General features: G+C 35.1%; 1 protein-coding gene across 2 annotated transcripts; it reads right to left on the minus strand.

Moving 5' to 3' along the window:
* Positions 1-2,653: 2,653 nt before the first annotated feature.
* Positions 2,654-225,482, minus strand: SGCZ (sarcoglycan zeta). 2 transcript variants are annotated; one of them, XM_055796833.1, is made up of 7 exons: positions 225,288-225,482; positions 127,790-127,891; positions 80,210-80,297; positions 56,586-56,708; positions 29,134-29,206; positions 15,883-16,006; positions 2,654-3,095 (listed from the first exon to the last, which is right to left on the minus strand). In XM_055796833.1, exons 1-7 carry the CDS (start codon positions 225,480-225,482, stop codon positions 2,868-2,870), a joined length of 933 nt encoding a protein of 310 aa, XP_055652808.1. In that variant the 3' UTR covers positions 2,654-2,867. The 2 variants fall into 2 exon arrangements, with proteins under 2 accessions (XP_055652808.1, XP_055652809.1); XM_055796834.1 differs by lacking the exon at positions 56,586-56,708.
* Between the last annotated feature and the right edge of the window lie 62,876 nt (positions 225,483-288,358).

Genomic DNA, 288,358 nt, shown 5'->3' on the forward strand with positions numbered 1-288,358 from the left:
ATACTTTCTGAAATCATGTGGGCTAGAAGCATTCTTTAAAATAAAAACTGAGATTTCCCCCTTACAGTTTTCAATGGATTTAAAAAAACACATCAAAATTATGAAACTCACCACAATATTAAGACATTATGAGAACTCATTATGCTATGTCATAGGTTGCTTAAGCTCTCAAAAATTGTCTACTTCATTCTGAAGGGACTCCAAGCAAGAAAATCCTGACAGTGCAGAGCTATGTGGACTTAGTGGCTTGGGTTTTTTGAGTCCAGTGTGCCATCTGCACCTCTGCACTGAGTTTTCTTCATATAAAGTGGTAGATTATTCCAGCCTTGCTGTTACAATGAATCTAGTAACAAAAGATTTTTTTTTTTTTTACCTGCCAATTCCCTTCCAAATTTGTTTACAATTTATAAAGGCTGGGTCTTTCCCTCTGGTGGGCAGAAGCCTCTTCCATATATATTACAGGTAAGTAATCACATAAGGTGAAGAGCAAACAAAGAAGAAATTTTGAATGGAAAATTCATGGCAAAGTATCTGCAAGCTATCCTGTGGGTTTGAGGAGGAAAAAAAATCTTAGTCTACTTGTGTGGCAATTTGTAAGAAGCCACAATTAAATTGGTCACTGTAATCTGTTCATCTTTTATAGCCACCAGTGTATGTAGCTGTACACAGATAATGAATACATACAGATGTGTCCTCATACAGATCTATATATTTTCCTTCTGAAATTCTATTCATCTGCATGTCTTTCAAACTACCTTTCTATTACTTGTGTGCATAAGAAAAAACCATCTGTTTCCCTACAGTTTTAAAGGTATATTGTATGGCTACACTTTCTAATGGTTTATTATCACCTTCTTTGTCATCTCTTTCTGTCCCTTTTACTAAAAATCCTCAGGCTTCTAGTCTATTTTCTTGCAATATTTTCTAATATATTTTCTTTCCTACTGAAAGAATAAAATGTTCAAAGAAATAACAAATCAGCTGTTAAAAACCTCTTGAAGAGATAAAATAATCAATTTTAAATCTTCATTTAACTGGTAGAAACAGAAAATACAGAATTCTTGCTGTTGGGTGAAATTCACTCCTCTGAAGAGGGCCGATGGAAAGGCAAGCACCAGTCAAGCCATGTCTTGTGCGGGTCATCTGCAGAGGAGTGAATTTCACCTGTGAAAACAAAATCAACCATTTTAGGTGGTAATAAAATAGAAAGTCAACGATAGTATTAGTTTGCCCATTTTCATTTATTTTTTTTTTCTGTAAGAAGAAAGAAATATTGCGTAGAAATACCCACCTTGCACTGTCTGCCCTGACTTTAGCTACTTGGCAAAAGCTGCCATTGCATTGGTGATCTTACATTCAGACACCTCTAAAGCTAACGTGCTAGGTGATGTAATTTAAAGAATAGAATTAAAAAGCACACTTACCTCATGTAATTAAGCCATCTTCCACAATAGGAAACATTTTTATACTGTTTTACATTCCTGGGTTCTGCAAGTTTCAAGATACTCTTGTTAATCAATGTTGTGTTAAATTTACTAGCAGTATACCAAAGCATTTTTTATAAGATTTCAATTACCGAACAAACCAAACAAGTATGAACATTTATACAAGAGCAAAATTCCACATCAAACTTGTCAAAAAAGGAAGTCAACAGTGAGATCTGAGTGCAAATGGGGCTGCATAATTTAAACACAGACCTGACAGTCAATGTAATATCAATGTACTTTTTAATATTGAATGTCATTTAATATGTGTTTATATATATTACTATTACTTTGAAAACCTTAGCGGCAGATGTAAACAAAAGAGAATAATAAATGTGAACGTCATACCAGTTGTTAGTGCATTGCTTCTCAGCATTACACATTACATTAGTACTAATGTTTGTACTATGTTCAAATGGCAGCAGTTAGACATAGCTAGAAAATGGACGAGATGTATCTTTGAAGATTTTATCTTGATTTTGCATTTGCCAATTATAAATACCTTGTGAAGAGCAATACACTGATCAACAAACATATTGTCTGTATTTCCCTCTTTACCCTGTTCTACTTTTCCAGAAAGTGTATGTTCTGCTTAAAGCAATTGCTTCACATGCAGTAGCCACAAAAATACTACATAAGGCCATTCCGATCTGACAAACAAGAGCAGATGTCTTTTTAACTTTGAAAGGTAATATTGCTGAGCAATTCCAAAATTTACCTAGTGTACAAAACCCTAGACTTAGTAGACAAAGAGTAACAACACACTTTAAAGAAACCAAACTCAGGGAGGGATTCTGTCTCTTTTTGTGTTAAAAACCATTTACTGAATTTAATTGTTTAGTAAAGCAAGCATCACACAATGCTTCAAAATTTTAAAATTCAGGGATAAAAGTTTACATCCAAAAAGATGAATGGAAAATTGTGCTTTCAGACAGTACAGTTGTTTATCATACAGGGGGAACCAATTCATCTCACCATCAGACTCTGGGCAATTTTTTTTTTTTTTTTTTAATGTACTGTGTGTATATATATATGTATATGTGCAGTTCATATCCAGGTCCTGCAAAAATCTAAAACTATGTGCTTCACTTCATGTAGCAAAGGCACCTGTGTTATTCTCCCTTTTGGACAAAAGGTGATATTATGTTCCAGGTTTCCTGATGAAGAATACATTGATTTCTGAATATATCACTTCCATCTCTACATTGAGTGGCAACACAAACCACAAGAGAAGGCAGCGCTGTATTCCTGCTTACACTGGAAGAAGTTGCTCTGCAGGCCGTTTGAAGCATCAAACTTGTCACAAGGGAAACCGAGCAGAACTGTGAAGCAGAGGGATAGTAACAAAAGGCTATTCTGGTGTGAGGATAAATTGGAGTCATTCTAGCTCCACAAGCAGATGTTGCTACTGGATTGACATGTGGAGCCTGCTCCTGCTGGGGACAGGTAAAGTTTACCATTGGGACAGACGCAGAGCTCATAGATAGTCTGGCGAGGAGCTGAAGAGCTGGGTGAGGAGGAAGAGGAGGAGGAGGAGAAGGAGGAGGAGGAGGAGGAAAAGGAACCCACTGGTAGATTTCCCAGGCGAATTGTATCTGCGTTTAAAAATATCTACAAAAGGGGGAAAAAAAAAAGGAGTAAGTAAGTTTCTTTCAGCATTGTGACATATTTTAAAGAAGTGTTTTGAGGCAGTCATGAGCTTTTTAGAAATAGCTTAAAAAATTAGAAATATTTTCTTAGAATTATTAAAAATATTATTAGAAACATTAGAAATATGTATTAGAAATAATTTTTTTAGAAATAAAGCCCTGACATTTCCTGTTTTTCAACTCAGCGTAGTTCTATATCCATTGATACTCAGTACTACAGTATATGCAAATACTTCAACCAACATGTTGATTCAGATACAAGCACTGTCATACAAAAACATTTTGACAATATTTTTGAACAGGTTGAATTTTCACTTGTACATTTTATGATTAAAAATTATTCATTCATGGCAGTATTATATCCTTGCTCCAGAATAACTTGTATTTTAATAAGTGTGAAGTGACATTAAAGCACATTCCCCAGTGTGTTCCTGTAAGCAGCTGGAAATACATGCTGAACTGTTCTAAATTGTTGGGTCTTAACAACAGCTCCATCCAGAGAAAACTGAATAAGGGTAGAGTCATATGCACAAAATAAAGAGCTTATTTGATGTAAATTAAGAGAAGAAAAGATTTTAGGTTAAAGTCTTATTAAGAAGCCCATCAAGCTATTCCCATTTGTTTCTGAACAATGAGTATGATTTTTAAAAATGTTTCTTTTTTTTAATGTGCTTCCACTGAAAATAACACGATTCATCATGAAACTGCAGATACAGGTAATGTTTATGAATCTGTATCTAGCTCTGCAATATTTACACTTATGTTACATTTTCAGGGTGTTGAATAAACAATTTCATGAAATTAGTTAACTAAAGGAAAAAAAAACATGTCTTCCACTGACCCAAACAAACAAGTTTCCAGCTGTTTAGAATTTATTTTTATTTTTGAAAGAAGTAAATGAGAGCTGAAGTAAGATCAGTTATTACCTCGGGTGCAGACTAAGAACTAGAAGACGGGTAACAAATCAAAATGGCATTAAGCCATGCAGATAACAGTATGAAGGTTAGGAAAAGAAAGTTCCTTAAATACTTGCTATTGTTTTGAATAAGATACTGAAAATCAACAAAGCCAACTTGACACCATTGTATCACAATTTTGGCAGTATATGTAAAGAACCTGGGAAGTTACGGTATATATTGCTTTTTCCTACAGGAAGCAAGTATTACTTTATGATAAATTCAGTGCTACGTGGCAGAAAAGCAATGCAAAAGCACTACTAAGCCCTTACTTAGAGAATGGTGAAGAAAAACAGGCTGGGAAAAAAATCAGGAAGGCCTGAAAAATCCCATACAAGGGCTGATGCACAGTCGTAGAATCATAGAATCACAAAATCATGTAGATTGGAAAAGACCTTTGAGATCATCAAGTCCAGCTGTTAACCCAGGACTGCCAAGTCCATCACTAAAACATGTCGCTAAGCACCACATCTACACATTTTGAAATACCTTCAGGGATGGTGATTCCACCACCTCCCTGGGAAGCCTGTTCCAATACTTGACCACTCTTTCAATGAAGACATTTTTCCTAATATCCAACCTAAACCTCCCCTGATGCAACTTGAAGCCATGTCCTCTCGTCCTGTTACTTATCTGGGAAAAGAGACCGACACCCACCTGCCTCCTTTCAGGGAGCTGAGGAGACCAATAAGTTCTCCCTTGAGTCTCCTCTTCTCCAGGCTAAACACCCCCAGTTCCCTCAGCTGCTTGTCATAAGACCCTTCACTAGCTTTGTTGCTCTTCTCTGGAAATGTTCCAGCACCTCAACATCCCTTTTGAAGGGAGTGACCCAAAACTGAACATAGTACTGGAGGTGCAGCCTCACCAGTGTCAAGTACAGGGGGATGATCACTGCCTTTGTCCTGCTGGCCACAAAGTTTCTGACACAAACCAGGATGTTATTGGTCTTCTTGGCCAGCTGGGCACACTGCTGGCTCATGTTCAGCTGGTTGTCAACTAGCACCCCTAGGTCATTTTCCTCGAGGCCACTCTTCCCCAAGCCTGTAGTGTTGCATGGGGCAGTTGTGACCAAGTGCAGGACCCAGCACTTCTCCTGGTTGAACATCATACACTGGCCTTGGCCCATCGGTCCAGCCTGTCCAGATCCCCCTACAGAGCCTTCCTGCCCTCCAGCAGATCAGCACTCCCCCTCCCCTCCTCCCCCCCACCCCTACCAAATTGGTTTGTCTGCAAACTCACTGAAGGTGCACTCAATGTCCTTGTCCACATCATCAATATAAATACTAAACAGAACTGGCCCTAACACTGAGCCCTGGGGAACACCACTTGTGACTCCATTTACTACCACTCTTTGGGTTTAGACATCCAGCCAGTACCCTACACTTTTTATCCAGTGAAGGGTACACTCATCCAAGCCACAAGCAGCCAGTTTCTTGAGGAGAAAGCTGTGGGAGGTGGTGTCAAAGGCTTTACTAAGTCCAGGTAGACAACATCCATAGCTTTTCCCTCATCCACTAGGTCGGTCATCTTGTTGTAGAAGGAGATCACGTTAGTCAAGCAGGACCTGCCTTGCTAAAGCCATGCTGGCTGGGCCTGATCCCCTGGCTGTTCTGCACATGCCACGTGATGGCATTCAGAATGTTTTCTGCTCTTCTTGTAGATGGGCATCACATTTGCTAACCTCCAGTCTTCTGGGATCTCTTCAGTTTGCCAGGACTTTTGATTGATGATGGAGAGTTGCTTGGTGAGCTGTTCCACAAGCTCCCTCAGTACCCTTGGGTGGATCCCATCTGGCCCCATAGACCTGTGCACGTCCAAGTGGAGCAGCAGGTCACTGACTATTTCCTCCTGGACTCTGGGGACTTCATGCTGCTTCTTGTCCCTGTTTTCCAACTCAGTGGGCTGAGTAGCCAGAGAGAAGCTGGTCTTACTATTAAAGATGGAGGTAAAGAAAGCATTAAGTACCTCAGCCTTTTCCTTATCCTTTGTGGTAATGTTTGCCTCTCTGATCTTCACCCTGCATAACCTCACAACTTATAGTCCTCTGGAGTTGCCTTCCCCTTCTTCCAAAGGTGATAAACTCTCCTTTTTTCCCCTGAGTTCCAGCCAAATCTCTCTGTTCAGCCAGGCTGGTGCTCTCCTCCACTGGCTTGTCTTTCAACACATGGGGCTGGACTGCTTCTGCACCTTTAAGACTACCTTCTTGAAGAACGTTCATCCTTCCTGGAATGCTTGGTCCTTCAGGACTGCCTCCCAAGGGACTCTGTCAACTAGAATTTGAAACAGGCCAAAGTCTGCCCTCTGGAAGTCCAAGGTAGTGGTTCTGCTGACCCCCTAACTTAATTCTCTGAGAATCAAAAACTCCATCATGTCATGATTCCTATGCCCAAGATGTCTTCTGACACCCTGTCACTCAACAGTCCTTCCCTGTTTGTAAACAATAGTCATTTTACCATTCATAACAGAAGCATTGTAAATGACTGGGATTATCAAAGGAAATACAGCCTGAAAGTAGTCCCAAACAATATAACCCCCCTATCATGTGAATTATCCAGTTCCTAGAGTGAAATACTGTCATTGATGCAAATTTACACCAAAAGGAACAGAAAGGGAGAATTTCAGAGGCACAGGTGACAATTGCATAGCATGATGTTTGTTTTAATTCACATTCTGACTGATAGAGGAATTAATTACAAAAACAGAATACAGCAAATGATCATCTTTCTTTTCTAATTTATATGACAAAGGAATTATGTATTTACACACACATACACCCATTGCTGCTTTAAAAGTCCAGTATCATAGACCTGAGATAATTAGGAGTCAAAAACCCCTGCAGAAAAAAATTAGAAGGAAGAAATACGGATGGTGATGAGAACAACTTAATAATGTTCACCTAGAATTACAACCAAAAAAAACCACCAACAACAAAAAAAGATTACACATGCAGAAACATTCAGCTCAGCTAGTAGTAAATGCGAAAGTAACTATAGTGAGCATAAGAAAAAAAAAGTAACAGATGAGGGAAAAAAGAATTTGGTAGCAAACTAGAAGCTAGGAACTGGTAGAATGAACGAAGGAAACAAAAGACAATCATCAATGGAATACTGAGTAACAAAAAGTACTCTTTCACTTCTCCTATCAATAATAAAAGAAATGATAACAAGTCCAACTTTGATGTAGGAAATATTAAGGTAGCAATGATGGAGTTATCAATAGTATTGCATAAAAACCCAGTAGCCTTCAACAGTGTAAGCTCTATGTAAGTATATGTATCTTTTATACTGAATAGTGCTCAGCATAGTTCTGCACTTGGAGAAAAATCAGGTACTGATGTCAGAACATGACTGTGATAAAATACTTTCAATTTCAACAGTAACTCTACCGGATATTAAACAGGAGACAGTAATGTCAGATACTTTTAATCAGCAGCTCTTGACAACTTTTAACAAATAGTTCCCCCAATAAATCTGACTAGTCTCTTGGACTTTTAATACTGATTTCCAGTAAGCCATGATATAATTGGAATATCAAAGTTGAGGAAAAGACTCTTTCTATGCTTTTGTTTTAAAAAATGGAAGCAGGAGGTATCAGAATATTATATATGTGATAATAAAAGACACTTCAGTGTAGAAGACATACATGTAAGAAAATCAAACAACAAGATTAGCTATCTGCACTTTTGTCAGAATGCGTGATTGGCCATTTTAACACTTTAGGTGCAGTGGTGATGGGGAAGGATCATGAGAAATCTGTAAACCAAAATCAAATGGGTTCTAAAAGATGTGTCTCAATTCAAACAAGAATTAACTCAGAAAAAAATAGAGGGCATGTGTGTCTGAGATCAGGCTAGATTTAAATCTTTTGAACTTTATTATAATTTTCTAGGAGCTCAATATTTTTATGTGTTTACATCAGGATAGCTATGCTTCTGCAACTCCTCATTGCAGATGTTCTATAGGGTAATGCTCTAAGCCTTGCATCCAGTGGACGTTACTCCAGCATGCATTACAATACAATGTAATTCAGTTATTTTGCTCATTAAATTAAATGATCTTTTTAATCATAGCTGGGCATGCCTTTCCACTGGTGTTTACAAATTTCACAGTGTGATGTAGATCAATCCAGGTTTTCCTGGTATCATAATCTTGAGTGGTAGGTATCAGGTCCTGTCCCAGCACACATCCCAGAACATCTGGTGAGCAATGTGGATACCAGGGTACAGTGTCTGAGAAAAACTGAAGCAGCTTCTTGAGAGGGTGTATCTGCTGTGGTGAGCCTAAGAAGCTCTACGTCTTTGCAGAAAGCTGGGAAGGCTGTGCAATTTAAACAGACTCCCATAGCTAATTGCTAGGGAACCCCGAGATGAAGAAAATTAATAAAGACGGCTTAAAGCCAGCATTGAAAGCTACTATGTATATATGCTGTTGCAGTTATAAACAAAGGCTAAATTTACAGATGCAACATTCTTTCTATAGTTAAGCAGGGGTCCAAATCTGCCGTCCCAGTGGCCCAATACATAAGGAATCTCAGGGGAAGAGTTTCATGATATAGCCCCTCCCTTCCTATCATCTGCTAAAAACTGAAATTCACGTCCAAAAAGTCCTCCAACATCAGTAAAACTTAAACTACTTATTGCCTGATGTTATGAGGTGTTTAAAGAGAAGGGAAGAAGTAGCAAGACAAAAAATGGAACAGTATTATGTTCCCAGGGAACACTGTTGCTAGATGACAGTAGTTAATGGAAGCACCTATATAGTGGTCTTTCTCTAATCTTTTGTGCTGTGAAAGGTACGAGATAAGCCATTCAATACTTCATATACATCAAGGCCATGCAAGACAGTCATGCTCCGAGTCTCACACCTCAGCAGATAAATAGGCAAGAATAAAAACAATTCTTTCATCCATTCTTGGAAAGATTACAAAATGGAAAAGCCAGCAGCTACTCACAGACATGCTGTTTCACGGAGAGCAGAGCACTAAGCAGCATAATTTTGTCTAAATGTTTAAGGTTTAGAAATCCTAGAACATTGCTTTGTCTTGCACATCTTAGAGCCAAGAAAAATATATTAGCCCTATAATATTTAAAAGTAGACCCGCTGACTAATTAAAATCAGAAGGAGACAACTTTCAGTGGGCAAAGTATAGGCATGAGGTAACAAAATCAAATATTCCTACAAGCCATTTCATACAGAGACATGAAACTGCCATGTATAGACTTTCTCCACTGGGTCCTTGACTAAGCTTTCTCAGGACAGGAGATGGTAAGCTAAGTTGATAAAGCCAAATGAAAGATTTCAGACTTATATTTTTTAAGAGTTTTCTGTATCCATGTACAGTTTGATTGGACAGGTAATTCTACAGAACTGCAAAGGCGTATTCCAGGGCTAATGTAGATAAGAAATGGCAGGAAACTGGAGGAAGTGTGGACAAAAAGGAAAGCTGAAAGGCTGGTGTTCATCAACCAGTATGAGGAGACATGGTAGTGACATCTCCCTATATAAAGCTTTCTGATTCCCTTAAGCTCTTCAGAATTAATCTAAATTATAACAATGCAAGATTCTGTCTCTACTTTTTGCTCTTCTGCATATGCTATCAGAAGCATACATAAAAAGAGGATTATATAGATTGGGTCACTAAACTCAACTATGTAATTTTCATGTGCCAGTATGTTTTAACATTCTAGATGAAGATGAACTGTAGGATAAATTGAAGTACTTTAGTTCACATGTGCTATTTGTTCTTACTGTGTTCTAATCTGTGATTCTGACATTAATTTTAAAACCATTCACCTAAACTAGCTTTCATTAAATCTGAAAGATAGTTCAAAGAAAAAAATATTCATAAATATTAACTTGATAGCATATATCTTGTAAAATCTAAACATATGCTGGCACGGTATCTGGAACCATATCTGTCATAATGATTAATAGTATCGAGGAACTGTTAAACAGTGAAATGAATGGGATGACTGGGATGAAACTGAATATACTAAATTTTCAGAGAAGACCAAAAGATCTAGTACAATTTGTGTACTGAAAATAAGAGTAGGATCAATTGACCACAAGATAAATGAGACCTTTGGACCAAAGTATGGTCTGATGTGGTGCATTTTCTCATTCTGAAGATTATACCTGATACACCTCGACAGAGGCACCCTGGCAAATTTCTTCTTTTGTTAACATGGCTCTCATTCCCACCTCCATGTTATGCCTGGAACTACTGACAACTGAAAGCGATACGAAAACTAACACACACACACACATGTTCAATATAACATTGATATATATATATGTTAAATATAACATTGTACCTTAGTGAAGTGTTCTATACCTGTTTGATAGGAAGAATGTGTTTTGACTTTTGACTACTGAAGTAGTGTTTATGAGAGTAATGTTTTGCTTAAAGTCCAGATTTTTGTAAAATAATATTAAACAAACACAAGCACACATTGTAATTTCTGAGTTATAACCACAGTGCAAATTAGATGGCTGGCAACTGAAGCAAAAATTTTCTGATATATTTATTCTTTCTATTAAGGAAATAATTTTTAGGGATGATCAAATGGGGTTGTTGTGAACACTGACCAGTAGAAGTTTACAAGCTCCAGTGCTTATGGAATGCCCTTGCACATAACGATTAGCAGAATAAAAGTCTACATGATATCAGAAGTCTTTGAAAATTCATTCAGTTGGGGGACAGATGTGACAACTTTGTGATTTATGTACCCAACCCAGAAAGATAAATCTATTTGGAATATTTGTGCTTAGTCTACCAAGTACAAAAACTTATTAATTAATTATCATTTAAATCAGAACTAGATTAAAATGTAATATTAATGGAGAAATAATTTACTTCTATAATAAATTATTCATTGTCACTTCTTTTTATTTTTCTGATAAAATGGTCAATGACATTTGCCTTCCAAATTTGCCCGTGAACAAAATGTTCACTTTGCTTTTGTAGTTTGGGAATACTGCATTTTGGTTGTAGACTTCCACATAGAAATTATTTTTTACTATAAATTAACTTACACATTAATAATTGTTTTAAATTGAAAATGAAAGTTTTTGTTTAACAAGAGAATGGCATTTTAATAGTTTTATTATATGTCAAAAGATCTTAATAGAATTCTTGAAATCAAAAATTTAAAAAAAAAAACAACAGAGAAAATTTCCCTTTATTTTAAATAGTCTCTTTCCTCCCAGACAACAGTGACAAGTCAGCTGGTTAATACCATGCAAAAAGGCTGTGATAACAAAATGCAGCACATAATTTTTAGACAGTTTTTGGTGAATAAACAGTTGATCTTTGAGCTTTAGAGCCTGCCATTGCTTATTTTTTATTGAGCTCACTTCATCCATATCAAACGTTTAATTTTGTTTTTTCTTTGCAAACATTTAATCTCAGACAAACAACTCAGCTGAATTGAACTAATCTATGAAATGTTGCTGCCTTTGATCAGCTATTTCTCTGTAGTCATGGCAAGCACCTTGCAGAACAAGAACAAGGTAATTCTGGTTCAATGTATTTAGATAATTTTAAAAAATTCCATATTTTTTTCCTGTTTCAGAACATAAAAATAATCCACAAAAATCCCACCAAACCCAAAGCCTTAAAATTGTACTGTTGGTTGGGTTTACAAGTGAAGATTAGTCAAGTTTTATTAAGTATTAATCTCTGTGTTAAATACATCTCCTGGACTTACAAAGAGAACTGGATACGAATATAGATCAAATATTAGTAAATTATGCATTTGTTAGTCTCTTCAAAATAAACTTGGGAGTATGCTTTGTAAACTGTGTTGTTCTAAAACGGTAACTATAAACTTGGTGTCTTGTCTGCTACACTGATTTTGAGTAAACTTTGTTAAAGTATTGCTCATTTTTAATATGACAGCTATAAGCCTCACCAAGGATCAGCCTCATTATGCCAGAAACAGCCAAATATAGCCTACAAACGATACTATGAAGGAGTTTAATTTGACAAGGAAATACAAGGGCATAAAGTAAACGGGAAAAAGGTCACAGACAGATTGACTAGTATGAACATGTTTGTAAAAATCAGAAGCCTCTGTGAGTTGCTTTGCCTTCATTTACTTGGTCATTGACAGTCAATCAGATGCAATGATCGTGCAGAGCCCAGCTTACATAGAAGCTGCTTGCAAAAATACATAGAAGCTGCATAAGACTCAGAAGAGCTGAGGTGAGTTAGCAGCCTTCTCCTTCAAAGGGTGGCATATTGTCAAAACCATTAAAATTAGTTGTTAGACCAATGAGTGGACAATATCAAATGATCCTTTAAGCTTGTTATCATTATATGATCATGTGTTTCAGGCTCAATTCTAACATATTGTCATGCCTAGCAAAATCTAGTATCTACAGAATTCAAAACTGATCTGTACTTTTGTATTGTGTTTATATGTGAAAGAAGTAGTAGTAATCAACTAGCAGTCATCGTGCTGAATTTCCAGGCAAGAAATGTTCTTTTTCTTCTTATATGAACCAATAGATTCAGCTAGAGCCTGGGGCTTCACATTTCATTTTTCTTGTAAATGATTGCTGCTTTAAACCATTGGTTATAGTTTATTTATAGAGTAATACATAGTTCGCAATTAAATGCCAAGCTATAATTAAATCAAAGGATTCTGCTGATGCCTCAACTCACAAGGGTGCAAGCTCAAGAGCTTTATAAAGGGCAGTGGAATCTGAGTCTAAATTACAGCCCCCAGTATTCAGTCTGGGATCACACATTATAATGCGTAATAGGGCTAAAAGGATTATTATAAGACTGCAGTAAATAAAAAGAAAACGTATCAAACAGCAGAATTCAGAATACTTGCAGAGGCATTCAGTTTATGATGTGGGAGGCTGAAGATTATACTGCATGAGAAATAAGGCTAGAAGAAAAGTATTCATAAACACATTTATGTTCTTAAAATATTCTTAACTTATTCATAAATAAAAATAAAATATATGTTTCATATATTAATACACAGTAATATCATAATGTTCTGCTACATGGCTGTAAGTGGTTGATTCCAGTTTCCACATAACTATTTTCTGGCATAACAGGGCAATAATTATGCTATAGAAGGAAAATATTAATTCACATATCTTTGATGACTTTACAAATAAGCTTACAAAAATTAATAAGTTAAATTTAGTTAACTAGTCTGAGAATAATACAAATAACTTGTCTTTTTCTAGTACAAGAAATGTCTTATCATAAAAATGGCTCACAGATCCAATTTACAAAGACAATATTCTTTTATTCATGAAAGAAACCTGACTGATAAAGCATACATTTTGAGGCTAAATGAAAATTATTTTTGACATGGATACTTTGTTTAGTTTTAAAATGTATTTTATTTAAAATGAGTAATGATAAACCCTTTACACTTTTTTCCATACTGTCTGGTAATGTGTGGTATATCTGTTGGGCTGTAAGCAAAGATACCAATCGATATTCTGTTATGTAGACATTTTATCCATCAGATCTTTGCCCTAGCTCCTCACACCAGGCTGTAATTAGTCCAGCAATTCCCTAATGTGGTCACAGTAACTTTGCACAATCAGTGATGCTGTGGAAACTCGTCGTAAGCCTTCCAAAGGGATTTTGCATTTTGCTCTGACCCTCTCTAGTAGTAAGAGATAAAATAGCAGAATATAAAGGCATTGGTCAGACCTCAGGATGGAATTTCTCTTGAGATTTCAGGAACAGTTCTTTACAGATCTTACTGGAATTGCAAGTATTGAAGAGATAATTAGACCCTGAACTTTGTCAGAAGAGAACAGCTCCTCAGCAAAGAGTGGGGAAAGGTAGGTAACTTGCTCTCTGATAACTATCAATCTAACATCTACGTGGGAAATCACAGGAAGGCAAAATATTTATCATGTAGAGGAATATAATGATCTTTAATATGAAGTTCAGCAAAGTCTGCTTTACAATGGCACTTTTTCTCCTACAAAACATTTAATGCTGAATTGAATTCCAGTTATGAATAATACATAATACAGTCATTATACCCTTTCTTGAGTTCCCATTCTTACAGTCCAACTGATGTCACAGGACTATTATTTCCCAAACTACCTTTTCAGTAAGTCATAGTAAATACTTTAAAAAAATTAGAAGTCATGCGATAAACTCACAGCGTTGATACAGAAAAAAAATATGACTGATGAATTCACAGATTAAATATTTGTACAAAGCACCACACAGATGCATGGTACCAAAGCAAGACATACAACCGTTGCCTCAGGGATCATGCAGGACTGAGGAACGGTAACAGTCTGGTTTTATTTTTTGCTTTTTCATTTCCATTTGAATATTATGTTTTAGTGAAAGAAAAAAAATACATTGCAGGTGAAAAAACTATGTTAATAAATTAGGAAACATACTAGACTGGGTAAGGTTTGGATTTATGGAGGAGAAGCAAAAAAGGTTACAGGAAGCTGTAACTCCTGTAATAAAAATACCAATAGAAAGGACAAGGGGGATGGAGGACAGTATTTGCTGTTAAAAGAGGATTAGATTGTCCTTACTGCTACCTCAGCAACTTTAGGAAACAGTAACAAAGACTTGATATTTGAAGAGGTGGTAAGTAAAGATGAGAGACCGGGAAGAGCTGGCTTTTGGAGAAACTCAGAAATAAGATGGAGCATTTGGCATATAAATATTTGAGGCTCTGAATTATGAAATTGTTGTGTTTTAATTATGCAGGACAGACACTTGCATCAATAGAAAAATGTTATCAAAACAGACTTTTGATGCAGCATATTGACCAAAATTGTTCCTGACTACATTGTAATACAAAGAGTGCATTGCAGGGGATTATCTGTCACAGATGTGAATGGTGGTTTTGTTTGTTGTTTATTTGGATAGTTCATAAAGTATTGGGGAACATTTGGTAGAAAATACATAATAAAGCACAAAAGGCAAAAAAATTCTAAAAAGCTCCATTCCCAATAAGATAGCTACATTAAACAACCAGTTGGTCTTCATAATCATAAAGACAAAATGCTGTAACCTGGCAAGTCCCATGGAGAACAATTTGAAAACCTATCCATTTCTCCAAAGTGCCTAATAGCAATCTGAGTGCCTTTGATACCCTTGCTCAAGTCTTTTTAATGTTATATCATTTTAAGGATTGAAGATGAAAGTGCTTTCATACCAGTAATCTTTCATGCGTTTCTGCAGTACAAGGATTGCCAGTGAAACCAGTGACCCAATTTAAAATAATTTTCGTGAGTTTGCACAGGTTTACACATGAAGAATCTATACCAAAATGTTTTTATGTTGGGCTGATCACTGAAACAAGACACTGATGAAACCGTGAACATACCACTGAAGTACTCTGTCTCTGTTACAGAGATAGTAATAGTTCAAGGAAAAAAAATCACATGTAGAACGAATTTGTTTAATGAAATTTAAATCCAAATTAATCCAAACTTCTCTTCTTAGTTTGTCAGATTCAACCAGAGTAATTTTTTACTACTATTGCTTGGCTGTCTCTATCCCACGGATGCGCTGAAGGACTGGTTAGCTTTTTCCTTGACTATTAGTTAAATGAATATAGATAAGAATTATTTTTAATATAACAAGATTTCACTGTGAATAAAACTTAGTGATTCAAATATTTGAAAAAAGCAGATAAGTATTAATAACTGAGCAAGCGAAACCAAAATTACTTTAAGACAGGCAAACGCAGAACACTTCCTGTGATGTTTACCTTGCTGCAGAATAAACTGTCCTCACACTGTTTGCATTACAATGGGCAGAGCTGTAACTTACCTCCCCTTCTGTGGACTGTAAGTGCAGTTCTTTCCTACAGGTAGCCTTTAAGTCTCCTGCAGCTGCATTGACTTGCACTCCTCTGGGTGCTTCCATCACCAAAGATCTCGTAGGAGATTCAAGTCTGAAAGACAAAAAGAATCACTGAATCCAACCATCAAAACCCACTCAGTCTCAAAACCTACAATGCATGTAGATATAAAGGTTTTGAATGGTAAAGCAGTAGAAACTAGTTATACATGTGGTTCTCTCACTACACTTTATGAACTGGACAAAGAAAAAAAAAAGTATGTTTAAATCTATTCCTGTTTGAGACAGTTCAGCATATACTGATATAAGCTTCTCTGCTTAGTGATGCTTTCTGGCATTATTACCCAATTTACTTGACTATACTAATACTGAAATATAGGTACTTAAAAATCCACACATCTGTGAGTGCTTCTGTAATGCCAGGTTAATAACTACAGTCTGCTTAGTGACCAATGACAAAAGTTCAACTAGATAAAAAGAAAATAAAAAGTTTTAAATAATGATGTAAAACTGATTAGAATGAGTGTATTCACAGGTTCATTCATATTTCTTGTAGGTCTAGCAGCACTATATATGAAGAAGAGAAAAAAAATCTGTTATGTCTCTATCATTGTGCAGTTTTTGTACATTTTTTTTCTTTTCTTCAGAATAGTCATTATGCTCTTTAACCCTGTTATAATAGGGTTAAGAGAAATATCACTGGCTTCTGGTATCTTTCCTCAAAGCAGCTACTGTCCTACTGTCAGTTTTTCAATTTCTTTCTGTCCTATACTCACGATCCTCCACGACCTTAATGCAGAACTATGACACTTTCTTAGCTGTGTTATCTCACAGTATTGTACAGGTTTTTCTTGAAAGGGAAGTACTAATGCAAGGATTTCATAGAAGTTGTGTTCACACACTGACTAGGAAAGATGATTGGATGAAAACTATTGAACTAGGGAAAAAAAAAAAGGATTCTAATTGTATTCAGCTCTAGACTTATCGCATAGCCCCGTTAAGAGGGAGATAAATCTTTTAATCTCTTTATGACACAATAATATTATGGCAGAACACAGTTCCACTTTACATGAACAAAGGTTTTTTGTAAGATGAAAGATATTAATGGTAGAAATGTCTAGAATGAGTAGCTTGAAGAAAACAGTGTATTTCTTTCTTCAACAAATTGTATTTTGAGTGTTAGGTCACATCCATCCAAAAATATAATGAGGTACTAAAGGTATAAAGGAAAAAATATTTTATCAAGAAATTTGCTACAGAAAAGCCAAATGAAAAAGCTGTCAAGCAATGGAACAAGAGAATTTCAGTGTATTTGAACTATTGATTTTTTTAAGTGTTCAGAATACTTATGAATTATCATTTTGAAACCAAAATGCCACATTTGCATGCAAAGTTATTGAGATGGTGTCTGTGAAATATTTGTTTGTTACATGTCGCTGACATTTAATAGAGAACAGGGAGTGGCGGAAGGAAAGCAATTATTTGGCAACACAAAATGAAACTATTAAAAGCATGTGTCCAGATAGAGAAAAACACTATTTGTAGCTACCTGTATAAAAAAAGCATACATGGGATACTTATAGATAAAAGCAGCAGAAAAGTCTATATTTCTGTTACTATTCTGTTCTGCCATTTTCTTTTTTCTTTCTTTTTTTTTTTTTTTGACACCCTGTAGGGAGAAGTTAATAGAAGGTTCTGCAGCTCTTTGTACACGGGAAGAATCCAAATATCATTAATTATTTAATCATGTACATGTGTTTTTCAAGCGATTATTTGTGAACTTCTGATGGGTATAAGACAGCAGAAAAAGAGCTTCCAAAACCTTTTAGAAACCATGTAAAAGGTAAAGCTTAGAAATTAGACTTTTGAAAATACTCTGTCACCTTAATGAGTTTTTACCCTGAATTTAAAAGGAAACGGAATTGTATAAATGCTAAACAACTGGATACATCCATCAGCAGCATATTTTTTTTTCAGCAGCAGATTTTTGTGATTTATATCTTACTTTCTAGGAAAATGAACACAGTGTTTTCAGCTGTCATTTCATAATAATGAAGATTAAATTTCTCTTAACTACATTTATTACATTGAATTGATGGGTATTAGCAGTGTCACAGATATTTCTGGTTTCATAACATCAAACCCACCCCCAGACTTGATTGAAATTTTTCAAGAAATTGACAATAAAAATGGATTTAGATGTATCTTTCAAGAAACTATGATTTTGTTTGAAGAATAAACTTTATTTTTCCAAAACACATGACAGAGTAGTTTTGCCTGGTTTCATCATGGTTTCTTATGAACTATATTAACATAAATGACTTCCAGTTTGGGTGGAATGAAGATATTTTGGGCAATTAAATTCTGAACTTGAGAAGAAGTTAGTATCAGCCTTCTACACACTGTGGAGAACAAATTTCCTTTTCAGACAATAGATTTTTTTTGAGCAGCTTTCCGAAATCAAATAATGTGGTAGAAATGTCAGTGAATGGTTGAAGACAGCGGCGTAGTTTTTAAAACACCACCCATCTATTAGGAAAATGTAATGCCTAAATCTGTTTTACAGTTACAAACTTACTTTTCTTATTATTCTTTGGATGATCTACATCTGAAAAGTGACTTAACTGTACAATCTGCGGCATGCTACTGGAAATGCAAGAGTCTACACACATAGAGAGATTATTTCCTGAACGCTTGGTGATAAATGAGGTTTGATATGCAGCTGTTTATAATATTTTTCTTTCTGTCACATTTCTGAAAGCTTTAATCTTTACTATAAAGTTATTGTAACCCTCCTCATTGTAATACCCATCCCTCCAAGGAAAACTGCATTATTACAATAGCATATCAAGAATTTGCTTTCCTTTCAGATTTACTGATGGTCTGTCACAGTGGCATTTACATCTATGACGGAACCCTATTCATAGAATTTCTTTTTTCTTTTTTTTTTTTTCCATACAACAAACAGCTATGATGGAGAAGGTACCTACTGCTGTTATTTGGCAGAAAATACAACACTGCAGGGAAGAGGCTTTCAAAAAGGGGTTTTTAAATAATACAATCTGTCAATACACTATATGTGATACAGACAGATGAGCTATCCAGAGCAGAGAAGGGCTTTTTTCTTTTTTTTTTAATCAATGCTTAATTTGTGAAAAAAAAACCAAACAAATTTCAGAGGATCAAAGCTATATGAATTTGAGTTGAATTTATTAAAGAATTATTGCTAAAAAAAGGAATCTTCAAATATCTTGAATATGTTCCTTTGAAGGTATTAAAATATTTCTCATCAGAAATGCAAAAACATTTATTTTTCATTTCGTATTTTCTGTTTACAAGCTGACCTAGATTGTATTTAAGGTAAATAATTTAATAAATGAACCAAAAGGTTTCATTTTGGGTTTTAAGAAATTTCATGTACCTTTTGCACATCCCTTGTATTCACATGGGATATAATTTATCTATGTTAATTTTGCTCTGCTGGTTAGCAGAAGGTATTTCTTATAATAGAAGGAAATAGAAGATTCCCCTGTGCAGATGTGAATAACATATTTGCTTCATGTGTATTTAAGAAGTGGTTCCAACCCATGCTACTTCGTAAAACTATTGATATGAACCTCTACCAATTTGGAATTTGTATCCAAAACAGGGGATTGAAAAATATGCTCTCAACTAGAGGTTGCACATCTAAAGCAGGTACTCATTTACCCTTTACTGGCATCTTTACACCTGGGGGTCAAGAAATCATTCAATACTCCCCAGTATTTAACTTTTATATATGATGGTTTTGCCAACATCAGCTGTGGCTTCTTTCAGTTAGCATAGGAATACAGTTACTTAAAAAAAACCAAAAAATACATTTTGCAAATATAAAACCAATGAAACATTGCCTTGGTAAGCTCTTTCTAGATTTCTATAGATTAAAATAATGGTGTAATTGATCTTGCTGCCTATGGGTAAAGAGTTGTGTCAGACTGGGTCTGCCGAGAGGTAAGATACACAAAGAGGAGAAGGGAAGGCAAAAGGATGTGCCAAGCTTCTCTCTATCCCTCTTCCTACTTCTTCCTTGTAAACAAGCACTTCCAACACTGAAACCCCACAGAACACAGGGCCGTCCTCCATTTTGTTCCAAATTAGAATGAAGGATATTTAAGAAAAAAAAAAATATTGAAAATGTCTTTTTCCAGAAACCTCAAACGATTTTAAATATATTTTTTTTTCATTTCTGTTATTATGAAAAGAGGAGCTGGCTGCCCTGATACTCAAGGAAACTGGTTTCAAGAGTCCTCCAGTGAGACCAAGAGTCCTTAAAAGAGGCCACTGAACACGGATGTTGCTAGAAAAACTTAGGGTTTCCATTCAGTCCCTTTCCTGGAAGTCAGGCTGCAAACTCCAGTATTATCCACAAAGAATAGCCAGGGACTTTGATGATCATGGTGACAAAAAAACTGGAAGCCATTTTTAAGATATTGTAACTATTCAAAGGATTCTTGATTAACTGCATTTGACATCACAGTGGGAATGCTATGAAAAGAAAATTACTATTCACTCATTTCATTCTCATTACTTATACTATTTACAAGATTATAAATGCACCTTTTAACATATATGTGACTAAAAAACTCTTTTTGATACACCTCCACATATTTGCAAGACACATACAAATCGTTGTCAGAATAGTTATTTTACCTGAAGCTTGTTGCATTCTGATGTTTTTAACTAAATGCTTATACTTTCAGGGTGATTTTTTTTTTTTAATTGAATTACAACAGTCAGTGTGCAGGCCTCATGAATCCTTAGTATGGTTCACTAATCATCAGCTATCCTTTACAAGGAAGCAAAATTCTCAGATGCTCATATGAAGCTTTCTTTGATTCATGTGGGAACCTAACCTTCAAGGGCACAATATTTTGTGACTACACAGCACGAGTCTTAAATAGGACAAAGTTAACTAAATGTTTTATGGAATAGGTAATGGCCTAAACCACTAAATATTAACATGGCTTTTTTTTTCCCCCCAATATCCAAATTTTTAACTCATGGACAATAAACTTAAATAAAGAGGAAGCTTTCTTGACTGAAAGCAGAACAGTAGAATGGCATTCAGCATAACATTTCACGTTATGTCCATGCTCTGCATGTCACTGACTTTGGCATGTGTCAGCATGCCCTTATTATAATTCCTGAAATTCTCATTAACCCAGAAATCACCTCACTGGGCTCAGATCTGAGTTCTAATTGCCCTGTTCATGTCACTGGTTTCAGTTCAGTGGGTCTGCATTGTCATAGCAACACTTGAAACAACTGAATATTTTAATATTATTTGACATAGATGATAAATCAGAAAAACAATTTCCCCACATAAGGGAAATAAAGGATCTCTTCTGAGAATGTAAAAGACACAAGTTACTGAGTAGGAAAAGTAAGGAATAAAATGTCATTGAAGAGTTTTCAGCAATGTTATTAAAGGACTAGAAAAAGTGAAGGAACATCAAGGAATGATAAGGAGTGCTGGACAGAGCAAATGTTTAAAGCAAGAGCTTGACAAAATGAGCAGGTGATGTGAGGAAGGTTAAAGAGAACTTAATGCATGGTTGTTTCTTAGAGTGGGTGGGGACATAGCCAGAATAGCTAAAGACAAGAAAATTATCAAAATCCAAAATAATATTAAGAACATAATAAACCAAAAACCTAACTGGAATCTCAGGCAGTAATAAATCATGCCTTCTAGAATGAAAAGTCCACTAAAACTGATATCTTCGAAAACCAACAAAATCAGTAGAACTGTAGAGTATAGAATCTGAGTTTTCATGTCTTAAAGAAATACCAGAACATGCTTGGGAGTTCATACTGTTAGACAAAGATCTGGATATGGCACAATCCAAAGTAGTCCCTTAAGAAAAGGTATGGAAAAAAAAAAAAATCTTCATAGCCCTGAAATCTTAGAGCTACCCCTATTCCACTCAAAACATTCACCTTCCTATAATCTTCCTTACTTTTGTTCTGATCTGAAACCCCTTCTACACATGCCCTGCTACTCCGCTGAACTCCTTACATGAAGTTCATTTTATTTCCAGAAATAGCTCCCTTACCTCAGTTGTCTTTCAGAATATATTTTCTTGAAATAGAAATCTATCTTGGCAGAAAAGGATTGAAGCAACATGCCCACAGAGAACACTCAAGTGGCTGTCGAGTAAGATCTGAACATAAAGTGCCTGGGGGAGACTGAAGAGCAAAACTGGGCTCTTTGAACAACTGGAAACACATGAGAACTGGTTGACATAAAATCTTCTTACTTTAGAAAACCATTAGCTTCCTGATTGGGAAGTGACAGTCTGGAACACCTGTAATCTTCTAATGATATTTTCAATACTGTTTTCTTAAAGGGCCTTTAGATAATATAAACAGATACATTTTAGCTGAGAAAAACTGTGACATAATTTTGATCCACATCTAGAGAAAACTGCATCTCACTGAAAATTATTCTGCTGAAATCCTTTTAACAGCTCTTCTTCAACCTCTACAGAATAAGCATAGCACAAAGATTAGAATAGACTCTCCTGTGGCTCATACTTGGACTGTATTTAAACAGCCCAAGAAGAAAACAGCCCGTTTAAAAGAAAAAAAAATTTCAGAAAAGGTTTGGTCAGTTCCCTTTGAGTCACTTTTTATGAAGAAGCCAAATAGCTTTTTTCTCTCGTCTCAGCTGTGAATTCTATCTTGAAATACAACTGAGAATAGGATGAAAATTGCAGGATAAGACATGCAAAATCATTCATTCTTCTCTATTGCTTAGGTTACATCTGCAGTTCTCTGTATAATTACAGATATAAGCAATAGGAGCTGTTTGGAAAACTGTGGAACTAATAGTTTTACAAACTCATGTACTCTCTGTAACTATTCACCACACAACCTCCCATCCTCTGAACCTTCTTTTTCTTATAGCCATCCTGCATGAGCTTCAGATCCTTTGCTTGGCTCAACATGGTTCTAGGGCAAGAACCCAAACCATAACCTCTGCACCCACAACCACAATACTGCTAGAAACTCCAGTGATCTGCCCGTGAAGCAAGATATGTCAAAGTTGAGGGTAGTCTGAAATCGTGTGTATACAAATGAGTAAACTGATATCAGTAAGGACTAATAATACTGGCTGATTTTCTGTTAGCATCTCCAGTTGGGCACTAGTTAGCAGAAAACATAGAAAATTAAGGATCTTTTGCCTTCTACTGAACATGGATGAAACTGCCTAGCTGCATAACAAATTATCAGGGATAATAAGGGAGAGAACAGATAGACAAACAGGAAAATTAGAAGCCTTGTTTTCTCAGGAAAGTGGCTGAAAGGTGGCATAGAAAATGGAGATACTCCTAGGAAGGGGAAAAAAAACAACTAGAGTGAAAACATCTCTGGGGAGACATGTAGCATAAGGAAATTAAATGTTGCTCAAATGAAAATAACACAAAACTTTTTAGTAGTAGTTTGCTACTTATGCAGTAGTAAGGCTATTCACTTAAAATCATAAGAAAGACAGGAAGTGAAAATATTATGGATGCTACAGGAGGATAACTTGGCCTTAATGGTGTATAGTACAAGGTTTATAGGCTATAGGTAGTATATCAAATTACATTTAATTAGAAAAACTACAGCAAAAAGGAGCATGCAAGTGTGGTGCAACAAGACTTTATTTGGTTTAGAGTCCAAAGCACTTCAGAAATGAGTTCTGGTGTCACGAACATCAGCCCCCAGGCACTGAGGACTGTTGTTCAATTTCCATTTAGAAAAACAGTCAAGCGCTACTACCTGGAATATCTATGAAAATGAAATACTTGAACAAAGCATGTGCTTTCATATCTACTCCTAGGCTGGACCTACCTGGAACTAGAACTTCTTGAATAAGCAGCAGCAGCTTGGGTCTAGAAGTAGCTTAGTAGCCCTGAGGCAACCTCAGATGCAACAAGCCTTGCTGGAGCTGAAAGCAGGCAGCAGGGTGCTGCTGAAACCCCGAGGGTCTCCACCTGGGACCCTTGAGCACCTCAGCTGGTCACAGCTGCTATTAGACCTGAGCGGGCTTTATGTAAAGAATGATCCTCAGCTGCCTTTACACTAATCTGCAAAGTTGCCTGATCTTTCATTAACTCAGCTCTATGCAAATGCTTGCTATTGCTCCAAGCTTTATACAGGCTTTGAGATAGGATTCATAGAGTATTATATTTACACTTATAACCCTGTTAGCCTGAGACAGCTATGCTTGGAGCCCAGCTGTGTGTTCCTGAAACCATGGCACAGCATAATTATAAAGCAAATATAATCCAGTCACTGATAATAAAGAATTTTAGTTGTCACTGTTCTTCCTTTGGAAAGGCTATGCCAGAACCTCTTGCACCTGAGAGGCAGAATGCTAATTTATATTTAATATGTCATCCAATATTCACCATCATACTGTTGAGGTTCATAATATTCTAATTTCAGTGCTCAAAATCTTCTGATTGCCAGTGCTTCCAAACCTTCCAAACCTGTGTACTTCCTTCTAGCACAGAGCTATTAAAACTGTAAATAAGATCAGTCCTGAAGAAACTCTCCTTTCAATCTCCCTCCAGGCTAAAGGAGGGATTTAAACAATATATGTTTATTATATACCACTTCATAATTCTTTAAATACAATCTTCTCTGTCTTGCCTTTTTTATTTCTCGTTAGATATAGCACTATATTAAATACTTAAACTCCAACGGGAGATCTATCTATTTACTCTTTTCCAGCATATCTGGTATCTTATCAAGGGAAAAAATATTTCTTTGAATTGTCATAATCTACCCACTTTCTATTTCATCCTCATTTTTACCTGTCTTCAAGCCATTAATAATTATATTTTTTAATGAAAATTTAAAAATAATATTATAAAGAATTGTGTATTGCTGAGTTCAGACTAAAGGGACTAACAGACTAGATGAAATGGATGGAAAAAATGGGTTAAAAGAGTCACTAGAAGCGGTGCCTTTACCAAACCATCAGTCCCACAGAGTCTGTCTTCCAGTTTGAAAGCTTTATTATAAATTTTGGTTATTTTACCTTATTTTCACATGCAATTCAGTCACAGATCAGGGATAGAGATTATCCAGTACCCTAAATTAACCACAAGAAACCCAAGCAATTTTGCTATCTATTTTGATAGCAACACTTTCTTCCTTCATATCTGTTTGTACTAGAGCCTTTTCCCTTCTCCGAAGTCAAACACAATCATTGTCACTGAACCTTAAAGCAAATTATTCTTTCAGTTTAAGAGCCATACCTAGTTACCTTTTGTTCCTGCTGTGTCCTATCTGCATAGTAATTTGATCTTGCAGTTATCCCCAGAGAACAACAACAAATTAATTTACCTCCTTATTAAAGAGGTTATTGAGGGCAAAGCTATCTGCATTTAACTACTGTCTGCCTCTTTTGTGCATGGATGTTACTTATTAGTGCACCATGTTTTAATGCACTATTAGCCTAAAAACAATATTTGGGGACCTATTATATTGCCAGTTTAGTTTTCCTAACTGTATTCCTGTGAGAAAAAGTAGCAAGAGAAATATGAAGATTAAATTATTAAGATATAATTCATTTCCCTGATTCTCAGGCATGATTCTTTTATGCTACTTATCCCAGCTAATGAAAGTCAGATTTAATTAGGTTTTGGGATTTGACACAAAAGGGCTTACCAGCTTTCACAAAGGATCATAGAAAAACATCTTCTGAAAGCAAAACCTCCCTAGCTATTATTTGAAAATGTAAGACAGGAGAAAGATGTGACTGAAGTGGCTGGGCACATAGGAATGAATTATTTTAAATCTCAACTGATTTTTATTTTTACACAGCACATTTTTAATAGCAAATATTACAGATATTTCTCTGTCTGAAGACCTCAAAATCTGGCTATAGAACAAAGTGGCTGAGGCAAAGTTTAGATATGTGAAATTAATATGAATCTGACTTTTTCTTTTTGGCTCCCTGTCCAAAGTAGATTGAGCTAAAATCCCAGGATTTTTGTGGCAAACACTATGAGCCTTGTGGGTATTAAAATCTTTATCCAAATTTTATAGTTCAGTTACATTCCCAGTAATCAAGGTGGTCAGAATTTAATTTTTAAAATTAAGTAGTGAATTGTTTTATATATCCAAGGTTATGAATAGTTTTCCAGCATCTATCTTTTTTGTTTTGTTTTGTTTTTTTGTTGGTTTTTTTTTTTGGGGGGGGAAACCACCACAAACAAACAAACCAAAAAAACAAAGGTATTATTTAAATACACTCATAGCTTGATGCCTGAGCTTTACTACCTCACCAAAAAAATATATTCCTACATGAAAAATATGGGATCATTTATATTTTAATTAACAATCTAATAAAAAATCTTTTGTCTTTCAGCCCTGTATACAAGTATTGTCATTGTCTAATGTATTTACATTTATGCACTGCAACTTGCTGTCAAACTGCAATCACCTGTGTCCACTGAAAAATAATGAATTTTGATGTCAACTCAGCAAACTCTTTAGTGTTATGGTTAATTTCAAAAGTCCCAAGCATAAGGATACAATATTTGGAAAAATACATTGGTTTAGGATTGCCTAGATTAGTATGGTCTACTGGACACTTTGGCTAAGTTTCTACCGAAACATTAAAAAGTGCTAGGACCCAGGCCAGACCACTGGAACTTAATCATCTAAGCAGCTAAACAGTTGCAGACATATTTAACAGTCAATTGAGAATCAGTTATTACTCTCCCAAACAATTTGCAGGCAATATTTGGAGGGTAGCATATACTAAAGACCATTCCTACTTGGGATTTAGGATGCAACTATTCTGTTTTAGGGGATAAAATAATTTTACAATATCAGTGTAGTTGTATCAGTTGGACCTGAGGCCAGAAAATGTGTTCTAGTATTGTTTTGTTTCTGTGACAGGCGTAGCTTCTGAGGCCACAGGGAAATATTATGTTAGGGTTGGTGACCATTCTGTTTAGGCATATTTGGCAAACATTTATATAAATGCTATATCACTCCTTTATGACAACATTCTTCAAATTAGAAAAAAAATATTAAAAAATAGCAGATAATTCAATTTCTCTTTCCGGAAAATTAATGCAGGGCTTAAACTTTTTTTAAAAAAAACAACTGTTCTGTTTTGGTTTTTTTTTTAATCATTTGAAATAAGATTGAAAAGCATATGGTAACTGGAATTTTCAAAGGATATACATGATCTAAGGTTCTAACTGTATTTTGCTGTCAGAAAGTATCACACAAACCCATAATTATTTATGGTTCTTTCAAGCTACAAGATTAAAAGGGCCTGCAGGTTCTCTTCTAGAAACATTCATGCCAAAAGCCAAGAAATCTCTGTCCTAATAGTAATTGTCACTATTTTAGGAAGACTAAAATGACCTGAGAATTTGAAAAAAAGGAATATCACTGAATCCCAACTAATATATAGTAGCACATGTGTACAAAAACTTTCAGAACACAATACAGACTGAATATATTAAGAATAAAATCACTTACACATAAGATAATGTTGCTTGACCAAACAGTAAGGGTTTCCATTTCATAATTTCTTTTTAATAAGAAGTTTGGATTAAGTTCATTGTTAATGAGTAGGCAGAAAGTTGAATGGAAAATTCTCACTAATTTAAGTTCATCTTGGAAAAATGAGCTGAAGGAATGGTAGAGTTGGAAAACATTAAACAACAACGGGCATCATGGCAATGAATAAAGCCAAAAGACAGATGTGGTGAATGCTCAATATGTAAATTTCGCAAGCAACATGAGGTGTTTTTAACCTTGGTGAAATTAATCCTGAAGATACAGGGTTATCGAGTTTACCATATATTTGCACTCTGTTATTATTATTTAATTATTAGAAAGAAGTTGACAAAACAGCATCTCCACAGTCTTTGAGTGAGACAAGTTCCACCATCTTACTCAAATTTTTGGGTCCCTGAAAAAAGAAAAGCTTGTTATGTCTCAGCTTTGATTTCTGCTGAACTCCCTTTGATTAGAGACCATCATGCCTTGGTGGTCACCATTAATAAACACTTTTACAACAACTCTCAACAAGGGACTGACAGGAGTCTTGGCAGGTGATAGGGATTTTTAAGATAAAAATTTACTTAAAAGAATCCTCTGGAGGGCTCCAAGCCATTACATTGCCTTAAAATGTTTAGTATAAATAATCAGATACAATCATTTACTTCTTACACTCCACATATAATGGTCAAACATGTCCACATTGGCAGCTTCCTGCTCATGATTTCTGCAGCATCATTAGTGATTAATGACCCTAAATGCCTTTAAAAATATAGGGAAGGACATTTAACAATGCTTTTCTGTAGCAATTAATTGCAAACACTGCTGGGCAGGTAAAGAGAGAGAGAGATATAATGTTCAGGAATCATAGCAGAATCAGGTCAAAGTCTATACTGTTTCTCACCAGTTCTGTTGAGAGAAACACAAGGAGGGACCTTTGATTTTCTGGAAGTGTCATGTATTCTCATTAGTCATCCATAAAAATTACGAATTAGTATTTAGTGCTGCACATATATGTACTTCAAGAAAAAGCTTTCCCTATAAATCTTTCTAATTGTTTTCTTTCTCAGTCTATAGATGCTCTAGTAAGTTTTAGACTTGATCGTTTACTCTTTACTTATTTCTCAACTTTTGTGACTATGTATAGAAAACATCGAGTTTTCAGATTTTTTTACATTTACAAATCTAGCCTCACTTGGTAATGAATTTTTGAAGTGTGTGTGTGCAATATTCAAAAGACTCAACAACCCAGAAACATAAGTAAAAGAAAAAAATCTGGGACTCTTTACATTAACTTGATTTATATATTCTGTAACAGCTCATAAAAAATCTAAACCTGGGTCTGATGCTATTGAACAGTACTGCACTCATTTGACCTTAAACGTGCCTCATTATTTCAATCTCAGAAGCATATAAGTCTCAAGAATTCTGCTACAGGAGACAAGTAATATATAAAAAGTAATGTATTTTACATTTTGTGTGATATAAGTTTGTGGGGGTTTTTTTGACTACTTAGAACACACTGGAGTCTACCAGTGTTTTGGATATGTATGAGTCATTAAATAGGCAGTATATATTACTATGCAGTTATTTTCTTTGAATCAAGACTTAATTATTCTTTAGAATACTTGATTTTAAAACAACTTTTTGAACAACACCTACTTGAGGTCTTGGGAAGGTTCTGCTCTGATATGGGGTGTCTCCACAGAGTGCCCAAACACTGCCCCTTCCGTGCCTAAAATACATAAATAAAATACAGTACAATTACTTTGGAAAATAAAAACACATTAAAATGTATGACCACAAATTGACATTTTGAGGAAAAATATCTGATTTAATCCTGTATTAACTATTATCAGTATTGCTTCATTTTTAGGTTTGCATTTCTATATCAAAATCTGGACCAACATCATGTGAAATTTTAGACTTCTGTTTATCAGTAGGTGAATTTCTTAAACAAATCTGAAAACATTTATAGATCTAAACTTTTCAGGACTGACGTGCCTGAATGGTCATCTAAGCACTTTGGAGATGGATTATTTCACAGATCAGGAAAACAATATCATAGGTAGGTAGGTTTGACAAAACCAGATTGTAGAAGTGTCTAATATTTTTTGCATAATATTCATTTTAATTACTTAAATTGAGAAGCCAAGCTTTCAAAAGTTTTAAATAACAGCCTACCACCAGAAGTTCCTATTCTGAATCTTAATATCTGGCAGTTTCAGAATTTCCCTCCATCAGACCTTACTCATTTAAAACTTCTGTTCTCAAAAAATTAAAAAGACTTATCTGGAATGACCTTTGGTTTTAGTGTTGGTAGTAGATGCTCGTGTATCTCCTACAGGGCACTCAAAATCAAAGCAAAGCAAACGGGCAACTATTCCCTAAAATGGAACTGATTCTCTATTGAATTTTAGTTTTTATAACTAAGTCCAAGTTGTATATGATAATTCCATATGTTGAATTACATGACCAAGATTTTTCATTTAAAAACTCCTTTTCAATGAAAAAATGAGGGTTCTGATAAATGTTCATGAATGTGTTGGAAAAAAAGACAAATATTTAGACAATACATTTTAAAAACGCAATTATTTTTTAAAGGGAATGAAAAATGAAAAATTAAAAGATTTGATCACAGCAAACTCAAGAAACTGACAGGCAGGGAACAGCATTATAAAATCAGTATTTCTCTTAACTCTCAGATAGAAGGACTGAATGCATAACAGTCATTTATACCATTCAGTTTACATTCAATAGATAACAATAGACTGCCTATGTTCAAAAGTTTGTCTTTTTTTTTTTTTTTTTACCCTGAATCCTATCATCATGTCTATAGCTGTTTACTGATTTGTTCAATGCCTTTATTTTTGTATTCCACTCATATAAACTTCAGGGTTTCATTTGTTTGTTTGATTGTTTAACAATATCCATGTGCCTGTAAGTTTTTAATTTCCTTCTCTGAAGGTGGTGTACTGGGCACTGTGTAATGAAAATAGCCTAGAGGTGTGTGAAAGTCTTTCCAGCAGAGAACCATTAGTAAAGGTGAAAGAACTAAACAAAAACATGTGTAAAACAGGTAATGCATTTACCTTCTATCACTGGCAAAAAAGCTGTTTTATTTTATTTTATTATAATAAACTACATATTACTGTACTTATATATGTAATTTCAATACTTACATTTGATTACTAAATATTCTGGGATTAATTGTCATATTTCAACAACAGAAGTTTTCTTGTGTTCTGAGCCTTGACTTCTGAGTAAAACTAAAAATATGCCAACAATACCTCACAGTAGCTGTGTAAAGAAGTGCTCAGTAGAATAGAGGCACTACTCTAATTGTTACATTTTAAATACAGTGAAGTATTTTCAATTATATTTTATGTAAATATTCAACAAATATTTTCAGAAAATTTGGCTGTTAATGGAGAAACATATTTAGACATTTTTGCGGTTAACCAGTAATATTTATCAAACTGATCTTACCAGGATTTTAAAGCAGAATTAAGTTATTCGATGCTTAATTGATAGTAACATTTTACATTTTTAAAGAGAAAATGTCCTGAGCAAGAAGCCAAAAAAAATATCTACATAAGTGTTAAACTAAATTACTGTCAGAAAATTGTCATTGTTAGTAATTTTCTTAACTCTATTTTCATTAAAAAAAATCCAAAGAGCTATGCACCAGGAAAAATAAAAAAATCTTAATTGTAAAATACTGTACAGGTATGGAGTATCTAAAGAGGGACTTTCTCAGAGTAATGAAATGAAGTCAGTTTTTTATCTCTAGAGATTTATAAGCTTTACAAATATCTTGGCAAAACATACTGAAAAGAATTTCATTACAACTGCTATGTTTAAGATCTCACAAGAAAACAACGAAATCCACTTTCTATAACAAAACTTCTTTAAGTGTTATGGAGAACCACAGGAGGGAAAAAACCAGTATATCATTTTACCTAAAAGTATTCACAGAGGTGCTATGCAGGAGCTGCTTTTTAAACCTGACATTGCCTTGCAATTCTGCTACCTTTAAGAGACAGGAAGAACATGTCTGTATAGCCAGGCTTATTGTCATCTATGGGAACTGAATATCAGAACTCAAAGTGTGTCCTTCAAGATCCCATTTATCTTTTTCATCAGTGAAATTAAATACTTTCAAGGCCAAGGGCTTTTTTTTTTATTTTTGAAGGTGGCAATGCACTACAAAGGTGTAAATAACAGCAGGATCCAGTATTGCCAGTCTTTACTTATGAGAAGATCACAGCTGTAATGTTTGAAAAAGCAGAATTAATGCAATAGGTATAAAACAACACGATAGTATGGGTCAGACACTAAATCAATCAGAAGTGTGAAAGATAATATTAGGCAAAGACTGATGTCAAAACATAAATGGCAGCTGGTTCTAAACCAAAATTAGGATTTCTTCCCTTTCAGCAGCATTTATTTAAAAGACAAGAAGGCATTGCTTCCATGGCAAAATAGAAATTTGGAAACAAAGACCAAGTTTGTCCAAACAGACTTAAAATCCAGACAGGTAGAACTAAGGATAAACTGATATAACTAAATAAAATACAATTAAAACTCAAAACAAACCAAACATGATCCTTTTGCTATTTGAAGATATAATTTCACATGTTTTTTTCTTCTCATGTGGCCTCAAAAGTAGAAGTATAACAGTTCTTGTGGTAAATGTTTTATCCTCAAAAAGTATGCTATCAGCAAATTCAAGAATATTTCTAATTCCTTGTATTTTATACTGGAAGAAAAGCAAGTACTTACAATTACCTTTTTTTTTAGTAAGAAAGGAGAAAAAGATCAGCCATACAGAATTTACTGATGTGTTTCCATGAGTTAAACTGCAGGATCAAGAAAAATGGAAAGGAATTGTACAGCAAATAAAAGACATAGATCAGCAGTACTTAAAAATGCAGAACAGAAAAAAAAATGTAGGAAGGTATTTTTTATCTTTTAATTTACTATATGTAAATCTGTAGTGCTTTGCTGGGAAGTTAGCGCATGTAGTTCAGTATTGCTTAGGAAATGGTGCTACAAACATACCTTTCTATGAATAATAAATGTATCAATATAAATCAGGATTCAAAGTGAATACCATGATTTGTTTTAATGAAAGAAATATACTTTAGGTATTTAATAATTTACAATATTAAAACACTTCTATTTTTTTAGCAGAAATAAGACAAGGACCTATTAATTGTATTCCCTGACTTACAGAATCATAACCAAAGCCTACCTTGAGATATGTGAAATTCTAGAGAGAGATGAATGAATACAAAAAAAGAATAAAAAGAAAAGACTTGAACCTTCAAGTCCTTTCAAGTTCAGCTCAAAAGTAAGTAGTTGGGGAACTGAATTCAGAGGAATATGAGTTAGAATGGATAACTGTGAAAAGAGAACCTTTCACAGGAAATAAAATAGCAAGGGCACAGAGTACGTACAAAGGATGTAAAATCAAAACTGTAAGTGTAACTGAATAAAATTACTCCCACCTCCAGCTTCCAGTAGAAGAGAATGAGTTAAGACTTCACTAAGAAAGCAGCATCTGCGGAGGCAAACTACTGGTCAAAGAATGCCAGTTCCTACAGAGGCTGATGGAGAAAACTCACTAAATTGCACAAGTCTGGCAAAAAGGCCAAAAATCCAATTCTGTATTTACAGAGAAACCTCCTCATGCATAGCAGATTAACAAAACATATTTTTTTGACACAGAGCAAATAAAAGTGAGCCTCTCACTACAAGAAGAACTAGTCACATGTTCCTGCTGTAAGAGAATATTTAGAATTCAGAGAAACCAGTGTAAACTACTAATTTTTGCTCAATTCGCATGTTCCTTAAATTCAACCTTTGGGAAGTGACAAGTTTCATAAATACAATGGAAGTACAATGCTGGTATTTTGTGCCATATTTGCTTATGTATGTGTATGCTGAGGAAATCTTGTCATTTATTTAACCAGGAAATAATCCTTTCATGATTTATAAGTTAGCCCACACAACACCCCTGGTACCTTTCAGTGACTTAATAACTGACTAGCATGAACAGACCAGCACCTGATCATATTGACTAGTGGAGCTATTTTATTTTTTTTTATTATTATTATTATTTTTTGTGAAAAGAATGCCAGCTGAAGGGGTTGATAATTTAAGATTCAAAAGCTAATAAATTATTTTGCTGTGAATAATAAGCCATATATTAGCATTATCCCACTCCTTCACATCATTCTTGTAAGCAAATCACCTCAAATGTACTGCCAGTGGAGTTGTGTAGTATTTTGATGTGCACATACTATATGGCATTGCAATATCCCAGACAAGCTGAATCTTACTGCCTTGATCTTTGTCTAGGTTTTTCAGAAACGTCAAGTAGCAATATGATGAATTACTGATATTATGCATGTATTAGAATGTAACGCTGGTTTCTCCTCTGAGTTTGAGTTTAAAGAAGTTTGTAACATGCTCATAATTTTTGAAGCTTGCAATTTTACTTGTTGCAAACTCATTATTTAAGTTAAAGCATCCACAGGTTTCACAGGGAAATATTTAATCACGATTCCTTTACCATTGAAGAGACCTTCAAAACACAGACTTTATGTTCAAAAAGTTTAATTGCAATAAAATAACTAAATTCTTAATTCCTTTACCATGTGTACATAGCTAAAATTTAAAAATTTTGTGAGATTAGATAGCTGTTGTTCAACACTAGGACCTTTGAAGAGCTGATCACTGCCAGACTGAAAAAAACAGAAATACTCAACTAGGCAGATCTATGATCATGAAAAAATCGTGGAAAATTCTTGTTTTTTTTTTTTTTTTTTTTTAAAGTCCAGTTATTATGATTTATCTTGGGCTGATTAGAAACCTAAAGGAGTCAGATTAGAAACCTAAAGGAGTCAGAATGAAGCTTCTGGACAACATATTGATTGTGCAGCTCTTCAAGACTTGCAATTTTAATAAATGTCTTGAAATGTAATTTAGCTGGGTACTTCTATTAAAAAAGCATGGTGCAACCTGATTTTTGCTATGGAGGTGTACTTAACTAAAGTAAAAGTAAGTATGTTATTCTATGAAGATGTGATTGGCATGATTTCTAGGTTTTCAGTCTTGTGGAATCCCTCAACAGCAGAACTGATGAATATTAAATAGTGAAAGTTTCAGGTATGATGCTGATGTGGCCATGTTGGAGGTATATTATAGGTAGGAAGCTGTTGTATGGCCTGACTAGATGCAGCTGTTCACTTGTAAACTTAAGCATGAGCATCAAAGTCTTCAGACGTAAGCTGTTATTAAAATGTAAATTCTAAAATGAATGATTTAGATTCATTACTCAAGGCACTTGAACATGACTAATGTTTGATGCATATTTTCTGTATGGCAACCTTACTAAAGCAAGAACCCTACTGAGCCCTTCATTTAGATGAGAAGAATGAGTTCCCCAATAGATTAAAATTCAGCATCTTCAATGTGATAAATTTTGATCAAAGCAAATCACAACTCAAGGAAATACTTGCAAAATTGCTAGAGTCAGTATTTATCTTCTTAAATGTAATCTTAAAATCTATTGAGTACAAACATTTGAAACATTGCTTCCTAATGGTGAGCAGTTAAGACACCTCTTGTCTTGCAATGCAAATGAAGCTGGATTACACCTATTCAGTTGCTCACCCACATACTTGTTTGAAGGTTCACATCCAAAATCTATGTTTGGCCACCACTTGGTTTCCTCTGCTGCAAAATGGAATCTATTTGCATAAAGCTTGGATTGCACACAGTAGTAACATAATTCAATTAGTAATTGGAAATGGCTATTCTAAATGCTACTTTTAGGATGAAAAAAGTCCATCTATTTAAATGAAACTGCTGAGAATTGACATTAAAATCGAATATTTCTTCAAAACATAATTGAAATTAGAAAATATATAAGGGGTTTACAAAGAACAAGTTTTTAAAAATAATAATTTTCATGATATATTTTACTTCTTTCCACTATGATATATGACAGATGGAGATACACGTAATAATAAAAATGATTAACTAGAACTATTTTCTGCTTGAATTGATACAGTCTCCTTGAAAAGTTATAAAAGGTAGATATATGAATAGATTTAAAACTTACATTTAAATTTCACAGTAAATTACTAAAAACTAAAAACTGATTTATTTTTTTCCCCTATACATACATATTTATCTATATCTGATGGCCAGGTTTACATTTTTCTTAAAATCATAGAATCATAGAATGTTTTTTTGGATTGGAAGGGATCTTAAAGATCATCTAGTTCCAACCCCCCTGCCATGGGCAGGGACACCTTCCACTCGATCAGGCTGCTCAAAGCCCCATCCAGCCTGGCCTTGGGCACTGCCAGGGATGGGGCACCCACAGCTGCTCTGGGCAACATGTTCCAGTGCTTCACCACCCGCACAGTAAAGAATTTCTTCCTAATATCTAATCTAAATCTAGACCAGGATACAGTTGGCTTTCTGGGCTACAAGCACACCTTGTTGGGCCATGTTGAGCTTTTCATCCACCAGCACCTCCAAGTCTTCCTCAGGGCTGCTCCCATTCCATTCTCCACCCAGCCTGTGTTGATACTGTGGTCTGCCCCAGGCCAGGTGGAGGACCTTGCACTTGGCCTTTTTCAGCTTCATGAGGTTCACTGGGGCTCACCTCTCAAGCTTGTGAAGGTCCCTCTGGATGGCATCACTTCCCTCCAGCATGCTGAGCACGCTACACAGCTTGGTGTCATCAGGAAACTTACTGAGGGTGCGCTTGATCCTACTGTCCATGGTGCTGACAAAGATGTTAACCAGCACTGGTTCCAGTATGGACCCCTGTGGAATGGCATTCATCACCAGTCTCCGTTTGGACATTGAGCTGTTGACCACAACTCTTTGAGTGTGACCATCCAGCCAATTCCTCATCCACCAGGTGGTCTACCTGTCAAATCCATCTCTCCAGTTTAGAGATAAGGATGTTATGCAGGACAGTGTCAAATACTTTGCGCAAGTCCAGGTAGATGATGTCACTCACTCTTCACTGATCTGTGAACGCCATAACCCCATCGTAGAAGGCCACTAAATTTTTCAGGAACAACTTACCCTCAGTGAAGCCATGTTGAATGTCACCAATCACCTCCTTATTTTCCATGTGCCTTAACACAGTTTCCAGGAGGATCTGCTTCATGATCCTGCTGGGTACCAAGGCAAGACTGACAGGCCTGTAGCACCCCAGTATTCCTTTATTTTCTTGTTTTTAAAAATGGGGGTCATGTTTCCCCTTTTCTGGTTGGTAGGAACTTCACTGAATTGCCACTAATTCTCAAATATGGTGGATAGTGGCTTAGCCACTTCATCCGCCAGTTCCCTCAGGTCCTGTGGAAGCATTTTATCAGGTCCCATGGACTTGTGCACCTTCAGGTTCCTTAGATGGTGTTCAACCTGATCTCCTACAGTGGGCAGTTCTTCATCCCCCCAGTCACTGCCTTTGTCTTCTGCAACTTGTGCAGTGCAGCTGAAGCAGTTGCTGGTGAAGACCGAGGCAAAATAGTCAGGTACTACCTCAGCCTCTTCCATGGCCTGGGTAACCAGGTCTCCCATTTCCTTCCAGAGAGGGCCCATGTTTTTCTTAGTCTTCCTTTTATCACTGATGTACCTATAGAAGCTTTTCTTGTTGCCCTTGATGTCCCTGGACAGATTTAATTCTATCAGGGCTTTAACTTTCCTAATTTGGTCCCTGGCTGCTTGGACAGTTTCTCTGTATTCCTCCCAGGCTATCTGTCTTTGCTTCTACCGTCTGCAGGCTTCCTCTTTGCGTTTCAGTTTGTCTAAGTGTTCCTTGCTCATCCATGCAGGATTCCTGCATTTTTGCCCAACTTCATCTCTGTTGGGAAGCATTGCTGCTGAGCTTGGAGGTGATCCTTGAATATTAACCAGCTTTATTGGGCCACTCTTCCCTCCAGGGCTTTATCCCATGGTACTCTGACAAGCAGATCCCTGCAGAGGACAAGTCTGCTCTCTTGAAGTCCAGGCTAGTGAGCTTGCTGTGTGCCCTCATTGCCTTAAGAATCTTGGACTTCACTATTTTGTGGTCACAGCAGCCAAGGCTGCCCTTAGGCTTCACATTCCCCACCAGCCCCTCCTTGGTGGTTAGAACAAAGTCCAGCATGGCACCTCTCCTTTTTGGAGAGGGAAGTTATGAACAATGCATTCCAAGAACCTTCTGGATTGCCTATGCCCTACTGTGTTGTGCCTTCAGCAGACTCCAGGGTGGTTGAAGTCCCCCATGAGGACCAGGGCTTGTGAATGTGAAGCAGCTCATATCTGTCTATAGAGGGCTTCATCCACGTGGCCTTCCTGGTTGGGTGGCCTTTAGCAGACCCCTGCTATATTATTACCCATTCCTGCTCTCCCTGGTGGAATGGTATAAATGATTCAGGGTTCCCAAGAGTGGAACACAGAGCAAAAGTTGTCCTTGTATACATTAAAAAAAAAAAAAAAAAAAAAAAAAAAGGAATATTTTTGTATTCAATAGATAAAAAATACTGTATTTTCACTTTGTTGTAGAAGATAACCCTAGGATTTGGAACACCCAGGCTTATGCTCTAATGAATAGTTTATCAGTTACAAAGCAGAATTGCTGTTTCCTTGATGAAAATTGAATGATTCAATGAATAAGAGGACTATCAAACAACAGTCAATAGCTTTATGGCCAGGGGACTCACCTGGGGTGTAAAAGAATGGGACATTAACTCGGACAGCCTGACTACAAAATGAAGGGTTTAACTTCAAGGCTAATTAAATTATCTTATTATTTTATCTTGATTTTTACTAAAAGCACTAGAAACTAGGTGAGAAACAATTTTCTCATTCTCACATTACCTCCCCTCCCCCAGATTATAATTTTTTTCTGTAGTATTCAGTACAAAAAGTGAGAATAAGAAAATTATTTCTCACCTAGTTTCAAGAACAACCAGTAATAATTTTCTATTTTGAGGTTTTCTAAAAAAATTATAATGTACTGCTGCCTACCTACAAAATGCCAGGAATGTCTGTCTAATTTGCTTCAAAAAGCTCTAAAACAAAAGAATTAATGATTAGCTTTTGATAAAAGCAAAGCACATATGCCCTTTGCTTAAAATATTCCATAAACAAATGGTTTGATTTTGAAAAGTCAAAATCTCAGAGGAACTTAACAAAAGTTTCTCCATTAAGTCTAGACATCTCATTAGTTGCCTAAATTAGAGGTACAGATTATTTATATTTAATTTACATGCAAAAAAGAGAAGATGGCATCTCTGGAGGTTAGTTAACTACTGTTACATGACTGAGACTAGAGCAACAATGCACACAACCTAAGCACCTTGAAGTTTTTCCCTTCAACATCTGGTCAGCAGTTGACACATCTGAATTTTATCTAAACTGGGAAAGGTTGTTAGGAAATCTCACTTTAATTATACCAGCAGTCCTCTAAGTTACCCTGAGCATTAAAACCAATACATAGGGTGCTTTATATGGATTTCAGTGGCCAGTTCTTTATGCCATATATAAATGTGCATTTATTTTTGTTCTCTACTTTGCCATTACCGCAACATACTGATTTTTTTTTTTATGATTATGTGGCAATTACTACTGCATTCTTACAATTTAGTGAATTGTTTTATTTACGCAAAAGGAAGCCACAAAACAGCAGGACTATAACCCAGATTTTTGAAATAGCATTTTTACTACATAGGAATTACCATGCCATTGATAAATTATAAACAAATATTTAGATAAGTGCATTCGTGCACCCTGCAGAGGGCACTAATACACATATAAAAAGTCCATCATATGCAAGTATATAGTATGTATTTAAAAAGCCACTGTAAAAATGCCTTCAAATACTTTTGAATTCATAAAAAAGTGAAAATGTGAGAATAAACCTGACATGCATTTTTACAGTCCTGAAATGGAGATAAGTTTATACAATGCATTTTGGTGCCTATTAGACCAAAATGAAACAAAAATGTTAGTATCTCCAATTATTGAAATTCATAATTCTTTTTTCCAGATTTGAGAAATAAAATGAAGCTATAATATCAGTTCCTTACAAGATTGTTAAAAAGTTTCTGTTTGATATTACCACTAGTTATCTTGATTATCGCCTATTATGACTGCCTTTTTATTCCTGCTCTTTATTAACATTCTGGTTTTCTCTCTAGAAGTAAATTACACAGATGAGTACAACACATTCAAACCTGGCATTACTGCAATGCAAAAGGGCAAATGACTTAACTTAGATAAGTCTTTACTGCAGTTTTAAATGGAAATTCTGCAGCTGTGAGAGGGAATGTGCAACAGTAATTTTGTCACTTAATATTCTCATCTTCAAGTCAGCACAGCAGTGAAGCAAGCCTTTTAATTTAGCAGCAAAATAGAAGCAGGTGTATTTCAAATCACTTAACTGCAATGACCGTAAACCACCAATGGTCATATTAGCAAATGTGTGCCTATGTGTTACCTGTATTAATCACAGGAAAGACAGCAGATCTGCAGGAAAGGACAAGATATTAAAGCAGACTGAAATATGCTAAAGTTGGCTGAAATATGCATCTTTTGCCAAAGACTCAGATGCTTTTGCAGGCAAGAACCACAAGAGAGTTTCCACATGCCTTGCAGAGGCTGTGGAAAGAGGGTTTATGATAGTAATTTACTGCTGGATCTACCACTCCATTTTTAAGGCAGGAGTGAGCTGGTCACAAAGTAATTTATTAGTGCTGGTTTCAGCACTCCCTTCTGTGTCACCAAGGAGCAGTATCAGGGCGCATGTTACAACCACAATTCAGATTACCTGGCAAACCTTGTTAACAGCCCAGCTCTGCTGTGAGTCTTGTGGCATAACCCTAGTCTAGTCTTTGCTCTTTTACTGTTTGTGAGTCAGGAGAGGCTCAAAAATCACACTCTTGTCACTGTTGCAATACACCTATCATAAATTCACCGTAACACTTTTAAGGTTTAAGCAATTTTCATTGCCTTGCTACACACCAAGGCATGTCTGGTTAAAATTATCAAAGCAGGCTTTACTACCCCCGTGAAAATTTGGTGTGGTCAGATGCCAGAGAAACCTGTTGTTCATGTCCTCTTAAACTACACTATGTTTGGCACTTTCAGAACAGAATAGTGAACACTGGGCACCAGGATTGTCATGTCTATGGAGCAGAACATCATACAATTTGATAGTCGTGAAATCAATTCTTTTGCTTTACCATTTTTAAGTTAAAATTACAGGAAGACTATATTTCCTATGTCCAGCTATCAACAAAAGACCTCACTAGGTTCAGAGGTAAGTTGAGACAAAAAAAAAGCCCTTCTTAATTTGCATTTTCTTCAGCCCATATCTAAGTGGTATTTCTTTATATTATCCAGTTAACAAACTGTCATGATGCTTACCAGTCCAGCATTTCATCTTTCACTGAAGAGAACCCGACTTGGAAAGACCTCTATTCTTACATTCTTAAACCTTCCAAAGGAATTAATTTCTTTTAGAATCAATCTTCCATGTCCTTCAGTCTCCCTCTGGCCTCCAGACATCTTACTACTGCAAGTAATACATTCTGGTTTCTTTCAGCAGGATATTCCCTCTGCTCCTTTCCTTGTTTTGTATTAAAAGTTCCTTTTAGTAGCTATACTAATTTTTCAAATAATGTTTTGCCAAAATGAAATTGTATTGAGTTACTATTAGTTTTGCTGTCAAGAAGATAAAAAAAAAAAAAAAAAAAGTAATTTCATTAAAATTTCAAATTCAGAAACTCTGCTTGGTCTTTCGCTTTTATCCTAAATCTAAAAATAAAACAGGCAGGCAAGGCCTAGAATGACAGTGAAAAGAAAAAATCCTACAACTATAAAAAAGCCTGAAAATATTCCTGACAGCTAAAACATGAAATAACTTGTTGATAAATACTCTTGCTGCACAATATGCTTTATCTATGCATTTTCTCTGCTCCACGCTGAGAGTGTAAAAACAGATTAAACAACTAGTCCATCATTTGGTAATGCTGTTAGGATAAAAATAGTAAAAATCATACAACTAATTTGCCTGATATGAAAAGAAATATTTTGAAAAAAGATATTTCCCTTTGATGTTTCATGAGAAAAGACGTTCAGATGTAACTACCAATCCCACCTCATTCTTTCAACCGTAAATTGGGAAAGGAATTTTTCAAGTTAATCTGGCATTCAGCCACTGCCAGTATTTTGCTCTGTTGATCTTGGATACCTCTTGTGTCTTAGTGTGATATCCAAGTACTTTGAAAGCTTTATGTGCTGATGTACCTAGACCTTTGACCACCATAACATACTTGCTTTGCAGAAAGCGATTCAGAAAAAGGACATGAAAAAGAACGATACCTAGTTACACTGCAAGTGGTGTAACCTGCAGTACTTGCTGTCACGTCTATCACACTTTATGTATCAGACTGGTTTAGAATGATGGTGACGGTGACTTAAGGGCAAAGTCTCCATTTGAGACAAAAAATATACATTTCAAATACATTTCAGCATTTGTAAAGGACTAAGGCTGACTGAAAGAACTGAAAGGCATTTGTATGTGGATTATTTCTGTATATGTCTGCTTACATCTATGCACTAACAGTCTTTTTCTAGCATGTTCACAAAGTACATTTCAAATGTTTTACAAACCTACTATCTAATAGATTCAATGAAAACCAAGATATTTGGTAAAGAACAGTTACCATAAAACTGAATTCTAATACTTTCTAAGTCAGAACAGCTAGATGAACATAACTCAAGGTACCCATTACTGACATTAGTGTTGACAGGATCAATAAAAGTGTTCTTAATATATCAAACCATTAAAATTCATGGTATGCATATTCAATTCAGTTTATCTATGAATGGAACACATACCATAAGGAAACACTGACACGCAGGTTTTAGTTTGGGCTAACAACTACAGCATGATGATTAATGAAAGGAGAGGTCTCTGGTTGCTTTACCTTTCTGAGCTCATTCGTCCTATCCTTTCTTGCAGTGGTGTGTGCTTATTCATGCAGCTTTCTCATCTTTCCCTAATTTTACAGAATCTTACTTAAAAGCGAAGTTGAAAATACATATCAAAAGAAACTAACTTCTAAAACAGAAGTATAGGAAATACACTATACAAAGAAGAACTGTACACAGAAGGATATAAAGGACAAGAGAATGGTCCCTTTTCATGGCCAAAACCAAATTATTTTCATTTTCTTTCCAGTAAGAGGAAAGGGTAGCTGTAGAGTGTTATTTTATAATGTCAGCATAATTAACCATGGATGCTTTAATTTGCCAAGCAATGTCCAAACCAGCCACTCTTCCATTCATACAGTCCTAATGTCATTTTGTGAATTAATCCTGTGGAACGACAATGTTTTGTAGCATTGCTCTTTGTTTCAAAACACTGCAGTTTGGCATTAACTGTGCTCAGTATCATACCTAGGAGTGCCCACCTCATCAAAGCATATAGTTTGGACCAATGTACTTGATTGTGACAGTATTTATTCAAACAGGAACCAAAAAGCCAGCATTCCTGGAGTAGTACTGAACTCCTAAGTTTGGAATGAAATATCCCAAAATTATGTACCTCAGTTCAAGTACAACAAAACTAGTTAATAAGACCTGACAGGAGATGACTCAAAGAAAAAATATATATTAATTGCACACTGTGTTATGCACAATTGTACAGTACAAAATAATAATTATGTAAAAAAAAGAATAAATATTTAATACTTTTTGAAAAAAAAATTAGAAAATACGGTCAATGAAACTAATGAGAATGACTTTTAGAAATGTATCAAGCTGTCATGGTTTAACTCCGATAGTCTACTGTTAGTCTCCACCCTCTATTAGACTTTTGCACTGGCCATATGGAGCTATTAAAGGGTAGGGGGTCCTGCTGATTGCTCCTTGGCTTTACAGTTGGTGAAGCAGCTTATGGATGGGCATTGGGGAGTCTCGACTGGTGCGATATTGCTGCCCGTGCACCATTGTCATAGCAATCAGCACCTGCTGCTCTTCAGCCTTCAGCAGCCCCACAACAGAAAGGTCCTCTGAGAGATGGGGCAGGATAGACAGGCAGCTGTCTCCAAGGCAGCTATACCAAAAGCCCACCAGTACCCTTTCTGGGTCCCTGAAGTACCCTTTCCTAAGCTAGTCTATACCAAGGGCGCATGGAGCCTCTGGGCCGGTCACTTCCCCTTCAGGCTTATTTCAGCCTGTTGGGATCTGTCTGCTGCTCCCGATATACGGATGGGTTCTGCCCCGTATAGCTTGATGGCATTAGGTGACACTGTGCACCGGTGTCTACCAGAGCCTTATACTCCTGTGGGTCTGGCGTGCCCGGCCATCTGATCCACACAGTCCAGTAAACATGCTTGTTCCTTTCCTACACCAGGCTGGAGGCAGGACCCCTCTAGTCCTGGTCATAGGATTTGCCACTTACTACTTGTAATAATCATGATCAAATCACCATCACAAATTATTTACTGAAATTCAAACAATTAAATAGAAGAGAAAAGCAGCTTGTTCACAGGTGGTTCAAAACTGGGAAGTCATTTCTGCAGCGGAACTGTTCTGAGTTCTGCTCTTAGGTTCTTGTCTGAGCCTGGTAATATTCATACATTTAGAGAGGCTAGGCTGTATGGGCCATTAGATCAGCCCTATAACTATAAAATTACTGTCCCTGTTGTGTTCAATTTATCTGAGCCTAAATAACCAGGTGACACCCAAATTTAGAAATTAAAGTTTAAGAAAGAGTTAAAAGGAAGAAATAAATTAATTCCTTAAAGAAAAAGACTAGCTGAGGTCTGAAGAAATTGAGAGGGATTCTCCAAGAAGGATGCTCTCTCTGATCTGGGAAACCCATTTGAAAAGCTTCAGCGACTGTTTGCAACAGAGGACGAAGAAGGAGAAAGGTCTGTGGAGAATATGTTTCTGAGCCAGGAACATATGACCAGGCATAAACACAGTATCACATAGCTGCTGAGAGTCAAAGCAAATCAATCAGGCTAGGGTCTACACCAATGAGTTAGCAGTTTCAAGACTATTGATGTTAGATTGTGTCTAGTTGGATTTCAAGTAAGGGGAAAACTTGTTTGGATCCACATACAATATACCATTTAGGCTTACCTTGAGATTCTTGACTGATGATCAGACCTCAGAAAAAGGAGGCTGCCCCCTGGAGACGTCCCTGCTGGGGAAAACTGGTTTGGCTGGTAGATGGAAGAATTTTGGATAGGAGTTGTAGGTAGTACATAATGTAGTTCTACTCTATCTGAAACACTTCTGTCCATCTTAATGACAGGTCTCCCAAGAACCAAATATTCATGAGGTAAAGAAATAAAGCTGTTGACCAGTCACTGGGTGACAGAAATGGTCAACATGTGACTGGTCAGCAGCCATGTGGAAGAGATGAGAATTTTGAAGAACTTCAGTGGAACAAGCCAGAACAAAGATGTTAAGCATATGTGAAGGGCAAACTAGAGCTGACAAATTACTTGCCTGTCTGTGAAAGCACATGCTAAAAGGCAGCAGAGAAAGCCAAGAAAGTAGGTGATGGTTCTATGGCTGTACAAACACTACTTGCTGGACCTTGGTTGGGAACGCATGCCCTTCCCTCTACAGCACAGGTAGACTCCACCTGTCATAATGTCCCATTGTACTAAGACTTGCTCAGGATTTATGGAGAGACTTCAGTGTTCCTCTGTTTAATGAAAAGGAAAATCTTAAGACGGGAATAAAATTATTTGCTATTGCTTTCTCTCACTTTGTAAAAGAGAAAAAAATAAGTTTACCCTTAGCTTGAACAAAAATACTTTTATGTAAAAGTCAAAATGAGGGTTTTGTAATCAATAGGTTTTATGAGTGGTTACTTAGAGATACAAATGGAGGAGAGCTAGATGCAAACACATATACTGAGCTCTTTTTTTTCTTTTTCTTCATGCTACCTACCTGTTTTTTCATACTAAACACTGTATTATAGCTAAGAATCCCTTAAGGAATATAAAAAAAACTACAATGAAAAGGGCTGTATCTACCATGTTAGTAAGAATTATTCTAGTGTAAAATTCTGCCAGAATTCTGACTCTTCTATCGGTGTTGCACCTAGAACAACAACAGTATATTGCTATACTGGCACCTTCTAGACATTCCTAAAATCTGATTGACTTTGTTAAATTGTCTGAAATCTCTATCTAGTCTTGCTAAGTGTTTTAACGTAAAGCCTCATATATTCTACTAATTTCACATTTTCCATAAATTCTTAGTAAATAATATGCACATTACATTTATCAACTTTAAAGATTCTCCCACAAAAATATGCTTTTTTTTTAATGGAAAGAAATTTTTTATAATTTTTTCTATAAATTCAAGTGTGAGGTAGGGTTCCTTCAGTGACTGATTGTTCTGATAAATAGAAGTTTAAGAGCCCAAAATGTTAGCTACCCATAAAGTATTAAAATGCAATAATAAATACTACAAAACATTTAGAAATATTTAAAATAATAAACAATTATATGTGAATAAAACAGCTATATGTGACATTTACGATAAAACTAATACAGAGAAGACTTATTTTGAAGAAGAAGAAACTTAGGAGAAGTGTGCCTGTCTATCACAGTGGCAGCTGCAAAGAGTAGGACATTACTCTTAAGGTTAGAAAGAGCAAATCTTACTGTGTTTACATTAGTTAGCTTGTGACTAGAGATAAAAAGAAAATATCTGATCCCCTCTAAGGCTTATTCTTTGCTGTGATCGTTAAGTTCAAAACCAAATCAGGATCAACCTGTGATCTTCAAAAGATGTTGATATAATTTATTCTGTAGATGAAAATGAAGGAAATTCTACATTCTCTACAGCCAAATTATTTCAGTCTTTCATTATTTTCCCAGAAAAAAGTATTGGTTTTTTATTTGTCTTTTTTCTATTATTTTTTTTAAAACTGATAGAAAGCATCCCTTGTTTTCCAAGAGGCTATTTTTCAAGGCCTCAAGACGGATACCATAGTCCTTTTGATATTTTTTTTCTTCAAGCACCATCTTTTTCTCTCTTCTCTCAGAGATCATGCTCCTGGACAGCTAATCAATCTCATGGCTCTGGATCCTATTCAGTCATTTACTGAGCAACGGTACACCAAACTGGATTAAGCACTTCGGAGATGCCCTTGCCAGTGTTGAATAGATCCAGAGATCTGCAGGCTCTACTCCTGTTTACACATTCTAGCTTCATATTTGACTTTCTTGCATCACATGATGCTCTTCAGCTTGTGATACAAAATCTGTCCCAACTCTTTTTCTGAGGATCTTTTTCTGTGGATCTTACTTATGAATTCTCTGAAGTTTTTAAATTGACCTCTGGAAGTCAATTTTATTTTGTTTTGCCGTTGTGTTTCCCTGGAACTTTCAAACAGGAGGTATTCTCATTACATGGTGGTTACCCGTTCAGATTTCCTTCCACCTTCATGTTCTCAGTTCCTTCCCACTGATCAACAACACTCCTTGTGTTAGTTTTTCAACACTGTGTCATGCTTATAATCTATAAATCTTGTATAGACTGTGTCTTGATCTTTTTTTTCCTAACAGATATCTGTCTCTATAGTTATAAGAAACAAGAGGTGCCCAAACATTCCAAAATTCTGTCACTAGGACCTGTGCATTAGATGATTCTTTTTGTTTATAAAAAGCTTCATCTGTATGATAATTTTATTTGGTAGTCAACATTACCACATAGGTTCTTTGCCCTTTCATCAGTGCTCATGAAGTATAAATCAATTTGCATTTTGAATCTTAGAGCAGTTATACATTCTTCAGATGAATCAATTTCTGCATGGATACTGACCGTTCTTTGCTTCATTCTCTCTTCATGAGATGATGCGTACCCCATATAATTTCATTTCTTTATAGAATATATGTTGATTTTTGCCACCCTTCCTTCTGGAATTTACATTACCCCATCTGAATTCTTATACTGTTCTATCTATACTTTTCAATCTGCATACACACATACACACTCCTTTACCTTCTGAACCTTGAGCAAAGCCACACTGTTATATACTTTTAATTCAAATACAAAAGCTTATATACATTGATGATATATTTCTAGTGCAAAAATGATGACTTATTATGTTTGTGTCTCGGTGTGCTGAATTTAATGCTGTCAGACACTGTGAAATGTAAACTCATCATTAGCCACAATAAGGGTAGGAGTTTAAATTCACAACGTAGGCTGAAGGCTGTAGGCCATATTTTTGTGGGTGATATAATTTTTTTTCTGGAGTTGTTTCCTGTGGGTGAAATTATTCCTAGCTTATAGGAGTCTGCTGTGAATAAGCTTTGAAATGTAATGGAGACTGAAAATGATTTGAATCTATGTTTTTCACAGCTTTGACTACATACCTACTTTAAAAATAGATTTACAGATAACAGTGAAGTCCAAGATGTTACTGGTGGAAATCTGCCAGCTTTCCTTCTGAGTAGAGTTTTGTTTCAAACTGTGACTGCCACAGACTGAAAGAGTACCTCCTTGTGAGCATTTTTATATTTATTCTTTCTGTTACTTTCTACCTAAATTTAGAGTCAAGATCTTGTTCAGTCACATAAATTTTGAAAGTATGATGCATGTCATGACATATTCTTGTATATTCTCACTGTGCAAATCGCAGCTAAATATATTAGCTTGTATTGAAAGCTGGGTAAAAAAAAAATGGCTTATGATTAGATAAAAATTTAAAAAGCCACTTTGCAGTGGTTTCAGATAGGATTCAGAGAAAACAAAGTATAGGTCTGACATGTATTACAGGGCTCACAGTAAGAGGTACATCTGTACATTATTTGGGAAGAGTCAGATGCCTGCAATATTTCCTAAAAATGTAATAGTATTCCTCCTATCCTGAAGGCTTTACAAATGGAAATCTGAATGATCTCATCTTCTAGCATCTAATGAGAATACTGTTCCAGGATGAAGCAAGATATTTTTGGCCTGTAGTATCATCATTATAGATGAGTATTTGGAGCCAAATACTCTTTTCATTGAACTGAAATCCTATAGAGCAGCCTGACCCTTACCTCCAACAATAGAATTTTGTTTCCAGGCAGAAATAAATCATAAGAAAGTACTCCAAGGCAAAAAAAGAAAATGGGAATGATGGAGCTGCTTTATGATTCACCTTTCCCTCCTGTGAGTAGCTATACCTTAAAAATAGAGATGAGTCTGACAGCTGTAATTTAAATGTGCATTTTCAAAACTATCAAAGCCCGAGGGCATGTGAGTGTCAGGCTTAGCTCAGGTTTTAAGAGTTAGAATTTTACTACAAAATCTGAACGCAGTTTATATCCAGTTCCTGCATCAAAACCTTCTGAAAGTTTAGGGTGTGTTTTCCAAACAAGCTTGTTTGGTTCGATTTAAGACTTACCTCAGCTTACTAATAATAGGCCAGTTTTCCACTAGGCTTTGACTATTACACAGGCCATGTGGATTTGCCAGGTATCACACAATTCAGAGCCTTCAAAACTAGGTCTACTTTAAATTGCAGCTGTGGACTCTGCACAGCCCTTCAACAGGGAATGTGCAATATGATTGGGAATATGATGCAGATATTGGCAGTTTTTCCCCAAAATACTAATTCTTACAGTCACCAATATCCAATAACTTAACCTTGGTGTCAAAGCTTGAACCTGAAAACCAGATTCAATATGGAAGTTGGGATCAGTCTCTGGATCACTACTTCCTTCTATCAGAACAAAGCAAATAGTCTCCTCACTAACTTTGGGAGGCTGCTGGCTGTGTTCTGCAAAGGAACAGACCAGAAAAGTATAAAATCAGCTCAAAAACATACACTTTATTTAAAAGAATTAAATACATTACAGCCCAGAAGGAGAGGGAAGGATTAAAATCTGTCATCTCTTACAAATGATGTTATCATGAAAAAATGGGAAAAAAAAGTTGAATATGGAAAGAGAGGCATTCAGAAAGCACAGGTTATGGAAAGGTTGACTCTCTAGGTAGGGGATGATTTTCCCCTCCCTAAAAATCAAGAGTGTCTCATTTTGCAAGGTTTTTTGCTTTCTTCTCCTTTCTCCTGCCTGACTATATGTTGGCTCCTTCTATGTCTCTCTCTACAGAACAGCCTTGTAGAGGATTTGTCAGTAGAATGGCTGTAAGAAATTGAACACGTTTCCCTGTGCTGGCAAAACTGCTTGCATGTTTGTCTCACTTATCTGCTTTTGGGTCTATTCCCTTTTCAGAAAAAAACTTCTTTTATCAAGGCTTCTTTCTCTTTACATGCATTCCTGAGACCAATCATTCTGCTCCTTGGCATGTTTTTGTTCAAGTGCCAAAACTCAAAATCTTTCTTTTGCATATAAACTGTTATGCTTAGGTCAATGTAGTCCTCCAACAATCTACATAGTCACCTGCAGGCCGATGTAAGTACATGCTGTGTGTAATCTGAACTGGCTGGATGCATTCTATCCTTAACTGGAAGATATCAATCTATCTGTACAATGTCCTGGACAAGAGATTTATTTATTTAGTCTCACCACTTTTAGCCTACCTATAAAACTTCCAGTTCAGAGGCAGCTTGGAGCTCCACATGTATGCTTGTAATCAGCTCTATAGTTGTACCTCCAGAGTAATGCTCTGACAGGTTGCTCTGTTGCCAAGGTTAGACTCCTGCAACAATATTATCTTTCAATCAGAGCTCTCATACAGACATGTCTGGATCTTAAGTGCTTCCCTGAGATCTAAATAAGCTTATCAGAAACCTTTTTCATTCAGCATATTTTGAGGTACATATTAATGCAGTCATTACCGAGGAAACACAGAAATTCTATATGTGTAATGCATTTTTGTTACTGACAGATGATGATAAAAAAAAAAATGGTTCATTCAGTGTTCAGGGTACTGAGATTCTGGCATATCTACTTAAAGGTTTAACATTTTACTACAATATCAAATACAGGTTTACTGTGGTCACTTAACTTGGTTGTGTAAGCCACTTTAAATTGATTAAGAGCTTCCCTTCATCTTGTGTCACTTCAGTTTCCAAACTCCACCTGTCCTGAATGGCAATCCGCCAACTAAACATGGCAAATCCCAGATCTTTCCCAGTCTTACTGAAATTCCTGTTCAGTCTCTGAAGGCACTAGGTATACACCCACCATAATAACAACATACATCGAACAATCATTTATATTTCTACATTTCAGTACTTGTTATAAATATTTTATGTCTACTTATCTAACCTAATTTGCAATTCATATATATTTCCTCATATATCTGTCATATTTCCTTTTTATAGCCATAAGCCATATATCTACTTTATAATTTCCTTTTAATTATTCTGGAAGACCTTTCTATATTTCAATTATCTGCAGACTCACAGTCCTACAGCAAATTCCTAAAATCAAAACCTACTTACTGATGCACTCCTTTTTGTTTCTCACCACGTGCAAGCCTTATTACAACTACAATTCCCACTATGAGATCTATTATTATGTTTGAAATACAGAAACAAAGTAATGTTCAGCTAATTACATCAACTCACACAATACAAACATGGAGCTCCATATATCTGAAAAGCTTTGTGGTTCAATAAAGTATGCAAGCAGTTGAACTCTATAGAACGATTACTAAAATCTTGGTAAAACATTAACTGACAAGTTTTTAACTAGCTTCTTATTTATTTACTCTTAACATATTAATTATCATTATTTAAAAAATCAGTTTTATTTGGAAAGGACTTCAGGTCCTGTGCTAAAACAGATTATACCACTCAGACATACAGCAATAAGGGATGACAGAAAATAAACCAGCAGCTAAGTAATAGGGAAACAAAATAAATTAGTTCCTCAGAAAGCTTATCTAGTCTAGATTATTTAGAAGTTACACAGCTTATTTGCTGCATCAAGAAAACACAACTGGATTTGACTGCAGAACAGTAATGGTTTCTGATGTAAATCCTATGCAGTTTAATTTGCAAACTCGTTTTTGCCTTGCCTTTTTTTAAACATGATTAATAAAGAGGTACATCTACAAGTACAACTGATTTAGAAGAAAGTACCTTGTAACAAATTAAGTTACACTACTGTTTTTATGGGCTTTGTAAGAAAGGTCAGAGATAAAATCATGGTTAAATAAAGAACACTATAACCAAGTCTGAATGAAGTATATGGATCAGAAGAACGTGTAGGAGACAATTAAAAAATAAATTGCAGTCTTTTCTTCAAAAAAATATAAAGAGATATTCTTTTCAAAAAAAGAAAAATGTATAATTTGGATAAGACATTGTAAGTTTAATGGACAAAAAAGTCTCTGATAACATGCTTTTAGCCTTAACTGAGCAAACACCCTCAAAAGTCAGAGGGAAAAAAACCTCAGTTACATTGTCAAAAAAAGTAGGTGTTTTGCTTAGGGTACCACTAGGTGACCTCTGCTTTGCTTAGTACTTCTTATACAGTTGCTACACTACAAGTTTGGTTTAAGAAAAAAAAAAAAAAAAAAGGAAGACAAACTATACTAACGGAAATGTATAGTGGAAGTTTTTTATAGAAAGAATGACAACCTTCTTTCGTAGCAGTGTTTCAGAAAAGCGTACGTTGAGCTAGGCCGCCTTTATCCGTTTTCTCAAAAGTACTGCAGCAGGATAAAGCTGAGCTGTGATATACGCCTGTACTCGCACCAATCAGTGTGACCAATACAGTGTTTTCAAGTTCTGCTACAAGCTCATTTTAGAGAGATCATATTGCAATTAAAAGAAATATAGAATAAAAGCATAGGCCAGAAAACCTGTACTAAGATTTAAAGAGCAGAAGTAAAAGACAAACAGATACTCTTGCTCTGTAACTGCAGAGGGAGTAGAGAAGACTCCATGATGCTATAGGTGCTGTTCATTCGTTGGGACAAGGTGAATACAAGGGATGGACAGAGGTTTAACCATGTGCAAAAAGGAGACTGTGAGCCCGCTAGAAACTGAGCTCCTTATTCCTGCTTGTTTCCCAGGTCTTTGGCAATGTGTTTACTTTATTGTGACTTTCTCTTCCCTCCGTACAAAGCTCTACGATACACCCTGAACTTTGTTGGTAGGAGGCATCCCTGGGCAAAGGGGCAACACTATGCTGCAATTCTACTGGCTTTGCCTAACAAAGCAGAGGTTGAATCTTTTTTCTTCTTTCCTTGAATGATAAATTAGAAAGCTAACACAGTTAAAAGAAAAAGCAAAAGTAAAAACGGAAGGAAAAATAAGGAGCCTGAATTAAATCAGCCAGCTGCCTGATTTTAAATTGAGAGACTCTTAACAGGGAAATATGTATCTGTGATGTCTCTAAAACAAAAAGTGCTACTTCTGACTCCATATTTTTCTTATCTGGGAATTATATTAATATCTAGATTACTAGTCTGTTTCTACTATACCTTTCTTCCTGGAATAGACTGCCTATATAAAAATTCACAAATAAAAAATGTTACAAAAATAATCAATGAGAAGCTGTAAACTTAATCTTTCAAGTTTAAATTATTCAAGAATTTCTTATACTGCCTTATGATAGATTGCTTTTTAAAGCTCTGCATTACAAAAGCATTCTTCTGAATTGAGAAAAAGTCATATAAAGTAAATCTCACATTGCCACAGTAGTTTATAAATGCCCATGAAATGGGTACGCTTTAGAAAATTAATTACCAAAATGCATCATTTATTGGACCCACTTGCAGTGAAGTGTTTCCAAGAGACACTCTTCACAGCTAAGCAATAAAATAAGGTCAGGCTTTCATTGTAGTACCTCACATAACTACTTGTGAGAGTTTTGTCTCCAAATAAGCACAGCTTATTTTTGGTTTTTTGATACTAATTTTTCTTTTCTTTGTTCTTCCATTGCTCCTTTCCTATATTTACCCCAAGGCAACATGACTATCAAAATGCAGGCTTTAAAAAAACACACTAAAAAAAAATTCTGGTTGACATTTGACATTATGATGTCTTGCCAGGTTTCATCAGTCATTTCATATAGGGTAATGCAGTCTGATTGATGTAACTTACAGAGACTCATCACCTTTCATGAGTCTGCTAAAGAATTTAAAGGTATCGTACAATCTTGGATAGAATTCAAAGAGCTACTTATTACATGCAAGAAAGATGTTGTTATTTTATTTTTCCATGAAGACAGAAAATTTTTTTTCACCCTTTGGGAGATTTCTCTTCTTTAATTATTTCTCTGGAGATTGTATGGGCATACAACTTTTGGTCTCCATTGGGAAATCTGTGTTAAATAATTTGAGCTTTAGACTGGAGTCAACAGTAAAGCATAGATGTCTCATTATAGATTTATTATTTGGCTGAAGATTAGTACTTATGCTGCAGAAATCCTTTCAGGGTTACAGAAATTGGGATATGAGGTTATTTGGCCTAAGCCTTTCAGAAATGCTCATTGATTTAGAAATCTAATACCGTTCCCTTCATTTTTTTCCTCTAAGAAAATGATGGAAGAGTTAACTTAAAGTGGGCCCTAGGGATTTAAAGCATAAAATTTTGAAACTAGCCTTTTACAGCCTCATTATAAGACAGTTTACTAATGAAATCTGATTTCAAGATGATTATCCAGAAATTGGAGAAAATGATCTCAGCTTCATTAAATTACTTCTGAATAAAAACAAAAAAAGACAATTTTCAAGTTATTTTTAAAAGTTACTCTTTCAAATTAAAATTACAAAAATCCTGAACAGTTTTTTCTAAACAAACTACCCAAAATGTTGGATGTTAGGCTTTTTAATGGAACATAATTTTTATTTGACTTCATGACCTAAATGACAGCACTCGGAACCTGATAAACCCTCCTATATGCATATTTTCTTTGTGATATTTAAATGCTGTCTAAATCTTTCTTTTTATGTGTGTGTGTGCACCAGTAATTCAAGTCAATGTTTTAATTGGTTTAACCCTCAAATAGTTTTTCTAGTCCAATGAAACGTTCTCCTGAAAATTCAATCCTAACTCTCATTTAGTTCTCATTTTAGCCACAGAAGGAAAATCAGTTACTTGTACAAACAACTCAAGTGGTGAGATTCTCTGGTAGGATTCAACAGGTATACAGTAATCCCTGAAACTCAGATGAATATATTAAAGCAGCATTAACTATAGGTTTTCCCTAGCCTTTTCTTTTCTGTTGTGGTTTGGGTTTTTTTGGGTTTGGTTTATTTTTTTTTTTAATATAAATATACATACAGTCAAGTGTATGTCTAGAATTAAGGAGAAAATTCTGTTTAATTCACAGGAACAAACTTATATCCCATGCTAAGCATCACTGAATAAATTTTCATTAGTTATTCTGTGTTCTATGCGACTGATGTCAACAGGTGCTGTGGAACTCAAGCCCCTTTGAAGTTAACGACAGTTGAGCAGTGCTTTGCTTTTGAAGTCCAATAAAAAAAAATAAATTATCTTGACATCTACAACTCATGATTGCATTTCATAATGACAGGAAATCTAATCCTCTGTGTCATTAGTAAGATGTTTTATTTTTTAGCTTATGATAGATGCCTTGAAATCTCCCGTGTTTAATATTTACTTTCTCAGTATAATATTCTGATAAAGTTTGAAATTAAGAGGGATTCAGTATGATTCTCTTTTTTCTTCTTGTGTTAATCCAGTTATTATCTTAGGTTTTACTGTGGCAAAATTTTTTTACAACAGCTATCAATGAAGAATTGCTCCTGACTCAAAAAAACACCAATGTCTCCTCCCAACCTCAAATTTGGTAAACCAATACAATTTAATGTACCATATTGAATACTGCAACATCGCTAAACTAGCTGCTTGTAAAAGCTTTTTCTTTTGGTTTAACAGTATTAAAACAACTTGCTTGCTGAGAGAAGATAGACAGAGGTCAGACAGGAAGGAATGGGGAAGAAAAGTTATCCCACATACTGGCAAGCAACGATCTTGAAGGCTTATGAGGAAAGTCCAGTTTGACTCTACTTCCTGGATCTATTCTAATGTTGTATGTAGCATTATACAGAAGCAGAACTACCTAATACTTATTTTTAAAAAGAAGCTTGAAGTTGCTAATAATGCATTACTTAGTTTTACAGACAAGAAAGAGATATCTTATAATCATCATAAACCAGAACCATCTTACACTTTCTACAGAACTGAACTTTCAATCTAGTAGGTTGATTTTGAACTCTGTAAAGCAGGCATCCCCAGATACAGACTGACCTAAAGCTAAACATCCCTGACTGGTGAAGCAATTCAAGTTCTGTATCTTATTTGAGATTATGAATATATTAGACTAGCTCAAGTCCAGCCTAAATTCAGATAAGATTTTATCAAGCAGTCAAAGTTAAAGCATTTATCTAAAACACACTTAGGTAAATGATTTATTTTTTTTTTATAAGCTAACACATTTCTAATATCAAATGAGTTATTGATACATATAGATATATATGTAGTGATGATCGTAAAATGCCAAGGAGAACTTTTTTCAACTTATTGAACAAACTATTGAACAAATGTTCAAGTCCAGCCAAGGTTCCTACTACCTACACTTCAGCTGAGCCTCCTAAAGCAGAGTACATACCCTTAATTCACATGGAAGTTAGACTTGACACTTTGTGTACAGAAAAAAACAAAGGTCATATTATATAACAATAGTTTTTATCATTGTGAAGGGGCATTACCTAAACAAATGGCCTAGGTACTGCAAAACTATGCTCAATGGTATCATATAAAAGCCAGATCACTGTGATTTGTACCATAGTTTTTCCTGCAGAGTTTAAGTTCAAATCTGCCTGTACAGGAATTGATTTTTAGACTGTGCCGTATCTTTTGGTTGGTCAAGCAATCACTGATGATAAGACTTTTTCCTCACCAATGGTTGAAAATTTTGTTGAAGACTGATAGATTAATTATTACTAATTATAAAATTATTATATTTTTATATATTTTAAAATAAAATATTGTTATATTTTATATATATTAAAAACACACACACAAAAAATAAAACAAACCTAAAAAAAATCCCAAACAACAAACAGAAAGAAACAGAGTTTACTTCCATTTAGAAACCTTATTATTACCATACCTGTTACTTTCAGTCTGTCAGCTCCAATGACAATCTCATCTTCATCTGCAGAAAACAATACTTTTCCACCTTCACTTGCTCTCACTTCAAATCTTTTACACTGGGCCTCCACAGCATCAGCTCCTGAAATCAAGGAAGTGAATGTTTCATCTGTGATATTTTGTAAGAATAAAAGTAATCATTAGCATATATGGAATATCCAGAACATAGGAAATACATGATACAGGCTTGCTTTAAGCCTGGCACATAATTGGTATTACAAAATATTGTTAAATTAATTTACAGAGTAACTATTTCGCTATTGCATATTGGGATAGAATTTAAAGTAACTATAGAAAACATCTATTTCAATGTTCTGTGGAAGTCAACACAGAAATTTAGAATGTGCTTGAACTCTGAGATCTTGAAATGCCAATTCAGGCACAGCTTTCAGGGGTTTGCTCAGCTTAAATTACAGTTTCTTTCCAATTGAAAAAACAAACAAACAAACAAAAACAACAACGTATGAGCCTATTCCATAAAGACCAACAAATCAACACAGTAGAAAAGTATTTTTCATTCAGTTTTACCGCAAACTTGAACAATGGAATAACAAAACAAAAAAACTCAACAAAGCAAAGAAAAAAGATGAAGGAAGATATAGCAATTTATTTCATAGTCTATGAAACAAGATTCCCAAATGTCTCAAAGCTCCAAAACCCTAAAAATTTTCTGAAATGGAGCCGACTTATGGAATTGCATCTAACGGTAAAATAAAAAAAAGGCTGCAGATACAAAACTCTGTTAAATTTATTGGTTTTCAATTTACAAGTCTTATCCTACTCTTCAGTGTTTTGTCTGCTAAGTTCTGAAAAGTTTTATTTTATTTTATTTTTTTAATAAGTGAAAGCAAAACTTCAGTTCTGAAAATGGTTCTGAAAAACAATGAAGCGCATATAGCACAACCAGATGTAAGGCAAATTACAACATTTCAGGAAATAATTGCCTGATAATTTTCTCATTGATCCCTGATTAGATTTCTAATGTACATCCGAATGACCCATCAATATTATGGTTAAAAATCATGGGGAAGGCATTATGGCAAAGAAATCCATGTATGTCATTTCAGTTTATCAGTCTGGTTACAGGTTTGTAAAAAAAATCTGCTTCCATAATGTGGAAGTTTTCTGTTTAATATGCAAATGTACATTACCAAAATATATAATAAGAAATATAAAACCTGTAATAACTAACTTTGGATGAGGAATTGCCATAGCAGCCCTTAACTTGCAGAATCAGCTATAAAATTAAAACAACAATTCCTCTTTCAGATGAACTTACATTTGTACTGTGAAAAATTTCTGGCTATTTTTAATTCAACGACTGTAAAAAGAAAATGAAAATTAATTATAATAATACTTATGATGTCTTGTTTTCTTCAAAATAGACATGTTTATTCTGATGTAAAATTGTAAAATGGTATTTTCTACCTCTCTCTACAATGTTTAAAAATATTATTTAAAATGCAATAACCAGGTTGTTGGATTTGTTTTGAAAAAAATCTACATTTTCATAAAGACAGACCAGGACATATTTCAGACAACCTATTGTTAGCCAGGTGATAAATGTTACATCTCACAAACATCCTAGGATGCTCACTAATAAAAGATGTAACAAAGTCTAATTGTCCATCAGGATAAATGTAATTACAATATATATTCACACATAGCTGTCTTACTGAACTCATCCATTACTAAAAATACTTTCGAAAGATCATTTCTGTTTCCCTGATAGTGTTGTCCCCAGGTATATCTGAATTATTTATTTAAAATACTAGCACGTAGCTAATGATGCATGCTAGCAGTACGGTTGGGAAGGATACTCCATTCTTTTGCATCGCCACAGGTGAAGATATCTTCTTAAAAAGCTGTTAAAAATGTATTTGTATTTGTTATATGAATGCTTATTCTATGAAACCCAATGAGATCTAGACATTAGCAGGCCTCTAGTGAGTTCAACAGACTGTTGTGAGTCTGTCCAGTGGCAGAAACACAAGTGAAAGTTAGAAGGTCAATTCATATTTTTTTTCAATTTTACTTCTTAGTTTACAGATATGTTAGGCGTATATGTTGTTTCGCAAAATATATCATAATTTTGTTGGCTATATCCAGTTACTCTATGAAATTGGGACAAACACATAACTCAGATTATTGTAAGAACTGTAATAAAACGTATGATATTACTATTTAATTCATTTGGAAGAAGGAGAAAACGTAAAAAAAAATAGGCTTTTAAAATACTTGCAGAAAATATAGATAATCTTTTATGGATGACTTCTGAAGTTTATATAATCCACAGATAATTTACAATCAATTGATAATTTACACACAGCTACGATTCAGTGATCAAAAAGATATATGACAGTCATGAACAAACACTGTTCACAACAGTAAAGCCAAGGTGTAACTGTCTTTACATAGCACAGCACAAAAAATTTTATTCTAGAATGCTTCTCATGGTTAAGAATAGGAAGACCTGTAGAGGCTAAAGATCAATGATTTCTTGTTGGACATAAAAGTTCCAGAAACCTTGTGGTTTGAAGAAAGATATTCAAGATAACATCAAAGTAATTGCTAAAACTATTGATAACAAAATAAGTGGTAGCTTCATACTTTCAATAAGAATGCATGCGGCTACTTCACCATTTCATTGCAGTTAGAAGAACAATTGTTCCCTCCCCATGTACCATCAATATTTTGCCCCTGTGTCCTCTGGAGGGTGAAAAAACAGGCCTATTGCTAAATTGTTTAGGCTGCCCTAATAAAATTGTACACTGAAAGATTCAAAATCCAATAGCATTACTATGGTAAGCAAAGAAACCATTTACATTTTACATAAGCCTTTTACAATGTCTAGCTTTTATTCATTGGAATATATTTTCTTACTACTACTTCTGTTATTTTTTTTCATAATTGAAAAAAAATCTGATGCTATCAAAACATTCCATATTGAGACAGTTTTGAAATAGTATTTACTTTTGGTTTGAGAAAGTTTGTTCTTCATTTTGAAATATTTAAAAAGCATACAATAAAAATGCATTAATTTAATGCATAATTTATAAAAGCCATTTTTAAATTGACTTAAAATATATTCCTTTGAGGAAAAATTGGAAGCAATCATTTTTCCTGGTTTAGTCACAGGTTTGACTTCCAGATCTTAAAGACCTTCTAGAATTGTGCATTTATTTTTCTGCACAAGTCTAGTTTTCAATAATGTTCTAATTTACATTTATAAGAATGTAAATTTTGTAAATTTCCAAGACTTGCCTTAGAATAGAATGTATTACACTTCATAAGGGCTACATTTTGAATCATTATTGGAAAGCGTAGGTAAGAATTCTGTTGAAGTAGATTTCAGTTAATGAAAGACATGAATTTTATATTACACAATAAGTTCATGACTCCAGGTTGGTTAACAACTACCATAATGTTCTATGTGAAACTCTTGCATTCCAGAACATATTATAAATATAGCACTTGATAGATTAACACAATAATCAAGAAGATCACAGACTTTAATATCTTTAAACACCACTGTATACAAAACACTGTATTATTTCCCCCGTTTTGCAGAAGGAAAAGACATTGCACAAGACATAAAGGTAACACCAGTCCCTAAAATGTAGGCATATCCTACTGGTAAGTGCATTCACAGAGCTCAGTATCTGGTTTGCCTGCACATGCTGGACTGGTGTGGCACCCCTGGACTGGTGTGCCTGCTGGGTGCCCTGCCTGAGTGCTTGCATTTCCTTTGGAGGGAAACTGCAAGGAGGATGGAGAGCCTTTGAGTCTCACTTCAACAGTCAGAGAGCATACTTCAGTCAGATTTTGGAGAAACAATCTGAGGACAAAAAGCTTAAATTCCTTCCTACATCTTCTGGATAAAAGTCAGTCAGGATATTTGTGCTATGACATGTAATAAACCCAGGTACACCGAGTGCCTTTTGCTTCAAGTGAAGCATTGTCTGAAGAACGGTTTGTAATAATACTTTGCTCATTTATGCATACAGGTAACGAGAACACAACAAAGGGGACAAAGTTTTTATTATGGCCTGTTTCGATAGAAGAAGGGGTAATGGTTTCAAAGTAAAAGGGTAGATTTTTAGAGTAGATGTAAGGAAGAGTGATGAAACACTGGAACATGTTGCCTGGTGTTGGTAGATGCTCCATCCCTGGAAACATTCAAGGTCAGGTTGGATGGGGCTCTGAGCAACATTATCTAGTTTAAGATGTCCCTGCTCATGGCAGCGAGGGGTTGGAGTAGGTGACCTTTAAAGGTCCCTTCCAACCCAAGCAATTCCATGAAAAGCAAAACACTTCACTCAACTGATTAGAAAAAAAAAAACAAATCCCAATACAACCAGTGTTTATTGTCACAGTCTGGGAGATTTGGTTTTTAACAGTGACGGGCTGAAAAGCGAGGAGTCCAGGCTGGTGCTCTGCCTGCCTGAAAACAGCAGCAGCATCCTGCAGTGACAGGAAAGCAAAGCTGAAAAGGCATGGAACATTGAAGCTGTCCTCGTCCTGCAACCAAAGTTATGCATCAGGAAACCAAAGGATAATCACAAATAACTGAATACTAACTAGTTTAATCTTTGTTTAAGAGCCGATGATTGCTTAGCTACCTAAAAGTAAGTGGCATTATAAATACTGTGATGCTGTTAATTTACAAACATGAAAGTTTTTAGCTCTGTAAAGAAAAGGGACTAACAGAAAACATGAGAGAAATCAAAGAGAAAAAAGATCTGCCACATTCTTACTCATTATATATCACTGCAAGTTACAGCCCATGTTTCAACAGCTGTCTTTTAAAACTTGTGATGTATTTAGGTTAATATAGCTTTTCATGAAGATTGACTTACAGAACAATGATCTAGACCTTCTACAAAGAAATGCATATATTTTATTTAGATGCTTAGCATGTGTGCTTCTTCAGCATCACAGTGTATGAAAGTACACCTAGCATTCAGTTAGTCCAAAATATCATTACAGGATATAACTACAATTTTATGATAAAATAAATGGGCTTTTTAATTATGTTGCACTCAGGACTTAACAGTGCATCACTTAGTATTACTCACTTATCACTGAAAGAGTGGTTAGTGCATTCAAGCCACTTGAGAGATTACTAACAAAACATAATACACGTTATGTTTGTCTCTTTGACGTAGAACCAGATGTGAAAGTCATGAAAATGGCATTGAGTAGTTAAACCGCCTACTGAGTAATCAATGCTATCAAAATGGAATTCTGTTTCATTACGTTTTGATTTCCCAGTTGAAATAAGTGTAAGCAGTTGCATGTGCAATGCATTAGTGTGTTATCTTTTTAGCTGTAATGGAAATTGCTGTGTTCCAGAAACATTCTACAAACATATATGTCTCATAAAATGTCTGAATCTTTATTATACTAACAAAAATGATGCATCACCTCTTAGAATACTTTGTATGAACAAAGAAAATACTTTGAATTTTTTATCTCAAACTCGTAGAGCAATCACACTATCCACTATGTTTATTTTCAGCAAAACTTATCTGCTTGAATAATGCATATTTCAGTCCAGAGAAATAAGCATGAAAAATCTATCTTTCAAATTCTGTTTGAAAAATTAATTTCTACCAAACACATGCTCTGAAGTGCTTTCTAGCTGTGCTACCTACTGTACTACTAACCTTCTTCATACTAGAGATTCAGTCAGCTTAATAGCTTTAACCACCAGGATCAAGGTATGTCCATGTCAATCTCACTTGTAATCTTGTGTATAGGAAAATTGTTTACTTGTAAATTCAGTTGTATAATCGTGAATTAAGTTACTAAATGTCTGTGAAATTCCATTAATCTAAAGCATATACATGAAAAATGTACATTTCATATTCATCCATACAGCATATATAATGATGGTTTATTACACATGCTTGCTGAACAGTAGTTGTATAATCAAATCTATCATTAAGCCAGCTACATTAAAAATGGTACAAAGCATAAAATTATTCACTTTAGCTATAGTTAAGCTGTCTTAAATGAGAATGTTGACCGATGCATACAACAGGGGTACAGAAGATTATAGTGCTGTAATCCAGATTAACACTAATAGAGAATAAATTTCAAGACAAGAACAGTATCTATGTTGAATATGTACAGTGTCTAGCTTGACTTACTTGTTAAATAATACCATAATAACAACTATGTAGAAGGCAAGCATTTAACATTTTGCTTTTTAAAGTCAATGATGCCCTGTTCTACTTTATTATTATTTAGGAAAAAAAAAATTATAACCACTGCTTGGAATTATAATAAATGCTACCAAGAACTCACCAGTCTTCCAAGGCTCAGATACGACCATGAAGATACAATTTTAAAGATGGAAGGGTAAACACTCCCTTTACCAAATACGATTTAAATGTTGTCAGGTAAAAATCTTGATTTGTATAATACTGTAATTACATGACAAATGTAAACCATTGGTAAGGTTTTGGGTTTTTTTTAAGCAAGGAGATCAAATTTTCGGTATGTGATAAGCATGCATAAGTAGTTTGGGGTGGGTGGTTTTTTTTTTTTTTTTGGCAGAACTATGAAGTTTATTACGGTGGTAACTGCTGCTCATCCTGGACAGCATATAGTGGGTTTTTTTCCACTCTTTGGAGAACATTTACAGTCATTACAGCTTGCTGGTCAGTTCAGATTTCCCTTACCAACAGACTGAACTTCACCTCAACTAATTCTGTGGTTATGCATATTTTGCTTTATAATGCACAGTATTATGTTTTTGCTGTAGGAAAAGATATTCAGGTTTTAACTCTTTTTTTTTTTCCTAAGTATTTTCCACAAAGTTAATCTCTCTTCCAATTTTCCATAAAATGATATAATAGAGGTAATAATGCTTGTATGAAACTTGTGAAAATAAGAAACAATATAGAAAGTCATTACTGTGGAGACAAGACAGACAAACTAAAAGTTGTAATTTCCGCAATTGCACCAGTTTCCACCCAAACATAATTTAGTCTTAGTTTTTACTTTTTTAAGAATACCAAATACTGCTCATTATTCATTTAGCACACAAAAAAAAGAATGTTTGGGACTTTAACCTTATATATAAGATGATGATATGTTCTTTCTCAGCAGTAAAGTGCTCTGTTCACACTCCCATCAACAACCGTGAAAGTAGCACAAACATTAAAAACAGGCTGAAGCTAATGTTTGCTTTGCTTTGTCTTCTGGTCTGTTTCCAGCCATCTACAATGTATTTCCATTGATTTTCAACTTACCGAAACATAAGTTGAAACTGAGATGCACGGGGAATAGTAACTATCAAGAATACTAAATACACAAGCTACACTTTTTCTCTTTTCTGTTGATAAAGATATTTTATGAGCTTATGTCAATGTAGATGAACACAACAGTTGTGCCTGATTTCTAAATCACCTTCTGTGTCCATCTGGCAGACAACAAATTCAGACATAGAAATAGATAGGAAATAAATCACAAAATAAAGGAATTACCATAAATTTATGATCTTTGTACATGAAGAACATAATGAAATTCAATATATTGTGTTCTAATTCCTCAATGAAAGATGGGTTATTTAAACATTTATTAAATGCAGGGTATTTTTGGATGGCAAAGTAACTTTTATGAGAATGTGTTGAAGCTTCTGAAATTGGAGGTAAAAGAGATAAAGCATTTTTAATAAAGAATCAAGCCTGATCTGGTTCTAAAATAAATATTTGTGAAATATACACCTAGAAAAAAATTGTGTTAATAATCACAGGAAAGTTAGACATTAAATTATTTTGGCCAACAGAGGTCTCAGAAAATTTTCAGTGAATGCAAATGCAATAATGCAAATGAAGGACTCATACCAGCTGAATAGAAGCATTGAGGAATTTGAATAAAAAGAGCTTTCAGCTGGGAGCAAGACATCTACACAAGCAAACATTCATGGCAATCAGAACATATTCTGTATTCTGTTTGCTGACGAAGGGAAGGGACCATCTTCATTATATGAAAAAAACTGTGAAAGTGGCAGTTAAAAAATAACCTAGCTGGGTCTGTTAATAGTTCATGGCCATGCTATGGAGGTGTCAGAGACCTACTGCTTTTAGGAGAGGTTGACCTTTGAGGTTTCCTAGTCTGAATGATGACCTATTCAGACAAGGGAAACTGGAGCAAGTGCTAGACCAGAAGCAGCAGTGCATGTATTCATTATCTTTTTTAGCATCAGACTATAGTGAATAAGACAGGCTGTTGACATAAATTAGCACAGGGATAAGCTACACATTTATGTAGGAGAAAAATACATGAACAAAGAATGTTAAGTAGAATGATCTGAATCAGACTACAGGTATGGTGGTAGCATATTTCTGCCTTCTTCATGATCTACAGACCCATGGGTAGCCATAGATAGTGATATTACCGGTTTAAGACTTGGTCAAATGGAAGCTCACAGGAAAATTCTACCCTCCTGGGCAGCTTTTGCTTCTAGGAACTTCATTAAAAGATACACCTAAAATATTGCCTATCACCTTGGCAATGGATGGAATATATCCTTCCCTCTGCCTTCCTGGTGCTTCCTGATGGTGGAAACCCAGGTATGAAAATATAGGTGAAAATTGTGTTAAATTTGCAGCAGACCGCACTCTCCACGCTAATTCTATACGATGTCACGATTCCACAAGAGCCAATCTGTGCTTTTTGCTCCTGCTATCCCTATCACATGCATTTTCTATTGGAGACTTTCAGAAATTACATGGCTAATAATATACCTTTGGTCTGATCTGATACAGCTATTCATAGGTTTCATCAGCTATGAGCAATACACATGGATGAATAAAAGTGAAATGTGCTTGTAGTTTGCTTGAGCTTTAAGTTAATGCATTTATTTTGCTTCTGTAATGGCTAAAAACATATGCATTGTCTGCTCCTGTGGCTTGGCTGAGAGGTTGTAACTTTAGCTGTAATATATTAATCACTTACATGGGTCCTTAGGTAAGAAAGCTAAGCAAGTCAAAGGAAGATATGCCAGGCTCGTTGTATGTGTAAAACTTAAGACTGTATGTTTTGCTCTATTTATAATCTCATTAAGTTTTATTTATTCATAACATGAGCTAGATGAATTGAGGCTTGTGGTGAGTATAATGAGTTTCCTATCTGACTAATTTTTCTCATAATACTATAAATATATTATAAACATATATAAATAATATATAAGAGCTATATTTAAAATAAGTAGCAATACATAAAAATTACTAAATAAAATAAATTAAATGAAATATATTTAAATATAAAATAAATACTAAATAAATTAAATTATAAATAAATACATATTATTTTGTATTACAAGCCTTATTGCATTATCTTTCCTATGGATGTTTTCTCTGCTGTCCAGGAATCTTTCTTTGTGATACCAGTAAATAGCCACACTATGTTAAAGTTCTCTTACAGCTGCTTTTATCAACTTAGCTTTCACTGACAAGCTCAAATGTCCATCTGGTGCAAATGAATGAATTATAACTTTAATGTATTTTGGAGTAATCCAAAACATGAATGGGAATAACAAATTTATCAATTTTTCTCCCTCATGATGAATGCAATCTGAACAGCACTAAATCCTAAGAGAATTTTCCAAGTTTTCATCATTCTCAAACTTAGCATTCTTACCTTTATGTGACACAGTTGGTTTTTACAACTGAAATAATTTACAAAGCTGATCATATACCTTTTGGAAGCTGAGGTTTACTGAAGCAGTCTATGGGCTACATTTCCATGCAACATCAGTGGAAAAGTGTCCATTGCCTTGGTTAGCTGAATTAGGCAATAAGTTTATTTTTATGTTGTTTGGCCACTACACGTCTTACGAAAACCCAGTTGCCAACTAAGTAACTGAAGTATATTATTTACCGTGTATTTCACTGAAAAGAAATCAGAGTTAAACCCAGACAGAACAATACATAATATAAGGTACATGACTACAGGCTGTGCTTATCAGCACATTCAAATCAAATAGCAAGAGCAGGAACAAGACATTAAGGAGAGTGTGAAATTTCTTCATTACATAGATGAATCTCAAAGATAAAATAGGAATGTTGCATTTCTCTCTGGGAAATATAACATCTTAGAGATTATAAGCTCATTCATTCCTCTCTCAAACTGTTTCTATTTACCATTATTTATTTCCTTTAGGTCAGATTCAGCCTGACTTTTCTATTGAACGTTGTGAAAATTTCCCAGAAATTCTACTGGAAATCACTTGTCTGTAAATCTCTACAACCTTTCTTTTTTCCTTATACAGATCTGTTATTTGACCTTTTTGCACCCATTGAGACCTTATCTCTTATCAACATACTTTCTGAAATAATTGCTAATAGCACAAGTACCTTTCTGCTGCCTGCTTTATCATTCTGAGGTGAACTGGACTTGAACTGAAATTCAATGAAGTCAAATACATTCATGTAACCTAATGGTTCCTTACCTTTTCTCATCCTGATTTTACCCTGTGACCTTTTATACTAACTGTTATGTATCTTGCTTTGTGAAATTTAAAAGGAAAAGCATTTCAGTTTTGTCTTTCTTATTTCTTACTGGTAATATTCTCTGTAGGTTTTAGACAAATTCTGAAATTTATTTCTACTCTGTGTTTTGAACATTTTGGGGGATTTATTAATATAAATCAAAGGCTAATGTAAATATTTGTATTTATATTCTCTCTATACGCTTATTATTCAGAAGTTAGTTTTCAATCTTCCTCCCCCCTCCCAATTTCATCAAAAAGATAAAAGTTGTTTTTCCAGATGCTTTTGGCAGCTGTCCATGGACTTCTAATACAACCTGCTGTGACTAGAAAATATTGTATAATTATATTCACAATGTACTGAATTAGACCATTAAAAGGTTTCTGAATGCAGATTAAACTTTTTTAAATCAATAATTGTATTCATCACATTTTCAGATAAGACAACTGAAACAAAGGTTAAAAGCTGCCAGAGTACTTAGGAGTTCTTGGAAAAGGAATGTTAAAAAACCCCACAATTTTACATTTCTGTAAAATGAACTCAACACTGACACCTGTAACATAGGGAAAACTAGAAAAAATGTTTTTTCAAAGTGACTGTTTCTCAGATTATCTGCTTTAGCTAAAGGGTACAAAGTTATCTGTGTTATCTAAAGTTATCTATGCAAAAGGTGTTAGCATTTCATATAAAATTGCTTTATCTGTGCAATATGCGTTATCATTTCAGATAATCAGGCTTTATCTGAGAAAGTTTTAATGATAAAATGTACAAAATATTAAAAGACACACAGGATTAATCTATAAAAAGGCTAACACTGGGTACTACTGAGTAGTAAAATAGGAGTAAAAAACTATAGCCTGATGACCAGAAAATGATAATTTTAAACTCTTCTGGTACTTCGCAGATCAGTGAACTGCATTTGCAGATTTCCAAACAACTGTCATTGAATATTATGATAGCATAAGATGATGATGGCTCAGCCCAGCTCGGAGGATTTTTATATTATCCATTTAGGAAATTACTTGCCTCCTTGCCCTTGACAGTAGAACAAGGGCCAGGAAAACTGCAGAAGCAGTATAAAAGCAGATTTGGGCTCTAGCTTCTGGAAGTGTCTCTTCTGATTAAGGTTCTCAATGAAATTCATCATTGACTTGTAACACAGAAGGTGCAATTCAATTCACAGATGAAGACATCTACCTGAAATTCCTGCCCTGCTGACACTTAAATTCTGTGTGTCCTTTTCTGTGATTTGAATCACTCCCAGATTGCCTGCCTTCCAAACACACCACTTACAAAGGTTATATTGGTAACCTTGGGAGTAAGGTTTTACGGTAACTGAACAAGTTTAGTATCATGGGGAAATCTGAAGTGTCCTCAGAGGTTCGTATGATTTTGTACCTGGAAAGGAATCTAACCTAGATGCAGATGAATGTATAAATTCAGAGGCAAGACTTGCAGCATGGGTGGAATTTTTGTCTGGGCTTGAAAGCTTTTCCTTTGGCAGCATGGCAAGCCAACTAGAATCACTCTACCACAGAGAAAATAGATGTGCTAAATTAGCATCTGGCTTCATATACAAGTTCCACAGAGAAAAGAAATCAAACCCAACCAATCAACCAACCAACCAAGCAAAGACCCAGAAAAGACCAACTAGAGACAGAATATCAGCAAATTTCCCTTTCTTTCTTACAAACCAGGTGAGTGTCAGAACCATCCCATCATCCCTTTCCATAACAGAAAACTACTTTCTCCATTCCAGAAGGAAAATGGTTAGGAACTTTTCACTAAAACCTGTCAGCTTTAAGGTGGTAGGTAGTCCAGGTGCTTTCATAATACACATGAGAGAAGAGCAACAAAACAGCTTCTCCAAACAAAACATCTGTCCAGAACATCACAAAGGGAAACTCATGTTTGGGACTCTAATGTTGGACTAACTTATTTTAAAGGCAATGAAGTCTTTAATTTTTATTTGGAAAAAATGCTCACTCTGTATTACTTTGATCTATAACTGATGATAGTGATTCAGTGAGTGATAACTATTCCCAGTGACTAATTAATTTCAGATTTATGGAATGCTTTTCTTCACAGGAAGAAGCCTAGCTCAAATTTTAAAATATTCAGCTAATCATTAATTCAGTGCCATCTGTTCATAATTCAGCTGCAACTGCAATATTTATCACCCTAGGAATAACCTAAGGAAGAAGAAGGTATTTTCAAAGATATATTTATGTCTTATAGAAATTATAAAAATCCATATTAATTTAAATGTCTTGTACATGCCTGAGACATTATTTCAAGACAGCTCTGCCCATCTACAAATAGCACAATTAAAAATCTCTAGTATTGGCATAAAGTGGAATTTGAAACTCCATACTCTTCTGAATGAAGGCAAAATAATTAAAAGGCAAATAAACATAATTATCTTGATAAATAACCACAACAAACCAGCTATGTTCCAGTTATGGATATTAACTGGTATTTTCCAATATGTTATTTGAGTTTCAGTGTTATACATTGAAGCTGGTTTTGGAACTGCATATTTTTATAGGACTCAGGCAAATCAGTGCAATAAATAGAAAGTAAACTTCAACATTAGTGCTTTTAAAACCACACAGTAATTCTAACATAACAGTGAGATGCAATTTCTCATAATCTAAAGACATGTGAGAGGAAATTCTAGAAAATACTGCATTCATCTCTGGAGCCCCCAATATAAGAAGGGCATGGACCTGTTGGAATGAGTCCAGAGGAGGGTCATAGGCACGATCAGAGGGCTGGAGCCGCTCTCCTGTGAAGACAGGCTGAGAACTGGGGTTTTTCAGCCTGGAGAAGAGAAGGCTCCAGGGAGACCTTCTAGTGGCCTTCCAGTACCTCAAGTTGGTCTACAGAAAAGCTGGAAAGCAACTTTTTTTACAAGGGCATGTAGTGATATGACAAGGGGTAATGGTTTTAAACTAAAAGAGGGTAGATTTAGATTAGATATTAGGAATAAATTCTTTACTGCGAGGCTGGTGAGGCACTGGAACAGGTTGCCCAGAGAAGCTGTGGATGCCCCATCCCTGGCAGTGTTCAAGGCCAGGCTGGATGGGGCTTTGTGCAGCCTGGTCAAGTGGAAGGTGACCCTGCCCAAGGCAGGGGGGTTGGAACTAGATGATCCTTGAGGTCCCTTCCAATCCAAACCATTCTATGATTCTATGAAAACAGAAGAGGTTTTATTTCTTTTTTGATACTAATCTAATAGATACTACCTAGTAGATAGAACTAGTGATCCAGGAAGTTCATTACCTTGTGTAGGGAAATAATTTTTATGGACAAACAGATAAATGTTTCCAAGCTTGACTATCCACTTGCAAAAATCTTTCACATATAGAAACAGACTAATTTCCCATAGCTGGCTTAGTAAGATAACAGAAAGAACTCAGACTTGTTAAAGTTAACTTAGCTGAATAAATAATCTAAGTCTACAATCAAATTACTTCTCACTGATAATTTTGATAGATCTCTTTGCTGTCGCTTTAATATCTTCAGCAGCAGCATGCTGTTGAGTTTCTTCTTCCAAGTGTTCTCTATAGCTCTGAAGGAAAACATCAGAAAGACCTCACTGCTCTTCTCGGTCTCTCTTCCCCTTGCCCCACACCCTCACCCCCATGTTTTGTATTTAATTAAGTTTAAAAATGGGTTCTTACTTATTTGTCCTTATTTTGTCTTTCACCTAAGCCACACCTAAGCTTAATATTAATGAGCTGTCTGAACATTAGGGAAAAAAAAGGGGGTAAAAATAAAATCTTAATGTCCTGTCAGGGACTTGCTAAAGGTCCAGATGCTGTAGGTAATTTAATAATGCTTAGCACCCAGCAGCAGCCTTGTGAATGTCACAATGCACCTGTTTTTGCAGTTAAATGAAGTACTAGCCGTTGATAAAGCTATAGACAAAGAATTAGAAGCATCTTTTAAAGATACACTCTATCCCCCAAAACCTGCTTAAATACCTCCAAAAAATATCCATTTCTTTGACTTTTGGGATCTCTCTCCTACAAAAGGGAATAGCTTCCCTGCTCTGAACATTTGGGTAACAGTAATGCTGTCTGTATTGGCCGACAACATGTGAGTAACAACACCAGGACAGATGGCAAGGGATTAACGTTTAAACACTAAGACTTCTGTACCACCATGCACACCACTAATGACCTCTTCCCACTCAGACCCTACTTATAGAATGAAATCCAACCACTGCTTGTAGTTGCATGTCCTCTGGTATGGTACGGGGAAGAAAAAAAAAATTAATATTGAGGATAAAATATTTGAGAATTGAAACAGAATATCCTTTTCCCTAGTTTTCAGTGCCAGTTTTCTAGAAACAGTTAAAGTAAAATGAGGTAATAAAAAGCTTGTAAAGCAGAAAAGTAAGTGGAGAACTGCCGTGTCACTGGCAGAATAGCCATTGATAATTGAAATTTACTTCAGTGTATGTCCAGTCCTACTACAGATGCTCTAGAGTCAGAGTTGGCATTGAGATGAAACACCCAGGCACCGAGCTGAGGCTCATACCTAGCGTATTAGACACCTGTCTGCACAGGGTCACTGATGCACTTTTGCTTCCCCTCCGTAATCACAGCCTGGAAAACACTGATTTAGTGTTCCCTTTCATCCTTTTCCCATCATCTCTAAAGTGGCAGTGGGTACAGAACATTAATTATTGCCCTCTTAAGAAGCCTGTGACTGCTGTTTTCCTGAAGGTTATCCTGTGGGAAGCCAGAATGTGGCCAGTCCTCTGTGTGCCCGCCATTCCTGCCAGCACCAGCTGTCAGCAGAAGTGAAGCCTTGAAGCCTGGCTTCCATCAGGCTGCCTGAGCAAGACCTGCTACTTGTCTCTCTTCCTCCCCTCCATGGATTTAATCTGTACCCCTTCAAAAGAATCGTGGAATATCTCAAGTTGGAAGGGACCCATAAGGATCATCAAGTCTGACTCCCTGCTCCTTGCAGGACTACCTAAAACTGAACCATGTGTGTGAGAGCATCATCCAAATGCTCCTTGAAGGCTTACAGGCTTGGTGCTGTGACCACTTCCATGCGGAACCATGTTCCAGTGACTGACCACTCTCTCGGTGAAGAACCTTTTCCTAAAGTCCAGTTTGAACTTCCTCTGACACAGCTTGATACCTTTTCCACATGGAAAAGAAAAAATATCTAATTTCATAACAGCAGCTCAACAAAAAATATTTAGAGTGAATAAATTGAGCAGTTGTAGAAGGAAAAAGAAAGCACACTGCCCAGTAGCTGCATATGCCTTAAAGAATTCTAAAGTCCAAAGTTAAGAATGCATATTGTGACTTTGAAAAGCCATCTTTTCCTCCGTGTGCTTGTCCTTTCGAAACCAGCTCTTGATTATGGAAAGAAAAACACATTGAAAACCAGGTACTGGACCTCAGAATTCCTTCCAAACCTAGATGACGAGTAAACTTAGAGAGAAAATAACCTGCATGTATTTTGTTCATGCTACAAATGTTATAGAGAGAAGTATCAGGCTAGTTATAAAAGTACAAAATATCTTTTTTTTTTGTCCATCAACTGCAAACAGCAGAGGGTGCTCTCCACATTAGATCAATACAACTTCAGACCAATTTCAGGTATTAACTGTTAAGGGCTGTACTTTGTATCCAAGGTAGAAATAGTCCTCCTGAGCTCAGACCCAGGGAAAGAAAAAGAAAAGAAGAAAAGATGGATCAAGACTCAAATGATGAAAACTTTCAGAGTCTGAAGAAGGCAAAAGGAAGAAAAAAAATATACTGGATGCAGAAATAAGAGGAAGAAGTTTGAAAACCCTGGCTCTGAAAGTACTGATGTAGTGTTTAGTAATTCAACAAAAGAATCAAAGAAGATTATGTATAACGATTTAGTGAGGAGGATAACACTTAAAGCAAGAAATCTTATACCCACATCATGGATTCTCTTTGCTATGCACAATGAATCAAAATGCACAAGTACTCTCACTCCTGAAATAACCATGCAGAAATTGCAAAGAATTGCACAGAAACTGTACAGTCCTACTACTGCTTGTGTTTATTCATGGGGGAAATTTTACTTCTTGACATTTCAACTGACACGATACACTCTTGTATTTCAGGAAAGAGGTTTCAGGTTAAATAATTGCCATACCTACCAGAAAGAAATACTACTTGGTCCTAAAGAAATGACAAAGAAATAGCCTACTACTCGTTATTTTTATAGTATGGTGTTCATATGGCAATTCATAAGGGAGATGTAAGATATATTTTATACCATAGGGTATTTCAAATATTAAACAGCACAGTAGTGTTATGTCTGCATATAACATATAATAAAAGTATCATAAAGATATGAAAGGTATTGTTTAAAAATTGAAAATTTACCTAAATGATTAAAACCAATCTGAAGTACTTGATAAAGTCTCTCTCTCTTATATACCCCAAGCACAAAGTGGATTGCAAACGGTTAATGATACCAAGTATATTTAATAGTTTTATGAGTTGATTATGTAATGGATATATGAAGAAGTATTATTTTTCAATCCAGTTAATACAAAGGTTAGTCACAAGAGCCTGAATGTCAAATGTACCTATGCAGATTAACACAGAGAATGATGCAATTAATTTACAAATGAAGGAAAAGTAAAAACTGGAAAAGTTATTTGCAACTGTTTTTTTACTAGTCCCTTAACTGTTACTGCCTCTTGATGCTGAATCAAAACAAACAAGTCAAGAAGCTTTCTATTATTGGAAGATGATTTAAACAGAGAATTGCAGGAGAAATATGGATGAATTCCAAATAAATTAACATGTTAATTTTTAAAAGGTTACTTTGGCAGACCTATCAAAGTGCTGGCAAAGAGGCTGAAGTTTTGACCACTTTTCAGAGCCTCATATTTTCTCAATATCACACTTATAGACAATTAACTAATGGGAGAAGATTCTCATGGTAGTCTAGCCAAAGTCATTATGAGGATATCGGAATATATTTTATGTGAGCTTCTATTCTAAAACCTGTTATAGCACAGATGGTTTGTAAAAAGACTTTTCCAGGGACTAGACAGACAGAAAGAGACGCAACATCACATTGCACTGTAAATTATGAGAAGGGATGAGACTCTGATTCCAGCTGGACATTTCAACTGTTATGATCAACATGGCTTGCTTTCTGACTGCCTGTTGGCTCGTCTCACGCACTTTGCCAGGAGGAGATGTAAAGCCATATGGCCTCTCAGGCACTTGTCTGTGGTACCTTCTGCAGTGATTCCTGAAGTTGAAAGAGATCTTTTAACTCTGCAGTTAAGTACAAGGTAGCTAACCTGTACTAAAAAAAGGGCAAGTTTTCTCACATTTACTTCTGCTCAAAAGATCTGATACTGGATTTGTACCTCAGACTAGTAAATGAGCTGTATTTTCATCCTCTGATAAATTGTTTATATTCCTATGATACTTAGAGTGTTTAGTTAGCTATAAAACTTTGTTTAGAAACATTATACTGCAAAAATTGTATACTCACAATGTATAATATTTTGCTGTGTAAGTTACCTAAATATTCTCTGAATCAACAAGTAACTGACTTAAAACAAGGAAAAACTTTGGAAACAGTAATTTTCAACAGAAAGTTACATTTAAGGTGCAAAAACATCCGAAAAAAAAGGAAGTGATGCAAATAATTTAGCACAGAAATTACAGATTCTGTGTTCATATTTCTAATTAGAAAAAGAAGAGGAATCCAATTAAGTTAAATAAGTTAAAAATCTTTGGTACAATGAGAAAAGACTGACCAATAACAAAATGCTAGGAAATCAGATTTTAAGCTATTCCATATTCAGTCTGAAGTTCTATATGAAAAATTCCTGTTTGTACATCACCACAAAAGCTGGACTACTAATTCATCTATGTATAGTAGGAGTGAATTGCTTGCATTTCTGATTTCCACACATTAAAGTGGTTTTAAGGACCCCAAAAAATTTCTTCAGTCTGTATTTTGGTTAAGGAATACAAATTCAGGGAATACTGAGAAATGGATAACTCATTCATCTGACTTTGGTTTTGCAACATGGCTTCCTAACAATGTTCATAATCCTACCACGCCACAGTGGTTACAAGAGCAATTGCTTTAGTATGAAAATAAAGTTTAGCAGAACATTTAATATTTTTTAGATTTTTGAAATTTCACTGTAGTTTGGGACTACAGGGAGGCAAACCTCCCTGTAAGGGAAAGGAGAAAGGCTTTATTTTACATGTTGCTGGCAAGTAAATTCTGATCCATAGTTGCCCGGTTGAATGCTAGAATCAGCTAATGAGGGACTATAAGACAACACCATCCCTTCTCTCCCTAGTACCCTGCTATCAACAATACAAGAACAACCATACAGATACGAGAGGAGTTGAGCCCTTTTATTCCCTTTCCCTATGGTGAGGAAAGGGTATATGTGTACAACTGCTCTGAAACTACCCTCTTCCTGCAACACCCAGGAGAAAAGACCTTAGATTTGAGGCTACTATATATGTAAACAAGATTAAAAAATATGGAACCACTTCTCATGCATTGTTACTTAAGCATGTTATTACTTCCATTGCCTTAATGGATACTTAGTTCAAGTTCATAATAATCTTGAATAAGTAAATATCTGCCAATAGAGATCAAAGATTTAGAATAACATTTGCATACATTATTACAAGTACTACCACATGTAATTCTAAAAGCAAGAATGCTTCCAATGTTATCTCTTGCTTCAGATCTCCTTTGATGTCTAGATGTTGCAAAGTGAACATCACAGGCAACATTTAGGTAACTAATCACTTTGATCACCTCTGAAGTGGAAGGGTAACAGGATTATTACCTGGTAAGGTATTGGTAGATATAGCACAGACAATGGGCATATGTGGTATAGGAATAACGAAAGGCAATATTTCCACTCCCACAAGGTTACATACCCATAGTATCTATATGTCCAATAGTTTCTGCACAGTATCTCATGTACTTTTGTGGAACATACCAAGCAAGCAAACACATTTTAAAGAAAAATAATCTCAAACACATAACACATGTGGTAAATGGACGGAAAGTGTCAAGTTTGACAAGTTATTTGAATAGCTACATCTTTTAGTACTGATATCAGTCTCTACCAGAGCTGTAATTGAAAATTATATATCTGCCTGATATTTTCAAAAAGTAATTGCAGAAATATAACTTTCAATGGTATTCACTTAATTGTCTTTAATTTGCATGGGTCTGGAGATCTCTGAAGCTGTGACTTGTACAGCTCTGGACCTCTATGAAAGATGATTCTGTCTTAAAGGGCCCAAAGCTTAGCAAAAATCAAGTGCACATTTTTACACATTTTATACATCTCCAGGGATCTTTATGAATGGAAAAGGGTGAAGCAATAGCAGAAATACCTGTTAGAAACAATTATTTCAGCAAGAGGGGAAAAATCACTACCAAACAACAACAACAAAACCCCACACAACCCACACGAAAAAATGAGAAAGTTGCTAATAATCTAATCTGAAGATGAAATTAGGGTAAGTAGACATGTGGGCTTCAGATGTCTCTTTTCAGCCATATTTAATTTTGATCCCTTTAGCACTTGTTAGCCTAATGTCCTCCACTCAAAACCAGAGAGAGGTATATATGATCTGTGCAGACAGCAAGAAGACAACAGACTTCTGGCTTGAGGTGATCAGCTATTGTGCATTTCTAAGACTGGCACAAAAAACTGTAGATTTTTTTCTATACAGCTTTAAGCTATGCAAACATTGACTAAACAGAGAGAAAAGTTTGTGTCAGGGTAATTCAGTAGAATGCATAATGCAAAGGGTGTTGCTAAGTAGGGGTTGGAAGGTGAGAGACACTATTACTTTTCCTTGTCCAGCTTAGATACAAAAAACAATGGATGTTCATCTTTACATCTTTATTCTGTAGATATACTTCATGTCTGTCCAAAACCTGAAGACTGTGGAGTCCTTTTGGAGATCCATACACAAACCTGGCAGTTTCCTGGCCACATGTCATGAAAAGACTACAGCAAAAATGAACATTTTCTAGCTCAGTTGGTATAGGTTCCAACAGAAAACATTGCTACACCTGTGACTTTCTCTCCATACAGTTTTCAGTGTCAGTATAAATACATTGTACTGTAAAAATGGATGCACCCTTGGCATTGTAAGACCTGGCGTCATGACTTGACTTTATACCATTTAAACAAGTAACTAGTGAATCATCCAGTACTTTTAAGTATCTTTATTTTATTTTAACATCCCTTTTCTTCACTCCTCCTAGATTAGGATGTGTTCCAAGATGTCTTAATGCACTTTACAGAAATATTTTGTATTCCATAGTGTACTCACAGAATTCTTGTTATGAAGAGTTTCACTGGAGATTTTCCATCTGCCTGGGTGATGATATAAGCTTCTTCCTCCCAGCCCCACTGCCACTTCTTTACATTAATTTATCTTCCAGTTACAGTCACAATTAGATGCTCTTAAGGTTGTTTTATTCTTGTATATCACAATTCCAAATACCACAGGAAGAATTTTTAGTTGTCCTAAAATTTGACATGACCAGCACTTTGAACATCAAAGATGAGGGACCAGCCTATTTATTGCCTTGTAACATCACTTATGCCCTCTGAAATACAGATAAAGTGTCAATGATATCATGTGTATAGAAAGTGCATTATCATCCACCTGAATGCACGGGCACCCTTCCTTCTTTTCAGAAAGCTTCTGCCATGCATATACAATTGTACTATTTTTTTGTAATTATGATTATTCAACTTTTTAAAGAAGCTAACAGAGAAGAATATTTCAAAGTTGTTAACTAGATATTTTTTTCCCCAAGGCATACTAATTGACTTTTTTGTAGTTTAGAATTATTTATCCTCACTGCTCAGTCCACTGTTTATTTTCATCCCTTGGACTGAGTAACCACACAAAGAGCTGCTTCAGCATGCAACATCGTGAAAGGACAAAAAGCATTTCTGAAGGAGGCAGGGACTTTCCAGAGCATATTTACAGCTAATAAGAAATAATATTTTCTGACATGGACAAACTGGTACAGGAAATTCCCCTCCCTTTCTCTCAGCAGGTGTTTCCATGCTATTACTTAAGCCAAAAAAAAAAATATAAAAAATCTCTGTACTCTCCCTTACACAGCAAACATTTTGAGAAGGGAAGGGAATTACATATTTTAAATTTTAGGTGCCTGTTAATTACTTTGATTTCCAATAGTAGAATATTCCACCTTTTACTGATTGTACTGATAGTTATAAGTGCCTGTACTAAGAAATATTAAATAATAAATAAGAAAATAATGAATATTTTAAAATGCATTCAATACTGTATGAGGCATTTATAAAAAATAAAGCAGATTTTTATATTAATATAAGAGAGATTAAAGGTCATATAGCCATTATGAAAAAGAACAGAAAGATAAAGAATAAGAAATAATGTAAATACAACATTGTAGTTAGCAAACTTCCACTCTCCAGACACCCTGCAGCAGCTGCACAGGAAGAAGCTTACAGGTGTTCGCTGTAATGATGGTAACATAAAAACACATGTTTTCTTCAGGCCTTTATGTTTTTAGAATATTAACCTATATCATAATGCCTTTAAGTAGGTTACTCTCAATACAGTCACATGCATTTTCAGGGCCTGATTCACTTAGCAGGAATGATGTCAGCAATCAAAATATCATATCTGTTTCAGCCAATGTAAATGTTTGCCACGGACAGCTCACGTTTCAGCTATTACCATATGAAGTGGAAGGTTTTAATAATACAGCTACTAGATGAAACAGAACTGCGTTCCACAAATGCACTGGGCAAGTACAATAAGGCTAGAACAGGTGTTAGCTTAATTTTCCTCATCTGTATCTGCTAGCAAGCCTGGTTACCTTTGCACACTCATTTGATGTGGTCATTCAGGGAAATCAGTGCAGATGGCGTGTCACTCTATATGCACTTGCCAAATATTTTTTGCAACTTGAAGCTACTGTCTCTAGCCAATATGAAAGCTCAGTGCAAATTACAAGTGAGGTTTAATTTAAAACTCTTTGTGAGCACAACCTCGGCACATGAGGAAAAAGAGTATATAAAACACAGCTTAATCCAGAAGTGAAAAAAAATGAAACACTGTGGAGTCTAAGGCATGTCTTCTCAAATTTATATACTCATTAGTATCTTACACATATATGTTTGCATATTTTCATCCCATTCCCAGTCAATATATATTGTTTTCTAACAGATCTATAACGTTATTTTGTACTGATTTGTTTGCCAACATTCTTAAAAAGCAATTAATATATTCAGTACTATTCTAATACTGAAAATATTAAAAATATTACTTCATATTTACTAACACAGTAAGTATGATTTGCACCAGGAGTGCAGTATAGCATGGTAAACTTAATATAAGCACGGAAAAATAGATGAAAAGTAGAACAGATAAGTAGAGGATTTTTTTATTCCTATTTCATTTAGAACTTTTATCTGCTATATTTTATACTTTGCAAAACATCAGAAAATTTTAATGAATGACTGGCAGTATGATCATTTTCCATTATAATTTTGTAGTGACCAGGAAAGTATTTGGATTTTTGTTTTGTTCCGATTTTTTTTCACATTCTGTTATTCAAGTTGTTTTGAACGTATGCTGATACAAATACATCTCAAGAATAATGGGGACAAACCAATTTCTACTGAAGTAATGAAAGACTGACAGAACTTGCAAGAAAAAAAGAGTTATTTTCCCCACTGAAATTGTTGTTGAAACTTGTTTTGCTGAGGTTTGGTGTGTTTTTTTTTAAATTTATTACAGCTCTCTCAAAAATATTAATTTTTCATTAATCTGTTTTAACTATTCTGAGACATTTCTACTTTCTCTGCCTTCAGCTAATGCTGAATTATGTTCTTATCATCCATTGTATGCATTAGTTTTTGTTGGAGTATTGTGATGAGTTTTTTTTTCTGAACATTCAGCAATATTTTAATGTTTATGTTAAGTAATGAAACCTATTCATAAAGCTAAACTGATATACATAACAATCAATAAATAACACTTACCTACTGTCAGTTGTCCAGTTAACTGTCCCATGTGATTTCTTGCGTTCACTGTTACATTTCTGTCAGACTGTAAGACCAGTGGGCTATCCTGGGAAACGTGTAAAACAATAAATGAGAGAACAAAAAATTGAGGTAAAATTAAGTTAGAACTAAATATAACATGCATGCTGAAAGGGGAGTTGTATCTAATATAGCAGTTGTCTTAATAATTTCATAAATATATTTTACAAGTCAAGTTTTTCTATAAAAGAATAACAAGAATACTTACGATTAAAACCTTTGTGCTTAAAATCCCTGCTTTGGAAAACAGAGTTTAACTTCATTTATATAAACTGGGTTTTAGTTCCTGAGGACAGTACAAAATTACAAATTCAGAAAGCCTTAATGCAAACCTGTTTTATCAGCCTTTTTCCACATATTGCTAACATATACCTTCTTAACTACCTAACCAATGCTATACTACATTATTCTATTAATCTACAAAACCTGTAGTATTCTGATTGCATTTCCTAAAAAACCTTAGAAACAGAGGCATGCATACTTTTGAAGGTAAAAGTTATAATTATTCTCAGAAAGCAAAGAAAAAGAGTACTGGAAGGTGAGGTCATATAACAGACAACCCTGACCCACCACCAAGGACACCTGACACATACTTATTGGTGATCAAGCTCATTTAGCAAGACGACAAATACTGTGTGATGTTAATTATGGTCTTAAGATTTTCTGAGTCAGTTTGCAGCATGGCATTGCTCTCAGCATCCTGGTAAGTTAAGGCTTTTGAGGAATGTATACATACAGAATATCTCATGTCTGAAGCCAGCTTAAGGAACCTCACAAATGAAGACAGAATTGAACTTTGCTTCTTGAAGAATGAGGAGCCATATCCACTCCTCCAGGGGAAGGACAGATGTGTGAGAAAGGATGAAAGCTTCAGCAGAGAGCCATGAGAAACGCAGCCAAAAAAAAAAAAAAAAAAAAAAAATCTTACTGATCATGCTTTTATTGGGGTGGGGGGTAAGCGTGAGAGAGAAGGAAAAATTAGGATGCTGGCGGCTGCTGCAGAGAAGCACTTTCCTTCCTGGAATCACCTGATAGCATGCTGTTCTTCCCCTGAAGCTTGCAGTGAGACCATGGGTACATTAATGCTTCTGGCAGTTTGCTAGCTGGTATCTATGCTTAGATAAGTTTATCCAACACTGGTAAGACACCTCACAGAAACAGCTCGGGAAGCACCTTAGGTAGGAATAACTAAGGAAAGCTATTATTATTATATAATAATTTTATTCTTATATTCTTCCTTGGGTTTTATTCTTATATTCTTCCTTGGGCACTCATTATTGGTCGATCCTGAATTAAGCATATAGTTTAGATAGACTTTATTGTATGTGTATGTGTGTGTCAATATATTGGTTCTTCCTGTTCTTGAAACTGTTTTAAGAAGAGGAAGAAAGGAGTTAAGGAGCCATATATGAAAATTTATTTTTACCTGAATGAAGTGTTAAATTTGCACTATACCTTGCAATCTTTTCCTTTGAATCCAGGACTTTCCTCTGAAAAAAACCCCACTCTTCTCAGTTGTTTTTGCTGTGATTATTATCTGTAAATGATGCTCAGTTCCCTAGGAAGTCTGAAATTGTTCTAAACTAATTTCTAAGAGTTCAGGTGTGTTTCATCTCTCACTGGACCATGCAATGACCTCTCTAACATCATGCCAATTATCCCTGCATCATGGAATCCTGCAGATGAAAGTCACTATTTGGCTTGTCCATCAGCTTTCTAGATAAAAAGCTGTAATTATCAGTGAGACATTGTGTTCAGTGTGACTGGTTTAAGTTAAACATGTGATGCAATCAAGGGAGCTTCTGGCAACAAAAGCAGCTGCTAAGGACCTTTTTCTCAACACTTGATTTGATTTCCACTTCCCTTATGGTCCTTTGAAGATCATTAGTCCAGGCAACTGCTGCTCTGGGAAAGGAGGTTGTCCTGATAGACAGCTGCATGGCCAAAGTGTGTATTTAAGGAGCTCTTTTCACTTTTGCTTAGACAATATTTGGAGAAAAGTCTTCTCAATAAGAATAAGCTCACTCTTAGCAAGGAAGGATACTGCCATACCTAATTTTTCCTGCATATCCAAGGGTTTGGTAAGTTATACTTCCTAACACTGTTCATAGCTTGACCTGAAATTTCTTTCCTTTCATCTTAGGAAAATATTTAATGAGATTCACAGGCTAACATCTGCCTCTCGGGTTTCTTGTGCTCAGGCTCTAATTGTGAATTAAGACCTTCAGTACCAAATTCTCAAGTAGAGGATAATGAAAGATTAGGTGAACCAAGACTTCTTTCTTCTCTCTTCCTTGTCTTATTCAAAAGAAGAATGAAGTTAAGAACTTAAATCTATATTCCTTACTTCCTGAATGTCAAATATAGAGCTGCAAGCTTAAATTCTGGACCAAAAAAAGGTCAGTGGCAAAACTCCGATCAAACTAAGCAGTCCAGCATTTTATCTACACTGTTTACCTGCACCTCTGTTGTCCACAGAAAGTGCCTAAAGACAGAGGTTCAAGGTACTGAAAGGTAGTCTACTCAGAGGAGCTAACAACTCTGAGAACACTGAAATCGGTGGAATTATAGATCTGTAAGATGAGTATCAAGTGAGATGAGTGTTAGTCATATGATTAACAAATCTATCTACATCATAAAAAGTTGGTAATTTTCTGTCTGGATCACCAGATCTACTTTTTTTGATGTGAAATTCAGCTTGCAATTTAATAAACTTGACACTTCTATCTCCCTTCTGACATCTGAATGTAAAATGTGTTGTGGATTATGTCATCTCACTGTTTTCCTGGAAATTGGAAATTAAAAGAAAAATCTTTTGATGAATCAAGGAGAAGGGGCCAGGGGGTAAAGGATGATTAAGCTCTCCGAATACCGTGGAAGTATTTGGAAGTATAAAAGATTTGTTCTGAAGTCAGGCAAGCAGAGGAACAGGCATAGTTACTATCTTGATATAATTTTCTAGGCTAATGTCACCTGACAGCTGATAAAATATAGAAAAAAGCAGACTGGTATATTAGTAAATAATTTTTGTATATTTACTTAATGAAAAAGGCTTTAAGTTATACCTGACAAAAGTCCACACATAACAAGGGGACAAAAATCTATTACTTTTGTTGCTGACATTATACAGCTGTATATCAGATTTTCCATTTAGAGGTGAAGACAAAGAACATTTTCCCTTAGCACTATTTTTCCCTTACACATAATAAAATAATGCAGTGCTATAAAATAAGTTCCATGTATTTCTGTGGCTCAATGTTATGAATACCAGGAACAGGTATGCTCCATATTTATTATATAATTACGTACAAGCAGTGTAAAAGTTATCATTAGCAACTCTAAGGAACATCCTTTAAGTTGTTCTTCATCACCTGATGTTATTTCTTGACACTGAGTTAATTTGAGTGCTTGAGAAAAAGAAATTAAAGGCAGATCTCTCTTGCTCATCCCAAACTTTCTACCCCTGGAAAAGGCCATGCCATACTTGCAGCCCCTGCTCCCTCAGTGCAGAAGCTGTTCTTGCCGCCTGAATTTGCAGTACTTGACAGTACTTGAACAGGGAGTTTCCTGAGATACAGGAAACTTGGACCACTTCTGGATTACCAGTATCATTTGGTCTTGGAGCAAAGTAGTGCCTAAAACCCAGTACTACAGTCTGAAATCTATATTGTGAAATATTCCTCCATAAAAAGCACATACAAAACAATTCTAAGTGGAGAGCTGACCTTTTTGCTCCACCTTTCTCTCGGGGAAATTCAGACCTCGCTCCCCTGTTCCTTGATTTTGCATAGAATATGTGCAATCATGGCTTCTTTCCCACTCCTTATAATTCTAACCTGAACTGCAAGAATGTGTGATGAATTAAGCACAGCAGTTAACGTGCTATATAAATTTGCTCTGAGATTACTTGTATTTGTTAAGTATCACAGGAATAGTTTCACATGTAATGCAAAGTCAGTGAAAAACCTTTAAGTGGAACAAGTCATACTGTTCATGTGATTATTTTGTAAGTATTTTTCATGCACACCAGCTTTTTCATGGGCAGGAAGTTCCTTAGTGGGAAGCTGCTTGCTTTCAGCTATACTGGTCCATTTAGAGGACAATGAAAAGCTTGCTTTGCAAACGCATTAAAAAAAAAACAAAACAAAAAAACAAAAAAACACACACCCAAAAGAGCAAAGAAGTTCAAATAGTGAGATTAAGCGTGATTCATTTTTTCTGGAAATGATTTCTGAACTCATCTTAATAGGGAACATTTTTCAGCTGTGAAAAATAAAATGCTGAATTTCATGTCTTGCAAAGGTATTTTTTTTTTAAGTTAAAACTTTTAAAAGAATACATCTGTGGCAAAAGATTTTATTTGGGGAACACAATTTTCTCTGGTTTTCCCCCATACTTAATGAATCACATGTATAAGAGTAAGAACTTTTCACTTCAAATATAATTTCTCCTGATTTAAATTCTGTACTGAAGTATAATTCTTTATATCAGATGCATGACACTGACATAGAAATCACTTTGATGTTACTAATTCATTAATAATTTCTTTAAAAAAACATATAATTGCTATGAATGATAGTAGGCTATACATATACCTTCTCATTCACAGAACACTTGAACTTTCTATTTCTGCATTGCCATGTAAATGTGGTCTTCAGAAATTATTTTTGATGCCAAATCAAAAACTATACTGTAGATAACGAAAAGCAACATAGTAAGAACATTCTTAAAGTTACACAGAGCTTTTAATAACAGCAATAAGCTAACAAGTAAAATATGGTACAGAATTCTCTCAGGGCCATGAGGGCACCACCAACCTTTGCCGGCCCTGACCAGCTTTCCCAGGGCCTTCCCCACCTCTGGGGTGGGGCCATTTCAGTCCAGCTCCATTTGAAACCCCCCTGGCAGGGTTGTCCTGCTTGGCTCCCCCCATCCCTTAGGAAGCAGTCAGCCCTCGCGGCTCCCTGACAGACATGAGGACCTTAAGAACTAGCTGAGGCTCATGATACTTACTGTATAAGATAACTCCTGTTATAAGTCCCAAGTCCCAAAATGTTACAACCTCAAGATTTCCATAGTGTATTAAAGGCAAACCAGATGAACATGATGTTACTATAGTCACTTCTTATTTGAAACAGGTTTGCAGCTGGGATTCATAAAGGGAAAAATAAACAAATAAATTTAGGAGATATTTTCAAAAAGCTTTCTTGAATCTGAATCCAGTTATAAATACAATGGAAATTTGGGGGGCAAAAAAAGTGTCTGTGGTTTGGGGGTTTTTGTTTTGTCTTGGGTTTGTTGTGTTCTTTGGGTTTTGTTTTGTTTTTTTTTTTTAAAGTAAGGATCACAGTGCAGTGCTAATAAGTATTAACTTTTATTTTTAGAATTAGGTGAGCAAATTACTGTAAGTATATGAAAGACTGATAGATTGCGTTATAAAGTTACTTCGTTAAATATTCTGCATGAGCAATCATAGAAAAACTCTTATTTTTTACAGATGGTTCAATTATTTTTAACATATTTTGGACAAATTTAATGTTTTTGTACAACATTCAAACAGGCAATCCCAGCTAATTAGCTCAGTTTTGAAAATCATTTCCAAAATGCACTCTTTAAATAAGAAACAGTTAAAGTGGAGCAATTTAACTCCAGTTAGCTCAATACAACATTGGTTTAGATAAAATGGTAAACTGTATAATTTAATATAATCCCAGACTTATGCTCATAACACAGTTAATTATGATAACATTACCCACTTTGACACTTCTTAGTAATAATAGCAATATATATACCATATATATTATACCATACGTATAATATATATACTTAGCGTGCAAGTACTAGCTTTCTTATGATTTGATTCCTGTGCTTGGGCAAGCACACCACATCAGGTTTCTGGACCTCCACACGGTGTCATATAGATGCAAAAAGTAACGCAATAATTAGGCAGCATTCTAGATCTGCCAGCTCTTTCTGTTGAGAGTTTCTGAGAGGATGTAAGGTTATATACTACTGTATTATTCTAGCCTATCGCCAGCATGGGCAGCTAATATAGTTATGGCAGAACATTTCCTTACTGGGCTATTTTAACAAACCTACCTTCATGAGCTAGTGACTTGGAATGACCATTTTATTTCTAAGGTACTTATGCATTAAAAAAAATACATAAAATAATTTTAAAAAATATCTGTATTTGACTTCAGTTTGCTGGGAAACTCATCATGGCATTCCTCATTTCCAACCACACAGTGGTTGTGCATTGCAAGGCTTTAAGAAAGGCAGGGAACATTTCCCCACTGCTGCATAGCACCACAGTTTACTGCTTTAGAGGCGCGTACCGTGAGTGACAATGAACAAGCTGATCAGCTGTGTCTGGTCAATGACCCAGACAGAAGCACCAACACTGCATGAGTTATTTGACCACTCCATGATAGAGACAGAAAATATTCAGCCCTTTAGTTATTCCAGCAGCTCAAAGGAGTCAGAGCAACTGAGTAGTTTTGTACTAATACTACTACTACATGGACAACTGCAGCTCAGGCAAATGAGGGATAACAAGCATGAAGACTGCCTTGGAGGAATTAAGTGCAAAAAGTTTGGAAGGAAAATATGAAGAACACAGTGTCGGTCAAGATGCATACAAAGCAGAGCAAAGAAGCTGTAATGAGATGGAGAGAGCATTCCTTAGCTGTTAACCCATTGTTCAGAACCAGATCATCAGCATGTTTCTTAGCAACCTTCCTTGCAAATGGAGAGGTAATAATGGAGGTGGAAGAAAAAGCTCCAGGGACTAAAAAACCCACACACCCGTAAAGCTAGGAGTCTCTGACCCAAATTTCATATCTTTAACTTTATTATTAGCACTAAACAAACATGAAGAACTGGAATAAGGATAGATTTGGAAAAGAGCAAGCTACAAAATACCTGCAGTTGCTGAGCTCCTGAGTACTTAAAGAGATTGAAGTCTCTGTTAAAACTGTTGGAAGCTTCTAGGGGCTTGGGACTGTTAAAATACAATTTAATGAAATATTCTTCATCAGAATATTTCCAAGAATATTTTCAATATTCTTATTTGCCAATATTTACCAATATTCAGTATTTCCAAGAATATTCTCAAGAACATTCCCAAGAATCTTCTCAAGGTGTTAGGACAGTACAGTCCCCAAGATCAGGGTCCTTCAAATAGGGAGAAGTGAATAATTTATTGTCTAAATTATTCCTGGACAATTCCAAGATGTGAAGAGTTAATACAAGTATTGATCCAATTACATTAGATACTTCACTTATTTTCTATATTCCTGGATTCCAAAAATAAAATTTAACATTAGATTTCAGTGTTCTTTGTTCTGCCCAATTGTCCATTCTAACCTAAGAGTCACAATTTAATCCCTAATAATTACACTCAGAAACAGCAAACTGATTGGAAAATCACAATAAACATCTTTGGACTTTTGCTTTAAGAAAACATCCCAAATACCTTAAAAGTTTGACCAAAGGTTACTAAACATTTTTTTTTTTTTTTTCACACCAATTTTACACATTAGGGAGGTTTGGAAAAATATTCCATAAACTATCAGGTCAATGCATTTCATTCATCCATGGTAAGACTTGTTATCATCAAACTCAAGAGAAAAAAAAAGAATTAATCAATGTTTTTATATAACACACTGGTAAAATGAGTAGCAGATTTGACCTTATGTCAAAAAAGATTTAGTAAAAATGCCCCAAATATTGATGTAGACCACATTTGTGAGATACAAACTCTGTTCTTCCAAATCAAGGAGCAAATTGTAGCTCACTTAGTTGACTCACCAAAGAAATGAAAAACTGTGGAAGATCGGTAAGCAAAGCAGAAGTAAATAGCTTGGGGGAAAAAAATGGACCCTAGCTGATACTGAAAGAAATATCATACTTGAGGTATTGACAAGATTCCAGAAACACACTTTTAGACAATTCTTGATCATTAAAGGATGTTATCTCAGTCAGTTCCCAGCCTCTGCTCTGTTTCCATGTGAGCCGCTTTATATGCTAAAGGTAATCACAGATATCATCCAGCTTCATACACAGCAAATCTGAACCCAAACATAGTCATACCTACCAGAGTAATATCAGTATAGCCAACGAGAACGATACACAGCACTCTGGAGAGCCACATGAACTGGTAAAGTTGCCCAGTGATCATGGCTATAACCTTCAGATAGAAACAACCTCTTTGTTTTGCTTCCTCATATAATGTGTCGTGACTTTTTTATTATGGCAGAATTTGGTTATGCATAGAAAAACTTAGTGATAAAACAGATATTTAAATAGCAGACAAAAGATGCTGCCTTTGTGGAATTACTTTAAACAAACAAATTTTCAAATGGACTTTAGATATAAACATCACAACTAAAAGTAAAATAACACTACAAATGTGCTTGGTGGAAGCTTGTTAAATGCCTGAAATGCACCCCTTAGTCATTAAGCTTGTGACACATCAAGTAAAATTGTATATTACTGAGCTGCAAAGCCCCCAGAAAAATTTAATTAGGACAAATGTAGAAAACCAATGCAAGCCTTAAAATCTGAACCCAAAACATTAAGGGTAGAATCACTGTACTTCACTCCTTTCAAACCACCATTTTTTGCAGTGTGGGATTATCGGTTATTGAATGGATTTTTGCCATTACAGTCAAACTCAACAGTAATCTAGCAGACCATTATGCTATTTTAAATTTTGGAAAGCAGTCTTTCCGTTCCTGTTTGTGTGCAGTTGTCAACCGTGATATACCATTACAGTGAAACAAGGCTGTGTTTCTCATGCCTTTTTAACTTAAAGTGCTAAAACTTGAAATATAATAGCAATTAAGTTCAGGAAGTTGTTGAAAATGTTACAGGGTAAAGTTATACAAATCAAAGTATAGTCACACATTTTAAAATAATTTCCCACCACTACCTATTGAGGGACCACTTATCTACAGGCTTTGAATGACACTTATTTTGGACTCACTCTCTGACAGAAAAAAAAAACCAAAACAAAACAACATGCTATAGTTAGTGATCTGATAACCTGAATATATGTAAATCTCTTATAAGATTCCTAGTTCCTGAAATGTCTATGACAGAGAAAAGCATGTCAACCCCTGTTCACTTGATGCATCTCAAGAAATATGTATGTTTTACATATTGATAAATGAAGAAATGATAAAATGTAAAAATACCCAAAATAAAATTATTCTGTTGTCTTTACCTAATCTTATGGAAAATCTGACATAAAATTTCTGAAAAATGTGAACTCTCCAGTATATCAATAGGTTCTGGATTTCAATTTTATGGCACCTTGCAAGCATCCCACACAGAACTACGTGGAAATAATATTTCCATTGCCATTTTTTATTTCACTATGATATCTAGGACAGATCTTTTCAAATTCTAAAGGTGAAGGATAAACAAGTTCTAAAGGAAGTTTAAGGTATAAAATAAATTTTCAGAAATACATAAATTGTAGCAGAAATCTGGAATAAATAGTATAGTTCAGACAAAACAGCCAAGAAAGACTTGCTATTAATAAAACTATCCAAAAGTATTCAGTGCATATTAAAGTGTTAAAGAAAAATACAAGACACAAAATTAAGGCAAGCAGAGTCATTAATTTTAAATATGTTTAGTTAGTTTATTTTAGGTGAGTATTAAACTTATTATTTAACAAGAAAGTTTAAGTGGTGGCAACTTATACGATTACATGATGCCACTGGTAGTATCAGCAACTTCAACAGCAAAAATCAGAAACTGTTATCTGTACTTTTTGTTCCTTCACGTAGCTATCTTAGTTTCTACAACACTCATATTTCCTGATAAGCCTTTCTTCAAGAAGAATTATTCACTGCTGGATACCAATTACCTTGGCAAAACTTTCTGCATTGCTAGTTCTTTCTACTGTTCCTGTATGAAATAACAGGAAGCACACCTATCTCAAATGAACTCTGAAATACTCTACAGAAAATAAATGGATATTATTATTGTTACTTTACTGAACCTTCCCCTGCATGTACACATTGCTTATTATATCAGTTGTTAGATGCTTTCAAGGTTCATTATTGTGCTTGCTTGATGCAAACACTATCAATTCCATGTATGTTTAGCATGAGGTACAATGAGGCTTTGATCAAGGCATCAAAAAGAATGAGAATAAGACTGGCAATTACAGGAATTACAGATAATCCAATTATCTTTAGTGATGCCTATAATGAAAAATATACTTTAAATTTTCAGAAAACACTCTGATCATGATAGCGCAGGGCTCAGGACTTCAACATTTATGGCAAAGGTCTCAGCATGTATTTTATCAGCTGCTAACCACAGGAATTCAGCCCAAAAATGTCTTTGCAGCATTTATTTCATGAAAGTAACACCTGTGATATTATTGAGAAAACTCATTTTTGGCTGTCTAGCTAGAAGAGTCAGATAACTTTTTACATACTCTGGCCTTAAGATAGGAGAAGTTAATTTTTAACCCTTCTGTTTTAATTATAGATCCATGACGTATACCTTTCCATACCCCCCACAGTCAGTCCCTGTCTTTTTTTCAGTACCAACAGTACTCGGGTTCAAAAAGTATCCTATCTTCTCATAAGAAAGGATAAGTCTCATTATTACTTATCCTTTTCTCTTCTTGGTCATTAAGCTTCCCTTGCTGATACTGCACCTGTAAATCTCTTCTACTTCTTCCTTTCCCTACTAAACACCATTCCTGATTCTATGATTAGGGCTGCTCTGAATTTCCAAGGGGAAACAACATCTGCTGGCAACTTTTCTTCCCACCCAAAGCAGGAAAGTGTGGTTATCTTGTATTGACAGACAGCAATAAAATCCTCTATTAACAAACACCATTCACATAAAAAGGAATTAAAACAGCTCATACCTACCCAGTCAGTACAGTCTCCTCAATTTTTGAATAGGTATGCAAACAACTAATAAGACAGAATAGTCTTTGCTTTCCAGGCAGAACCCTTCAAGAATTTAATGTGATTTTTTTTTGTTGGGTTTTTTTTTTTTAATGAAGTATGTATATTTTATCACTGTAAGTTACGAAGAATCAATAAAAAAATCATATTAACTTGAACACAAGTAGAAGAATATTTAAAGATTAAAAAAACCCAAACATCACATACGAGGCATTCACCTTTAATTCTGACATGTTAACAGCCAGAAAGTGTCCTTGAAAAGATTTTGCTGCTGTGTACCTTTCTTTAACCTTGCAAAACCTTTAATTAGAAACTTCACCACTAGTATGACACAAACTTGGCCAATAGCTGAGCTCAGAATTTGTTTCCTGCCTCCTCTGCTCATGTTCCATCATCTCTGGAAAGGAGATATTCATCCCTGACTTTGTTGTAGGACATGACTTGGTAGGTCAATAAATTACCTTTCTGGTAGAAAATTTGGTTTGGGACTTGCCAATCACAGACTAAAACAAATGACCAGCCCTGTTTTGAAGGTCAAAATTGAAGAAATCAAATTCTGTAGAGAGGATTGTCGTTCAGGGAAAGAGACAGCACATGCCCCTTCAGGGAAGCATGTTATTTTCCAGTGGGAACAGCACTAGCATCAAATTAGCACTTGTAGATAATTGCCACCTTTTAATAACACAGATCTTTTCCAAAGGATACAATTAACGATTTTTTTTTCTTTTTTTCTACTCTCTAGATATTCAGAATTTATTTCTTTTTCAGTAGCTGGCTAATTTTTCCATACCAAACACTTTTCCACTGCAGATATTAAAATATTGAAGAAAACTTGCCTCCACTGACAGAGACTACAACAAATACAGTTCCGTGACTTTGCAGTTTTTCACAGATGACATTTAAATTAAAACAGCATGAGAAATGCCATGGACCTGGATCACTTGTGCAACCTGCAGAATTAATCAGCAAAGTTCTAAAGACTGAATTTCTTTTAAATTCAAGATCATAGAGCAATACGGGAAATTAAAAATGGTTATATTTCAGTAGCCACAGTGTTAAACCACCAAAAAGATCTCATTCAGGCTAGCTTTAGCGTTTGAGTACTTCTCCTACTTCTGGATAAGGAAAACAATGCACAAGGCATACCAAGAAATTAAGAATTCTTTCTGTATTTTTTTCTTCATTACTGGAATTATAGTGGTTTTAATATTTTATGTTGTGTTTCTGGCAACTAGTCAAGCACTCCTAAATGTAAAGGGGTGATCAAACAGTTGCCAGTAATTCTGTATTAGCATATTACAGTAATTGTCGGTAAAAACCATTAAACTTGTTTCCATTATAATCTTATTGTGCACCTTAGTTATTTTCAGTGAAACTTTAGACTCTAATTCCCACCCACCCCCAACCCCCTGGTCAATCCTAAAGGGCAGTGAAAAGTTCTGGGTTGTGAATTGAGCTCCGACTTTTGAGCAAATGTAATTAACAAAAGATAGACTTTGTGTTTCTCACAGAATGCTTCCTCTAAAGAATAATGTATTTGATTTAGAACTGTTGAAGTGCTTGAATATATAAAAATAATGCCAAAGTTGTCTAAATGTTCTCTAAAAGCTGTACATTCAACATTATAACAAAATAAAGTATTTAACAGTGAACTTTTTCACAAAGTTCTTCAGGACCCAAAGAAACCTGTCTAATAACTTCTTTCTTCCTTGAATCTTGTCAGACCTTCCAGAATTCTGGAGCTTTATGCTCATTAAAAACCAATGTGACTTTAAACAATTTTCCTTAAACTCAATCCTAAAACTGAAATAAATGCAAGAAACTATGTCATAAGAACTTAGCTGATATTGAACTAAGCAAAATACATTCACATTATAATGAATATTAAAATTAATAAAATTCCTACTCCATAATGTAATTGAATCAATGTATCTTCCTATTTGATTCTAAAAGGCAATGAAAAGAATTTACTACTTTGTCATATACTCAGTTATAATTTTGTTAAGATGCTTTTAGCACTACAACAAACAAGCAAACAACCAAATGTATCAGCTGGTTTAGGTTCTCAGAGCTAATTACACCAAGCCTCCTCAGACAACATCTTTGTTTGTAACAGACTGGCACAGAATATTTGGTGTAGGGAACTGGCTTAGTGATTCTTTTTAACACTGGTTACTGATGGGAAGGACAAGTCTCAAGAATTTTAAGGACAAAATAAACTCAAAGGAAGGTGTCATAAAGATAATAATAAATCTTGAAGTAGTCCGCAGAAGCTTAAAGATAATAAAAACCTTTAAAAATTGTACTGAAAATGTTTTAGAGGTTGAGTTTTTTATGCAGCTGCAAAAACAAAACAAAAAAACTTCAGATAGTATGTATTCAAAGTAGCATAGACCAACAAGCATTGATTTTAAGAGTTCCAGATTTCCTTCAGATAACAACATAAAATGTTAATTTAAACCTTTGATAATTCTGTGGGTTTATATCAGGTTGACATTTGTGGTTAAGTCCTTATAGACCTATATAATACAATTTTGTGCAAAAGAACACCCACTTAAACTAGTGAACTGTAAAGATTTTTGGGTTGTCTAAACTGCCAAACAGTCTTTACAAAAACTGTCCTGTGAGTCAAACTCAGCCCATTTGGACTCTAATATATTTGTAACTGCCTCTTAATTGGTAACAAGCTGCATGATAACTCCTTTCCTGAAAAGCACATTTCTTTTGTTTTTACTTTATCCATTTTACCACGGGGGATTATGCAGATGGTTAGCACCCTGACTACATGAGATTGCCAGGCAATAAAGTGGAAAGCCATTTAAAGTCAAATTTTGTAACTGATTCTCACTCTACAGTTAAATCTTCTTTCTTGTAAAAAAAAATTACAAAACATCTCTTTGGAAAAACTGGTTTGCCATCACTGGCAAAATGTAACTCCTTTAAAGAGAATCCTAGCTGACATGTATGTTAGTATTTATATTTTTTCTTTTAATCATCCTTGCTCTTATATTGTTGTCAGTACCATGGGAGTGGGGGAGGAAAGTTAAAAGCATTATTTCAAGAATACAAGAAAATGTTCTCTGCTTAAATGTCAATCTGAAAACAAACTTCAGCCAATTTTAGCTGTATTTCTGCTAACCTGTAACTTTTACATAACAAGAGCTGTTCTATTTTCATCCTCTGAAAATGTTATATTTATATTATATTATGAATTTATTAATCTTTTACTCATGGCGGTAACATTTCGATGAACAATAGAAGCTATCCTTCCATATAGATATATGATATAATGGATGGATCAGCTTGCACCAGGAGACCTTTGAATGAAAACATACCTAATCATGCATATATCTTAAAAATTATTTTGGTTCATTTTATAGCCTGGCAATAAATCTACACAACATATTCCAATATGGTCTTGATACCTGGAAAAAAATGTGTTCTGTCCATATCTCACATTCAAGAACTTCAGCAAGTGTGCTAACAATTATGAAATGCAGTGCATTTATCTATATGTAATAAAAATTATTAAAAAATAGAACTATGCATCACATGTTGGGAAAACTACAGCAGAATTAGTTTTGCTTCATCTTGCTGATATTAGTTAGTGGATTTTTCTTTCAACCAATATAATTGCAAAAGCTATGATGAAACACAGTTGCATTTCCCAATTTCCTGAGCTTCCATTTAATCTAACTTGTTTCCTGCACAGCCATCAGCAAATAGTCCTACCTCAGCCTTTGAATGCTAGTCATCTGTCAGTTTTTCTTTTGAGGTTCTATCATAAAACTGTATTTTAGCAGTGTGCTTTTTCTAGTTCAGTGTTTCTGAAGTGTCAGCCATCCCGAGGGAAAAGGAAGAATTCTTGCTGGGAACAATTCTACCCTGAGTCAGCATTCAAGTAGCTTATTGCGAGAGAAGCTCAGGCAAAGTTTTTTTTTTTTTTTTTAAATAATGCATAAGGCAAGAAAAAAACATAGCCATATCCTACACTATAATCCATATTTTCATGTCTCATAAATTGTACAAAATGAATTCTAGCAGTAGAGGTACAAGAACACTAGTCATAGTTTATATAGAGGGAAACAGAGATTGTCAAAACCTACAATTTTCCTGCTGTGTCATATGTGACATAGTTCCACAGCAGTTTGATTTTGACACAAAATCAGGAAGGAGACATTCAATTTCATTAACTTTATCTAGATTTCTTTTCATATGCTATATTGATAAAAGGTAATGAATATCTTATTTCAAAACCAGGAAGGCTGTATTTTCAAAACAGCATCCTGCCAACAAAAGGTTGCCCAAACAGCAAATTCCCAGCAGTCAAAATAAAAAGAAATTAATTAAAAGCTCTCCCACATAATTCTCTCTCCAGCTGCTTTGATATGATGTTCCTTTTAAATGTCCCAGCTACTTCCTGAACAAACAGAGGGACAGAGTTACAGCTTTTAATCTTGCCATCTCTCAGCATCCCTCTGGGAATACGAACACTTTTTATGCCATGTGTACACAATTAAAGCAGGTGCCTCATAGGCCTGGCTCCCTTTCCAAGGAACCATTAAAAGCAGCCACTTCTTCCCTAGCCCAGCCATCTGGATTTCCTACTGCTAAAGGGTGAGCAAGGAGGGACAGATGCAGTTCATCTGGCTTTCATACTGGTGTGAAGTTAAGAATGGAGAAGACCAAAACGCGAGGCCTGGGAAGCACTCCGAGTCCCACAATACATTCCTGTCAGATTTTTCTCCTGACAAGCTGAGCTGCAAAGTTGCACTACATGTTTCAAGGGCAGGTTCCAAATTTTTCCCAGACAGCATTTTGACTCTAAAGGAAGCATAAGATTTATACTATTTGGCACTTTTTGCACAGGGGTCATAAAAAAGGGTAAATATGTCAAATACCCTGACAATTTTTACCACCTTAATCCTTCTTTCCAGTGACTAAGCTACCAACTCCCACAAGGTGGACGTGGATCTTGCCAAGGGACTTCATTGTCAAGGTGAAGTCCTTCATGGTCATGGAAGTCCCCTTCTCCTTAGCCAAAAATGATGCATTGTCTAGGATGATTTTCTCTACTTCATTCAGCATTTAAATAAGTGAATGAACCACCAGCTCAGTATCAACACTTAGTAGATGTTATCCAAAAGTAAGGGTAAAAAAGGAAAAGCCAGAATCACACAGCAGATGAAGTTTACTGCAAAAGAGACAGAGTACCAACTTTCAAATGCTATCCACATATTTCCAAAGTTGTAACTCTTCTCCCCCCCCCTCTTTTTTTTTTTTTTCTCCACACAGAAGGCTTTTGGTTTCCCATGCCTTACACATTTCAGACATCACTTTCATGTTTTCTACCTGAGGTGCTACACTCAAAAGAATTCACTCTCTGTGTTGCCAGAACCTAACACAGATTTTATTAGATATTAATGCAAAAGACTTAATCTGAGGTGATGTTAAAACAGATTTCCACAGAAGAGGATTGAAATCTTACCCATGTAGACAGTTTACTTTCTTCTGTGCGATTATCTTGGATCAACAATTTCAGGTTTTGTTTTAACTTTGTAAGAAGATGCCACAACTGCCACACTCTCCTTTTAAGGTTAAATACCTCTCACTTTTATTGTCTCATATCTCCTTTTCCCTAATGTATTGTATAATATGTCTACCAGTACTCTTTTACTAATATAGATTTATTTGGAGTCATTCAATTCTACGATATTACCAGCGATTCCTGATATCTGGAGGCTCTTCTAAAATCGTAACTCAGAGGACTTGATTTAATTAGGGGTAAAACTTCAAGTGTTGTAGTAGAATGATAAGTACAATGGAAATCTCAGAGAATTTATAAGTAAAATCAAGTTCTGCACAATGTGATGAATTTTGAGTTTCCCCTTCAGAAAAATGAAAGTAATCAGTTTCATAGTGTTAATTACAATGGATTATTAAAGTTTAATTTAATTTTCAATTTTAGATTGCTTGGATGAAAAGTCCAGTCACAAAGTGATAGATTGCTAGTGACTTAAAATGTTTTCTTAAGGCTTTCATTCAGTTCCTTGACATAGATTAGATCGCAATACATTTTATCATCTCTGAAAGTGGAAGAAAAAGCACTAGATTTGCTTTGTTGATTTTAGGGATAAAGGCACATACATTAGTCAGTCACAAAAATCTCACAAAGTGTTTTACTGACCAGAGGCTATGTTGTGCCCTAGTATTACACAGCAATTCTGATAGGTGTAAATACCTAGTAACAACTGTAGGAGGACTGGTGCTAGAGATCACAGTTTTCATTATGCCGATTCAGGTACAGTGATGTTGTGTTTACACAGGGATCACTGTGCAGGATATTTCTGATGGTCTCTGATAACTACAGAATGGCCTTTCAATATCTTTATGCAGCAATGATCTATCTGTGCTATCTACACTTCACTGCCATCTACAATGAGGAAGTACTTCTGATATAAAACTACTTACAAGATAGATGGCAAAACGTGAATCTTCTGAACTTTCAGAAACAAGGTAAAGCAAAATAGAAAAAACAGCTGTATTTTTCTAAGCAATCTTTTCCATTTTGTCACTGTAGCATCAAAGAACCAAAGCCTACTGCTTTGACACTGCTGATAATGAACTTGTCAAGCTGAGCTGGTTGCTGATCTGTGTGGCTCCTTTTCGGTACCATTAACTGATTTTTGGAATAGTCTGGGATTTTCAACACAGATATGTGTTCTAGACCTTTTGTTGCTCAAAAACCTTAAATTACTTGAAATTTCTTCATCACTAATTCAGAAAAGTGGCAGTATCATTATTAGTTCATTACTGAGTTTAAGAGAAACACGTTTATTTCAAATAGTAATAAACAAAAATCAGCAGGGAATACTGCTGTAGCATTAGGAACCAATCTGTGAAACAGAGATTTGGGGCAGAAACCTGGATTCATACCCATTTTAAACAGCAAAAGAGGCAAAACTGCAACCAAATATTAATCCAGTGAATGACCAACAGTTTAGCAAATTAACGAATGACCATATTTTTGCCTGTTTAGAAATTTCAGACAACAACAGGGAGAGAATACATATTTGTGTTTAAAACCACAGACGTCTTGCATTTGAGCAAAAGGACCGGGTGGATAAGGCTGTACACCCAGATACATGAATTTAAAGGAAATCAAGAAAAATCCCAGGATTTCTGGCACCTTCTGGCATAACCTCTTTGGCCAGATCTACACTGCCTTTTAGAATCATTCCAACAAGGGCACATGAAAGTGTCCATCTATCCTGGCAGTTTTTTAGGCTCTTACAGTTTCCATGCAACACAGTCCATAGGACCACTTTGGACCTCTCTGAGGCAAGCTTTTTTTCCATGTGTACAGCCACTAACTAACCAAGGATACATGTAAAACATAATGGTCAAGTATAAGGAACCTGCCTCACTCCTGCAGTACTGAGAATTGTTTACAACTGTTTTCATTTTGCTGAGTGTCTGGGTTCACAGAAATGTCTCGGATTTATTAAAATATTTTTACTACTGAGAGTAAGATAATAAAGAATCGTATTTCAGACCAGCATCCTTCAGCTGCCATTGCTCCAGCTGTTCTGTATGCCTGCTTGTGCATGGATTTCAAAAATTTGAGACAAAATTTTATGGCATCATGACAATTCATATATTTTTCTAATTGCCACAATTTAGTAGAAAATTACTTTGGCCAATAAATCGCTTCCAAGCATTCTTTCTCAAGACAAAGCCAGGCTTTATCACAAGGCCAGCTGTAAGGGACTGTTTGTTCTTTAAAGTTACAAACTTTGGATGTGTAAAAACCCAAGTGTCATTACCAGTGTAATAATCTTTTGGAAGAGTAAGACATATTTACCTGTCCAACAAAGAAAACACAAAAAAAATACTGAATGCTTCAATTCCTATGATTCATATCTGGTTTTGCTGTCAAAAACTTGTTTCATTCTATATCTACTGAAATGAAACAATACACATATTTCACATCTGTAACACACAGGATTGTCTAATTTAGGACTCAAATTTGACATTTTTAAATCATGACATTTTATCCTAAACAACAGATTATATGGCAATTCAATTTCTTATATCAGCTATAGAATGAAAGTAATTTTCTCTATGGTTGATCTGTTGAGAAATTTATTTTAAATATTGTCTCCTGATCCTCCTGCCTCACTTCTCTTCCTGAAACAAAAAGACTAAACTCCCTAAAGTACACAAACTTACTTTCTATTGTATTAACAAGTACATTGAATCCACATTGGCAGTCCTGTCAATTTTCGAATCTCTGAGCTTGAGTCATTATTGCCTTGTATGTCAAAAACATTTCAAGAAGGTTTAATGTTCATGTATCTTGTATATGCCATAATTTGAATGCTCTTTGGGTTCTCTCTGGGTTATGCAATAAATATATAAACTGAAAGTTTATGAATTTCTAATATGCAGTCCAGAGACTTTTTTTTTTTAGATCAAGTGTGAGACTATTCCAGAGAAATTTAAAAAAAAATAATAATCTGAAAAATCCCATTTTCTTAAAATTTAAATTTCTGAAAAACCTTGTTCTTTTTTGATCTATGGTTGTTCCTTCTTATAAAGGTGTTCTTGGAATTATGCTTGGTGCTGAAATCTCTGAAGTATAACTAGCTACAGGTTTGGGTTTTTTCCATTTGCTCCTATCTTATAATTTGTAAGACCTCCTGTTAGGCCCTGATATTCCCAAAACAATTTTGGCATTTATGATATCGTTGCTGAATTGAATTTGCTGTACAGTGTCCTGAAGCTGAAACCACAACAGCAGATTGTAGCTTCTCTTCCTTTTATCAAGGATTTCATTTTAAATTGGTTTACTCTCATCTCCTGGGCACAGTACATGGTATAGTAAAACTATGAAGTTCTATATAACCTGGAGACCAAAATTTAATGTTACATAATGTAGTGTCTCTTCCTGTATGTCACAACAACACATAGCACCAAGGATACCCAAGAACAGTGCATCTTATTAAGGAGGGAAAGTAATTTCTTTTAACAGTCTGAGGCATGCCTGAATCCAATGATATTTACCAAATTAATGTCTCCCCCCTTTAGTAAGACATAAAAAAGGTAAAGTGCTATATACATAGATTTTCATATCAGAATAATTAATTAATCTGGCTGTCAGTATAATGTAGACCACAGATCTTAAGCCAGTAACTTCTGCATTGGTTTCTCTCCCACACCCCTTAGGCAAACCACTATGCTCTTTCCCAACTAACAAAAATATAATATATGTGTTAAAATATCAATACAGGCCACGATTTCTGAAAGAACTAATTTCAAATATAGGAAAACAAAACAGAGGCAGAATTGAAATCTGGAAGATTTTTTTATGAAGAGCAACCTTAGTTATGTGAGTAGCAACACTTAACATTCTTGCACACACACCTTCAAAGATTTGTAAGTAATAAACTCTAAGAGGCTATCAGGTGAGAGAATCTATGGATGTTAAGTTGAATACCTCTACCATAAATAGCTTGATGGTAAAATTCTCAAATGATGAAAACTTCCTCTTGCATTTAAAAAGGTCACTGTATTTAGAGAAACTGCATAAGCTCTCTAGATCAGTTTTACAGTTCAAACCAATACTTGATATAACTTCAAGTTTCAATAGGCTAAGTACAGGTACTATATATGCACATAATTTTCAATGTCTTTAGGAGAAGAACACATTTCAGGAAATAAAAAAGGAATGAAAGTACCAAAGTAATGCAGGAAAGAAAAACAATCTGTATTCTTCCCTGGCATTTCAGAATATACTTACGAGAACTTTAAAAGTAAGTGCAACAGCTGATATTGCCTTAGCTTAGGGTTTACTGTACATATTAACATTTAAAGAGCTATCAAGCACTATTACCATTATTATTATTTGATGAGGACAGGGCATAGACTGAATTTTACTGCTAAGGCAGTTGCCTTCCCCATTATTCAAGTCTCTTGAATTGCATAAAACCCTTCCATCTGTTAAACAACTCCATTTTATATCACAGATTTGCCAGCCTCTACAAGGAGAGGGTCTGGTTGTTTTCCAAACAAGCTTGAATATCCTTACAGAAAAACACATGGACAGATGGCCTTCTTCCCTGCTGATGCTACATTAGAAATGTGCTTGGAGGGAAATTCTGTCAACGTCTCTTGAGTCATATTTTTGCATTATTTATTTTTAAATAGTATCTAATGTGGTAATATTTATTAATACATTTTATGTTAGTGTTCAATATAATCTTATTTCATTGATAAATAATGTTCTAAATTTCTCTTTATCTTTCTGTGGAGAAAACAAAGCGTGCAACAATCTACAAACTTTAAAAACTTTAGAGAACAGTATTTTTATAAACATTTCTTAATCTATTTTCTTTGATCTAGTTCACTTAGAATAAACATCACATGCACACACACACACTTAGGTGGTATTTCAAAACAGTTTCAGCAACCCCAAGTTGATGAAGGTGATTGGGAGTAGTCAGCATGGATTTTTGAAGAAGAAATGTGTGACCAACTTGACAGCCCTCTACAATGAAATTACTGACCTGATGGATGAGGAGAGAGCAGTGGATGTTGTTTATCCTAAGGCTTTTGACCCTGTCTCCCATGACATCCTCATAGACAACTGATGGCCTACATAAAATGACAATTAAGTGGACTAAAAACTGGCTGAACAGCCAGGTTCAAAAAGTTGTGACCAGTGGCACAAAGCCCAGATGGAGGCCAGCCCGCTATGGGTATGCCTCAGGGAACTATACTGGGGCTAACAGTGTTTAATTTCATTGTTAATGACTGGGGCAATAGCGCAGAGTGCATCCTCAGAAACTGCGTATCACAAAAAACCTGGGAGTTGTGGTTGAGCTATTTTTTAAATTTGTTTTTTAAAAGATAAATCAACTGTCCTACATGTGGCAAGGAAATTGTTTGGTTGGTTTTAATTAATTTATTCATATGCTGCTAATTTACACAAAGTGATAAACCACCATGAAGTACCATGAATGCAAAAACTAAAAGAAACTGAAAAAAAACTAAGAGAAAAAACATTTTTAAAAAAATAAGAGTCACGTATTCTAAAGGAGCCAAGTGGAGTTTCCATAGGAAATGCTAGGGGATAAAATACAGTTCTGTTTTAAACTGGTGCCAAACACATTAAAAAAAAAAAAATTAAAAAAAAAAATCAAAGCCCCCATACAAACCTTGACAATCTGTGTACAAATTCATCTAAGGATTTAAAGGTGAGGTACAAAAACAGCAACAAAGATGTCTTATATAAAGGCTAATTTGAAAACAAATCTATCTTATAAAAAATTATTTAATCCACTCTGGTACCTCAGGTACCCTCAGTGTTTTCTTTTTTAAAAAAATTAAATTACCTAGGTGTTAAAATTTTTGGTCCTGTCCATATACAAAAGTAACACTGTCTTGTTTGAACTGAATTATCTAGGTGTTGCTGTCCCAACAAAAACAAATTTGGGATTTGTTAATTACTTGTGGTGATACCTAACTTCAACCCACAAAACCTGAATTGTGACTAGATGTGTTGACTTCATCACTACTGCTACTCAGGGTTTTTTTTAATAGTTGTTTAATAGCTAGACTATTTGCCCAAGAAGTAGGAGATAGGGTGTAATTCCCTTTTTAGCTCAAGGGAATTCATAAGTCTCTCTCACTCTCCTATCAACTGTGGCAGCCAGGCTATAACCAAGAAGATAATGATGGTGCTGTACCAATCTAATCTACAATAAAATAATGCTTTATTGTGGAGGATGGGAATTACAATTTTATAACCAAATAATTAGAGTGCTTTTAAGTTCTTAAGCTTCCAGCTGGAAACATCTATGACAAGTCCAACACAATGTCATAAAGATACCACGCAGATAAACCATATTTAAGCACTGGACACTTCAGAAAATACCAAACTCCCTTCTCCTTCCAAACCCAACCCTCCTGTGTAGTACTGATGATGGCTTTTGACTTCCACTAGAGACGTGGTTGCTGCATATGCTTAAGACTGGCTGCCCAGCCTCATCCAAAAAAAACCCAAAAACCAACCTGAAACAAGATTTTAAAAGGTTCACTAATTTATTTAAAGATTTTCTTATTTTATCTTAATCACTAAGAGTGAATGTCTGTCTTTCTTACTATCTATTAAAAAAGAATTAATGTCTCACTGAGGGCATGTGTGGGTTTGTTTTATGGATTGGGATGTGATCCAATGGATGTGTGCATTGACCTGGAGGGACAGTGTTTTGTAAAATAAATCCTTGTGATGCCTATTCAGTCTTTACTTCCAAAAGATGCTCAAGTAACCACTGTGACAGTGTTTAAAATATGGATTAGCGATAATATATGATTGAAATATTGATGAGTCCAATCCTTTAAGGGCTAGGATTTGCAGAAAAAAATTACCTTGGAAGACTTCCCTGAGAATTTTTGTTATGTGTAGCCAGATGGAACTTGTCTATAGATTAAAGCAGATCTCTTGAAAGCTGCTTAAGTGGTGAATGATGATGGAACACCACAGGGTGAAAAAACTTGCTTCACAGAGGTCACTGCAACTCCCCAAAAGAAGTCAGTTCAGTGGACTTCTAAGTCTATATTTTGCAAGCACAGAAGAGAATGGGAAGATGAAAACTGAAGAGAAAAAGAGGAACTGAAATGAAGAGTACTATGGACATTACATCATTATCTCTCCCTGGGTCTAATTTCAAGCTTCAAATGATTAGCCTCATAGTTATTCTCTTTTTATAAAAGAATTCTATTTATTTAAAGGCTGCAGCATTAATCTACATAATAATTTCTTATTTGTTACTGTATCTGGGAAAGCATATTTCAATTTTCAGCAGATTTCTATCTGAATCAGTACACCTTTTTCAAACTGTAATGACCCAGTGTAAACGTCCATAAGTTTCTGAGAATCACAGCTTACTGTTTTACCCAGCCAATATTTAAAATAGTGATTAACATATAAGTTATGTAACAGTATCATCCCTACTGTTCTTGGCCATCACAGCATATTCTCTCTTTTTGAAAAGCAGACAGATGAAAGAGTCATAATTAAAATTGCAGCAAATGACATGCATGGACTTCCTGTTCTGGGGGAAGGCGGGTATACACCCAAATAAGCTTATGAGCTTAGCAATATTTGTTAAACATACACTGTCTATTGTGAGCTCAATACATCAAGACATTTAACCGGTGTTGACTAGGCAATACTTTAAAAGCACTTCTATTAGCAAATGTTCTTCCATGAAGGATGTGAACACAAGGTGTGGAAATCACTGGCAAATTGTTCTGTATTTTGGTGGTATTAGCAGGCAGTTGGGAAAGGATAGGCAACTTAGGAAATCTCTGCTACAGTCTTTCCTCTTTTGAAACGCTCAGAAATAACAGAGGGAGCACTCTAAATATGTTTGGCTTTGCAAAAATTGTCCCAGGAAAGGAAGAAGCAGCTGCTAGAATCAAGATTACAAAAATAACGTTCTTATTTGGTAGTTTAATGTGAGAAAATATATGAAGCTTAAGAGACACATTTTTTTTTTTTTTAAATTAGTAAGAACTAGATGTTTTAGAAATACGGAATGAAAATCCAAAATTATAATTGAGAGAAGATGTTGCCCTGTTTGGGGATGAATTCTGCCACAAGGGTGGATGGTACTAGAAGATGTGAGATAACAGTACAGAGGACCTCTGGCCTCTAAAACATGTTCTATCTGAAATGTGAAATAGGACCCAATATTCTAGAGTCTATATAGCAGTGGTGCTAATGCTGTCATCAAATTATGAGAAAACATGCTGCCATACGTGCTATCTGTGCCTACTGCCAGGTCTGCAGAGAGGTCAAAAGCTTATTACATCTATCATTTAATCCCTTTGCTTAAGTGGCAGAAACTGAACTGAGAATCTGAGCTCTATCCCTGAATGACCTTGCCAAAATAGGTATGATCTTGTGGAATAAAATGTACAGAACTCTTTTCTCATTTTACTTTTTGGTTTGTTTAACTTGGAGATGTTGTGGGATAGCTCTGTATGTTAGGGATAGTTTTGACTAACAATAGTAACAAAAAGGTCAAATGTTTATGGGCTAGGATCAGGAGGAAGGCCAACAAGGCAGATATCTTAGTGGGCATCTATTATAGACCACCCAACCAGGATGAAGATGCAAATGAACTATTCTACAAGCAGCTGGGAGAAGTTTCATGATTGCTAGCCCTTATTCTCACGGGGGACTTCAATTTACTGGATGTTCACTGGAAATACAACACTACAAAGGGGAAACAGTCCAGGAGGTTCCTGGAGTGTGTGGAGTACGACTTCCTGACACAGAAGGGGCTGCCCTGCTGGACCTGATTTTTACAAACAGGGAAGGACTGGGGGGTGATGTGGTGGTCGGAGGACATCTTAGGCATAGGAATCATGACATGATAGTTTTCAATTCTCAGAGAAGTATGGAGGGGGGTCAGCAGAACTGCTCACTTGGACTTCCAGAGGGCCAACTTTGGCCTGTTTAGGAGCCTGGTTGACAAAGTCCCTTGGGGGGCAGTCCTGAAGGGCCATGGGGTCCAGGAAGGCTGGACATTCTTCAAGAAGAAAATCTTAAAAGGCACAGAAGCAGGCTGTCCCCATGTGCTGAAAGATGAGCCGGGAGGAACGACAAATGGCCTGGCTGAACAGAGAGATTTGGCTGCAACTCAGGGGAAAAAAAAAGCAGAGTTTACCAACTTTGGAAGAAGGGACAGGCAAATCCAGAGGACTATGAGGAAGTCATGAGGTTAGGGTTAGCCCACGAGCTTTCTCACTTTTACTGTTCCAATCCTCTCCCCTATCCCACCGTGGGAGGAGTGAACAAGTGGCTGCATGGTGCTTAGTCACTGGCTCGGGTTAAACCATAACAAAATGAAACAGCCCCAACAAGTAAAAGCCAGGGGACAACACGTGGATGGACAGAGGGAATGGAGAAAAGAAAAGGAACCAGAAAAAGCAGGGGGGTGGGGGGTGGGGGGTGTGGGGGTGTGGAGGGATGAGAAAGAGAAAAGGTGGGAGAGAGAGAGAGAATGCGTGACAAACAGTAAAAGAGGGGAAGTGGGGAACTGTGACGGAAAAAGTCACTACAAAATGTCTCACAGCTCATTAAATATCTTGATATCTTGTATTCTTATTACACAGCCACCTTTTCAGTCAGAAAGACTTAAAATACAAGCAAGATTTTGTTTGTTTTTCAGAACAAGGGTATTTTAACCAAAGAGAAATTGTGAACCAGTGTGAAGAAGTGTTTCAGCAATGAGTTAGAGAGGAAATTCAAAAAGTAAATAATACAAAGCTGGGATGTAGAAAGTCACCAAGCAACTAATTCTGTTACCCTCATTAATACTGTGTAATACCATGACCATCAAATTTTCATTTTCTTTCATTTCTTTTCGTTCATTAAATAAATACATAGGACAATTAAAAAAAAAACTTATGGAGTAGGACTACACTCAAAGGGACAAGCTGAGATATATCAGTAAATCGCTACAAAGTCATCACATTCTAATAAACCCATGTGTTCCACACTAGTTGTTATATATAAAAGCTAGCAAAGAAAGATGTTATTATATAAGTATAAATTATGTAGACTCAAATCATTTTTGGTTATTGAACAGGTAAACATATCACATTACATGCATTAGCAGATGGGTAAGAAAACAGAAGTGCCCATGCTGTACAGTACCGTATGTTGCTTATATATATTAAAAGCTGAAAACACCTAAACCCATAAATTGATGCTAAAGTCTTAAGGAAACTGCCTGACAAAGATATGCTCACAGTACAAAAATCCAGATCAATATCAGTCATAATAATAAAATGCTGTAAAAACTTTTACAAACTCTGGGAAGGGAACCAAAGTCACATGCCTTTAGCTACCTGCAGGTTAATGTAAATTGACTATAGATTTCACAACAGGATTTGATGTTTTCTGATTCTGCATTTCTGGTGTTTTAAATTCTGCATTTAAGCCAACCAGAGACAGGATGTTGATAATCAGCTACTTCTCTACTAGAAAACACTATTTATGCCAGCTTTGAAATATGACAAAATTCCAATTTGTAAACTTTTTTTCAATAAATCTGTTAAGTCATAGAAGTTGTCAGAAAGTTGGAGATTGGAGCTGTTGGCTAACTGATAGCTGAGTTTTTCATCTTCACTGATGAAGACACATCTGGAATGTTTCAAAAGAAACATTTATTCAAGATAAGCCATCAAAAGAAAAAATAACAGACAATTTAAAATGTTGGTATTGTTGTCTGTAGACTTTAGTGTTAATGCCTTGACTTCTGCTTTAGTTGCACTGTGTCAAAGTGAAAAAACCTGATTTCAGATAAAAAGCTAGCTTATACAAGAGTCTCATTTTAAAGATATTGAAGTAATGATATTGACTAAAAACATTTTAAAATCAAACTAGTTGTTTGAAAGTACCTATTTCTGACAGGAGCTAAATTAGATAGACTGTTGAGGGTTTTGTTATTGATTTAAGTGGAAATAGAATCAAGACTATAATGCATGATAGATTGAAAGAAAGTTAGGGCTTCTCTTTCCCTTCTGTTCTAATACATTAACAAGAGATAGCTAATAAAGCACAATGTCAACAAATTTATTCAGTTTTGGGAGAAGGGTTAGGGGGAGGGGGCAATGTTTGAGGGTTTTTTTACAAAACAAATAATTGACCTAAGAGAATTACTAGGGATACACAGCAGTCTACGTAGTTTAAGAAAGGATTAGAGATTATCACAAGGAAACAGAACACCTACTGCTACAATAGATAATGCATACTAGAAAAAGAAAACAAGCCATCTAAACCTTCATATTGCAGGTTCTGAATCAGTTGTAAGTGGCAAAAACTGGGCAGACTGAAGAAGCACAATAATTAAACATCACACATACTACTTTGATTCACTCTCAAGGTTTCTGTAATGGACAATTCCACAGAAATAAAACTAAACAGTAAATCAGTTACTAGCATTAAATACAACAGTAATTGTTGTGCTTAAGAGCATTGACAGTGAATATTATGATAATTAACATACATTTAGCACCTTCCATCTAATATTTTAAGTTAGATCTGAAAAAATTAATTTACCCTAGTTTTAAGTCTACCTTACATTTATGGAAAATTACTAGGTTTCATCTACTGAAGAGGAAGCAATCCTAATCTATTACGGAGTTAGCTCAAAACCTTAGTACTTATCAGAAGTTGTATTTCAAACAAAATCTAGGCTTTACGCATTATTTCTTTCTTTCTCCACAGTGGCCTTATTCTAAAAATCATTGGGAAACTACACAGTTAGCAAATCTATTGATAAAGAGTGCTGTAGGCATATACTACTAGTTATAAAAAGCAAAAAAAAAAAACCCCAAACCCCAAAAGCAAACAAACCAAGACTCCCCACTGATTCCCCCTAAATACCAGGTGGGTTTTGTTTTGTTTTGTTTTTTCAATATTTTGCTATTTAAATTTGAAAACTGAAAACCAGATATGGCATAATCAAAATATTTTTAAAAAAGATTAGACCTAAATAAGAATTTTTTCTAATCCTTTTGTGTCTGCCTATGCAAACATAAGCACAGTTAAATTCTACAAGTCCTTGGAAGTTAGAAAATCTAGTTGATCTTGCTAGAAACATGATACATCTACTAGCAATACATGTATTTTTCTGAAGTCTTAAAATGTAGTATTTAGATCTGTCAGAATTTGTACTGGAACTGATCAACACTGAAATATTTTCAATTTATACATTTAAACGGAATCCTTAGTTCATATCAAATCAAGCTCTCAGAGATTTTAAGAAAAGTACAATTAGTTATTTTTTATAGCCCATATAAAAAACCCAAACAAACAGGTCTTTATTTGACAAGATTTTCAGTGCTTTTATCTGTCCCACTAACAGTAACACCTCAGGATTCATATACTTTTTCTAAATCACTGATATTTAAATTTGGTTCATTTGCTGGGCTATTTCAATTCAAACAATGGCTTTCAGCTGGCATAAAACTAATAGCTTAAGGTTGGCTCACGATTTCCTTTTCTTTTAATTGCCTTTTCAGTGTGCCCTAATGGTACGTAGGGGAGGAAATCACTATGAATGATAACTAGAATTTCCTGTAAGACTATAAAGACAGGAGCTTCTAAGAATAAGTGAGAGGTACCTAAGTGTGAGAAATGACCACTCAGTACTGTGGCTGTTGAAAAAAATGAGACATGGGGCACAAATAATTTAATTTTTCATTTGAAAACACAACTTGCTTCTATTTTAATTAAGCATCTCAAATGATCACATGAACCTTTATGGAAAATTCATCTTTACACATTTCTGTGAAGCAACCATTTACTTTCCTAAACTGAACGACAGAAGTCAGTCACAAATATAACAGTGCATTTAGATTGATCATTTCACTTACACAGTATGCACGCTGGGGAATCAGACTTAAGATATTTCTGCCACTGAATGAGCCTTTACATTTTAAAACGTAAATTACATTGTATGTTTTGTGTCCAACATTATATCTGCTTGAAATGGCATGGATGTTATTTCACTGTCACATTGGTCTGTAAGCCAATACATTATGCTTTTTGTTGAGAAAAATAATGGGAACAGAAAATTTCACAGACCCTGCCTTCTTGTCTGGCTAAGGAACAATATGCATGCCTGAACTACAGATTGGATCCTTTTCAAAAAACATTCTTTTTTTCCCAGCAATTACAAAAAATTGCAGTGGTGGTGACCCACATTAAACATAAAAGATCCATGTCTAAAACTGTAGACATGGTTTCTTAAAGCCAGGAAAACACTGTGAACCTCAAGGTGAGTGTGGATCCAAAGGCCGGCCAACAACCAGCTGCATCTTCTCCGGTAAAGGCTGATAGGAACAGAGATTAACTTGTCTAACACAGTCCTTTATCTTTCAAACCAAAACTTGCACGTGCATCAGAACGCACCATTTGACAACTTCTGCAAGTCCAAAAGGTAAAACAAAACTCAAAAGAACAATTATTTTTCCACTGTATAGAACTTCCTCCTGAGCCTGACACCATACATCTACTGCAAGGCAAAGTGGTCAGAGTTCTAACACTTTCTGTAAGCAGTATTTTTAAGCTGTCTGATCTCTTTTTAGGAAGTGCCTTTCGTTTCTGGCCATGCTTTATAAGCATGAGAACAAAGTAAGGCTTCCTCCTTTATTCTGGAAATTCAGAAGATGCCTGGAAACAAACTAGTTAGGAATTGTTACATAAAATCAGATGAAATTTTGAAAGAGAAAGAATTTTTAGAATCAAAGCCAGAAAAAAATCCTTTCCAGAAAAAACAAACAAACAAACAAACAAACAAACCAAACCAAAAAATCCAACCCAGCTTTGTGATCACAGTCCTCTTGACTTAAGTTATCTTGAATAAGATCTGAGACTTGAACATTAATCTCCCACAGCACTATGTCTGGGATGAGGATCATTTTCTCCCTCTTTTGCACACACACTGAAATACATGCACACAGAGAGTCAGAAGGTTTAATATTAATTCTTGCAAAGGATAAAGATAAATTCTCGTGGAGGATAGAGGGGGAAAAAAAACCCAACATTCCATAGAGAGTGGAAGGCAAATTCATAAGTTGTCTGGCTCCAGTGTGTCAATGACACCTTCAGTTGCTCAGAACACAGCACACTTTGCATCCTGTCTTTATGATCAAACTTTACTCACTTTTGAAAGGGAGCAAGGAAAAGAAGCTGTAGCAAACAGCCCTCTGAAAATGTTATAGGATGTGATGTTGCATTTCTAATGCATTTTTGTAAGAAGTTTGGTATTATAATGCTATAAATACATTCACTGAGAGTCAGAGATTACTTACATTACTGTGGAAGGAAACATTTGAAAGAAGCAGGAATGAACTGAATCTTTCTATTTCTCTCTTACCTTGACAGAGCTGCTGCTTACTTTGAGATGCTTTGGGGGCAGGAGCACTAACACTAGAAATAGAACATAAAGGATGAAGAGATTTGCTAAAAACAATTTATAATAATCTTTCCCAGTCAGGAGCAACATCATTACCAGTTTCAACTTTTAATGGGGATATTGTATTGGTAGCCCCATTAGGAAAACTGTTTAGCAAAGCAATAAAATGATACCAGGCTCTACACTTTATAGCTTCTGATTAGAAAAAGCATCACATCTGATGAGCAATTTATAGCTCATCAGTGTCAAAACACACAGGAAATAAATAATAAGAGAAGGATGAGCTTAGAACCACGCCTATAAGCTTGATTTTCAAGACAGGGAACAAAACAGTAATTGTAATAGTAAATGAGGGTAAAGGGCAATAATAGATGACCTTGGTATGCTCAATATAGAATACTCCATACAAATACAATACTTCTGTACTTAGTGTTAATACCACCATGCCCTGATGTTCTTATTAGCTTACACTGTATAACAACACAATCTTTTAAAGTATCTAGTTCTATAACCTTCTGTGAGATAGGAAAGTGCTATTAGCCTTGTTTTTCAGTCAAGAAATTGAGGCATAGAGGATACCTTGTCTGAAACCCTAGAAAAAGCTATTGACCTTTAGAAATAAAAAATTATCCTGGTTCTACTTCTCCTAACTTTGTACCCATTGTAGTACAAAAACAAATGGCATAAAGAAAATAAAAGTCTAAATTCTAAGCATTCACATAGTTCCTAGAAATGATACCCTCTGGTCTCAAAAGTGGTATAAAACATGAAGGCACTGAGGGGCAAGATATTCTTTGGTGTAACCTTTTACATTCAAAGGCTTCTCTCAGTCTAAATAAGGTGAATTTCTTTACTGTTAAAGTGTCTTAACAATTTCACCCTCCATTCTTGCCTTAAGGCAGAAGAATAAAACATACAAAGGGTTAGGCAGACACTTGTTAAGTTTCCCATCTTTGTACAATAATGATTTATTTTTTATTAACACATTTTTACTCACAATTTATGGCAAAATCATACGCAATTTAGAATGTCATTTCTGTTTGTAAAAATCAAACAAAACAAAATAGTAAAACATTTAATTAACAAGATTCTTCCAAGATACTGAAAGAAGATTGATTAACGCTTGCTTAGCTGAAGGCCTAGCACATACAAGCAAGCACATTTGTAAGGTCTAGTGATTAGGAGGAGCCATCTAAAAAAATAATTGCTCAAATAAAACCACTACATCCATCAAAAAAAAAGGTCTCACCACCAAAAATTAAATTAATCAAAAGGGCAATCTCATGAGTACAGTGAAAATTAAAAAAAAATATGTTTAAGTCATTATGATCCTGAGACATTTGAGTGATTTGCAAAATAAATTCTAGAATGTGTTTCTTAAATGTACATTAGATACCTAGGGTCAAAAAAGGCTAAATCAAAAAAAGAAAATAAACAAAGAAAAATTAAATCTTTAACAAGGAAAAGCTGAACTGCAAAGGAACAGTATGTTTGCGAAAATTTTTCAAAAATTATATACATTACAGAGAACTGCAGATTCTAATTCTATAGAGATGTCCTGCCCACTGAAACTTACTTAAAATAGTTTCTTAACTGTACAGAAAAGCAAAATAGGATTACAAGCAAGAAGACTAGATATTCAAAGTCTGATATAATGAATAGCTTTAAGAAACTAATGAACTTTTAGAGGTCAAAACTGAAAAAAAAAAGGCTTCTTGTTTGTTCTCAGAATAATGATTTCTTAGTTACATTTATGGTTTTGAAATGTCAGTCTTTAGAGATTTGACTTTATTTTAGTCATAGATATCTATCCAAAGTGTTTGTGAGAGAGTGCATTTTCCAGATCACAGCTGAAGACATCAGCTAAGCTCTCTGCTTAAACTTCCAACTGGGTTCATAAGGTATCAGGACCTTTGGCTTCATTTTAAGGAAGGGAATCAAAAGAAGGGGAATAGCTTGTTTAGTAGAAGTGAGAAACTGATTATTCCTACAACTATATGATCCAATTAGAACAAACTTACAATGAAACTTGTGGTGCTGAGGACCTAACATTAATACAAGTTTTTAGTTTTGAGGTTATTCCAGCTTAGTTTTGCAGATAAGACATCCATTTTACAGGATACAAGACCATGATGCTATAATGTGTAACAAAGGACAATATTTGGAGAGAATCAGGAGAGGCACTTCAGTCTGTTAAAAAGAAATAAATAAAGAAGTCATTACAATGCCATTTGTTTGTTTCTTAATTTAAAAATTATTAATAAATTACTATAGAAAAAAAATATTAAAATCACAAGTCTGCAGAACATCAAAATAATAATGCAAATGTCTATTGACCTTCATACAATTAAGAGAAACATTCATATGCTTAATATTTTTAGTTATTTGATCTAAGAGTAGTTTGCTTTAAGGGATAAGTGACGCAACAGCAAACTTTTGTACTCAGTCTCAGATGGTCTGAAGTAAGTTTCTGTATGTACCTCATAAAGGATAATTTCATTACTGTGTTAGAACCAAAGGGCTTTGGAGTCTTTTGCCTGGGCAGTAGTATCTTTTCAGCCTGTAACTGAAGCATGTGTTAGAATCTAGCTTGTACTCATCCACAGCTAAGATTTGGTTTGTGTTTATTTACTCTGTTTGAACTTGTTTTATTCAATAGAAGGGAATTTGGCATCAAGGCTATATTATGCTGAATGCATGTGCAGCTCTCATTTATGTAGCACACCTGATCCTGGACCAGCTGTCATGCATACCAGATATCTGTAGTCTATATTTCCTTAAGTAGTTCCTATGCAGAAACTGAGATACATGAGATAAGGAGGTGGTTGGTGCCCATCTGGTTCTCATTGCACCAAGAGATAGGGACATGTGCAACATACACAGTCCCTGAATTGAAAACTGGGTGGAGAACTAAAGTAATATGGGTGTACAGAGATAACATCATCTGAGCGCTAAACTCAATGTCAAAAGATTTATGTCTGTTACCGTTGCAAAAATACACACATGCAACAGAGTTCTTTGTAGAATGCCTCATTAGATACTGATTTATAGTATTTGAATTCACACATAAAGCATCTGTGCCATGCTCACCAGGTGCATCTTCCAACATGTTGTTTGGAAATTACACCAAATTGCTCAAGTCCACAGATTAAAACCCCAGACCAATAAACAACCACAATCATTAGAAAGATACCGAATAGTGAGAAATAGACAAATCTTAACACCAACTCTATTTGTAGTTACAAACAGTTTTCTTAATGTTCCTCTGACTTGGTGAAGCAAAATTGATAAATGCCTTAAAATGTTAAGAACAAAGTATGCAGTTAAGAAAAAAATGTAGTCTTCAACTGGGAGAATATAGCCTTTTGCATACTTTACTGACAATATTTCAGGTATTCATATCATTTTTCTGTATTTTGTGTGTGAAGACTTTTGAAGCATTTCAAGCTATTCTTTTTCAATTAATGGGAGACAAACTTTGAGGAAATAAAAAGGAACAGTAAGTACCACAGCTAGGTATAACCACTATTTTTTTTCCACTCAACATACCTGTCTTTTCCATATATTTACCTGAATTTTTCCCTAGTATTCAGTCACCGCCATTTAATATAAGATAAAGAAACACCACTTTGTTCTTGCATCAGCCATTTTCAGCTCATCCCAGCACCTCATTTGTGCAGTACAGGAGTTCTACCAATTCATACACTAACATAATTTTCCTCACTTTCATAAGAACAAAATTACCTTGCTCTTGTTCATGCTGAACAATCAATGAATCTACTCCATAAATTAGTATACCCATCAATATGAATCACAGTGTTTCAAAAAACTACTGCATGCTAGCAGAGTATATCTTGTAAGAGAAGCAGCACCTGCATCTTAAAAGAACACTCTGTAGTATCCCAGACCTAAGGTCATAATGATATTTTTACCAAAATATTTTTACTAAAACCTAATTTTCTGCTTGTAGAATGTTGTTCCTGCAAAAAGTTGATCCACTTCCGGCATTTTCTGTGCCAGTGTTCTGGCTCAGCTTGTCAGAAGAATTGACATTCCAAAATGCCTACATTTTATTAAAATAACAATGCAAGTATGAAGCACTTTCCTTCTGGGATTTTGTAGTTAGGTAGTTTGCTCAGAATGAAAGACCACGGATTTATAGGAAGATTCTGATCTGGTGGATACCAAAGGAGAAACTCAGAGACAAAAATAAACTTTGACCAAACCTTGTATTCATATATTAAGCCATTCTATACTCCTAGTGTAAAATTCAATTGTCCTTTCTACTGAAAATTATTGTGGTATCTTTCAGTGACAATTACTTTGGACTGCCGAGTTTAGTATCAACAGAGATTCCACTTATACTAATGACAATTATGTACAACTTTGTAGTTTTAAAAAGATACTTGGGCTCCAGACAAAAAGAAAATTCACCATCACCAACCTACACCTGGCTACTGCAATTACCACTGAAACTTGCAGAGACTTCAGCAAGAGTATATACTGTAATAGCTGTTGCAGAATTGTGCATGACAGATTGCCACCCTAAATTAAGAAACTTTGTGAACTACAGTTACCTTCTTTGCAGAAAAACTGGTTTGAATTCAGCTAAAGATATAAATGAGCCTCTGGCTGAAGCCCAAGACCAACTTTACTGTAAATCCCCAGCTGTTGTACAATCATAATGCTGAAACCATAATTACCAATTCCAGTACAGGATGCTAATTTGTTCAGCTGCTTCCATTATAAGACTTCTGCTTTCCTTGCAAAGTTTCTTTATCCCAATTCCACCCATCAATTCCACCATTTCTAGTCTGAAGTTTTTGCCAGTCATTATTTCCAAATGAATTTCTAAAAAAAAAAAACAAAAAATAACAACAAACCCAAACCAACTTGCCCTTAGTTTATACATCACACAGCAATGCACTAGTTTACAGTTTTAAAGTTTTCTTTTTTAATTTGCATTCTTTTTATATTTTGGAGATTTATCCTTGGAAAACTTACAGACTTAGTTACCACCTTGACAATTTTATTGAAGTTTAATTCTAAGCTTTTTAAAAAAAATAAAACTCTAAGCAAATCAGGAGAGTCTGATCAACACTGAGCTTTTAAAATCTAAATGTATATGGAAACAGTTCAAGTGTCTACAGGCTAGAGTGCATATTGCTGTAATAGCAGAGTTTTGAAATGTAACAGACACTACGTTCGCATTTCTAGAACAGAAGTATGCTGAAGGCCCAAGGTTAATACAAAGAGGATTGCACAGAATGCTGTTTAGCCAAGATGTTAAGTAGGTGGCATTGCATAGCCATAACAAAGAAGAGGTACAAAACCAACAACATAGACAGATCAACCACTTAAAAAAAATTAGGACCTACTTTTTCAAGAAGACAAGAGACACTGGGTGTCTCTTGTCAGTGGAGTATGCTGATATCAAAACCCAGAGGTCTGAAAAACAAACTTTTACTTTCTTCTTTTAGTTTCTTATTTCCTTAGCTTCACATAAAAGGAGAAGATTCTTAATGGGAAAAGAATGTTTCACATTTCATATATATGTTCCATGGAAGAATTGGAATATGCAAAAGTTAATGTTTATCTACAAAACCTACACGAAATGATACTTGAGAAAGGACAGCATAATTAGATCCAAAGTTAGAAACTGGAAGAAAGCATAGAATACATTAATTTGGTCAAAATACAATCTATTTTTTATTTTATCTGTAGAATGCACGGTATTTCAGGTTACTTGTTAAAGAAGAGAAGATGCAATTTTCAGGTAATATTTTATTTGAAATTTTAATATTTTTTAATAAAATTAGTTCACTCATCATACACTTGGTAATGAAAATAATAGAAATTGTTTCCCTTTTTGCAATTCATTCATGAGGAAGCTCTTCATGTCAGCAAGGCTTTCAACTAATATTAGTACTACTTAACACTCTTGGATGCAGGCCAGTGACAAAACATGGTCCTTGCTATGGAATAATCAATGCTTCCATTTTATTTCTTGAAATAATAAATTTGAAACTGCTTTGGAGTAACAATGTTAACAAAGATTCAAGATCATAATCCATAAAATGATGAAATGTGGTGCTTATTTATTTTGCACCTCAAAAGGAGAACGATTACTCCATCTGCCTTTTTTAAGGAGGGATTGAATTAACCACATATTGAAGATCCATAAGTAAAAAATATAACTGATATACTTCTTACACTGCCTAAAAAACGAAAAAGGAAAAGAACAGTTTTTATTCTAAAATGCATTACTTGTTGGCTTACAAATACTTTAGTAATTTGTATTACTTTATTAAAATGCTTCTAACATTTCTTGTATCTGTGTACCTTCTGTACCTTACTTTAACTTGGTAATTCCTCATTACAATGTTGCAGCCACATTGCTTCCTATAATTGATGGAAGTTCAGCAGGTTTCCTGAGAAATTGATCTGGCAGCAGAAAAATTGAAATTTTAAAGTCATTGAGGGAGGGATTTCAGAACTATATAAAGGAGATTGAAGTTTAAGTCAGAGTACTAGATGGATGAGAAACTCCTTCAGGGAACAGTCAAAAATAAACAAAAAATGCTCTGTAAAAGCATTTTCAAAGCAGAAAATTTCATTACTGGTGACAAGTTGTTTCTGAAACTAGAGGTTTATAGCATAATATATTTCTTATGACAACTAAGGCTGTATAGTATAAATTAAAAAAAACATGCTTGCTGTCTGGAATAAAAAGCTCCAATTCTTAGGACTGACCAATAATTTTTAAGTGTTGTGCATAAATACGCAAGTTAAATTTGATTGTTCATATGCAAAAAAAAATGTAAAACAAGTGAATGTTGTTGATTATGAAGCACTAAAATCCAGCTTGGCTCTTACTGAATTGCAAGAAAATACAGAGCTCATTTCAAACAGGAGATGGACAGTCTTATAAATGCAATTCTTCTGCTATTTGCTCGTAGTAGTCAGCTATCAGAAGCTGCAAAGGAACAAGAAATTTGTGCCTTTAAGAGAGCAATGGTGTCCTAATCAGGGACTGTCAAAACAGATGTGATGATTGCACTATATCTTATCTTGTGAATTTCACTCCAGGCAGTAAAGACTAACTCTTATTTTTTTTTCATCTTAAAATCTGGAACATTCATTAATTTTCTCTATTATCCTGTAAGACACCAAATAGTGTGATTTGTCCCCAAAAATATGGTATTTTCCAACAGTTAGAAAGCAATTTTCTTGTCTTGCTTAGATTTTTTTTTTTCCTCCTGATAGAATATAGAAATGCTGACAACAATAATAGGTAGAAAATACTAACTCAGTGTCTAAAAAAATACAGTTCTGATAAATTACATAAATAGGTAGAAGAACTATTTTTTCCAAACTGTCTCATCAAGCTCTGGAAGTAAGCTTCTATAACTTTACTGCAGATGTTATTAAAAGAAAAATTGCTTCAGAACTTAATTTTGACCACTCACATACCCTTTAGAGTAAGAAGCAGATTTTGGGTTTGAATTTTTTTTTTATTTATTTTTGCATATTATGAATGGTTTATCTGCTTTAAATAATTTTATCATAAATGTTTTTTATAAGTGAGAAACATCATACAAAACACAAAATACACTGAAAGCAAAGTTGACAAAGTGAAAGGACTGTAATAATTCTGTTTCATTTCAAGATAAATTTTTTCTATATTTAATGGATAAAGCTAATTTTTAAGTCGACTTGCACTTCTGCAAATTACACATTCAAACTCTGGGACAACAACTTCTGTTTCAAAATTAATACCTTGTGAGAATCTTTTTATATCCATTTTTGAAGCATTACATTTGAAGTTCTGATTTGATTATTACCCCCAATACTTTTGAGAGGTGTCTGATATGAAACAGGAAAAGAAAAAGAGTGTTATTATAAATGAGCTGGAAATAATTAAACCTCTGAACAGTTACAACCACAATCCCTTCATTATTTTTCCTGTTCTCTTTTGCTTCCAGAAATTACTTGTTCATACACTGCTCCTCCTAGGTTTTTATCATACACAAACTTGCTGAGAGTGCACTGTGCAGGTCCAGGTCATTAACGAAGAAATTAAATATTGGCCTCAGTACTGACCCATAGCACTAGTGACTGGCCTCCAGCTGAGCTTCATGCCACTGGTCACAAGCCTCTGAGCCCAGCAGTTTAGCCAGTTTTCAGCCCACCTCACTGTCCTTTTAGAGTGTACATGATCAGTTTGCGTAGAGTATGTTATGGGAGACTGGGTCAAAAGCCTTGCTAAAGGCAAGATTAACAATATTAGTTGTCCTCATCCACTAGGCTAGACACACTGTTGTAGAAAACTGTCAAGCTGTCTCTCCTTAAGAAATCCATGCTGACAACTCTCAACAGCATTAGATGTATTATTTTATTGCATGAATATTCTTCGCTATTAGTACACTGTGCTTTTGGATATGAAGTAGATCTCCTCCTAATTTAACACACTTTTTACAGTGTTTTGGGGGAAAATTTGTGTTTGCCTACAAAAGGCCTACAAGTGAGGGCACTGAACAGCCCAGTTCATAAGAAATATATTTCAAATTACCTCAGCAGCCCTCAAGCCAGGGTTCTCAGACTAGTAGTATTTGGGGGAGATAAAATAATTTTATGTACTTTGTTTGTGCTTAATGGCTTACATGGATATTCCCCTCCTCCAACAACTGCCATTTTTCCCCCTCCCTCTAAGTTTTATGTGTGCATCCATAGTTCTATGGTTTCTAGGGAGGACCAAAAATTAAGGTCTAGTTTAAGTTTATACAATGGGATGCAACAGGTAAATGTTACTCTCCATGAAGAAAGATGGGTAAATTCCTGAATGAGGACATAAAGACATAAATTTTTCTCCTTTCTCCTTCTCTTGAAAGTCGTCTGCTTTTACATTCCTGCTTTGGATCAGATTTGCTATAGAAATGTTAATACAAAATTTTCTTCATTTTAAAAATGCAGGATTTCTATAAGTAATTGCTTAGCTTCTGTAAATTGCAACTACATTATTTTAAAGTTGATCAGGGGAAAAAAAAAAAGGTCATTCCTTAGCTTAAGGTGCCCATACAGTTAAAACAGTTAAACCAATATCAGTTTGAATGACTGTTAGGATCAGACACAGACACAAGACATTAATGTCAAAGTGAAATATCACATTGTTTCATAGAAATTTACCCCAGTGGAATATGTATGTATTACACAAAGGAAGTACTTGGAAAACTGAAAACGCAATTGATACCAAAAACAACAACAAAACCTAGAAAAACAGTTGCTACTTTATCAACTTTCCCACATCCTTCTGCAGAAGTGTTCCCAAATCAAATTCAGTTCCTCAGGCTGGCGTAAAATTGGGTGGATATAGGCCACACATTACTTTATTCATGAGCTGTAATCAACCAAAGTAAAAGGCTTGGGTAATATTATCACAGAATTTTTAGTATAAAAAGCAGAGATCCTCCTTGACTGAACAACAAGTCATAGTAACAATAGGAGTACAGGTTGACATGAAAAAATGATATGTTCAAAGGATAAAGTTGTTCAATTGGATGACCCCCAGATAGGTTTCAGTGAAGTATAACAAATCAAGGACAAAATCATGAATCATGAAATTTCTTATCAGCTGTCAGTGAAAAGCGAGCACAGCCAACTCAATTTCAGAATAGCAGTCCCTACAGAGACCACCAACAAATATAAGAGTGACTTGTCCCTTGGCAAAGCTTGTGATTAAAAAAACCTTATATCTTCTTCATAGCCAATAAAGTAACACGGGGCTTTCAGTACATTGGAGCTACATCATGTTGAGAACCAAAATGACTTAAGCAGTCCTTTATGCCATAATGAGGACTTTATTCTTAGTGACAGGTGAGTGATCCCAAGGGCAAGGCTGAAGTGTAGGTATCAGAAAATTTAACTGAGGAGCATTTCAGATTTTATCTGAGAGGACTGTGACATGCGGTTGCAGAAATTAGCATTGCACTTCACACTGAGCAATAAAGGTGGCAGATTCTTATGTGCCTTTGTGATTCTTTTGATAGTACTAAAATGGTGAGTAATGACATCTCCTAACTGGAGTTTCTCTGATACCTATATACCTCTGTAGTGGTAGGACTGCAGGACTCACACTAATTTTACCGCACAGTAATGGGGTATCATACAGAGCAGAAAAGAGAGTGGATATAGCAAATAGTTTGGCCTTGTATTTTTAGAAGATATTTCAGGGCTGGATGGGGGAACATTTTCCTCCTCCTCAACCACAAAATCAACAAATCAACATACTTGCAAGACCTAACAAAGGATTATGAACATGTTGCAAGAACTTTGGAAACTACAGCCCCATCAGTCTCACTTCAGTTCCTATGAAGACAGTGGAGGAAATCTCCCTGAAAATCACTGCAAAGGAGATGAAGAAACAGAAGGCAACTGGGAAAAAAATGAGCATTGGTTTAGTAATGGCAAGCAGCATCTGATTTGGTGGTCCTGTATAACGAGAAGACTAGCTTAATGGCCAAAATGGGTGGATGTCCTTCCTTAATTTCAGAAAGGCTTTTGATGTGATCTATGCTGATTCTTTATAACCCTTATCAGAGAGAAGCTCAACAAAGGCATTCTCTTAGAAAAGGAGTTTGGGGTTTTCACAAAGGCATCTAAGGCCCAAAGACAAACCTAAATTTGTACACCATGATGGCTGGAATTTACGAAGGTTAAGTTTGTATAATCATCAACATAGAATTAGAGAGACAGTGAAGAAAGAAATTAAAGAAATCTGTTGTAGAACTGCTTTTATCAAGATTGATTCAGGTTTAGAAATAAAACAAAGTAAAAAAAAAAAAAAAAAGAGCTCTCTAAATATTTATGATATTCAGTCTCCAGAGTGGATATCTGAAGAGAAGGAATACCCGATACCTGAAAGAAGTTCTGCTTTCAAACCTGCCTACAATTACTTAGTTCTCATACAATGATATATTTAAAAGTACAAGATTACAGAGAGTTTTCAGAGCTTTCTGTGTTCAGTTAGAAGTTTATATGTATTCAGTGTTTCTTGTTTTGTAGAACTTTTTCTAATGACTTTTAACTAAATCATTAAATTCTGTTCTCTAAGGATACCTCTGGAAAACACATGCTCTCTAACTTCAGAGAATACACTTTTAACTTTGTAAATTGTACAGAAAAACCAAAGCAGTCCCCCCTTTAAAGGGCAATGAGTTACTTATTTTATCTGCAATGGAAGTAATTTGACAAAGAGAAAACTTGATTTTCTTCAGCCCTTAAGAACTGTATCTGAGAATGAAAAAGGTCAATAAAGCCAAGAATACATTCTCAAGAAAACACCATAATAAACTGCTTTTATTGTCATGTAACAAACTAATAAAACTGTACCTTTGTTGTTTCCATTCACAAATGCAGTAGTATGGATGCAGCAGTAGGATGATAAAGACATTTAGTTTAGAAGAACCGAAATATTGTAATAATTCAGTTATTGCATTATGTGCTATTTGATTTCATACATTTCAGTAATGGAACACTACAAAGAATGTAGTTTGCATTGTTTCTTTGCATTATATCAATGCAAGTGATATAAACATGGAAAAAATAAACATTTTCTAAATTAAATTTTCTGGTTTCAGACCAGTAATTTGATCAAAAATATATAGCTAGACCAACTATAGTAAAAGTGAAATTCTCAGTAAAATTAAATTCATGGAGTATACGTACCCTTGTTTCAGGGATATAAAGATGTCAATTCAGGAACAAATGAACCCTTACCAGCTCAGGTTTCGATGTATCAGTGTATTGGGTTTGCATGGCAAGGTTTATGCAGCAGGGGTGCTACAGATGTGGCTCTATGAGAAGCTTCCCCTATGCCCTATGACAGTTGGCTTCAAGACAGATCTGCTGCTGGCCAAGGCTGAGCCCATCAGTGGCGGTGGTAGTGCCTTTGTGGCAATGCATTATAAAAAGGGGGGAAAAATTACTGCGAGCAGTTTGTGAATAACTGCGGCTTGTGGGAGGGACCCCAGGCTGGAGCAGGGGCAGAGTGTGGGGACCCTGCCCCTGAGGAGGCAGGAGCAGCAGAGACAGCCTGTGATTGACTGACTGCAGCCCCCATTCCCCGTGTCCCTGCAGTGCTCAGGGGAAGGAGGCAGAAAAAACTGGGAGTAAAGCTAAACCTGGGAAGAAGGGAGGGGTGGGGGAAAGGTATTTTTAAGATTTGATTTCATTTCTCATTATCTTACTCTGATTTGATTGGTAATAAACTAATTTCCCCAAGCTGAGTTTGTTTTGCTCATAATGGTAATTGGTGTTTGATCTCTCCCTGCCCTTATCTCAACCCATGAGCTTTTCATTATATTTTCTCTTCCCTTTCCAGCTGAGGAGGGGAGTGATAGAGTAGCTTTGGTTGGCACCTGGCATCCAGCAATAGTCAACCTACCACAATCAGCTCAAGTTCTGACATGCAATTAAACCATTCGATGAAACTACAAAATTTTTTTTGTGTGTATGTCCTGTGTTGGCTGTGATAGAGTTAATTTTCTTCTTAGTAGCTAGTGCAGTGTTGTATTCTGGCTTTGGTGTGAGAACATGAGATTTTGGGTTGGAACCTGTGGTTCTGTGAACACCACTAACTGAATAGAGTAGAAAGGTCAAAGCAAGAGAAGCAAGGTTAGGGAAACAGCACCCTCTGAGCAGCCTTCTCATTTACACAACTTCTACAAACAAAACAGGAATGAATATTCAGTTTACCCAAGACTTGGATTTTTCATTATTACTTTCTGATAGAAAATTAAACCCTGGCAGGAGAAAATATCACTAGATGTTTTGTTTTGGTTTTAAGAATTCATGCACATTTGTTCTCCAGCTCACTTAACTCAAAAATATTTTAGCATTTACTTTTAATAGTCAGGGGTTTAATGAAGCAATCACAAGAAGAAAGACAAATTTTGAACTTATATACAAAGTTCAATACATCTACATCTTTTCTGATAAATGCAGTTTAAGGTCTGCATTTAACCCTGCATAAATGATCTTACTTGAGGATCCAGATATGCTGCAGGCAAAAGTGGTAATTTCAGCATCTGTAAGCATACGTGAACCTTACCCTAATGAACCTGGTCACCCGTCACATTTAAACTGCAGCGGCGGGGAGCTCAGTTCAGCCTAGCTACTCAGCAGTCTGCCTGGGACTCTTACCAGCAGTTGTTCACTATCCTGCCCTATTAATGAACATGCCTTATCAGCTCCAGATCTAGCTAACCAAAAGATGGCCCCGGCATACGTACCAGAACTCCACTCATGACTCAGCCATAGTATAGCACACTTGCTGCTGTACCCTTCTGCTGATACTGGTCTCCCACCTAACTCCGTGCTAAGTAACAGCAAAACGGTGCACCCTGACCTGCAGGGCTGAACGCTGTACACAGAGGTTCACCCAGAGGCCGTCCTACAAACCACATCACCAGTGCAGGGCAAATACGTCCGTTCCACAAGTTTATTACTGAATATGTTACAAGTCATGTCAAGAAGTAATAGAACGATGCCATTTTAATGTCTGTACTCTTTTAGAAGGGAATGGGTAAATTTGCTTAAAGAGCAAACTCCTCATTTAGAAAATAAATAAGCAACATATGCATGTAAAAGACTGCAAAGACATCAGCTTCAAATGAGTTTTTGATTCCATGGTACATTTTAACTCTGGTATACATTAAACAAATCATTACTGTTTCTGTGGAAAAGACAGGGAAAAACATTCCCCTCTATGTCACCCAAAGTAAACACTAATGCCTGGTAAGCAGGATAGCTCTTCAGAATCCACTGTTTGTATTGACTAGGTCTCTACTGACTGTAATGAGAGCACAGAAATTCTGGCTCTCTTTTAGACTTCTATGGCACCAGAGTCAATTCTGTAAGTGACAAAAGAGCTAATGTCACATGCAGATGCCACACGTCTGGGGAAACACCATGCAGAGACATCACAACACCTTACCATAGAGCTTAATACAGCTCCAGAGTTTTTTTTCATCATTCCCTCATGAAATTCGCATTTGCATCCACACAAGTTACTGAAACTTTAGCAAAACTATTGAGAAAGCTGGCAGACTGGAATACGAAACTAGTTGAAATGCACTGCAAGATGAGTCTATATACACACCACTTTTACCTAGGTAACAAGTGTTTTCATATTAGTAGATATAAGTAGTCCTGCAACACCAAAAATATTTTAGTTGAAATACCTCGTCCAGTTAATGATCTACTCTATCTGTTTTCCTCTGCTGGTTTGAGGACACTTACTGACAGGTTTACCTGTGTTTCATGAGCCTCATAGAACTAGTGTGACTTTGTGTCATGCTACTGGTAGACTTGTGCATCCCATTCCTTTACAGTAGTTACATGTGCGTGCAATTTATTTCTGAGATTTGTTAGCAGCTCTGAGTAAATTAGGACCCTACTTGAGTCTCTCATTACTCTTACTTGAAACAAAAGTTTCCATGTTTACTTTAAGAGAACAAATGTTCTGCAATATGAAGCCCTGTGCAAGTAAATATCCCAAATGACAACTCTCACATACAACAGCAGAACATGGAACAATAATAGACACCATCTAACCACAGAAACAAACTGGGAAAAATGCACTATGACTGATTTTCTACTACCTTTAAGAAAAGGGATTCTATACAGCCTAGAAATTTTATACCAGTTTCATAAAGTCTGCTACTGGAATATTCATACTAAAGAAGTTCATGCTTTAGGCACAATTTTAAATTGAATTGCTGTACTAAATATCAAGGTCTAAGAATGTCACAGCACCATACAGGCTATCAGGCTGCAACAAGGTCTTTTACTATCTCATACCAACATACTCTTCATACAGTCCCTCTGCTGCCTTCTCCTCATCTTGCCTCATCCAGGGGCCACTCTCTTCTCTTGCTTCTCCCTCTCTCCACTTCTTCCTCAACTGCTCTCCCTTCCTTGGCTTTCAACCACTGAACAGAACCAGCTACACCTGCACCTTATCTACATCAGCCAACCCACCGCCCCTGAAGCCAGCCCACAGTTGTATGTTATCAATGCTAATTAATCCAGCTTCATTCTTCTACATAAGAAAACGCTTAAAATACTTAAATATAGACAAAAGACAAAGTATTCTAGTTAATTCAATGAATTCTAGAGTTTCAAAATGATAAAGAAAATACTAGACAATTACAGAAACTACTTTTGAGGTGCTCACACTTTTCCATAGCAAGGTAGTATAGGAGAAAATAAATCCACAGCTGAAGGTCCCTTTTGTAGATGTCTTTTTAATTTTAGAAGGCAGAATCTAGCGTTATTGATTTACTCTTGGTAGCAGTGTTTGGTGTTTAAATGGTCATTTATGTACTTATGTGTTGACTGTTTTGCTGTTCCTCCCCCTCAAAATTCTGATCAATATCTAAGCTATAATATTTGCATTTATTTATAAATAATTACATATTTTATTATAGATTTATCTTAGCTAGTTATTAATATTTTTAGCTACTATTATAAAATAAACATTGGGAACAATATCTTGTTACAAATTTAATGTATGGTGAGTTGAAAAGTCAAAAATATCTGTTCAATAACGTGATCAAAATTCAACATTGCTGGTGAATATACCTAAATGTTGTAGAAAGATGTCATTTATGAATGTACTTGAGACTTTTTTCATATACATAGAAAGACAGTTTTTAATAGATGGAATTTTCCACAAAGGCATTTAGGGTAAACATAATTTTCATTCCTTTTTCAACTTTTCCAGCATGTATATTAAAGTTCCTTGCAGATGATTGATGAAACCCATTGTAACATTCCTCTCAGATCATAGGTCATCACTTACATAGTAAAAAGAACTTAAGAGATTTCCAGTATTTCAAAAGTTTTTTATAATTAATTGATGATAGTATGAACAGCATGACTGAATCTAAACAAATGAGTTAAAATAAGCTACACTGATTTTCTGAATACATAATATCTTGGTTTTCTTTTTTCTTCTATAACAGCTTGCTGCTGTATGATAAAACAATTGCATTTAAGCAACATTAAAAATGGTTTGCTTTGAAAAAAAATAAATCCTAGAGCATTATGCAGTTTAGAAGAGTTTCTGTACCTAATGAGGGGAGGGAAAAAACAACAACAACAAAAAAAGAAATCACACTAGCTACTACCAGAAAGAACTTAAGCATTTGCAAACCCATTCTTTATTTCACTGCATTTTGCAGATATCACCAATCTTGTTTTTCTGGAGTTCACATCAAATGAAGAGTCAAATGTTCCATTCCCAGAGCTGAGGTCATTTGAAGTAAAAAATATACATGCTTTGAATCTCCTTTTTTTAGGATAAGACATTTCTTTTAAGAAGCAAGCAAGGTTTCAGAAAAAAAAAGAAAAAATATTTTGACATGAAGGAAGCTTTCACTGTTAAGGTATTCTCAAAGCAAACCTCTACTGATTGCTAATTTAGGAGGTGTAAGAATTAAACTTTGTAGTTTGAGATGGAAGAGATAAATTTCTATTAGTTGTAAATTAAGAAAAAGATGAAAAACACCTACCTTTCGGGAATGGATTTCTTTCACGTATAGTGGAAGTAGAAATTCAGATATTCCTTCAAGTCGTATTCCTTTTTTAGTGACTCTCAAATTTCCCATTCCATCCTACAATCAATAATATATATATATTCACTTTAGGAAATAACCTTATCCAGAACAATCTACAAAGAACACAGTAACTGGCCTAAAACCTAAAATAATGAGTGCTGTCCCACTGTCACCAGCTCTCCTGGTGATCTTGGACAGAAGCTAGATGGAGGGATTTATAGGCAAAGCTTCACCTAAGACTGAGGTAATAAACTGTGCAGCCTGATGGTGAACTGCGTGCATTATTCCTTGGCTGCACCTAATACAAGGATACAAATGTAGATCCTAAGTATTCCTTTACTGTAGAGGTGAAGCTAGATCTTGAATTACAACTGCTAAGTAAAACAATTAGTTAATTCCCTTTAAAAATATATGTAGCATTTGATAAAACAAACTATCCTGTTTCTGTAGTGAAATATTAAAAAAAAAATAAATATGCCATTGATATGTCTTGAATTGACTGGTTTTGCTTTTCCCAGTAATCAAAATACATAGGAAAATATCCCATAGGAAGAAAGAAAAAAGGGGTTTTTTTTATTAGTAGTTCCTCATTACTACTAAGAGCAGGTTGCTGGTGAAAAGAACTTCAAAAATATTGAAGGTTATTTTTGATTGCTTGTTTTAATTTTTCTAAATAGAAAGAGGAAAGAGGTCATTGTAAAAATCTGGATGAAACAAGCAAACCAAATGATTCAATGTTCAATAAAATATAAGCATAGAAAAGTGACCATAAGGTTTCAGCTGTATTCTTAAAGAAAAAGCAATGAAACCTGCTTGATCGTTATGAGACAGGATCATTTTGCTCAGTGATAGAAATTCAAGACTTGAATGCTTGTTACTATATTCCTGACAGAAGATAATTCACTGCACAGCCAGTGGAATTCAGATTGAACCACTTAAGTACAAAATTAGGAAATTTAACGTAATTGCTGATTTTGATGCCATTACTGATTGTAGTATAGCAGAACAGTAAGAACTTGAATTTCTTCTCTGTTTGCTGAATTATGAAACAAGTAACCTCCACTTGCTGGGCAGCTGTAAACAGCTGGATAACAGTGTCCCCAGCTGCTGTAGCTGAAGCTGGAAGAGAACACTGGATTAAACATTATGCTTATCTAAATATAGTGTAGCCACTATAGCTATTCCCTTTCTAAAACAAACGATGTCAATATGTCAGATATTTGATTGACACCGCTATATCCACATCTGAAGAAAGGCTGTGAAAATGTTAACTCTTTTAAGACAACAAAAAGAATTACATTTTATACAATGTAATTCAGCTGGTGTTATTTTCCAAACAGAACAAGGATATAGTGATAGATAGCTTTCCACACTATGACAGATTGGCAAAGAACATACTGTTGGGAATCATGCCTTCACATGTCAGTTATAGGACTAGAAACCCATGTGCCTGTGACTACAGAAGCAGAAACTATCAGAGTCAGAAAATAAATGTAACTCCTTTCCAAAGCAGGGAACATACAGAATAGCAAAAGCTACTGCTAAGGCTACCTATAATATAGAATATATTTGTTAAAGTAATATGTCACCAAAAGAAATTTACAGACTGTACTAGTCCATACAGCGTTTAGCAAAACTGGTAACTGATTACATAAGGCCAAGAACTGCTTTTTTTTTTTTTTTTGTGAGAAGTGCTATTTGTATTCAAACAGTGTCATGGTTTAACCCTGGCCGTCAACTAAGCACCACACAGCTGCTCACTCATTCCCTCATGGCAGGATGGGGGAGAAAATCAGAAGAGTAACAGTGAGAAAAGTCATGGGTTGAGATACAGACAGTTTGATAGGTAAAGCAAAAGAGGTGTACACAAGGAAAGCAAAACAAGGAATTCATTCACTATTTCCCCTTGGCAGGCAGGTGCTCAGCCATCCCCAGGAAAGCAGGGCTCCATCACAGGTAACAGTTTCTTTGGGAAGACAAACATCATCACCCTGAACAACCCCCCTCTCCCCTTCCTTCTTCCCCCACCTGAGCAGGATGCCATACGCTATGGAATATTCTTTTGGTCAGCTGTGTTCAGCTGTCCTGGCTGTAGACCCTGTGTAAGCACTGTTCATCAATAATAAAAACATATTATCAACACTGTTTTCAGCAGAAATGCAAAACATAACGCCATACTAGCTACTCTACCCAAGCCAAAACCAGTACAATATGACAGCTGAATTATCAATTAATGCTTGTTAAAGAAGTGGTTTTATTTTAAAATATGTTTCTTAAATCAAGAGATGAGACATCTGTACAAATCATTTCATACACAAGAACTCAGGCATTTGTAGGCTTTCTAAGAGTGTAATATGAGACTGGTGCTTATTTTGAAAAGGAAGCAAGATAATGAAATTCGACTTTTCTCTTGAATTTGCAGTCTACATTAATACCCATTAATTTTCATTATCAACAATCCTATTTTTCTATATATGCTATAGTAATAGCATATAAAATCATAATATGAAAGAATAAACTGAGAAAAGACAACAATCATGCTATGTTTTTGGCAGTGAATAAATAAATATTCAAAAAGAATTAGGTACTGATTTATTGAATTGGATATAAACACATTTTCTAACTGAAAAGTTAAATTCAATATGTGGTTTTATCTGCTTCTGTGGAATGTTTGTAACTGATAGGCACAAAATAATATTTATAATACAACTAAAAAAGAAGTGAAAATATACAAAGTCAAACTTTTAGAAAACTGGAAATGCTGAAATTAAGGTTGCCTGGAAAAATTCCATCTGCTCCGTCTTGCATGTATGTATATGCGATAAAGTTTATAATTATATGTAATATTTATTCTCCTGAATCATAGCTAATTCCACACAAGGTCAGCACTAGTCTTAATAGGCAGCTACCCACTAATTTGCTTTGTCTCATTATTTTCATTGCTCCACTTTTACTGTACTCTGTCAAAACCCTGCTTTGAAGACAGTACCGCCAATATCTCTCTTGGCTTCTGTCCTTACAAGTGCTTATTACTGAAGTTACACAGTTCTTCACAACTGTTAATTAATTTTCAAAATACTTTCAGTGGCTCTATAGGAAGTGATACTGTTCTTATGTTACTCTACGGGAAATGGAACAGAGAAATTAATTTGTTCACTAATTTTTGATGCTTATCGTATTTTATTTGTTTATTTTCAGCAGAGTAAAGGTAATTTCTATAGCAAATTTAAACTGCCAGAGTCTCGAGTCTTGTGTCTAGTGATAGAGCCTACTGCGTCCAAGAGGGCTTTCCCTTTTCTGAGTGATGTCTCTAAATCCTCATTCTTTAGTTCTTCACCAGTGAGCCATACACCTACCAGAGTCCAATAGTTTCAATGCAGACAGACTCTGGACAGATAGAAACACTCTAGTTTCAGTAAAATTACATTATTCAACATGAGAAGACAGACACTGCACTCTGGACCATAAGCCACAAACGGTGTTATAGCATATAAAAGAGAAATAGGTTGACTGTGACCTTAATTGCTTGATAAATGCAATAATCTTCCAAAGACTAACTTCCTGAAATGTGTAATGACTGGTATGAAATAAGACTATACAGTAAAATAATGAAAATAGTCAGACATGTAGTACAACATGCCTAATGAGGCTCTTCCCATTTAAAGAATCACTGCCCAGAATGTTTTCTTTATCAATAACTCCCCACCCTGTTTAAAGCAGGTTTGGAACAAGAAGTTTCTTGTTTCATTGAGTAAGAACTATGCTATTATAGAGAAAAATCAAGGATTTTCAGAAGTAACATAACTTGGTTAAAAAGTTATTAGGATTGAAAAGATTAATGAGAGGAAGGTCCAGTCTTCCTGGCTCATTTAATGCACTTATGACCATGAAGATCATCTTAATGTTGAGGCTCTGCCAGGAAGATGAAAACTATTATAAAAAGATTTTAAAACAGATCCACAGAAAAAAATCTGTTCTAAAATGTATTTGCATTTTCCTGTAGATAAGATTTTTATGTAATATTATTAGTATAATTAATTTTAGATATTCCTTATGCTAATCTTCCAAATAAACTGCTTAAATTATTTAGGCTTTCCAGGCAATGAATACTCAGATTATCATTTTGGTGTGATTCAATTTTATTAAAGTGCAAAAATACACTTGAACAAACTATTCCAGTACTTTCTTACAATAAGTAGATGCCAAGTTCACATACTGGGGCTGGGTGAGATGGAGTCAACTTTCTTCATAGCAGCCTATAAGGTGCAGTGTTTTGGATTTTTGATTAAAACAGTGCTCATCACACAGTGATGCTTTGGCTGCTGCTGAACCGTGCTTGCACAGCATCGAATCTTTCTCTTTTCCCCTCTCTGCCCCCCAATAAGTACAGTGGGGACAGGGAAGGAGCTGGGAGGGGACACAGCCAAGACAACTGACCCAAACTGGCCAAAAGGATGTTCCATGTCTGTAACATTATGCTCAGCAATAAAAAGTGGTGGTAGAGGAAGAAGTGAAGAGAACAGGGATTTTCTTTCAAGGTGGCCAATGCTTGGAGACTGATTGGACATCAGTCTGTTTGTATGAGGTGGTAATTGCCTTTGCATTGGCTTATTTCCTCTTTATGATTATTTAGTATTATGTGATTATTCTCAGATTGTTATTCCCTGTATAACTTTCTTTTTTTCCCATGTAAGAAGATAAAACAGTGACTCTGCCTCATTTATTTTGTGCTTTTCCCTACCTGCAACACTATGAAAATACAATCCCCTCATCTTTACACCCACAAATACATCTACTTTTCTGTTATTATTTAAAAAAAATAACAAAATCATCACCATCAATATTTTATGGCATTCTTAGATTATATTTCTTTTCAGTTACGAACACCAAAAATTCAAACAAGCAGCTATTAAAACCTTCAAATACAAAACCTAAACGTTTATTTTATGCTGTTGCTTGTCTTATAACTGCAGCAATCTAGGAATGCTTATATTGAATTTGAACATTACATTAAAGTCAATGAAGTCCCAAACTATAGTTATTGTAAATCTCTTATAAAGAGAGTATAACTTTGAATCAGACCATACTAAAAAATATGTTATGGGAGTCAAACAGCTAATACTGACTTTCAGAACTTTTTAAAGCTTTGACCTGTATATAAATGGATAGAAATTAATATTCTCAAATAGTCTTCTAAATGGTATATAAAAAAAGTCTGAAGTTAATTCACACTGCCTTTAAACACAGAGGTTGATCTTTTAAAAGATTAAGTTATTTCTTAACAATGTGCTGAAAATTCCACAAGGGTGTACTACTTATATAGTAGGTTCTATTTATGCCAAATAAATTATTAAAGCAGCACGTTTTACAACAAATACAAATAGCAAACTATATGATAGAACTATGAATACTTCTCAACAAGCCAGAAGGTTGGCTAAAATAACAATCTATCATAACTAATCCTGGACCACACATATTGCTATCTAATGAAATGTGCTGTGTTGCTTGCTTTTTTTTTTTTTTTTTTTTTGGTAATTATTTAAACACTAAGGCAGGGGTCCTCAAACTACAGCCTGCAGGCTGGATACGGCCCCTCACGGTCCTCAATCTGGCCCCCAGTATTTACAGAACCCCCTTGCCCCCCCCCCCCCGGGGGGCTGGGGGGGGGGAAACCAAGCAGCTGCAGATGACTGCCTGCCACTTCATCCGTGTGCCGGCCCCCTGGTTAAAAAGTTTGAGGACCCCTGCACTAAGGCATTATAAAGAAGAAATAGATAAGGAATTCTATAACAATTGCTGATAAACAAGAAGTGTGCAAGAGCAAGGGTCTCTCTGTGCCATACATGATAGGAACTGGAGACCTAGGACAGGATTTGCAATACTGTCTTGGAAGATCTTTAAGGTACAGAAAGGACAGATCTGAAGCCAGGCTGCATGCTATTTCAATTGGAAGTAATATTTCTTCTGGAGGACAGTAACTAAATCTTACAACTGAGCCTAGATGAAATAAAAACTTTTTGCATGAGACTTGGATGAAACCCATACCTTTAATATCACAAAAGCCTGCAAATCTAGGAGTAGTACGGCTATAAGAAAGATGTGGAAGTGGAGAAAAGACCTACAATTCATATTTAAGATCACAGAATTCAAAATTTCTTGCTCTGGAAAGAAGTAGGAGAGTGTGATACTGCAATTCAGGAATTAAAACTCTCATTAAGTGAGTTGAGAACTGAATTCTGCTAGATCCTTCAACAATTTTTCATGCATCTCACAAAGTGGGCAGTTAGAAGGAAGCAAAGGACACTGTTAATTAAGATGCACTTTTTCCTTAGGGTCATGTACTTGAACATATATCCACAAGCACAACAAAAAGTAAACTGTTGGTTAATCTGAATTAACTAAAACATGAATAAATAACATTTTTTCCAGTTTTGTGTGGTGTTTTTCCTGTTCTTAATAATAAAATATACAAAATATCTGTTTCAGCACTTTAGACCAGGAACAACAAATAGTTGGTGAGCCAGGAAATCCATTATTATCAATAATTTTCAAGTTTTTCAAAAGGTCTGCTGTTAGATGTGATACTCTGCTTGGTTTTCAGTGTATATTTAAACTCAGATTTTGCCTCCAAAAGCTCACAGTCTGAAGAGGGAAGCACTGTACAAAACATGGAGGAGAAAAAACCCCACAACCCACCAGAATTCCCAAAATGTCATGTTTAAACAAAGTGCCTAAACAAAATGTCCTAGAAATTAGTAAGAATTCACTGGCTGTTGCCTTGTAGGCATCATAGCAGAGGCTAAACATGAAAAGGAATCTGGATGATGTGGTTGCAGTGCTGTGAAAAAGCACAGGAGAAACATCTGTAAGTTTACAAAGGTGCTATGCAAAAGAAAAAAAAAAAAGAGGGTAGTATATCAGAAGAAAGGTGGTGGAAGCAATGGAAGACTGGTGAATTATATTGAAGATGGAAAAAGAATACTGAATTTTATGATGGGACAAAAAGCTGATAATGTAGAGGGACAGTAATGGGGACAATTAGGAAGATGAAAGCTATTAGCAGCTACATTGTTCATAAAATGGAAGAGATAAACAAAAGGTTGAGAGAAAGATGACAAGAGAAATTATTTGTATTGTGTCCACACACACAAAAAGCTAGATTTCATAAACAGGCTTAGAGCATAATTCCAGCTGGAGAAAAATGGTGCTTGGACATGGTTATAGATGTGCAATCAAAAGAAAAACTGTAGGCAGCTATAGTCCTGCATAAATAGAAAGAGTGGTAGTATCAGCAATGAAAACAGAGTGTATTTTCCTGGATTACCAAGAAAGATAACTGTGAATTTCAGTAGCCAAAAATAAATGTAATATGATAAAAAGATATCCAGGAAAATACATTGGAATGGCAAAAATCTGGATTGATGAAAACATCTGCCTTCATCCATCTGCTGAAAATAATAGCTGACACTGTGTAGATATTAGGGGAAAGCTGGGGAAAAAATACTAAAGTACAGTCCCACTATGTTTAAAGGGATACATAATAAGGAAAAAAACATGGAAATTAAGTACTGACAATGAGATTTTAGGTGGAAAAGCTGTTAAAAAGAAAGAAAAGTCAGACTACTATCCTAACTAAATGGCATTCAAAGATCGTGACTATATTCTGTCCTTTAGAATGGTTTTTGAATGTGTGGAGCACAGTTTAGCTTCTTCAATTATAAAAGTAATCTTGAAATGGAAATAAAAGGCTGCATGTACATACATTAATAGAAAATACATACCTATCCAGGGCAGACAATAAGATCAAATTCATCTTTCATGTTTAAAAGTTTGATTTTATTACCTCTTGTGGATAGTTATTTTTCATTCATACATCGATGTGTCTTTTAATGTAACTGAAAAAGTCAGAATTCTATGTGATGTGTTCTCATAAACTATTCCAGACTAGGGTACGTTCTTCCTAGAAATCTTATATTTAATATATGTTCTAAAACCAAACATAATAAATTAGGAAAAATATAGAACCTAACTATGCAATTCTTCTCTCCCCAAATATATGACATTCATAAATTGAAACAATAAATACAAAGTTTTCAGACCCATTGAACACCTGCAATTCCTACAGAAACTATGTGGTAAGAATGCTAGGAAGTCTAGAATGTGTATAACAGAAATGAACAATCCTATACCTAACAACTCTTAAACTCTTGGACATTAAACTAATTATTTTCTTTATTTGGATATCTCTGTTTTACCATTTTATTCAATGTTCTGTTTAAATTAAAATTATGTGATTCGGTTAATGTGTGGTCCGACTAACAAAAAATAATTTCTGTCCCAATACAGCCTCTTGCAAACAATATTTAACACATCAGAAAATGAAGAACACTCCTTACAACTCCATAGTTGATGCAGGTGGAATGGAAGTACTAAACAATCAGGGAATGGTAAATTTTCTTCTCTGTAATCACCAGCATAATTATTAAGTAAGAGCTAGTGAAGCGTTTCTGGTCTATTTAAACACAGTTACAGGACAGCAGGAACTAGGTAAGGATAGAAAAACAGGCTGGACACAGAGGGATGAGGTGACAAGGTGAAGATCTGTCCCTCATCTCAAGGTAAACACTAAAAAGTGGTAAATCCTGAAGTGTTATACCTTTACTCATCATCTTTCCCTCCCCCCTTCTTTCATGTATGAAGTCAAATTGATTACAGAAGGTGATCAAGTCATTTTTTCAATAGACTTCTAGTCTGGAAAAAAATATAAAGTGCAACTGCTTCAGTATGAGCTAAATATTTAACCACTTGGCTAGAATATGGAATTATTTGAGCACTGAATAAAAAATAAAATAAAATCAAGCAATTCAATTATGTCAGTGAATTTAAAAATAACCAAAGGGGGACCAAAGCGCAAGGTAGAAGACATACTGCTCCTGCCTAACCATGGCTCGTGTTGCCATAGACAGAAAGGGTAAACAAAAAAACAGAGAAAGGACTGGATAGCAGAAGTTTGTGTATATGGCTTTTTATTCTATCATTATTGGAAGAAAGCTGTAATAATTGCATGGTTTTTATCATAAGTGTTAGTATCACTGTACCTGGACTAATAACAATTGGTAAGATTGCTACTTTTTCATTAGACTAATAATAAATTATCGGGAGTGGGTGTGTTTATAAGCCCACAATAAATTGCACAGGTTATTTAATCTGCTTCTCTGCTTTTGAGGCTTGGTTGTAATTTCAGCACATCTGGAAGACAATTTAGCCATGCTGAAAATTTAGTCACACATTATCCTTGTATTTTATTTTTCAAATAACTGGTTGCCTCACATCAGAAAGAACAATGAAAACCTGCAGATTGCTAGCATACTGATATTGAAGGAAAATAAACAAACATGCTATACACAAAAGCAGTCATCTTTGTTGACAAATCTGTAAGAAATATTTACCCATAAGAAACAATAAGAAATTTGTACAGTTCCACTTCTTGTTGTACATGCCTAAGGTTTAATTAAAATGTTAGAACAGAGGCTCTGCCATTTCTCTAGGAATCTCTACAAACAATTTTTAGGAGCTACCTTTCCTGTGTATTCCAGCCCTTACACTGAACTAATGCTAGATTACCTAGATTTTGAGAAGTAAAAAAGATTATTTGGTGGAGATGCCTTGTAATTCATTCAGTCACATACACAAAATAGGTTGTGGTGTTCAGTGTTTTTCATGTTCGCACCTTGCCTTTTCATGGAGCCTGACACAAGAAGTTTGAACCCTTGTGTCGCTAAAATCTACTATATGCTCATGCAAATTTCTGCTTAAAAATGCTTCAAAACCATTTTAGAAAAAAACTAATCAGAAGGGGAGAATAATCATGTAGAGATAACCAAACTTATACAATGAGGCGGTTCCTCAAAATCCATATATTTTAATTTTTAAATAAAGAGTAAGAGTTTATTACAAAAATTAAGATTTTTACTAAGTATTTCCATCATATTTCCCATGGGAAAATATGTGATAAAACATTCACCCATCCCTAGTATATATTTAATTAAATTTTATCTCACATTTCTACTGTGGTTTCCAAGCAATTCAGGGCTCGGCATTACAAGACTGGAAAAATAGGGGCAGCAAAGAAAGCAAGTGCTACTCAAGCATTAGAAACCTTTCCAGCAGCAATTATTCCCATTCAAAAATGGTAAAGTATGTCTTGAATTGAGTGGTGTGCTTCGTTGAGAGGTTCTGCAAAAGACTACAATTCTCTTGCACCACTGCAAAATCAGCTACACCTTTAGCTACTCCTGAGAGAACTGTTTAGTTTTCTCTTGCTGTTCTCCTTAAAGGCAGATTCCATATCTTCTTTAGGCAATTTACAATACAATCTAAACTATCTTTCTGGTTAGAAGTATTTTCTTCATACATAATCTGAACCTCCAATGCTATAATGCAATTGCTTTACTTTTGTTTGTTCTTCAGATACATTATTGCTTAGGCTAAATAATCATGGTTCATTGTCTTTCCTTGCGCATTATCTTAATGCTTCTTGTTGCTCCCAGTCTACTTCTAGTTCATCCATATCTCTCTAAGAAGTAGAATAAGAAAAACCAGAAAAAGTGCACCTGGTGAACACTTACCATAGCTAAGCAGAGACAAATTCCACTTGTTTATTCCAGCATATCTGGGGGTTTGCAATATTATCCTGTTATTGATTTATGATATGCTTAGAATCAGATAATTGTTATCAGAACAAATGAATTTAAAGATTAGATTCCACAATGTGGCTAGAAAGTAGCTCCTTCTTTATGTACTCATTAGAGTACTCACCCTGTAACTGGCAGGACCAACTTGTTTTTCCTCCTTAGCCTTAGCTTGAAACTAGAATCTACTGATGACTTATAACACACTACTCTAATGACTGCTCTTTTCTCAGTAACAATCCAGTTCGTATAAATAAATAACATTTTATTGGAAAAATAATTAAGTCATTTACCATCAGTACCCTTAAGACTAAGATTTTTTGTCTCAAGAAATCTAATATTACCAGAAAATACATACTGCTCCATCAGAAAAGACAGAACCATTTTGAGAAAAACCTTGAGAGTTAGGATTCTTGTCTGCAGATTTGAGTCCTAGATTTAAATATTCTGATTTAGATTGCAGAATTCAAAGAAATAGAATTCTGGAACAGCAGGTGAATAAGAATAGCTAGGGAAGCTATCTAAAAAGTTTTAGGATACAATTTATCAATTTATGAGGATTCATTCATCTCAGGGTTGCTTATGATAACAACTAGGCAAAATGACCCAGAATGTCTTTCTTACCCTGTGTTTTCTTAATATTTTACTCTGGTGTATTTTAAGGCACATGTATCTTCCTAAATATTTTCTTATAGTGTGACTCTGTATTCGTTACAGAGGAAGGCTTGACTTACAATAACATCATAAGCCATACCACAGAGGTACTGAAGTACCTAAGAGTCAAGCACATCCTTCAGTAATTCCCTGGATTGGCACTTATATTCAGCAATGTCTGTTTTTCTTATAACAAAACTAGTATAATTAAATAGGAGCTGTTACACTGCTTCCTTGATCACACTGTAGCAAAAAGCATTAAAGGAATTAATTTTCAAGACAGTCTAAGGAACCTATTACTGTCACAACAGAGAGTGATTATTTTAACGTGAAGAAAAAGCATTGTATCAAAAAAATTCTGCAGCTACCAAGTTTAAGTGTGACTATCTAATATTGCAGTCTTTATAGTATCTACACTTATACATGTTACTTAGCATTCCAGTACAAACCTTGCATGTTTTTCAAAACAGCTACCACACACCTTTCAATAAGCCACACCTTGCTGTATTGATACACTCAACAAAATAAATGGGACTGAAAGTGAAGTAGCTTGCTGCAGAGATCTATCTTTTGCTATCAGCTCAAAGGAAATGAAAGTGTAAGAAATGCTGAAGTTGCCTGAAAATAACTCTTCTTTTATCTAACAGCCTGCTCAACAGAACACTCATCTCCTAACTGGGAGCTTGAAGTTCCTTCTCTGCAGTCCAAAGGGATTAAAAATCATAACCTTCACTTTTTCAAGGAGTATTATAACCGCAATGATCAAGGGGCCTACCTAATCTCCTTGCAGATAGCCCAGCATGGAGAAAGACTTTGAGAAGTTATCAGTTATATTGGCAAGTAGAAGTCTAGTAAAGGGGTTCATTTCAAGAGAAATCTTAAAAACAATTTTACCGCGTCATTTTGAGGGATGATAGCATGTTCTCACATATCACAAACTTCTATGGTATGGCTAAACTCCTGATCACTGAAGGGCAATGAAAGCTATGTGTTTGGGTATCAATGGTTCAGTATCTCACTGACTTTTGTAACAGGGCAATTTAAGAGTCTGATTGAAGAAAGGAGTTTTAGAAATCATTGTTTAGTATCACAATTCAGCCCTTTAAAAGCACAGCATCAGGATCATCTCTGTAATCAAATCTTTCTCAGTCTACAGCTCTGAGGATGCAGGGTGGATACAGAGTGGCTACCTGCAATTGCGTCCACACAGGAACCCTGGAGGGGAATTCTTCAATCCAGGGAACACAGAACTACACACTTGTAAAAGCACAAACCAGGAGTGAAAAAGTACCTGCAAATATTCTTTAGGAATCTGTTAGAAGACCCATAAGCAATGTAGTGAAGCACAGGTGGTCCAAAAGGATGTCAACAGCAGGCTAGGCATGAGGACCTCCAGTGAAAAAGTAGTTGACCAGCTGGCAAGGAATGCAGAAGTACCAGACACAGAGGCTGAATTGAATACTCCCCAGACAGCATCTGATTAGGGAAGCAACCAATGGTCCAATACCCAATAGCAGATGAAGAAGCCTAACGTGTTAATGAAATTAAGAAGTGCTAACGACAAAGCAGCTATACAGTCTTTACACCAAGAATCATGAGTCTGACTAGATCTGAGACTCACCGTCCAACTGATTATTACTTCATGCAGCTCACCTGTAATTACAGTAATAATATAACATTCTAGGGAGAAAAGGAGCTGGAAGAATTCAAATTCATGTAGTACATCTTGTTGAGGAAGAACAGTAAGGGAGCATGGGTGAATACACCTGCTCTGAGGTTTCAGACCAAAAGGGAGAAAGAACTGCTAAGTGACTTCAAAGGATGGTTATAAATTTAGAATTTGGGATTTCTCTCCCAGATCTGAAGGATCAATTAGATGATGTATTTGTGAAGAGCAAACCAGAGCACGGACTGCAGTATTTGTGAATGCAGCAGGAGACAGGCTGAAGAGGAAGCTCCTGAACTGCTTTCATGAAAAGAGTAATGAAGGTAGGGGCTTCTTCATTAATTAGATTTGCCTCTAATTAACAGAGAAGAAACAGCTAAGAATGTAAAGATTAGGTGGTAATATAGTTGAGACTGGTCACAAAAGGACAGAATTCTTGAAAGTTAGAAGGAAAATAACTTAAACTAAAAGCACCGTATTTTGAGAAGGCAAACTGCAGTAGAAGGACTTTTAGAGAAGATTTCCTGGGAGACTTGCCTAAGGTAAAAAAAGGAGTTATAGTGAAATGGTAGCTCTTTAATGAACAAATTTACCCAGAGGAGAATACCAGTGATAAAGGATTAAGATCCTGCAGGGAAAGGATGAATGCATTTACAAATACTTGTATAAGCTAGGTATTTTCAAGCCAGCTGAGTAAAATGAGCTTCATCCTGAGGTACCCAGAATCTGCAAGTGATAATTATTAGCTAAAATGTGTCTACAACAATGACATAGCTCAGAGCAGTAGAGTGCAGCAATCCCTTGTTTCCCCACTTACTCCATGTTGGCTCACTGTGGGGCAGTTTTTCTGCATGTGAAGGGGATTCCTTTTGGATGAAATTAAATCAGAAGATCTGTTCAAAGTGCAGCAACAGTCTCTAAAAGGAACAGAAAGGTCTCAATCAATGTGTGATCTGCAGCACAAGCAAGTCCCACAGCAAATACCAAGTGCACATGCACCAACAGAATGCTCTCAAACCAGAGACCTCCTGTGTTCTTCTGCTTCTTGTACCATATAAAAGGCTAAAGGTCTCAAGGTGAGTAACCAGATCACAGAGATGCCCTCAGTTCCTAGCTAAGGGCATTCCTTTATATTACACCAAGACCTGCTATGGTTCAATATACTTTTTCTTCCTTAAACTGCTGTATCCTTTTTCAGTGCTTTTCTGAATTGCTTTCTTACCTGCCTTTGTTTTTTGGTTGTTTGTTTGTTAGTAAGTTTGTTGTTTAATAATGATTACCCTTTTCCATCTGTCCTTCCCAATCAACTTCTTTGGGCTCATAGAAGATAAAAGACATTGCAGCAATAGCGCCAGATCATAGGCAAGTGCCTCAGCTATGCCACTTTGTGTAGCTAAATTCTGCATCTACTGCCAGTCATCCCCAGGACTATGCACTTCCATCTGTCCAGACTCCAAATTCTACATATCCTCTCTCATTTAACCTGCCTGTTCCTCATAGAAATTAACAGCTAAGAAGGTGGAAATCATTACTTTCGTGGTGACTGCTTGATCATTTGCTCCTGGACAAGATTTAAGACACCATTTCTTCCATTCTGAGCCTCTGTTCAGCCAATACACAAGTTCTGAGTCAGGAAGCAGGAGGTACTATGGGTTACATCTAAGTGAACAACAACAAGAAGAAGACTTGCTTCCATGAAAAAAGAGCATGAGAACACCCATGTGCTCCTTTCATCTCCACTAAATGAATAAAAGGATGCTCTGGCACTTGCTGAAGCAACCCTGAGAAGCCTACACACCTGAAAGCAAGAGTTTGTATGATAGCTTTCTTTTGGCTGTCTTTGAGCAACATGTGCAACAGGGTGTTTGGTCCAGGGGACCAGATTAATCATAAAGTAAATAAATATGTATACCTATAGTCTACCTTTTGGGTCCTTTGGACAAATTGCTTTTTCCTACTGATCCATTCATATTGCACTACATTAGTTTTTACTGTGTGGCTCACAAATACACAGCCTATGAGCACAGTCTGCGAGAGCCCATAAAGGATGGATGAGAGCAAACTGTAAAGGTGAGAACTTGAAAGGCATAATTGGTATTTATCTTTTTCAAAGGCAAAACAGTGGCAGCAAAAATCAACTTACCTTGAACCCTTTAAAAAATACTATAGGCTCTATACGAGAGTATATAACCAAACAAGCTATTTGAGGGAAGCTGGAAGATGCCCATAAGATCAATGAGAAGTAAAGCAATGAAAAAGCCAGGAACAACACAAGAATGAAGCAATGGTCAATGGAAATAAGGATTAAATAATAATAAAAACCCCACAAAAGGCAAAATAAACCCCAAACAAGTACAAGGAAGGTTTAAACTTTATGAAGTTGTTCAGACTGGAGAAGAGAAATTATGGAGGCACACAATAATAAAGTATGAAAACACTTTCTTCATGCCTACTTATAATTAAATAATGAACTTAAAATGAAGAAACTGAGAATCAAGTGGATATAAGTATAACATTTTGACTTTAAGAACTGGACCAGAAAGATTTGGCATTGTTGTGGAATACGCATCCATAAAGATTTTTAAGAACTTTTTGTTCTTAAATGATGTACAGTTTAAGCTATATTGTGGCAGGGGGTGAAAGTCCTAGGTTCTGGAAATTTCTTCCTGTCATTCTGTCTATAATTCCACGAAGAGACTATTAAAAACAGTATGTGTCTTCACAAGGTGCAGAATTGGATTTTTGCCTTGCCTTTGTTGCAGAATTCCTTGTACAAAAGGCATTTAAATATCTTTTAAGCCCAGTTTATAACACTACAAATATCTAAGCCACACAAATAAAGAAAAATCAAAAGACACAGTAGAATACATTGGAATTTATACTGTTATTATTTTTTGCAGAATATATTTTCCCCTTGTTTACTGGATTTTACTGAGTATATTTCTAGACAAATGGAAATAAGAATGCTGTTTTCAAAAAATATCTTACAGGGCTCCAATTGCAGTGTAACTGCATATTTCTTTCAGACAGTTTTTAACCAAAAATACATGATAAAATTAAAAATAATAAGAAAGAAGGAAAATTTTAAGGGATGCAGAATGAAGTATATCTGAATTGTCAGTGATTAACCTTTCAGCCATTTTAAGCATCATAGTTTGTCCTAAGATTGCACTTGAATCCAAATACACTTATTATATTTAACACATGATCTCAATTTCAAACTTAATGTCAATTTCATTGATCAGCAAAATGTGTGTACACTTAGTTGTTTTAAGTCCTATGCAAGTATTTTGCCTTGACTATTTCAGGATTATGATAAAATTACTGTCTTGATCAGCAGTAAACACTGACAAAGTTTTATTGGATTGCAAGAAAACAAAGTACCTGTTCCTAGTCTTAATAATGAACATAATCCATATGCGTGTCAGGCTTTTTGTGGCAGAATTAGTAGTGTAACAGAACAAGCATAATTTCTTATTGTGCAGACAGTAAGGCAGTTTTGAGAAAACCTGCATGAGGTGTTCTGTAGTGCAGTTAAACATGCAGTAAACTAATCACATCAACACTTTCATGCATTCTTTTACTCATACTCCTCATCACCCACAGGAGAAGGGGGAGCAGAGTCCTTGTTTAGGTACAGGTTGGATGATCAAGGGAAGAAGGTCCTGAAAACTGGGCTGAAAACAGACTGAAAAAGATGAAGGTGAGTTGGGATGTGGTGGCTCTCCAGACAGTAGTGACAGGCTTTGACTGACAAATTCAGTTAAGCAGATGCAGCACAGCCTGTCTAGAGAACATAGATTCAGAACAAGCGTCAGTTTTAGCAAGAAAATCAGGTTCTATAATGATAAAGCAAAAAGTAAAAAAATATGTCTATGAGCACAAAGTGTTAGGGAGATCAAAGTAAGAAAACAGGAGAGATCTAACGGAGGAGATTTTATGCATAAACAACTCCTACTAGCACAGACCGGAGATGCTACAGCATCTGAAGATAGAAAAGAGCAAAGGCATTTCTCCCTTCACATTGAGACAGGTATCTCATTCTATATGCTGGGAGAGGCTTAAAAACCAAGAAAGAGAAGGCTGGGTGGGCCAAGGAAGACAACTGACCAATTCAACCACAGTTTTTGGAGAAAAATGTTTTAGAAATTTTATTCTTTGCATACTCTTTCCTAAATGTGAACCATCATATATTTCTTTTGATCTGTCATCATCCTTCACTGAAGTCACAAATTAGTCACCTGCCTTGTCAACTTTTGTATTTATTTTGGTTTTAATCACTGTGAAAGAAAGTCAGCTTTTTACAAAAAGCTCAGAAGAAATGCTGTTATGGTAATTTCTAACTGTATTTCCTGTGTACAGAGTTTTCCTGAATGCACAAAAAATGTATACTAGCAAAATCAAAGGTATGGAGGGAGAAAACAGGGTGGGGTGGGGGTGGGTGGGAAATGCAATAAGGTAATACCAAATCTTTAAAATCTTAAATATTTGATCTTCACTAACTGCAACATGAGGGTATTTTGTTCTACTGAACAGAAAAAGCTTAAAAAATTATTTTGTAGTGAATCTGGCACTTATTTGAACTCTAGATAAGTACCCTGTGTCTAATGATTCACTAAAGAAAAATACAAAATGGAGAGAAATAAACGTCAAGTCCCCTCTGCAGTATCTAAAAATCAGCCATTCATATCTATTTTTATAGCATATCATCTTAGGTGTATCTTAATTTAAAACAAGCAGCACACAGGTATATTTTTTCAAGGCTGGCTATCTTAGTTCTTCCATCCTTCTTAAGTTTAATGTGTATAGTCTTAACTAGAAAGAAAAGGTCATTAACAGCCTACAGTCTACAGTTTTGAAATGTTTAACAAATACTCATTTGTTGAGTTGTTTCCTTTCATTTACAAGTGTCATGAAATTGCTGAATTTCACTCTTAGTAGCATTCAGTATGACCAACAGTAAGAGAGACTCATCAGTCATTTAATAACCACATTTTGGTAATGCAATTTTGAATGTATTTTTGGTAGGAATGAAAGATGCAGTATAGGAAGAACAAATAAAGTAATAGATAAAAAATCTTAAAGGAAGAGGTTCTTCACCATTAATGTCATCATGTCTTTAAGAACAGAACAAATGATAAATTATCCCCAAACATAGATCATAAATAGGAATCGTATCTGATGTCCTATGTAGTCAATTGGAATCCTTCCTTTGATTGTATTTATAGTTCAGACGCTATCTGCATATATGCAGAGGATCAAAAACTTTGGTTTTCAGTGAAGGTAAAACCATCCATCTGTTGAGACATGCAAGTTTGCAATGCATGCGAAAATACACTTGCATAACAGGTCATCAGCAAGATGATGGAAAAAGAAAAAGGAAAAAAAATGAGGGGTGGGCAGGGAAGTAAACTTCAATACAGCCGTTCTCTTTTGGTGGCATCACTTCCAAATTACGTGCACTTAGAGAGAGTCAGATTTCCTGGAAGGTTAAGTAACTAGCAGTAAACACTTTCTCAAAATTAAGTCAGTTGAAAGCCGGGGGGGGGGGGGGCGGGTTGGGGGTGTGTGTGAGTGTGTGGGGGTGTGTGTGTGGAGTGAATCATCAGCATGCAAAACCCATCAGCATGCAAAACCCATTCTGCCCTAGCTGAATGCTATGTGCTTGATAGCAAAAGTTCCATGTGCAACTACAGCAAATAATTCACTTTTTTTCTGAAAGTAAAAAAGAACATAGTGCAAGTACAGAAATTTAGGATCTCTACTGCTGTCTTGTAAGCAACATAGACAATCTAATGGACATTTCTGCTTCCTGCTGCTGTCTTATTTTCCCTACCTGGTGTTTTGAAAAACAGCACCAGTGGTTTGAACCTTCACCAGTGATAAAATAACTCTCTCGTGCACTATTGTGACACAGCGAATACTGTGAGATTCATTACTATAGTAGTAAAAATATTCCTATAGACCAAGTTTAACCTAAACTATAAGTTATGATCTTTTAACTGAGGTCCAATTTAGATTGAAAGAGATCACTCTATTTAAAACATCATTTTTATTTAAACAGCAAATTTTATTTCCATTCTAACTTTATTTTATTTGTTTGAAATCCATCTTGAAAATTGTATCCAAGTAGGACATCTGGGCACTTAAGCTGCATAACAAATGTAATTCCATATAAATCAGAACCAAGATGATAGAGCAAACCAAACCAAACAAACAAACAAACAAACAAGGCTGGTGATGACATTACAACACTTTGGCCAACAGCCCAGATGTTTGAATAAATGACCTTTTCATGGACAAAAGATGCTTCTGCAGAATGCTGGAAAATTTGTGTACTACAACTATTTTCAAACAAGGTACTTAGTCTAAGCTGTCTTTTCTGCCCTCAAATGTTTTGATAATTAAAAAGTAGCATGATTGAATCCTGCTAATCATTCAAAATATTGGCAGAAAAGCACATACAAAATTGCACAATTTCCAGCCAATCCATTAATATCTAAAAAAATGACTAATTTGTTTAGGCTTATATCTACATAGGCAGAACTTACTTAAATGCTGCTATGACATTTATAGTATATATGAGTGGTGTTTTTCTTGATGCTAAATGTTTTTGCAGTTGTTTTCTCAAATTTTATTTACATAAAAACAGTTAAAACCCCCATAATTTTCATAACAGTTTATGAACATAAAATTCATAACAGAGCATGTTAACTGCCTAACCATCAGAAAAATTCTACTATACCTTAGGCAAAATTTTTAAAATAGCCTTTAATCTGAGTTTATAACTTACAGCAGTGATATTACAGCTGTGTTGTTTTGAGATTTGTTTCTGGTTTAGGTGTGAGGAACTTCAATATTTGAAAGTTATTCTTTTTTTCCAGATATTTAAGTTGGTCTCATTAAAACCAATACATCTTTTTATAAATCTGGCCATTTTTATAATTTATGGCCAGTTTATATGAATATATATATATATATACACACACACATATATATTTTATGGCAGTTTATACGATTGCACTGTTTCACTACTGACAAAGTGAGACAAGTGGGATTGTGGCTAAGCTTTTTGTACATCAGCAGAAGATTCATCCACGTTACCTGGAGAGCAGTCATCTTACACAAAGGTTGTCTCTGAAGAACTGGAAGACTGCATTTCTGCTCTAAGCTTGATCAGTGTAATTTAACGGAGCAACACTGTGTTATACCTATTGCTTTGTCCATATGTCAGATAAAACCTCATGATTTAGTTTGGCAATCTGCCAGCAAAGATTATATCCTTCACTGATTCAGACTGAGTTTCTTAATTTCTCGCTATGAATCAGCTAGCCAGAATTTTTACTCTAGGCAGATCTCAGGTAGCATTGGTCATTCAGGTAGCATTGGTCATTCAGGCATTCTTAGGAAACACACACTCTTTTAAAGAAGAAAATTAACTTATATTTTTTTAATACATGCATATAGACTAAAGTACACATTAGTCAACACTTCTCTTTGTAGTTCCCTCATTTGTTCCATTCTTGCTGAACAGAATAGAATAGAATCAGTTGGAAGGGACCTACCATGATCATCTAGTCCAACTGCCTGACCAAGTATTCAAGGTGAGGCCGCACCAACGCTGAATACCGTGGGATGATCACCTCTTCTGACTGCCTGGTCATGCTGTGTTTGGTGCACCCCAGGACGTGGTTTGCCCTCTGGGCTGCAGGCGCACTACTGACTCATATTGAGCCTGCTGTCAACCAGCACCCCCAGATTCCCTTCTGCAGGGCTGCTCTCCAGCCACTCCTCTCCCAGTTTATACTTGTGCCTGCTATTACTCCGCCCTAGGTGCAGGGTCTGGCATTTGGACTTGTTAAGTTCCATCCCATTAAAGATTGCCCAATGCTTCTATCTATCTAGATCTATCTGAGATATTAGCTGAGGAAAACCACACCATGCTCAGGCTTATAAAAATGGTCTGGAGCAGGCAAGACTGTACCTAGACAAACCTCAGCAACAGTTTTTTTAAACCCCTGGAAGAACCATGTTTCTTTAGTTTTCAAGCTGTGTGCTCAGCTCACCCTCTTTATAAGTCAATTGTACCTGATGTCAGATAGAAATTAATTTCTGGCTGTATAAACCTGAAGTTTTACTATCTGAGTGAATATAAGTCCATTCATAAACATGTTTCTATCTTTCTGCATTCATACATTCTCAAAACATACCAGGTGGCAACAGTGTTGTTAAATACAGGAATCTTTTTATAGTGGTATGCATATTTATCAGGAAACTTCCTTGAATTCTCGTATGAACATTCTGTTTGATTATGTTCTTTAACAGAAAACATCAGTGAAACCCCAGAGACCACAAACCCAGTTATGGGTAGTCTACCATTGTATAAGCACTGCTAAATGAAGATATCCATTGATGCAAAAGCCTGTGTCAGATGGTGGACACACACTGAGGTGAGAAAAATGTATTAAGTTTATGCCACAGTCAGACATAATGCAGCTGTCAAGTAACAGCAAGAATTACTCAAACACAGGAAAGGGCACCAAGCTTTCAAAGACATCATGTATAATATTTAATCTGCCTGGTCTGCATACATATCAGCTAATATCATATACACCTGAAAATTAGGTCTGGAAAACATGGAAACTTATATGTGTATCTTGGATTACAGAACACATTTTCATGCAGTATGGGTAGTGATGCATATATTTCGTCAGACAATTAAAAAAGCAATAGAAACACAGAAACACATTGCAGCTGGATGACACTTCTGGGGTTTGCCTAGTCCAGTGAGCCAGGGGCTCAGAGCAGTGTCAGGTAGAGCAGCTTACTTGGGACTCTGTCCAGTCAAGCTTTGGCTGCCTCCAAGGATGGGGACTCCACAACCTCCTCGGGCAACCTCTTTCAGTGCCTGATTAAGCTTACAGGGAAACTTCTTTTAGGTAAACTTTACATAATTTTAAAAGCTGTTTGTTTTAATTTTTCACTTTAAAAAAAAACAACATTAAGAGAACAGAACATGGCAAGGACTCAGATGCCAACCTGGAATATACAGAACTAACAATGAAGCACATCCAAAGAAATGGAGAGGCTTTTAGTACCTACAGCGAGGGAAATCTTGGGTCAGGTGAAGGCACTGAGATTTCTGCCACTGACTTAACTATAGTCAGTATTTCAGCAGATATTCACTATTTCAACAATCTAATTTTCAGTTAGTTTTAATATCCTAATGAAATTTTCATTTTATGATAGAGTTGAAGAAATGTGACAAAGGCTACTTTACTTTTTTTTTTTTTTTTTCTTTTTCCCTAGTAAATATCAACCATATAATGACAAGCTGGTCAAATTTGAAACTTATTTAAAATTTTATGTTGATATAACAGAAGCCCAGCAGTTACCATAATTCTCAGACAGAAATGGAGGCCATAAAGCACCTGAGTTGATTCCTTCAGCAATTCAGTTTTACTTAGTTATCCTTATATTGAGCTTGCCTGAAGCTTTGAAGATTTTCTCCCAGATAGGTATTGACTGTTGATGCCATGACACCATGAAATAGATAAGTCATCATTTCTGTTGGTAATGTTTTTCACTGCATCATGCATTCTTTTCTAAACAAGTACATGCAAAGACTGTACACAGTATTTCTTAACTGGTCTGATAAATACTATATACAGACTTAACTAACCCTACCTCTATAAATTCAAAGTTTGCAGACATTCAGAACCATGTTAGTCCCTATTTTCAGCATAAACAACTTAATAATATGAGGATGAGGAGAAAAAATACCTCGTTAACCCCAAATCTCACAACCAAAGTATTCTATCTCTGATCTGATTTTCAATGCCATATATCACTTAAAGAACGCAGTTATATCAAGAATTTAAAAGTTTTAGAAAGGCAAATCCCATTCACCATTTCCAGAATGTGTTTTCAGATTTTAATTGCATATTTCATTACCTAGTCTTATAAGCATAACACTGACAAATACAGTCACAGTATGCCGCGTATATGCACTACAATACAGCACTCAAGGCAGTCTGTTCCTAAGCTGAAGTGTTCTACATTAAAACAAGTTTTCTTGTTATCTAAGAATCCACAGTATATTTCATGAAGGTATTTAACAGCTATGTGATGGATTAATGCTGTCACTGAACCATATTAGAAAAAAAAAATAATCCAAGCCAACAAAACAAATATCATGTTGGTAAATAAAAGATTTCATTAAAACAAGCAACAAACTATCAGAATCCTGATTGCTCTTTTGCCTTTTAAGCTCTAACATGCCCTCTGTTTTACCACATTTCTCAAAAAAATCTGATGCTGTCTTATCTTTATAGATTCTGAGACAAAACATATGCATTACTATTTTGAGATTAGAGTCTATGCTTATATGTATAGGAAATTAGATCAAAGCAAGAGTAATAAAAAAGGATGTCAATATGTATACATTATATGTCAAACATGTTCTTCTTCTACATTGGTATATCATACAGCTTCCAGCTTTAAATAGACCTACCAACAATTTTGAGTTATCTGTTTTATTATTTCCCTTGACACAGATTAAATTTATCACACAGGTCTTAAATATATCATATGTTGTTTTATTAGATTAATTTAATTGTGTATTGGCATCAGTATACGTCAAAATTAATAGATTTTTAATGACAGTATATGCTAATGATTAACTAGAAATACTGAGGGGGTGAAATAATGGTTTTTAGAAATTACTAATATGACAAGTTTTTTAATATTACTGTATATAAAACTGACATACACGTACATACAAAAAAGAAGAATGAAATAAGCTTTGTCTCCCTCTTCCTTCCATCCTGGGAATAAAAAGAGAACACTAAATTGCAGAAATAATATTTGCTTATATTTTATCAACTCTGTAAGTTTTTAACCTGGGGACACTCCCTGCTAAATTCTAGCTGCAAAGCAGGACAGAAACATTACATTCCCCCGCACACATGTCAATTTAAAAAATCCAAAGAATATGAGTTAAAAAGAATTTAAAAAATTAGTAACAATAATTTATTGTACTGTGTTTTTAAAGTACTTCATTAAAAAGGGAAGTGTTTAAGCCATTTGCAACAGAAGTTAAAAAGACTAATTTGACTGACAATTTATTGAGATAAAAACATTTATGGGGGAAAAAATATATATGTTTTTAAATATACTTATAGCAATGGAATTAAACGGAGTTTCCCCAGGCCTCTGCAGATGCCTAAAGTAAGAAGTATATAGTTCACATATGTACAAATAGTTAATATCATGTAGTCATGATATTTAGTTTCATCAGTTGAAATGCTATATTTCTCCATAGCCCTATAATAGATGTGATTAGGAAATGGCTGATATATAAAACCCACAAACACCATAACTTCTTAGATCCTAAAAACTAGTATAAGAGATGAATTTTGATACATTAAGTCTCCATTCCTCACCCTTATTTATCTCCTCATGATTCTCTGCTGCTGGTGCACTCCCTCTCAGTCCTGTTACTTCATTTCTGTTACTCTCTTTCCATTGAGCTGTAACTTAGGAGACCCATTCCTTGTTACTTGATACTGCATAGCTGACCTGCTTTTCATTCTTCATTCTTATTTAGTAATGACCTTGATATAGATTAAACTTACTGGGTTCCAAAAACTCCGAATAGATTGACTTTAGCTACATTTGAGGCTCTTTACATGCAATGGTCTCCATAGGGCTTTATATTCATGCTTCTCTTACAGTTTCTGGAGATAAGTGATGGGTGGGTTTGTTGTGAAATAGCTTTTACTTCTACCTGTACCAGAAATGACACTTATGTTCCTTTCAAAACTAATAATTAAAACCCCTACACATTCTACAGTAGTTCTCTATTAAGTCCATCATAACATGTTGTTCTATATTATTGCACGTTTTGAGAATTTTGTTAGAGGTAGATTATGTTTGATTGATGTTTAATAGCAGATTAAAATATAGAGCATTCTGTAATAGTTATATACTTTATAGTGCATACTGTAACAATTAACATGAACACAGATATATTCAGTTTCCAATCTCCCTAGGAAAACAGTCACTTTCTGCAGACAACAGGAGCAGAACATAATTTCAGTGTGAATAAGAGTACTTCTGAGTCATATATGCTTGAAGAAATGGCTCAGTAAATTCAAGGCTTGCATTTAAAAAGTCCCCACACTCTATGTAGCCAGCAAAAGACTTCTGTATGGGAATGTGTATGTATGCAGACAGTAAAAAACATTATTTTAGAAAAGGCTTTTGAGAGCACCTCCTGCCATGCTCTCCCATGGAACTTGAGGAAGTTGAACTGCAAGACCAAACCACTAGTTAGGCAGAAAAAGGCTGGGCCACTAGATACGTAGGGCAGTATTCAAAACTTTGCTATAGAGATGGTAACCAGTTCCAAGCAGAGTGCCCCAGGTTTCAAAAAGTTAGTCAATAGAACCCCCTGGGAAATTGGCCTCAGGGACAAGGGAGCAGAACGGAGCTGGATCCGCATGTGTAAGAAATCTGAAAGGGGTGGCAAGAGACTTACATGGATGAGTCAAGACCTGCTGGTCAAACTAAAGGGCAAGGAGGAAATGCACAGACACTGGAAGCAGGGACAGGTGTCCTGGGAAGAGTTTAGGGATGCTGCCTGTGTAGGGATGCGGTCAGGAAAGCCAAGGCGCAGCTGGAGCTGAACTTGGCAAGGGATGCAAGAAATTATACAGTCTTCTATAGGTACATCAGCCAGAAAAGGTAGGTCAAAGAAAGTGTACCCTGCCAACTGAACATGACTGGCAAACTGGTAAAAACAGACAAGGAGAAGTCTGAGGTACTCAACAACATTTTTTTCCTCAGCCTTCACTGACAGCTGTTTTCCCACACCTCTCTAGTGGACAGGCTGCAAGATAGAGACTGGGGGAGAAAAATCCCTCCCACTGTAAGAGAAGAACTGGTTTGTGACCACCTGAGGAACCTGAACAAACAGATGTAGGTCTATGGGACCCGACAAGATTGCATTCCAGAGTCCTGAGGAAATTGGCTGATGTTGCCAAGCCACTCTCCATGGGATTTGAAAAGTCATGGCAGTTAGATGAAGTCTCTGGTGACTTTATGGAAAAAGAGAAACATTGCACTCATTTTTAAAAAAGGGTTGAAAGGAAGACCCTGGGAACTATCATGTCAGCCTCATCTCTGTGCCTGGGAAGATAATGGAACAGATCCTCCTAGAACTATGTTAAGGCACATGGAGGACAGTGAAGTGATTCCAGACAACCAGCATGGCTTCGCCAAAGGCAATTCTTGCCCGAGCAGCCTAGTGGCCTTCTGTGATGGAGTGACTACATCACTGTGCAAGTGAAAAGCTACAGATCTCATATATATATGGACATCTGTAAGGCCTTTGACATAGTGCCTCATAACATCGTTCTCTCTAAATTGGAGAGATATGGATCTGATGGATGGACTTTTTAGTGGATAAGGAGTTAACTGGATGGTCAGATCCAGAAAGTAGTAGTCAATGGCTCAATGTCTGGATGGAGATAAATGACAAATGTGGTCCCTCAGTACTGGGACCAGTACCGTTTAAGGTCTTCATCAATAAAATAGACAGTGGGATCAAATGCATCCTAAGCAAGTTTGCAGATGACACCATGCTCAGTGGTGCAGCTGACATGCCCGAGGGACAGGATGCTGTTCAAAGGGACCTGTACAAGCTTGGCAAGTGGGCCCATGAGAATGTCATGAGGTTGAACAACACCAAGCATAAAGTGCTGCACCTGCACCTGGGTCAGGGCCACCCTCAGTATCAACACAGGCTGGGGATGAAGGGACTGAAAACTGCTCTGCAGAGAAGGATTTGGGGGTACTGGTGGATGAAGAGGTGGATATGAGCCAGCAGCGTGCACTCACAACCAAGAAAGCCAACAGTACCCTGGGCTGCATCAAAAGAAGTGTGGCCAGCAGGTCAAGGGAGGTGATTCTGCCCCTCTACTCCACCCTCATGGGACCCCACCTGGAGTGCTGTGTCCAGCTCTGGAGCCCTCAGCATGAAGAAGCAGCACTCAGAAAAGACATGGGCCTGTTGAAGCGGATCCAGAGGAGGGCCACAAAAATGATCAGAGGGATCGAACACCCCTCCTGTGAGGCAAGGCTGAGAGAGTCGAGTTGATCAGCCTGAAGAAGGGAAAGGTCTGGGGGCACCTTATTGCAGCCTTTCAATACTTAAAGGGGGCTTCTAAAAAAGATGGGAACAGGCTTTTAGTAGGGCCTGCTGTGACAGGACAAGGGGTAATGATTTTAAACTAAAAGAAGGTAGATTCAGACTAGATACAAGGAAGAAATTTTTTATGATGACAGTGGTGAAACACTGGAACAGGTCACTCGGAAAGGTGGTAGATGCTCCATCCCTGGAAACATTCAAGGTAAGGTTGGATGGGGCTTTGGGAAACCTTATCTAGCTGAGGATGTTCCTGCCTATTGCAGGGGGGTTGGGCTAGATGACCTTTAAAGGTTCCTTCCAACTCAAACCATTCTATGTTTCTAGAATAAATCCTACACTATTTAAAATCTTGTTTAAGACCTGGATGAGGAGAGAGAACACACCCACAACAAATCTGCAGCTGATGCTGACTGGGAAGGATAAGAAGTGAGGAGCTGATAATGCCAAACAGCAGAGCTTCAGTCCTGAAGGAAACTCAAGGACAGGGGCAACAAAAATCTCACAGTTTAAACTGAGACATGCATGGTTCTATGTTTGGGAAGAATGACAGCATGTATGTATACAGGCTGGTAAATAACTCACTGAGTACCAACCCTGCTGAAAAGCAAACATCTGAGGGTTACTGCGGATGCCAGATTGAATATAAGACAACAGCTGCTCTTGGTGAGACTGAAGTAAATTGCACATGGTGCAGTAATAGGAAGAGGTGCACCAGAAGACTGAAGGAAATTTCTAGCTCCCTGTACTTGGTCCTGATGAAGCCGTATCTGGAATACACGGACAGTTCTGCATCCATCCGTATCCCAGCTCAAAAGTGATGTTTAAAACCAAAGCAAGTCCTGTGCAAGGCTGCTAAGATTGTCAGGATACCAGACCACAAGACTTAGAAAATGATGTTGAAGGAGTTGGAGCTGTTTAGTCTGGTGAAGAGGTGGCTAAGGGGAGATATAAAATCTGTGTTAGATTTTAACTGTGTGTGGAGCAGTTAAAAGATGCAGAACCTTAGTAATGGCAAAATAACAAAGATTCACTGCCACAAATTGCAGCCTGCAAGCCTCAGGCTGAACATTAGGAAAATCTGTTTTCCTAGGAGGGAAGGACACTGTGTGAGCACAATGCTGAGAAACACTATAGAAGCTCCATCCTTGGAGGTTGTCAGGACACCAGCTGAACCTGCTATGGTGTTTGTGACACTTCACACAGGAGGCTGGGAGAGAGGACTTCCAAAGGTCCCTTCTACCAGTACTCGTGTGAGTCTTTGTAAGTGAAAAATTCCATTGGTAGTTAGTACCTGCACCTATTTACTGCTACAGAAGGGGTATACACTTCTGGAAAGTGTAAAAGATGTAAAGATAAAATAATGTAGAAATGGAACAAAAAATTGCTAAACAAATGAAAACCTTGCATATAAAAATCAAGGTTGAAAAAAGGAAATTATTTCATTTAGAGATGGTATGAATAAGGTGGAACATGGCAAAAACATAAAACACAGCTAACAGAACAGGGGAAAAAAAGTGAGTGCCAGAGAGAGCTGTCTTATATGAAAATGAGAGGAGCAAAAGTAAAATTAAAACTTGAGAGAGAAAGAGAGTCTCTCTACACAACTAAATTGTAGAACTCCATGCCACAATTTAACATAAGACCCCTATGATTCAAAATATAAACCCATTGTTAAGTAACAGCAATTTGCAGGAGGGGAAAAAGCCAGTTAGGATTTCAGTAACTGAGCATTCACTAATAAACTTTCTGAAATACTTCCTGCAACCAGTGCCGGCCACTGTCAGGATGTAGGGCAAGGCAGTTCACTGGTGTACCTGGAGAAGGCTTTGAACAGTGGAAAGGCTCGCACACACAAAAGACAGTTTTGAAGCAGCTTCTACCTTTAAAAGGTTGACAGCACTGAAGTACCTATGTGACAAGACTCTGGAGTTTGATCTTTCATTTTTCCCGTAATAATACATCAACTGAAAATACAATTTATTCTACTATGCCTTCTGAAGTCCAGCTGTTTAAATTATGTGCTTCTACCTCCAAAACAATACGTTATTACTGCCAAGTGCTATTTATCATTGCAGATGTTAAATTCTTAGTGGTATTAATTGTTTATAGGGCAAAGCTAACTCAACTATTAATATGTAAAATAAGGATACAAAGTCTTCTTTGATGGATATCCTTTGAAATTTAAAAGTGTCATAAATCTTCCAGTTGTGTATCTTTCCAGTTTAAACCCATCAAATTATATGAACTTATCAGAAATTCTTTGTGCTGTTCAGTTTAAGTAAGCCATCTATTCACTAGGTAATTCAACATGCTTTGCATCAAGATTAGATATTTGCAATTTGCAATGAGAATTTTCTATGAGTAACATTATGATCCTCGGTTTTGAGTTCACTTTGCAGCAAATAGGAATAACCACCAGCTGTGGTGGTAGATTTTGAAGTGAACAGCACACTATGCTTGCAAGTATATACAAGACTCAAAAAAAAGAAAATATTTTCCATCCAGGTAACAATGCATCAAAATTCTTTTCATAGGTATATGAATGACATTATTTAATTAAAAAAGATTGGTTTCCTACAGTATTTGACATTCCAAACCATAATAGACAAAGACTGCAAAAAATGAAAATCAGACTGGCTGGTACACTAGGCCAAATGTCAGGTTAAAGTTTAAATAATTCTAGAGGATGTTCTCTTCTTTAAATAAGCAGAAGTATAATCAGGTACAAAAATTCTATCTAGTAATGAACATTTAGCTTTAGCAGCAATTATAATCTAGGATATTATATTTTTAAAACAAGAAATCCTAGGGAAGAAAAAAGGAACCCAAATTTATCCAAAGGCTATTAAAATTATTGTTGTCTTATATTTATAAACTTCATATTATATATGTATTAGTATATAATACTTCTGTAAGTATGCATGATCATTTTTTTTTTAAATTACTTCTAAATGCCCTAATTTCTAATTATAAACTATAAATAAATTTCTAAAATAAAAATTTCCTGGTTATAAATAACTACGGAGTCAAAAATAAGTGAACAGACTTTGAATCAGGGGTGAACAAATTCACCCTAGCATCCAACAAAAATGTAATGATAGCACTGCATAAATTAACCCAGCAGATTTCATGGGAAGGGGGCAACAAATCAGGAAATAAGTTAACCATGAACTATTTTATAGGAAAAGACTGTTATTTCAGAGGTTTAGTTGGAAGTGGAAAGAGCAGTGTGGCACTCCAATTGTGCAGTCATTACAACATGATGACTATACATTCCCTTTATGTAATATATCTGATTCTTCCGTATTAGTCATTTTAAGGAATTGTGTTATGCAAAGCAGGTGCTTAAATTATGTCACTTAACAGATGGAAACAACAACGTAAGGAGTTTTTAGCTATATTTTCATCTGAAGAGTGGCATCAGCAGTTGGGATTGGGAGAAATTTGTTCATTTCTACATGAAGGCAAGGGATAAAATTTTCTCAGACTAACATGACAGTTGTTCTTTTTTTAATGGGGCCATGGTTATGAGAAAATTTGGGCAATAAAAAACAGTTAAAAACAATAAAGTTTTTCCACAATAAATGATTTCAACACAGTACTGAGAGTTCAGGGAATTCAAATTGCTAATTTCTCAATTAAAAAGTAAAACTTTCAGAAATGGCATAGTCAGTATATTTATAGAAGTATTGATAGGTTTTTTCCTTGTCAAAAGAGCTCACACTGGCCTTGCATAAATACCTTTAATGGCATTCACTTTCTTGATGAGATGGAAAGTTATCTCAAAGCTTTCAATAAGTGAGACAGTATATCTAAAGAACAAATGTCCCCCTTAAAATGAGGAATAAATTGATCTCATTAAGTATTTCATTTTAAACCTCATTTTCAAACCACTGCACTTGTACACAGTTGTGCCTTAAAGTTCTTTTCAGCTTATTGTTCTCCTTTTGGAAGAAAAAAGCAAGAAATGCCCCAGTATTCCTCTTGGGGCATCAACCCAAATTAAACTCGAAGTCAATTGAGTGTGTATGTGCATGTGTTTGAAGGGTAATGTTTTTCATTTGTTTTGGGGTTTTGGAGAGTTGGGGCATTTGGTGGTTTTTGGAGTTTGGTTTGGGGTTTTGTTTGTTTATTTCTAAATAGGTTCCATGATCACACCAGGTCTCTTGATCTGCTATATCAGGATATCCATTATTATTTTTAACTCATTTCTAAAGGCTTTCCTTCAAGATAACATCCCTCAACATGTTGCACAGTCAATGGTTCTTGTCCCTAGTTAAATAACTTCCATTTCAGGTTGGTTTGTTTTGTGGGGTTTGTTCATGTTATCATGGCATTTATATGAATGTTTGATCTATATCATGTTTATAATGTATGGTTAGCAATTTGTTGTCCTCAATAATTTTCACACATCCAATGTCTATGGTATGTCCTATGTGCAGCTATCACCTCTCAATAATAATGTCTGGAATCAACTCTAGGTCACCAAAAAAATATTAATTATGAAATCACCTGAGAGATCCATTTATGCTTCAGGACTGAAAAGCCAGTTTTTAAACTTGCAAATGCATCTCTGTTTCATTTTATATTTAATAAGAAACGGTAATATAAAATTATGTCAAAAGCCTTAAAATGCATTAATCACCACTACTACTTTACCAAACAGTATATAATTAATTTATAAAGGCCATAAAATGGATGCATGTGTAGGTAAAATTTTGTCTTAAATACTAATTCCAATAGAGACACATTATTCTTAGAACCTATGGTCAGAAGGTAGCTTAAGTCTGTGGATGCAGCAAAGAGGCAACATAAAGATTTAAAGAGCATTCTTTTGCAGAAACGTAAGTGTCCAGGCATGTAGCGGTACAGCCCTAGCATTTATATAGCCTGTGCTATGAATGCTAAATGTCTGGCTAGAGAATAATTGCAGTAATGCCTTGGTCAAGCCTCTGGAATTTTCCTTGCAGCACCAGACATACCATGAACATGGAGGAGAAGATCCAGTGCTTAACTGAGTGCAGGGATAATTAGTGTGATCCAAACAAGAGAGAAAAGAACATCAGCTTTCTAACACATAACTGATTATGTGCCTAGCGTAACTCTCATGTAAATTCCAGTCTCCCTTTCTGTACTGAAGCTACTTTAAGTAACTAACACAGTATTACTTACTTTTATTTTGTCTTCTCAAAAGAAAAAAAAACACTTCAATATTTACTAAAATTTTCATCACAGGAGAAATTTAAGATATTGAAAGGATTTGTAGTTAAAAATTTTGCAGTGTTATTACAGTGCTTTGAGAAAATTCTATACTGCAAAACTAGATGAAATATTTTTGAGCTGGAAAGTCATTACATTATTTTCTGTTTGTATTATATCACTGTAACTTACTTGAAGCATGGAAAATGTGAACACTGATCATATTCACTAGTTTCCAACATTTTCTTTTTGTATGTTAAATGCCTGTGTTTATTCGTAACAAAATGAAGAAACAAAACCTCCAAAGAACAGTATGATATACATATATAATACACCACATAATTTTATATATATATATATATATATGTAAACAACATGGATGGAAACCAGGCATCCCTACCTTATGGAAACGTGACATTTTGAAATGTTCTCTTTTATGAAAAAAAATTAGGAGCTTTTAAAGGTCTCTCCCAACAATACTAGCACTTTTTACTGTTATTATAACTGCTAGTTTTACTTCTCATACCAGGGACTAAAGTGAAAAATCGCCTCACTCTCAAATAGCTGGTATTTCTGTAAGTGAGGGGCTTCATGTGTGACAAGAGATACACTGGAGGGTAGAGTCCTGTTCTGACATTATCTCACACCCCATGTAGATAAAAATAACGTGTCATAACAGCTAAGCTAAAGATGTAACCTTTGTGTGGTCCAGTGATCTCCAATACTTCCAGCTGAAGAGCCTCTACCACCTGTCAGAAGTACAAAGAAGGGGTGAACACAAGGACTCCTCTGCTCCCATCATAGCATTACTGCGCCACACAGCAAAGCAGATTCAAAATGAGTGGAGATCCAGTCCTTTCCTTGGAGGGGCAGGGAGGTGTGAGTTTTAGAAATTGTTTGGGCAGTGTTTTCGGGCAATGCCCAGAAAACGTAAATGTTAGGAGCGGACTAATGAGACCCGAGTAATTTGTTCAACTCACCCCTTCCTTCTGAAATACCGATGAAGGAAGTGGTCACTAGCAAGCATCGCAGGCTGGATGTGTTGCTCTGATCAACTCTCAATATGTCAGAGTCAAAAAGCTTCGATCAGAAAAATTAAAACAAACACAAACAGTACCCAAAAGCTAGAATTATAGCTGAACAGTAACACTATCTAAATTGTCACATTCAGTTATGGGTCCAAGAGAGTTTTTGTTTAAAAATATAGAACTATCAAAACAAAGTAAAAGAAACCCCACAAAACTTCTGAAACTGTTGTGAAAAAAATCCACTTCACAGTGACAGGATTAACATTATAATATTCCTATAAGACGTTTCAAAAATTCAAGAGCTGTTGTACTGAGTCAGACCCAAGGCGTGTGCAGCAGCACACCCTGTCCTGCCAGCTGTCAGTAGCATTTAATTAGGAAAAGAGTAAAACAGGACTAGTACAGAGTGAGACTTTCCCAGCACCAAGGACTCTGAGGTGACCTCGATCACTGCGTTTAATGATCTCTGATGAATGTATCTTCTATTAGTTGGTCTAGGCTTTCTTTAATCTATTTATACATTTGCCCAGCTGTGATCTTCACAGTTCAAATGTGTTTAAAAGTAATTTGAAGTCATGCGTTTAATGTTTTCACTCCTGATTTTATAGCTCCTTACCTCTTCTTCCACATTCAAGAGCCATTCTTTATAAGGAAACTGTTCTATGCTATGATCCATTTCTCCAACATTTTATTCTTAAGATGCGATGAGAAGAGCTAGATGGCAGTAGGAATTTGGGTACAGATGGAGAGTAAGATAATAATATTCTCCAGGTTTTCAGGATTTTCCTGGTAAGTTCCCAGACCATGGGGTTTTATCTGACTAAGCACTGGCCTCAAGTTTTCAGAAATTATAAAAATGTAACTTGTGATAAATATAGATAGCATACTTGAAGAATACTACCTTCACCAAAATAATGGTGAGTGGAAAACACAAGACCTTCCATTCTAGAAGTAAACTGGCATATTTTCATTCTTAACAAGAATAATTTTACACACATAATGGCAGTATCTGGAGTATTACCTTATGAATAACTGATAATTTCTGCAGTTAGTTAGACAATGTAAAACTGTAGGACATACAAAGACACCTTTGGATCTTTTCCATCTCCTTCAAATTGTAAAGAAACATTTAAAACTCTGAAGAACTTAAATACTTTTCTTGTTTTGTGGAGCTTGGGAATCTTTTTTCCTTTATCTGATGTTGAAGAGTTCTGCAAGGTAACTTGCCCCTCACACAATGAAGGAGCACATAAAAGTCTGAAGCTTTAAGTATACCTATATAATGTTCTCTGTCCTGTAAATAAACAAACATTTTTGCCCCATGAATAAGTGTTAAGTTTTCAAATATAAGAGATCATGACATTGGGGCATTTCATAAAAACAGAAAAAAGTTAAATTAGTCAAGAATTTTTAAAAAAACACCTCAATAAACATGCTTGTAATTACAAAATAAATTCATCCTACTCAATTAAATTTCTCATTACATAACTTACTAAATGCAACGAAAACCTACACTTTTCTTAGCAGGGAGCAGATATCTGCAGAGTACAGCTAAATTGTTTTTGTAGACAGTGACAAAGAACGATATATTTAGTAAAATACTTCAAAGGGAAAATATTTTCTATTTTTGAGTTCTCCTGATAATCTTCAGAAAATTATTAGTCACTATGACTCTGAAAAATCTAGGAATAGAATATCAATGCTTAGCTTTTTCACAATTAAACTTTATAAAATTTTATATTACAGATTGCAACCAACCCAAAAATCAGAGGGAGTGAATTACCCAGGACACCAGGAGGGTGAGAAAGAAGAAGACACTGAGAAGCTAATGCATGTTAGTACTGAACTTATTCCTCTTTACAGTAGCCATATATGATGCTACATTAAATCTGATGAAGCTTGTAGACAACTAAATTTAAACCTACTGCATTCATTAAGAAAAGCATTAAAATTCTAGATATAAGTGAAGGATGATTATGGAATATACCTTGTTACAAGGGTGTCTACACATTTTCAGACAAAAAAAAAAAAATTACATTGTTGAAGCCAACTGTATTTAGCAAAGCAGCTCCCTTAGTTTTTATGCATCATCTGCAATGCCTATTCCAGCACAAACAAATCCAGTATCACCCAACACACAGAGGCCTTGAGGACAGACAGCACTGCAGTTCTGCATAAACTTTCCTGTCACAATCCTTCAAGGCCTGGGAAAATCAAGTTCTCACAGAAAATACACATAGGTCAGGGCATCACAGAAGTTACTGGAAGCATTTTGCTTTGCATGTAAATAAGTTTTCATAACTACAGTCTCACAATGGTTTTGATGCAGGAAATCCATTTTAATTATAATTTGTTATATATTGGTTACATTTCAAACATTTTTTCCCTACAGATTCTATTTTTCTCTAACAGTTATAAAATTTCTGCAGTGCTTAAATCTATATATCACTTATTTGCTAGAACATTGTAAATTCTGTCTGACACTGTAACAAGCTTCACACTCCCTCTATGTAATACACTTACCTGCTTCCAGCGAGCACTGACTGCTGGGCTGGGAAGACCAGTGAAAGCTTGAAAAGTATTTCCACAGAACAAGCAACTTCACACACATTTAACTGAGGACTTCCAATCTGTTTTCTGTTTGTTTGGATGATTTTTTCCCTTCTCAAAACTTAAACATTACTGGGAGAGAAGAATGAGCTTCAATGCTGGAACATTAAATGCTTGTGACAAGAAAATTTTTTGAGAAGAAAATATTCTCTGTGCCTATGGGGCTACTCATATGAGAGGAGGCACTTACACTCTGCAAACGACCCCTAAGCCCTGTGATCAAGACAGAAGTTGAGGTTACTTAAATGTTTGGTGTAAGGGTCTGTTCAGAAGAAACGCACAAATTCTTTTTTTCTTTCTTCCCCCTCCTTCCCCAGGAGAACTGTGGATTGTTTATGTATGTGTCTAAAAAAAATGAACTGTCACTTTGACAGGTGGTTGTCTACTACTGACTGATCATAACACTTAAAATAAGCTACCTCTGCTTTCTTGTTATTTAAAATGGAATTATTTTGCTTAGGTAATTTATTATTTTTATGTTTCAACAGCTAGAGGAAATTACCTCAAAAAAAAAAAAAAAGGCAAAAAAAGAAAAGCCGACAACCACCTAGTACTCTTGAACCCTGTATGTCACATATAGACACAAGTCAGACATAGAGACTGCTGCCATTGCCTCATCTTGGTTTCTTTCTCATCATCCAACACAATACCAGAAAACACAACTGGAGCTTTGACCAAATGATGCTTAGCAACTATTTTCATATTACCTTCACGGAAAACATTAAAAAAAAAACAAAAACCAAACGACACTAGAGTAGGAGAATAATTTGGTTGGCCACTAGAGTGGTTAGGATGGCAGAGAGTGAAACAGCTGACAACCAGATAATGGTACTTTCTGGGCTGTAGGAGATATTGTTCTGTTTAATGATCCCTGACAGAATTTTCTTCTATAATATTTTTTTATTTTTTTCAAATCTGTATCTGACATACCTGACTTATTATAAAGTTAAAAAAAACACCAACCAACCAACCAACCAACCAAAAAAAAAAACAAAAAACAAAAAAAAAACCCCAAAACCCAGCTCCCCCTAAAACTCAACCACCAAAGCAAAACCCACACAAGATATCTGTCCACACTGGCAGCTAAGATGCACGCCACCCCACTCATAGGACGTTCTTGGCTTGGGAATTGTAAAGTCCATTCCCACCAGAACTTCAAAACTCTCAGTAAAACATTCCTGCGAATGTGTTCCCTATTGTGCAGTGACCACTAACACAACTAAGAATTTGACTAAATCTTGTAAAATAATAACTGATAAGGCAAGACTTTAAGGAGATAAAATCATGCAGAAATCATTCAAAGAAATAAAAACATTTTAAAAACTAGCATCCCAGGCATGGCTTTATGAAAATATATTTCTTTCAAACAGGAAGTAGTTTCATCATGTCTATGAATTATGAACACACTGATTTATTTTTACTCTGCAGGGTACCTGATTGTCTCTTCTGTGTAAAGCTGAAGTTGTGGACCCCTATCTTCTGAAAGGAGCCACTGAAGTTAATCTACACATTCCACATAAACTAGTTTTTGCTATTCTTACGGAAATTGTTGTCCTTATTTCCCAAGCAAAAGTTAAGTATTTCTGCCTTTAAAAAGAAATACATATATATGTCTTTAAATGCCCATTATAATACTTTGAATAGTAGTCTGAGTATTCTGAGAGTATAATAATATATGTCTAAGCATGTACTGTTAAAAACAGGTTATTTGCATAAATGCTTCAAAGCTAATTTTAATTCTTCCATGACTGCAGTAATAAACTACATTTGAATTATTGCTTGTGTTAAAACAGTGTCTAACACTGGTAAAAATCCAACTGTGCTTCATATTGTACAAACAGAAAATAAAAACAACTGCTATCTATAACATAAAGCTCACAACCTAATAAATCATAGGCACTGAATACTTAATGTAACTGCAAGAAACAAGTAATGAAAGAATATGAAAGCATTACTAAGAGCTTGAAATTACATATACAGAAGTTATTCATACAATGATATTTAAATACATTAATTTAAATATTCAAATAAACAAACCTAATTACTAAGCATACTTTAACAACAGTCCTGAAGTTACTGAGGTATTCAGCATCAGCCAGTTGTTTTCTGTGTACTGTAGCAGAAAGCAGACTCTACCACAGGGTGGGGGATTTACTACTGAACTGTAGGACTGTTTTTGCAGGAAGAGAATCATGGGGAATGGAGGAATACACATACACTGTTGTTAGCAGTGCAGAAAAAACCTGGCAGTTATTCATATACAACTTTAACTTGTGATAATGTTTCAGATAAATTCCTAATTAATTTCCAGAAATGTCACTGCTAGTGAAATCAAGTTACCACTTTTTTATTTCTAGGTTCACAGTCAGGCACAATAACTAGAAGCAAGGTGATAATCTGATCCTGCTTATATGAGGATGATTTATGCAGGACTGCAAAAGGACTAGAATTCTGTATTTGACGGAATGAAAAAGGCATCTAATAATAATAATAAAAAAATTAATTAGTTGGGGTGTCAGGATCACAGTAGATGAACAGGAACAGATTTCAATGGATATGAAATTTTTGGTAGAGTCAAAGAACATGTAGCTCCAATGTTTAAGAAATGCGATGTGGCCCGATTCAGCATTTTACATGTGTCTTAGATGCTCTAAAGAATGAATTCCAGAAAATACTGGAATGGTAGGGAAATGTAAGGCATTAACAGAAGCCATATAGTAACAGAGCACAATTTAAAGGAATGCCACAAATCTTTGGATAGAGAGAAACAGATGAAACACAGAGATGTTGATTTTACAGCCTTTCTTCCACCCCTTCTTGCAGTCAGTGGAACACTTATCACTTTTGGGGAGAAAATCTAGATGCTTTGCATACCTGTATGTAGGTCTATAAAACTCACACTTAATACCTCAGGGAGACATGCACAAGAGGAGAAGGGAGGGAGGAAGGAAGGAAGGGAGGGAGGGAGGGAGGGAATGGAAGAAGGGAGGGTAGGAGAAACAGATTTATTCCTACCTTTGTAGGTCAGAGCTAACATAGCCTTTTCAAGAGTACAGCTTTTCTCTTAACTATTTCTGTTAACTGCAAGCCCCTCTTGTATTAAATTGTATATTTATTTTTAACCTCTACATACGTGCCCTCACAGAAGTGTGTTGTCTTCTTAGATGACCAATTATAGTTTATACAGTTCACTGTCAGTCGTTTATACATTTGTACATCCATCCATTGCTCCTGCTATCTGGGAAGGGATCATTATTAACTTTAAACCATTTGTTACACCTTTCCCTATTCCATCTACCTTCTTTAATGTTTATCACCTCAAACACTACTCCTCACACATCCGAACTCCTCAGCAAAGTACAGTCCTTTGAAACATTACATTGGCTTTCTTAGTGACTCAGCCACTTGATAATTAGCAAAGTCCCAACCAAGACTGATAATCTAGTCTAATTAAATACTCAGTGTGAACATTTCCTGATTACATTCAACTGCATTATGCAAAACTAACACTAAGCCCATACACCTATTCTTCACCTGAGCAATTCATATCAGCAGTCCTCTCCTTTACAGATTTATTTCATCCTAGCTTCACTTTCTAAAGTTTGTTATTATAAAAAGATTACTATTTTTCATAATTCTGATACATAAAACATTCAAATGCAATTGTTTTGCAGAATAAAATAAAAAATAAAGGAGAACAATGGCTGCACATGAGAACACCCCCTCCTCTCAAATCAGTGAGCCTTAGGAGGATTACCAGTTGATTTCCCTCTTATTTGGAGGGTCACCACTCTGTCACTACTTAGCTACTTGCAAAGCACAAACGAGTGCATAAATCAATACTCCACACCATTTAATTCATATAAAAACCCACCAACAACAAAAACTAACCCCACATGATTTCTCTATCCTTTCACAGCTTCGCTGCCCATAGCATCCATGAAGCCATAAAACTTCCACTAAATCCAGAATTCAGTAATTTAACTTTCCTCTTTTTCCAAAAAGCCTAGTAAAATCAGATTTCTTCCTCCTAAAGTAAGAACATTTGAAATTCAGAGATACTGCCCTAGCGAACTTTTCAGAGCCATATCTGCATCAAATCCACAGATAAAATGCTTTGAAAATTGAAACCATACTGTTGGAGACAAAAAGACCTAAAATCAAGAGGAAAAATAAACGCTAGAAAGCTTTTGGTTACATTTTTTTTCACCCTAGTGTTAATTTCAAGGAATTTTATATTCATACAAGGTAAGCAAGACCAAAATAAGGGTTAAAACAAAGAAGTCATACAGTCTACAAACAATAAATATACCATTATTACTGATATTAAAAAGTTTGTGTAAACTTGAAACTTCATCAAGATAGCCAGTTTGAAATTTTAATTCCGGAAATATTCTCTGGTATCCTTACTTCTAAAGAAAATTGCTTTTCTGTCATTCAGCTGCACTTGAAAAAAAACCAACCACACAACAAAAAAACCCAAACCATTATTTCAAAAAAGAATGTCTTTTTACAAATTAATTTAAAAATAAAAAATCCAAAACTATGAATTAAGAAAACCTCAAAAGGAAAACACTTCTCTCCTAGAAACAAAGAAAAGGCATCCAGACATTGATGTTCTTATCTGTATTTCATCTTTCAGGTATGATTAGTACAAGAGTTAAACCCTGGTTGCTCAAATGACCTACCAATGTAAAATTAACTTGCATTATACTGTGTGAAAGAACTAAAAGCTTGTAATTCTTCCTTCCTCCTTGTAAAGCAACAGGAATAATCTGGTCCACGGTTATTTATCACAGCTTGTACAGAAAAGCTACAGAAGCATTGGAAAAGGGACCTAAGTAGCTTTTTTTGCTTTTTTTTTTTTTGTTAGAGTTAATTCTTAATTCTAAACAAGTGGGATTATGGCAATATGTACTGTTGCAATGAAATGGAATTAGTTTGTGCAGGTATTTATCTTCTGATGATTTTTACTTTTAGGTTCTAGCTTTAGGCCCTTGTTTTAGGACCTAGCAAGTACGAAAGCACTACTTTCTCTAGAATCAGGCTGGCATCCTCCACCTTCAACCACTTCTCCAAATGCATTTCATGCCACTCCTCATAGAGCCACAGGATGTTTACATATATAGAAACAAACATTACCTCCAGCATAATTCTGTTGTCACAAATTATAAATTAATGCCTGTACACTGCATGGTACCTAGATATCTGTGTATTGAAAAAATAATCTTTTATACTTTGTGAACACTTGATACAGCTTTGAATGAAAATAATGTTTTGAAAGTTAAAAAAAGAAAAAACCTTCCAACAAACAAACAAAAAATTCAAAACCAAAACCAAGCACACAAAAAACCCCAAGCCCCAACCTCTTGTTGCTCTTAAGTCTTCTATGCTTTAACCACTGTTCTACCAAGCTAATGCAAGCAAAGCTGTAAAATACAGTGAAGTATAGGAGAAGGATACATGTCACACCTTGACTGCCAGAAACATCCTAGTATAAATGTTCTATCACCCAGAAAATAAGTAAATTTAGAGAATACCTGAGGAGCAGATAAATGAATTACTGTTATAAATGCTCATCAAAGCATCAGACAATATCTTTTATCAACACTATTAAATAGGCCTGCACGGTATATCTTACAGTACAATAAAAGGTGTTTTCAATGTGGTAAACAAAAAAATTCCATAATTCAATCCCTGGATAACCTAGAATAAACAACGTTTCTTGTCTGTAAATGCAACCATCCTAAAACCTTCCTTAATGTTAATTTTGTAACACAATTAAAATACTGCAAAAATAACATTTAAAATACTTGATTAGAAGTCATATGTAATGGGAAATTTGTACTCAAAGCTCAACCTTTATATAAAGGCAGAGAAGCAAAAAGAAACATCAGTCATCACAAGATTTATAACACAGTGAAATGTGGACTTTAAAACCAGCTGTGTGTAAAATGCCAATGGATTCAGTTTTTTATATGATCTGAAGTAGTTTCATTCTTTTTGACATGATGTTAACTGTTCTTGCTTCTCTCTTTTATTGTATATCAGGTGAGATAATCTTTGCTCAATTATTAAAGTCAGCAAACACATTATAGAAAATAATTTGGAATGAAGGGGCACTGTATATGTGCCTGTGATTACAAAAACAGTATTTTAGAAAAGTACCATAAAAAAAAATATATCTTACTATCAAGATGATGAATTCAGCTAATTTGGATAACAGTACATTCATAGCAGCTCAGTGAAGGCGTTTCCAAGAATGTCTATCAGAGGTTTGTGCACAAAATTCGATGCCCATCAAGAAGGAACAAAACCTTTCAGCTACATTTATGCTTGCTTAGTTCCCAAGGGCATTTTTATGCCTCCCTAATTAAGGCAATGCTGTGCTAGTGCTCCTGCAGTTGCAGGTAATTGGCAATCACTAACAGCAGGGTTCTGATGAGGATTTACTTTGTCAAGGTAAAAAAACCAAAACAAAACCAAAAACAAAACACAAACTCAAACCACAACTAACAACAACAACGAAAAAACCCAACTGCAAAACAGTAAACTTGTTTTTTTTCTTTTATTTCTCTAGGTCTAATCCTACAGACAGTTGTAATGAATTCCAATTTAGCTTAAGATTCTACTTGGTGAGTTATTCTGTCATTCGGTTACATGAAAAATTCAAAGAACCCAGCCATCAAAACAGGGATTTCTCATAGCTGCAAAATACTCAGTCTTAACGGTACATGTTAAATTTTAAACAGAAGATATACGTTGTTTTACAAACACTGATAATAAAGACAGAGGGGAAAAAAATGGAAAAAGAAAATCACAGGAGACAATTAATTTTACCTGAAATCTGAAATGTATACTGAATGTTACATATAGAGAAAGAATTGTTACATGTAATGTGATGTTGCATAGTCCTTAAAAATGTCAAATAACTAGTATACAAAGTGGGAAGCCTAAACTCACCAGTTAGGTCTCCCAGGCCTCTCTGCTTAGGGAAACAGTTCAAAGAGGAAAGCTACCAGCAGTGGATGAGGACTGAAGCGACTCATTGAGAGAACTCAGCTGAAGGGACCCAACGGGTTGAATCTGAGGGTGCTCAGAAAACTGGCTGATGTACCTGCAAGGCCCCGCTCTATCATCTTTGAAAGTCACGGAGATCAAGGAAGGTTCCCCAAAAACTGAAGAAAGACAAATGTTACAGCAATCTTCAAAAAAGGCCAAAAGTACAATCCAAGAATGCAGATAGGTGGATAACTATGTGAGCAGAATTGGGCTGGATAGCCAGACTCACAAGGTAGTGATTAGTGGTCATGTGCTGTCTGGAGACTGGTGACAAGTGGAGTACCACAGGAACCTCTTGTACTCAGTATCTTTATCAGTGACTTGGAGGAGGCAATAAAGATGGCTTATCAAGACATTTTACAGAGCTAAAATTAATCTGATCCAGTCTTAAAGCTGAACAAGCTCTGAAATTCTGTCTATAACTTGTATGTGGATATATACGTGTGTGCCTTTATGTGTATGTCCCTAAACCACTAATGATTTCAAATTAATGTCTTTCACATGTTCTTTTATAGTAGCTACCCCAAGAACAATCAACCTAATGAAGAGTTTAATCATGTTTAAGTCAGCCATGATGAAAGACCATTGGACTTCTAAGTCTTCTGCTGAGGAGCTGGAAGATGTAACAATTCTTTTTGCCTTCTATATAACTCTTTAAAAGACCCCAACTATAACACTGTGGAATATTATACTTTGTAGTTACAAAAAAGGAGTAAAATTATAAAGAGGTATTTATGGAATTGTTTTGCATAAAAGTTCTTGTACACTTCTACAGGTCATATAGGTATGGTGCTGTATACTACCCTTCCTTCCTGTTTTTGTTATCATGAATCATACCTTCATCTAATCCTTCAAGCTTTACCTGTGTGAATTGCAGGAACTATTCACTCAGTGAGCAGAAATGTCTTATGTGGCCTTTCTGGTTGGTTAGTACTAATAGACTAAGTTTTAATATCAAATGCAATTATTTCAATTAGTAGTTTATAAACACAGAAAATATAAAAGGAATCTTACTTGTTCAAACCTTTAACCACATAATACATTATTTTTAACAGCTACATCTGCATACTAAGTATACATCTCTATAGTCATTACATCTTGTGCATTAAATAAGCAAAACAAGATGAATGATACAGAATTAAAATACTTCACAGAACTTATTCATTCCCAAGTAATTAAGTAAAAAAATATATATGATTATTAAATGAAGTGTTTTTCGAGAAATAATTCCCCTAGCTTCACACTATAAAAATGTATGTTTTTTATACCAAATACTTACACTACCAAATGAGCACCTCTGCTCTGTATCCACCTATCATTACAACCACTACCTTTAAACAGCACAGGTGAATTATGTAGATGATGCCTCTGCATCCAATAAGGGGCTAAGAGGTAAATAAAGGAATTAATGATAGATGTAATTTTTGTAAGCCCTTACCCAGAAGCTGTTTTACAATATTATTTCCTACAGCAGCAGGTGAATAAATAACTTATCTACTTTATTTTTAGAGTGTTTATTTTTCTGTGACAACATGCAACCACAAGATGAGTAGGTATGAATTTAGAGTATTTAGTTCAGGACTTCGATAACACAGCTGACAACAAGTCTAACATTTATGGTTTCATTAGAAGTGAAACAATTCATTTCTCAAAATAAATCACTGCATGTTAGGCTTTCACAATTTTGATAACATGAAACACTTTTTAAATTGAAATATTTGACCATAGATTTCAAATTGAGAATATTTCACTACTGAGGCATTGTTAGAGAAACAAACAAAATTACAGAATCATTCATAATTGGTATTATTTCTAATAAAATATGTTTTTATAGTGAAGTTTTGATGGGTTGACCCTGGCTCGATGCAAAGTGCCCACCGAAGCTGCTTTATCACTTTCCCTCCTCACTTGGACAGGGAAGAGAAGATATAGCAAAAGGCTCATGGGTCAAGATAAGGACAGGGAAAGATCACTCAGCAATTACCATCACAGGAAAAACAGACTTGATTTGGGAAAATTAATTTATCACCAATCAAATTAGAGTAGCATAATAAGAAATAAAACCATATCTTAAGAACATCTTGTCCCTAACCCTCCCTGTTTCCCTTGCTTAACTTTATTCCTGATTTTCTCTGCCTCCTCCGCACAAGCAGCACAGAGGGACAGGGAATGAAGGGTAGTGGTTAGTTCATCACATGTTGTTTCTGCTACTCCTTCCACCTCAATGGGAGGACTCCTCACACTCTGCCCCTAATCCAGCCTGGGGTCTCTCTCACAGGATACAGTCCTCCACAACCTTCTCCAACATGAGTCCTTCCCATGGGCTGCAGTTTTTCACACACTGTTCCAGTGTGGGTCCCTTCCACAGGGTGCAGTCCTTCAGAAACAGACTGCTCCAGTGCGGGTCATCCATGGGGTCACAAGTTCTGCCAAAAAACTTGCTCCAGCATAGGATCCTTTCTCTACACAGGTCCTGCCAAAAGCCTGCTCCAGCACAGGCTTCCCACAGGGTAACAATCTCATTTGGGCATCCCCCTGCTCTACTGTGGTGTCCTCCACGGGCTGCAGGTGGATATCTGCTCCACTGTTAACCTCCATGGGCTGCAGGGGAATCTCTGCTCCGGCACCTGGAGCACCTCCTGCCCCTCCTTCTTCACCGACCTTGCTGTCTGCTGAGTGTTTGCTCTTACGTGTTCTCACTCTCAGATGCAGATGCACAGGTATTTTTCCCCTTCTTAAATGTGTTATCCCAGAGGCACTACCACCATTGCCGATGAGCTTGACCTTGGAACTGGCCGGCATTGACCCTATCAGACATGGGGGAAGCTTCTAGCAGCTTCTCACAGGATCCACCCCTGTAGCCCCCCACTACCAAAACCTTGCCATGCAAACCTATACAGAAGTAAAAATACTTTAAGATGGGAAACCAGTTTCTTTTAAATGTTCATCTCAAAGGTGAAAACTTCCTTCAGACTCTTCATGGTAGAAGAGAGAGAGAGGCACCTGCCAAGTTTTGGGAGCTAAAATATTGTCTCTTTATTCTTTACATGAAATTCATAGTGTAAAGGTCAACAGAAACTCAAGAAGAAATGCATTGGTGAATTGAAAAGAAAGTTTAGGGAAGTGACAAACTTTTAAAGGATTAGGAAAAATGCTGCAAAACTTTATACTTTATTTTGAAAGATTCAAGGAGCTCTGTCATTAAAGTTACAGGCAGGTGTCAAAGTTAAGGGGGTACAATCTGAAAGAAAACACCCATTACATGGAAGAAAAATTCTGTAACCATGCTGTTCCGCTGCCTAGTATCTAAAAATAAAAGCAAGGTACCATATGGATAAAATGAATGTACTTCCTTGCTATGTATTACATTGGAAGTTAGACTAAATGGCCGCAGTGGATCTTTTACCAGCTGTGTGATGATTTCCCTCTCCTCCTTTTTTTTTTTTTATTTTTAATTACAGTACTGCTTGGAGAAGCTAATCACATTAGAGTGATTACAATAGCTGCTACACAGACATAAAAAACAACACTATTTTTGATGTTTGTAAATTAACACAACAGGAAAGAATGATTACAATGAGCTAACAGTGAAATATCTCTTTATTGACTAGTTAAACAGAGATGTCTTGGCTGACAGCCACTTTAGGGAGCTGAGAAAAACCATACCTCTCTAAGCAATAACCCCATTTTTGTGTAGGTTCATTTATGGAAAAAGTGCTATAAAATAGCCAAATTGTCAGAATATTCTGTTTAATTAAACCCCTCTGAAAGGTGCATTGAAGAGCAGGTTAACAAAAGAGGTAACGTTGATTGGATTTTTCTGACCAAAGTGGAAGCTCTATGTGGTCAGAATTTAGCAATTCTGAACTTTAAAAAATAGAACCCAGATAAGACATTGTAAAAGAAATACAGTGAGAATAAAAGTATGGGGTCCTAGCAAAAAATTACAGAGAGTATTATTGAGTGAGTGCAGTTTACAAACAGAACCTACACCTGTTCTATTCATAAATAATATATTCATAATAAATAAACTGTTTGCTACTACTTTCTGATTTATGTGATGCTAAACCAATGAATGGCCTACAAACAGGTTAGCTAAAATCAACCCAGAATGGTCACTGCATATCTTACCTTAAAGAGTTATTGCACAATCCTTTAATGATTTGTAGGGTTTTGAGAGTGATCACAATACATAAAGTAAGAAATAAGAGGAAAATATTGGGTTTGTACTATAAAATACAGATGATTGCTAATTAAAACCAACAAATCCATGTAACTCACAAGGAAAGCTTAGATTCCATAATAGGTGGACCACATCCATATACACGTTTTGTGTAGAAAAAAGTAGTATTTAAAAACTTTTAACTATATCTCAAACTAAAATATTGAACCAAAAGGTCTTTAACAAGTATCTCAAGTGTTCCTGGTAATAGCAGTAAAACTGTGAAATGCAAAGACAGATATACTATAAAAGAAGAAAATGGGGAATATTTACATCTATGCTGCTAAGTAGGGCTACAGAGTTAGCTCAAGAGCCAGACCACCAACTCTCCACATTGAGTGACTGTTAGCATGCCTCCTGGCATCATTTTTTATTGTTTTCCACTCAAGCATACAAGCAGGGTGACAGGAGAGTGCACACACCCACCCCATGGACCATCCTATAGGCAGCATGTACAAGCCTGACTCAGATTTGCATACTCCTGTTATGCACCGTGCTTCAGCAGACAGAGATTCTGCACCTCAAACTCAAAATGACTGTTTTAGATATTAGGGTATGCAACTGCCTCCCTTTCACAGTATGCAAGAATTATGTACATTATTTCAGACCATTTACACTAAAACCTTAAAATACTAATTTCATTTTTGAAAAACAGGGAAATGTTGCTAATCCATGCTACTTAGCCTCTAGGACAGTGGCTGTTCTTCAGTCCTCTTTGACTTAGCAATGAACACAGAGCTGACAATGACAGAATAGTAGTAACACTCATTACTACAAGATGTTGAAATAGTAAGATGTTCAGGTAAAAAAAGAATTATCATTTGCATAATTTTAAGACACCAGTCCTTCACTAATACCTTGAAACAATGGCCAAACATAGCTTCATTCTGTCACATATAAAGGAGAATTAAGTCCTTCCCTACACTCACAGCCTGAGCTGAAGCTACTTGATCTGGACATTTGTTCAATGACCATCATTTCTTTAACAATGATGCTCTGGCAAAAGTCTTTCAAAGCAACATCACCTTTTTTATGATTATTCAACCATATCATGGTCACAGGACTTTCACTCTGTTTCAATACACAAAATCAAGTTCAATTAGCATAGTTTTCTGGTGGTCTGTTTTTTTTTTTAAAAAAAAAAAAAAACAACAAGAAGAACCAACCAAACAAACCAAAAAACCCCACCCAAACAACAAAAAACTCAAAAAAACAAAAAACCCAACCATAAAGTATCATAGACAATATGAAACTATGACAGCAGGGTTGGGTTTTTTTCCCCATTATCTTCCCCAGACAACAAAATATGTTCTCTGAGAACATTTTTTACAGATGCAAACAGTATTTCAGAATGACAGCTGCAGTGGCACTTCAGGAAATTACATAAATTCCTAAAAAAAATAGAGAGATTTACTCTCTGCTAAGTTCAGGGCATCTTGAAAAGGCATCATAGAAACTCTAACAAAGAGCACCTAAACTCATAAAATACAAGTTCAAAACATCCATCCAATACACATATGCTAATATTTTTTATTGTTATTTTACAAGTGACACTTGAAAATCACTGATATTTTATAAAACATGAGATACTCTGATCCCATAATTGCAAATACAGTATCCCCCCACAAAAAGCACAACTGATGTTCTTAACAGAAAAGTCTATGTTGTCAGAAACTAGTATGACACCTTATTGTACTCAAATTTTTGTGAAGCTGAACTTAATGTAAGCATTACTAGATGAATCTTGTTGTAGCTAACAAAGACAAGTCCTTTGGAAGGGATTTTTAAGTACCAGTGGCTGTGACTACCCATTATAAATACCTTCAGTGAACATCAAAGAATTTTAAACAGTGGAGCTCTATTTAGATATATAATATTCAACTATCAAAAAAAAAAAAAAAAAAGAAAGAATGAAAGAACGAAAGAAAGAAAGAAAAAAAAAAAAAGAGAGAGAAAAAAAAGACTAGAAACATCAACTGAAAACAAAATCAATCATAACATGGCACTTATGATAATCTACTCATTATCCAGAAAAATGAAGCACTAAGACCAACCTCATGACTAATTAAGTTGTTGCACTGCTCAGTGCTTTTTGCCAAATCTCCCCTTACCACAGTTAAACTGGACAACTGGAATGCAAATTGAATGATCAACTTACAAAAGCTGCACAAGGAATCATAAGCAAAGCAAATCAATACATGTGAAATGAGAGAAAAAAACTTCATTTGTGAAGAACAGCCTTCCTTAAGTAGAGTTAGAAGGTCAAGGAGTGCAGTCATAGACTACTATTTCTTGCATTCTTCTATAGCCTGTAGAGTTTGTCTGTTCCTTATGGGTTGTCAAATCCTCTGAGTAAACTGGGATATTTGGATGCAGTCCTGATCTCCCCAGTTTAACCTCAATTCCTTTAAGGACAGAACAATGACAAGTATCTGCTGAACTAAAGGAATTGGGTGTGAATGGGATCAGAGCTGAAGTGGAAGTCTATCTCCTTTGTCCTACAAGTGATACAAGAAGCCCTGTTTCCTTTGGATAGAGGGTTACAATGAGCAATATTTTTGAATTCTTGACATTTTATTTGCTGTTGCTCGTTCCCTCTCCTTTTGTGACACAGAATTGAAACAAAACTAGTTGAAGCCAATTTAAGTGTAGGCTGGTGATGGTTCTGGCGCATCTGTTCACCCTTGCTGTTGGCCAAGTGCACCTGGCCCCTTTGTTGTGCCAATGTCAGGACTTCTGCAGGTTGCGCTGCTCTTCGCTAGATTTGAGAACTAATCTGGTAAGGCAAAATATTCTGTGTGACCGCTGAGCTAGGAGTTTCACGAAGCCTGTCTATATTACATAGTTCTATGGGTTTCAGCTGTGCAATGAGTATGCACTAGCTTTAATCGGTGCAATCAAGTACATGCAAATAGCTTGTATAACTAGCTATTGGGGAAAATTATCAAGTAGAAAGTTACTTTAACTTTAGAGTTAATGCTGCCGGTTAGCTTGCATGTATGTCAGAACTATTTACAGGGGTTTTGTGGTGCTACTGATAATTTCAGGTTCCCTTTGGGGAACACTGAGGTTTTAGCTGATGAGACAAATGGTAGCATAGGACAAAGTCTCAGAGTGCTCTTCCCAGTGTGACTCAGGCTGCCACTGTGAGACTGAGTAGATCAAGATCTTCTTGTGCTTCATTTCATATGTAAAATGAGGAGGATAATCTTTTTGTATTTCCACCATCATATTTCTTCAGTTAGGAACCAGATGGTGTTCTTGAGAAAGAAGTGTAGCTCTTGGGAAAGATGTGGGTGCCTTCTCTACACTTGCATGGTGAAACAATAACTAAAACCACACAGCCTGTATTTCATTACACTTATTATACCAAGTCACTGTGCTCTTGTTTGTAATCACCCTAGCCCTTTGTGTGTGTGTGTGCGTTGAAGGGATAAAAAGTGCAGCATTTCCACACAGTATTTTTGTGCTAAACATGTTAGTGTTTATTTACAGTGTTTATGTCTATCAGTGCATATGGGAGATAAGTAAATTTCTGGAAGCTCATGTTCCTGCTATACACGGAATATTATAACATATCATAATTAATTTTATTTTTTAACTTTTTTGTAGCTTCTAGCACCATTACTCAACAGAACATGTATGCAAATTATGATTTATATCACACCAGCCTTCACTGAATATATGCCGAAGAAAAATCACAGAAACATTTGTGTTAGAGGGCACCATTAAAAATCATCTAGTCCAGCCTCCTGCTATGGGCAGGGACATCTTTCACTTGATCAGATTGCTCAATTCCCTGTCCAACCTGGTCTTAAACATTTCCAGGGATGGGGTATCCACAGCTTTTCTGGCCAACCTGTTCCAGTGCCTCACCACCCTCATAGCAAAGAATTTATTCCCAATCTAAATCTACCAACTTTCAGTTTAAAACTTTTACCCCTTGTCTTACCACTACAGGCACTGGTAAAAAGCCTCTCTCCACCTTTCTTATATGCCCCCATTAAGTACTGAATAATATTAAGAAATCATGTAAGGATGTAAAAATTAAATTAAGAAAAAAATAAATTAAGAGACAATTAAGAATTTAAGAAAACAATTTAAAAATATTTAGAAAAACAGTAAGAACATAGAGGGCCATCCATGTTACGTGGTGAGAACATGGTCATTTGAAGAAGAACAGTATCTTAAATACTCTTGCCTTCATTATTCAAAACCATGAAGTTGTTACTATATAAACAGTTCTTAAATGCAAGTGAACATTTTAAATTACTGGTGGCCATAAAGCACAATCTTCCTTACTTTTAGATAAGTAATTATATTCTGGGTTTTAGAGCTTATAAAGCATTTAGTGTTACCTCATTATCAATTTATGTAAGCTGTATGTATTAATTTTCAAAACATTTAGGAAACTCCTAGTGTTCTACATTAGAATATAAGACATTACTACACAGGAAAATTAAAAAAACTGAAACTTTTTTAGAAAATAAATTTTTGAGCCAGTGCTACACAGCATAAATGAGAGACAGATAATGGACTATGAAGTCAAATACTTTATATGAATTATTTTTATATTGCTTCTGGGATGTACAATTACATAAGCTTAAAATAAGCAAACATTTGGATAAGACCAAGGCAATCTGGCATGTTTATTAACAGAAAAGGTTCATAGTGTTTCAGACAGCCATTATCAAAGACAGGAATTTCATACTAATCACACATTAAAAAGTGTGAAATTTTACCAGACAAATGCAGCTGTAAAAGTTGTTATCACTTTGTAAGTATTATAAATAATGACATTTACGTTTAGACCTTTTCAATGAGTTATTATAGAGTAATACCTCAACTACCTATTGCAACCAAACAGTTATTTCTGTGAAATGGAGGCATAAGAAATCCTAATTTGAAGTTGAATTTGGGCTTTAACTTGGGAGTTCTAAAATTGGGATCCCAGTACCTTGATTTTTCAAGTTCATTTGGGGATTTGGTCAGAAAAAACATAAGTAAAACTGTATGATAAATAGCAAGGCTCTCATTCTATGATTCAAGAATGCCATCCCCAAACCTCAAGAGCAGATTGCTGCTTAACTTGGTAATAAGGTACCACACTTGCTTTAATAAAGAAACAAAGAAATTTGAATTCCCTGCGTTCACAACATCTCTTTTGCCCATGACATTCTTTTCTTAAAGCATGGAAAAATACAACCTATCAATGAAAGTGTTCAAAAGTGAAAGATACAGATCTTCATAGCCTCTTTGCACAGGTTTGTCTACACATGTACATGTTGTCAGGGTATATCCCACCTGTTCTCACCCTACAGTTAGTTATCTCTAAAACACATCAATTACATTATTTATCTTAGAAAAGGTCTGATGTGGTACATACAGACAACTGTAGGCAGCCTTTGCTTGGATTGTTAGTGTGAATGCCCTTTTCTTCTTTGAAGAGTCTTTACCAAAGTTCAAAGACTCGCCAATATTGGTTTTCCATCACTTTTTACAGTCAAACACCAACAAATGGATTCTATGTTTTTCCATACCAAAAAAAAAAAAAAAAAAAAAAGTAATGGCAGATCTAGTTTTCACTCTGATATGAAAAGATGACTAGCTGCAAAGCTTCAACGAACTATCACAAAAAAAGATGCTTTGTTTTCATCTAGACAAGCTCTTGATACAGCAGGACATATTTGATAAGTGTTCATCCTGAATTCCTGCACCTCAAATTTCATTGCAAAACAGATGTGCTTTATATTCCTTACCTAGCTTCACACTAATTTTCTAAACTTATTGCAGGTTTGCATAAGTTTTGGGAACAACTCTGCTGGTGAATTTAAATTTATAGTTTTAGTTCAGGTGTGAATCTGTTGAAGATTATCTCCAGATCATTTCTCCTTATGTTGCTTAATTCTCCAAGCACACAGAACCCAGAGTGTTCTAACGAAACTGCCAATGCGCTTTAACCACTAAAGGGTATTCAGTCTATGGGAAATATGATTCATGACAATAAAAGCATGCTTCATATTTTACCACTTCCACCACAAAACTTTTAAGTTTTTGAAGGATATCAAGAGTTAATCACTTCTCATTAACAAGAAAATGCATCCTAAAAGGAGGCTTTCTCATGAGCAGTTTGATATCTCTGATGATATAAAACAAGAAAATAAGCCCAGTAGGTTGAGCAGAAATCACTAAGAAAGTCAGCCACATACCCAAATGCTACTGCTGCTATAGAAAAGCATTTTTTTTTAGTTCACCATCTGGCGTCTGCTTCTGCCAAGCACATCTTGTGAGTAGTCAATGGCACTGAATACATTGCTGAGGTACATTACCTAAGATGGCAAAGGATTACACAAAGCCACTTCTCTAGTATCAGCAAGAAAGACTAACTGAAATTATCGTATGTGTCAAACCAATCTGGAGAAGTCAGTCAGAAAAGAGCTTTCCATAAACAAAAGTGCAGCCTGTGTTTTAAAGCTTGGGCTATTCTTTTAAAAATGCAATAATAAAATTTGGGTGAACACCGGCATATTTTTGTCAGTATTGTTTTGATTTTTTTTTTTTGTTTTCTGGGTTTTGTTTTCTTTTCAAGTATGGCCTATTTACATTCCCAACACACAGCTTTGGTGTGTGGTTACATACCAGATGCTAATGTTTTAGACTATAAAGGGATGCAAAATAAAACAACAGAGGCAAATTATACCAGTGTCTATATTCTGTTCTCTTTCACGGTTTCATTTCTAGTTTACATGAACACTGATCTATATGAATTGAATCAATCATTAAAAGCAACTAAACTATAATCACACATTCATCAGACTATTCCATTAGTCAGAAGTCTACTGAACTGAAGATCATATTCACAAAAATCTTAGATTTCTCAAGCATAATCATTAAGAAATTAATTTAGACGCCATAATCAAAGAGTACCGTAAAAGCCTGATTTTTAAGCATTAAAACATTATCTGAAGAGACACATGCAAACAATAGGATTCTGTTTCAATCCTATTTTATTTTTCTTAAACTGAATACTTTTTAACTCGCTGAGATAGAAACATGAGTTGTGACTTAAAACAGTGTTATATGACCAGAAGAGATAGCCCTACTCATAAAGTCCAGTCCCTTGATTTTTACTGAGCAGTAACATTATTCATTCAGTAATGTGTCTGATTTTATCATCCTTTCAATGCCAGACACTGGCTTTATCAAAGAACAGCCAGAAAAGTGTAGCATCATGAATATTCACACACATGCTGTGGGAATATTGACAGAAAGGCAATGTAGAAAATCACATCAACACTAGAGTGCAGTTAACAAGAAAGCAAGTAAATAAATAAATAAATAGTGTTCTTGGCAGCAGCAAAAAAAGTTATTTTTCTAAATTGTAAATGACTACATCCTTGTCATAAGGGGCAGTGTGTGTTTACTCCTTTCAAGGGCAGACAGACTTTGATTTAGATAGTAATTGATTGCTAATTTCTTTTAAGTATTGAGATTACTTCTCTAGTGTAATCTTAGACTGCAATGCACAGGTTATGGGATGGAACAGGCACAACCTCTTTGTACATCACAGTTTCTGCTGGTCCTGGGCACTTGCTGGTTGTATCACCATGCCATTATCAGTGGGGGAATGCCAAGATTCCACTCACCCTCTTCTCCATTCCTCTCTATTCGCATGAAAGAAATAGATTCAGGTAATCTTGTGAGTCTCCAACCTCAGATTCCTGTATTACCTCATCATGTAAGGTGATCCGTTGCTAAGTCCTAGACAAACAGTGAAGGTCTGTTTGTCAAAAACTGCAGGTCTGTTCATCAGTGTGATATGGTTAATGCATTTAAATAGTTATTTTCTGTAGTGGGTTTGGGTGTGTGAATGCAATTAAATATGTCCACAAATAATGTATCAGTCCAGAATACACACTAAAACAGTGACGTAAATTAAGTGTATATCTATCACCAAAATTTATTTGGACTTCAAATTGCTTTTTATTTTCTAGACTATAGAACCTTTTAATTCATGACAACACCAGCTACCCCCAAGACAGCAATGTTCACTTTAACGTTCTATTCTCAGAAATGATTCGATCTTCAATACAAGTTCTGAAAATGAAGGTGGTGGTGGTAGTGGTAAATGTGCCACTAGTAGGGCCAAAGCACATTTCCTGAGTTTTATATATACCAAGCCCGTATCAGACTTACATGATCATATCTAGTTTTGATAGCTTGTAAAGCAAAGACCACATCCCAGAACTTATACAATACTTTTATATGGCACATCACAGTGTACTAGCTTTATCTGCCAGAGCACAGAAAAAGGAGTATATGTATTGCAACTGCTTGCTAGGTTTCCAAGTTTCCTGTCTTTTTGACACTGCCATTAGTCTTTTATTTTTACATACATCAATTTGAGTTCCACTGTACTTAAATATATATATATAATCTGGGCTATCTTAATTTCACAAGTGAATTCAAAATAATTTCTTTTCAAAGATGAAAATAACGATCTGAACATAAGGCACCAGAAAGTCTGTATTTAAATCTTAATTTAACATATTACTATTGCTATTACTTAGTTCAAATATTTTTTGTGTCCTATTTTATGTAATCCTGGAATAACATGTAAAGTACAACTTTCAGAATGATAATCTATTTTTTTGCCATTCTAAAAAGAATGGTGATTTTCATTGAGAAGAATTTAATCATATTTCCTTCATTCTGATGTTTGAATGTAATTTCTAACAGTTCTTGAAGGCTTGAGATTTGTGTTTCAGCTAAAGCTCTTCATCTTACACACAAACACACCCTTTTCTGAAATATATATATCTGATCTAAAATAACTGAGGTTTATCCTTTAAGTAGGTCCCAGTTATGGTCCTTCACTGAATTTTCTGTGTATATTCTGTCTGTGAATCATTAGTGGAATAGTATAGCAGGTTGGTAGAACGTTTTTTAAGAAATTATTTCCTCTCAGTTGTAACATTATTAACTGTATCCAGCAAAGCAGTATAAATCTCTGGAATTTAAGGGGGGAAAAAAAAAAAAAAAGAAAGAAAGAAAATTCTGTCCAAAAAAATTTCCCGAATAACCGTCTTTTTTACTTTAGATCCTTAAAGAAGAGGAATGCAGGAGCTAGGTTTGAAAAGTTTTCAAATGTTCTAAACGCCAAAAAAATAAATCAGCTATAAATTAATTTAAAAAAACCCAAAACTTCAAGCTTTATTTAATTTCTTGCATTCTGAATCTGAGCAAAGCTTCTTATTTCAGGTGAAGATTTTTTTTTTCTGATACCAGTGTGGATAGTTAACATTGCTCTACAAACAATTCAGAGTGTTACTGATGCTTTGATGTATCACGAGAGGAGGAGGAGTGAGCATCATCATCAGTGACCCTAGAGCATGCTTCAACTGAGAAAAATTTGGTAATATACTGTTACTGGTGTAACCTACTAACAAATTAATAGATTATGCAAAACTTCCCATAGTGAATTTAGAAAAAATAATCAACATTTTCTAAGGCTTTCTGTACTCCCATGTTAAATGAAAATGTGTATTTCCATTCTCTACTATCTTAACAATTTGAACATGCTTCTTTATCTCAATAGAGTCTGGGATAGGCATTGCTTTGTTGCAAATAAAACTGCGAAGGCAAAGTTCCTTGTAGTTTGTGTTAGAAAGGATCGAGCTTAGATTTCTTTCTTGTATGACTGTATCAATCACCAGTGCCATTCAGGAATGAGAGGCACAACATTTTATGAAGTTATTAGACTAGAATCTGAGCAAGTTTTCTACTATCTTCCACAATTCTTAAAATAAGCAGATACATATGCTAGCTTTGGCTTTCTTTTATTGATAAAATATAGGGATGGCTTGGTAGAGGTAGGGAGCAGGATCTATGCCATGATGTATTAAGGTGAGTTCACACTGAAGATTTATATTCAGATAACATAAGTATTTTGGGACCCCCGATATAATTATATTAAGCCCATCCATAAAATCTGAAGAGCTTCCATTTCATTATAGCAATAGAATAGGACTGACCATATCCATTCTACGTGCGTAAGCTGAAAGACAATAAATGCATTGGCTGATTAAGGTGGACTTCTGGGATTCCCTTATGAAGGGTCATGAGATAGGACTGCAGCATAATTCTAGCCCTGTGAAACAGCTTGAAAAGTGTATCATAAGGTATAAATTAATCGACTCGCTCCCAGACCTTTTAGGACAAATATATAAATAATAAAAAAAGGTCTGGCAAACAAAAAAACACAATGGACAGATAATGATTTGAGACAAAAGTTTGGAAATACGGTGTTCAGATTTCTCATAGGGGGAATATTAGTAAATCCAACTGTTTCAGGAGTTTTCACACCAGAAAGTGTAAGAACGTGGCCATGGCCAAGAAGCTGTGGGACCAAAAGTATATGAGGCAACTTAATTTCCACCTGCAGACTGTGTCATTCACTAATACATTATGTTTGAGATTTTGTTTCAGTAAGCAGCTGCATGGCAGCAAGTCCTGATTTAAGTTATTTTGGAATATGTACTGATATTTATTGCCTTCAATATTGAAACACTTTTGAGACTGCTTTTATAATAGACTTCTGTAGTCATTTGTATTGAGATACTGTGCGTGTATTCATTGATTCCTTGCTGTTTCGCAGAAGGCATGGCGCTAATAGGTTTTATCACATTTTCAAGATATCATGTCCCAGCTTAATCATTCTCTCCCTGAGAGGTGATTACCAAACTTCCCACTTTGGGACTTCTGGGCTCAGACAAATTTGTTGATGGTTATTGAGCTTTTAAGTTACAGAACTTTTCTCTAATATCAGTAATCAGTGTATGAAAACAGTCCAGACTGTTTTCTCAGACTTTTTTTCTTAAACACTAGATTCCTTCATTAATACCTCACTATTATATAAATCAGGTCCACATGACTAAAATTCTTCAATTTCATTTTCTTTTACTAAATGGAAGGCTGAAAAGAAGTTAAATTAAGGTCCAGCTGGGAAGTGAACAAGAAAGCTGTTACTTAAATAACCTTTGGAAGATTTGATTATATTGCTTTTAGTCATATTCTTTCTACTCCCATGCAAATGATTGGCAAAGATGACATGCAAAGATTCTAGATGACCAAATTGAGCAATATGAGGCACATGTACTGATATCTTCATAGCAGTTTTACGCTGTACATCTTCAATGCTGATCAGCAGAATCAAGAACCAATTTAGAATTAAGTGTATCAAAATGAACTAGGCATGTTGATGAAAATCCCTCATACACTGCATGGTTTTTATACTTCTCTGCAGTTTTCTATTCATTGTGCAAGATGAGGGAGGTTGTTGTTTTTAAAATATATGTTAACATAATTCAGGAAAATTATAAAATTATTCATGAAATAAACTATGTTACCTTTAAATTTATTATATCCTTTAAAAATACTGGAGTAAATGCCAAGATTTTGTTTTAGAAAAAAAAAAAAAGTATTTTAAAGTTACACTACCTTTTTTTCCTACCCTTCTATATTCATAAATTTTGTAATTTTAAGTTCAGTAAATATGTATGCAAACAGTTTCTGTAATCACAGGAAGTACAGAAACTACTTACGTTTTTATATTTTAAGTAATCTATATTTTTATAAATAAGCAAATAAACAGTTTCTAACCATTTAATTTCAGGGGCTGGAGAAAAAGAAATCAGAAATAGGAAAACAACAGTAAAGAATTAATTAAAGCAAAGCCCAAACAAATAAACTGGCTATAAATAAACATACTTGCTTTAGCTCCATGTCTGAATTACATCTAACCCTTCTGTAAATCAATAGAATTTCAAAGCTATTCACAGTGATTAACAACTAGCAAGGAATTGTAAAGGTACCCAATATCAGAAAACATGCTAACGTGTAACATTTACTTACTGCTTCTGAATTAAAATGCCACCCCTTTGAAAACACTGTTAATCAGAGGAATAGCAAATGAATTCATGTTGGTATGCGTTAGTACTATCAACATCAGGAAAATGAATCCTAAAGTATTCTCATGATACACACACATTCATGAAAAATATTCTGGAAAATACTTTGCCCGTAGATAACACCAAAACAAAGAGAGAGGTAATCTAAGGAATACAAGGGAAGTTTTCACAGAAGAAATGTTTATGTAATCTTTGCTGAGTGCTTTCCATGCTTGGATGATAACGGTGTTTCAGGAAACAACATGGAAAGCAGCACTGAGCTTTAAATGTTTGAGATTCAAATCCCACTTACAGGTTACTGAGTCATACTTTGTATTTTCCTGCTCTGTACTGACTGAGATAGTGGTGTATTCTTTAAGCACTGTCATAGTTGGCTGTCTCGGTCTTCACTTTCTTAGAAGGAAGAAAAGGAAAGTAAGATTGAACTGTTAGAAATAACATGACCTTAATGTAACTACCTGAACCATGACTGCAGGATTTGTTTCCATGCTCCTATGTATCCACTTCATAAAGCAGGTAAGGCACTGTTCAGGAATAAAGATGTTTTGGATTCTAGATTGAACACAACAAAACTATCTCTAACCTTGGTTATTTGCTCTGCAGTCTTTTCTGTAACCCCATTAATTGTGTTAAGCAGTTTTTCTTTTGTCTAAGATACACATGAAAAATCTGAGGAAACACAATTCCTTCATGTAGTAAACTTAAAACAAGTCATTAAATCTTTGTTTAAAATCCCTCAGATTTTGTTAAACCCCATTATTCTTCCTGCTATTATTGCTGTGATATTTTGTAGAAATAGAAAACAGAATTATCATCAAGGTCAGTAGAAATGAACTTTACATTTCCCCTCTAAAATATTCTGACTTTGTTTCAAAAATTCAATTTTTTGAAAACTCAATTCCTGGAAATGGAAGAAAAATCGCAGCTTTGAAAACTTCTTTGCACTTAATAAAAATGTGATGCTAATTTAAAACCAACAAAACCCACAACCTTTAGCTCTTTCAGTCAGTCCTTCCTTTTGCCACAGTTGATGGATATTTCTACCTTTCATATGAAGATAGAGTCTATAGGGAGATAAATTATCAGTCTCTTTTTATTTCTTTACTACACTAGATGAAATGATTGATTAGTCAGATCTAGAGTTCTCCACTGCATTATAGTCAACGATATCTTTGAGACTTCTAGGAAAATGGTATTTATAAATACAGTAGCTCATATTATTTTGTTACTATTGTCTTACCTGTATGTTTTTCAGGAATATAGTTCAATATCCACATTTTTCATTGGTTTAGCATTGTTTCACTATAGGGGTTTAACAACAAAGTGAAATGTAACCTGACAACCAAAGGAGGCTCTAAAGTATCCAAATGTGATTGCCCTGCAAGTGGCAGCTCTGTGCCACCTATACCTTTGGTTGGAACTTCATTCTATGTCACAATTCATAAGGTCTTAATAGATCTTCTTTCTCATGTAATGAAGTTCAAAGCAAAGGAATTCCTCCTGCAGAGAGGGAATTCCCATAAAAGGAAGTGGAAAACTCGGAAGTGTACAGGTCATACAGAGTTATTTGAAAGGAATTTGTTATATTTTTCCTTTTTTATTTTGTTTCCCCCTGTTTTAATAATGTCAGTGCAAACATCAGGAATTCAAAACCTAATTTAAAATACTAAGTTTGGTAAGCATCCAAGTTCTTCAACAACTACATAAAAGGAAAGCAATTAAATATGATCAAAATTGATCAATTATACTGTGAGCCAGATGTATGGTAAGTGCCAGAAATGGTGGGGGGAGGGGGATCCAAACAATGAAATCTACTAAACTGAGGATCTATGTATAGGAGTAGATAAATATCTTTGAGTGGGTTGTGGGTTTTTTTGTTACCTTCCCCTTCCTTTAAAGATAATAGCCAGGGCTTAACAAAGTAAGATTTTTATTCACCTATTTAGGATACCAAATCTGACTGTAGAGTCTAAACAAAATGTTAATAACAAATTATGGAACAGTTTCATGCTAATTCTTCCAGTGTAATCTTATCCTTGCAGTTTATAGACTACTTGAAATATATTTCTTCCTTGGATTTATATGGTTCTATGGCACCAGTTTTGATGACAAATACAATACTACTTATAAATAAACCCAGCATGCAGCACATTTCCAATTCACAATATTAAAATTACCAAATATGAAAGTTTGCAACAAATTAATTTTATCTCCAGCTCTATATGTAATAAACTACCAGAAAACAACTTGTATAAACTTTCTACATGAGAACAAAATTGAATGATCTACAGGTGTTGTGAATCAACCTGAATGGAAACATAACTTTTAGAAACCTTTTCTATTCAACACTGAGAATAGAGATGACAAGCAAAAAAAAAAAAAAAAAGTTACAGACTCAAGTGCACTTACGTCAACTTTGTAAAGAAACATAGATTTTCCAAGCTTTCACTAAAAATTATTGAGCTGCAGCACCTGTATCCAACAACAAAATCAGGAATCTCTACACACTGCTCTTTAGCTGTATACCATGGTAAAAATGCTAGTAGTGGCCCGCATAGATCCATGCTCTACACCCTATGTAAGAAAGCATCAGAGTAATTGTCTAGCATATCCCAGGTGAGTTCTCTGGTAGCTGCTCTAATGGGTAATTAGGACCATTTCATTCCATCTAGTCTGGAAATTTAGAATTTAGAAAATCAACCCTTAACATGATGAGATTGTCAGAATTTATGCATTTCTTCAAAACAATTTTTCACACACACACACTTTAAAAAATCTTGATGAATTCTAGATGACAGAGAAAAATAATATTCTGAGAAGGTCTCATTCAGAATTTTTCCACCAGTCTAATAACACAAGTGTTGCCTTGAAATATTATAGAGTGCTTCTGCTTAAAGCAACACTACCATGTACATTGTCCCTTAAGAATACTGAATAGTCAACAATTAAAGAGAATTTCTAGGTAACTGATACATTTGTATGACTTCAACATCTAAAACCATCTAATTTGAGATATATTTCTTTTGTAATGATACAGCAAATATTCCTTCTACATTGATCTTCAGTGCAGTGCAAGTATACATAGAGATTGAAATATTTATATTGATCCCATTCATTTCTATAAAGTACCGTACAAATTAGTTTATGTCATAATTTGTATATGCTGTTATCTTGCTGGATTTGTTCAGTTCAATGACTCATACAGGTACCAAATATTTTGTCTTTTTTTTATGATCCTTTAATAGCCATAAAAATCTCTGTAGAGTGATACTGCAAATTGTTTGCTGTATTCAAGATTTGTTTGGTGGCAAAAAACCCAGTAATTTAGGGTCATTCATTCAAAACTGACTATTTTTTTCTGTTCATTTCTTCTCCTCTGGTCTGAGCACAAGATGTTTTTATTCTACCTGAAATCCAAACTAATACCTTTTTCTGCAATTTGTTTTTAGTATCTCTTAGGTGTTTGGTGTAATAATTGCATCAGCTGCTAATATAGTCTCCCACATAAAACCACACATACTCAAACATTATTTTTTTCATGATTTTAACAAGCATGGGTTATCCAGGAGTAATGAGGTGAATTGCATTGGCATTGCAAAGACAGTATCGTATTACTGCAGTTAAACTAATGATGAAAATTAGAGAGCCAATAAAAACCTGGGCAATCTGTTTCATGCTAAAGCAACTTTAACAATATGAACGTTTTCTCATTGTTTATGGACTTATTGCACAATCTCTACTCGATTCTTTGATCGGTAACCTGGATGACAACAACATATATCACTTCATATAAACCACTGTTTCATAACACTGCAATTCCCATTTAACTTATTTGTACTGATGTCATCTGAGTAACTATCATAAAACTTCTATAACAGATAGATTAAATGTTAAGTTGGTTCCTAGTGGTGAATCACACTGTCTTCTGGTCAGGGGACTAGAATTTACTGCACAACTGACTTGGCATTAAAATAGCACTGCAGTTTAAACTAATGCATTTCACTTTTGGGATTAGCAACAGAGAAACCTCTAAGGAAGAGAAAAGGTTCTTATATCAGGCAGGATTCAACACTTTCAGATACAGTTAGTCTGCAAGCGTTCTTTACCCTCCCCCCCAGCATTTGCACTAGAATTGTGTGCCAGTGTAGCATTTGCAAAGTTAAAGAAGGGACAGCATAGCTTTTATATTTCTAAGAAAACAAGGAAGAATGAAGCCTGGAAATGTCATTCATATCTAGCCTTCACATTTTTTTCTTTTTCTGTACTTTTGCAGAGTCATGTTTTTTTCTTTTATCAATACTAGCTGGAAATGCTACTTCATTTTCCAATTCTAGTTGGAAAAGAAAGCTATATACTAGAATTTTACTGATATAAATTATTATAATATATTTAGCATTCTCAGATCACAGTCTATCATTTTTATTTTTGATACATTTGATACATGGTACAATTAAGTTTCAATCTCACTAGCATGTCATTTTATTTATTTACTTATTTTGGTCATGATAAAAAGAGTCAGTGATATTTTTCATAATTCACTGACAAAGACTGTGGTTGCTTCTCTTTCCCAGATGGAGCTCTGACCCAAATGCTCGTAGATACTTGTGGTCTTGGTGGCTTTGTACACATTACCAAATATGAGGTATTTTTCTTTAAAGTTAGAAAATAATTAACTCATTCCTCTGAAATAAGGGGGAAAGTGTGTTCCATTATAACAAATTTTGTGGCACAAAACACAATAGAAAGAATTATCTTAATATTTTAATAACCTTTAAAATACTTATAATAATCCTTAATTACAATTCCTGATAGAAAATATAGTAATGAGTAAAGCAGTATAATCTTCACCACTATGAAATGCGGTTGTTGTCAGAGAAAAGAGGATATATAAGTTACACCGTGATGGTGAAACCAATGGAGAATTGGTGTCTGTAGAACACAGGAACTGTGAGGTCTGGTGGGCATTTGGGGGTGTGCATGCCAAGAGAGGTCCCCAAAGATGCCTTTGCTCTCCTCTTCCGCAGTTCCACTGTTTCCTCCCCTTGTAGTCTGTCTTGTTCCTCTCAGACTGTTTCCCTCAGACATGGAGGGGAAAGAAGTAGTTTATTCATTCCAAGGACAAAGTCTGGGAGAGACAAGGAGATATGTAGGTTGCCCTGAGGGCTGACTAGAAGATCTAGGACAAGCTGCTTCTGCTGCCATCAGGTGAAAGAGGTTATAGCAAAGTTAGGTCTCCCACAAACAGTCAAAGATAGCTTCTACATCCGAGCCGCAGGAAAGATAAAGCAGGGGAAAGAGATTACTCTGATGACAAAGGCACCACGCTGATTAACAGATTTTTTTTTCTATATTTAAGAAAACACCATGATAATGGTGTCTTCCATAAGGATAAGACTGACAGTTTGAAGCATTGCTGGAATCTATTCCAAACCTTTCTGTGAACTTTCTTCCTCTCTCCTAGGGATCGATCCTTTCCGGTATTTTCTCCCTCCCCCCAAACTGCTCTAAATTATTCTATCACCATTTAGATTCTATTTTTGAGAAGTTCCTAATGAACAACATAAGACATGCACAAAAGTAGCCTAGTCTAAAAATAATCTATGGCAGACACAGCTGCGCTGACTGGGAATGCAGTGGAGAAGCAGCAAGCAGCAGCATGGCTCATCTCCCAGTCACACAGCCCTGAGAGCATGCACTGCATCTGGCAAAAAAAAAGAGCTTTAGTTATTTCTTCTCCCAGTGAATTTAACTCTGTGTTACTACTATCCCATACACTGCCTTCTGTAAAGATAATTATTTCTGTATAATTAAACCAGGAAGTCATACAGCTAATACGATACTTAAAACTTTATGCTATGAGTTCCTGAAATTTGGCCCCTGAAATATAAATTGATTTCTCTAGCAGTGTTATTGAATGTGCCACTATCTCACCAGTTCACTACATCTCTAGTAACAGAGTTCTGCATCACTATAACATTATCATGGAACAGGATTATCTGCTACAGCATTTTTAAAGTATGTTACTATATCAGCTGGAAATGACTAAATTTTAAAATATGTTTGCAGTTTCATGTAAAACAAGTTTGGCTTATATCATCAAGCTTTCGTGCTGCACAAACAGTTAAGCATAGGTGACTTCTTTTAAAACAAGAAACATCTTGTCTAATTTTGGTTTTATGAAGTAACTTATTAACATACTAGCAATAAACTTGCACAATTAATATTGTATGGAAACAAACCTTTGTCTGAAATAAAAATCCTCTGCAAAGACAGAGAAACAAGGCACAGACAGTTACTTCCATTACCCACTGCAGGAATCAGCTGAGGCACTTACAAGAGGCTAATACTCCAAGATATAAAGTTATTTTGTGTGGTAGGCTTTCTTCTATGATCTAGTCATACCTAGTCCTGCATCTTTTATGGCTAAATTTCACATTAAGATATTACCGTCAAAATAAGTGACCATAGGATTCAATTTCAACTAATAATAAATACGAACAGTATATCAGTTGCATTTACTGCCTTTTTTTTGATCTTTTGCCCATAAAACTATTCTTCTCCCAAATTTGTTTTATGTATGTTTTATGATATTTTTGCTTCTAAATGTACAATTAAATTTAAAGAAAATATATGTTTTTACATATTGGTAGTGGAAATCTTTATGACCAGAATTGAAGAGCATTTTGCTTTATCGTTAACACCAAATATATGGCTATTTAAAAAAAAAAAAAAAAAAAAAAAAAGGCAAGCAGATAAATATCCCTCTTGGCTGATTTCTCTCACTGGAACCATTGTTGCTAATACTTTTAAAGTAAAAAGATATTGATCAGTCATTTGTTTGAGGGTTTTTTTTCTAAATGGTTGGCAAATCCTTTATTTATCCAAAGTACAGTAATTCCAGAGAAATCTAAAGTGCTGTAAGTACTATTGCTGAAATGTTTCCAGAGTTAGAACTTTTACAGAGTGTACTTGATTCTTTCTGTCCCTGTTGATTCTTCCTTTGCCTGAATTTCTTTGTGTTTTGAATTTAAGATATGAATGTTTTGACTTCCTATAAAACTTCTTGTTTATGGACTATATCATGTGATATATCAATCAATCTGAAGTTTTATTGTACTTCTTGCCTAGAACATAATTGAACCTATATAGGAAAATGTGGCTGTTCATTTGCTATTTCTGGTAATTCATTTCAATTCAAGTACAGATGTTCCATGGTACACTCAGTTATTCTCCCTAAACTGAGTTTAAATCTTAATACCAAGGGGCTTTCCTGAGACTACTTTATTAAGCTAATAATTACAAAACAGCACAAAAGTATTAATAATTAACATATTACTTTACTTCTCATTATTTGTAGTTTACTCCTCCAATCCCAGCTCACATGGAGGAGAAATTTAAATGTAACTCCGTAGAATGTCAAAAGCTAACAGTAAACACAATTAATTCCATTGCAAAGAAAACAGTGATTTCTCTGTTGAAAATTTTAATATTAAAATTTTGTTTTAATATTCTAAATGTACTATGTAAAACTCATTTGTAGCTGACTTTAATATTCCAACTAAAGGAAAAAGAGGATAAAAAGGTGATATTTAGCAAATCACACCTAATTAAAGTAACTGTTTCTATAATCAAATGACTGGTTTTGTAGATGGGTGGGAGCACAGATGATGTAGTTTATCTTGATCTTAGCAAGGCTTTTGGATAGTCTCCCACTGTATCACTGTATCCTGGTAGCCAAACAAAGTACATATGGACTAGGTGAGTGAACTCCAAAATTTGTGTAAAATTGGCCAAACCACCAACACTGCAGGAACAGTCAAAGGGAAGACTTAGGAGGAGCAACAAAGCAACGGTTATAAGCAATATCATATGACTAAATAGCACATTGCTCCACACAGTATCAAAATCAACCGCTCCCAAACATTTTGTCTCATAAACTGCATTGGTTTTGGCTGGGATAGAGTTAATTTTCTTCACAGTAGCTAGTGTTGGGGTGGGTTTGTGCTGAAAACAATGTTGATAATTCAGGGATGTTTTGGTTACTGCTGAGTGGTGCTGACAGAGAGCCAAGGGCTTTCTGCCCCTCACCCCACCCGAGCAGTGAGCAGGTGGGGAGGGCACAAGGAGCTGGGAGGGCGCACAGCCAGGACAGTGGACCCCAGCTGACCAAAGGGACATTCCATACCATATGGCATCATGCTCCACATGTAAAGCTGGGGGAAGAAGAAGGAAAGGGATGTTTGGAGCAAAGCTGTTCATTGTCCCAAGTAATCGTTAGGCGTGATGGAGCCCTGCCTTTCTGGGGATGGCTGAACGCCTCCCTGCCGATGGGAAGTGATGAATGGATTCCTTGCTTTGCTTTGCTTGTGTGCACAGCTTTTGCTTTACCTATTAAGCTGTCGTTACCTCAGTCCATGGGTTTTCTCACTTCTACTCTTCCAATTCTTCCCGCCATCCCACCAGAGGGGGAAGGCAGTGAGCAGCTGCGTGGGGCTTAGCTGCCACCTGGGATAAAACCATGACAAATCATTACACCAAAAATCTAATATTCTGCTGCTATTCACATGGACAGAATGACATGTCAAAGCCCAGGAACAAACGCTGCCCCAACAGACATGTGAGGAGCTTCTGTAGTTGTTCTTTCCTTAGGTCTAGACTGTGCTAATGTACCTCAGAGTTGTGCTGCAACACTATTAATTTGGACAGTATAATCAAGCCTTCTACTTTATTAGTCTAGATCAATGTAAATAAGCGTTTGAATGTATATAGTGTCATATACAAAGATAGTTATAAATTGTCATATGCTTGTTATTATGTGCAATTCATGACCTGTATATAATTTTGTACCTACTTAGCAGAGATTTAATCCTCTGAAAGTAAAATAAATGAAAATTGTCATTGACAAACCAGAGCTTTTTCAAATGTAAAGCAAAATAAAAATAATAGTTGGATTTTAATGGGATAAGAGAGGCCATCTTACTGGAATGCATTTTACATCCTGCTAAATTTTGATTAATATTCTTGAGCAATTTGTGAATGCTGAGAAAAATTCATCAACCAACCATCAAGGATGTTGATGAAAGAAGTCCACAAAGAGCTCACACAGAGGTTAAAAAAAAATCTTGAAAAATTGCAACCGCCTGTAAATTACAGCAAACACTTCCTCCTTTCTAACTTTAATCCTTACTTTCATACTCTGGTTTAAATGTAAGCAGAGAGGATCAACCAGAGTAGAGAAAAATGATTAATACTTAAATACATAGCATATAATCACTGAGCAAATGATATTTAGTATTTTTGAATCAGCTGCTGTTTAAGCACAACATACAACTCTAATTATAAATTCTTTTAATTCATATAAGGTGTTAAGTGTTAGGGATTTTAAGCATACAGTTTTCAACGAATCATGGCAAACACTTCTAGGTGGACATGGACATGGCCTGTCAAATTGCCAAAAACCTCTGAAGATGTCAGATATTTCTGGATCAAAAGACATAACCACACAGCAGTGAGAAAGAAAGGATGGTATTACTTCTCTGTAAGAGACTTACTATTTTACTATGACTTGTGTCACTATTTATGGCTTTTTAATTAGGAGTTAATTCTCCAACACTATTAAATAATTGCTTCATAAATTGCATATGCTTTAAAAACTGTTACAGCAAAATCATTTAAAAAAAAATGAAACTCTTCATTCTTAGGGTTTCCAAAGATATAGCCTCTATCCTTATATCCCAGCTATACAAAAATTTCAGGATCAAGTCTCATCATCCTTTTCACTGTTTACCGAAGCAAAGCTCCCACCGGACTTAATAAATGAATTTCATCTAAAACATTTTTAGTCCCTTCCTTTTGATCTTCCAACTTCACTTATGTTTAAAGCTTAATTATAGTACTGAATTCTAATATTATGAAAGCTAAAAAAATCCATGAAAGACATTGGAGTAAATTATAAATACCACAGAAAGTTTCAGAATACATTCGTTAATTCAACATAGATTTTTTCAGTTTCCAGAAACCACAAAAGCACAGTTCCATAAATCTATGTGAAGGTAACATTGCAGTGCTCAAAGAAATAGCTCCTATTACCACCATGTATAAAGAAGTTACTAATCTGTTATTCAAGGTAACATTACAAACGCCTGCGGGGAAACATTTCTTTTGGCATATGGAAATGCAATGTTATATCAAAAAATCTAAAGTAAATAATTTTCAACCCATGCTATGTCATTGAATCACTTTTAGCTTCTGAAGCAATTTCCTGATTATGTTCTGTCTCTATCAATAGCTGACTGAAAAATCTATGTTCCATTGCTTTGCACAGATTCCTATTTCTCCACACTACTGAACCTATACAGACCATTGAATACAAACACAGTCTTTTATATGAAGTTACAGATCCCACTTCAGAGATTCCACTTCAGGGTAGTGCCAAACTGAAGGAAGGTCTCTGAGGAAAGACCCATACCCACCCCACTCCCTTTGCTCTGAAGGCATCTGAAGAGAGAACCAGGCCCATCCCATTTGCTCCCTTTGCAGACTCATCATTCCTCACTGTTCATAGGGAAACAGAGCACAATTAATCTTTTAATAAAGGGTTAATTTCAAGTGAATGATTGGGCCTGGGTGGATAGAAGGATGCAGATAGAGCAGAATCCTATGAAGAAACTTCTGCATACTAAATCCCATAAAAGAGAATACTGTTCTTTCTAAAGCAGAATTAGCGTCCCAAAGCAGTTTTCAGAGTTGCAGATGAGCAGTTTAATTTCACACAACAACCTGAAAAAAAAGGAAACTACTGTGTAGTAACATGCTGGCATTGAAACTTTACTGCTAGCAGAGAACAAGTTATTTGTATTTCCCTCAGTACTTTCTTACCTACCAAGCAGCTGTGGCACAAGGAGCAAAGAATTCAACAAATGAGAAAGCATTCCATTTCATTTTTAGAACCCGTATGTTATTACATGAATTACATGAATGTGTAAACCATACATTAAATGTATTTCTTTTTCAAACAGCTTAATTCATATGTGTTTCTATAGAAATAATATTTGGTAAAGCTACGTTATACGCTACCTGTACGATACCTACTTGTCTGCTAAAAGTTTTTGCCCAATTAGAACTGACTTTGTTTCAGAAATAATTTTATCTATCCATCACTCAACCAATGATACTGTATCTCAGTAACAGTTTGTGTTATTGGTATTTTAAATCACTTGCCATTATCTTTTCATATACAAGTACCAAATAGATCTACTAATACATTATTATTTTTCAAAATATCTTAGGATACTTTGCAATAGGCCTGCCCTATCTAGTTCCAGCTGCTGTGCAGTTATCTCAAGACTTGTTTCAATCTCTACTACTTCAGTTCTGATGCAGATAATAAAAACAATATCTTATTAATGTCTTCTCATACCCAGAAAATTAGAGTTGCTGCTTCTGATTCTCCCTTATTTACCTACAGTAAAGTTATTGCTTCTTTGTCAAGTGTTCCTGAGTTCACAACTGTGTTGTTAATAGTCTCCTGTGGCAGGCTTTTGTGGGGTTTTCATTTAAATAGGAACACCTTAACACACTGTAGGGAAGGCAAGATCTCTAATGAAATATATGGTGCTAAATCCTGTCCTTCTAAATGTACACTCTATCCTTATTAACTTGCAAATAATGTAACTTAATACTAGGTACAGGAGATGTGAACTAGCTATTCAATATCACCAAATTGAAGATTCTGGGTTTTGTAAAACTGACAGAAGATATGAATAAAAGCTGGAGCTGAGGCCTTTTTGTAAAGCTTCTATTAAGTTTGCAATAGCTTATTTTACTCTCAGATTTTAAAATATATGTCCTCCAAACAAAGGTATAAATTACCCATCATACAAGCACTGACTGTAATCGTGAGATCTTTTCATATAGGTGCGATGGCCACAGACAAACCCTGTCATCTATCCACAATTCCAAATTATTATTTGACTCAAGGGTGCACGCAAAAAAAAACCCTCACCAAGGTCTCTGTCAGACTCTACAAAATCAAATGGGAGAAAGAGGGAGAAGAATGCATGAGAGCTGGAAGACAACCGTAGTAGCAGACAGTCTGATCAACAGTAGCTGCATGCAACACCAGCTTACAGTGGCTCAAGTTGTGGTCTCACAACATGAAATCTGCAGCAGCAGTTTTCCCAGTTCCTTCCATTTTTCTCTCCCAGTCTTTTACCATGGGGAAAATGAACTGACAGGCTGAAGGAAAAAAAAAAAAAAATATACACACACACACATATATATAGAAATTTACACATATACAAACGTGAAAATACTTAGTTTTCCTTATAGTTCCGTACCATCCTTGATTCTGTGCCCCAACATGAAAAAAACCCAAGACATTTTACACCAGAACTGCTTAACTAGTCTATTGTGTTGAAGGGACAGAAATGTGTAGTGGAAGAGATGAAAGAATATATGAAAATGGTATTGCTGCTGAAAATTTTCTGTCCTGGCACTAGGGTAAATGCAGAAGCTTGTTTTAAAAATCAAAAGAACAAGAGGTTTATAAGTGTCTAAGAAGGCATGACTTCATCCAGCCTCAGGCTGCAGCCCTGAGAGAAAAGTTGACTTGATAAAATAACCCATGACCACTGAGAGTTCTGACACAGCCCCAATCCCAACTGCCAGTACTCCTCAAATGCGATGACAAGCCAAATATGCTGATTACACTAGCAAGAGAACACAAGAGAAGAGCTGGAGTGGTCATTTTTGCAGGACTGTGCTCACATATCCAAATGAACACTTGATGAATAAGTAACTGATCAAGGCAGTCTCTTCACCTATATGCCAATTTAAAAATTTTTAATTTTGGTATTATGCCTTCCCAGTGAACAGAAAGTATTTGAACCTTGCCTGTAGTTTGCTATTGTAAAAGTGGTTTGGTTAATTTTTTAAGATATATTTGGCGACTTCATATTTGAGTACATACAGCTATTAGCAGGTCATTGTCACTACCAAAATAGACTACATGTAGATAATTCATAAAACAGCAACTAAAAATTGTAATCAATGTTACATGCAGGATCTCTCATTAAAAACAAACAAACAACAAAACCAAATCTGTCATCAATTCATAGCTGAGGATTTACTATGGGGAGCTTTTCTGTGCTTCAAACTAAAGAAAACAATGACAAATTCTCACAAAGAAAATTGTGAAATTAATTATGTGTTCCATGGATGTGATCTCAAGAAGTACTCAGATACATTAGTTGTCGTTATTCAGGTAATTGGAACATTTTCAAGTAATAAACCTCTTAAGTGAAAATACCAATTCACAGGGTACCTCCCCATCAGCTGTGCTGACTTCTAATTTAGAGAGATTTCTTCAGAAATACTGGAATGCATGATCAAACATGGTCAAGCTGCCATATTACCTCCTTTGAACTTTGTCTCCTACATCCTATAATTACATTATCAGTGTCAGACTACTAGGTAGTTCTTAAAAATAATGAAAAGTTCATTTTCTTTTCAGTGGGGAACAAGAGAAGTTTATTAAAATCTCAAAATATTTTACTATGTACTCATTTATTGAAACACATTTTTGTCTGTCTAGACATTTATCAGTATTTCAAAAAAAAGTTTCACATTGTATTTCACATCCTTCCCTGCTTGTAACCACTTCAGTGCATTGATTCTATGACTACCCAGAAAACAGTTTCCATAGCAGCAGAGATGAACCCACGACTCGGTGAGGTTTCTGTTCAACACGATCATGTAACAAATCCTTTTTGCTGCATTCCTTGCTGACACTTTCTAAATGCTCTTCTAGTTTTCTGACAGCCTCACCTTTCCATTCCTTTACTGTAATCTCATTAATCTTTGGGTTTTCTTGCTATAAACTTAACAGCTGGTAAATAAAGTTGGATAGTCTTGCTCACAAGAAATCAGAAAAGAGCACATAAAGTTACAGTACAGTGTGAAAAAAATCATTAAAATAGGAAAATATAAAATAAAACATTCATTTAACTAAATTATTGTTAATATAAGAAAGCTGCGAATTAAACACCATTTGTTTATGTGCTGGAACATGAGACTATTTTTATCATCTAGTAAGACAGAATAGTAATGACATAGGGAGACTTCTATGACCAACTTGATATGAAATCCCCCCAAGAAAGCAGAAATCTGTTCTTATAAAAGTGATGCTGCTTTTTAACAGGTCTGGTTTTCCTAGATCTTACTGTAAGTATCTCCCCCCCCCCCCCCCCCCCCCCCCCCCCGAGAACAACTGATTGCAGTTCAGCAAGAACCAGATTCAAAGCAATACAGGCAGCCTGAGGTGCTAACTTTCCTGATGGTTCATCTGCACATCCCCCCCCCACAGCTCACCTCCATCAGCCATGCTCCCCTGTAAACTGTATCACTAGCTAGAGTGCCTTTTTTTTTTTTTTTTAATGGGTTATTTCAGCCATCTAGTGATACAAATATTGAACTGTAATGACTAAAAGGGTGATGACTACAAAGTTTGGACAGAAATTTCACAAGCTGGTATTGCTACCAAACCTTTTCTGGTGCTCCCCTGTGTTTACATTCTGATAATTTGACAGGTTTAATGAAGATTTATGTAGATCATCATCTCACCACCCTCCCCTCATGACATACAAAAAATATCAGAAGTAACTACTGGAAAGCAGAAGGCAAAGATACAGGAAAAAAGTAATATCACTTATTACCCCAACTGGCATAGTAAAAGGGATGTACTCACATACTGAACAGAACTCACACTGAACCAGGAGCAAATACAAATTGAGTACAATTGCTTTGACTCTAACTTAATTATGTTAATCATCTAGATAATGTGAGAGACAGAGATGGTTAGCACCTGTGGAGAGGAAGAGGTATTAGCAAGGGAATACATCATTAGCTCTGGAGGAACTGCAAGAGAAAGAAATGTAGTTATTACCTATGGAAAATTAAGCGTGATCTAAAAGACAGGTGTGAGGAAAATTATAATGTGTCATAAACCCAGTATTTTCACTGAGTTAATCCTTGCTGTATCATTTGGTGCTGCTAGTTTTAGTTCCAAGATTTATTTGCTGAAGATATTTTGCAAGTTTCCCTTCAGAATTCGGGATTAGAAATTAGATCAGAACTGGAAAAACTGCTTTAGGACAGATATTTTCCCATTATTCACTGACATTTTCTGTTCTTTATTGTCTATATGAATTTATTTTGAAACATGGAGATTATCTGATCTGATAAACAAACCTTCTCTGCAGTAACTGTACAATGTATTTTACATTCTCTAGTATGTGTATAAGGACAGCATTATTTACACAATATTCTCCCTGTACAATGGGAAGATATATTTTCCTTGTTGAGACATTTCCTTTCTTCCATTAGAAAATTAACAACTATTTTGCAATGTATCTTTAGCCAACTAACAGCCTAAGGACAAGGTATGTTATAATCCATAGTCTAAAAAATGAATTTTTGCCACCAAAAGTACCTGTCATTGTCTCACTTCAACACAAAGAAAATGGAGCATAAAAACAGCAGATGTCGAGTGATTTGAATTAAAAACAGAACAGTTTTGCCTGATTAATATTATATGATTAATATACTTTTTTTTAACACCTTTTGATTGCTAGGGACAACTATTCCACAAGAAGAGGCTCTAGTAAATTTGAAAACCACCTGAGTAAACTTTTTTTTCCCCTTTAGACTACTTGCACTCCGCTAGTGAGTGGAAATTTATTTGATCACAGTGTTAAAGGGCACTATGACAAAAGAGTGCCTCAAATAATCTGATTTTCAATGTCCTCAAATCCCAGACATAACTATTGGGGGGCGGGGAGGGAATAGACACTTTCATAAGTGTAACATACTTAATATGAACCAGTTTTCCCATTAACAGAAAGGATTTTTTTATCACCATGCTCATGCACCCCCAATAATGTGTTATTAAAGTACAGAATCAAAAGTGCCAAACTACTTTTGTTAACAAAAGCTCTCCTAAGCTGTTAGAAACTTCACAAGGAGAAAGGCTATAGTACTTCCTATATACATAGTGGTATATTAAAATCATTGTGAAGTCTGTTGAAATGAGTATTGCAGATTGTGTTCTTGCAGGTAAGAATCTATCTATATATTTAGACTCAGTTCTGTCCAGCTGCTTCGCAGGGGCAAGTACAGCAGAACAGGGTTAGGAAGAGATCAGGCTGTAACTACTTAGTAGCAATTTTAATGTTGAAGGTTTCTTCTCACATGCAGAAACATGTGTAAAGGGCAGAAAAACATGTAAAGGGCAGAAGGGGTCAATCAGGCCATGTTCTGTAGATGTATTACAGGCTAAAAGGATTACTCAGATTCAGAGAAGAGATCTGCTGCCTCCTATATGTCAAAAAATACATTTCACTTACATTGGAAACATGTAACAGATATGTATATTGACTCAGCTGTAATATATGTTCAACATATTAGTTCTGAAAGAATCAAGAAAAACCCTATTACTGAGTCTAAGCAGCGGTCAGTACATGCTTGTTACACATTTATGCATGTGAAATTATATCCACAGTTGTGATATTCCACACTCTAGTGTGCTTAATTCACCTGCAGTTTCTCATTATCCCCCACAGTTCTTACTGACATGAAACTGAACCCATCATCTACTCACTAATTATTCTTCCGTATGGTTAACATAGAACATACAGAATAGTAACACTTCACTGAGTATCGACTGACAATTTCTCTCAGACTACCTCAGTGAAAATTAACTCTCAGCTTCAGGAAAGATGACAAAGAGTCTTACTCCTACTCGTATATTTCAAGATTCATAAATATTTGTGTCTATTATCTTGAAGAAAATGCTTAGTAGCACAGTGCAAAACCCAATGAAGCTATTGGAGGAAGGAAAAGCATATGATGTATTGTAAACAGACTAAGTCTTTGTCCGAGAAATCAGTCTCTGAATTTTCGTCCCCAACCATGCTGAAATTCTGTCAATCTGCTTTTCAGAAAAATCAAATCAAGCAATAACAATCTCTCCCAGTTCCAGCACCACTGCTGCAGGTCTCTTCCCAGCCAAGGCACAGAACCTTGATTCCAGCTCATCTTTCTGACCTAACCTTCTGATTCTGGGGCAGATTAGCTATGATTACTTTCAATTCCAATACTCTGCTAGGGAAAATGTCTAGAGGACCTATATCTGAGCATGTCTCTTACTCGCAGACATATACTCCTGATCAACACATGTTTAACAGTTGATGCAAATTGAATTTTGCCAATTGGCAGTATCTTAATATCTTTATGATATTGCAACCCTTCATTTCTCTGTACTTAATAATATTATCTCTGCATCATAATATTATTTGAAGTTAGGAATGAAACAAACCAAAACAACAACAAAAACAACTCTCAAACAAATATGAATCCCTAGTTTTCCTTTTCAGGCTTCCCTGGAGTCTAACTTGTTAACTTGCATCGCAGTTCAGGGTTGAGGCATAGATTCTCACATATCTACAAAGATCCTCATAAATAACATCTTAAAAAAAAACAAACAAAAAACCTACACTTAAAGCTTATAGTTTGGTTTTTCTTTACTTAGAATCTTATCTTGAAAATTATCCAAAACAAAAATGAGAAAGGATAAATATATTTGAACCTGAACCTAGTTTTTAGAAGACAGGTAGTCCACTGAGACTCTACCAAGAAGTATGGGAGACTGTTGTTCAGTCAGTTGCTATTTCATAACAAATTATCTTGTGGTGACCTGTGGCACTGAGCCTATGTCTGCATTTCACATCAAAAATGGAGGTGTCGGAACTCTCTTTATTTGTATGAGTTCTATGAACACAAACAAATTATATCTGAAGGGCAGTCAAGCTACAGATTTTTAGAATGAATATTCATTAAAGTAACTCCTCTGAAGCTGTTAACAATGGAGAAGAGGGTTGTTTTGGTTTTCTTGCCCTCTTTCTCTCTGGAAACCTTCAGTGTATCTCAATTTATATGAATTCACTGACACTAGAAAGATCAGTGTCTTTTTGTTTATTTTTTTTCAGGTTGGTTTGTTGTTGTTCTTGAAAGAGTTTACCCTTGAGTCCTAGTTGTATTTCTGCTTCAGAGAAGTGGTGAGAGGTTCTGCAAGTAAGTGGAAGTCAAGAAATCTTCTATATACAGTGATGACAGAGCAATGTGAATGAAGAAAATAGAAACCCAAATAATTATTCAAGTATTGCATTAGTAATATCAGGTACCCTGCAGCCTGTGTCTCACTCATGATCGATTTTGGTACTAAGAGAGACATGAGCAGTGTTGTGTGTAACTGAAGCTCTTCCATGTTGTTCAAACATATAGAAGGACTTTCTCCAAAGTTAATTCTTTCCTATCTCTTAAAGTAAGATCTGTCAGGTAATGCCTTCCCTTTACTTAAGATATTTATAAGGTCTCTTGTCTGTAGAGCTCCTTATTTGCACACATTCTTGTTTTTGTGAATAGTCCTTGGAATTGGCCAACCAGTTCCACAGTTATAAACACAGAAATATATTCCCTATAATATAAGATCAGTATCTTTTTTTCATAGGAATCAGTACTGCAATATGGACTTAACAATCACACACTGTATGTAGAAAAACATCAGATATTTCATTTACTTTACTATTTGGCATACATATTATTATATATATATTAATTAATATATATATACTTATTAAATATAATAATACATATTACATTTACTATTTGGCAGGTTTTTCTTCCTTGTTTAATATATGGTTAGCTCAGAAGTTCAAACAAACCATTGCCCACAACAATAATGTTGGTTTAGTCTATTTTTTAAAAAAAATGTTATAAATATATTGGAAAATGAAAAAAATGAAAGCTAACACCACTGGCCTGACTCTTCATCTACTATCTCCTTCACTTCTAAAGAGCTCCCATTCTCCTGGTGACCTGTTTCGTGGCTCCTGTCTTCCATCCTAGGTTGCTGCTCTGGATAACTGGATTGACAGCCCAAGAAGTCTTTTCACCTAGCTCATGGATTTAACTGAAATATCACAATATTAACAACAAACACAGTTTTGTAGGCAACTCCTGCTGTTTCCTCTCTGTGCTGCTTTATAGTGTAATAAATACTGTATGTCCTTGAGTGCCATAGAGCACTGTAGGAATAAACCACCTTTGTAAGGAAAGCCTAACATTAAAGCAGTCAATTCTACAACACTGAAAATGCCTTTCCCAGCTTTGTCATCATCTACTATCACACACAGTTTTTTCCTACAACAGTACTAAGAATATTCTGAAAGTTGTTTTTGTTTTTTTTAAACAATAAATATTTTCTATAAAATTGTCCAGCATTAGATGTTCACTAGGTTGGTTTCTTTTTATCAATAACTGTTCAGGAAAATTGTTGTATTTGCTTATGGTTTTGATTATATCCCGTGTTATTTGATATGATGTTATACATTATATCTTTATTAGTTTTTGGAGGTTTTTTTTACTTGGTTAGAAAATTAATAAAATTTTCAATCTAGCTTTTTCAGGCAATGAATATCTCTATGACATTTTAATGGCACCTATATGTAAAAGCTTATCACTTCAGAAAATAAAAGCAAGCTTTTTAATCAATTGAAGGTGAATACATTCTGGAGTTTGTGTCAAAAGAATCAAACGATTACAAGCTTCATAATATGTCCTTGAGTATTAAAAAACTGTTCCATTCCATTGCTATTATAAAGCAAAAATGCTATTCTAGAATCCTGCTATGAAATATAATCGTATTGTTCACATTAAGAAAGAAGGTGGTCCAAGCCAACAGATCTTCCCCATGAATACTTTGTCTAGTTTTGTGAGTACAGTACTCTGGGATGACCAATACTACCTTGAAGATCTCAGTCACAGTTTCAGAAAAACTAAATGAAACACAGTATCTTAGGCAATTGCTACCTCTTTCATTTAAATTCTCAATATCAAAAGAAGTTTTCTGATCTAGAATTTGAGTTCAGTTCTGATTCTTACAGAGTTGCATAAAATCTTAATCTCATAAACCATAATTTTATAAATGCAGGTAGAATTTTGACTTTGATGATTTTGATTATTTGATTTGACTCTTTGAAAACCAGAATTTTCATTTTGATATTGATTATAATATTGTACTGTATCACAAAAAGTGGCATGGCACTTTCCAGAAGAAAACCACAGTCATATTTATGAGCCAGCTGAAACCTTACTGAAGCATGCATTTTGGTATTCCTGTCCTATTTATAAAGTACTTGTAGCATTATCTGAAGGCGGGAGCAGGGGTGATTGACATACACTGAAGGATGGTTTACCCTCTTGGTATTTGTCTGCCAGAACAAAAATGCCCCACTTTTCCAGGCATGTTATTTTTTTCCTTTTCCTCCTATATTTTGCATATTTCAGGATCCAAGCAAGCTAAATTTTGTAAAGCAATGGGTTAGAGCCAATTTTGTCTGCATTCTATACCACTATGGGTAATGGTGTTAAACTGTTGTTGTTCTTCCCCAACTCCATCTACTGCCTGTTAATGTAATGCCGTCACCTAGCACTCAAGGTCTCCAAACCTTGAATCTATAACGTGGAAGAGCACTGGGGAAGCACTACTACTCACTTACTCTGGTCTGCATTCTTTCCTACACATGCACTATTTGCTGTTATCAGAGATAAGATACTGCACTTGGCTCTGATATGCAATAAATATGTCATCAAGTAGTTTATCCCAACAAAGTTAGTCTTAGTGAAGGCCATGGAGTAACACAGGTTTTGAATAATTCCCTGATGACTATCTTAAATCCTTTTCTTCATATCTGTAGCAAAGTGCAAGTGAGAAAGCAGCTAGAGACAAATGTCTCTGCTAGATTCTAAAACACAATGGATTTGATTAAGGAACAGTATATAAATGTTAAGAAACAACATTTAAATTACTGAGAGAGAACAGTTATTTGAGTTCTAAATTAAAATTAGAGCTTTATTTGGATTAATTTTTCCTGTACAATTAAAAAAAATAGTGCTTCAAGTAATAAATGGAAGTCTAGCTACCTAGCAATTTACTTCTGTATATCCTTTCCTAAACTGTGCATTACAAGTTGTTTTGTTGAAATTAATTCTCAATGGTAAGAGTAACTTGCAATAATAGTTTCTGCCCTGAATAATCAAATGAAGAGGGGAATAAATTACTACAGGTTATGCAACACATCTTAAAAAGCAGCAACTTTATTATACAACTAGCATTTCAAGTGTTCTCTACTGAACCTTAGATTTTATTTTGAATCCATGATCATCAACTTGCTGAAAGGCAAGACACACACCTGATGTGAGCCATCAACCTACATGTCCACTGTTCCCGCTGACTGAAATTTCAGAAATCTTTTGATATCTCACAGAATGCCAGGGGTCAGCTTGCATGAGCAGCATGAAATCAGATGTGCCATATTGTTCAGCATCTGCTCCTAACTTCAGACAAATGCTTTGCTGGAAAACATAGGGCTGTCAGCATCGATAATTCTATGCTAATCCATCAACTTTTACTTGTGTTTTGCCTCACCAATTATTTTCCTCAGAGCTTGTTTAGCTAGCTATACCTGGCTAATGAGCCTCAGATCAACTTAATTTGTATTGAAGAGATATTTTCTTCTTTTCTCTCTTTTCTTCCTTTTCCTTTCTTTTCTTCCTTTAAAATCATTCCTCATTTTCAAGACTCAGCCTGTGCTCTCCTCCTTTCTGTTCTGCCTTCCTATCAGCCTGAAACAGTTCTTACTAAAGACCTTTCTTTCTTGGTACTGTAATTTTTATAGTATCATTATAGAGTTTAGAGACAGTTTTATTGTAGGCAATAAATATTTCTAAAATCATTCAGGCATCCAGCAATTGTGTTTATTTTATGTCACCATCACACCATGGAAGATCATAATGGTTATAGAGGCCAAATGCATTTCTAAATTAATATAAAATTTATAGTCCTTCATTAATTGGGCAAAGTAATAAAGGAACAACTAATGAATAGCGTCTAGATACTTCAAGCACTTTTAGCATACTTAAATATTTCAAGATACGTTTAAACCTATAAATCATATAAAAATGAATGTGCCATGTACTTAATGCTTCTCTCCTAACACTTACATACAGGCATCTATAGTAGCACTGTGAAAACGCACACCCAAGTAAATAACACTTTACTGGCATTGCTAAATCTGCTAGAATTTTTCTTACAGTGACATGAAAGGTAATCATAACAGACAAGAACAGACTTGTATTTCCTCTAGCGGAGACTTTCAGAGAAAGCTGAACCAAGAGCCTATGTCCAATGAAAGATAAAAAAGTATAATCAGTATAGTTCTGTGTGAATAAAATCCCAGAACCATTTCAAGAACCCAGTTTTAAGTATATCTCAGACTACCTCTTTGCGCTAGTAAAACTTGGCATAGTCCTACTTTAGACACTTTGTACAAATAAGGAGTACAGTTACTGGTTTTGCCCTGGTTTTAAAGCTGTCTTTTTCTGGGTTTTGTTTTTTTTATTGCTTGTTCTCTCCCATAATTTTTCTTTTGATTCCCATTTATTTTTCTTTCCTTTCCAAAACTATATATTAAAAATCTTGTTTCCATAATTTCATTGATTATTATCAGAAAAGCTTTTTTAATTACAATGTTTATTTATTTAAACATAGTGTATGACTAAAGAGCATGACAAAATCCATTAAATAAAATCAAGAATCAAGTACTTTTTGAAAGCCAAGACAGCTTGTTGCCAGTATTCAAGATAAGCACTTTATCATTCAAAATTCAACCTTCTTAATAGCCAAAAATGCTTATTCTACCTCACCAAAGGACATTCTCTTTTTACTCAAACTGCATGAAAGAGCAGAGAACTAAGATGCATAAGAATTAAATGATCACCCTCCCCAGATCAAAATACACTCGGTCATTATATTGTAGTCAAGACATCTTGCATTTATTACCTCTACTAGCTGCCAAACCCACAGGTACTTTAATTGATCCATTGGGTCATATATTTCTTCAGTTGTAAAATTCTAGTAACATATGTTCATGTTGATTTTATTACCTAGTTTTTAAATATTCAAGTGGGTTTTCCAATAACTTCCATTTTGAAGTAATAAATCATTAATACTCACAGCTAGACAACTACAAAGTGTAGTAAAAACCAAACTCCAATTTTCATTATCCTTGTCCAATGATTTACTCAGAAGATGAGAATACTTCTTTACAGTATATCATATCTGCCAGGACTGTCACCATTTTAATTTTAGTGGTCTAAAAAGTATGTCTTGTTTTTCATTTTGAAACATATTGCTGCCTGAGGCTATTAAATCTTATTAGTTAAGAAACCTTTTATATATGAAACATAAATGGTGCTTTTTTTACTTTATTTCAAGTTTTTGATCTCATAATTCTTTTTCAATTTCATAATTTTTACCACATTAGGTCAGTCTTCCCTTCTCCCTTCCATTTTGTCTTTCCTCTACAATACATGCCTTTCCTGCACACCCTTTTACTTTCATTTTGCAGCATGGAGGGTATGTATACAACAAAATCTGAAGTTAAGCTAAACGAATAGTTCCACTCACATAAAATTACAATAGTTAAACTATTTTATTTCTTGAATTTCTGTCCTCATGCTCTTCACTACTATATGACTACAAGTAACAGACAAAGTAATATCAACATAAGTCCTTCATGCTGATAACCACATGGAAATAGGTGATATTGATCAAGACCATGGACTGGGGGAAAATAGGAAATTTAGTTAATACTTATACAAGTGGAAAAAAAGGAAAAATATTTGATATTACTATGTCATTCCTTGAATATTCAAGACGTTTTACTGACTTATGTACTTTTAAGAATTTGATAGACCTTAGAAGGTTACTGCTATACTGGGATATAAATTTGTTTTCCTTTCCAAGGAAATTAATCTAATAAATAACAGGACAAAGATGGAACACTTAATAGAAAGACATTTTTTGTCAAATGAAAAAAAATAAATTGAAAATATCCAAGACTTTTCTGTATTCAACTTATATTACTTTTAGATTGAAAAGTTTATTTTGCCTCTTATACTGAGTGTTTTTTAGTTTCTAGGTAGTTTTGGAAAATGACCGAGTCATACCTCAGTAATACTGACAACATACCTTTAAACTGGATCAGAGGTGATTGCCTTTTTAATTTCCTTTGGTTGATAGCTGAATAAAACCTGCTATTCTATATAAAAATTAATGGAGGGGTTTTTTTCAGGTATTGGTAGTTTCAAAATTAACTATTGAAAATATTCCAGTATTCTGTGATGATGCTTTCTTTCAAATAGATTAATAAATCCCAATCACATAGGCAAAGTCAATTAAAATTCTCATGATATGTTTCTATATTCAATTCCAAATGTATGGACAAGCTTGTGGAAATCCAGGCTTGCATGCTGACTTGACCAAGATCAGAGGAGAATCAACAGATCTGTATAAAAATGAAACCAGCATAAGACTGTCTACTATTCACATACATACCTGTGTAAATACACATATATGTTTCATACACACATATGAAAACACTAAGGGTGTGCATGCACACATACAGTAGTTATAGACCAGAATGTGATAGACCCATAATGAATTCCAAAAAGACAGAGACAGCCGAACCACACTTTTGCTTCTATAACTTCTAATAAAGAACAATTAAGCAAGAAAAAAGGTAAATCAAAGTGATTGGAGTTGCCCATATAGTGGCCTCTTCCTTGTCGATTTTAGAGGGACAGGGAGAGAGACACCTGAGAATAAGCACAGAAATTAACCTAGGTATATGTGTATGTGTGTATATTTAATAATTTCAAGTGGGTTTAATCCATATTAGTAAACTGAAAACAAACTATTTATAAAAGAACATATATAAAATTTTGCTTGAAACCTTCATGTAAGTGTAAAAATGTGTTGCCTAAGGTATTATCTTGTCAAAGGCAGAAATTGTTCATCAACTGACTGATGTTTTCTAGCCAAGACAGGCGTTAGAGACTTTGAAATTTTTTTCAGGAGTTATACAACCAATACAAATATAATTACATCTGTAAATGTGAAGGAAAAAACCTCTTCAAAATTGTTATTTTCAAGAGTCCACCCAGCATACTGTGCATATTACACACTAAAAATACTGTGAGGACCCTAATGATCGGAAAAGAAATATTTCACATATAACAACTCCAGAAGGGCATTTTTACAATAACAGGCAAAAAATTGTGCAGGAATATGTTTATAAAACAACATATAATCAAGACTGACTTCCAAATACTTTTGAAAACCAAGCCATTAACTGCTAACTTGAAACTTGACTTTTTTAGGTTATGTGTATAAGAAAAATACTAAGTGATACACCACAAAAATACAACATCAAAATGTGAAAAAGTTTCTAGAAATACTTCTGTTCACTTTCAGAGTACACTACAGGTAGTCAGAGGTTTTAATGCCCAGTAGGCTACAAAGCTGTTAAGTAAGAATTTTGGAAAATTTCTCTGTAAAACAGACAAATTATTTGACGTAAATTATTTAGGGACATCATTTTTGTTTCAATAAATGATTTGTACATTGGGAGCTTATTGGATATTGAGCAATACTCTAACAATGAGTTTTAGATAATTAGGACAGAGTATTGTGAAATAGTTATATGATTGAATTACTCAGATGGACTCCTTAGATCTTCTGTCAACAAAAACAAATAGTAGCCTGCCAGAATATTTCAGATGAGCTTATACCTTTGAGGATCTCTGATGATACTGTATCCTATGTTATAATCTATGTTGATTTTCATTGTCATTGAAACAATGGTTTAAGAATGTTTTAAATTCTTAAAACAGTTTCCCCTTTACAAGCTTATTCAATCAAAAATTCTTATCAGGTATTTTGTTGTACTCTTGCTTTACATAAGCAACTCAGGCTTCACCTGAACCTTAGGGTATCTGAAGTAATTTTATTGACACACAGCATGAATCCAAAATCCATAAATATTTCCCTTCAGACTGCAAAAATTATTTTTTAATGTGAAAAGTAATAAAACCCTTCACCTGCCATTGAATTTTATTTTCTTGAAAGTAAATGCTTTGTTAATCTTCAGTGAGCTACAGGTTACAGCTTTATTAAATTTTAAAACAGGAGTGTAACAGTCCTTTGACAGGTGGGCCAAAGCTCAGATAACTATTCATAACAGGATATTTATTTTTCCACAGTTCATATTAAGAATTAGAGATCAGAACACTATGTCTATAATCAGAGTATAGAAAGCATATTCCCCAAAACTTTTATATCTGCCACAGAATCTTTGTTGCCATACTCTTCGCCCTTTTTCACTGTCCAACAGATCCTGCTTAGGTACTACAAAAATTTGATCATTTTGGAACCAAGACAAAGGGATTTCCCTAGTAACATCCTGTAGATATGGTTTCTTCAGAGAAAGGGTAGACTTTTCACTTTAAAGGGCCGTGGCAATGGTTTAAGTTGAAGGCAACTGTAGAAAGAGAAATTTACCCAATTTATAATAGTCTACCTACTTCATCTGTTTGACTTAAACACCAAATTTCCTTACAAATGCAACGTACACACCCCCACAGCACCAAAAGAACAAAATCAAACAAGAAACCTGACCAGAGATTACTTGATTACTTGGACACGCATAGTTCTCCCATTCAGCCCTTTCCTACAAGGGTCTTCCCTGATGGGCCCAATAAAAACACCCTAAAAATAAAAAATGAAGAGCCTATCATAAGCTATTTCTCAAGAAGTAAAACAGGTCTAAACCTACAAAAAGATCCAATTGCATTCTTTTTACAAGACTCTACAGAATCATTCCATATCCTCTTAATAGGATTTGTCAGTAAAGCCAGGAAAAAGAAAAAGATATTACGGGGTTTTATTCTCTGTATGTTTCCACAATATGATTATCTTTATATTCAAATGCAGTAAGAAAGGCTCAGGATGCAAGCTTTTAGGCTTTAATTCTTTCCAACTCCAGCCTTCACTGATCACTTTAACAGAGCTGTTTTACAAAATGACAGAAATAGAAACAATTAATTTTAAATGTTATTGCAGTAGCAATATAGTATTCATAACTGAAATAATGACAATACCCACTAAAATGTATCTTTACGTAAGTAAACTTTCCAAAACACGTAACAGTAATATGATCTCTGAGGCCAGTGGTTGAAAGGGAAAACAGCAAAGCAGGGGCTGTCTATATTTCAGGTTCTTTCTGTTAAAACTTCAGAAGTGCCATAAAGATGTAGTTGCTAACTCACACTAGATTCTAGCTTGAGTAATTTTATATCATCTTTAATTTCAAAATTTTATGCCTCTTACTTTTATTAATGCTATTTCTCTTTAAGCATTCTATATTCAAACCTACACTCAAGATAATGATGATGTTAAAATAATTCTAAAGCTAATTGTGAAGTAATAAAGTGATTTGAAACACTGCAAATAATTTATGAAATTTAAAATGGAAAGCAAGATACTGTAAAAATAAGCATAAAAATCAACCCTCTCTTTTCATAATTAGCATTTTAATTATGGAAGAGCCAAAACCAACATGAAACCATCAGGAAATAAAAATGTAAACAGTTCATATCCCCCGAGGGGAAAAAAAAAAACAAACCAAAAAAAGTTGTGGATGCGTATATACAAATAAGCTTGTATCAATCAGCCCTGAGAACAAACCCACAGGCAAGTTTACTTTTATTAACTATTCATATCATACATTTTTTTTTAAATTAACTACCGTAAAAATGAACAAGTCTTTTAATAGTTATCATAATACTTTTGTAAATAAATCAAAATATCAAAGTATGTGCCTTAACATATAACATGACAAAAATTGTTTCCAATAAAAGTGTCTTTTGGACTGCACGTTCATGCCATAGAGCTACCACAGATTTCTGTCTCATCTGCTGATTCTATGTAGCATGCCCAGACCCAGAAAGATGACTCAAATGGATTGTATATTCCTGAAGACAATGAATGAAATAAGAAATGGCTCCATCTCTATAAAAACCATCATAAAATCATGATTTGAAGATGACAAAGTATATTTCTTTTTTATTTCTATCTATACATCTCCTTTCATCTACTAGTATTAAAATATTATTTCTACTGAGCAGAGAGCAGGATAGTAATTTTGACTTTCATTCCATGGAAATAACTCCTTTTCCTTTTATTGACTTGTGCCATTGCAGTATACGAAAAAAAAAAAAAAGGCTGATTAATAGCTGAATTAGTCAATCAAAGTTCATAAATATTAATTTATATTAGTTTTTGTTATACTTATTTCATTTAGGTTTTGTTGAAGTAGACAGGAATTCGTTACCCTCTTGCATGTGCATCCTTGCTTTTATAAACCTGAGCTTTAAAAATAATATGAACAGTAAAAACAGTAACTAGAAGTTTTTGTCTGGGAAACCATTTCTTGGTATTGCTTTACCAATATGTAAATCTGTGTAGACAGATTTACTGTGCACCATAAAAATGCATATTTCATTATTAGAGATATTAAAATATGTGTCTGATTGAGGTTTTGTGTGTGTGTGTGTGTTTTTGGGGGTTTGTGTTTTTTGTTTTTTGTTGGGTTTTTTTTTTTTTTGTAAGATGCAATAGACTTGCAACTCTCAAGATCTTACAGGGGACCCTGCACAGTTTGTTTTACCTAACTGAATGGCACAGTAAAAAAAATTCCAGAATCTATAGGGGTTGATGCTCGGTTGAATACACTGTTGCCATAATGGACTCTGGTGTGACAGAAAGGGTATGCACCTCATTGCCTGCAATAAGAAATTTTTAGACAAGCTCTGTTAAACCAAGCTTTTCCAGAAAAGGCAGCTAAATTTATATTACAAAGAGCTTTAGGATTGTTTAGTAACATTCACTTCTGTTTTGTGGTGGTTCTACTATTTCTATATTGCCTCTGGCAATATCATTTATATTCTGCTTTAATTGCATTTCTAGGGTTTTTTTCCTTAATTGGATCTAGCAGTATAGTAAAATATGACCAGACATAAATGAGATATCCCATCACTTCCACCTGTTGCATAAAGGTCTTAAAATTTTTTCTCCTCATCCCCTGCAGGCCACATAAATATCTTATTTACAGTTTTTGATTTAAAAAGTTTTTGCTTCTGTATCATTCATGCTTAAAACATTTGATTTCATCATCTAATCCTGTCTGGAATTGCAACCACACATCTAATATCCTGATTTATAAGAAAGAAGAGGAAAAGAAAAACTCTGCCATGTAAGATACCTATCACTACATATTCTATCTTACCCTCTGATTTCTTTCTTATTGTTATTTCTAGACGGACTAGGTCTAATTTAGGCTAGATTAAAATGAGCACGTTCTGCTCCTGTACACAGACTTGTATTGATTTCAAGATGGAAGTTCTGTACAAATAAAAACAGGATTACAAATACAGACGGTAATTTTTTATTGTACTCTATACCCACATAAATCATCCCATTAATGGAAGGGAAAGAAGAAACCATGACACATTTATTTATTTATATAGATTGTTGGTGCCTTTAAGTAATTAAAGATTGTTCAATATCAGATTGGTTTGATACCTTTCTAATTGATGCTGAATAACATTACAAAACATTACTGCTTGGTCTGAACTATAAAATGAACTTAGTCTGCTTTAGTTGCCCTATTTGAGACAAACATGTTGTATTGGCCTTTTCTTTCCATGTAATGACTTTCTGCTGAATATTTTCTTAAACCCTAATATAGAAAATTAAGTTTTTTCTTCTTCCCTGCTCCCCGCTCCCCATCTTCTCCCCCCTTAAAAAAGATTGCACATCAAGGACCCGCTATTCAAGCTATGTGATTTGACAAACTTAAGTGTCAGAACTGGTTTATTGGATAAACCTTTAAGAACTCAGCATTATATTTTTTTGTATAATATTCTTTTGAAAATCTTGCTTTCCACAAACATTAATGTCATGCTAGAATACACATGGAAAGGGAACACATCTGAAAGCCAATAATGGAAACTAAGTTAACTCAAGTTTCATGAAAGCAAATATTTGGAAAAAAATTCTGGGATGCTTGTTCCAGCCTATTTACACAGTGATTAAGTTATCTAGTAAACTTTGTTCACTCAGCTAAAACACATTATTATTATTTAATAAAAGGTAAACTTCCACAAACTATATATATATATATATATATATATATATTCATTGTCACTTTACCTATCAAATGAATTGAAATTGTTGTTTCCTTCTTCTGTAATTTCTATAGCCATATTTGGCACTCTTTTTGAACATTAAAACTCTTAACAAAAGATTGCATGACTCATAGTTTAATGCATATCAGAATCACTGCAGTGAATGGTGGAAGAAGATGTAGCCATCCACACTTATTTTGCAATACAGGGCAAGCTACCTGTGGCATGCTGGACTGATGACATGGGATAAAGGTACAAGCTACAAATCTGTGTCCCTTAAGCTGATTCTAAATCAGTCCTGACGCTTCATAAAACACATCTGAAGCAATGAGACAAATGAGCAAGCAGTGACCTTGTACAGGCAAATACCTCTTTATGGTCTCAATGCATGTCTACAAAGTAAACATTGATTATAGGCAGTTTTCCCCAAGTATTCAAAATCTGGATACTACAGTACAATTTTTTAAAGCCACTGCAAGGTCAGGTTGAAATTGCTTAAACTACGGTATAAATAGAATTATTTTTTTTTTCCTGCAGTGAATTTAATCACATTTTTACAAGGTTATGTAGGGTGCAGAGTATTTATTCCCTTTTTCTCTTGGGAACTTTAACAGTATCCTGCCATTAAATCTGCATGACCAAACAAATATAAAAATGAGAAATGTATTTTTTTTCATTTTTTCTTCACCAGAGATAATTTGTAACAATAAACAGCAGAATGCACAGATATATATCCCAGGAATAAAATAAAATATTTAAATTCTGCATTCAGCCACCCAGAACCAATCATGTAACCTGCACATCAAATCAAGCCAATTCATATTTGCTAAGAAGTGTTATTAAACAGCACTGTTTTAAACAATACCTTCCTACTTTTTAACAAGATGCCTTTGCATGAGATGCCTAGTACTATAAAACAGCTAACCAAATATCTGTAACAGTGGCTTGATTGTTTGTGCAAACTCTCGCCATGAGTATATGTAACAAATAAGAGATTGCAAACTTGGTATTTTAGATTAGTTGCCTTTTCACTATGACATGACAGATTTTAATGTTTTCCCTTTCACTGGGGATGGGGTGAAGAGGAGATAACAGAAAATTTACAGAAATTAATTAGGATTGTGCACATGAATTACTATACAGTCAAGTAAACCTACACCATACTTGCACTGACAGATTGGTTTTTTTTTTCTTCCCATAAGTGCTAGGAAAGAAGGTATACAATATAGGAGATAAATATACAAAATGAGATAAAAAGTGATTTAGAAGAATGGTATTAGAAATACTTAAAATGAATTCTTCATTGTACTGAGAACAGAAACTATGTGACATGCTTAAAAGAGAGTAAGAATAAATCAATTCATTCCTACCCACTGCACTCCAAATCAAAGAGGACAAAATTATTTGAAAATACCCTCCCACTCAACAAAGTTGTGCTTTTTCATGAGTGTTAACAAACGGGATAAAGTACAAGTAGAATTAATGCGTAACAAGATTATTTTGCTGACATGCTATGAACAAGTCTTTGAATCATGCCTGGTGTTGGCAGGTTAATTCAAGAAACAAGTTTCTGTTTTCCAGTGCAGCATAAAAAGGAGCTGAGAATACAGCCAATTACATGTGTGTGTATACATGTGCGTATGCACACATATATGCTTTTCTAATACTCATTTTAGCTGGCTGAAATTTTTCTAAACATTTTTTTTTTCAAAGGAATTATAAACTGAGCAGAAAATATTATTGAGGAATAGACAGCTATTTCATAGGAATTTTCAATAAAATTTATTACAGGGATATCTAATGTTTGAGACTAAAAGATAGTAAGATGCAGGTCACGGATCTATTGAAACATAACATCAGAAATGAGGAGGACTAATAGCCTATGAGTAGGACACTTACCTGGGACATGATCTATATTGGAGACTTCATGAATTTGAACCTTGGTCTCCGATATCTTGACTAAGTCTCTTAATCATTAATAATTAATGATATTGCCTGCTCTGGACTGGATCTCTCTCACTACAGAAAACAAACAAAAAGGAAACAAAAGCTTTCTTGCATTCATCCCAAAATGGGACATCAGGTTCTTGAAAACTAAAAATTTGAGGGATATAGAGAAATAGTTCTCTATCTAGTTAAGAGAACAAGTTTTTAAAATGAGATTATTTACAGCTTAAAGTAACTCATTGACAATAAATGATTGCCATTTAAATAAATGAAATCTGCAGGTGCGGCAGAACATATTAAGTATCCAGCAACTGCTACTATTAAATCATGATAATATTTATTCAAAACATAATAACAAACTGCTGCCTTTTTAAAATGAAAGTTGTCTGTTTGCCAAACAACCAAATTATTTTTTAGTAGAGATAAGTACAGCTATTACACAACTTAATAAATTTCAAATGCCAGTCTGCTACAAAAATTAGCTAAGAAATGGAAAAGAGGTTTTTCTTACTTCTGATTTTAGCTGCCATAGGCAAATACTGTCTTCATTGCATAGATCAGCAGAACCAACTGAACTAATAACAGAACAAATACTGTTTCGAACATCAAACAGAGAGACCTGGGTGGTCAAAGAATCTTAGAAACCTGATGGCTCGTATCACTGTTGTGCTTGTTCGATGGATGAGTATTACAGTATAGTATAGTTTTGTAAATAAATTATTTTTTTATTTTACAGCATGCCGAGACAGTTTGCTATAAGTCTAGATAAAAGTATTTAATACAGCTGCTTTAGTTCTGTACCACTAAAGCCTTAAGTATCAAATCATAGCTTTAATAAACAAATTGTACTTTGAAAAAATTATAAGCATTTTTTCTGTATTGGATATTAAGATCAGGATATGTGTGTGTGTCCCAACAACACAGGAAATTAAAAATAAGAAATATTTTTCTCATTCTCAATCAAAACCCAGGAAAATAAACTTGTGTTTATTGGTCTCTATAACTATGTTAATAAAATATTATTTTTCAGATTTAGGTTTTTGCTGATCTGAAAGATTCTAACTCTAAAAGTCAAACTCCTAAAGGAATATAAGGACGATCTATAAAGATGCAGAGATGAGTTAGTGGTTGCATATATCTGTGCTGTTATATATGCTGTCACATAAAAAGAAATCATCTTTAGTTGGCATGTGTATCTTTCGGCAGACATTTAACCATCTTGCAAACTACCTGCTGTCCAAGTAATGTGAAGCTGGAGCTAGGGAGCCAGCAACCAGAATATGTTCAATTGTAAGCACAAAGCACACGAATTCTAGCCAGGAAATTCAAACTGCTGCTTATGTTTCAAGCTAAATTGAAGTACAAGTTCTCTTGAGGAATAGCTGTCTCAACCCAGATGATAAGCTGTCTCATTCCTAATCTTAAAAGTAATTCCCATGGTACTACTGGCAAGGGGAGTTTAACATGTATTAATACAGAAAACATCATGAAATGACAGCAGTCAAAACTGACTACAAGACTGCAAGTAACTATAGCAAGAGAAAATACCTGATTTGGAAGACTGCATTAGGGGTAAAAAAATAAGTCTTTTCATACATTGATTCCTAAGGGTAAAGCAGAGACACACAAAACCAGATATATAACCAAAACCGGTAAAATAATTCAGTGCTGATATGATACTTCCTAAGATATGTGGCTGAATCACAGGCCAACCCAAAAAAGATCCTAAAAACTATAGGGGTTCACATTTGCATTTTTCCTACCATTACAATTTTCAGCTTTAGTAAACTCCAAACTTCAAGGTAATGTAATAAGCAATGGAATAACGTAATGTCAAGTAAATGCAAATATCAATGCCAACTGTGTACATATTAGAAAATGTATAAATGCACTGATATCAAATGCCTCCCCCACCAAGAGGGGGGACTTAGGTTTGTATGCTGATCGCCCTGTGTCACTTTGCAATGTCACTTCACAGCGGTAAGAGGAATACTTTGAATTTCTCTTTTAAAGCTGTAATTTGAAATAACCTGCAGAAAACTCGCAGTCACATATTTCTGCACTGGTATGTGTTTAGTGACAAAAATATAAAGTAAATCTCTTTTACACAGTAAGTAATCAGATTAACCAACTGTCAATGTACTTTATTCATGAATATGAAGAATAAATTATATACAATCATAATTCTATTGAGTTTAGAATATCTTAAAGATGATGCAAAATAAAAATTGTATCAGAGAATAATGTTCAAGTGGTATCAAGGAATGTCTTTCAAAAAATGGTTATTACATCTCTGATTCTACCATCTACTATTCCATCTGCTACACAGATACTAATTACCTCTGGGTTTGCCTGTCTGATATACATTATACCAGGGTAATTATTTGTAATTTTTATTTACCTTTCAAAATTATTTCTCACATTGTACACTGGAAGAATAGATTATATACCTGAAAGTTTCTCTACTTTTCCCAGCTATACTACTTAATCTAATAAAAGGAGATTTGCACAACATGCCTACACTGTGTTTTTACACAATTGCAAATAAACCATATTTCCTTTTTAATTACTTCTTTGATGAGATATTCAACATCCATTCCTTAAGGACAACTCACTTTAGTTGCCTTAATATGAGATGAATAGCCAACCCTATTTCTCCTCTCTTTGTATAAACAAGCATGGGATAACTAGCTCACATTCAGAATATGATTTTAACAGGCAAGGTCAATACATTCAAAAAAACTTTTCCAATTGGAGAATGCATAAATCGAACTCAGAAAGGCTTTTATTATGCCAATTGGCCAGTGGCTGCAGCTGCACAGTTAAAAATAGAAAGTCAGCAGCTAATACAAATTAACATTGCTGCAGCTGTCAGCCAGCAATGATGAACCCATGCCCTGGCTCTTCACAACCCCTAGAAGCAGTGAAATTACTATTGTTTTCATAAAAAGCTCAATGTTGGCTTGTGCTAAAACAGCACATAATTTAAAATAATGTCAAAACATCAAAGCAGTTCAATTTCAACAATTATTTTATCATGGCTAGACTCCTCTCTTGTGCAAATACTCTTCAAACCAGTTTCATAAAAGTATTTTCCTTTACAAAAAGTTTCTAGCTATACTTCAGATTTCCTATCACTACCCAGATATACAGTTTCTTAGTTTATATGTATCTATACATATATACACATGCATGGACGAAATATATGTATACTTCAAAGCTGCTGCATTCTTTGAATACATGAAGTTTAGGTTCATAAACTAAATTACTCTCCAACATCCATCACTAAGAATGTGACTCCTTCAGACTTGATACAAATTTCTCACTGGTGCTCAAATGTGCATGTGTGGACAAAAGCATGAAGATTTTACAGAGTTTTTTATATGACAATCTTCTAGCAATCAATTTTTGAACCCATACAGAGACTCTAATGTGAATATTAACTAGTCCAAGTAGAAGACTATCATTCAATCAATCTGCAGAAGAAAACTGGTATTCATCAGTGTATAATAAACAAAATGAATTTGAACATGATCTAAAATAATGGTTCTTATAAAAGCAGAAGTAAATACTGACAGACTTTTTTCATTCTTTCAGCTTTAAGTTACATGATATGCCTACATCTATTATATGTGGCTTTAGAATATTAAATATCCTATTGTAATATAATTTAATTACTATATTTTTTAACAGTCTCTTTGTAAAACAAATGTATGCACTTTAGGACATACAGTTTCAGGTCATAAACCACAGTTTTATGCCTATGGATTATATTTTCTGAAACAGTTTAACCACTTATCATTCTATAAATTTATATAAAAGTTGGAAGACAAAATCAAATCAGTCCTGAAGGAGTATGTCATTAAACAAAAGCATGAAATATTTTGCCATTAAAAGAATAACGTTCAGTAATTTTATGTCAACAGGGATATACTATGTATAAAATTGAGTAAGAAAGATCTGGTGGTGGTATGATCATTAAATAAAATGCTTTGGTTATTCTTTTTAAGTACCAAATCCTTTGGAAAATTTTGCAGATTGTTCATAACAAACAGCTAAGTAGGAATGATAATTTCTGAGGTATTTAAGGGGTATATGATATTCCTAAATGAACAGTGTTACCAAGTATATGCAATATTTTGGAGGGGTTATCATATGAAAAAGGAGTGATATGTTCCATTTTTGTTTTCCAAATCACTTACTGGTATATATGACTATGGTAAATCTGAATATAAAAAAATATTTTTAATTCTGTAACAGAAGGGTTAAAGATTAACTCACACTATTCAGCGGCATACCATTTATCTGTATTTATAACAAATTCAGGATTATTAAAGATGCACATAAGCTTTGTGATCTCTGAACTATAATTATTAAATAATGAGTTTATAAATCAAGCATGTAACATTTCAAACATTATCTTTGTGAAACTGTTAAGTCAGTGTTTCCATAATTATTTCAGATACATACATCTCAAGTTACTGAAGCAAGGTCTTCAATCCACTAACTAGCAAACACAACTGTGAAACAATTCAGTTGTTTTCTGCACTAGATTCCTGCACCGATTTAGTGACTCACCATAATTGTTTAACTTTCTAACAAAGCTTTGACACACAGAAAAGAAAAATATTTCAAGATCTCTTTTCTAGTTTTATTTTAAAAAGTTTCTATGTTCAAACTGTAAGAGTTTCAAACTGGACAGTGCTGTAGTAGCTTGTAGTATGGAAGGTCAATCATTGCCTAGATATGGGAGCAGTAGTTTCAAATATTTTATTGCAAAGCAATCTTCTGCACAGAGAAAAATTATGTGCTTTTTAAAGCATCTTCTTAACTTATTTAAATTTCCATGCTTAATTTTCCTGTGGAATAATAGCAGACCATTTTACTGAAGTCAAGAGGTATGCACAAATACCCTTCTAATGCAAATAGAAAAAGTCTCTGTGGATGTCCTGTTTTGCAAGCACATTTTGCTAAGAAAACCCCAAACAAACACACACACAAAACCCCACAAAAAAAAAACCCAAAAAACAATAAACTCCAAAACCCAAGCACCACCACCACCCCAAACTTCTAACAAAGTCTTCAGTACATGAATATTAAAGCCGTATAGTGGTCAAAATATGAATCCACCGTATTAATCCACTAGTAGCAACTCAGAAGTAACAATTCATTTGCTCAATACATCTCACCAGGCAATGACCTCAGATAACCTTATGCATTGCAGAGCATTAGCAGATATAATTTTACGCATATATTTAATGCTGGTTTTGTTGACTGTTTTTTATTATTATTTCCAATAAACTAATGGAGAATAGAAATGTGCTATGACCCTAGAAATTATAAATGGATTACTAACTACATCAAAATATGTCTTATGAAGGTCAAAATCAAAGAGCGAGTGCAATGATCCTAGAAGCACCACCATTTTTTTAAATTGTGGTGTCTTCTATCTTTCCTTTTGATATACAAAAAGACATTACTCCACTGCCAGTTAGTAAGCACTCCTACCACCTTTATCCAACCAAAGCTTTGGGAAGAGCTCGAAAGTTAACATTGTTTCCACTGAATTAAGGTGTTTATTTTCAGATGTACATCTGAAATGCAGACTCAGTAACACTTTGTTGCTAGGAGGCTGTCTCAAATGCATGCAGCTTTTATACTCACCTGCCCTCTCTTATCAATCTCAAACCAACTAGTCTAAGTTCTAGGGGAAACACCATCCAAATGGTCAGTAAACTGGAAAAAATACTAAGAACTAAAAAAGCCACCCTAGGATGTAACTAACACTGTTTCCTCCTAAGACAGATACCATACAGAAGAGACACAGAAACAACTGATTGCTGTAAGTGGTGACGAGACCAAGAGATGCTTGCGATAGTTACCAAAATGCTTTTAGTTGGGCAAACAAAACAAAACAAAAAATCTTTTTAATCCAAAATTACAAGGTTACTTCAAGAATCAGGATGCATAAAGTTAAAGCGATACTTACCACTGTGAAATTCATAACCTTCAAAATCCATATTGTCATTGCCATGTTAACAATCATGGTAACCAGCAACAGAAGCACAAAGAAGTATAAGCACCTCTTTCGCCATCCATAAATTCCTACTGGGTAAAACTGAGGATGTTCAGTCCTTGGAAGGCTGTTCTGTTGTGTTGCTAATATATACTGCTCTCGTGTCATCTGGAAAAGAAAGATGCAAGTCTAAGTAAGCAAACGAGATGTCTGTTTTTCATAGATTTTATTACAAGAAGATTATCTGAGAACGTATAGCAAATCAGTTTCCATAAGCACAGAAGGAATGCATTCATTCAGCGTAAATTACATCAGTGTTATTTTTACGAGGAACTTAGTAAGAATTTGGTGAGTTTCATTAATTTAAAAGTAAACTTCTGGTTTGAAATTTCAAATTGGATTTGTATTTCAAATTTATCAGCAAGAAACTGTAAAAGTCCTTAATGTAATCCATGTAAGTAGTTCACATTATTTCTGAAGACTGTTTTATTCCCCTTTATGAGGTCGTTCAGGATTTTTTTTTTTTTTAAGAAAAGTTATGTGACTTTTTTGTATTGGTTTTGGCTGAGATAAAGGTAATTTTCTTCATAATAGCTTGTAGCCAAAACCAGTACACTCTTTCACACAATTAAAGAAAAATCTTTTCCTTCTATAAATGCACATCATAAATGAAATTATAAATTTTGTATTATACTTAGTAAATTAAATTAATAATTTAAGTCATTATACATACACTCATATTTTACATAACAGTATGCCATTGTGTACAGCATAATTTACACCAAAAGAAACAGGAAAACCCTTCTAAGCTTTAAATTTGCCCTTTAGGAGATATGGATACCATCATCATCTGCTGTTTTCCTGAACCTCTTTTAAGTTCTTCTAGCATATAAGCAAGCAGTAACTGCAAACTGCTTAAAGAAGTTATGGCATTTAATTAGAAACCATTAAACATTTTTTTTACATCCTTAATTTTCTTTTACAGTTATTTATATTCATATTCATATTCAACTGTCACATTGCCTTTAGACTGGATGGTATTAAGTTTGTTTTAACTTGATTTTTAAGTCATGGAGAAATCCCACTCTGTTTATGTAAAAGTTCTTCCTGAAACATGCCCATTGCAAAGATTGGTTTAATAAGCTTTGTGCTTAGGAGGGGAAAAAAAAAAAAACAAAACCACAAACCAACAAAACACTTAAAACACAAATAAAAGCCCAACTAACTTATAAAACAGATAGAATGACCAGTTTTATGCTTAAAAACTGCCTTTATTTTCATTAAAGTAAAAAATGCAAAAAAATGAGTCATTCAATTCAATTAGAAATAAAAAGACAGATTAAATCCATTTGACATATCAAACATATTGATATAAGATTTTTATAATGTAAAGCTGAAAAATGTTTATATTGCTAAATATTTATCCAAATCAAAACTCTTGAGGTTTTACCATGCACTAGTTAGATACTAATGGCATAAATGAACTCACTGTGAATAACTACTGCCACAAGTCACAGAATAAACAACCATTTCACAACAAAAATACATATATGACTGAAATAAGTCAAGAAAAAAATAAGGAATTTATAGACCAATTATTAAAGTGTTAAATTTGCTAGCTTTAAATAAGCTAGTAAACAGACATTTTGTCATTTTTATTCTTTTCAATCATAATTGTTTCACTTTGCCTGTAATTTCAATCAAATGTCATGTTTAGCTGTTTATTTACATAGTAAACCTTTACAAATAGAACTTCCCTCAATGACATTTCTCGGTCCTCCCTGAGCATAGTGTCACCAGGCTTCAAGACCTTAGATCACCCCCTTATCATATCCTAGCACTATCCATCCTAGTTTTGTCTGCATTCCTTATGAATTCAGAAACTGAATACATTAAAGGGTTAATAATTTTCCTCCTTTATAATGAGTTTCTACAGGTTTATTTAGCCAGCCATTGTAAGAAAAATGCAATGCATGACTATATTTTGAAATTTAATCAGCATTTTTTTATACCATTTCCATTGTCTTGTGACCTTAGATTACATGTTACTTACAAAACAATTGTTAGCTTTAGAAACATTTGAAAAGTCAACTTCCAGACTGTCAGAATGCCAGGGCTACCACTGCTCCTAAAACTATGACTGTGGCCCCATGAAATATGCTCTTTGCAACACAATCATTAAACACAATGAAATTTTATTCCATCACCACATCCAGGTACCAGTCAGTTCCCTCAAATGTATACTGTTCAACTGAGTGAGGTCTAGTGATGAAAGCTGTCCCCCTGCAGTCCATGGAGGTCCATGATGGAGCAGATATCCACCTGCAGCCCGTGGAGGCCCCCACACCAAGAGCAGGTGCATGTGCCAGAGTCTGTGACCCCATGGCGAGCGTGTGCTGGATCAGACTCCTGGCAGGACCTGTGACCCCATGGAGAGGAGCCTACACCGGAGGAGCAGGTTTTCTAGCAGGACCTGTGACGCTGTGGGGGACCTGCGCTGGATCAGGCTGTTCCTGAAGGACTGTACCCTGTGGAAGGGACCCATGCTGGAGCAGTTCATGATGAACTTCAGCCTGTGGGAAGGACTCACATTAGAGAAGTTTGTGAAGGATTGTCTCCTGTGGGAGGGACCCCAGGCTGAAGCAGAAGAAGAGCACGAAGAGGGAGGAGCAGCAGAGACAACATGTGATGGACTGACTGCAACCCCCATCCTCTGTCCCTCTGCGCTGCTTGGGGGGAGGAGGGAGATAAGCTAGTCAACATAATTCATTTAACATCAACTCTTCCCAACGACCCACAAGGATCAAGGCCTCAGTTTTCTAAGAACTGCACATATGTACATTATAAACAGGCACAAAGAATTTACCATTTGCTGTGAAGATAAAAATATTATTGTGATTTTGGCTTTAGTTTTTAGGGTTATTAATCTGGCTAGTTACAGTTATTGGCAGCACTCTCACTATTGATTTGTATATTCATGTAAAAAAAAAAAAATCAGCTGATTTTTAAACTATTGAAAACTAAAACAAATCCTAGTTGATCTCGCAATTAATACCCGGAGATTTTAAAAGTATCAAGACAAAACCCACAGAAATGTTTGATAAATATCTCCATTTAATATTGTGTTTTTATCAGCAGTAACTGAAAACCTACTAGACCATATTTACATCAGGTAAGTATTTTTAACTGAGGAGGAACTGCTGTGAGATCTGTGGTTTTGTAAATCATGAAAAGGCAAAGAAATTCCAGAATACTAGAAGGAAAAGTAAGTTTTTAAAACATTTTTAAAAGTGACTTGCATGAACCTTGCCAAAGCACACAATATGACAGAACATCTTTCAAAAAACTGGTCACACCTAAAAGAATCTGAGAAGTTTTTGCCAAGAATTCTGATTGATAAAGTGCACATATATTTTATATGTAAAAATACATACACACAGGTATTTATGAATAAATATGTACGTATTCAGATCATCGAAATATATACAAATCTACACACAAACTTCTGATGACTAAGTTGCTGTTTCATTTTATTGAACTTTCAAAATATATTATAAAAAAATACATTTTAAACTAGGTGACTGACAGATCTTATTGATGAGGAATTATTATTAAATGGACATTTAAAAAATCTCACTGTTGTATAAGCTTAATGCTATTCCATTACTCAGGTCTTGCAAATATGAAATGACTGGTGACAACATTTCAAGATAAGACAAAAACTATACTTTGAAAGTTTTCCTAGATTTCTGACACTAGGATGCTTGAGGGTCTCAAACAAAAAAATAACTAAATTACACAACTGCTCCATTAAATATTTGAAAGGTTTCAATGTTAGCATCTTAACCTGGTAAACTCCATGGTGCACACATGCCTATATATACAAAGTCATAAGCAATCCAGAGCCACACATTAAAGAAGCTAAAAGTAACTCCTGTGCTCTGATAATTAATGAGATTTCTAGTTCAAATCCAAAGTTATATGGGATAAATTATTCATTAACTACAAAGAAATTAAATGAATTCTTACACTGCACTGAGTGTCATAAACAAGATAAAGGAAAATATCATAGCTCCGTAAACTGTTTAGTCATGTCACAACTGTACCTGAATATATTTTGCGATTTTAAATTTTCATTTTTGGCTATTCCTATACTTTTTGATCTTTTTCAGTACCACAAAAATATGATTGTGCATATTCAGTAAGCACAGGCCAATCTGAACAAGCACACAGCATGAAATCTAGAGCACAATCAAGCCAACAACGTTTAAACCATTGATAGTTTAGGATATATATACGTCTTATAACGGAACAGATACCTCAGACTTATAACTAAAGAATGAAGCAGAGATATTTTACATTTTCAAAATCGATTTTAGTCTTTGGGAAGATCTCTTACAAAGGCAAATTTTCAAGGCAGAAAAATGAAAGAGAAGACAATGAACAAATGAACTAAATCTAGAGGGTGAGATTGTTGGTATAATTCCTGGTTAGGGTAGCAATCTACTTAACTGTCAACAAAATCTGTTTAGAACATGATTATGCTTTGCAATATTCTTTCAGACAAATATAAATTCATCTTTATGACTAATGGCTCTTTTCTAAGTGTCACAAAAGAAGAATTAAATTCAAAATGAAGGAATGAAATAAAGGGATCATTGTTCTTAATTACAAATGATTAGTCAAACAGGAGAAACAATCCAGTATTTGCTGTTAACATCTGGGCAGGCAATTTGACTTCCAGTTTAGTGATTTTCTGAAAAGAAAATTATATGTTGGTGTATGTTTTGATAATAAAATATGATTTTTAGTTTTGGATCAGCTCTACATAAAGTATAAACCTGTGTTGACACCATTCATTTTAAATTTTTAAAATGTCACCCAAGAATACAAGTAAATGTGTTAACATTTTTGGGGTTTTTTTTTTACTATTTTGAAAAAAAAAAAAAAACCAAAAGTGCTAAAAGATACATTTAGATACAATAATTATAAATGGTAATACTATCCAGGTAAGCAATTTAAAAAGTCTTCTCAAAGTGTGGTTGACTACATAAAAACCAAGATGAATGCAGTAGCTTCTCCATGGCAGTCTTAGGGGCTCTTAGGAAGATCACCTCTGCATCCAGCTGCTAAAAAACGTGGAAGGCTAAACTGAGGGCAATACCTTTTATTAAAGCACAAGATGCTTTAAGAAAGGAAGATGACACAGAAGAGTATGACTATACTTAACAGAAACAGCAGAAGTTACCAGAGGGCTTTTACACAGGTTGATATGGCTTCTACGGGTTCGAAAATCATGCAGTCTAATAAAACCTGGTATCTTGGTGGGGGTGGGGGAAAGTAGAAGGGAAGAAAGAAACTTAACTGATTTACCAGGGTAACTACAATTTTCTTCAGACCTAAAACAAGCATTCTTCTCTCACAATTAAGGCTGCAACTCCAATGTTTTTCCTATGCCAAATCTGTCTCAAGCAAGCAAAGCTTTATGACAAACAAGACCTGTGTCAACATCATCATACATATGAGGAATGGAAACTGAGGGAGGGAGAGAAAGAAACTTCTCCACAGACAATGAGCAAACTAGTGAAAAACTGAAGAACTGAATCACTTCTCTCATTCCACTGCTTTCCATTTAGCATTGCTTTCAGTTTTGGTGTTTGGATGTTTTTTTTTCTGTTGTAGATGCAATGTAAGTTTGGGGGCATTACAATGAGAGCTGGTCAAGAGTTAGTTTTTCTAGTTCATGTTCTCTCCCAATTTCTTTTTAGATTTCTGAGAAGCTCAATTTGAAGGTCTCAAGAGTTCTACAATCCCTGCAGCAAGTGCTGTAACTCAGATTGCTTAGAGACACACAGCCCTCTCTAATCTTACGCAAATTTTCTGCTAGCTTCTGTTAATACATTTTATTTGACAGTCCTTGCTATTAACCAAGCTTTCATACTCCTACCTTTGAGAAAGATATTCAGTAACAGAGTTTTTGAAAGTGTTTAATAAAGCCTGCTTGCATCCCCAAGGGTGTAGAACAAAAAAACCAAACTCAGCATGTTTGAAACATCAATATAATGATTAAAAGTGGTTTGAAATTTTCAATGAAGAGTGCTCTTATTGTCAGCATATAAATTGAAATATTGAAATCTATCTATTTGAACAAATTCCCAATAAAACAGAGATGGGTGCCATCTGACATTACCCCATACCTTGGAAGGACAGAAAAAACTTAAGTTGTTTTGTGGGTTTTTTTAAGAACTTTCAACATTTTTTAGAACATTCAACATTTAGAACTTTAACACAATTATTTTGTTATATTTATTTATGAAACAAAAATAAGAACATCACTTCTTTTTAAGACTATTCTTTTGAGATCTCAGTATTTTTATGATTTCTTCTTAAAAAGGAATTAGTGACATAGGTATATCAAGACTTAAGTAAGAAAATTACCTTAATGGTTGTAGAAATATAACTGTGGGAATTACTTGATAATTGTCATATTATAAATGGAAAAGATTTATTGAAAGCTACAAGAAGTTGTCAAGTCTGACAAGATATTATCACAACATTTCTCTATATTCAAAACCCCTAAAAATTAGCATCTATTTTGACAGATACAAATCTGAAACTGTTTACTACTCCCGTCATGAAACAGATAAACCAAAAACCAATATGATTTTATTACCTCGGGTACTGTAATTGTAGCCTGGCACATGACAGTGCTTCAAGACGTTTTCATTTCTGATTGATTCTTTGTGCATTGTTTTATTAATTCATAGGCAGAATGAAAAAGATAAAGGAATTTTAAAATGTAAAAAATGATATGACAGCATCTAGACCCATTAATGATTTAAGTTGGTAAGGAACATATGAGCAATCAAATGAGCTGTAGAGGTGAAAAGATAGAAGGAAAAAACTATAGCTAGCAGGGAAAATTCTTCATATCAGCATTTAGAGAGAAAAAAAAAAAAAATCAAAAAGCAATCTGCTCGTAACTAGCCATAGCTCAGGACATCATATAAATGATTTAACAAAACCAGCTGGCTCTCTCCACTCTCCCTGACAGTAACATGGCCTCTGGCCAGCACCTCATGCTGTGGACAGCTCTCTTTTGTGTGACACTGCAGCAAGTCATTCATTTTGCTTCCACTCTACATGGTATGTGGCATCAATTAAGCCTACAGATGAAATATTATTTTACTATTTTCTTTATTAACTTTAGCTGGAAATTTACGTAGTGAAAAATGTCTCACACAGAGCAGGAAGTGCTATAAGAACCATAACATTTCTTATACAGCAAATACACAAACACATAGTATGTTACACTCCAACCTTTACTCTAAAATCAACAATTGAGATTAAATCAATAAGAAGTTCATTACAATAATAAATACAAAGATGGCAAGCAAGTGGCTTGTAGCTTTTCAAAAGGTCTTATGAATAAAAGGATGGATTTTCTTGGAAAGCTTTTAGAATGCCAAACAGCTATGCACAAAGCTCTTGCTGTCACTTCCAGCATGTGTTGAAGCAGCTAAATTGTTTTTTCTCTTCTGCAAGGGTTTGGTACTCTGTAATTGATTTCCAAAAATAACAGAAAAAGATGGTATCATCTTGAGTTAGTGGGAATCATATTAACTGCTGTGAATAAACTGACGAGGTAGTAGAACTACATTCTCAGAGGATTAAATATTGGAGGGAGAGAGCAGCTTCCTCTGCAAACATTTTTATCTGGGCTACACATGAAACCTGCAGTTTTCTCCTTATGGTATTAGCCATTCAAGCCTTTCTAAAGGCAGCCAAAACCATGTCAGCAGCTGACCCTGGTATGAGTGGTGATGGGGCACAAATTGTTGGTCAGCTATGATAAAAGCCATATCACTCTATTGTGTGTTACTGGCAACAGAAATCAGTGTACATCCTTGTTGCCCTGATAGAGAATTTTACATATGTCAGATAAGTTTTTTTCTGTTCAGTATAATTGGCACCAATCACTACTAAACCTGTTACAGTAACTCAAAAGCATTTGGAGTGTGGTCCTTCTGAGACCCACACTAGGGTATGTCACAGAATCAGAGAATGCTTGAGTTTGGAAATCATCTTTAGAGGTCATCTAGTTTAACCCCCTACTCAAGCAGGGCAACCTAAAGCAGGTTGCTCAGGACCATGTCCAAGTGGCTTTTGAGTATCTCCAGGGATGGTGACTCCACAACCTCTCTCGGCAAACTGTGCCAGTGCTCAGTCTCCCTCACAGCAAAACAAGTGTTTCCTGTTGTTCAGACAAAACCTCCTGCATTTCAGTTTGTACTTATTGACTCCTGTCATCAGGCACCACAGAAAACAGTCTGGCTCTGTCCTCTTTGCACCTTTCCTTCAGGTATCTGTACACATAGAAAAGATCCTCACTGAACCTACTTTTTTTCCAGATGAAACAGTCCCAGCTATCTCAGCCTTTCCTCATAGCAGAGATACACCAGTCCCTTCATTGTTTTCATGGCCTTTCATTGGACTCTCTCCAATGTGTGCATGTCTGTCTTGTACGGGGGAGCCCAGAACTGGACACAGAACTCCAGGTGTGGTCTCAGGGTTGCTGGATAGAATTGAAAGATCACCTTCCTCAGCCTGCTGGAAACACTTCTCCTGATGCAGCCCAGGATACTGTTAGCCTTCTGTGTGGCAAGGGCATAGTGCTGGCTTGTGTCCTATCTTCTATCGAAAACATTCCCAGCTGGGATCCATACACAAACCACTTCTTTTTAAAAGCACTTTACCCTACATTAAGTAAGCCCTCAGTCAAGCCTTGGGGACCACTAAGATTTTGGAAAAATGTTATGTTCCTTATTTTACATTAGCTATGGCTAGGCAACATCCTAGTCAGTACCGCGTTAGAGTGAAAGATGATTCAGGGGAGGCTTCACACATTCCATCTTCAACCTCCAACTTGAAAAGCTTACTTCCAGATTGACTACATAGAGAGACCCAACTACTTCTGCCAGGCAGACGTATCAAATCTGAGGAACTTCAAGTTTCTAATCTGAAAGTTCAATGCCTTTTTGGTTCAGCCATGAATTTTTGCCCTGGCCACTTTCAGAGACAGAGATGTAACTGTACTCAAAATTCCAAGATCACATTCCTTAAGCAACACATTTGGAAACCCCTGTGCACCCCTGAAAATCTGAAGGAAAGAAAATGCAAATAACTTCACCATCAAGCTGTACATAGTGAGTTGATTACATAATTCATGTGGGTTTAAATTTAATAATTCAGAAGAATCTGATTTAAATTCTTGGCCACAAAGAACAGTTTTGACATCAGTGTCAACAAGGCTTAAGACAGTATATCTTTACTGACAATTTGTTTGGCTTTATGTTGTCAATTAGAATTCTGGGTTTTTTTGCTAAGTCAATACAATTAGATTACTACAGAGACTTCATTACAGCCACAGGCATGACAGCAGCTGAGGTACACAATTTTCTCCCTGTGATGCTAGTACTCACTAAACAGTTATTGGAACAATTGTCTATAAAAGGACAATAAATGTTTGCATCTGGAATATTGTTCTTCAATAAAATTATCACTTCACAAAAATGGATACCAGTGAGCTGATACTATTACTATTATTACTTAGTGAGAACATTTATGGCTGTTCTGTGTTTAACATAGTTAATTGTAATGTTCACTGCACAATGAAGTTCACAGCATGTTAGCAAGACTAAATAATCATGTAATGAATAGAATCATATTTTTCCCACTATTCTGTGAATTGAAATCTTTCTAAATAGTAATGTGCTACACTGAATTCTTCAGGAAGCTGGATTCAAGCACATCTCAGGCTATGATGTTTCCTAGTTACCTTTTCAATAACCAGAACAATTCCAGTATACTTCCATTGTACTTTTTTAAGAAGCTTTGGTTTCAAAATTTTACTCGTTGCTTCACTTTATTAAGCTTTATAATCATTTAAACTTGCATGTGGTGTTTTAGAGCAACTTTTGATGTGTTCTGTCTAGCTAAACTGCCGCCATAGTATAAGAATAATCTTAATTAAACTTGATGAGATTGCGGAAGTAGTCTAGTAGCAGCAACACAAGATTCAGTATAGCTGAGTTGCCTTACAGAAAAGCAGGTACAAGACAGGGAGACAGGTACTTGATGAGTAGACTGCTGAAAGATACAGAAGATTTAGAAGAAATTCTAAAAGTCATTAAAATAGCAACAAAATCAGGAAAAACACAGTAAATCATTTAGATTTCAGTTTAAAAAAACACATCACTTTTAAAAAGCTGTTGGATCTTCATCCCTGTTACTCTACATATCTCAATGAAGCAGGGCATGTCCATAAGCACTGTGACCAGCACTTTACATCTTCTGCTCACCTCCCTCTCTTAAGGCTACTGAGAGGATAAGATGTAGAATATCTTGTTAAGGATATTCTATTAGGAGAAAAACATCAACAGAAGACAGCAGGACCAATATTTCAGTAGCTTCACACAAACTGGTCCTTGCTTTCCTCTGTGAGTGATACATTTCATTAAATCAGTTCTAGTAGATGGTGGCATAGAAAAGTGTAATCTTCAAGAGTCAGGAAAGAAGTTTTAAGAGTGGCAGATTCACTAAGGGAAACAAAATAAGCTGGACAGGAGGAAACAGGTGGAATAAACACTTGAACTATGAGAGGAAACATCCTCTTTAATTAGTTTATTCCTACTTGTAGGTTGAAGTCTACAATTCATGTGGTGGAGTAATCACGTAGTCCAAAATCAAACAGGAAAGACATGGGAAATGTGAACCAAATAAAGGGTTTCTAGAAAGATGAAGAACAAGTTTTTACGTACTGTTCCTTTTTCTCTTATTTGCATACACATGTAGTGCAACTCTGCTGTATGACTGGGAAAACAAATGCTTGCAGATCTATAGCCACAATACGTCTCTTCTGGCCTAAAACGTACATATCTGTTAATTCTAATTAGAAATGTATGGACCAGGTCGTAAAGAGTACAGAACGAGCCACACTGAGTAAAGTGCTATGATATGAAGAACATGAGTATGCCTTAAAAAGACGGTGATTACATTTTGAGTTTGACTTGTATTTGTTGAGCTTCTGTGATTTAAGTGGGCAACAATATTACATCCCAAATTGATGCTGAGCTTTCAATTCACCAGTTTAATCTTAATGTGAATTTGATGACCCCATATTCAATATGAATCAGATTCCTCATCCTTTCAAAGATTTCTTAATCGATATTAATTATAATTGCATCAATAAACAAACATCTTGGTCTTATAAGAACATAAGCATGGTTTAAATCTTGCTGCTATCCACATCTATAATATAAGCTATATCTCACCTGTCTGCCTAATAGAGTACAACCAGAAAATAGCAGAATTTATCCTAACAGAAGAAGACAGATCACACTGCCAGAATTAGATTTAAAAAGTACATATTCACACACACACATGTAAATATACATAAATAATCTCTTATTTTATAGCAACTCCCAACATAGGGTCCCACTCCAGTCTAAAAGAACAAAAATTAAAAATTAAAACAACAGGTGCATTTTACTATGGGATAAATATTAAGTTTTGTTACCACCATTGAGCTAACACTCATGAACAACCCAATACTTCAAATACTCTGTGAATATTTTAATGAAATTGCATTGATGGAAATGGTTCAAGAAACGAACAGAAAATAAATACAGTTTTCAGTTACTAGTCTATAATTTGACCATGTATTTCAGATGATACTAGAAAGCAACAGAGAGAGACACCAGGAATCTAAGATGAAATTATAGCTCCATTGCTTAAGTTTACATGTTTTTCATTTAATATGATATATAGGACCAAGTCCCTAATTTGTTTCCCTTCTTGTCTTCAATATTTCCTCCCTTACATTAAGCTCCCTCATCTTCCTCATTACTAATGGATGTAACTGTTCCCTGTGACTAGTGGTCTCACAGTTTATAAAAGCGGTTTCACAGTGATGGCCTGTACCTGTGCCTGCCTTTTTATAAACAACCATGGCATTTTAACACTGGAACAAAAGTCTTCTCATCTTTCCAGCACCCACATGACCAATGACACCTCACACAAAAAAATCTCATACCAACAGATGCTGAACATGAAATGCAATTTGTAAAACTTTCAAGTGAGAGTAACCTTCAGAATCATCTTCCTTAATGATCTGAAAAAAGCATTACAGATAAAACAATGGAACAATGTCCACCTTTTTTATTACATGAAATTTTGAATTATTGCACTTTTAAAACTCTTTAACAACTAAAAAATACAGTTCTAGGTTTTAAAAAGCAAAATAACATTGACTTTCTTCTCAGATTTTAGTTAATATTTTGGCAAGAATCTTAACAGGTATGTTTGAAAGTTCCTAAATAATTTAAGATCCAAAAGTGAAAAAGATTTTGACCATATTTACAAAACATGTTTTAAATGTGGTTGACAGTGTTAAAGGCATAATATTGCTTTGAAAAATAAAATCTAAACTCCTAAATCATCCTGGCAAAATTTTTACCTTGGAAAAATTTTTCATCAAAACTGGAGGAACGTGCTTTATTTTATTCTTATAATTACCTCTACATTTTCACTTTCTCTATTCCATTTCTGTTTACATTTTCTCCTTCCAGAAAAATGCATGCAGAAGCACATTCATTCCCTATCACTCAATGTGTTCATATTTAGCAGAATACAAAGCACTGGGGACAGAAGCTCAACCAAACAAGAGTTGTTTGGTTATCGAAGAGGGGTTCCAAGAACTTGTTAATAATGAAGACATTTAATATGTAATGATTAAATGTCACTTTTCTGTCAGGCATATCAACACATTAACTAGCTAAGTTGGCAGTACATATCTAATTTTTAATTTATTTTTTTTTCCTGTTTAGGTAATGAAAAACATGATGCCAACATCATGGGTTAAACAACAGAACCGAACTCAAAAAGACTTTTGAAGTTAAAAATCTCCAGTGCTATCAAGCAATGTGTAGGAAATCCAGGGAGATTCAGGTGGTCATCCAGATGTCATCTTTACTGCATCCAACTACCTTCAGTACTTTTCGGACTATCTTTACTGGTGGTAAATGGACTAAATCCTTTGATAGTCTAATGCAAGTGGAGGTTTTTCTCAATTTTCCTCAAATGAGTAATGAAAATTAAGTGAGACTGACTCTACATATAATTTGTTCTGCCTGCTGTGAAGAAAAAAAAAAGAAAAAAGATATAGCTTGATAAAGGAAAGACTGATTAGAACTGAACAAAGTCTTCTTTTTATACTAAGAAGAGACTAAAGGACAATCCAGTGCCTAAGCCATTTTATCTTCTAAGATACTTGTAAGCACTGTTGGAAGAATGGAAGAAAAAGTAACTGTTCTTCTCTGGAATTATACTTGAACCAGCTTTATGAATAATGTGCAGCTGCCTGTCCTTGCAAGAAGCTATGGTCAGCAAAAAGTAAAACTGGAAGCATGAAACACTTGATTTGTTGGCGACTGCGTACTAAGATGTCATTATACAGTATGATTTTTGTGAACAGGATATTCAAGGGACATTCGGTACAGCAAAGACAGACAAACTCGTTAGTGATCTGGAAGAAGAAAAATATTAGAAGATAAAGTTTTTTAAAGATGCCACTGTGGAGGCAGTTATAAAAAAAGTCAGAACAACAAGCAGATGTCCTCCAGAAGTCTGTTTTAGCTTTACAAGACAAGAATCTATAACTAATTAAATATCCATGGACAAGGGAGAAAAGCCTACTTAATGAGCTGTGAGGAAGATTGAAATGATCCAATCAGTATAGTTATGCAAAGGAAAAATATATGGAAAGAAAAGAAGAAAAACACCACCAAAAAAAAAAAAAAAAAAAAAAAAGAGAGAGAGAGAAGGGACTGTGGCTCAAGAAGCAACAAATTTTGCAGTAAACAAAGGACTGGGAGAGAAGCCAAACATTCACTGTTAAAACTGGCAAAAGTAAGCTAATTCTCTATGTATTGGGGGAAATCTTCTACTGCATCAGCAGAAAACACCTCTGCATACCCTAGAAACCGGCTGTGACTGTCAAAAATCAAGAAGCAACTCTTACCGAGCACAATCTAGGAAATTCATTAAACTTTCAGAGTTAGCAAAAAACTTCAGCAATACAACAACGAGAAAGGAAAACAGAGAAGACATTATTTCTTCAATAGATTACCTTCACCACCCTATTGCACTTGTCTTATCATTAAGTGAAAGGCTCCAGAGTTTCATTTACATAAAGTCTGTTGGAATAGTAAACAATGTATATTAATCTTCAGAATTAATTTGGCTAGTGTAAGCTTACCAGTAATTAAGTGATTCATGAACACTCACACCAGCATCTCAACATGAATGATAAACTAAGTCTGGCAGAGACAAGATGCTGGAAGTACAGTGAAACCAGAAGAGAATCTTCCATTTGATCAACTTCCTGTACTTCACCCATGTTCATGTCAATGAATCAAGCCTTCTGATTAGAAATGTTCAGAATAAGTACACTCTTACTTATAAGGATTAATGATGTATAAAGGCAGAGTTTGCAAAAATCCCATTAAGCGTACTGAAATTCTTTCTCTATATTGTATTTCTGATATGGAATATTCTCTATGAAGAATTCCTAGATTTTTTATTTCTTATAAACAAACTTACTGATAGGTGAAAAATAGTCTGAAAGTAGAGCCTCTAACACTAAAGAAAATTCCTACTGCATTGTAGGACAAGGCCTCAAGGACAAGAGTCCAAGTACTGATAGCCTGATGAATAGAGACTTGTTAGAACTTGTAGGGCACAAGCCCTGGGAGCAAAGGAACAAGCTAACTGCAGACCCCTGAGCCGTCACAGTTGAGGAGGCAACCAGACGGACAGAGAAACAAGTAGCCAGATAAGGGAACAGATGGCGCCAATATGTAATCAAGAAAGCCGCGTAGAAAGAAACTCCCTAACCTTGGAATAAAAATTATTGCTAGGTCAAGATAAACTAGTAAGTACCTATTGTTCTAAAGGTGTGCCTTAAATATTAACCAATCAGTGTTTTTTACGCTTAAGATTTAACCAATCAGTATGTAATATGTAGAAGGTAGAAACGTATATAATTGTAAGAAAATCACTAATAAATGGACATCTTGCTTGCACCAAGCTGCGTCCCGTCTCTTCATTCACCACACTGCATTGATGCATTTTTCCTCAGCAACACTCATTTTTGGTATGTGCATCCTATTTCTTGGTCTGTTACCTTCTCTTTATGTAAACTTCTGGGGATGCAGCCTTTGAAGACTTCCTGCTTCCAGACAGTAATGGACTTAGAATCTTGACTTAAGACCCTAGGGTGATTCCACAGTAAGCACCAGCTCCATAGAAAGCCAGTTCCTTGCTAAATTCAGCATATTATTGAGGCAGTTATTCCTTTATAGAAAACGACCTCATCATTGCCCTAACATTAGACATTCCTTCTACTCCCAACGTCCCAGTTAAGACCCCCACCATCTGCTAAAGCAAGAGGGAACCTAGCATTTTAAGGTTCCAAAGCTTTCCATTCCTTGCAACAAGATAATAAACACACACACTGAAAATAAGAAATGCTCATAATTACTTTCTTAACTCAGCTTCCTTAGTTATCTGAAATATTTTAGGGATTCTCATCCGAGTCCTGTTAGAAGTTAAATAAACCCCCTCTGCCCCTCCTTTCCAAACTGTGACTTCTCCTTCAGCGCAAGGCATCTCTTCCTTTAACACAGATTAATTTCAAGAATTTTATAGGCAACACCAGTTGCAGACATATAATTCCTCAGGCAAGTGAGTCACACATAAACAGTATTTTTCTACTGGAACAAGCAGTGGGCAATTATTTCACAGTGTGAATAAATGAAACTGTGTCATCCTGTCTATACGTATTGCACGACAGACTACACAACATACTGTGTATCATCCACAAAACAGAGACTTAGTGAAACAAACGGATTCTCCACCGTTCATTTGTTCAGGTTAACCAAATAGGATGTTTCAGAAATGACATGCATCCAGCCCATGTGTGTGTATATATATATCTATCCGTGTCGTTAAAAGAACTGCTTTCTTGGACACTGGAAAAGGCACTTGGGAGTTGCAGAAATACAAAATTTTTTCTTCTTTATGTGTTCTTTAAAATATTAGGGATTTAACAGATAATGTGAGAAATCTCATTATAATAACTAGTGACCCTAAAATCTTCTGGTGGATTATGACTGCCATTTCTAATTCATGACCTGTGGTCTGGGTCTCACGCAACATAACTCAAAGCAGCTCTGTTTCCTAAAACAACCTTCTTCTGCTTAATTTCTAAAATGGCTACCGAAATAGCTTTTTTTTTTTTTTTAGCCTTCCATCTCTTTGAGTAAACTGTGATCAGGGTTAAAAGCCATTTTAGTTTTTATTTAATTCTTTCAGCATTCAGATTTTAAAAGACTAATTTGCTGTAGACATAATCAGCATTTTGTCAAGCAGGATTACATGCAACTCGCGAATCAGCATTCTCACTAACTGCAAAAAATAACTGGAGGCTATCACAAGCCACACCATACCGAAAAACTTGAAAGTCATATCTCTCCAATCACAACTAAATAAGAAATATGTAGTGTAAAAAAAAAAAAACAAAACCACACCAAAAAAACCCACAACAAAAAAACTAAGACATCCAATTATCCTCCTTGTAGAAAGACAGAAATAATAAAAAAAAACATTAGCCTAATAATGCATTATTGGAAGGTACACTGATAACCATAACAAACACAGTTCAAAACTTTTAAATATGCACTATAGTATTCTACATATATCAAAGTTCTTAATAAACTAATTGGATTTCCTGAGCTGAAGACAGTAGTTAACAAAGAAGAATCTGGAACATGCAGAACTCTAATCTTACCACTTGGCTGATGCTGGGGAAACTGCTGTCCTTTGTACAGTAGTTAACTACTGCCAATCAATGGACATAGCTTTTATACAGCAGTTACATCAGGAAACCCATATTACCTGAACAAATAATTAAAATAGTGCTATAGTTTTGGAATCAGAGTGAATAAGCAGGTACATTTTGGTTTTAAAACACAGAACAGGTCATTTTTAAGGTTAGTACTATGTAAATATGGAAAACAAGATGGCAAGTAAAATCTTACTGATTAATCAATGAGAGAATATTTTCTGGAAGCCTTGATTTTATTTGGTTGGCATTTTTTTGATGCATGACATACATACATCATTGGATACAGGAATCTATTTGGTGAACGTCAACCTATTGTGCAATCTCACACAACAGTAAGCCTCCCAAATGAGTAATGAGCAGTATCGCTATGATTCTAAATTTCTGGGTTTGTTTTCATTTTATAGCTCATGAGAGATCATGAAAAAGTTTTCCTATGAAATCAGGTAACATAATAGTTAAAAGAGGCTGAATAAATATAAATCAACCACAGGAAATATACATCTCAGGGAATTACGGGAACTAGCTAACATATATACTGATATTTTGATGAAGAACAGTGGAGAAGGCCTATGAAAATAAGCAGCAACAATTAAACACTTGATTAATTGGAGGGAGTTTAGCAAATGCTGGTCAATAAATCCGGATTCTTTCAGGAAGTATTTATTATCTGAGGAAAAAGGTAAAATGTAAACACTTTACATATCTGTTTCAATTCTGTTTCAAATAATAATTTACTTTCTAATAAAATGCAAAATGGAAAATAACGTCCTAAAAATTAACAATAGAACTAAGAACAATATCTGACTGGAATTCATAAAACATATACACTCGTGCTCACAAATGTTTTGCAAAATCGGTTTCCAGTGGATTAGCCATGACATCATCTAAGGACATTTTGCTGAACTGATTAATGAATTACCTGATTGGATGCAGCAATTGTGAGTCTTTTTTTACTTAATAGTTTCATTAAAAACTTCAAAGAATGGGTACACAGCATCACTTATTCACACAAATGCCAGTGAAGATAAAGAAATTGTGTCCACAGAACTCTAAAATCCTAGTATTATTAATGCTAAAATATTCATACAGCAATTTTCTTTATTATTTCAAAATACAAGCTGGTTCTCAGAAATAAACTGAGATACATAGTTCTCAGAAATAAACTGTCAGTTGTTAAGTTGGAAAAACAATTTTAGAAATCACCAAAGGAACTAGGAAAAGTGAAGCTGATGGTGAGCAGGGAAAAAGGCAAGAGGAGCCAAGAGGGTTTGGTACAGGCAAGAATAGAAATCACTTTCAGAATTCATAGACAAAAGTATTATATTGTAGAGGAGGTTAATAACACTACTTGTACACCTTAGAGAAGACAGAACTTCAAATACTGCATTTCTGCCTGAAACACTGACATAATTGGTTAGTAAGTAAGTTTTACCTCTACTCTGCATCTTATGCCTTCAAGTCTATAGAGAACAAGTCATTCTTGTCTTAAAAGTCACATTTTTGGGACATCATCTCCTGAGATTCATGAAAAATGGCATGTTTACAACTAAAAGCAGGGTCTCTGTCCTAGAGAGGGAATTAATTTAATATTGCGGTGTAAATTTCTAGGTCAGGTATTATCAGCATACTCTGAATATCTGACTCCTTGGAAACCCAGTTCTGTGCAAAGATAAAACATATTCTTAGCTAAGAAATTCCTTTCTTTTTTTGTGCAGGAATTTTTCCATTTTTACTCCTTCCATTATGATGCAGATTCTTCAAGGTATAAGAATTACTATCTGCAAAAGTATATTTATATTTGCTTTATATTTGTTGATAAAGATTTCTTGCTGCAACTTTATTCACTGTATTGCTTGCTCATTTGAATCATTTATGATATTTTTTGTTCAAGACTGGTGATACAGCCTTGCAACAGAAAAGAACTGAAAGGCACTAAAGGCATCTAACAGCTTATGATGATTTGGAATAAACAGAGGAATCAAGTCCCCATTGTATCATTATGTCAGCTAAACAAAGATCCTTATGTCCTGACTCCACCCTTTTCTAAAAAAATATTTCAAAATTAGTAGGAAAATAATGAAGATGCCAATGAATATTGATGATATATGCCTAAATATACACAAAAACTTTGTTAATACTGAAAACAATAAGCCACTGCAGATGCCTACACAAATGGCATATTTCACTTGTCACCCAAGTTGCAAGTTCCAGCAACATGCAACAGTAAGGACAATTAAAGGACTGAAATTAAATGGCCAGTCATTGCTATGGATGCAGTCCTTGTAGGCTACTTATGCTCTCCTTGCCAGTCCAAATAAGAGAGGGAAAAAAGCCCACGTTTCTGTGTAGAAAAGAAACCACAACTTGTTTAGCCTGTGAAATTCTATTTATAGCATCACACAAGGGGAAACCCTGCACTCTCTATTTTTTTACACTCCAAAATGTAAAAAAAAAAAAAAAAAAAAAAAAAAAAAAAAGTAAAATACACTTTTGCTGCATTTCAGAAAATGTTTTGCTGCATTTCAGAAAATGAGTTATGCATACTATAAAAGTAACAGCACAGAAAAAAAAAGGGGGGGGGGGCAGAGACGCGGTGTGTGCATGTGTGTGTGTGTGTACACAAAAGCAGCGTACCAAGGAGCTTGCTTATGACAAGGAGGAAACATTATAGGTAAAAGCAGCAACCTGTTCCTACTGCAAGAGTGACAGAGCATATCTTTACTGACTGTTGAAGAGATGCCTGAACTTAAAATCAATATTCAATAGCACTCTGGTATCATTCTCTACGATCAATAGTGTGTGTACGACAAAATGGCAATTGATTTTTGACCTGTTTGGCGAGGTTGAAGTTTCTGTGTTAGACAGTACATTCCAGTAAAATATAATTATATATACATGTCTGTATAAAACATGTAGGGAGCACAACTATGCTATAGATTCAGAAGCCTCTAATAACAATACTTCAAAATACAGTTTTTGTAGATTTTCATTGCGTGTTCTTGATTGAGGGGGATAATCTGATTAGATGTATTCACAAGGGAGCTGTTATGAACTATTGTGGTTTTAAACAGTATAAAACTTAGGTTTCACATTTGATAAGTTGTTTTAAACAAAAAGCACATCCAAATAAAATTTTTTGAGGTTAATTAGCTTATAATTTATGGATTTCTATCTTCTTCATACAAATTTCGAATTGATACTAATAGCTTTCAAAAGCATGACTATAATGATATTACTGTGGATAAGTCACCATCCTACAATATTTAAAAACTGCTTCTTTTAGGTATTTGTTCTGAGCTTACAACTAATGACTTGCTGCAGTTTGAAAAGTACATACATTATCAATATTTTATACAATAACTGTTATAACACCTTGTAATATCATCACAGTGTTGCAAAAATAATTTAGTTTTTTCTTTTAATACATGTTATATTAAAATAAAGGTTTGAAAGTTTTCAAGTATGTCATCTTAAAGTATAGCTTACATTTATAGAAATTGCAAGTCTCCACACTGTCCAAGTTTGATGCAACAAATGCCAGGTAAGACTATGTTTTTCCAATCCAGGGATATTTAGAAATAATTAAAGCTGGGTAAGCACAAGATCAGTCTCAATATATATTACTGGCAGGAGGACAGGAGGATCCTTAAGCTCCTAAACGCAGCATGCCCACTCCATCACTTCTCTGTCATATCATTGTTCTGATCACTGCTGTCATTTGAATAAAAATTTCCTACTTACTTCCAGAAAAACAAGGAAGCATTGAAAACAAGGAGTCAAGGAGAAGAAAAGGAGAGAACAATGTGCCCAAAATTAATTAATTAGTTGTCACATTTGATTTAGGATACATCTAACCCTAATAAGGTCTGCCAGCCACAAATATAGTTTAACATGGTCTGGAAGCGAAAATCTAATCTCCATCTGTACCCTATTTCAGAAACATGAGGATCTCTGGTTTTTCAAAGAAACCTGATTTTTTATAAAAACTTCCAAATTTAGTGATCAGGCATCTCCAAAGTGCATGTACACATTTTAATAAATACTATTTTAAAAAACAAACAAATAAACAAATATATTTCAGAAATGCATACAGGTAGTTAAAATTATTTGTTTCTATTGTCATAAGGGAGTGTACTCACCAGCAAATACATTTACCTTCCTATGGGGAAATAAAACCTCATAAAATCTATGCTAAGCCAAATTTAATTGAGGAAACGGTAGAATTTTATTTAAAAATAATTTTGAAACTACCAGCTGTAGTATATATAACAAAACAGGTTCCATTATTAATTGCTCTTTTTCCAAAATACACAGTGGGTCAGAATTATCCTGAATATAAATTGGTCATTTAAAAAAAATAGCACAATAATATTATGTTAATCTTAATATAAAATTATCTGCTTTTTCATATTGAAAGATGCAACACCAATCCATTGGAGAAAGAACTGGATAGAAACTTGAATAGCAGTGGATGCAGTTTTGAAAGAGCAATTCATTAAACTGACCTTTATTCATGCAGTATTCTAGTCTACAGACATTTTGGTATCACCTTCCCAACAAGGCAACAACAGTGCTTTATACTGTCTGAAATAAGTGAAGGGGGGCATGTGGGGGGGTGTGGGGGTGGTTGGCAGGTGGGATGGAGGGGTGGGAAGCAGGTGAAAGGAAATCAACCCTAATTCTGTATGTGCTTTTGCAATAGTAGCCTCTGCTCTTTATTTCAAAGGAGGAATCTGTAGGCAGCTTTACATTCTTTTGGTAAATCGTTCAACAGCAGGCACAGTCTTTCCTATGGAAGGCCAATGCAATCCCGTATTTTAAGTTTCCTTCCTTCTGGATATGATGTTTCCAGATGTTCAAAAATACACGTGCTAAATTAAGTATGTAGAATTCGTCTGCAAAAGACAGCGATGAGACATGGTGTTACTCCACTCATTTTCTTCAATCCTGATGGCTTTCAAATATTTGTATTTGAAGGTAAAGAGTATAATAGGTTACCTACAGAGACATCACTGGAAGAAATTAATAATGCCCCATTTTACCAGATACTCCAAGCACTGCTCCTAAAAAAGACAAAGAAAATAATCCTTTTCTAGCACACAGCTTGGCAAATCTGAAGATGAACAGGACTTCAAAATTTCAGTTTGGAGTTCTTTACGGGGACATGCAGAATCACTGCATCATGACATTCCTTCAAGGCCTTAAAATCCATCTTTGAAAATATTCCTCTTTTTTCAATCAGTAGAGTGATTTTGTTCTGGAGCTAAATTATTATTTTTTGTTTTAACAACAACTTAATTTCATTATTTTCTTTGTGAGCTAAAGTCCTAGCTCTTTTGGAAGCTGATGTTAGTTCCTGTCCCTTTTCATTTCTTAAAGAAAGATTCCAAAGTGAGAGCTTTATTTGTTTTTAAATTAAACTGCATTGTGAAGTAATTTTCTTAGATAAATGTGCAAACAGGGACCTAGTGCTTGAAGTCACAAAAAAATGCAGAGTTGCTCTTAGCCATATAGATTGCTGATACCATGGCTTTTGTTGTTTTGGTTTTGTTTTATTTGGCTTCTGGGTTTGTTTTTTTTTGGGGGGGGGTTGGGTTGTTTTATTGTTGTTTGGTTTTTGTTTTTTTAAATAATTACCAGGAAAGTTAATAAAGTTCATTAGAAAATAGGTCCTTACTTTCAACTGAAACTTTACCCAGAATGATGATGTTTGTTGAATGATGGTCCAATTAAGGGACTTCAGAATTTCAAGCAGTATTCTTAGGAAGGGCTGTATTCATTTTCCTGTTATGCAGTATTTGATGTATTCCAAATGTTCTTCCTGTCTAAGTCTTCTCAATTTAACGTCAAAGAGAGACGTGAAAGGTAATGCATTTCCTTCTAGCCATATTAGCATATGCTTGATTGAATTATTATGTTGCATTGTATTTGACAGCCAAATTACCAGTTGTCATTAGTTAGCACAAACTTTTAATTTATGCTTTATTTTAATTCTGCTAATATTTCAGACAGTTGTACAAGATTTTATGAAGCTATACACCAGGTACTGCATAATGAAATAATTTATTATTTCTTCCACCTCATATTCTGCACAACTTGTAGCTTTAAAGACAAATATAAAATGGTATTTACAAGCATTTTACCTCACTATGTGCCGTACTTACTTTATCCTAATATGATCACAATTTAACAAAATAACCAGCACGTGGCTCTAGTTTTCCACTTAATATATCTCTACTGTCCCACAAAACTATATTTGTCAATGGGAGTGTCTAGCTAGTTAGCACATATATAAACATATCAAAGTTTTAAACAGGGACATATTACTCCTCCTTGCAACACCAAAAGCTTGCCACAGGAAGAACCACAGCTCATGTCAGGGGTATCCCCTTAAAGTTTAGGCTTACATTTGATGTTTTAAAATACCTAAAAAAACAGCATATATCCAAAAAGCTTCTGAAAGCTATGAAAGACTAGAATCCCCTTTATTAAACAACTATTAGTTTTGCCATTATTAATTCCAGAATTACCATTATTTAATTACTAACCACTAAAATTAAATGCAACATAGAATTGTAATGAGTTAATCACCACAAGGAAAAATCACATCCTCTGCATCTTTTTCCTTCATTAAACAGCTACTTTAAGAAAACAAAGTTTGAAATTGAGTATCTGCAGTTCAGTTTTCACCTAAAATCACTGAAGTTGCTTGGAGATTTCTATTAACAAATCAGTCATTTCCCCATCCTTTCCAAAATAATCAGTACTCATTGAAATTCCCTAGATGAAACAGAAAGACAACAGAAAAAAAGAGTGAAATTTGTTAACATACAAACCTTTTACCTACAAAATAAAAGCCAACAGAAAGCTTCGTGTAGACTGACACTTTCAGCCAAGAGGAAAGTACATAACACAGCTCTATCTCCAACTTTAAAACATGCAATACAACAAATAAAATTCCCTGAGCAGTAGTTCAATCTGAAGCTAATCAATACTGAAGTGCCACTCAAAATAACCTATTTAGTAACCTAACCTAAGTCACCCATTTGACAAGGGCAAGCTTAACCCTTCAAAAAGAACTCTAGAAACTGTATATTTGATCTTATTCACTATAAGAGAACTTGTTTTTTATTAAAATTATTCTTCCAGGCTATCTCTTACAAATACGGCCACGTGCAATAAATGGGAAAAAAACCCACAAAAAATCTGGCATCTTCCCATAATGTCATGCGAGTCTTAAAATAAGCTCTGAATGGCCAGGAAGCCATGTTTGGCAGCCAGCTGAGCACATGCATTCCTGGAATTGGAGTTCAAGGTCATGAATATCACTAGAAAACAAAACAACAGCTATTTCTATATCTACACTTCAGACTATCACCTGTTAAGGTATGTGCAAATGAGAACCAGTCTACGGAGATCAAAACTGAACTGAAACCAGCTGGACAGTGCACTCCAGTCAACTCATTTTTATCATAAGCAGTTCAGGAATTATAACTATGTGGCAGGCATGTTTTCAAATCTATACTCCTCTGGTTATCAAATATTCATCAAGTAAGCTAAACAATGCAAAGATATTACATTCACTGTGTAGTGAAAGACTTGATGCTGAACCATGAATATGTGAGTCTGAATCAACACAATCTATTATGGCAATGGTACACACACACACACCCCCCCCCCAAAAAAAAAAAAAAAAAAAAAAAAGAATTGTCATGCACAGTATTTTCTTAAGGTAAAACATCTGGCAGCAAAGAATTGTTTTATTAAACGGAGCTATGCTAACTGTATTCACAACTACAACTATGAAGATGATATTGAAAAAAACCCTGGAGATTCACATTATCAACTTTTATATAAGAGAAATATAATTTTAAACTGTTTACAAGAATATTTAAACATATATACATGAAGCAACGTTATCCTGATAAGCATTATATGATTTGAGAAACTGAGACTCGTTTTGATGACCACCATAACTAGATGCCATCTGACACTTTTCACAAATCACAGAAATTACTGACAAATGTAGTATCTAACAAATGCTGAAAAGAGTAATAAGGTAGGAGCATCATTAACTAAAGGAGAATTCTTGGCTTATCGTAAAACAGTGGATAGAAAATCCAGCTCCACCACGTTCAAAGCTGGTGAGTATTTGTGCAGAATCACACATGTTTTATCCTAACACACCTCATATGGAATTGTTTTCCTGTAAGTGTTGCTTAATCAATGATATGGAATATAACCATCCTGGTTTCAGCTGGCATGGAGTTAGTTTTCTTCTTAGCAGCTGGTGCAGTGCTGTGTTTTGGGTTTGGTGTGAAAACAATATTGAGAGCACACTGATGGTTTTAGTTGCTGCTAGGTAAAGTTTATACTAAATCAAGGACTTTTCAGCTTCTCAGGCCCTGCCAGCGAAAGGCCTGGAGAGGCACAAGAAATTGGGAGGGGACACAGGCAGGACAGCTGACCCAAACTAGCCAATGGGATATTCCACACTATATGACATCATGCTAAGCATATAAAGATGGGGGAAGAAGAAGGAAGGGGGACGACATTCAGCCTTATGGCGTTTCTCTTCCCAAACAACCATTACATGTGATGGAGCCCTGCTTTCCTGGAGATGGCTGAACACCAGCCTGGCAATGGAAAGTGGCAAATGAATTCCTTATTTTGCTTTGCTTGTGTGCACGGCTTTAGCTTTACCTATTAAACTGTCTTTATCTTGACCCACAAGTTTTCTCACTTTTCCGATTCTCTCCCCCATCCCACCACGGGTGCAGCGATCAGCTGTGTGGTGCTTGGTTGCCAGCCCAGGGGTTAACCCCCAACCAGGGGTTATACCCACCCATTATACCCACCCATAGACCTAATTTTTTTTTTCTAATGACTGAGCATTATTTTCTCAATTCAGTAGAGCAAATAATAATTATTTTTTCATCATTTTCCATAAATATTTCTTTTATCTTGTACATGAACAGCTAATGAGCAGAATATAATGTTGCGCCAGCCTTCCTCTAAATAGCAACAGTGCCTCTATTGCAAAAACATAAGGAGAAAAAAGCATGCTACTGCTAATCTTATAGCAAGAACACTGTAAAAAACTCATAATATTTGCTGCAAAAATGCCCTTATTGATTTTTAAATCTGAACGCAGCAGAACTAATATTACAATAAGTTTTTTCCATTGATGAACATTTCATTTCTTGGAATTTATGAGAATAAATGACAATGTCAATCAAAGCTGAAATTGAAAATTTATCAGTATTTGGGATAGTGAAGAATGTTTATTTCTTCATGGATGCAAGAGCTGGCAGCACAGTAAATTCCTTTTTCCAATCTCTAGACTCAATTTCCCTGTCCAGAGCTACAGACAAGCATGACTTTAGCTATTGGATTGTGTTGATGGCTGGCTGCATGTATAAATAATTTGGGACAGGTTTTAGAGCCCTTACAGAAAAAAAACCACAAACCTGCAATTTGGTTTTGGACATGTCAAAAGGTGAACAAAATACCAAGCAGTTACAATCTCCTGTAACACATAAAAATGACCTTGTTCAGTAAATAGAACCTGTTCACAGACAATATCCTGAATGGCTGAGTGATCATGTTTATTTCTATGCTAATAATCTCAGCAGAACTATTCCAAAATAATGGTGGACAACAACAAATTTTTCTACATGCTGTTTGCTATCCCAATAAATCTTTCCTGTTCAGAATACTGTTTTGCTACGTTTCCCTGTCTTTTATTTCTCCCAAACATTATAATCTTAATAATTCTTATGAGAAACAATTTTATATTGTCTGTGCACCAAGTAGAAACATCTGTTCAAATTGGGTTGAGGAGCCTTTTTTTATGGTGAGTGTTTGTGGTTTCTAGACCTCAGATTTATACTAGCCATTCCCATATGGCAGACTTTAAATAGTCATAGTAGGTGATGGAAAAAAAAAAAAAAGGGGGGGGGGGGGGGGGGGAACCAGAACCAAGGTTATAATGATCATTTGAAAGAACAGTTTTTGTGTGTAGCACAACCATAAAATGAACCTGTTCCAAGCAAAACTTCCAGAGTTCTGTGATCTCTTTTCTTCTGACTTCTGTAGAAGTCAAGTTTGCAATATATTCAGACTACTTAAATAATAGTGAAAAACATGCTGCCAAAACTACTAGTAACAGAAAGGTAGTAGATGTACTTAAACGTATAAATAAACATATCGGATCAAAAAAGCATAATTATTAAAGGGATAAATCTCTAAAGAGTTAAACATTATGTATGGAGGAGACAGGAGAAACAAGGGACAAGGAAACAAGACCAAAACATTATTCTGAACAGGAAAGATTTATTAAGATAAACAGTGTAGATAATCTCGTTCTCCAAACTGAGTGCCTCAAAGGCTTAAGAAGAATGTGGAATTACACACAAACAAATGCTTCTATGTTTTTTCCACGTAGACAGTATTTTGGTGAGTTGTACTGTCTTGTTCATGTTTATCAAACAGGTGAGCAGTGCTTACAAACAACTGACAAGAATAAAATTTGTCTTATGATTTTGTATTGAATAGACTATTTAGCTAAAAAATAAATTACTGGAGAAGTGCAAAACTTCTTGAGAAGTTGCAAGATTTGGAATATTTTCACACCACAACTTCCCCATTCAGAGCAAAGAAGACAGATTGTGCAACTTTTCATTATGAGAGTTCATCTGGTAAATCAAAGTATATGGTCTCTTTTGGTGTGTTTCACTCATAGTGTATGTTGGATGCAGATTTCCACATATTTTTACAGCATATTCTTCCTCCTATCTTAAGAAAGGACTTGTTTAGATATCAGAATTGTTTTTTTCTTGGAATATTTATTTTTCAATAACAATAATTTCCCCCTTTTAACTACTTCTCCTTCCACTAACATTTCGAATTTGATAACTGAAATTTCACATCCATGTTAATTGAAGATAAGCCATTATATAAATTAAGTATAAGTTAAATTTTACAGCTGAACTCCATTGGAAATTACATACAATTCCTTAAAATTTAAGAATGTGTTTACTTTGGAATCCTTGTGTAGCCATAATCTTACATAAAAATTGACAATGACATAATGCCAACAATGCTTTTAGAATCTTATGTCATATCTAGGTTAATTTACTTAAACTAAGTAACTAGACTTCTTGAATGCTGAAGACAAAAATAAAACCTTCTGGGGCTGGCCTGTCATGTGGTGCTTTCTGTTACCATTCCTAAAGTGGCATTGTCAGAAATATACTGCAAAAGCAAAAGACATTAAAGGGTGATATTTTAATGACATTCTGGGGAACACTGCCCTTCAGAAACGATATTTCTACATTTTGGGAGATTTCATCCTAAATGCCCATGGGCAAGAGTCAGTTCTGGTCACATTCTGAATTTCAGGTTTCCCACTTCTAAAAATACACATTTTTCTTTTCCAAATAGCATAGTGTTTCCATGCCACTGTCCCAGTCCCTCACAAAGGAAAAAAAAGAGGGGAAGAGGGGGCAGGATGGGAAGCATTTACAAAATGTTAATATCATGCAATGTTATGCAAGGTCTCATATCAGTCCTTTTCGTGTAGCATACATAAATCACTGAAACATGAGAAATAATATTTCTGGATGTGGATAGCTGGTAGATTATCTCCATTAATCATCTCTATATGCCTGTTTTTCAGTGTTGAGGAAGAATTATGTCCCTATGTAGTGTTTTGTATGGCATAATTTGACTTTTATACTTGGAAATTCAAGAGTTCTCTATAAAAACAGGAAAGCTCAATCAAGCTGGACAGTGATGGACAATGCTTTCTCGCCTAAATCCCAGCTCTTTCCCTGGTTAGGAAAAAATATTCACCGTTTAGTGTACAACGTCCTAAATGCACCTCATTTATCATGTAGTACTCTGTCATAATAATATTTTTCAAGGCTTTTAATTCCTTCTTTTTTTCCCAATGAGTTTTAAAAATATACTGCCTGCTGCCTACCAGCATTACTGAAGTTCAGATATGTTTTTAGGGTGATGTGAAGGGACTATAAATTAACCTGTTCTTTCAGTACTCTCTACTCTTTGAATCAGTGCCAGAGTGTTAAGGACTCTGCCAGCAAGAATGGCACCAGGCTTTAGAATTAAACAAAAACAAACAAACAAAAAAACCCACCACCACCAAAAAAAATGTCACCCTAGGAAAATAATCTAGGTTATTGCAAGAGCAGGAGAGACTATGAAAAACAGACCACTTGGGAAGAGCCATAGCACTTAGATATCCAACTGAGCTCCACAGCAGGAAGAGATTATAAAAATATGCAGCTATAAAAAGTTAATAGAACATTTAATAAAAATATAAAATAATGTAAACAAATCAGGAAAATAGGTAACTGCTGTTTCTTGAGTAGTGTAATACAATATAACAGGATCGCCTACAAGATGAATATTGGTAGTAATATTTCAGTTCTACTACACTGACCCACTGCGCATTATGTACAGTCTCTTAAGACTACTGATACTTCTGCTCAATCTTATTAACTGCAAAGATCTACAGAAAAGAGGTTACACAAATCCAGTTTAATTTGTTCTAAACACAGTTGTGGAGATAGATTTGCAATTCTAAGCACAAAAAGATTACTAAATTCTTCTGCAGTCATGCTCATTTGCATAATTAAAAGCTGGCAACTCTTCATTCAGTGTTCATTTTCTTTACCTACTTGTAATATTATTCAGTTTTCTCAGTGTACATAATTAAAAGGCAAATTTACAACTTATAAATAAATAATACTAATCACCAACTATCTAGTATAAAATATATCAATTATTACTGAATCTTCTGTTGCTTTGTATTGCAGCGTTAGCTGCATCCCCATCAATACAGAAGAGCCAAGCTTAGCTCTTAGGGGAATTTAAGAGATAAAGGATATATTTTTTCCAGTTGCTCAAGACACAAGTGCAAAGCTGTTCTGCTCCTGATTTGTGCTAATCAACAAGCAGTGAAAGTATACTCAACAATATGTACAACATACAATAAGCAGGCAGCCACATGATTACCCAGACCTTTTCAGTATATCTCTTGGCTGGGGGGAGGGGGAGAACTCTGCAAACAAACAAAAAACACCCCAGACCCATACACACACACACCAGCTACACTACCATCTAACTCAGCAGTGCAATTCAGTCATTTAAATGAGTCTCAGGTGGGCGGCCTATTTATCTAGAGCCTTCTCTGTTATAGTAGCAAAAGATAAGCATCTTGACATGGTAAATCAGCTCTAAGTTGGGATGAACTGCCCTCTGGAAGTGTCACTCACTGTCCAACAACAAAATATAAACCACCCAAATAAATTAAGCTTTTCTCAGCACAGACATCTTGTGATAAATGCTTGGAATTATACTAATGAATCTGAACAGTGGAATAAATCAGAACAGCAGGAAAAAGACATTATTATCCCCAATACACCTTAAAGTAAGTTTAAGATATTCCTAAGTACTGAAGGAATATACAAATTTAATTTATATAAAACACATTTACATATAAATATATTGTATGCACAGTGCACTATACAGTAAATGTATAGAAACAGTATATAAAATATAGGAATAAACAAATAAGAAACTGCAGTGTGCTTATGACTTTGAATTCTTATTTAGAAATGTAACAGCTGCTTTTCATTTTAATCATATCCGAGATCTTCACATTTCTGTCCTTTACAGACCTTTCACGGATGAATAAAGTAACTGAAGGTCAGGGAAAAAAGGAAAGTTGCTTTCCCACCACTGTCCCACTTCTTTGCGGCCATCATAATGCAGGCGGAGAGACTCAGTGACAGCAATATAAGAACAGACTCCCATATGATCTTACAAATTTGGGTATTTTTTTTTTTACCCTAACGCATCCAAACATATTTGTTTACACACTTTGCTGGGAATCTCTAGAGAACAGACTGTCATGACTTCTCACAGACTTTATCAGTCTTCCTCAGATCTTTCTAACTGTTCTACCCTGATTATCTTTTGCTTTCACTTCAACTGTATTGTATGCTGAATATCCCTTCTGTAGGTTTCATTTTCTTTACTCCATACAAACTTTTCAACTCCTGTTCTGAACTTGTTTTCATTATCTGCAATTCTCACTGACTGAAGATATCTTGCAGTTACCCCTCATTCAAACATTTTCTGAAAAAACACACATTTTGAATCACTTATCAATCAATCCAGTAATAATTCAACATTGAAACTGCAATGCAGAATACATATTTTTATTACCTGATATGTTACAATTCAAATTTCATCTAGGTCTTCACAACTTGTTCCATGAATTTGCTAAGCTTGTGTGAATGCAATTTGAGTCTTCCTTCTCTTCATCCCTGTCTCTTAAGCTCCGTTTTGGAGCAGGAAGGCTTGAGGACAATTTCACCTGCTTTGCTGAACTGAGGAACAGGTGAAATAAGAAATGATGCAGTGTCCTGGTTTCAACTGGGATAGAGTTAATTTTCTTCTTAGCAGCTGGTGTAGTGCTGTGTTTTGGATTTTATGTGAGAACAATGTTGATGGCACACTGATGGTTTTAGTTGTTTCTAGATAATGCATATACTAAGTCAAGGATTTTTCAGTTTCTCAGGCCTTGCCAGCGAGAAGGCTGGAAGGGCACAAGAAATTGGGAGGAGATACAGGCCAGACAGCTGACCTGAACTAGACAAAGGGATATTCCATACCATGGGATGTCATGCTTGGTATATAAACTTGGAGGGAAGGAGGGGGGGCAGGGGAGTTAGCCAGGGCCTGCCAATCACTGCTCAGGGGACTGGCTGGGCATTGATCAGCAGGTGGTGAGCAAGTGTATTTTGCATCACTTGTTTTCTTTTCTCCCTTCCATTTGGAATTAATTCATCTCCTCTTCTCCCTCCTTTCCATTATAATTATTTTTGTTATTATTATTGTTGTTGATTTTATTTTATTTCAATTATTAAATTGTTCTTATCTCAAACCTTAAGTTTTACATTCCTCCCTGATTCTCCTCATCTCTCTAGGGGGCAGGGGGAGAGTGAGCAAGCAGCTGTGCGGTACTAAGTCACCAGCCAGGATTAAACCACGACAGTCCTTTTTGGCACCCAACGTGGGGCACAAAGGTTTGAGATAAAGACAGGTATAACTAGAGTGTTAGATGAAATTGTTGTATGTATTCATTGTTTTGGTTTAATACCCACTGGCCCCAATGCTGATTTCTCTGCTCTTAAAGTTATTGCCTGGGGTTAAACCACGACATGCAGCCAGAACAGAACAGAACATGCTAGAAAGACCGTAGCTCATGGATCCATGAGTATGGATTATGTCGTTTACTGGAAGAGTCTTTGAATACCCTGTTTTTCATCTATTAGCCTTCACTCAGTAACACTGACATTAGAAATGCAGGAAGATGTTTTAAATCTTTTCATTGTCTAATTCAGAGTTTGTGTTTAAATTCAAACTTCTAGGATCAATATCTCAATCACTGTGTTATGGATAGGGCACAAGATACCTACATACTAGTAGGGTGGTTGCATATCTGCCTATAAGTTGTCTTCACTGACAGACAGGAATGCAGCAAGCAAGCAAACCAGCACAGGCTTGACTGAGGCAGCTTTTGGCATCCAGAGTACCCAGTCAGTTTTCCTACTTTGAGTGCCATCACCTTACTGGGTTCTTAACAATGGCAGCATGGTTAAAATCAGTAAGGTCTTGCCAAATTCTAGCAAATGTGTATTTGGTGGGAACTGATGTTCCTTTAGCAGGTCAGGAATTTAACTTTCCAAACCCAGATGAAAGCCCACAGAAACACAGCAGATTCACCAACAATTCACCAACAGAAATGCATCAACTATTGCAGCTTAAAGGTGGTGGTGGAAGAACATTCTAGGTGTAGCTTTTTACTAGTAACAGCATCCAAAAGTGCATCAGCAGATGAAGCTATTAAAAACAGAGGCTTATCCAAATGGTTTTTATTAACTTCCACAAGATTTTCATTAGACATCTGAATAGAAGCTAAAATGCAGAGGTTTTCCTGATAAGGTGATAAATACTTGGTTCCTAGACTTCAAGCAATGACAACAGAATTATATTACTGAATTGAAAAAAGCAGGGAAGAGACTTAATTTGTTACTCTGCTGTTATGGAGTCTTCCTGTCTTATCTTTGTAGAACTGAAGAATAATGTCTGAACATAAAACTAAATAGAAAACTAAATCAAACCCACATACACTCCATTGCAAGCTACATATATATTGTTCATCAAATAAAAGAATGAGAATCATAAAAAGGAATACGATTCGTAGGAATAGACTGAATATCGTTACAGTACCTAAAACTTTTTCCATAACCTTTTCTATAGGCATTTCAAGATTCTGCCCTCATGTAAATCATTTCATGACCCAGAAATGAATTAAAAATATGACTTATTTTACAAATTTTTGAACTATTTTATATTTTCCTCCATCAGATAAAGGTGAACTGATCAATGAAATACAAACTGTAACCTGCTTTCTAGGTGCAGGCAATCATGTTCTATATCCCTTGCTTAAGCACAAGCAAACAAAGTTTTTGTAGTCCAGGAAATTAGCATTTATATGTATGTTAATATAGAGAGAACTACACACACATTCAATCTAAAAACCTCGTTTATGCAAGTTAAAGTCTTTATGAACACAACTTAGAAAAATTATAACTCTTGTCTTAAACTAGACTAGAAGCATAACACTTGTTAATTGTATAGAAGAGACAGTAATCATAAAACAGCAGCATGACAACTTAAAATAGTAAAATGATATGAGTCTCAGAAGTTATTGCAAAGGTGTTTAACTCTTCATTGTTAAGTGAAATTTAAAAGTTTTAGTGGGCATGGATACTACTAAAGAAAACTGTACGAAGCACTTCAAAACATTAATACAGATTCTGATGATATGCAGATGTGATATAAAGCTTGTGTGAAAGATTTGGGAATTCTGTAAGAAGAAGGGCCAAAAAAGTCTAAAGTTTGTGAAAATAAAAAGGCAAATGAGATGAGCAGATTACATCGACATTAATGAGACAAAATTGTGGGAAAGCAGCTATTAGAGTAATAATGAAATCATTAAATTGTAATACCACAATTTTTTTACTAACAAACAGCTGATATTTTTTTTTCTGATGAGATTTAATTAATCATAAAATTGAACTAACATTACATATATTTAGGCTACATACTAAGCTACACATCCATAGGAAATACTAGCCTCCCACAAACACTTAGAAACGTGGCTTGTACAACCATCCCACATCACGTTCAGAGCCTGGCAGCAGGCAGCCCCAGGTCACCCATCGCACATGCCTGGGTTCCGGCCCAAGGTGCCTTCTTTTCCCACGCACTGCAGGTGATGTATCAGGTAAAGCCTGGCTTTGATTTCTAATGTCAATGGCAAAACTATTAGCATTACAGCACCTAACTGCAGGGCAACTGTGTCACGCATGACATTGTAATTGAAAGAAAATCCACTAGATTCCAGTAGCTGATCCATGATTTTGAAACTCGTACTTATCAGACATACAGCAACTATAGCCAAGCACAAGTTTCCGTTCTGGTTTTCATGTTCATTTGCTTAAGAATGAGCAAACAGCAGTCTGAATTTATACTGACAAGCAATACTCCTTTTTGCTTCTTACAGGTACAGACTAGCTATTCCAGCAACCCCAGAAATAAATTTAGAACAGAAACAAATTACCAAGTAAGTGTGATAATTTAAATATATTTTTCTGGCTTACCAGAAAGAATTCCTATGGGTAATGCAGAGAGGATATGAAGTAAGCTATTTCTAGCTAATTCTAGCTAAGACTTATTCCCTTTATTTCCAATGTTTTGATGATAAAATTCTCTATTCAAACACTGTCAGAGTGTGTTGGCAATCACATTGACCTGCTTTTCCTGTTTATTATACATAGCTCTCCATCAAGAACACTGAACTAGTGAAGTGGCACTCAGCAACATAATTTCATCTGGTTTATTCACTCTGATTAGGCTACACTACAAGAACTTCTGTTTAATGAAGGAAAGTACAGAAAGGGAACACACAAAAATCACGTTATAAACTATATCGGATATCAGTAAATAAAAGTGGCAGATATTAGATCTGGACTAGAGTAACAAAACACTGAATTGCACAGAACTACTTGCACTCAAACCTCCTTTAAGATTAACACTTTGAAGAAAAACTGTATATAAATACATGGACAGAAATAGGTATCAGAACTGATGCAACCAAAAGGAAAGCTTAAAATTCATGAAATTGCATTACAATAGGTTATTTAATGTTAATCATTAGTTACTGAGGCTATTATAAAGTATAATTAAGAATATGATTACTAGAGATTTACTTTTATGCAAAACATACAACAGCCTGTATTAATTATACCCTTGAATATGAGTGTTTGTATATTCTTTCTCCCTATCATAAATACTTTTAAATTTAAATAATTAATAGCATAGGCTACTTCTGAGACTTCAATCATAAAAAAGTAAAGCTACAAAACCCTAATTAAAGCAGAAAATGTGCCATCTTTTGACCACAAATGCCCCTACTTCTCTTTGTCCTTATCTAGGACCCCAAATCTTAGGGGTTTTTTGATTACAGAATCCAGCTTTGGATATTAATCTGTGTGACACTTGCAATAAGCTGACCAGTAATTAACCTCTTAAACCTTTTTGTAGCACATTAAATCCTATACAGAGGATTAGAATTTGAGGATGGACGATTTTTTTCTTCACTCAAGTTACATCAGTGTGAAAGTTCACAAAAGTTCACAAGTAGAACTAAACAGTAAATCATGAGAATGAAAGTTTTGAAATTTTCATAACTGAATTGTTTAATCATAAAAGCAGAACTGATCAGCAAGTAGCAAATTTCAGCAGACCAAGCAATTTTAAAATTGGTATAAAAGGTATAAATATTCTTCAAACTTAAGAATACATGCTGCCTGAATTTAAAATTGACCATATGAAAGCAATTGTGTCAGAAATTGCTTGCTGTTATCTCCTGTGTTTTTTACAAGAATGATACATGATTCACAGTACAGCTAACAATTAAGAGAAAAATCTGGTGGAAGACGTTCATCAGGTAAATCAGAATTGTAAAAAAGCCCCCCAAAATCAGATACATTAATATTCACTGTAAAATTTCAGGTCTTGATTCAAATATAAAAGAACATGGCTGGCCTTTTTTTTTTCCTTTTTCTATGCACATCTGTGCATTATACTGAATTAATTTGCAGGAATTAGCATGTTTCGTTGAGTATTAACTTCCCCACTTGGGCTCTTCCAAGCAAATCTAACTCCTCCTCTGACTAGCTTCCCATATCATAGTTAAGTGCCATCTCCCACATTTAATTTGAACACAGTAACTTGAACCACAATACCAATAATCTGAACTTTAATACTTTCAGACCTTTGTGATGGTATAGTTTACTATCAAAGTTCAGTTCAGTTACTTTAGGAACTCTTTGTCGATTTGAAGCTTTTCTACTTCAGCCTCAATATACTTCCTAAAGCTTCCAGCCAGGAAATATCATCTTATGATGAAAGATTGAAGGTTGCCACAGTTTCTGCTGCCTCACATCTGGCTTTGTGTCATACTACAAAAACATCAGCTGTTTAGGAAACGGCTCATAAATGTTAAACATTTCTAAATGTTTAGCATTTTAAATGCTTACTTCCAGCTCATCTCAGACTTCATTATAGGCTGACTTAAATCTCAAAGTTAATAGTACTGGTCCTTCAGCATAGAACTTTCTATCAGATGACTATTCTATGTATGCACAGTATAGCAAAGAGCTTCAGCTCAACCTCTGCAGTAAGTACATGGCGACACTTCTAGTCAAAAAAATTCTGAAGCCTACAGTAAAGCAAATGTAGTTAAAAAAACCCCACAAAACCAAACCTAAACAAACAAAAAAACCTAACCCACCCCCACAAAAACCCTTGAAAACCCACTCCAACACAAAAAATCTCCAGAAAAATGCTGGTATTACAGGAAAGAAGCCAGGTATAGTTTAAAATTCTCTGTGCACAGATTACTGTATGTTAAAGTTAAAAACATTTTCAAGACTATTTAAGCAAATTTGCTTTGTTTTTGAGTTTGTTATAAATTCCATTTAAGACAACAGTAATGCAATTGCTGAAAATTGTGAAGAAAACAAGTTCAACAACTTTCCACAACTTGGTAAAGGATGTATCTTTTGTTGGAGGGAGCTTCCAACATGTAATCAACTGGGACAGTAAAAGGAAGACTTCCTATAATCAGTGTTTATTCCTTACCCTATGTAAGTATTCTGCATTAGAGGATTCAGCATCCCTGTCTTTAATCATGAGCTTTTATATGTTGTTTAGTGTTGCTAGCACCTTCTAGAGAAACACCCTGTGTATGTAAATGACACTCTGACATCTGTGTAACTGACTCATGCAGATGCTACTAAGAGATACATTTCTTCCACTATCTTGAAACTGCAATATATGCTGTTTTCTTTACCAGTAACAAATCAATTATATCTTTTATTAAACTGTGCTATTGTCAATAGCAGTACATAGCAAATAGTCCCCCAGGAAAGTTTTCTAAAGCAATACATTTTTTCTGGCAATACATTTTTCAAGCTTGTTACTCAGTTCTGGTTTGTCTTGGAATGGCTAAATGAATGAGAACTCATATCCTGACTGCACAAAATCCCCAACGTTTCTTATATCTTTTCTGTGTTTTCGCCTGAATGCGTTGATGTAGCTATCATCAGACTGAGGATGTTTTCTAATTCATACTAAAACCTCAAAAAAAGGAACCATAAGTCACAGACCAGACTAGATGCCAACAATGTTTTGCTTGAAAGAGCCAGACTGACGTACCATATCGGCAGAACAAGAAACAATCACAGAAACAATCAACAATACAACTGGTATCCAAGAGATTTGCAGAAGCCCTCTGTACAGATTACATGATCAAAGGTGTGATCTCTGTTAACATACACTTCCTCCCCCACTACTGAGATTATGGTTTACATGGGAACTGGGCTGTTACCACCTTTTAGCTGCCACATAGGTCTCACTGTTCACAGTATCTGCTAGAACTTCAGCAATGCAATGAATATGTGCACTCAATATATAAAACATTTGTATTTCTATAACAGTAACCCACCCGACTGAGCCGGCTAAGTGAATAGTTAATATTGCCTAAAAAATACATCCACTCATTTACCTGGTTTACAGATATCCAATATAAGCCAGATCCATACTCACTAAACCAGAAAACAGATTTTAAACTAGTTTGCCTTCTCTTGTTGACATCTCTCAATCCAGTCAAGAAAACAACAGTGAAAAATTCAAGTTACAGGCAAACCCACCATTTTGGCACACTAGAATCCCACTGTGGGCACTGACAAGGATAATTCTCTAGCTACCAGTCACACCACATCAAAAACACAGACCAAAACTGTTGCAAAGAAACCAACGTATATAGCAAACCCCAAGTCTAAGTTACATACATGGCAACTTTCCTAAGCCTCTCTTCATGACTCTAAGCTGGTTGGTAGATGTTCATACACCAACAGCAGTAGCACAAACATCCTGCAGTACTAGTCTTTCAGTCCTTCAAGCTGTTTTTGTACAGCCACAATCCATAGTTACTAACCTTTATTCAGAATTTAGTCAGAAACAAAATTGCTTTGATCACTTTAAAACACGATACCATAATAAATGCAACTCCAAAATTGAGTTTGTGTAGCTAGATACATCATTTCTTCTGGAAATATGTTTATGGGTTTTGTCAAAATGTAGAGCAAAAATTACTTGTGACTGTTTATGTCGGAGTCCAGAAGACAGACAATTGCCCATCAATCAATTCCGTATACTTTCTTCCTTGTTGAGGCAGAATTACAGATCATAGAGGAATCGATTATCTTGCCTCAACTCCTTTCCATCTTCACAAACAACAAAACACAACTATTTTCTTGCTTGTTGAGTTTTTGTTTTATATTTATATCAAAACACACTTGACAGTATGTGTTCTAGAGAAACAAAAATGAAAAAAAAATAATCATTATTCCTGTCTAAGTATGATCAATACTACTTTCAAAGCTCTCTGCAGACAGATCTGAATGGTATCAGCTTCTATTTTAATGCTAAAAAAGGACAATATTTGATTTCTCATTACAGGCAAGTTGGCTGAAATCAAGCACCATCTCAGTAATATTACAATAATATTTCCAGTGACATTAGTTCTCTGTATTGTTCAGGTAACATAAGCTTCACGTCTTTCTTAAAGTATACTTCAAAATTTTAAGCAACAGTTCTCATGTGAAGATGCTTACCTTTTAAAGACCTTAATTCTAATGTGAAAATTAAATGCTTTGCTACTTTTAAAACTGAAGTGGCAATCTCTGTCAAGCTCTACTACTCTGAAATGCAATACATGACCCTAAGAATAATAAAAACCCTAGATAAATTATATAGAATTTACTAAAAGCACAGAAATACTTCATTTATAAATTAACCAAAGGCATGTACTCAAACTATCATTTAAATAATTTGGAAAAGTTAATATCTAGTTCCTTTCATTGATAGTTAAAAAAACCACCCTTTCTTATTCAACTGCAATTCATACCTTTTCCAAAAGGCCTGTGTAAATCTAAAGCAACAAAAAAGGTAACCCAAACTTGTACCACAACAGGTGAAAAACCCCATTACAATCACAGTTAAAGAAAACAACACCTCAAAAAATAGAATCAGTTTTATTTTAATCCAGAGCATATTTTTTTCAAAATTCAGTAGCTAGAGAGGTGCAGTAACTAGTTAGAAAGGACAGTGTGTGAAAAGAATATAAATTCTACTTTAGATGCCATTTATCCTGGAATTAGAGACATGGAATAAATGAAAGTCTGTCTTCATAATTTAGAAAAGACGAGAAATAGAACTTTTACTTCCACTTTTAGGATTCAGTAAATAAAACATTTATACAACTCTAAGACAGCACAAGACAAATGATTTTTCCCCTCTCACCTATGTATATTTGCCGTAAGTTACAAAATGAAAACTTTAAGTGTACATTCCTCTTTAGTATTCTAATAAGTTATCGATTTAAGCACTAACAATTGATAATGATACCTGGGCCTTCAGAAGCATTACTATTTTGGGACTTAAATTTTATAGTTGTTTCTCATGTAAAATACATTAGCATAAAAATAGATTAGCTTTGAGAATAATTTATATGGGTAGTTTTCAACTGTTATTACTTATGTCAGAAAGCAGCTATTCAGAGTAGCTGTCACAAATAGCCATTACAGTGATTTTCTATTGTGAATGGTCTGACAAGTAGAGAAAAAAAAATACTGTACCCTAATAATTTCAAACTTTTGATCATAATGTCCATTTTAAATTTAGAAAAGAACTATCGAAATCATGAATTGAGACTTTTCCTGAAAATAAATCAATATTAACAGCCTGCATCTTTAAAAAAATAAAATAAGAAAGAATCAAGACAACATTATGGAAGTTATTTCAGGCTTATGTTCAGGCTTTGATCCTGAAAATAAATCAATATTAACAGCCTGCATCTTTAAAAAAATAAAATAGAATAAGAAAGAATCAAGGCAACATTATGGAAGTTATTTCAGGCTTATGTTCAGGCTCAGGTCACACAGCAACAAAAAGGGTATGCCACAGCGTAGAAACTGAATGAGCTTCTTTCAGTGCACAAAACAAAGTCTAGGCCTGCGTTTCCTTTACTATGTTCCTGCTGTAAGAAGAATATGCAGGTTCCTAGAAAACAATATTAAATAGGAAAAACGGAAAATTCCAAATTCTATATAGAAATCATGGTAAAATACTGTCCTAGAGAACATTTAAAAAGACAGCCAGTTATTCTATTCACTTTATGCTTTTCAGGTGTTCATGATTTCCACAGATTTCTGCAGTCATTGTAAAGTTGAAAGGTTGGTTGGTTTTAAACTAACATTTAAGGACTGACAGTTTGTAAGACTAAAAAAAAAATCCATTGTTTCCACTATGAGCTTTTTCTTAGCCACTACCTACGCTGCCAGACAAACTAGGATTGCAGTTTGAGGGTGATAATAATTATATGCAAGAGCAGACCTACAAATTAAGGTAAATACTTTATCATTCTTGTTAAAATCCTAGTACCATACATTGTTATAAACAAGCATTCTATGACCACCCTAAATTCTCTTGCAACAATAACCAAAACAAAGATAACACTCTCTACCAAAATTAATTTCTGCAAAACTAGAGAAGTATGGATTCAGTGGCAAACCAACCAGAGATATTCAGCCTGGCATCCTGGATTGGGCAACTCTCAAGTGAAAAATACAACAGAAAAGAATCTCAGAAGGGCACAAGTGCTGAAGGATTCATGTACTCATCCACTCACTATCACATTTCTGTCTTCCCTTATTTTAAAGTAAAAAAGAACTCTTCTGTGTTTTTTAACATAATACAGAAGCATGTATTGACCAAATATTGTCTTGCAGGCTCATTTTTGGCATAAGCAGGAAGACAACAGTTGCGCTGAGTCTTGTAAGGTTGTGAATGGCCATTCATACATTATGCACAACAAAATTGTTCAGGCTTTTGACTTTTAAGGATGTATCATCCATTCTTTCCTACAATGAAGGTCACTCTCTCTCAAGTCTTAATTTCTCCAAGTTACTGTCTGTCTATCAAATCTATAGAAGTGTAATTGCAACTACAAAACATACCTAGAGAATACAGGATTAAGCATTTTTGTACGCCAAGTGATCAGCAACTGAATAGTGAACAACTGGAAATTATCCTTACTAAATATTCATGTTAGTACATAAGTGAATGATGACATTTACTGTTTTCAAGTAGATGGATTTTTACAGTTATTTTGACATTAAATTCTGAAAAAAAAAATTACATGGAGTTTTGCTTACAAATGTGGTGTTCTATATTCTTATTCCACTCTGCATTGCCTGACAAACTCAGTTACAATCACAATATTCCTGATGTTATTTTATAAAATGATGGATTTTGACTAATCTACTGTAAAATATATCTATGTAAATGTTTGGGGAAAAAAAAAAAAAAAAAAAGAAAGAGCATGCTCTGACCCGCTGGGTTAAAAATGCTCTAAGGATGTTGCAATTCTTGATGAGACTTAGGATAAATGGAAGTAGTACTACACACTTGAAAATACGTAAGTACATAAAATGAATGAAACATGTCTAAGCTACAGAAAATTAGGCAGCGATATATTTAATAAGTTAGCTTCATTACTAACCCTAATTTTTGTATGAATCATTTCACCTATTTCAACAGGTCATTAACACATAAGGCTTCTAAGGATAATTTATATATTTACACTGTAATGTATTTACTGGCCTGATAGAGAAAATTAATTCTCTTCATCCAAAAAGTTTTTTTAAATTACAGTTTTTTACACCATTATAAAACAAGTGAAAAATTTGGCACATGATAGTATCAAGTTGTAGCTTTATATTAGCCAAGTAGAAATCATTGTCAGAAATTTATTTCATGCACATTTCATACATATTTAAGTTTAGTTACAACCCAAATCCTTGAAATAGTTGGGATTTGCCTTCCCACATACTCTTAAGTGGAAAAATCTGAAACATAACAAAAAAGATATCCTCCAGACACTCAGCTATAATTTCGCTCCAAAAGTGTACAATTAAAAAAAAAAAAAAAAAGTACAAAATAATGAGAAAAACCTTAATCTTATGCATGAAGTTTTCCCAGTTTCCCTGCCAATTTTTGGAAGGCTCTTTCAGACAGGTAAGATAGAAGGATGACATAACAAACACATCATTTCTTCCACATCTTTTCCAGACTTTGGGTCCATATTTTTCCTTATCACCTGCAATTTCACAATCATATGAACCTTGCTGAAAAGCCCAGACACTGGGCTCAAATGAACTGGATAACATTTTTACTGCAAATTCTGAAATTTTGTTTTTAATTCATAAATCTTCAAGGGTTTTTTTTGTATTTGCTAAAAGTAACCAACCAACCACCACCAATGAAAAAGCAACGTTAGAATGTCTAATTCTTGGCATTATATCTCTCCTGCATTTAACTCTCCCATATATTTTGTTCTTTTAGTATTAACAATTCATTTATAAAAATACATTTTTTCAATACTTCCAAACACAAGAGTTTCAGAAATTTTTCAGTACCACAATAAAGTATAAAAAAACTGGAAAAAAAATCATATGGCTTAAGTCACAAAAAAGGAGAAACTGAGGATGTAAAAAAAAAAATAAAAATTAAACTTTCTTTCTAAATATTAAATAGAAGAAACTCCAAATATATTCCAGATTTTTACAAGTTATATGATTTAAATAAACTGGTTTTGGTGAGAGAGTACTGGTCAGGAAATCTTGCTCAATTTTCAAGCCTTTTGCAACAATCTAATTACAAAGTGATAGCTAAATAAAGTAAAAACTTTGCTTAAAAACATTTATTAATTCTACCTCCTATAAAAAAAAAAAGAAAAAAGTTTAACTTTTAAACTTTTTAAAAGTTTATTTTCTTGGAGACTACAAGTTTCTAAGGTGAAGAAAAAAAAATACAGGAAGACATATCTCAGAGAGATCAGTTTTAAAAAAATAAATTGCTTGCTAGTGTAGTTAAATGTGCATTTTAGATTTAGAAACAGTAACATTTAGGTATCACCACCTACTGCTGGCTTTATTTGAGCTGTAGAATCTGTGATTGTTTACATGAAAAGGCTATTAGAAGCTTCCAGATTGGCACTAATGAGCAAAAAAGGAATAAGGTAAGGTTATATAAATGAGCTTGAGGACACAAAACATGTTTTTTGGTTTTTTCTTTTTTCCTTTTAGAAAGTGCTTTTTTTGTATATCGTTCCTGTTCATCGCTTCAGCACTGCTCATGCAAAGACTTGCACAGTTGGAGAGCTGGGTCTTTAATCTGACAAGACTATCAGTGTGAAAAATACTCCTTATTCTGTTTTGTGCTATTACTCTACTATTTCAATAAAACTACTTGAAGCACCTGACAAACATCAGCTTTCTTTGAATATACTGGCATTCTGAAAGCTTCACCCTTTCTGTAGCTCAGCTGAATATTAATGCAAGTTAATTGCTTAAGTACCTTTTAGAAATTTTAGATTATAGCCCTTAAGTTATTGCTTTTAATATTATTAAGAAGTCTTCCAGCAAAGTCTGTAACAATAAATAACATCTAATTGCAAAGTATTTTTAAAAGTCTAGCATGTATTTATGCAATCAAAAAATCATGCAAATAAACAAAACTACTTTTGAATACATTTTCTGGATGCATTTGCGGTCCAGTTAATTGGACTTAGACAAAGGAGCTCTCTATATTCCAGAGGTTATCTGAAAAATCTTACACGTACCTTCACTTAAATCTTTTGATATTTCCATCCAGAAAATATTTACCTCCTTAATAAAATGATAGAAAACCTACTGAGAAACTGCTAGCTAGGATCTCCAGTGTTATTCACAGAATCAAACCTGCTTTCATCCAGATGAAAGATAACATTTTACAGTCACCCTATACCTGTTTCCAACAGAAACTGGCATAACAAAATTGGATAAATGTATGACAACTTAAAAAAATATAGAGTTCTTTTATGCTGATTTTCAATGAATGGCAAAAAATTAATGACATTACCATATACATTATGTGTATATGGTACACATATATGTGCTGTTTAGATAGTCAGCAAATCTCAAATTGACAAAGCAGTTAAAAGATTATTTGGGGTTTTCATAGTATTTTCATAGATTTCCATTAGGAATCCTCCTGTTAATGTAACTTTAGGAATAGAAACAAAATTTACATCATCTACTTTTTGCATTGACTTGCAATCTGCCTACAAAAACTGCATTCAGTGAAACTTTATTGTGGAGAAAAACAGCAATTATGTCTATTAAATCATATAATTGAAAAGCTGATTTTAAAAAAAAATTCCTTATAAATTCTCATTCTGTCAAGTTTAGCAAAAATATACCTCCATATTACTACTATTGCAATGTAGGGTAGGGTGGGGGTAGAACACCCCCAACCCCTCCAAAACAAACTCCTTGTACATCCTCAACCCAAAATTATCAGGCTGTTTGGTATTTGTCATCTGTGTGAATAGCGTTGGTCCTTACTACAAAATTTAAAGGTGGTTCCATTCTCATAATGGATGAATAAAACCTCTAATTACATATTAAGTTATGCTTCCATTTAGTACAGACCTGGAATAACACACTGACTGATGGTCAAGGTATGTCCCCCACACATACACCTCCATCACTTCTATGAAGAAAATATAGATTGCTTATGAGACTTAAATTCTATTTCAAATTTATGAGCCTATTTTCAGTTTCTGCCTTTGGTATTTCATAATATTTACAGGTTCCAATAATATATTTCACTCGATGCATTTTTTAAAAATGAAGGTATTTTTATTCATATTTTCTACATCTTAACCACTTTGCATCTACAGTAATTTAAATGTTGGGAAAGTTACGGTCTTAGTCAACAACAAAAATATTGTATTTTTTTCTTTCTTTGTAAACAGGAACATACTTTATCAAATTAGCTATTTTCAGCCGCCTGAAGGGAGGTGTAACAAGATTTTAGTTCTCTGTTCCACAAAACCAGTAGGAATGGCAATAGGTGAAGCAGCACTATATTTTACCACTCCCAAACTTGTGACTAGCACTGACAAAGCACTTGCACTGGATGGCAATGTATCCAGACATTATGGGACTGTAAAAAGTAGTTTTATATGTGAAATGTTGTATCTTGGAGTAAAGAAGGGAGGAAAAAAAACCAAAACAAAACAAAAAAATCCAACCTGAACATATAGAAACATTTCCACTGATTTTTTTTTCCCCTTACCCAGAAAAAAGCAATTTCATACCTGTTCTGCTTTGTTCTACTTCATTATTTATATCTTCTTACCCACTGGAGCACCTTTTCTTCCCCACTGAGTCAGCCTTAATTTTCTAGCTACCCTTTAAGGCAAATGTGAGATTTTCAAAGCAGGAAGCAGCTTTCACTTCCACAGACCTCTCTCTTACGTGTGTTCCCAACCATCAATTACTTCTCCCTGCTTTTTACAAGACCAAACTATTTCTAGCCTAATCTTAGTGGTAGAAAATTGATGTCCATTATTATCTTGACTACAACTGACTGAAAGTACACTTAAAGCAGTACAAAACAAAATCTGTATATTCTGAAGAACTTGCAAACTGACAAGAAGAAAAAAGGCACAATGTACTGGGACATGCAAGATGAAATAAGGAAACTTTTGAATCTAGAACTAGGATTGGAATGAACCAAAAAAGCATCCTGTATGCCAGAAAAATAATTAAAAAACAAACAAACAAACACCAAAAACCCCCCCCTCAAACTGAATTTGAGGAATCAGTCTGATATTACTGGAACGTGAGGGTGGAAGACAATCTTAACAGTAAGAACAAGTAAACAGATTGATGATTTGATGAAACTAAATAGTATTTCAACTTGAATGCATGTATTGCATTATTAAATGAGACACAGCAGAAAGGGTGGAGGGCAGGGATATCTGTGGAATGATTAAAAAATAATTATTTACTATGAAGAAAAAGGTACCAGTCTGTTACTGCACAGTGGAAGGGACAACATAACACACAGGTGAAATAATCATGGCTGTTAATGAGTCTGTTAAAACAATAAAAAACAAGATGGAATTTTTCTTAAACATTTTTTGAGGGAAGAGATGGGAGAAAGAACATTAAATGTAGCAGCAGGATTTAGAATTGTTTTGTCTGCAGGGCAGACACACATGGTGACATTCTAAACAGCTTTATTAATGTAGTTTCATGTTGCTTTCCACACTACTTATATGACTCCTACACTTAAAAAAAACAAACACAAAATAAAATCCACCAAACAAACACAAAAGCCACAAACCTCTGACATACACAGCATCTATTTCTGGGAGACACCACTTTCCCCAAAATTTACCTGAACAAGACATTAATATCCTAACAAAAGTTGCAGCAGCCAGTTACTATAGCCAAGCAGATGCTTTCCAAAGAGGTTTAAGAAATCTCAGTGGCAAGGATCACCTTTACTAATATGCATTAACATGAACAATTGAAGTTTGGTCATACTCAGTGCTTCTAAATTTAGTTATTTGAAATCAATTCAGTTAGTTTAACTGCTTCTATTTAAAGATAAAGCTTCCATTTTTATAATTACTTGTCCTTTGAGGTAAATTCTCTCCTTGCCCCAATTTCAACCCTACAGAACCTGCAAAAGCTTTTGGTTTGTATTTTTCCTTTTTGAGGCTCTGAAGGTTTCATTTTTGTTTCGACAGTCAAAGGAAACTAGGAGTACAATACTGCGTCAAAAAGCCTTTTGTCTCACTCCAATCTATCCACAAATCTCTAGCTATTACTCAAATTCTGCCCTCCCTAAAACTATTATAAAATTATTTTGTCTATAAATCATTCTTCACAAGATCTTTTTCAACTTTATTTTTCTTCTCTTATTTTTACCTGTATCTGTTCTCTAATCAGTACTTCCAATGGTTTTCATTCTTTACAACATTATTTATCTATTTATGGTTATCTTTAAAAAAAACCCACAAAATTCTGCTTTGCTAACTATAACACTGATCTGCATTAAGCTTTATATTCAGTAGTAAGACTCTAAAGACTTATTTACTGTTACTGAATAATTGAGGACATTCCAGTACCTGCCTATTTTTTGAATAACTGGAAAATTAAATCATATAAAATTATTTTAACTAAAAAAAAAGGAAATATTTCCTTTTTCTGCATACCTGGTAATGTCTAATTTCAAGCAATAAATTCCAATTCTTTCTAACAAACTGCAGAAAACCCCAAACACCTTCATTTTCTAATACTAAGAAAATTCAGACCCTTTAAAGAAGTTTTGTAAACTATCTGAGTCTTTTTTACTACATACTCATTTCCTAGTATGAAGTGGTTATTCGCATTTAGACTTGCATGCTTTATTCTGTGTGAACTTAAAAATTATCTTTGGACCATCATTTTAACTTTCACTATTTGATTTCTTCATGACACAATGAACACTGTTAAGATATATTTCATGTGTATGCTTCATCAAAAAAATGTCTAATAACAATACATTTGTCTCATTGTATTTATGCTTACAGAAAAGGCCAATATATTCTATGTTTTTCTGGCACACTAAAGGTCTTTGGTAATGCTGATATAATTAAATTCCGGTTTATCAACTCTTTTATTCCTCCCCCAAGTACCTCCTCCTTCCCAGCGGAAGTAGTTTGCCCTACAGAAATTTGTTATAATATTTAAATAAATTGTTAATAAGGGACCATTTACAGCTGCACCTACTATATCTGTAGCATTAAACTGATCACTGTCACTTTTTCCTGAATCAGGTATTTTCTGCGTAAATGCAGAAGATTGAGTAAGAACTTTTTTAAGGGACTAAGGCTTAGTTGAAATCTTAAATGTACTGAAATATGCATATTTCAGGTATCTCATTAAAAAAGTCTTAGTAAAGCCCTTTTGAACTAGAAGATGGATCACTGAAGGAGATTTCACAACACAGGAGAGAAAAAAACCCACCAAACCCTGTCTTTTGTCTTGCAGTATCAGCTCCTTTTTGCCTGTTTTCAGTCACTTTTAATAGGTTGTCAGAATTCTGGTTTTGGATAAGGAGGCAGTTTATTTCAGAAAATAAAATAGTAGTGATTTTATCTTACAGCTTCTGTGCATACCAGTCACAGAATAAACCTGTTTTTTACTCTAAAAATCAACACAATTATGTGGAATTATTCATTTCTTGGTGACCAGAGAGAGATAGAGATTGAGATTATACCTCTCTAAACTGTAATTTTACAGTTCAACTCGATGATCTTAAGGATCTTCTCCAATCTAAATGATGCTATGTTTTAGAAATGCTAACTCCAGTCATACCCTAGTCAGTGGCATACTCCTTTTTCACTGCCATGCTATCATGATTTCGCCAAGTTTCTTTTTCTACTGCTATGCAGATTTTTAACTACAGTATGCCAAACAGCCATATGAGCAACCACTGATCTTGGTTGACATTTCACTACCAAAGATCTATTTTCAAAAAGCAATTTGATGAGGACCTCACCCACTTCAAGAAAGCAGTACCAATCAGTTTCTTCACCTAGCTTTCTTATCAGTTATTACTTTGTCTTTTCACTATACAGCTCAGATGAGTTGTCTCCCTGATCAGTTATTTGAAATACAGATATTCATATACAAGACAAGCTTTTTTAATGAAGATTACAACTATGGCCCTAAAAATAGGGCATCCCATCTTTACTATCTCTCTATCACAGATTACCAGATAATGCAACATAGAATTCTCAAAAAATTCATAAAATAAAAATTTGTTACATCTTTCCTAGATGCTATTCTTTGTAAAAGAATGAACCAATAATTTTTATATATAAAGAGCTTCTAAGAACACATTTCAAAATAAATCAAGTATTTGATTTTTCACTGCTGATTAGAAATCAGAAATCTGATCATTTATTCCCAAACATTTAGAAATCAACAATGTTAAAAAAAACGCAACACTTTATGTCCAACATTTTAGAGGCTTTAAAATTTACAGAATGTTTGTGCCCAAAATGTTTGGACAGGAGATTGGGAGTTCAGAGAGTAGTTTGGACTGGAGCACAGATTTAGGCCCAAACTCAAAATATAACTTAGCCTTTCTCTAATATAGAGAAATAGTTTTAAAACAGGTATACCAAGTGCTATCTTTTCAGTATTAATCTAACTAAGAAGCTTTGATTAAACTTCATGTTTATATTACTTAGCTCTCCACTCTAGAGCTCAGCATGGAAGTATAAAAGTGCCGTGATCTTTAGAATACATGCTGTTTAATAAGCCATATTTAATTAATTCTTTAACTGCAGAGAGAATGTTAATGTGGTGAGCCTTGAACTACAATGTTTCTTAAAATTAATTGTAAATAGTGTAGTTTTCAGTTCAGAAAAAAATCTATTTTATCCTGGCCACAGAAATCCCAAAGTAAGTTTACCGTACATGATTACAGAACCAGCGTAACAGAAGATGACCTCACACACTGATACTAAGAAAATATAAGAAATAAATCAACACTTGGTTCATGGGCCAAAAAGCAGGATGACTCAGTTGCCTGATTCTATTTCATGCATTTTGCAAAATTGCAAATACTACATTTGATTGGTATTTATGTTCTTCATATATCTATTCCCCTTTCTTTAGTTACCATTTTAATTCATTTTAATTAAGTCAGCTACCTGAGATAAGCCTACTAACAGTACCAGTTATTTTACATTTCCTTCTTTTTTTGTCGTATTTATAGTCATTGCTGATGAATAGCACGTTTCACCTATTGAGCAAACTACTTTTGCTTCATGGTCAACAGAAGAATTAGGAAGTTCGGACAAAGAGGACCCAAGGAAAGATGCATCACTTGCTTCTTGTAATGAGCATGCCACCTGAAAATACTTCAGGATACAAACTATTTCAAATACAATGTCAGGTAATTTACAAGACATGACCAAGGTGGCTGATGGTAAATATAAACTTTTCTGAAATAACATCTGTTTTTTTATATGTTCTGACATTACTTTAAATCAATACATATTTATAGTATTCTATAATACTTATGAGAGATGATCAAAAAGAAGCTTAAGAAAGAAAGGACATTCTGTTAAGACTGGTTTTTGTATTTCATTTTGGCATAAATGAATAAATTAGATATTTATAAAATCATTTTAAGTTTCCAGTAAACTGTGTCATATTCAAAGCAGTGGCATGAACCCAGGAAATCCTTCTATGAAGCTTATTAATGTTTCCACTCCTTTACCAATATTCCATGCAGATCAAAAATAAGTATTTCTTCAAATAACCTGCATACTGAAAACTTTGAGTATGTTTTGCAATCACTTCAACAAATGCTACTAAGGGTACTAAATATGACAGCGAAACTGATCATGTTGTTGTAGAATTGCCTGTTATTGTAAAAACATGAAAAATGCAAATGGAAATACAAAAAAAGAGCTTAGTAGTCTACTAAAAAGAGTAACGTTGTGCAGTAGCAGGTTGGGTCAATTCTAGTCAAAGCTAGGGACAATCTCTTCTAAATTATCTTCTGACAAGATAATCTCTGCAAACAAAATGAAAATAAATTATTGGAAACAAATAGTCTTGTATAACAAGATCAGAAACTATACAAGATTGAGAAAGAAACCGCATATATAGAATTTAAGTCAGATTTTCCTCAGTTTCCACTCCTCCAACAGTATCGCCAGTAATAAATACTTTTGGAGACATTACTTTTCCAGAAATTAGTCACAAAGGAGCCACTATTTCCATTTCACTGCGGCCAGGATTTCCTTTGGGAAGTTTTCCTCCAAGGAACTCTGTTCACAAGTCCTCTGTGCTATCAATTCATGGAATATGGTATTTCACAGTCTACTGGTAACTATTCTAATCTGCAGATAATTCATAGTAGTGCCATATCATGAAAATATATTTGTTTTTCTAGCTTATTTGGAGGCAAGGGAGTACCTTAGATTTGGTTCTCTTGCTCTTTTCAGCAGTGCTGTGTAGACATATTATGCCTCATCCGCAACAACCACTGTCAGCTCTCCCCTTGTGATACACTTAAAGGTAATTCTCTTCATGTTCCACTGTCCCCTCTAAGCTCGACTTTCTCTGCCATCTCCAACCACCAATTGCCACATAAATCCTGTTTAAAATTAGCTTGTGAAATTTTTATTGGTAATTTACAATTTCAGACTGAAAGAAGAGTAAACACAGATTACTAAACAACCACAACTGAAATTTTCATTAGAATGCAAGTAAAGGCAGGTCAAAAAGCACTGAGACTCGCTTTTGAAAGAAAAAGGAGGAGAAATTTAAAAGCCTTTCATTTTAGCTATGTGTTTCCTTTGCCTTCAATCCAACCCCAGTATAGAGATCCAAAATCCTAGCAGAAGAGATTTTGCCTTTTGATAAGTTAAAGATGAAACAACCTATTATGGGTATCCTTTTCTTTTTTTAACTTTTGTAACTTCTTAACAGGTAGTTATCTCAGACAGCATGCGTCTGTCACCATCACATTGTGACTGGACTAGACTATAGATAAATCTATAGCTGCTAGCATTCTCTCTGTGCCATCAAATAGCTCGAATCAAAACAACGTGCACAACTATTTTTGTCTTGCTTCTTGGGTAAGCTTATATTTTGGGATACCATAACTAGGCTCCTCTTTATGCATGAACTAACTAAAAAAAGCCATATGCACACATTGTAGCAGTGTCCTATAACACAGTCAGCTTTTCTCCTTACTTACATCTCTAAATATACTTAAAGTAAGTTCATCCCACTGATCTTTTCCAGTTCTATTTTTTTCCATTCAGAGATAGGCTACATGTCATCAACATGTGTTATTCTGCAGAGAAAACAGAATCTTACTTTTGTATATGACCATTACACAGAAAAAGACCTCTAACTTACATTTTATCTAAAAATTGTGCCTTCTATTCAATAGAAAGTATTATTACATCTATTGATACTCATGCCAGATAAACCCCCCATAATTACGCTTTCAGATAGAAGAAGTTTCATGCCATCTGCCAGTGTATCTGTTGGGAAAAAGATGCCTTCATATAACATCAGAACTGCTGAATTTTATATTCATCCTCTTCAGATCAGCCCTCTGTGATACCGCCAATGTCACAAATGAGGATTCATTTTACTCTCTTTAGTGCTGCTAAAGAGCACTAACCATACTGACAACTCCACCCACAAGCAAAAGCAGGATTAATTGTCACTTGATCTCATGCTGCAGTCAAGTCTTGTATTTCAAGAGTTCTCAACATACATTTTTGGATTACTGCAAGTATTCAACCAGGACGCAGGTACCCTATTTACTCCCATTACTGAACAAAAGCTATTTTGCACATTTTAACAACATTGACTAGACAAAATCTGAATTTTATTTTAGCTTCTTTCCTGCCTTGTTTATTAGTCTTTTGGGCTCATCAGGATGTGAAAGATTATAGTAAAATCTGATAAAACTTGACACTCAATTCCATTACGTTCTCAAATAATGAATGCTTTCACATAAGTACACAGATGTAGATCAGCTTTCTCAACATAGAAAGAGACAGCAAGGAAGGGAGGTTGGCTCCACAATAAAAAAAAATAAAACTAATCTTTACTTTCGATATAATACATCATATTTTATCGACTTTCTATGCCAAATGTTGGAAGTACCACTCTTCAATTAATATGGAAAAGATTAATTCCACTAGTAATGCCACTGCATCATTCTCTAAGGTAAAGGTTATATTTTGACATGTGTCTTTCTGCTGATACATGGATCAACAAGACAGCAGCACAAAACCAAATAATTATTGCAATATTTCTTCTGGTATCCCAGGTCCCGATGGAAGCTCACTTGCAATGGAAGGAAGGAAGGGGGGAGGCAGCAGGAAAGGCACGACCAACCTGAAAATGTGCTTATATATATTTTGGTGAAAAACAAGCCTGTATTCCCTAGTGACAGTCCATCACTGGAATTTTGTAAGACTATGGCCTGCTAATTAAGTTTTCCTATTCCTGAAGCAATCTCAGAGGAAATCCTGAAATACATTGATGGGACTGTAAGTTTGATACATATTTGGGCTGTCATTATTGAAGTTATGCCACATTTCACAGTCCTTCCCTTTGATTAGTGACTTCCGAAAAAGATCATGTTAAATGCTACTCACATCGTACTCACTTTTTTAATCCACAACATACACCTTTTACTTACTTTCTCTGCTTAATCTAATAGACTTTTAAAATGGGTATGTTAATTAGAAGATAATTAAATAGCAAAGCTGGAAACTTCAAAGATGCACAAAAAGATTATTAATAATAAAAAGATTCTCAGCTGGTTGAAGGGACTAGGAATACCAAGTTAAGGCAAAATGAATACTGCTTGATGAGCTGCACATCACTGCCCTCAGCCCAAGCAATGAAAATGCATGTTACTCACATCTTAATTAATGAGGATGCAAATAAAAGTCTGCTTTGCATTTACAGTGTGCAGCGCAATACCTGTGATATCACCAATGTGCCTCTTTGAAAATGTGAAGGTTTTTTCATTGCTGCTTTTATTTGGTTGTACACATTACGCTAATCAGGATGTTTTCTAATTTTTTCATGTAAAGGCATTTCTTTCTCTGTATCCCCAGTTACTCATTAATTCAGTGTTCATATGCGAAGTACTAGAGACAATCTTCTCAAATAACCCAGACCTGTCATCTAAAATGAGGAAGCAAGTATCTGTATTCCATAAAGTGAGGCTTACAGAGCTACTTTTAACATGGCATTTTATAAGGAAGAAGTGACAAGGTTGAATGACCACCTAACATCTGTTCAAACTAAAAATATAAAATTAAAAAAATATCCAGATTTCTTTGGTTCCCTGCACGTATCTTCCACAGTAGTGTGTATTAAACAGGACCTATGTAAAATGTCTATTCAGATGACATTGAATAATCACTATGAGACAATAATGTCTTCTGAGGCCAAATGCATATGGGAGAGCATATTTAAAATGCAGACACATGGATGAATAAAGTAATATCCTTTAAATACTTTAGATCATAGTGAATAAGAAACAGACCCTGTGTCATGTTTAAAGTAACAAAAGTAAATCTGGAAACACTGGAAACAACATCAGACGGGAAAGGGAAAGAGTGTTAAGAACATATTAATTTTGACCTCATTCAATAATTGATCCATATTGGCTTACACATGGAGCTTGACACCCCATAACTGAAACGGCAGCAATGATACCTGCTGTCTTTCTTATCTCCTATTTGCCAAATTGTAACTGTGTGAATTCTCATCTATCTATGTAGAATTACATAATCCCAAGACTGTGTTCTTTGGCTTTCTCTATGGATCCCTACTCAGTTTAGGTTTCACCTGTTGCTTCTTTGATTTTTCAACCTAGCATCAGGGAAAATTTCTGTGGTTTATATAAAATATTTAGGTACAGGTTTGGGGTTTGATATTTAAAATGCATTTTAAGAATTCCAACTATTACCTGAACACTGTTACCCATTCTACTGTCATAGCACTTAGAAATCCTAGTCAGAGCATACAGGCTGGCTGTAGTAGGTGCAGAAGGAGCAAGACAAATACAGGCTCAAATATGGTTTCTCTGTGTAAGCATACACCCTGCAAAGGACTTAAGACAGAACCTTGAGGAAACAAGCCCCAAAATAAACATTTATGTGTTTCTATTCAGATATCATATCCATAGTCAATAAGCTTTTGTTGTTTTGAAGACCAAACAGATTCTGTATTCTTCATTAGTCACTCTTCGTGACAGATATTTTGTGGCTATCTTCATTTGGCATTCTTACTTGCCATTCTGAATTGATTTGGAGTGAAATATACTGCTGTAGGCTTTGGTGAAAACTGAACTTATGTTTTTATAGGCTGAGTCCCAGCTGTTGGGTAAATGATATTCAAAATTATCTTCCATCATGTTCTAGGCCAAATTTAATTTCTAATGTAAGCAAGCAACACTCCAGCACTTCCACTGCAGTTGTAACTCATCAGAATAGAGGATGAAATTCAACCTTCAGAGTTCACTTCCAAGCACGTTAACAGTCCATATTTTCAGTACAAATACTAAAAAAAAAAATATTACAATTTACCATGGAACCCAAGACAGAAGTGCTGACAGGTTTCTTAGCACATTCTGCTTGCTTTCTGCAGGCGTAGGAAATTTGCTCCGTGGATAAAAATCAGTCTTTCCAAAGTATAAACAGAAAAAAACACCAAAAAAACCCAAACTCAACACCAAATTAAAAAAAAATAAAAAGGACATATAAATAAAGTCTTCCAATGTCTCTTGTAACACCAGGGCATCTCTGATAAATGTTATGAATAGTTATATATTAACAGTTGGCACTACAAGCCACTATTTCAGAGACTAGCACTTTACACAGGTCAAGGTAACAAGAGAACTCCCTTCATTTTGTGACAGTGTATTATATGTAGTCCCCTAATGGAAATAAGCATTATTATTACCTTACCTGCAATCCCAATGTATATACCATACATGTATTCTACTACCAGAATTTTCCCTCATTAATAAGAATGTGGGTTAAACTGCCCTTCCACCTTCACTGCCAGCAAACTGCAGCAGGGCAATGGCAGGGGCACCTCAGCTACTGGCTTATTAGCATCCCTTGAGAGTAAGCTACTGGAAGAAAAGAGAAGGTAACCTATGTCTCTTGCATCAACTGTCTCATTTTTTCCTGCTATCATTGTAAGATAGTAACCTGTTAAGTGCCAACACACATTTATTTTCTCATAATTACCTATTGGTACAAGGTTTCCTTCAAAATTGTATTTCTGCTACCCCATAAACAAAACTCATTCAAACAGACTGAGTCTCAGTTTTCTTGAGTCATCTATTTGAAGAAAAGGAACACAAAAACTCCTCATTTTTCTTTGATGCACTTACTAGATTATGAGTCATAAATGAAAGACTTGGGCTTTGTTTAGTTTTTGGGGTGGGTTTTTTTTCTCCTCACTTGCTATAAATTCATGGCTTTCATCACACTTTACAGAGTTGTGTGTTCTTCCCTAGTGCTTTTGTTCAAAACAAACAGACCAACCAGGAATGAGTAATGCCATAAGAATGAATCAGAATGAAACGTCCAAGGATGGAATCAAAAGCCTCGTGACTAGACCAAATAAGAAGTAAAGCACATAGAAAAAATTACTTCACTAATATCATATGACTCTTTAAAGGCTTGGGGGGGGGGGAATAAAGGCAAGTCTAAAACAGTGGTTCTAGTAAAATCTTATACTTTTTAAATTCCTACCACACATGACAATGGTTCATTAATATATCTGGTGGTGGATTTTTGAGTACAAAAGCTGAAAAAATGAATGGTTGATAATGAAAAGAAGGCTAGATCTAAAAATCTCACTTTAATGTGCTTTTGAAAGTGAGAATCCCCCAAGTACTGAATAAATAGAATATTTCAGTTGGAAGGGACCTACCTCAATCATCTAGTTCAACTGCCTGACTACTTCAGGGCTGTCCAAAAGTTAAAGCATTTCATTAAGAGCATTGTCCAAATGTGTCTTAAACACTGACAGGCTTGGAGCATTAACCACATCTCAGGAAGCCTGTTCCAGTGTTTGACCACCCTCCCCATAATGAAATGCTTCCACATGTCAGGGCTGAACCTCCCCTGAAATTAAATCTGAAACATAAAAGTATCTCAGACTATATCAAAATCCCATTAATATAATTAAGCAAAAACCTCTATTAGGAGAATATTTTATATTAACTATGAGGAAGTAAACATCAATCTACTTGACCATAAACAGTCTTTGAAGGATTAATTTTCTATCAGTCACCACCCTTTGAAATGCAGTTAAAGAGAAAAATTATTATTTACTTGTATTCTGAACTCTGTAACAGGGATAGAGGCCTTGATTTCCCCCAGGGGACATTCTAATATATCTGATTGATCTACCATTTGAGAAATTAGAGGTTTAATCTACTGATTGAAACATTAGCTGTTCCATAGCAGTCACGTATACCATTAGGAATTATTATTACAAATTAGCTAGAATAAGTTATTATTGTATAAAGACATTCATGTTAGTACAGACTTCAACTGATCACTTAGCCACACTTGTCATGTTACAGAACTGTGTAAAAGAGTAACTGTTTCTTGAAAGGAGATGGCAGAGCAATGGTCTGAACTGTATTTAGCAGTTCACGTTATGGAATAGTATCAATGAAGCACCTGGTTTTCATCTACTGACGTTTTCTTCAACATAAAACTGAAAAAAATGCCTGTGATGTTAAAAACTGACACCGATGACACTGGGGACTTTCAGAAACATGACAAGACAGACAATATGACATCAATCTGAGACCTGGGAAAGTGTTATTACTTCATGAAAATGATGCTCTGCCTCTTTGCAACCAAAAAGATAAAAGAGGAATGATTGCACAAGCAGGAAGCATGAAGAGAGTATGTCTGTCACCACAAAAGAACATCTACCACCAGCCTACGATACACAAATCATAGAAGTAGGAAAAGCAAATAACTGTCAGTTGCTCTATTTTTAGATCTCATATCAGAAAAAGTAGACTGCAGACAGAACAGCATTGCAAGTGGCAAGAAATTATATCTGAACTATTGGAATTGTTAACGTATGACAAAAACAGCCAACCAAATCAAACCAAAACCACCCAAAGAGCAGCCGCTCTTCGGACTTCAGCTCATACAGGGCATTTATTACATCTAAGACAGCAGTCTCTGTTTTATTTTCCTTTCTTTGCACAGAATCCCTGCAATGACATCTGATACTTTTTCAGGACACCCACCTCTTTGCCTGGTGCAGTCCTACAGAACAGCCATAGCTGGTCAGTATATTTAGCTGTTGTGCTTGGCATAGCTAGATCACTATGGATTGTGTTGCTGGGAAAGTGTGCTATTAGAAGACACATTCAGAGTATTACTACAAGGTATCACAGGTCCTTCCTGTCAGGTTTCCAATATACATGAGAGCACAGCGTAATGAACACAAAAGCCGTTATTAAATAACAGGACCATTTAAAGAGCATATGGGATGGGTATGTCACATGCTGCTAGGTGTGCAAAAACTTTAATTATGGGCATATGCTTAACACACTCTGATGTTATTTGTGTTTTGCTTTTTTTTTTTTTTTAATTAAAAAAGATGTTTTCTTCCTCCTAAGAAATCTAACTGATAGGAAATATTAAAGTGATCCCCCAACCCCTCTTATACATTGAGTCTTGCTAGGTTGCTGGTAAAGCCCTTGCTCTGTCCTGGATCTGCCTTTTAAAACACTTCTCAAGAGTGAAGAACCTTATCTCGTGATGTACGAAACCAACCAAGGGTCAAGCTCTTTGTTTTAGGAGAAAAAGGCTAAAGTATTCATTCAAGAAAAGCAGGTGTGATTCCCTTCTATGCTGAAGCAGGATCCAAGCCTTCCAAGCAATAGTCTTGAGCTCAGACCACAAATGGCTTGGAAGAAGTGCATTCCTAACCTCTCTTCAGGAAGAAAAAAAAAAAAAAAAAAAAAAAGTCACACGTGTACACACAGAGACAAAATTGACAGGATTGGAGGCAGCAAAGACATCCACCTCTGTCAGCAGAATACAGTGGAGAAGGAAATGGAATTGTAGAAATGCTGAAAGCCTGCTACCTACTTCTCCTTTACTTATGAAATGTAATCTTCAAAATGAGAGTGAAGAGCACACTCTTTGACCTGAAAAGCTTAAAGCATATTTGTGAAGACGACATCTCCTGGCCTTGTGGTCACTCATCTCCAACTGCTCAAAACCCTCACTAATTTAAATAAATGAATGTATGATGTGTAAAAAAAGAAAAAAGCCACACACACAAAAAAACCCAAAAATAATCACTTATTATTTCTTCAGGAACCTTCCATATCACGACAGATGAGGGGAAAAAAAAAAGAAAAAAAGAGACTCAAATGTATAGTTCTAACTTTCCATTTAATTACTTCAGAGCATATTACTACCAAATTTGCCACGGAAACCTCCATTTTTCTGTAATGAAAAACTATAGAACTAGATAACTGACTGTTACCTTTCTGACTTTTGAGTATTATGAAGCAAAACCGATAGAAATGTTTCTCTGGACAACCTATTGCTGGATATTGCAGCCATTTTTAAGTATTTGGCCACTGATTTAGCATTTAACATTTAAAAAAAAAAAAGTCATGGTGTTCTACTGTTGCCCTAATAGGGGACAATTCCCATATTTCTTTTTAAAGGAGTGTAAAATGAACTATGGTAAGGTTTCCCATTTCATAAGCTGAAAAATATTATTGCCTATTCAGAGATATACAGGCAGAATTCAATAGAATCCAATTGTAGCAATTTAGATGCAATTCCCATCTTTCTTTTCTCATCCGCACAACTTTACCATACTTAATAAAACAGGTCTTGAATGTGAATGCACAGCATAAATTAGTCCTACTTCTGAGCATCTATTCAATCTCTTTGCTCAAAAGCAACCATATTGTAATTTTAGCTTCATTGTCAAGTAGTTTAACTCTAAATTCGCCAGTTGGAATTTTCCTTGTCTTCAAACAACATCATTCTTTCAATCTGAAAGCAGTTCAAACATTGTGTGTTGAGTTTCTGTATTCTAAAGATATAAAGCATCCTCCTAAGTGTGAAGTTTGAGGAACATCAACCCTTTTTCTTTCTTTTCTGGTTCTTAAAAAAAATTGGTCATATTTGCATTTTTCTTGCGGATATTTTCAAAGGTTTTTTTCTCATTTTTCTAAAAAAAAAAAAGCAACAGAGGTGTGCTTTTAGGAACACTGTCCAAAGGCTTTATGAAAAATATTTGCATTAGTGTCACAGGTCATTAGGACAAAAGGAAAAAGCAAAATAGTATTTATAGTTAGGACTTTGCAAACTGAGACCCTTGCTTTCAACTAAGTGCAGCTGGGAAAGTCTTACTGCATCCAGAAGTCTGAACAAATTTGTATTGAGTTTGAGATTTTTTTTCTGAAAGAGACTATACAAGTAAGAAATGTGCAGTGGACTACAGTTACCTTTTATTACTATTTTCTTGACCAAGTCTGCATAGCATCCAGTAAATAATCTTTTCTTAGTCTTAGACTCATTTATGTAGCAATTGTCTAGAATCAGGGGGAACAATTCATTCTAGCCATTTCCTCAAACAAATAAAAGCAAAAAATAAATGCAATGTTCTTCAACATAGTTAAAACTAAAGACCACAAAAATAGCTAGTTGTTCTTTACAGTATGGAAAGGTTGAAAGATCTTGTAAGTAAAATATTCAAGACTCTTCAGGAAGTTGTCTTTCACTGTATGAAAGTCACTAATATTCCTTTTTTTTTTTTGTCTTTTCTTCTTTCTTTTTGGGGGGTGGGTGGGGGACAGACAAAGGTGTCATTCAACAAATATGAAGCAACAACTCCCTATGATCAAGGAACTGTTACACCAATGGGCTTATTATCCTTTCTCTAGCACAACAGTGATGTTGAAAAAGAAATGTTTTGCTGGTTTGGGTTTTTTTTTTTTCCTCCATAAAAGTCATATCTATGGGCATGGTTGTTGTGGCAATAGTCAAGTTAACTTTGGCAGGTTCCAAGATCAGTAGTCAGTGAAGCCGCTAAGATGAGAATAAATAAAACTGCAGAATCTGATCCCACCTCTTCTCAACACTATCAGTAGGGCTTTGTTAAAAACAGATAACCTTGATTGGTATACAAGCTCTCTTTATGAGGGGAAACAGCACAGGTACAGCTCAAAAACATGCTAAAATAACTAATTTGTAAGTGGACAAGTCAAGCTATGACTTAAACTAATGACTTCAGAAAGTCTCAGTGACTGATAAATTTATTTGGTATTCTTCTTTGCAGGCCTCTAGTTGCTCATTTTTACTAAAATGTAATTAACTAAGTGCAATAGAATGGTTTCCAGCCTATTAAGTTATTTTCATGAGAATTTAAATAAATTAGTTATAATTGGACCTAATGAAATCTCCAAGTGCTAAGATGAATTGCATAAATTATTTTATTGCCTGTGACTCCTATTTACTACGGTATCAGAATACATGCAAAACTTCCTTTATATGTGAACACTCAAATTCAAATCAAGATCTAAAAGAAATTCCAATGATTTTTTCCTTTTTACTTTCTATTGTTCTCATATAGTATTAGAATGTAAGTAAGAATAAATAAATAAAAAGTATGGTTTAACTTGGACTCCTACAGAGACTGGAAAATTAAGTCAATCAAGATTTTTTGAACACTTCTAAGGGATTCATTACTAACATTATATACAAGAAAACTGGAAATAAGTTAAAAGCTCTGATTGCATTAAGAAAAAAAAATATCAGAAGACAACCAGCATTTGAGACAAAATGAACATCGTCATAAAGACAAAAAAGCAAGTCAAAAAAATAGTCAAGTTTAAAATAAAAATTCCTTATTCTATCCCTGTCTCAAAGACAGCACAAACTGCCAAGACTCTTAAAAGATTCTAGAGCTCCTAGATAAATAAGAAACCTCTTCATGACTGCAGTTACCATTTATTATAGCAATAACAAAATACAGGCACACAAGCACATAAATTTCTTTCATTCTGAAGTTCTTAATTCCTTACCTACCTTCCTTTTGTTCTGCTGTCTTATGTATATGGGCTTTCTTATTAGTTTTTTATCATTGTCTACCCTTTATTCTTTCTCCTTTTTTCTCTTCCTTTTCATTTTCTCATTTCACAGTTCTTTTCTTACCCTCATTCCTTATCACATATTCACAATCCTTTCTCCTGCTTACATGTTCAAACAACAGAAGCACAAGGAGCAGTACCTCAGTCTGTCACCTCTTCCTGGAATTCACCTCCTCCCAGGTGAATCTAGCAATCCATAAAGATTACATTATTTATAGCTTATTAACCATTCAGCCCCCAGATTTATCTGGAGAAAAATTAAAAACAGATTTCAGTTTTGGACAAATTTCACTGTTATTATATTTCCTATCTGAGTAGGTACTGCTCATCTTATCTCTGAATCCTATCACTTTCTTACTGTTTATGCTCCCTTCATTATCACTACTGATATTCGGGGCCATGTGTGGTATTACCTCAGCTGAGTCTATCTATTGAATGATTAGCACAGTCAACTCTTAGGAAATGACAGTAAGCCTAAGTTCAATACTTTTTCCCTCCTGGAAAGACTACTTATTTTCTGGTACTGTTTTAAACAGTACTAAAGCAGTCTTCCTATTAGCATTCTCGTCTACAGTCTCTCCCAAATGAGTAAGCCTTCTCCACTGCAAAGGCTATTTAAATATGTTCAAGGAGTCACTGCTTTGTTATATGACAAACAGCAAGCTCCTCAATTACCTTTGTCACAAAAGGTTTCAGATCACTGAACACATTGAGGAGGATCAGCACACTG

The sequence above is a fragment of the Falco peregrinus genome, chromosome 2 (genome assembly GCF_023634155.1).
Source record: "Falco peregrinus isolate bFalPer1 chromosome 2, bFalPer1.pri, whole genome shotgun sequence".
Taxonomy (NCBI): Eukaryota; Metazoa; Chordata; class Aves; order Falconiformes; family Falconidae; genus Falco; species Falco peregrinus.

Bases quoted from the DNA above. Each gene is read 5' to 3' on its own strand.
- SGCZ (XM_055796833.1), bottom strand. From the start codon at position 225,482: ATGACACGAGAGCAGTATATATTAGCAACACAACAGAACAGCCTTCCA. The intron at 56,709-80,209 runs GTAAGTGTTATT...CCTTGATTTCAG, and splicing joins AACTGGACAACTGACAGTAG to GAGCTGATGCTGTGGAGGCC. The intron at 29,207-56,585 runs GTATGGTAATAA...TATGTATTTTAG, and splicing joins TGACAGACTGAAAGTAACAG to GCACGGAAGGGGCAGTGTTT.